Source organism: Neolamprologus brichardi, chromosome 7 (assembly GCF_056152115.1).
Source record: "Neolamprologus brichardi isolate AB-2024 chromosome 7, ASM5615211v1, whole genome shotgun sequence".
NCBI classification, from domain to species: domain Eukaryota; kingdom Metazoa; phylum Chordata; class Actinopteri; order Cichliformes; family Cichlidae; genus Neolamprologus; species Neolamprologus brichardi.
Genome location: NC_142110.1, coordinates 1383540 through 1613970, shown reverse-complemented (window position 1 = coordinate 1613970; position 230431 = coordinate 1383540). Strand labels below are relative to the sequence as shown.

Below are 230431 nucleotides of genomic sequence, written 5' to 3'. Positions count from 1 at the left end.
TTTTTGTTGACAGTGGGAGGCAAAAAGAATGAACTGGTCCGTTGGGAAGAGAAAAACCTGTATTACTGGAGAGAGACGGGTGTCAGGCCAGATGCAGGATCAAAAATGTGGCGTGTTTACAGCTTTACGTCGAGTTTCATAATGCACGAGCATCTGACTTTTATGTGCAGGTTCAATTCCCATGCATGCATGAACGAGGATGGCTGCGTATGTGAGAGAGAGCGTGCATGCCTGGTTGTTTGTGTTTGAGAGCGAGCGCTCTAGGAAGTCACAGAGGTTAAGCCCCAACTATCTAACTCATTGGTGAACGGTGGAGGTCTGTGATCGGCGCTTAGTGGAGGAGGGGGGAAAAAAAACAGAGAATGAATGATGGAGGGAGGGGAAAAGGGAGGCCCCTGCAAGACAATTCCCCTGACATTGGGTCATTCACAGACACAGGAAATGCTTGACCTCACACCCTGAGAAATGTCCACAGCGGTCCACTTGTGTTAAAGGTGTAATTGGGCATAATTAGAAGCTGGCAGAGAGAGAGAAATGTGGACGGATGCCTTCGTTTGGCAGCCTGCGACACACCGGAGCCAAACTCTTACTGCACAGAGACGGCAAATCCCATATCTAAACAAGCAGGGAAAGGTTCGCAGCAACAGGAATCCTTTCAGCTCGACTGCTGATTTTCCAGCTATAGCAAGAAAAGTCTTGATATTATTCCAAAAGATCAAGAGAATGTGTGTTGTTTAATCACGGGTGTGTACCAGACATGCCGACGGTCTTTTGCCATCCTCTAAACAAGAAAATATTCTGTTAATTGGTGCAGCAGATATTGCCTCTGCGCTCTGCTCCCCTTTGTTCTGGCCTCGTGTTCAGAGGAGGTGCACATCAGCCTCTGGGTCCCTTGTTGATATTCTCCTTAACCATATGTTTCATCTTCGCTTTACCCTCCGTCGTATATTGCTTAACTCTCCTGTGTATGTCAAACACAGATGCCTGACATGAGCTCACCAAACACCCAGCTGCTTCCTTTCAGGGCCGAGGCAGGAATGCACTTTCGTTTGGGTCTTTCATTCATAAGAAATAAACCATCGACCCGCATGCTGGTGCTTTAGCCTGCCAGCCGCTGATGTGATACTAGGTTTAGGTTGCAGGGGACTGACGGGGAGGGGCGAGTCTTGGGAACGGAAACCTGATGAATGGAGCACGAGGTGAAACTCTCTACAGAAACCTGAAGCCAATGAGACAAGTTTGCACTTTTGAAACTTGAAATTAGGCTCTTTATTCTCTGGTCAGAAAAACCACCAGCGAGAATGATCTGATCGGATTTAAAACGACAACAGAAGTGACAACAAGGGTGGAAACGCCGCATTCATCATGAACGTTTCTTCACCTGGAGCCAAAATGGGTCGAGGAAGAACTATAAAAGAGATGGTGGGGCTACAAAGAGCAATTCATGAGAAGGGTTGGTGGAGCGAGCAGGGAGGGGGTGAGCAGGGAAGCCAGTGAAGTCAGTGATCACTCAGGAGGTCTGGAACTCTGACCTTTGACCCCATAGCAGAGCGGATACCACCATGGTGAAAATGTGAGAGGTTAGGTATGTGAGCCCCCCGAGCCCTGGCGGAAACCATTCCCCCCATGATGAATGGGATGTTAGCATTGACACAAATTGGCCCATAATAATGACACAAGGCCGCTAAGCACACAGACACGAAGTGACAGAGTGGGAACTACAGAATGAAAGAGCGGGAAGAGAAAGAGAAGAAGGAGAGATTAAAAAAAAAGTTATTCAGGAAAGCATTACCTTACCCAGTGGGACAGCCAGCGAGGGGGAGGGGGAGATTTATGACCCAAGGTATCTTTGGTGTTTTCTCTCCCCTCTTCCCAACGTTGGGATTGCAGAAAGGAGTTCAGAGGACTCAGATACACTCAGAGGCAAATTGTGAGGCTGGCAGAGTCGCGCACTTTCTTGCCTTTGTTGCACCTCTGTGATGTCCGTCCTTAACCGCCCTCGCTCTTTTCCTCTCAATCCGTGCCCAGTGACCCGAGAGTTCACGCCACCATAAAATACAGTAGATGTCTCGCTGAAAATAGATGCTGCATTTGAATTGTGACAGCAGAAGAAAACACTGGCATCTTTTTGTAGCTTTGCATGTTTTTTTTCCTCTTCCTTTCACTAAACAAGCATCGCTCTGTCTTTTAGGAAACACATGTATTAGATTAGGCATGTTGGGAGGCAAGGGTCACACTCCTGTCAGTAATTGAAATGCGATTATGTATGAGCTAACGTGATTACAGGGGTGAGGGGCTGAAGGGAGGGGGTGATTGAAAGGTGAACGCCAGCTTGTGATGTACGGCTGCTGAGACATTCCAGAGGTAATGGAATATGAATGAGTTTCCCGTTTTGATCCTGATGGAGACTGATCGTAGTTCACAGTATCTCTGCAGTCTGAAAACACGTATCAATCATTGTGGAGTTACTTTAGTTTGGTTGTCTTCTCCAGTCGACTCATTTCCTAGTAAATAACAATTAATCTGGGACTGAATCAAGGATGTGCTGGGGTTCGGTTGTCAGCACGGATCGCGTGGGGCAATGCACGCGTCGGAGTGATATCGCACGCTTTCTTCAACGATGCTGATTTAGGTCCCTGTGAGTAGCTCTACATCAACAACGCCGGACCACCACCTCTTTGCAAGATGACACCATTTTTAAAAACGAATAGTTTGCTGCGGTCGTAGTTTGGTTGTGTTTTAACACAGAAATAACCTGATTTGGTTGAAGGTCTACAGCTACACCAGAGACTGAGGTGTTTCTACCAGACGTGGAGACAGCTGTGAGGGGTTTTACTTCATCAATCACTTCCTATAATGCAAATTGCTAATTGGGTGATGTTTCAGGAGGGGGGGGGGGTATTTGCAACTTTCACCAAGCATAAAAAGTCATGTCAAAGAAAAAGAAAATGGAAGATATTAGTACTAAAGTTCAAACATGTTCTGGTCATGTAGTCTGGGGCTACTATGGGTGTTTCTGAAGAAATGTTATGCTTGTGGTTTGTTGGCTTTGCAGCTCATGGTGCAGCCTCACTGCTATGTGAAAGACCAACCCTAACCTGACCAACATTCACTGCATCAGTTACAAGTTAGAACTTGTGGTCCCCGATGCTGTAAAACATCAAACGCTGCTGACTCATTTTCATATATTTAATAACTCCAAAGTCCAAAAGCCAAGTCTTGATCTCGGTGAACGGCCTCGCCGTCGCCTCCTGCCCGGTTATGTAAAAGAGTGTCAGTGCACCACAGATGAGCCTTTCACAGGAAAGCACAAAGTAGAAACTTGATGTTTGTTGTCAGCGCAGACTGTTTTCATAGTCTAAGCCAATCAGAATATGCTATGGCCTCTTTACTTATTCATTTATATGACTGACAGCATGCTGTGCTCTTGCATTTTGAGATTATTTCATCTTTAGGTGATGTCTATAAGTACTGCATCCTGTTTTGTTTTCCCACTTCCACCTTAGCTTAGCTGATTTGCTAGCAGCTGTGCTGGCATGAGGGCTGAGCCTCCAGTCTTTTGTTCAGCTCTCTTTGTCTGCCTGTCCCCATCATGCTGCAGCAGGACCTTTGCCGGGCCTTTACCATAAACATTCTGGCATTAGGCCTCCACGTTGATGTTGTGTCAACTGATACTTTCGATGTTTCAATCAGCGATGTATGTACCAGCCGGGAAAAAGTAAAAATATTTACGGGGAAAAATCATGTGAGCTGGTGAAGTAAAAGTTGCTCACAGCTGGTTAACAGAAAAACAACCTCAAGGATAAAAACTCAGTGGATGGTGGCGTAATTATGCAGCTACACTGGAGCTTAAATTAATAGTGTAAGCTGCCACCGATCACGTCGGATGCGTCTTTTCTAGCTCGATATTTCTGCACGCTAAAACACCCTCGGAGCAGTTTTTATTCAAACGGGGGCTTAATGTGTGAGTGCCATAGAGGTGCAGACAAATGTGGCATAAGGTAGAAGTCCATGAAAGAAAACTGAGAACAGAGGGAAACTACAAGTTACAGAACAGCTGTCTGACGTAGAGATTGCATTTTTGTAAGAAAAACATATGCGATTATCTTTATTTCCAGTTACAGAGAAAGCAGAGGAAAAGAAAAACACACAAAATAAATAAGTAGTGAGTTAATAGCAGAGGTTACTGACACACTGGTTTGTCTCTTCAGTTCAGTTTGTTATCCGGTCGTTCAGTCTGACGTCACTAGCCGTGTCTGGGCCTAAACTCCGCTGCAGCTCCATATATCAAACGATCACTGTGGCATTACTGAGAGTTAAAAACTGTCTAAAGTCTTTCATCTTTAATAAAATGATCAGCGTTCTGCTCTACCAGGTGTAACAATTGAGTTTAACATCCAGGCATCCATGAAAACAGAATTTATGACATTTAACGGAGTTAGAAGTTAGCAGGAAGTTAGCTCGCTAGCTTCTATCTAAATACAATATAGCATGTCCTGACTGCGGGGTTTTGGAAACAAATTCAAACGTACAGCTCTGTTATCACTTCCAACATAAATGAAGACAGAAAACTAAACAGCAGTGACGTTTGTAGGGTTACTGAAGTTTGGCTAGCTGGTTTAAAATGATGTGCTACGTGACTGCTAGCGACACAGCTATGTTAGCATAGCATAAACAAGCTAACTTTTTTTCCACTCAATAAAAGTTAACGTGAGTGTTCTCGGTGGTCAGGAACAAATGTAATCGCATGGCAGGATGCTGTAAAAGGACCAAACTTCAGCCAGGAGAACAACTGAGATAATCCATCCACAATACGAGGTTAGTCATTCATATACTGCTGCATGGGCTGGGCTGTAGTTACATCCTAAGGTTTTAAAAACTGAGCTTAAATAAATGATTAGCGGTAATAAAAGCCGAGGGAGGTCAACGGTGATCACTGACTGTTTTAGGAGCTTTTTGAGATTTAATAGAAGAAAATACAAAACATTAAACATGTTAACAACACAAAAGCCATATTAAACGCAGACTACTTTAGGCCCGGAAGTAGGATTCGTCACGTCATCACTTAACGACCGGATAGCAGTGTAGGCCTTTTTTGTGGGCGGAGCTGAACTAGCCCCACGACATAAACTGTGACAGAGCGTGGCGTTCACTTTTCCAGAAATGTAACAACATGTTGCTTTAACACAGACTATAAAGTCTGTTTAGCATAGAAATAAAGTTTGTAACTGGCACAGCGACCTCAGCAAATCACAGTCTTACTAGGCTCCACTGCATTATCTTATTATCTTTACCATTTATAACGCAAAGTGACTTAAGGCGGCTGTTGTTGTGCTGTGTGCTGTATAAATAAAGTTGAACTGAATGAACTGTATCTGGCTTGCAGGATGTTAAAGAGTGAGACATGGGCCATGTATAGATGGATAGTGAGCTTTGAGGGTTTCTCTTGTTCCTGTGTTTCAGTTTCACTTACTGCAGCTATGATTCAATATTTAATGGCTTTAATGGCACAAAGCACATCATATAGAGCGAGTATAAATGTCACGCCGTTGTCTACTTGTGTAGGCTAATGTGTAGGTTCTCTAAGGAGAAGAATGAGGTTTGGGGATGTCCAGACTCTTCCAGTGTTTCATCTCACTAACCAGAGGCGAAACACTGGAAAGATTTCTTCTTTTTGTTGATGAGGGAGAAAAAATGAGTTCAACAACCTTGCAAGAATACAAAGGCAACATTAGTATGAGCACGTTTGTCTAGTTTTGGAGATGGATGATTTTACTTTGGGAGTTTTGCGTTTCCTTGGAAGCTCCAGCTCACCCAGCCAGTCTCCTGAAGTGCTCCTTTCATTCGTAAAGGTCAAGGTTGTTCCGGATTCAAAGAAGAGAAGAGGTGTAAAACTAAACTGCCATCAAGGATTGTTCTGAACTCACTCAATAACTCATCATTCTGCAGCACAAGAGTTGCACCTGACTAACCTGATGACACACTCCCCGTGAGCAGTCAGGTTACAGTGCTCTAGATGTGGCTCAAAGTGCAGCTTTGCTCATATCCGGCACTTTCAGAATCAATACCTTCAGCAGACATTTGTTGCGCCTTATTCTAATTGGGTATAAGAGATTGTCACATCTGCAAAACCCTGAGAGAGCACGCCTGCAGAGGCGCTGCAGATAGTCTGATAAGAGTAAACTCATCACAAGCTGGCACACAACAAACAGGTGCAACCAACAAACACAGGAACTGGTTGTTTTTTTCCCTGAAACGGGTCGCCTCCTCCAGCTGTCAGTGCTACGCTATCGACTGATATTCATTTCTCTTCCAGATCAAAAATAATTTGGCATTTGTGCGGACAAAGGGTAACAGTGGCTGAAGAAAACAATCCCAGCATTCTCACAGATGTTTTACTGTAGCGACTTGGATAGCCTTAATAGCTACTGAACAGTTTCCCCAGTGTTTAATTTTTACATACTAGTATATTAGATCTAGTACTCGTAGTACTAGTGTTTGTTTTTAAATCTAACGCTTGCATATCTTCTAAATTGCACTGGATATACACCAATTATCGTCTCCACCTGGCACCACCTTCCAAAAGATTATGCTAGACCACGTATACCATCATGGCAGCGGCACTGCCTGCTGACTGGAGCCTCCCTCAGTGGGACAGGATAACCTCCAAAACTCCTCAGGAACCGCTTGATGAATCAGACCCAGGAAATGACTCCCTATACTCCCCAACGGTCCAGAACTGAAGGGCGAACGCACCAAAGCAAAGCGTGTTGCGTTCCAGGATGCTCTTCTGCATACCTCGGTTGCAGCGAGCGGCAGCTTGAAGTACTCTGATCGTTGTTTGATTCCCAGTAAGACATTTTTGCCCAGAGAACTGTCACTAACTGGATATCTTTTCAAACAATGTGGGTCTGTGGGAAAATCCCAGTCGAGCAGCAGTTTGTGCAACACTCCACGCCTGCATGCCCAAACGCATGGCGCCGCATTAACAAACCACTGAGCAGGTGTACCTAATGAAGTGTCCATGAGGACTGAGAGATATACTTACACATCATTTAATAATGTATTATATATTTTAATGAGCACACCGCTGTTCCCGAGAAATATTTTGAAGGTGATGTGTGTTTGGAGTGTGTGTCGTTTTCCTGTGGCTGATCTGTTGCACTATTCCATTCATACATTTTCTTGAGCTGCACATCCAGGTCAGGGTTGTGGCCGATTGAACACGAGAGCAGATCCACACAGTTGAATAATACGTATGAATATTAGAGGTGGGAATCACCATACATCCCACGATACGATATTATTGCAATTTTTTAAAATATTTTGCGATATTCAGATTCTGTACATAAAGGTAAACTTTATCAATGTTCATTTTCTCTAATATCAAAGTCTCACACTCAGTCTTTCTCTCATTTCAGTTTTATTGTTGACAAACTGAACGGTTTGTATTACAGTCTAGTCCAACTTAACTGAATCAACCATCTGGTACAATTATAGCTATTCTGAACTATGCAGTTTATGAAAACTATGCAGCCCCTTCAGCAACTGAAGAATTTGAAAGTAAATTAAAACAAAATATAATTTTACATTAAATAAAAACGTTTTAAACTTAATTAAAATCAAACATGTCTTAAATTAAAATAAGTAAACTGTCATGTTTATTAAACACATTTGGACAGTGAAGGAATGTCAGGATTCTTGCTCAGAAAAAGGATCAACATGCTCTGAAGTCAGAGCACAAAAACCTTTTTGTAACAAAGTATCGATTTCTGCTGTCCCTGTATCCATACATTATTAGCAAACAAAATATCACCATACTACACAATATCCATTTTTTCCCCACCCTTAATGAATATAGAAACATTTTAAAGAAACGAGCAGTGGTCAGTGTGTATTGTTTGAACTCGTTTTGTTTTCCCTGTTGCACGTTTGTCTTGAATAATTTCACTCACAGTGATTGGTCAGATTTACTGCCCCACAAATACAAACGGCGTGTTAAAACAGCGGCCACAAGGACATCAAATGGAAAATTTCCAGTCATGCTTGTATCTGCTGCTCAAGTTGCTCACACCACCCTGGCATGTGATTTCCAACAGCCACAATACTACAGCCACCGATCATCTGGATACGACACAATTGACTGGCTGAAGCCTCGGGTCCCGGCGTTCACGTGGAGCTACTTTCACCGTAGCAGCAGACCAAACATACGCCCCCGTGACAACGACACATGCTGTTTTGGCTTTCGCTGATGTTAAAGGATTGTTAGCTGTTCACATTTCAAACATAATCACCGACAGATTGCTGCCATCCTTGAAATTCTACAAAAATGACATTAGGGCATCGGTCCTCGAGTTGCTATGTGAAACCTTTTCAAAGCTTCTATTTATTGTCGATGATTCATCGTCACATTTTGGCCAAAGTAGGTCAGCAGGCATCTCATAAACTGTGTTGTTTGTTTGCTGTTTTTGCTTCTTGAATAGTTTCGGTTTAAAAAATGGCGAGTGAGTATTACGTTAATTTAAAGCGACTTCATTAATGTCGTTGAATTTTACAGTCACTGTTATGCAGGCAAGTTTAGTCGTTTAGTCAAAACTGTGAGTCAGCAGCACCCACGTACCAGTTGTCCCACATTAGACGTACAGTATAGATACTCTGACCTCTGCCACTTATTGTGGACTAGGGATTATTCCTAGTGGCTCTCCTTCCTGCTCCCATTTATCTTTCTTTCACCTCCTGATACCCCCAACCCCACGCCTTTGCTCTCTTTCCTTCTGTAATGGCTCAGCTGTTGCCTGCAGGCAGGGCTCTCTGACTGAGTGCCTGCTCTGTTATGGGTTCATTGGGCTGGTATGCAGCAGGAATCTTTGGATCAAGGTAATTTCACACTGTTCAACTTTTTCCCAGGCTGTTAAGCTTCCCTTTACCTTTGTGCCACTCGGAGAGCGAGATAGGGAGCGACACATGTAGCCGTTAAACATACACAGCGGCTCAGAGGCTGACGCCACCGGCAGAGGCTCCAAAGATACGGCCTGTAAATTAAAGTCCGACACCTCAGTTTCCCAAAAGGATCAGATTATTGCAGGCCGATCCAGTGTGGTGGTGGTGGGGAGTGCCGTGCACATTCATTCGTCTCTATCACTGATCAGAAGATCAGATACTCTGTGTGGGTGTGTGTCGTGTCTGCTTTTCTATTTTCGTGCATTTCTCATCAGATGTTTCTGCTTCCTGCAGCTTCTCTCTCACACGTGTGATTTCTGCATGAAGCGCTTCGTCCCAAAGCAGAGCACTGAGTGTTATTATTAGTGTCAGCAGGCAGACGAGCACCTGATGGAGCTGAAAAAGGAGGGAAACCCTCGAATTGTTGGAGCAATCGTGTGCTCCTGTGCCATCTGTTACCATCTGCAGGAGGAGAGAGAGAAACAAGGGCAACAGAAAGCAGTACTAGACGCTGCGTACGCTCAGGTGTTCAACATATTTGTGTTTTGGGTTTATTTTTAATGGTTTGGGTTATTTTTGTAACGGTGTAGTTATGTTTTTTCATGTTTACGAGCTGTGCCATCTGTTTGACACACTCGGCGTAAAGAGGGCGCAGTGTGTGAATCATAGGTTAACTACTTACTGGGTTATACTTATTGACTCGCTCTGTCTGTTTGTTGTGCGTTTGTGTATTTTCTAATATTCAAACGCATTCGGGCTTTGCTGACGAGCTGTGAAATCTTTGACCTCTAGTCCTGTTTTAGTCTAAGCTTGTTGTGATCTCAACTGGAAGTCCGCAGGATGTTGATCCTCCCGAAGCACCAACAGACACAATTTTAAAACATTTTTGGGCAAAAAGTCCTTGCGTTCTGTTTGTATCAAGGCTGGATTAGCAATGCCTTTGTTGTTGCTGGGCATAGTGAAAAGGGGGGAGCGATAGGCTGGAACAGTGATGCAGTATCAGCGAGCAGCTGTTGAATGAGTGACAAAGTCAAGGGCTAGTGATACGAACATGGGAAAATCCTGGAGGAGCTGGAGGGGAAGAGAGCGGCAGCAGCTGAGGCAGCCTGAGTGCAGAAGAATCCAGTGTTGCTGTTACGCAGACGAGAAAGTCGTGAAATATTCACTTATTTAGGAGCTGGAGCTCAAACCTGCCGCTGTAGCTGGCTTCTTTTTCCCCAGGCTTGATGACAGTATTTGAGGTTGTTGGTGGGGTTGAAAAGACGGGGTCAAGCATGTGAAGGGGGGAGGGATGGAAGCAGGGATGGAGCACTGGGGTGGAGGAGTGGAAGAAAGATAAATGAATACCAGACGCTTTATGTCTTGTGTAAACTGAAGGTTTGCCCGAATCTGCCAGTGACACACCGTCCATGTCACAGATTCTGTCAGGCTCTCTCAAGCTGTCACTCACACCTGTGATGGATTTGAAAGTAAGACTGTGTTTAGTTATTAAAGGTGCTTTTGCTTTGTATTTTCAGCTGTCCTGCATGGCTGATTGTCTATGAAGAGATAAGCAATCTTTTTCTAAGGGGAAATGTCACTGTAGTCACCCGAGTCTCTCACCCGAGTCTCTCATCTGAGTCTTTCGCCCGAGTTTTTCACCCAAGTCTTTCACCCGACTCTTTCACCCGAGTCTTTCACCCGAGTCTCTCACCCGACTCTTTCACCCGACTCTTTCACCCGAGTCTTTCGCCCGAGTCTTTCGCCCGAGTTTTTCGCCCGAGTTTTTCACCCGAGTCTTTCACCCGACTCTTTCACCCGACTCTTTCACCCGAGTCTTTCGCCCGAGTTTTTCGCCCGAGTTTTTCACCCGACTCTTTCACCCAAATCTCTCACCCGACTCTTTCACCCGACTCTTTCACCCGAGTCTTTCACCCAAGTTTTTCACCCGAGTCTTTCACCCGACTCTTTCACCCGACTCTTTCATCCGAGTCTTTCACCCGACTCTTTCACCCAACTCTTTCACCCGAGTCTTTCACCCAAGTTTTTCACCCGAGTCTTTCACCCGAGTCTTTCACCCGAGTCTTTCACCCGACTCTTTCACCCGACTCTTTCATCCGAGTCTTTCACCCGACTCTTTCACCCAACTCTTTCACCCGAGTCTTTCACCCGACTCTTTCACCCGACTCTTTCACCCGAGTCTTTCACCCGACTCTTTCACCCGAGTCTCTCACCCGACTCTTTCACCCAAGTCTTTCACCCGAGTTTTTCACCCGAGTCTCTCACCCGAGTCTCTCACCCGACTCTTTCACCCGAGTCTTTCACCCGACTCTTTCACCCGAGTCTCTCACCCGACTCTTTCACCCGAGTCTTTCACCCGACTCTTTCACCCGAGTCTCTCACCCGACTCTTTCACCCGAGTCTTTCACCCGACTCTTTCACCCGAGTCTTTCACCCGACTCTTTCACCCGAGTCTTCACCCGACTCTTTCACCCAACTCTTTCGCCCGAGTTTTTCACCCGAGTTTTTCACCCAACTCTTTCGCCCGAGTTTTTCACCCGAGTTTTTCATCCGAGTCTTTCACCCAAGTTTTTCACCCGACTCTCTCGCCCGAGTCTCTCACCCAAGTTTTTCACCCGACTCTTTCGCCCGAGTTTTTCACCCGAATCTCTCACCTGACTTTTTTGTGTCGCTGCTTTGGCAGGACAGACAAAGATGATCTTTTTCACATTATTACCTTCTGTACCTGCTCTATTTTAAAAACGGCATCCAGAAAGTACATTAGCCTGTGGCACAGGTGCCATACGAATACAGCTCGGTGCCTGATGAGACGAGCGAGGTTGTAGTAAGAAGAGAAGAGAACATTTCCCTTGGTCAGTGTGTGCACCTGAAGTGGATGTCATCTTTCCAACATGTGCGTTGTTTAAAGTAATGATCCTTCCTGCTGTCTGCACTCACTGCAGCCGTAGCTGTGACGTAAGCCTTTGGGTGGAGAGAGATTTCAAAATGATTTCCTTTTTCATGTTGTCCTTTCAAGTGCCCAAGAAACACTTTGACACTGTGTTACTCAAACTAAAAGGATATGTTTCACCTGAAGGAGCTGGTGGTGGTGAAATCATCTTAAAAATGACCGTTATTGGTGTTACAGTGTAATAATAATAATAATAATAATAATAATAATATAATTCTTATACTTATTAGTGCAACAGACAGCGTAACAGGGAAATTGTTCACCAGTGGATACAAATACTAAAGCTGATAATACACTCTTCAGGGTTACTCTGTTTGAAAATTCAAGATGGCTGCCCTTTTAAAGATGGCTGCCCTTTTAAAGATGGCTGCCCTTTTAAAGATGGCCATCTGCTCGCATTTTTGTGTATTTTTAATTCAAAACAATTAAAAAGATTTGCTTAAAAGGACATCGTGGTGCAGTAGCAGAGGGAGCACGTAGTTTCCTCGCTGTTTATCCGTCGTTCACTCTCGGGTTGATCGTTAAAGGTGGCTTACAGGAGCCAATATTTAGAGCAAGTTGTCAGCTGTTCGGTTAGCTGGTGATGCTGGTTCCTCCAGTCTGCATGTTGGACAACATGCTAAGCTCCAAACTGTCCCTGATGCATTCAGCAAGGTGTGCAATTTTTCTTGCATGTAGTGCAAGTCCAGTTTATAAAAAGTGCTTTGAGTGCTTGGTAAGAATCCGGTCTTTAAGTGATGACGTATGAACTCTGCTTCCAGGTCCAAACTGCTCTGCGTTTATTAAGGCTGTAGTGTTTTTAACATGCTTTGTATCTTGTTCTATTTATGATATTATTATATCTATTCATTTAAAGCTCAGTGTTTAAACCCTTATGATGTAGCTACAGCCCAGCCCATGCAGCAGTATATTAATGACTAACCTCGTATTGTGGATGGATTATCTCAGTTGTTCTCCTGACTGAAGTTTGGTCCGTTTACAGCATCCTGCCATGCGATTGCATTTGTCTCTAACCAACAGGAACCCTCACGTTCAGTGTTGCCAACTCCTCAGTAAGGAAAATTGCTATTGGCTGTCCTTAAAGTCGCTAGAAGTCGCTAAATGACGTCATCACCTAATTTGCATAATTGGTCATGCTAATGTAATTGTAATCTATGTTGTTGGAGAGAGAAATAACATTGTGAAAGACACATAAAGTGAGTAAAAAACGTCCTAAATGCATTTAGAATTTATTTAGAACTACAAATTAAATTTATTTTAGCAATTATTGTTTTTTTAATGTCACAATTCCAACCCTGCCAGTGTTGCCAACTTAGCGACTTTGTCGCTATATTTAGCGAGTTTTCAGACCCCCTAGCGACTTTTTTTCTTAAAAAAGTCGCTAAAAAAGACGTGAAAGACATTACAAAAAACAATAATTTCTAAAAGAAATTTAATTTGTAGTTCTAAATAAATTCTAAATGCATTTAGGACGTTTTTTGCTCACTTTATGTCTCGTCCACGATGTTACTTCTCTCTCCAGCAGCGTAGGTTACAATTACATTAGCGTGACCAATTATGCAAATTAGGTGATGACGTCATTTAGCGACTTCTAGCGACTTTTAGGACAACCAATAGCGATTTTCCTTACTGAGGAGTTGGCAACACTGAACCCTGCTCCTTTACCCGGGCTTGGACCGGCAAAAGTGACCCGAAATAGGCACTCTGGTGGAGTTAATTTGTGTGTGTGTGTTTATAAGTAGTTTTAAACCTTGTGATCCACAAAACAGCATAAGAGTAAAAGAATAAAAGAAGAACTGACTGCGTTACAGCACCCGCTGCTTCTTGAGAGTAAAAGCGATATGCGCTTTCACGTCTTTTTTTTAGCGACTTTTTGTAGAAAAAAAGTCGCTAGGGGGTCTGAAAACTCGCTAAATATAGCGACAAAGTCGCTAAGTTGGCAACACTGCTCACGTTAACTTTTATCGAGTGGAAAAAAGTTAGCGTTCATCCTCCAGCTTCACTGTGTTTATGCTAACATAGCTGTGTAGCTAGCTACCACGTAGCACATCATTATATACCAGCTAGCCCAACTTCAGTAACCCTACAAACGTCACTGCTGTTTAGTTTTCTGTCTTCATTTATGTTGGAAGTGATAGCAGAGCTGTACGTTTGAATTTTCTCAGAAATCTCTCAGTCAAACATGCTATATCATGTTTAGGTGGAAGCTAGCGAGCTAACTTCCTGCTAACTTCCTGCTAACTTCTAACTCCGTTAAACTTCATAAATTCTGTTTTCCTGGATGTTACACCTGGTAAAACAGCCACACTAATCATTTTATTAAAGATGAAAGAATTTAGACAGTTTTAAACTCTCAGTGATGCCGCAGTGTTCGTTTGACTTTGGGACCTGGAAATGGCTAATGACGTCAGACTTAAAGACCGGATTGGAAAAATAGGATTCCATTTATGTTCCGCTAAATCACTTGACTGAATGGCTGATTCAATTCAGTTTTATTTATACAGCGCCAAATCACAACAACAGTCGCCTCAAGGTGCTTTATATTGTAAGGTCGACCTACAATAATACACACAGAGAAAAACCCAACGATCATATGACCCCCTATGAGCAAGCACTTTGGCGACAGTGGGAAGGAAAAACTCCCTTTTAACAGGAAGAAACCTCCAGCAGAACCAGGCTCAGGGAGGGGCGGGGCCATTTGGATTAATTTATGTATTTACACAAACAATTAACAGATGTTGTTGAAGTCAATGCTGTAAAACTCAGCTTTGGGTTCAGTATCGACTGTTTTCACTCAGTTGATGCTGATTCTGTGCTGGAAAAGTTATCTGAAGACAGATAACTGGTAAAAAACAGTTTAAGCTTTACCCAAGGTAAATGTGTAAAGCGCTATACGAACACAGGCCATTTACCATGCATAAAATTTTGAATCTGAATTGAATCACAAAGCACTTAATTGCTGCTTGATGAATGTTTAATGTCTAAAACAAACTGTTTGAGTCGCAGGTCCATAATAAAAGTAGAAACAAACAAGTCTTTGTGATTGTCTTGAATTTTCCTCGAGACCAAGAACCAAAATTTTATTTCCCCTAATATAAAAATATAGAAATTAGGAGTAGAAAAAAATTCTGGAAATGATGGCCATCTTAAAAAAAGGTAGTCATTTTTATAATTCAAGTGGTTAATGAGGTTTGTTTTAATTAATGACACCAGAGGGACAAACACACAGATTTTGGTGCTTATATCCACTTTTATTCGCTCGTTATCTGATGTGTGACATAGTTGCCTGTCTCTCTCTGTCATATTAAATTTAGAACAGCTGATGTTATGAGTTCCTAATCAAGATTATTATTGTAGCTGTATGAGATGTCTGCACAGATACACTGTAGCAAGTCCTGAACATGTCCTATCTGTCCACAAAGTTTTACACTGCCTGCCGCTGCTGTTCTGTAAGAGTTGTGAATAGCAAAGCATGATTAGGTAAAATAATCAGGAGCTAATGGAGTCACACAAACTGTGTTCACATGGCAGTTTGTAATATCTACATATGTAACAGCCCTTTATTTGGAAAAGGGAACGAAACATCTTTTTGGGATCTACCTCAAGTTTCTTTCGATGTTCCTTTTCCAGTAGGAAGGGCTTTCACTTCTCCCTGTCATTATACATGAGCGCATCCGAAAGATGTCCGAACACAATTCCCGTTTTTTTAAACAGTTATTAATAAGGTAGTGTTTCAAAGAAATTAGAAAGAGATGAGGGAAGTGCGGGACAGGCGCTCAATACCAAACCTGCATCACTGTAACATTGTGGAATAATAAAATCCACAGCTGGTCAGAGGAGATGTTGTGGACAAACGTCCACAGTGACAGCTGCTGGAAATGCATCTTATGTTGTTTCTAAATGGGGGGAAATGCCCCCAGCAGATTAAAAAAAAAGGTTTTCCTTCGTGATGCTGATGCTGCTCATCCTGACTGATGGAGGCTGAGCAGATCTTCACCTCCGATTTCTGATCATCTGATTCAGGATCTGCTGAAATTCAAAGCTTTGTGTATACAAGTCAATTTTTTCAGCCGTTCTGTGACATTTGTGCGCTTCTAAACAACCTTTTTAGGCATTTTTCATGAATGTAAACTCATTTAGATTTTTATTTGTTTCTGACATTTTAATCTGAAGCTGGTAGCAGTAACTGATGTTTGTGCTTTGTTGTGTTTTTTAATGACCTGATGGGTCCGCGAGATTCAGCAGAAAGCATTTTTTGATATTGTATCAGCATGTTTCATTTCAGCCAATAAACAGTTTGTGATTTTTGCGACTCGTCGGTTGGACGATAGTTTTCCACAAAGCTTTGCATGCATGTGGTGTTTTTTTTATCATGGATGAGCAGCTTCTGTCCGTATTGTTGTTTTGGCTCACACATCTGCAGTTATTCAAGCACAAAAAAATACTGCCGAAATGGGGAAATATGGGTGCGATAAACAAATGACATGAAGTGATGTATGAGTGATGTTTTCATCAGAATTCAAATGTGATTGGTTGCTGTGACACAGTGGTTCAAACTGAAAGCATGTAAGAAAAACCCTTTTCATGCATGTTTCTGTGTCAAGATTATTGTTACGTAACTCACGTGCTTGGCTGTGATTGGCTCGTGATGCTGCTGTCAGAGATGACTCCTTGCTTCTTTGCATCCTCTGTCAATTCAATTCAACGTATTTATTTGTAATTAACGGATGAATCCAAAAGGTTTTGTCTCAAGCAGAGAGAGATCAGGATGCTGAATACTCACCTACTGACTGTTTCTTTTATTATTACACATTGAACACCGTTGTTTTGTCTTTGTGTAAGATAATAAATTTTATAATAAAAATCAAATCAATTTTTATGCCAAATTAGTTTCTCTTTTCCTGATTTCCATCTTTCCAAACATCCCTCTGTCTCTTCTTTTTTATTTCAGTGGAAATGTATCCCATCACTTCATAACATTTAAATAAAAAGGAAACCAAACTGATTTGATATCCAGAAAATTCAAAAATCAGCATTTGAAAATTATAATAATGAAATGTTTCATTTTATTTGTGTTGTTGTCTTTCAAATAATTAAATCTGCCTAAAAGCTACCAGATTTTAAGCAATCAAAAAGTAATCTAATATATTAAGAGCGTTAATACATTCTTTAAAAAATAGACTAATAAACATTTTCTGGATCAATTATGTTTGTAAAAAAAGAAATATATATAATCTATATATTAACAGTTTAAATACAGGTATACAGCTAATTAATGTCAAACTAAATAGACGAAGATGGAATTTAACAAAATGTCTTTGTTCCATCACATGTGCAGGATTCCTGTTTCTTTAAAGTTTAAAACAAACATGATGATTTAGATCATCATCATTTACATCATGTCCCATTATTGGCTCATTCTGGTCATTTTTAAATGTTATTTCATTTGACTTTTAAAAAGGTCTCCTGTGTAGCCATTACTGACCTGTTGATGTGTGTTTTATTTTATTTGTCTTCTCACACCTCCAGAGCTCATTTGTCTGGCTTATAAAAGATTCACAGGATGTTTTTTTTCTTGGTGATTTTAGTTTGGGGTTCATGGGGATGTAGTCTGATTGGACAAATAATTATTATTTTTTTTAAACAGCTGTTTAAGGTATTTTCTGTTGTTTTAAAGCACATATATTCGCATTTTCTTTGAATAAAAGTTGCCTATAAATATCTGTTATTTCTAAATAAATATTGGTAATAAAATATATCAAAGTTTTGTTATATCTGCTTTAGACTGTTTATACAATATAACACCTGCGATGACTGGCAGGTTAGAAAGTGCAGTGTGCCTCATCTCTCTGTTTAATTTCTCGCTCGTTTTCACTCCCGAGCTGTCAGATCTCAGCTGCTGTCATTTCAGAACTCAAGAGGAACTCGTCAAATTCCCCTCCGACACTTTTCTTGTCTTGTGGGACATTTTTTCTGAGCGTCAGATTCCCATCTTGATGTCGGTAAAAGAAGCAGATAAAAGGAACTTCGGGGCACCGTCATTATCGGCTTGTTGCTGCTCTTGTCTGGTTGTTGTGATGATTTAAAGTGTGAAATGTGCGCTGATGACTCACTGACCGATCCTCGTTACAAAGACTGACCACGTTTCTTTTAGTGGTGAATTAAATGGTGATTTTTATTTTTATTTTTATTTATGAAAACAGAGAATAAATGATCCGGTGGGTCCTGAAAATTTGTTGTTTTCTGTTATTTTATTTCGGTAAATTTCATAAACAAGATAAAGGGGGAGTTCTTCGCCGCTCGCTTCGTGAAAATAATAATGTTGATAAAATTAAACCGCCGGACTTGTCCCGCATCCTCGGGATGTTTTATTTAACTTAACTGAGCCAAACATGACAGTTCAAAGTTTGAGGCAGCACAAAAGATTGTTGCTCCGACAGATATGTCCTGCAGTGTGCAGCGCATCATTTTCAACAAACTTTTAAAACTTCGCTACTTATTGATCCCCCCCCCCCTCTCTCCCCCCCCCCCTCCCGGGGTGCTTTTGCCTGCCCACTGTCGCCACTCCTTAACGTTTCGAAGCTGCAGGGCGGGTTCCCGTTTTATTCTGGTGTGATAATTGAATGCTTCCGGGGAGAGAGAAAAACGCGCTCCTGCTTTTGCTGAACTCGCTCAGAGGAGCAGTTGGTGTCACTTTTCGGCAATAGAAAAAAATAGAAACTCATCTGTTGTGTTAACAGAGTACATGTTGGTACTTCAACCGCGTAAATGCTGGAGTGAAGGCTGTGAAATGCTTTTCCACTGAAATAGATTCATGTTTGAGTCATGTTATGAGTCCTTTTTGGTTGTTGTGTGATCTGAACTTTAACACCATTGAATCGACTTCTTTTCAGCTTCGTGTGTGGGTGGGATTTTCCCCCCACTTTTTTCAGAGAGTGAGATTTTTTAAGGATTGAAGAATGTCTGTGTGGGTGTGTGATATTCAACAGATCTAACCGCTGATTTTAATTAATGCCTCACCTGTAACAGAGAACAATCAGACTGCGTAATTGCGCACGGTGCGCTGAGCGCAGTTGACACCTGTTTGGCCACATTGTTGCTGCTCGTTTTTATTTAAAACTGGCGTGTTTGATAAGAAATAATGCGACTTTGAATTACTTTGTCTCTTCTTATCCTGTGACAAGGATCAAGATCAAGTCAAGAACATATTTGTGAAGGTTTTTCTGCCTTGATGTAACTTTAAACTGTCCATTTTAAGTCATAAAGTGCAGATATTCGCGTTTTTCAATTGAGAATATCAGTCAGGATCAAACGCCTTTATTCTAAATTTGGCGTTTATGATTTTTTTCTCAAGTGAGAATGATTTGTGCTGATATCCCTGCGCGCTCACTTCTTTCATTTCAGGCAGTTGTTTAAAAAAAACGTGCCAGTTTTTAGGGGGCACTAAACACATTTCACTGCAGACGCCAATGAAATCTGCCCAGTAACAATCGTACAGCCTCATTCGAGGGCTGAGGAGCTATTGGCTATGCAAATAGGAGGAGGAAGCAACTTAGACTGGAAAAAAAACTTTAAAGAGACATTTCCACGACTTTTCTCACAAGCACTGCTATAGAGCCAGCGAGCTTCAGATGGAAATTAACAGCTCTAAAGCTCCGAGGACTTTACAGTCCCCAGTCTTCCCCTGATGCACTGATGTCTCGTTTCTTTCACGGCTCGGTCTTTGAAGTTGACTAAGAATGGGACGGGGATTAACATATTTACCCATGCAGATTCTCTTTGTGACTGTATGTGAGGCTAAATCATTTGGCAGTCATTTTTTTAATTATCTGCTCAACGACTTACATTCTCGTTTCCACCTGCTTGTTTTTCCATGTAAATGATGACAGAAGTCTAATTAAAAGTATATAAATATATATATGTGTGTGTGTGTGTGTATAAATATAAATATATATAAATATATATATATATATATATAGTGAATTTTTTCTGTTGATATTATTTGTGTTGTGCAAACCCAGCGCGTCTCATCTTTGTGTTATCTTTAACAGAAGATTATGCAAAAGAAAAAAAAAGTCAATGCTGCTAGAAATTTCCTAGAAAGTTATCTCATAAACCACAAGCAGCTTTGTGGCGGCTATAAAAAAAAGTATAAGATGATGTGTGTCCGTCTATGTGCGCTGGCGGGTTTGGCGTCTATGCGGACGCGTGCGCGTGTGCGTGCGCGTGCATCTTTAAGTGCTAACTTGTATTTATGGCTGCTCGCCTACAGTATCTACATGCATCACATCTGCACCAAGGTTCACCGAGTCCATTGCAATGCGATGAAAAGAGTGGCAGATATCAATAAATGATTCTCTCATTGGCTCCTTAATCTGAGCTAATATACGAATTATTTTCACAAGAGGGCTCTTGAAGCACTTTATCAGCTAAAGCTGACTCCTGGAGCCTTTTGATGCTGGAAATATGTGCAATAATAAAGCAACAATGAACATATTGTAACAATTCTATTTCCTGATTTTGTAACGATCATCATAAGTTCATCAGCATCAACAAGAATAAAAATGCACGCAGGACTGTAGCTGACTGCACTGTGAGTGGCTAAATGCTTTAACGCAGCCAAAGGAAAAACTCTAATTGAACCCCAGTTAGTAAAATAAGGTGACCATAGTCGGATGGTGTTATTCTGTGCTTGCCCCTGCACTGCTGTGCATCTGCATCTAAAATGCATCAAGTTTGGTAAAAGTTGTCTCGCAGCAGGACAGTAGAAAGAGGCTGGAATGCAGCTTGTTGTGTCTATACAGAAGTAATGCAGTTGCGTCAGTGGCGGACGCAGGGCAGGCTAAATGCGCCTGATCTCAGGCAGCGAAAGTAGAGGCGAGCTGTGGGGAGAGAGGAAAAAGTTCTCAACAAGGAGAGGCAGGACTACTCTTACGGAGCCCCTGCAGTCTCGCTTTTTATGCCTCTAAAAGACTTTTCCTGCCATCTTTTTGCATTTTCGCTCTGCAACACGCCTTTGACGTCTCCGAAAGCGAAATCCTACTTTTTAACTTGAGTGAAAACACCAGCACCATGGAGCTGCTCTGCCTCGAAATGGACACCATCATACGAGCTCGTCCCGACGCGAATCTTCTGTGCGATGACAGAGTGCTGCAGCGCTTGTTGACTATCGAGGAGAGGTTTTTACCCCAATATTCTTATTTCAAAGGCGTCCAGAAAGATATTCAGCCGTTCATGAGGAGAATGGTGGCCACTTGGATGTTGGAGGTACAGCGAAACACCGAGTGCTGACAAGACATATTATTTCCGTGCTCGACTTTAAAGCCTCTCGATTTCTTTCATTTCTTTATCGAGCAATGGTTGAAATATTCCGAGGAGCACATATGACATACGACTCATATTTCCGACTGCTATTTCCTTATATTATCCGTCGGTGCCGTTTAACGCATTTTCTTTCCATTTTTAAAGTCCGATCGCTGCGTTTACGAAAGTGGCAGCTGTGCCATCGGTGACACCGGAGGATTTCCTTTATCTGCCTCACATGGTGTCTGCACATGTTGCCCGTTGATTGTTTGATGTTATTATTTTAGATGAATATTTTCGTGCACACGTATGCACTCCCCCAATTCAATGCTGACTTGCGCTGTATCGCCATGTTGGTTTTTATAGGAGCGCTTTTAAGAGGATTTACAGTGTCAAAAGCAAAGTAACAGCGCTTAAAAAGCGTCGGTAATGACAGAAGAGGGTCTTAGGTGTCCATCAAATACAGACTCGATCACAAAAAGCTTTGCGATCGCTTCAGATATCTGTTTAAATGTCGGGAAGGGCGAGGGCCTTATCGCTTCTTTTGGTCTCCGGTGACTCGCCGAAGATTTCTGTTCATTTGTTGACGATCCGTCAAATATTTCCGGTCAACAGGCTTCTCTAAACAATCTGGAGTCGTTCCTCTTTATTTTCATGTAAATATTGTCAGAATCTGACGCACGTGAGATTTTTAATTAATTTTTGAAATAATTATATCGGCTCGGCGGTGAGGCACGCCACACCAGCCGCTCGCGACTCGCCTCTTATTTTGACATTTTCTTGATATTTCTCGCGCGTGGATACGGATAGGAATTGTCGGATATGATGTGGAAGAGTCTCCTGAACATTATGGTGTGAAAAAAGTCGCCCCAGATAATTTATTTCTATTTTTAAATATTTTATGAAAATATGACGACTGTTTTAAAAAAAAGTGTGTTTCCGTGTGCTGCGCTTTCCTGGTGTTTTTTTTGGCTCGGTGATTGTGACTTGAATTCATTTCTTAGTGAATGAACTGCAGGAATGCGAGTCTATCGAGAGTATGTGTCTTAAAGTTATTTCAGTCTTTGTGAAATAATTTCTTTCGATTTATTTTGTGATGTCGCAACAGATCTGGGCTGGGCGCAAATTCTTGGCCGAGCCCCAACTATGTGTGTCATTGATTTTAAATGTGCTCTTATGTGATCACTCTTTTGTTTCGTTATTTCATAAAAGTTTTCTATACGTTTCAAGCGCTGAAAAAGAAGTCACGTGTCGTCAACGTTGTCGCCTTGTGTGCTGTCTCCTTACAGGTTTGTGAGGAGCAGAAGTGCGAGGAAGAAGTTTTCCCCTTGGCCATGAACTACTTAGACAGATTTCTAGCAGTGGTACCCACCAAAAAGTGTAACCTGCAGCTGCTGGGAGCAGTGTGCATGTTTCTTGCATCCAAATTGAAAGAGACTCGTCCATTAACTGCAGAGAAGCTGTGCATCTACACAGATAACTCCATCAGACCACAAGAGCTGCTGGTAAGCGACAGTTTCACGCAGTTTGCAGTAACACATCTGCAGACTCACATTGTCACCATCAGCTGGTTAAACATATTACATAACTTCTTCATCAGAGCACGTTTGGAAGCTGGGATTTATCCGGTTGTTTCCTGATTTAAAAGTTTCAAATGTGACGTATACTCGACATGGGGGCTGTTCCCGTTTCTCTGAATCGTTGTCCAGGCTTTAGACATGAAAGGAGCTCAGCGCAGGATTGTTCTTTACTGTATAAGACCCTCAAGGCTTTACTGTAACCTTCCAGCCTGTGCGGTGGTCTCCATCGCCATCTGCTGGTAGATATTTTCACAGATCAGCGAGGTCATATTGAACCGGAGCCAAAGCTCTGTGTTCCTGTGAGCTAGAGAGGGAGAGACGGAGAAATTCAAGTTTGCCTTTTACAGTTTAGCTGGTGTCCAAAAATAACTGGATGCACACATTTGTGACGTGAGGTCACGAGTCACAGTTTGTGATCCGAGCTGCACGTGAAACCCACAGAAAAACTGTCCTGTTTATTGAATATGAGCTCTGTTGTGCTGGCAAACCAATTAATTAAGTCAGCTTCACATCAGATAAGTATTTTCCCTCCTGCTCTGTGGTGCTACATAAACATTCCTCAGTAAACAACAGCCAATCCCACCCATGTTGTGAAAGAGGCCACATATTATGATTCAGACGGGCTGATGGTTGCAGGCCTGCCTCGCTGCCTGACTGGCGGCTCTGCCCACCGAGCAGACTGCCGCTGCAGCACATTCAAGTTCCCCACGAGCTGCTGTTGATTTGTTGCTTTGCTATAATTTTCTGGAATGACAATTTCATTTGTTTAATGAAGGCTGCGACTCCGAGCCAGCGTCTTAAAGTTAAACAGCTAAACAAAATGCGCCGCTGCGGCTGAAAACTGGTATCCTCTGCATGCAGCTGCACTTGACAAAAAACCGTCTCTGACACCTTCGTGTTCAGACTGGAGACGAAGCCTCAGTCCTTGAACTGGTTCGCTGAGGCCTCCTTTCTGTGTTTCTGTATAAGGCGGTATTTTGGCTGACACGCAGATACAGGAAACAGATCAGCTGCTCGGGGCATGTGATCGTTTTTTTGTCCTCATCTTTAGTAAGAACTTCTTGTAAAGAGAACCACAATTTTACGAAGAAGGTGTGACCAGAGGAAGGCAGTAAGCAGAAGGAAGTGGGTGATACCAGATTGCCACCCTTGTCAGCATAAAGCATGTGTTGCAAGGGTTGTCGCAGCTATTGCTGTAGGCTTTGGTGTTGCGTACTGTCGTCGATGGAAACGCCTTTTAATAGCAGGAGGCTGCTGATGATCATACGTTGCTGTAGCCAGAAGGAGACGAGTTTCACTTTATAAACTCATCAGAAACACGTCTTGTTTTCAGTCTCTCAAACATCAGCAAGAAAGCAAAGCATGACTGACAAAGGTCACTTTGATTGGGAAAAGGCGTGCTGCTAGTAGGGGCGGCCATATTGAATTGTCTCATGACCGAGTCCATGTGGTCGCTCCTTCTTAAAGGGAAAATGAAGAACATCCATCCTCCCGGTCACAAGGCTGCAGCTTGCAACCAAACCACTGAAAATTTTTCCCAAATTAGTCACCAGCTCTTTCGTTAATCACCTCCTCCTCTAGGAAGTGAAAGTAACAATGCAGTCTCAGAAAAGAGAACGCCACACCTAGTGTCCTCAGCCCGTGTTACAGACGTGCAGATGGATGAGCACGTGTCAGCACATCCTGCAAATGACAGACTCAGATGCTGATTAATTAATCAGAGTTTCAGTCGTTCCACAAAACACTTTATGTGGAAAATATAGTAACTAACTGCTGCGTTGCAGTTAGTTACAGCCTCTGATGGGCCTCTTTAGGAAAGTCCCCACATGCCAGACACAAACAGGGAGGGAGACGGTGATGCCGGGTCACCTGGGTCGGTGGCCCAGCCGAGCAGAGACTAATAACACTTAACCTCCAGATGCTCGCCGTGTCACATTAACGCACGTTTGGCTCAAGCGCACCTGGCTAAACAATAAAAGTGCAGAGCTGTTGTTTTCAGCCATCTTTTCTGCTCGCTCTCTAGGAATGGGAACTGGTGGTGCTGGGGAAGTTGAAGTGGAACCTGGCAGCAGTAACGCCGAACGATTTCATCGAGCACATCGTGAGAAGGCTGCCGCTGCCCGAGGATAAGCTGGCACTTATTCGGAAACATGTGCAGACCTTCATTGCCCTCTGCGCCACAGGTAGGAAACGCTCGATTCCCTGCAGTCGCTGAGATGAGCGCATCTGTTCCTTGATCTTTTTTCTTTCGTCTGCGCAAATCAAACCAAGCGCTAATGGCTTACGCTAGCATACTCTGTAGTGTTGTCTTTGCCATTTCTTCTTTCAGGGCCGTGTCAAAGTCTTCTTTGGAGATCTGTTATACAGCTAGCCTCACCTTCTTCTTCCTAAGAAAAGCATTAGTCGTAAAAGTGTCCGCCTCTTAGGTCTGACATCCATCTGTCTTCTCTCTGCGGCCTCTGAAGTAACACTTCAAAGCCTGATTGAGGGGTCGAAGAGACAAACGGACAAGGCTGGAGGCAGGCAGACCATTGTCTTCTTACACTTGAGCTGAACGGTTCCCGTAAGATCAAACATGCAGGGAGGGATGAAGGAACGAGAGCTCATGATATGAAGAGAGTGAGGTCAAAGTGGGAAAGATGCAAGAGGAGTGAGGGTGTTTTTGTGCTGCCAAATCTGAGGCATGTTTTCAAATTTCCTACGTTCTTTCTCTCTCTTAACTTCACACGCCTCCACGCCCGCTGCTGCAGGACATCATAGCGTTTGTAACAGGGCAGATTTCCCTCAGGTCGCCACGATCAGCTACAAAGCAGGCAGGGCCATGAGCGCCTTCCTGCACCGCTTCTGGACGCGCTCGAGGACTTTGTGCGAACGTTTACTTTGGATAACCGCACAAGTCATCCTTAATAATGCTCTCTGCCCCCCCCCAAACTGCAGGTCACAAATAGGAATGCTAACTAACCCCCCCCACACACACCTCCTTCTGCTGACAACATTGGGAGGAGTGTGCACACTTAGATGAATAGACGTGACAATCGCAGCGTGAGGCGATCTCCTGCACCGATTGTGCCGAGTCTGAAGTGACGCTTCATCTTTTAATTTGTTCCCTGCGTCCTCCGTCCGACTCCCTCAGTTTTCTCATATCTCACTTTTTTCCCGTATTCTTGCCAGAGGATTAATGTTTGGAATGACAGCGCGTCAGGGATCGGACCTATTCCCCGAGCAACGTTGTGAAAGACTCGGCGTGCACTTTGTCCGCGATTGCTTCAGTGAGGCAGTGGAAATAAATTTACAAGAATCGTCCTCCTGACGCTGTATTCGCTCGACCGTCATCGGGCCGTTTATTTGTGCACACGCTCCGTATCCAGGCGAGCAGGAAGTGAGGGCAAAATGAGGAAAGATACAGCACGAGTGAGTCTTCGGTGCATCGGAGGATCTCTGGGAATACGAGACCCGTTTGTGAAACGTTCCCAGCTGTAAATCTTCGGGTTATCTGGTGAGAATCCTCCTCGAAGGCGTCGTCTGAGCAGAGTTGAGAAGGTAAAGGCGCAGGAGGATTTACGTTTACGAGCCGTCGACAGCGAGGTCATCTGTGGTCCCACCGCCGCCGTCCCTGTACGGGGAAAGAAAACGCGTAAAACGACGGCTCTCTGTTCTGAGAGAGGAGAAGAAGAAGGCCTCTCGTTCCTAATGGCTCCTCTCTTTTGATGAAACAGTTCCGTTCGGGCCACTCGGTGGGATTTTGTCAGGTGGCGCAGGCTGGCTCTGTATTAATTAATAACATTGGCTGGTCCATTCAGGACTATGCAAATGGCTCAGAGGCTCAGCTAGAGACTGGGAGAAAGGAGACAAAAGGCTTGGCCCTTACGTTTCATATGCAGAGCCGTGCGAGGGTCGGCGCTGCAGGGCCACTTGATAGGAAACGCCGGCGTTTCCCTCAGGCAGGCTGCCGCATAATAGCCCAGAAACAAGCTCATTAAGGCAGATTATGAACCTCCGTTCGTAGACAGACACCGAGCACTCTGAGCTTCCTCTTCTATTCTTATTCAATCGAGTTAAAGTGGGAGAAAGGACGGGGTGCGCGGGGCAGACAGATGCAGCCCAACCTGTCTGCTGCCGTCGTCGAGCCCCATCTTCGTGCCGTATTGGCGGGGTGCATTTTTCCTGTAATGGTATGCAGGGAATGGTGACAATGGTCACAGAAGCTGATCAAAAGAAATCTCTGGATCCGGGCCAGCAAGTCTCCAAGAGACTCCACACAATGCCGGTTTCGCTACAAGTTGGGATCTAAGTAATGAGCGCTCGTGCTTTTGTCTGCGGACAGTATTTGATCACTTATTGCTGGTGTGTGTCTTTCAACTCCGTATGAAGGACTTGATGATTAACTGGTTAGTTTATCAGGACAACTAATGATTCACTAGCTGACAAACACGAGGGAACTCGAGCCGTGCTTACTTTCAACTCCAGTGTAACTTATTCCCTTTATTTTATTCCCAACCTGCATGTTGGGAATGTTTCAATTTCGCTTTTTGGAAAGCTTTCGGCCTCTTTGGCCTTTTCTGGGTTCCACGAGCTGCGTTTTTAAATCGGCGGCAGCTCAAATGTCGCAGCTTGATTCACAAGCCCTCTTTCTTTTGTTTTGCCTGTTAAGTGTCTCTAGTCCAGAGGCGGGAACGCTCCGTGTAGCTTCGACTCCGAGCGGCCGTGGCGCGGAGAATCCCCTCCAGCCTGGGCTCAGCATTGTAAAGATGGATGATTCATCTCAGATGTGTTCGATGAAAAGAGCTTCGCTGGTGTTTGTTTACATAAAATCCCCTCCGTGTTTGATGAGTCAGAACCCGAACAAATTAGCCACCTTCTCCAGCGAGTTATCCTTTCCCTGCTCGCTCCGCTGATGTGAGGAATCATGTCCGGTCAACAGATGAAGCAGGAAAAGGCTTCCTGACAGTGTGTGCCCAGTAACGTGACACAGGGTGAATCATCGAGTGGCACGTCCTGAGCTCGCCTCGTCACCTTGCTGTTTAATCAGCACCACGGCAGAAATCCTGCGGCTGGTTGAGTCACGCCGGAGATCACAGACAGTTTGCTTCGGCTGCCAGCAAAAAGGTTTAGAAATCAAAATCTTCCGTGTTTTCCTCGGACGTCATGTGAACCACAAAGACTAATATTTGTGCTAAAGTAAATGTTTTGGTTCCAGATAGTTTGACTCAACATTTTTCTCAGCACACTGTCCCCTAATTTTTGTCTTCCTCTTTAAAGGCTACTTCATCCGGATGATCTGATGTCGTCGTGTTGGTGTTGTTCCCAGATCATCATGAAAATGTTGTTCCAGGTTCAACACTGCAAGTGACCAATCACATTATTGTGACGTTATTCTTTTGCACACCAACCCATTCGTGCATTTATGAAATTCCAGTGTTGCAAGGACAATATCAATTCTGCTTAGCGTTTATTAAAGGGTCAGGGTCAGGGTTAGGGTCCGTTGATCGGCAGACAAAGGCGGTTTCTCGCAGCTTAAGTACAGTTTTTTGTTTTACGCCGGTTTTTCCCGAAGTCGCAAAAGTATGACATCACAACATTCTGATTGGTCACTTGCAATGTTGATCCTGGAACAACCTTTAGTATGATGATCTGGGAACAACACCAACACGAGGATATCAGATCGTGCACTTGATCCGGCCTTTAAATGCTGTCATTAGTTCTTTATTTCCAAAGCAGGACGTGAACAGGAAAATTTAACTGTTGGATCTGATCAAAACTACTGCGGCAGCACTTTGAGGTTGTTGCAGGAGCGATACACTAAACAAAAGATTGTTTTTGCTATTCGGACGGAAAAACAAGAATCACTCACATCGATCACATCAGATGAGACTGATGAAGACGCAGCAGGCAAAGGGGGCGGGTTACAAAGCAGCTTGCAGACTGTTGGCACGCTAATGCAACTTAAATGGCGTGTCATATTATGGCGGTTGCCGAATAGATGCGTAGAAGGGTGTCAGCTGAGGTCAGCTAAACTTTGACCTGTGGCTGAGCGTCACTTCCTGGCCCGTCTGCACCGACGCTTCTGTGAGAGGAGAGCGGTGCACGGTACCGGCTGTGCCTCGGTTTGTCCGTCAGGCACACCCGAGATCATGTTTACAGATTGTTTATTCGTTCTTTAACAACGAGCAGGGAATTCGTGGTGATTGCTGAGGTAACGATGGAGCAGCGTGACAGTATGTTGAGTACAGTCCAAAGGGTCAAAGGAGCTTGCAAAGAAAAGCGTCTGGACTTCTTTAAGTTACTTGAAGACGTTTCACCTTCATCCAAGAAGCTTCTTCAGTTCTAAGGTCAAATGGTGGAGAGTCCCACAGTTTCACACCTTGGCTCAGGCGATTAGAGGATCATCAGGGGGTCCTTTTGTCCCTCTGTGGGGGGAAACTCCCACTAGGTTTAAATCTGGGACTCTCCAGCATTTGACCTTAGAGCTGAAGAAGCTTCTCGGATGAAGGTGAAACGTCTTCAAGCAACTTAAAGAAGTCCAGACGCTTTTCTTTGCAAGCTCCTTTGACCACGATGACCTGGATGACTGAGAACCTTCACAGACAATAGTCCAAAGGGACGAATACCCGAGATTTTTGAATGAAGCTCAGTCGATTTAATCCAAACTGTAACCAAAATCGCACTCCACATCTGTACGCTCCTCAACGCTGATGTTACTCAAGCCTGCAGCTGTGACACAGGATGTGCTAGCGAGAGGCTAAAAGGGCAGCTTAACATAAAATCCCGAGCAGGAGCGTGCAACTCTCACAGGTTTGTGTTTTTAGTTTGTTTCCAGAGTGACAGCCAGACAGGAAGCAGTGGAAAGGACAGAAATATCAAGTTGTTGTTCGTTAATTTGGCGTTTGTGGAAAAAACCCGGCGCGTGGGCCTCGGCCAGCGGTAGGTGGATTGTCTTCTGAGAAGCTCCACAGAGGTCGTTTTGGCTGAAACATCCTGTCACGCCAGTCCTAAAGAGATGTTTGCTTTTACCCTTAATCAGTCAACCAAACCCCGTGTCCTCGTCACGGCGCTCCCTCAATAAACAAGTTCAATAAGCGCTACATGTATAGAATACAAGAAGCTGATTTATCGCTGTGGAAAGCGGTCGGGCTAAACTTTCCAACTTTAATTAATTTACAATTTTAATGTGCGCGGTGTGCGTCGCAGCCACCCAGATGGAGCGGGCCACGTAGGGCGGGAGAATGTGCGACCGGTGGCCCGAGGATGACGTTTCGCGGGGTAGGAACGGGGAGGGATGGAGGCGAGGGGGCACGGGGAGGAGAAAGGGCCATTGAAGGGGCTGAGAGGCGTGCAGGCCGGGCCAGCCAGCCGCTGCTCACAGGGAGCTTTCCATCGCAGGCGTCCCCACTCAGCTACATACACTGTTTATCCTCAACATGAATATCAATGAGGGCTCCTAAAATACAGCCATTCTTCGCCCCACATGCAGCAGCCACCAGGCCCGAGTGTCAGCGCGCATCGGCTGCACGCGCGCGTCCTTGTTCTGCTACAGACCTGTCTTGTCTTGAGTGCGAAAAATCAGCTTGCTGCCCACTGCCTGCCACTCAGCTCTCCCACAAACCAACATCTGTGCCGTGCGTGTGCATGGGGGGGGGGGGGTCAGTGTGTGTCTGCATCTGAAAGCACGCAGGCATTGTTTCCCGCCTGTGTCGCTGAGGTGTCGTCGCCTCGCCTGTCGCTCCGCGCTCGCTGCACACTTACAGTAAATCCTTGTATGCCTTTGTCGTCTCGGCCCTCTATAGAAAGCTGTGCTCTTACAGCAGTGATGTAATGCCGCGGGGCTTTGTGCGCTCTTTCCTCTTGGCTCGAGGTGGCCTTTAATAAATCGCCCCCTTGGCAGAGGCCCAGCGGCTAACACAGGGGTGTATAATAAGTTCATTTATTTGTCAACACTGAGCCCGCAAGATGAGAAAGCGCCTGGCTGTGCATGTTAAAAAGGCAGTGAGAGGCTGCCTTTGCAGCTATCAAAGGACCCACCTCTTTGATTCCCAATAAAAAAAAGAAGAAGAAAAATCTCCTTCAGAGCCATCGCACGCGGTTTGCTTTGCAATTGAATATAGCAATATGTTAATGTGCAGGCTGTTTCTGTGCCCCCGCTGCTCACTCCTCTAACCCAGAGGTGGCCCAGGAACAGAGGGATACTTGCAGGGAGGGATTGGGGGAGGCAGGAGGTGAGGGTCACTGGAGGGCAAGTCTTTTCTTCTTCCAAAACTTCACAAGGGTCTGGACGCAGACTCGATGTGCAGCAGAGTCGTCTAGCGCCCCCTCCTCCCACCTCGCCTGCGACCTTCCCCTCTTTTCTCCCGCTCCGTCCATCGCTGCCCTCTTCGTCTTCCTCCCCCCCCTGTCAAGCCCCCATCCTCAAGTCCAGCCAGGGTCTTTGTGCAGCCTGTCTAGCTGAATTGGAATCGGTGGCGAGAGGATGGATGCCGCGTCCCTCATTTGGGTGAAATGAGGTGATGACTCTGGACAATGGAGTCACACTCTTCTGCCTGCCCTCTCATAGGCCCGCCACTCTATTAATATGCTAAAAGATAGGAGGGCCGCCAATGCAAACCGCTGCCTGTTGTAGCAACAAAGACGGCGGCATGTGTGCCATTCACTCGCCGTCCAAGCAGCCATGTGTTCCCCAGGAAGAAAGGTAGAAGTTGAGCAAGACATAAAGAGAGAATGCAGAAGGTAGTGTGTGTGTGTGTGCATGTGTGTGTGTGTGTGTGCATGCATGCATGCATGTGTGTGTGCAGAGCAAACCTCTCCCTGTCTGTCTCACTGTATGCCAGTTGCCTTCTCGGGCTTCTGGCCCGTTCACAAGCTGTCTCATTTGCATTATGAATGACAGCGAGGGGAGCTAACAAGGTTATTGGTCTTTGAGACGCACGCCTGTGACCACACGTGGAAAAAGGACCTACAGCAGTGCGCATTGGCAAAGGCACTGAGCCTCTTTATTCCTTCTTTTCCAAGCGCTATGGGGCTTTTTTCAGCGAGCACACGATTTACTCAGGAGATGGAAGAAAAGGGGCCGGGCTGGGGAAAGGGGGACTGCATCGGGGTGAGGGTGGTTGCTTTTCAGCTCCTTTACAAGCCCAGTGAACCCTCATTATCCAGGCCCCTGGTCATTAGCGAGCCCAGCGTTCATAGCCGGTGCAATAGAAGGAGTATTTATTAGCTGACGGCTAGATTACTAAATCATACCGTAGCTGAGCCCCGCGAACTGAAACGTGCAGGAAAGAAACCAGTGGTGAACACATGCACCCACCTGACCAAAGACTGTGCTTCCTGCTCGTACTTCAGACTAACAAACTCACATTTAACTCAAACGTTTTTATTCCTCTGACAGATTTCAGATTCGCCATGTACCCTCCATCCATGATCGCTACAGGAAGTGTGGGGGCGGCGATCTGCGGCCTGCAGCTCGATTCGGCCGACCAGTCGCAGTGGGGCGACAGTCTGACGGACCTGCTGGCAAAAATTACAAACACAGAAGTGGTGAGTTCACCTGTCACTGCAGCTCGGGCATCAGTAAGTTTAAATATCCAGCGCTAAGAGTTCACACTTACATCTGGAGTGTAGGCGATTTGTTGCTGAGTAGGGATGCACCGATACCGATACCATTACCGATACCAGTATCGGTACTGGTATCGGTATTGGTACTGGTATCGGTATCGGGGCCGATACTGTAAAATGTGTGTGTACTCATACTCATAAAAGTTAATCGATACCATGAACCGATACTAACTTATTTCATTAGTCAGAGGGTGGCTTGTCATTTCTGTTGTAGTTCTGTAGATTGGCCACTAGGGGGACATCCCGCGCTAAACAGGCACAGGGTTAGGCGAGTGAGACTGGCAGCTCCAGATAAAAAAGAGAAACTGGAGGCTGCTGTAGCTAGGCTAAACAAAATGTCAGCAGTGTGGAACAGCCAACTTTAACTCAGGTTTTGGAAAAGCGAAGAAAAATGTCAAGAGAAAATCCACGGGCAGTGTGTGTGTGTGTGGTAGAAGTATCGGTTTTTGTACTCAGTATCGGCAAGTACTCAGATCCAAGTATCGGTATCGTATCGGTTTGAAAAAATTGGTATCGTTGCATCCCTATTGCTGAGTAATTTTAATCAGTATGACTAAATATCAGTGACTCTGCAGACATCGGTTACATGTTAACTGGTTATCAGAGTGTTACAGTAACTATGATTCAGAGCTTAATCAGCTGTTTCCTGCACTGGAAGCGTCTTTACTGAACATTTCTAGTGAAGTGACACATTTAAGTCATCTTATCACCACGGAAACAAACAGGTTTTGCTTTTCTCAACTAATTGTGTTGTTTTTTTGCCCGACCAAACGTGCTGCTCTGCTGGAAAGCACATGGCAAGTTAAGAAATGCCACGTTTGTCGAGGCTGTGTGTGCGCAACAGACTAAAGTTGAAATGTCACTGAGATTTGGCTTCACACGGGCATATTTTAGGGGAGGTTTACTGCCAATTTTAATAAAAATGAGCACGAGACTGAGCTAAAATGTCTTCATTTAAAGAAACGATCGATATTTGTCTCGATGACTTGTCTTTAAAACAGTCCAGCAGCTCCCTCGTGTAAAGGCTCCTCTAAGTCGCTGTGTAACTGACAGGAAGGCCGGTGAAGCTGGTGCAGTGAATGTTGCACCAGAGGATAAGCTACGTCAAACACAGGCAGGGCCCCTGCTAACTCTGATTCCTGGCTTTCATCATACACCGGAGAGGATTTTGTCTGTCTGTAGTTCGCTGCTGCAAAGTTCTTCTTCTTTAGTCTCCGGAGGGTGAGCTGTCGAGCACAGGTCCACCACCACCACCTTGCCAGGAGTGCTGCTAATACCTAATGTGATAAAAACGTCTTTAGGTTGGTAATGGCAGACTTAATCTAAACTGTGTGCAGAGTGCACGGGGGGCGCGACACAGATCCGAGCATCGGCCGTGGCATGTTAAATTCTGCCTGAAAAGGAGGCAGAGGGGGAGGAGGAGGTGGAAGAAAGCTGTTGAAGTGTGAAAAGGACACCGAGGGGGTGTTACGCCTCCCTCGCGACAATCGGGCCTCTCTTGTCTCCTCCTATGGTCCATAATGCAGCGCTGCTGGAGAGCATGGCTCCCTCTGGTGCGAGCTGTGTGAAGTCTCGCTCAGCAGCTGAGGAAAAACAAATAGTTGGCCTGAGCAGCACAGGGCCTCAGTGTGTTTTAGGCTGCTCCGTCTCAGACTCGAGGGAATTAAGTGGCGCTGCGTCTCAGCGATCGACTCCTTACATTCCTGGATTCAGACGAGCCACGGCTCGCGGTAAACACGGGAGGAAAAGCACGAGGCGCCCGTCCTAATTCAACATATAGGGCTTTAGTGTGAACTGCCAAGCGAAGCTGAGGGTATTAAAAGATTTTCCTGAGATCCTCGCGTCAGGCTCGTGCACCACGTGCAAAAATCTCACTGCACAGAGTTAGTTAGGACTGACGCCACTTATTAATACTAGTTACGCCCTCTGCCCGTCTCAGCGTGCAGGCTTCGGTCAAAGAGGAAATGCTGTGTGATTTTAGCAGCGACCCACCTTCATTTAGACTTCAGACACCAGCGAGGTGGTGCGAGTCTAAAAGAGTACGCGTAACGTACCCCGCGTGATTTTGGGCAACTCGTAGCCGCTCGGCCAAAGAGCCGAAATACGAAGGCCGAGCGAGTTTCGCCAACCGCTGCAGCTGCTGCTGCCAACAGCGCCATGGCCAACGCCACCCCCTGGCACCCCGCTGGCATGTGTGGCATCCAGAAGCTGCGGTTTTCCAGTGGAAATGCGATAGGGCCAAGTCACCGTCTTTGGGCCACTGCAGGAATGCGTGTTGCCTCGCAAACACCTGGTGTGGCCTCGCGGGGCGAGCAGACGGCCGTGTGTGCGTTCGTGTGTGAGGTGAGCAGAGTTTGAAGCAGGAGACGGATCAGTTTACTCTTGATTGATTAAAACAGGAAACGGAGGCAGAGGGTTTAAGAGCGCCGCTTCCCAGATTTGATTGTTTTCTCTCCGTCTTTCATTCATCTTTTTTCAGCCGCGGTCACATGCTCCGACACCGGAAACACATTTTCCCATTGCTCCCTTTGTTTTTTAATCAGTTATTTCCTGGGGACAAAATGTAATAAAAGATGCTTTTATCACGATGGATCGCATCTATCAGCACAGCCTGTGGCGTCACCACTTGTGGTGTTTCAGGCACGCGGCTAAAGAAAGGGAAAGGTCACATTTCTATTGTAACTTGTGGAAATTCAAGTCATGTGGTGACTTCTTATTTCCAGCGTCGGCCCTGGGATATTTTGTTTTCAGATTCCCTGAGATTCGTAGCGTCCCTGCCTGTGTGTGTTTCAGCTGTCTGACCACCAAATCCTCCCAGAGTGGCCAACACTGTCTTGTGTGGTGCAGTCAGCAGTTAAAACACATTCCACTCTTCACACATTTCTTCCTTTTGGTTTTGTCTGTCTGCACGACTTCCTCCCGCCGCCTGTGTCACAAAGGCCGCCCAGGGATACAGTGCATGCCACGATTTGTCAGACTGTTGCAGTATGATGCATGTTTGGGGAGGGCAGAGGGAGGACGACGACTACAGGAAAGGATCAGAGGTGGTCGTGTGTTTTCCGGTTTGAGGCTGCAAAGTAAGATGCTTAAGTGCAACGCTGCGTCCCACGGTGAATTTACTCAGTTGTTGGCCCCTTCATTGTCCGAGTACCTGCAGCTTCTGTGGAAACAGCACTGGTGTTTCCAGTAGTCGCACACTGAAGTCATTAAAGGTTCTCAAATAAAGCCCACGGGGCTTGGCGAGGGATCCGAACTGCCGCTCTAAAGAGCAGCGCAGACGGGGGGAGAATGTCTTTTAAGAAACGAAGGCGTGCATTCTTGCGGTAGGACACAAGCAGTTCCCTTACATGTTCGGCGTTTGAGTCCATTTTCTCACAGGAATTGAGATTTTATGACCAATGAGGCACATGTTGGTGGGAAGACTTTGCATGTGTGCATGAACACACCCCCACATTAGTGGCCACCCTCTGGAGGAGATTAAGGGACAGACTCTGGTGGGGTTTCCTCCATGTCGAAGCCAGTGCAGAGGAAAGTTTGCCCAGAGGCGTGCAGCCCAGATCAGTCGAAACTGGTCGAGTTAAGACGTCAGGGCAGCTCTCACTTAGTATTTTGGTAGTGGCTTCTTTTTTCACATAGTATGTAAATCCTCTTCCTTCTGTTATGTGTCGTGCTGTTTGACCTTTGACATTGTGACCTTTTGCCACAGCTTCCTAAGAGCGACTCTGACGTGAGTGAGGGCCCGGTTCCTATTTCATCGAGGCCGCTGCACCAGAGGCTGTAACGGGCTGGACCGAGGCCATCGGGTTTAAATTAGCTGTAAATTTCTAAAGAATGTCTCAACGCTCCACAAGCCGTACACTTTCACCCATCCTTTCAGTCATGATTCCCACTGAAGGCGCAGGTCATGCCTGCATGTGCGTGCACTAAAAAGAACTAAAAGGACGGCTTCAGTTGTTTTTGAAGTGTTTTACCACCAGAGGGCAGTGTTTCTCAGTCAATCAGCTCTCCAAAGTACACTTGGCATCTTCTTCATGTGCGTTATTAATGGTTGGTCACCTGCACTTTATGCTACATGATGTCACTGTTGTTTTGCAGCAACACAGATTTTTTTCATATGTCATCATTTTAAATCTGATAATTAGTTTGAGCTCCTGGGACTTTGATCCTTTGAGCTACTTTAGGTATTTAATGACCCTCCTTAAAACAGTTTGACCTTTCTCTGACGCTAACAGCCCGTTCAGCACTCTTTTACACCAACCCCCCCTTCCTACCCCCGTCTTACTGCGCTGCACTGTCCCCTCTCTCAACCCTCTCCCGGGGAAGGATAAGAGGCCTCGGTGCTGTTGAGGAGTTTGTCTCCCAGGTGGATTCTCAGTTTTCCTTGGTGGCCTTTGATGGTGTAAGTCGATGCGGCTGGGTCTCAGATGATCCCCTGCAGGCGGGCGGGCGCACAGACTGGCTCTCGTTAAAAAAGCACCACCTTTGTGTTCCCACAGGAGGTGGATGTAATTAACATAGCTTTAATACTACCTGTGTTTTCAGCCGCCGTTGTCAAGACGACTCCTGTTTGGGTTTTGTGTGTTTTGGGGAACAGCAGAGGTGGTGGGTGGCTGGATGGGGGAGGGCAGAGGTATGCATGCAAGTGTGTGCGTGCATGCCGGTGCATGTGTGTAGGCTACATGAGGACGATAGTGATGGTATTCGCTGCACAACCCTGGTGGGCTGATGTAATGCTTGGGTCTGTTGTTTTTTGGAAGCAGCAGCTCGAAAGTCAGCTGTCATTTAAAATCACAGCAAGACGCCGTCATCATGGCCGAAGCACTTTCTGAACAGCAGATTGATATTATAGGGCATAATATTTGTGTTACATGCTGGACTAAGCTTGATAGAAAATTCAAAGGTTTAACTTGTAGATTTAAATTGTAAGTAACAGAATTTGTTTGCTCTTTAGTTTCATGATAAAGTCTCGCTTTGAATTAGGGCTGCCACGATTAGTCAACTATCAAAATCGTCGATGACTAATTTAATAGTCGACGCGTCGTTTGAAGCTTTGTAAGATCCCAAAAGACGCAGGAATAAGTAGTAGGATTTAAGAGTGTAATAACGGACTGAAACAGAAGATGGCAGCACTGCATGTACAAGGATGCCAGCTGCCGTTAAACCCCGAAGAAGAAGAAACTGTGTCCCAGAATTCATAGCGCGGCCCAGCTCAGTTTCCAACAATGGCGGCAGCTAGTTAGTTTTAATATTACTCTTATTATTCTTTCTGGGTCACAAAATAAACGTTTAACATATTTTCAGGCGAGAATGTAGCTGTGTAAACCTCAAATATCTGCTCAGTTTATCAAGACACCACATATTTTCAAAAGCGCTCCGACGTTTTCGGAGACGTCTGTTAGCCACTAGCTCGATAGCTAGCCGGGGGCTAGGCTAACTAGAGCCGTGAGAACACCGGACTCCCGCTAATCGTTTTCAAATTCACCGCCGTCTTTCGCTACTCAGGTTAAAGATGATATATAAGTCAGTTAGATAACTTAAAATGTTATTGTTTGGCTTTTTTCAGTATTTTATTTGTTCCTGAGTAAATCGGTTTGGCTGAGATTAAAGTTATAGTTTTTACACAGCTGAATAAACGTCAAGCAGACAGCTGATTATCAGAAGTGTGAGATGCTCGAGAATATTCTCCGGTGTCCTGTTATATTTTAGATAGCAAGGAGTTTATTAAACTTCACCGAAACAATCTGCAAATTTCATTAAAATTTAATAAACTATCATCTTGTCTTTATTTTTAGTTAGCACATACCTTAAACACTTAAAGCTGTAAGCTAATGATAGTTATATAAGAGCAGATGCTGCTGCTGCAATAAGCTGTACGTCCAATGGATGATGATCTGATTAGTCGACTAATCGCAAAAATATTCGGTGACTAGTCGACTATCAAAATAATCGTTTGTGGCAGCCCTACTTTGAATGTCCCCGATCGTACCAAACTGGAACTCTGAGTTGATGAAGAAGCAGGAAAAACACACTTCCTTGACTTCAGGTTTAAAAAATTTATGTAACCTCTCGATTGTCTTTTGCATTGCAGGATGTTCTAAAAGAGTGCCAGGAGCAAATCGAGCGCGTGTTGGTGAGCAGCCTACGCGAAGGACGGCAGCAGCAACAGCAACAGCAGCAAACTCAGAGAGGCCCGAGTGGGAAAGGCCTGGACGAGCTGGATCAATCCTCCACCCCGACAGACGTCCGCGATGTCAACTTGTGAAGCAGCAGAGGGCATCATTGCACAGGATTTACAAAAACAAAAATAGAAACCAACAAAAAAAACTCAATTTTCTTAAAAGCAGAAAAAAAGAACAAAATGTAAAAATGTTAAAAACAAAAGACAGCAATGCTTGCTAGTTTATTTTTGTGTGTAGATTCTCTGTTCTACAAGTCGAAAACACCTGCTCGCAGAATAGATTTTCGATGACGTTATAGCATAAATGCATCAAATTTGATCCGAGATGAAGCTCTGTGATGCCTTGGATATCCAGAAGGGAAGCCAATCATATTTGCATTCTGCCTGATTGTATAGTATGATCGTTTAAGTTATATTTTAACTATAGATTGATAATGAGGCCGAGACGGAAACTATTTGGAAACTGCGGGATCACACAGGGCTTCTATCGCTGCGTTACGAGTACTGTCACCATTACGTTTGTGGCCGCTGAACGAGCTCCTCGACTGTTGTGTGCTGAGTGTGCGACTGTGGGTGGATCGCATTATCAGGGAAGACCCGGGATGATGATAATTATCAGTAGTATTAGTAATTGTTATTATTATTATCATTGGACGTATTTTGAAATGAATAGTAGAGATCAATAAGCTCCTTTTGTCTGGCTGCTTGTGCGTCAGTTTGTGGATGCAAGCGTGTTTTTGTGTGTCTGAGTGTGTGATTCTGTGTCTGTTAACGGTGATTCTACAGCGAAAGGCACTTGAATAAAGTCGCAGGCTTACAGTTCTGTATTTAACGACAGCGGAGCGAGCCGAGGCTACGTATACTTCCTCCATCCGTGGAACTGGGCATCTATGCTGCGTCACTGCCGTCGTGCATTAACAGTGTGTCGTGGTTCATTGTTCTGCAACAATAAACCTGTGTGTGTGGACCACGAGTGAGACGACACAGGCCGTTATCTTTCTCGGAGGTCGTGTGAGGCGTTTGGTTATTACTGCCATTCCGTCGCTCTTTGCGATGACGTGTTTTTTGTGTCTGGATGGGACGTGCGCAGCGTACGTGGCACATGTGAGAGTCTTGAGGAAAGTTTCATTCTTCTGCGTCGGCGAGCGCAGAGCGAGATGAGCGCAGGCTGAGGGGGAGGCGCAGCACCGGGTGGCGGGACAGAGTTTTAGTTTTTAGTGGTGCAGAAGTTTGCTGCTGTGTAGGAGACGTGGCGGTGTACAGCCAGAGGCTGGAAGATGACGAACAATAAAGCTGGTCCGTGGCTGGCGTCAGGACTTACGTCTTGTAACGGATACAACGACACACAAAGATGTTCCTGGTTTTCCGTTTACATGGAAATGACGAGGAAGTAAGACCGTACGCTGCCAGGTCACGCGTTGGGGAATCTTTTGGGGCGGGGGGGTTAGGGGGGGTAGAGGATGACAATAACTGTCAAAGCTCATCTGGAGTACCGCATAGGGTTGTTTTCAACACCCCTGTATGATTTTAATGGCAAAGCACTTTGCAAACATGCTCCCCAGGAGATGATTAGATTGACGGTGATTGGAGGTGAATAGATGTTTCATTTTTTCCTCATTAGCCTTTTCTTTGGTTTACTTTGAAGGGCTGGTTTCCCAACCGTCAGTCATTTGCCTTTAAAGGAGGAGTCAAATTAAAAAAAGGCTTCCCGCGACGTTCCGTATAAGCACATTCCAAACAAAGAAACAAAGAAACAACATTCCCAGTCAAGCAAATTGCAAGTTGATTTAGATCCTGAACAAATAAGAGCATGAATTCACACAGCTTTCTGATCTGTGGGGTCGAGTCGATTTTCTTTTACAATGTCAAGAAATGATTTTGTTTTTACTTGAATTTTTCTTTCTATTTATCTGCATCACAGCCAGGGAGGCGGGGCGCTACCAGCAAGGGTGGTCTTAACATCCAGGTTTGCACATGTTCTTTAAAGGGCCATGAGGTTTGCAATGTTAAGATAAAGCAACGCCTTTGTTTAAAAAAGAATTTGTGTGGCAGTGGTTGGTCAGTTGTTGTTTTCTTGTTGTTTTCTTTTCCTTTATGTTTGTTTCTGTTTATGGTGCTGGCTTCTGTAGCGCCCGTCCAGGCCAGTTGTCTGTCAGTGAACACATTTCCCCGGTGAGCTTTGCTGCTTCGAATCATTAGCAAGGGGATTCATCTGCCAGGCAGACAGCAGAACAAAACGTGGCTTTGTCACAGCAAGGTGTCTTTGACTTCTTTTTATTGTTTTTCCATGACCATGTGTAACTTTGCTGAGTGTGAATGTGGGGATCGGATGATTTTCAGTAAAACTGAGCGATTTCATGACCCGTTTGCCAAATCGTCCCCCATCTGAATATTTGGTATGACCCCTTTATTTTGCCTGTTTTCCTGACGTAAGCTCTTTCCCAAACTTGTGATTCTTCCTGCAATATGTTGTTGCATATGTTCTATTTTGAGACCACCTTTGTCAATTTGTGTTTGATAATATTTTACGGGGCGACCAGACCCACAAAGGGTTTTTCTAAGACTTAGAGATACTGTATTCCAAAGTGAAGAGAGGACAGAGGAGGACTGAAGACATCGATAACGACAAAAAAAAAAAAGTGTCAATATTTTATTGTATTTTTTGCGCTGCTAAAAGCTATGAATTTGTTTCATTTATACAAAAAAATAACATTACTTAGTTGTGATGTGTCACTTGAGTGTGCTGCTATTTTATAAACATTTGTATTATAATATAATTATTTTACTGCTTAAGAGATACATTCAGAAACCGAAGTAGATGGTGATAGAAGAACATGAAACGAGTATTCGACTGGAAATGTTCATTGTACAGTTTGACCGTTTGCTTAGATAGCATGTCTCGTTTTCCCCTTTATCTATTTTTGCTCTCCTTCTTCAGTCACATCCTGCCCATCGGTGATATTTCCGATACCTCAAGATTACTGGATTTTAAAAAAACGCAAATTCATCAGCTATACCTCTGCAGTTAGGGAGCCTGAAACGGAGGGGAAAGAAAAGAGCGACGTGTTCTGTCGCTGTGTTAGTTGGAAAACGACTCGCTCGGTGAGATGGGGAAACCGGAAATATGCAAGGCTTCCACTTGGACTCTTTTGGAGGGGGAGCGCCGTGACGTTGCAACAGCTTCTTTGAGGATTTTGTACCGCAGATAGTTCAAGCATGTTCACTACTGTCCGTGTTGGTGCTACAGCTGACTGTGTGCAAGCGAGCGGCAAAAACAGCATTCCTATGATGGCCAAAGTACAGTTCTTGCTTTATATAACCACAATCACTATGAATGTCATTAAATATCGATTCTGTATGTGAGAAACGTGCGTTTTGGTCTAAAGATATTGTGTGTGCACCACTGGAGCTGACCTGTGGCATCCAGTCGTACGTTTTCTGGAAGTTTCAATGGTGCAGATTTCCCTTCAAATCGCCCGCTCCCCCTCCTCTATAACTCATATCATGTACCTCAAATGTCTGTTGCACAACCTCTGTTCAATAAACGTCTGCTTTAAAGGGTGTGACACCACATCAGCTCACTATTTCCCCGGCCTGTGTTCCTTTCAGCTGTGTGTCTGTCTCCTGATCAGGACATTAGACTTTAACTGCATCAGTGATGATGATGATGAACGTGGGACGATATGCACTCATCCCACCAGAATTTCAAGCAGTTTCTGCAAATGTGTATGAACCTGTTGATCCAGTCATGCATAGTCACAAAACCAAAACGGGTTCTGCTCCTCCTCCTTTGGATCTGCTGCAGATTAAAAGAACCACAGCTGATGTGTTGGATGCAGTACCGTGTACGGCGTCTGAATCCTGTAGAGCTGCAAAATGTGAGGTGTCGTGCATCTCATGGATGCTTGAACTTGGATGCAGGGTCCCTTCAGGGAGAGATGGCAGAGGCGGGGCCTTGGAGCCAGTACCAGCGTTACAGTATCTGCTAATAAAGAGGCGGGTAAAAGGAAATACAATTTACATAACTGGTGATTTTAAAAAAACAAAAATAATGCATTGAAAGCCATGCAAGACTAAAGTGCAACATAAGACTGGGATACAGTGTAGCCAACAGTAAAGAGTAAAGTAACATAAAGACCTACAAATGTGATGCGTTGTGCTGCCTGTAGATTCCTGAGCCGTGTGTGTCCTGCTCAGGCAGCAGCTGCTGTTGGAGAAAAGGGGGAGGGGGGGAGGGGGGGGGGATCTATATGAATGTCAGGAGTTTCCCAGAAGAGGCACACAGTAACAAGATCATATTAATCACTTCTCTGGTCAGTGGGCTTACTATAAAGGCACGTGTGGCGATATGCTTTTCCACATGTCGGTGCAGTCCACATACAGCCATAAGTCTCAAACTCAAGCCAGTATCTGTCTCTCTTAGTCTAATCTTTACTACTTATCCTCCAAGATTTCTAAAAGTCTTATTTTTAATTATAACCATAACTATACATTTCCCCTTTTAAATATTCAGAGAAAGCAGCTCTTTGTTCAGAACAGTCATTGGACTTTTTGCACTTAGTTCTCATGTAGTGTGTCACAAATCAGCAGCTACAGTGCTCAGCAAATTTAATAGACAACCTTTCATTAAAGCAAGAAAATGTGTATTTTAGAAATCTGTTAAAAACTTGTTCAAAATCTAAATATTATATTGTTATTTATCAGGCAAATAACAATCTGATATCCAATCACAACAACAGTCGCCTCACAGTGCTTTATATTGTACAGTAGACCCTACAATAATACATACAGAGAACACCCCCTATGAGCAGCACTTTGGCGACAGTGGGAAGGAAAAACTCCCTTTTAACAGGAAGAAACCTCCAGCAGAACCAGGCTCAGGGAGGGGCGGGGCCATCTGCTGTGATTGGTTGGGGTGAGAGAAGGAAGACAGGATAAAGACATGCTGTGGAAGAGAGACAGAGATTAATAACAGATATGATTCAATGCAGAGAGGTCTGTTAACGCATAGTGAGTGAAGCAGAAACACCCAGTGCATCATGGGAATCCCCAGCAGCCTATTGCAGCATAACTAAGGGAGGATTCAGGGTCAGCTGGTCCAGCCCTAACTATATGCTTTAGCAAAAAGGAAAGTTTGATTAACAGAAACTTAAAGAACAGTTTTGGTGTTTATCAATATTGTTAATTTAGGGCAGCTGTGGCATAAACCTTACACACTGTGGTGTTTTTCACACACAAATGTGTCAATATCAGGGTCACAGGTTTGTTGACGGCATCAACACAAGTTATGTTTGAAATTTAAATACAGCGATAGTGTAAAAAAACTGTGTAGTCCTTATATTGACACATTACCGTTTTTAAAAAGTCGGTCAACTCATGCTTAAAAATAGAAATGTAAAAGAAACTGACACGCAGCTTTACAAAGGTCAATGTTTACATATTTGTAACATTTGTAATCAGCATGTTACATGAAAATTGTAAACGCATATATGCAAGAAATTTTATTAGAATAAATTCCTTCCAGTTGTTTTTAACATCTACGCCAAAAAAATCACGTTCCCAGTTGGTCTTTATGTTAAATATAGGCATAACATTATTAGTATAAAATAATTATAGGATTTTTGATATACATTGTCCTACTATAATACAATTTTCCTTTTTTTTTAATAGAATTAACCCTTAAGGACCCACAGTGACACTGGTGTCACTGCCTCTTTACACTTAGAGACTTGGTTATATATGATTCATTTGATATAAGACCCCCGTAATTTTCATGAAAGTAGAAATAGGTCTGGGCTCTTAAGGGTTAAGTTGTCAAAAAACATTTTGGACATTGTTAGCATCATATAACTGCATATGTGGGATTTAAGTTCACGCTGTCTTCCTAAGATTATGACAACAGGCATGATGGCTGGTAATATGCAAGGTCAATATTTATGCTAAAAACATGTTTTTCTCAAACTCTCCATCCTTTGCTTGGATAATATCCTGAGTCCAATCCAGGGCCGTGCAGAGATGTTTAAAGGGGCAGGTGCTCAAAGTTAAAAAGGGGCACCTAGAACCAGGCTGAGGAGCAACAACACGTTCATGAAGAATTAATATGGAAACGCATCAAACTCTCACTGTCATCAGGTGGGGACAATGCAAAGCAAATGTTTTTGTCACGGTCCCCATGTCTGCCCGGCTGACCCAGGTCGGCTACATGTTTCTTGTTTTCCTTTCCCTCTCGCTGTGTGTCGCCTGGGCGGAGCTTATTGCGGGCTCCCGCCCCCGGCCCTCGCACCTGTGGCTCATCACTTCACCAGCGTCCACTACTTAAGGCTGTAGCTGGAAACATCTCATTGCTGGACTACTGAGTAACCTTGGATTGTCTTTCCCTTGGAGGCCTGGGCGAGCTGAGTGGCTGGTGTGCTGTGTTTTTGGAACTGTGTGAAGAGCCCCCCCTGTGCCCCTCTGGATTCCCCCCCCTCACTCTCTCACCTGTATATAGTTGCACCTGGTGTTGTGTGTTAATAGAAGGAACTGCATTTAGCTTCCCTTGTCTGCGCATGAGTCCATCCCGCCTCGTGACAGTTTTACTGATGGATACAATGTTGCTGCTGCTGCTGGAGGGCAGGGCTGTGTTGATCTGAGAAGGTAGACATTAAAGAGTCCACAGGAGAGATGGGAGCTGATTAAACAAGTGTTATGAGATAATAATAAAATGTAAAGAATGGTGACAGCACTTAAAAACTCCTCCACCTAATCCATAATAAAGTAATGATAGAAAAATGTTAGAGAACGAAAACATTGTGTTTATTATTGTTTTTATACTTGAATGCAATGCAACAGCTGGTGCAGGTGTCATAGTGACCTGTGCTCTTTGTAATCCAGCTGCTGAAGGATCTGCTGCCTCACAGCGCCTTCTGTCACTGTTTCCTCCTCATGTCCTTACAGAGCCTGTCTGGACAATATTATATCATGAGTAACAATTCAAAAAAATCTATACACATAAAACACGCACATACAGGGACATTTTATACCTTCTCAATGACACTGTATATACTATGGAAATAACTGATATCCTACAAACAGAAACATCCTGTTTGTTTGTTTCTTATTATTTACTATTATGTAATTTTAGCTTTACTTTAGGTACTTGAAATATATTTCGATTATACAACTTTTGTACTACTAAGTTATTATACTACTACCTGTGTAGTAGTATAATGCATGTATAATGCATCATATGTGCACGTCTAAACTTTTTCTAAACTGGACTCTCCTTAAGAAAAACTCCCAATCTCAGTGAGACCAGCTGCTCAAATGATCACCCCTGGATGTCGTAGTCAGTGACTACACACTGAGGTGTGTCGACACCTTTCCAGAGTTCATCTTCATAATAATATCTGTACCGTACAAGCGTGCAGTGGATGGTGTCGGGCTAAATATATCTGTGGGGGTGATGCGCTTCTGCGGGCAGCTGTAATTTCGCCCTGACGCCATAAACCAGTGTCCCTGTGTTCCGTCACTGTGAGACTCGTGCCTGAGTAATGCGTCTTTACCCGCTCTCTGACTTCCGCAGCATGAAAACGCTAACATTTGGGCTGACCCTTGTTCGACAGTAAGTTCATCTGACGATAATATATTAAGTTCAGCACCGCAGGGTTCCGAGTAGCGCGACTTTACTTTGACAGACTTCAGTCTGTCGTGTTTGGAGGAGTTTTAAAACGTAGTGACTGACATGTGTTTATTTCTATCGTGGTCTTAACCGGAGTTCACGGAGAGCGGCTTCTAAGCTAAAACGAGGAATATATGATAAGACTGTGACTCTCCCCGCGGGTTTGCACCGTTTAGTCTGTGCGACGTTTCACGATGGCCACCAGGGGGCAGAATAAACGCGGAACAATAAAGGTTCATTCATTTACAAAAACAAAAAACGGTGTGTGGATTTTTGTGGGTCAAAGGTAAAACCACTAACACACACCACATATTGTCCGAAGATACCATGAAAATAAAATCAATATTAGCAGTGCAGACTCCAAATGTTTGTAGTCTTTGTGATTTATTTGCAGTTTGCGCGTCACTGGGGTTCAATCTGTAACTGAGAACTTGTGAATTTCTTTTTATCCTGACATTTGTTGATTTATGCATTTATTTTGGCCATTTTGATTAAGTGATTCAAAATAACTGAATCATCAAAAAGACGTGTTAGTAGCCAGTCGTCATTAAAAGTATAAGTACAGGTTTGGGCATACAGGAAGTCATGGCTGTGAGCAACACGTTCATGCTGGGTGTAATAAAAGATTCATGTGGTAACAGATGTGAAATCAAACGAGCCTGTTGAGCACCAAACTATCTCCTGTCATTTATTTCCTACAGTGGGGAAACTCAGTACAACAAAGATGGTCTGCTGCAAGGTAAATAATGCTTCGAAATATTTGTTTCATTAGAATAAAATAGCTTGTTTTGGGTAAAAAAAAATAGAATAATGGAGCTGTGTTCACACCAGGCGCTGCTTTATTCTAATTTTCCCTTTTCCTTCCATGCAGGCCAGGCTATAGACGCACCTTTGTCTGAGGCTGGGCTGCAGCAGGCAGAAGCTGCAGGGCGATACCTCGCCCATGTCAAGTTCACCAACGTGTTTGTTAGCAGCATGCTGCGGGCAAAACAGGTAAACTATGAACCTTATACAACAGCAGTGTAAAAAAAAAGCGTCTGGTCTTTCAAAAGATCCAGTTTGATTTATTTATTTGATCTTGTGAGTCTGTGGATTTGTTTCTGTGTGTCAGAAAACTTCACAGGTGTGGAGATGAGATCTAAATCAAGGCTCAGTTAGAAGATAAATGCAGTCGGACCTTTGAACACTGAGCACTTATGTAATTCTGACTGAGTACTCGTGGCAGACTTATAAAAGCCACCCTCCTCCTCTCTGTAATCAGATTACATTTTGTTTTTGTTTTTCCATCCAGACCACCGAAATAATAATGAAGCACAACAGCAGCTGTTCCGCTCTAGAAATGGTGTGTGACCCTCTGCTTATAGAAAAGGCGAGTGACCTCCAAACTTACGAGAAAACTTATTGATCAAATGTTTACGTGCCAATCAATAAGTTCATCTTTCAGAGCTTTGGGATAGCTGAAGGGGGGCGGTTACAGGACCTCAAAGACATGGCCCAGGCGGCTGGTCAGACGTTTCCAGGCTTCACACCTCCGGGAGGAGAGACGCAGGAGCAGGTGAGGCTGAGGTTGTGTTATTGTAAAAGGAGAGAGTCTTGGTGAAATCCTGGATCACTGATAATGAAAAATAATAAATAATATTCAGGCCTATCCGGTCGTTAAGTGATGACGTGACGAATCCTACTTCCGGGCCTAAAGTAGTCTGCGTTTAATATGCTTTTGTGTTGTTAACATGTTTAATGTTTTGTATTTTCTTCTATTTAATCTCAAAAAGCTCCTAAAACAGTCAGTGATCACTGTTGACCTCCCTCGGCTTTTATTACCGCTAATCATTTAATTAAGCTCAGTTTTTAAAACCTTAGGATGTAACTACAGCCCAGCCCATGCAGCAGTATATTAATGACTAACCTCGTATTGTGGATGGATTATCTCAGTAGTTCTCCTGCTGAAGTTTGGTCCGTTTACAGCATCCTGCCATGCGATTACATTTGTTCCTGACCACCGAGAACACTCACGTTAACTTTTATGGAGTGGAAAAAAAGTTAGCTTGTTTATGCTATGCTAGCATAGCTGTGTCGCTAGCGGTCACGTAGCACATCATTATATACCAGCTAGCCAAACTTCAGTAACCCTACAAACGTCACTGCTGTTTAGTTTTCTGTCTTCATTTATGTTGGAAGTGATAACAGAGCTGTACGTTTGAATTTGTTTCCAAAACAGTCAGGACATGCTATATTGTATTTAGATAGAAGCTAGCGAGCTAACTTCCTGCTAACTTCTAACTCCGTTAAATGTCATAAATTCCGTTTTCATGTATGCCTGGATGTTAAACTCAATTGTTACACCTGGTAGAGCAGAACGCTGATCATTTTATTAAATATGAAAGACTTTAGACAGTTTTTAACTCTCAGTAATGCCATAGTGATCGTTTGATATATGGACCTGCAGCGGAGTTTAGGCCCAGACACGGCTAGTGACGTCAGACTTAACGACCGGATTGCCAAGACTGAATTATTTACTTTCTTTTTATTCTTGGGAAACAACAAAATACTAAAAGCAAAAAGATGAAAAACACTCACAGTTCTATTGTTTTCCACTCTTCATCTCAAAAACAGATGTGGCACTGGTGATAAACACGGGCCATAAAAGTCACCCTATTGATGTCAGGTCTTTGCATCCCTGCTGATTATCTGGCTTTCTGTTATTTATGTGGACATTAATAACATCTGTAATCTTTTGAACCTGAACCATAAAGCGGCTCAACATACCCAGGGTATCTTTCTTTTATCTGGATACACTTACGCTATCATCGGCAGTAAGGATAGGCGGTCACATAAAGCTGGCTGTCAACTCGTTTAGTTACCGAGGGTTTCCCACCCGCATTCACAGGAAAGATGTGGTGTTGGCAGCATCTGACCAATCACAGCTATGCATAAGAATACCAGCAGTTGATCAGCTTTACAAAGAAAATTATATAATAGCAAAAATATGAAGAAGTTAAACACAGCAGAGCAGTGAGAGTGGAAGAGCACTGCACTTTAGTATTAATAGTGCTGAGTTACTATAATAAGAAACTTCGTGCCAGCTGTGAAAATTGCAGCTCTGTCATCAAAACATGGGAAAATCTGATGGATTATAATCTACTGTTTGATTAAACGAATGTTTCATCCTTTCAGCTGCAGCCTTGGTTTGAAATGCACATTTGATATAAGGACAGCAAGTGGGATACAAATAGATGGGATCATGTGTTCATGCTTTATGAACAATAATAAGCTCTATCTAAGAATTTATATTTCGTGCTGATCAACAGGGAAATGCAAAGATATTAGATGCTACTGAAAAACTTCACAGTGATGCAAATAGAGAGTCGATTGGTCAGCTGGTCAATCGGACCTGCTTTGGAGCAGGTTAGCATAGGTTACTGTGGACATACAGAAAACCTAGGGTTAGCCCTGACGTTACCCTTATAATATGAAATCTTGCTTCTTAGCACAAGCCTCTGGTTTTATTTATCTACTTCATGTTTGTGTGTTAATGTGGTTCCTGGTAACACATCATGTATAAAGATCAGTCACAAAGGTGCATTTGAGTACTTGGTTCAGCACGATGTAGCCATAAAGTTTTACAGTTGTTTAGTTAAGATTAAAATGAAGTCTTGAGTTCGAAGTACTCACAGGTCACGAACTACAACGTTTTGATTCCATCGCAGAATTGTCTGTAGATGATTTCTTTCCTGAGTTTCCTCGTGTCTCTGTTTGCTCTCTTCTTCATCTTCAAACTATCCGTCCTCTAACGCTCATCCAGTTCAGGGCTGGAGCCGATTCTCTGGACAGGTCAGCGGTCTGAGCAAAGACAGAGAAACAGAAGCATCTGAGGCTGCAGTGCTAACCAGCTCACCACCGTGCTGCCCAGTTCCTTTATATATTCCTTCAAATATGTTTCTGATGCAAAAGATCCCACTTAAGCCTTTTTTTCTAAAAAAAGGCGACCGTGGCTCAGGGGGTTGGGAAGCGTATCTGTAACCGGAAGGTCGCCGGTTCGATCCCTGGGCTCTCTGTCCTGGTCGTTGTGTCCTTGGGCAAGACCCTTCACCTACCGCCTACTGGTGTTGGCCAAAGGGGCCGATGGCGCGATATGGCAGCCTCGCTTCTGTCAGTCTGCCCCAGGGCAGCTGTGGCTACAACTGTAGCTGCCTCCAGCAGTGTGTGAATGCGAGAGTGAATGAATAGTGGCATTGTAAAGCGCTTTGAGTGCCTTGAAAAGTGCCATATAAATCCAATCCATTATTAAAGTGGGATCTTTTGCACATATGACACTAAAATTAAATCTTTCTGCACACTCTGGATTGATATGAGGTATCTTGGTGTAATGTACACATACTTCCACTAGGTGGCAGGAAGCATTCATCTCCTAGCTCTATAAAGTTATGATTAGCATCATTGTCTTCATTTCATCATTCATTGAAGTAAGTGTGTGTGTGTGTGTGTGTGTGTGTGTGTGTGTGTGTGTGTGTGTGTGTGTGTGTGTGTGAGGACAGGATGTGAGGAGGAGGAGGGGTTGTTGGAGGGAAGGATGTTCTATTTCCAAGATACCTCGTCAGACTTCGTCCATTATGTTCTTGGACGTGAACTCTGGTCAGATCCAGGACGTGAGCAGCACATCGTGACGGTGACGCTGATCTTCAAATATAGATTTGACATAAGCACAGAGCTCTCAAATCCTCTGCAAAAGGCCTGCTGCCTCCCTTTTTTAAACAAGTTGCAGGTTGTTGCATCAGAAAGATGTGCAGTTTATGAATAAAACGACCTTTAACCTTTATCCCTCAGCGCCGTAGGAAGCCTGGGTCTCATTCTACAGTATGTACAACAACAGAAGCAGGAGAACTTTTCATAACAGGTTTTTGTTCTGCTCAGGTGAAGCAGCGGTTCAAAGAGTTTCTGGAGAAAATGCTTCAGCAAATTGGAGCCGAACACTTCAGCGAGAGAGGGCAGGACGACTCGTCGTTACCCGCTCCGTCACAGGCGGAGGGGAAGGCCGACGACGGGGTCAAGGATATCCCCGTCCATGCTCTGGTGGTCACCCATGGGGCTTACATGTGCGTGGTGGTGCGCTACTTTGTGGAGGAGTTGCACTGCGGCTTACCTCGGGGTTCTGATAAAGCACACGTGTTCTCTCTGAGTCCCAACACGGGCCTTTGTCGGTTTATAATAACCGTGAGAAAACAAGACGACGAGTTCATATTATCAGGGATGCGCTGTGTTTTTATCCATAGAGGGGACCACGTGAAACGCAGCTCGTGACCTTTTACGTCCTTTTCTCAGGGTTCATTTAAACAGTAATTAAAGCACCTTCGCTCAGCCTCGGATCGTTTGTGCTGCAGGAAATTTCATCATCACGTTGTTATTGTCTGGCTGTTCATTACAACATACTAGAGCTGCCACGATAAGTCGACTAGTCACGATTACGTCGACTATCAAAATCGTCGACGACTGATTTAATAGTCGACGCGTCGTTTGAAGCTTTGTAAGATCACAAAAGACGCAGGAATAAGTAGTAGGATTTAAGAGTGCAATAACGGACTGAAACAGAAGATGGCAGCACTGCATGTACAAGGATGCCAGCTGCCGTTAAACCCCGAAGAAGAAGAAGAAGCTGTGTCCCAGAATTCATAGCGCAGCCCAGCTCAGTTTCCAACAATGGCGGCAGCTAGTTAGTTTTAATATTACTCTTATTATTCTTTCTGGGTCACAAAATAAACGTTGAACATATTTTCAGGCGAGAATGTAGCTGTGTAAACCTCAAATATCTGCTCAGTTTATCAAGACACCACATATTTTCAAAAGCGCTCTGACGTTTTCGGAGACGTCTGTTACCCACTAGCTCGATAGCTAGCCGGGGGCTAGGCTAACTAGAGCCGTGAGAACACCGGACTCCCGGCTAATAGTTTTCAAACCCACCGCCGTCTTTCACTACTCAGGTTAAACATGATATATAAGTCACTTAGATAACTTAAAAATGTTATTTTTTGTCTTTTTTCAGTATTTTATTTGTTCCTGAGTAAATCGGTTTGGCTGAGATTAAAGTTATAGTTTTTACACAGCTGAATAAACGTCAAGCAGACAGCTGATTATCAGAAGTGTGAGATGCTCGTGAATTTACTCCGATGTCCTGTTATATTTTAGATAGCAAGGAGTTTATTAAACTTCACCGAAACAATCTGCAAATTTCATTAAAATTTAATAAACTATCATCTTGTCTTTATTTTTAGTTAGCACATACCTTAAACACTTAAAGCTGTAAGCTAATGATAGTTATATAAGAGCAGATGCTCTGGTGCAATAAGCTGTAGTTTTATGTCGCATGGATGATGATCTGATTAGTCGACTAATCGCAAAAATAATCGGTGACTAGTCGACTATCAAAATAATCGTTTGTGGCAGCCCTACTACATACGTGGGCGACTCTGTGGTTTAGTGAGGCCTTGTTTCTAAATTGATCCTGTAGGGGTTAGAAATCTGCACAAGAACTCGGAGTAGTGTTTACTTTTTGGAAATCAGTTACTTTGTTGTGGATTAACACTTGAGTCAACAGGACAAACGGATGTTACGACCCCATTAAACTGTGGAATGTGTGAACGGTCTCTGTGTTGCTGTTTTTCAGTCCACACATTCATTTAGAGTAAAAACTGCTGTTTCTTAGATAAAAGAGTCTGTGGCGTGTGCGACTACTGAAACACTTTATTGAAGTGAAAATGTACGTTTGCACCTGTGACGGTTCTGTCCTGATAAAGTCGTTTCGATAAACTCAGCTGGTTGTTATTTATTCATCTTTTCATGTTGCGCACCTTTAATTTTCATTCCTGTAAGTGAGCTTCGTTATTTAGGTCATTTTAGTTGTTTTTTTCTCTTTTACTTCAGTTGGACAATATTTGACCAGGATTACATCACCAACTGGCTGCCTTCATGATGACTGTGTGACTTTGAAAAGCTTTTAATTTTAGCAAGTTTTCATGTGACACTTATTGTCAGTAAGATTTTAAAAGAGTGTTTTAATCTTAAATCACTCAAATACTTTCAGCTAACGGGACTTCTGCGGCTGCAGATGCCGTTTATTTTCGTTTGACAGGCAGCTCATTGTTGAGCCGATCTTAGAGGACGTAATCTGACAATAATGCACGTGAGAAATGTCTCAGCCGTGCGTTTGAAAATGATTCATCTTCTGCTTAAAACAAGAAACAAAAGATGTTCCAGATACTTACAATTTATTTTATTAACATCAGAAATGATACACCAACCAATATATATAAATAATAAAACAGCAGGCGAGTAAGGACGTCGTTGAAACGGTTCAATAAATAAATACGTTTGTATTGCTGTGACTGTTGGCGTCCAGCACCTGATATATTTTAACATTTTTATGGAAGCTGCAGGAGATATTGTTTTCCCAGTCACAACAGTATCATTCGTCTTTTTGTTGTTCTTGTTGCTGTTTTTCAGCAACAGTTCAAGAATTGTTGGATGATTTAAACAATTATTTGAACAAATATTGACATATCTGACCCAGGGCTTCAAATTCTCCTCAGCAAAGAGGTTAAAGGACGCAGCAAACTGGACCAAACTTATGTCGAGTAAACAGGAGACCTGCACGAGCCCCTGTGATGTAACCTGGTTTATGAGGGTTAGCTCCATAAAAACTCAGGGAAGGTCAGTATCTCCCCACCCAGCAAAGCATGACTTCACAAGTGCAAGGGCACCGTCTGAGTTCATTAGAAACATGATCTTCCTTTTTTGGGACAGTGCAAACTCCTCAGATGACCGCTTTTGAACCAACTTCAGCCTTGACGACTGTGCAGAGTTTAGATGTCAGTCTCTAATCAACGGGTCTTTTCAGTCCTTTTCAACCAGGTCTAGAAATAAGGGACTAAGGTTTCTATGGCTCTTAATGGTCATCCAGATTTATCCCGGGAAACAGCTTCTATGGATGAGTGATGCTGGGCGACTTAGGCTTGGTCTGCAATGTTCGTCTTCACAGGGCTTCCAGGCGCGTTGGGCTGTAAGACGGACAGGGGGTCGTCGCAGGAGGCGATGGTCTCTTTAGACACGGCGCCCGTCTGATCCTGTTCAGGCCGAACGTGATCTGCATCTCGGAGATCTTTTCCAGAACGTGAGGGATTTGCTTCTGTTCGTAAAGGATCAGAGGGGTTCACCTCTTCGCTCCTTCTCTGTCTTTTAACCGAGGGGTTCAAGAGCCTCAGCAGGGCTAAGTAGTGTTCAGGCGGCTCGCCATGTGCCGCTCGCAGATGACCTGCTTGTAGTCTGAGCAGCCTTCTCCCGCTTGTAGAGTAAAACACATGATGGTGGCTTACTAAATCTAACCAAATGTCCTGGAAGAGGCAGTCTGCTCTGTCCCTTTGCGTCTGTTTGGTAGAAAGAAAATGTTTATGGTCTGTTTTTGGCACTTTGTGACTTCATTCAAACTTAGAACATCTAAAGAAATACTCACAGATGTGTACAGCTTTCCCTTAAAGTCCATACAGATGAAACGTTTTCTTCTCAAATCAAATATTGACACAAAGTTGCTGCTAGCTGTTCTCACAGGCAAAGTGACTGAAAAAAAGCACATTTCTATCAACAAATGTAACAAGAAAAATATTTGATTAACAATATTCTGCTTTTAAATTTGAAAATATGTTTTGAAGTTTATAAATGTACAGAAATAATCTCAAACTTTCTTTTTTGTTTCGTTTGGTTCAGTTTTTCTCTGATTTCCCTGAACTTCCTTTCAGATCCAAAGCGTGATATTTACCCTCTTCATTTTCCTTTATTCTTGCAGAGGATTGTCTGTATAAGCGCTTCCAGTTGTGTGTTTATACGCAGACTTACCCAGAAAGCCGCTGTAAATGCTGTGTGTCATTGATCCATCCAGCACAGAGTAGAAGCGTCCCATAGATGGATCTGCATTTGTTGCCGTGTTCAATCGACCCTGCTGATGTTGAGCTAGTTGTTCTGAATCCTGGAGCCTTGGCCTACAATCCACTGGTACAGACACGTGTACAGCAATCAGGACGACTAAGAAGGAAGCCAGTTGCATGATCGATGGCAATTAAAGGCCTTCTAAAAGCACAAATGTTCAGGATGGTATGTGGTCCGCTACTGGAGGAGGAGAAAGTCCAACGCGTCTATTTAAACAGAGGGTCAATAAACTGGCTAACTCATTTACCAAAATGACTCCAAGCTCGGCTGCAGCAGTTAGGGGTTGCCTAGATGCGATTTAAGTAAGCTGTGTGGAAACACGATGCATAAAAACAGTTTTCTCCCCTACATGGAAGTAAAATTTCTCATGTGTTCAAGTTTAAATAAGAAACAGAGCTGAAAGTCTAGAGATAAGAAAATGCAGAAGAAGAAATGACTGATGGTCATTCTTTGACATTAATGACGGGTTTTCACAGTCTTTGCTCATATTTCTTGTTACTTGACCAAATGTGTTGTTAGAAATCTAACATTTATGAAAGCGTTATATAAAGATCAGTTAGATTCGTCTAAAATCTAAAGATCAGGCAAAAAATTGGTCATTTCTTAATGACGCTGTTGCGTCACAGTAGGCTGACTGCCATCCAGGCTAAATGATTTATACTGTGCTTATTATTAAACTGTACACACGTCCGCTGCTCTCGTTATCTTTTACAAGAGTTCCCTGTAATTATTCCTGGAAAGCCTCATTCTTAGATATCCGTGTCTATTTAAAATGGAAAAAAAACTTTCAAGCTCAAACATCAAAGGAAGATTTGAATATTAAATTCAAATTCAAATTTTTTTATTTGTCACATACACAGTCATACACAGTATGATATGTAGTGAAATGCTTGGACAACTGCTCGTGACCTAAAGAAAAAGAAAAGGCTATGAATAAGATAGGAAATAAATAAATATGAAAATAAAAAAGGGTAAATTTAACCAGGAAGGAATAAAATAAAATATAAAAAAATTAAGTTAAGAATGAGATAACTGTACAACACAAAAAGAATGAAGGGTAAATTTAACTGGGAAAGAATAAGATAAAATATATAAATTAAAGTTGAAAATAAGATAACTGTACAACAAAATACAAAGTATAGACATTTATAAGAATGTAAGAGAAATATAAATATATATACACACAATAACAGCAGCTGCAATCCACATTATACAGTGTCTTGTGCAGTGCAAATATGCTTAAAGTGATGAAGTGTAAACAAATGTCCAGAATGTCCAGTGTGTGTGTAAGAACTATATGTGTGGGTCAGTACTGTGTGGTGGTGTGATTGAGAGACCGTATCGCCTGCGGGAAGAAGCTCCTCCTCAGTCTCTCTGTGTTGGTCTTCAGGGAGCGGAATCTCTTTCCTGACCTCAACAGAGAGAACAGTCCGTTGTTGGGATGGCTGAGGTCCTTCACGATCTTCCTGGCCTTGGTCCAGCACCGCCTGCTGTAGATTGAGTGCAGGTCAGGGAGCTCGGAGCGGATGGTGCGCTCAGCTGAACGCACAACCCTCTGTAGAGCTCGTCTGTCCTGCATGGTGCTGTTCCCGAACCAGGTTAAGATGTTTCCCGTCAGGATGCTCTCTATGGTGCAGGAGTAAAAGTTCCTGAGCACCTTGGGGGGCAGTCGGAAGTCTCTCAAGCGTCTGAGGTGGTAGAGACGCTGACAGGCCTTTTTCACCACGGTGTTGATGTGACAGGACCATGACAGGTCCTGCGTGATGTGAACTCCGAGGTATTTGAAGCTGTCCACTCTCTCCACTGGGCACTCGTTGATGACGGGGGTCTGGTAGTTCCTCTCCTGCTTAGTGCTGAAGTCCACTATCAACTCCTTTGTCTTACTGACGTTTAGAAGGAGGTTGTTCCTCTGGCACCAGTTCTCCAGATTCCTAATCTCCTTCAGGTAGGGCGTCTCGTTGTTGTCAGAGATCAGGCCCACCACGACGGTGTCGTCAGCAAACTTGATGATGGTGGTGGAGCTGGTAGTGGCCACACAGTCATATGTGTACAAGGAGTACAGCAGGGGGCTCAGAACACACCCCTGGGGGGCTCCAGTGCTGAGAATGGTGGAGGCTGAGACATGTCCGCCCATCCTTACTGCCTGTGGTCTGCCAGTTAGGAAGTTGGAGATCCACTGACACATAGATGAGCTGAGTCCCAGATGCTCCAGCTTGGTGGTGAGTGTGGAGGGAATTATGGTATTAAATGCAGAGCTGTAGTCTATGAAGAGCATTTTAACATAATTCCCCCATTATTGTAATGTTTATTGAAAATCGTGCAGATGATCTGCGATTATATGGCAAATATTTATAGCAGAAGCTATATAAACTTGCAGTATGTCACATATTCATGAGGAAAATAAAGATTCATGTTGCTGCATGGCCTTTAATGAGATCACACACTATTCAAACTGATGCTGTTTGTTTTTGCTTATATTGGAGCAAAATGATATTTTTTTCAGATTCAAATTAAAATGAGATCAACATAAAGTGCTGCTGTGTTCTTGACCCATTTTCTTTGCAACTTCCACACCTGCAAAAACCACAAACATACATAGTGTGCCTTCCTCTTCACCAGGAGGGGGCGCTACATACTGACTCATGACAAAGACTTTGGCTGCAGGTCCAACTTTTGCGCTGCTGCTCGCTTTTTCTCTGGTCTTTGCCGTCATCCCTGTCAGTCGGAACATGCGCGTGTGAAGTAACTTAGACACACAATAAAATAAAAGATTCGCAGCAGATTTTACAAAAACGTATTTTATTATCGTCTCAGGAATACAGTCGACTGCTGTGCACAGCACATACGTACAAAAATAAAAGGAAAACCATTTGCAATATATTATTTTACTTACTCATCATCATATTTTTCAGAAACAAATGATTGGAGAAGTCTGTTGTTTCAAACTAATTTACAATCATTTCAATAATCGGAACTAAGGCAGAAGGTGAGGTATATGTTAAAAAAGAGGGGGTGGGGGTGGACTCGGAGGAAGAACTCTCCTTTCAGTGCAGGAATAGAAAAGTGAGAGAAACACAAAGGCTGCCGGTGGCGCAGGGAGTCTGACCCCGGAGCCGCCCGCAGGCCTTCGGTTCCCAACGAACCGACACGTTTGAAACCAGCTGAACAGAAATATAATGACGTGATGGCAAAACCCAGACCTGGATCCGGATCCTTAATCAAAGGGGTGAGACAAACCTAGTCCGTTCAGAACACTACATGCATAATGAGGACTCGAGGAAGTAAAGGTTAAGTACCTTTTCTCCGTTACTGCGGTATCATACAACCTTTTATGCCTCTGAACAGCAACATGCAAAAGTCGTACAATTGCGACAGTAAATGTTTCCTTAGTCTTAGAAAGTAAAAACCAAGCTTGGTTGGTGTGTGCACAAGATCGATTTCTTTCCACAACAGAAAGTTTCACGTTGGAGGAACTGCTGTGACGTCCCTGCTGTGACGTCGTGTCCAAATTCATGGGCTGCATCCTCCTGAGGACTCGGCCTTCGCGGTCTAGGTGGGCCGGGTCCTCAGAAGGTCGGGTAGGCCGGAAGTAAACGGCCGTGAAATTGGACGGTCTAGCCTTCTGATTAGCGTCACCGCTGTCTCGGTGGAGTTTAATAAACTCGGCCGTCTGCTCCTTGCTGTCTAAAATATAACAGGACACTGGCGTAAATTCTCGACCGTCTCACACTTCTGTTTAATCAGTTTTCTGTTTGACGTTTAGTCAGCTGTGTGAAAACCAAGGAGGAACCCACCCGGGGGATTAATAAAGTTTTATTTTATCTAATCTAATAACTTTAATCTCAGCCAAGCCGATTTACTCACGAACAAACAAAACACTGAAAAAAGCCAAACAATAACATTTTTAGGTTGTCTAAGTGACTTATACATCACGTTTAACCCGAGCAGCGAAAGTCCGCGGTGATGTGAAAATGATGTGCCGGGAGTTGTGCCGTTCTCGGCCGCATCAGTGACCCTCGAGCTCCCGGCGAGCTATCGAGCTGGTGGGTAGCAGACGTCTCCGAAAACGTCGAAGCACTTTTGCAAATATGCGATATCTTGATAAACCGAGCAGATATTTGATGTTTACACAGCTACTTTCTCGCCTGAAAATATGTTAAACGTTTATTTTGTGACCCAGAAAGATTAGTAAGAGTAATTTTAAAACTTAGTAGCGGCCGCCATTGTTGGAAACTGGAGTTTGGCTGGGCCGCGCTATGAATTCTGGGATATGGTAGGCCACGAAGGACACACCCGACCCATCCATCCAAGGAGGACGCATTTGTCGGCTGCATTCGGAGGAGTCTACGAATTTGGACAGCCTTCGGCGCGTCGCTGTGACGTAATCGGTCTACAAATGCGGCCTCAGGAGGATGCAGCCCATGAATTTGGACACGTCAGGGCTGTGCAGAAACTACTCGTCATCAAACCCACGTGCTTTTATTCTTTCTGTCAGCTAACTACTTCTACTCCATTAAAAACGCACCTTTTATATATTTTGGATAAATTAGCAAAAATAGCTCTCTGACCTTTTCCTCATGTGGTCAGCCAAGAGAAAAAGCTACATGATCATTGTTTCCATGGCTGATCGCTCATAATGACAGATAAGATGCTGAAGGCAAAATCCCCACAGACACTTATCAGTGGTGTTGATATTCAGACACTCGTGACATCCTGGGCTTTTCAAGTTGCTCTCTTGGATCACAGTATTCAGAAATAAGCATCCGCTCTCCTGGAAGCGTTTGATTCTTTTTCACGAGGCCTTTTGCTACATAACTATTGTGCAGTCAGCGCTTTTCTGCTGCACGCATCCCTCAACTCACTGCTTTGCTTCCAGTCATCTTTGTCCTCTCCACCGTGCGTCAGTCTGCACGGCTAATGCCTCGTCATTCCCGACTTAAGGTAAATTGATCATCGCTACAGTCGTTCTGGCTGAAACAGAACAGGAGCGTGCTCAGTCACATGCATACGTGCGTACACACACACATTCGTCTCTGCTACGAGACAGACGCTGGAGCTTAAAGGGCGCATGAACCATTGCTCACAGACATTCTGTCAGTGAGTTACAGTAGAGTTTAAAAGGGCGTGAGGTAAAATATGATAACATATCTACAAGTGCCTTGCTACTTCCCTTTAATCATATTTCACCGAGCTGGCCTTATACTCGTAGCATAATGAAGGTCAAAGCCAGCTTGATAGCACCTCCTTCCAGCATTTAAAATACTTGAGAAGTTGCGAAAATCATTAATACTTTCATTGCACATGACAAGACAACTGTCTTTGTTTTCATCAGGAAAATGGCCTAACAGCTTTTCAACTTTAGAAAGCAAAAATGACGTGGCTGAAACACGGCTACACGAATAACACAGAGGGCGAATCGCCCACGTCTCTGACCTTTGCGCAAAAATGGCTCAGATGCACAGGATTCTCAGGTCCCTGCGATGACCGTCCAGTCTAAGATTAACTAACAGGAGACCCACGAGTCTGCCACGCAGCTATTTCACCCGATTATCCACGCGTTCGTCAACTTAAACGCTCAGTGATTCCTCTGTCCGTCTTAGCTATCGTTTGCTTTGTCTGCTTCTTGTGCCCTCTCGTTTCTACAATGGAAAATTACAGTATTAGAACGAGGAGCATGAGAGGTCGTTAAATTCAAGTATGATGTGCTGTGTATGCAAAGCCTGAATGAACATCACTAACCTAACCCTTTGGTTCAGCTCAGACTCAGCGACCAATCTGAAGAATGCATAAAAACTGTCATAAACGACCCACTTCATCTAAATATCAAAAACGGAGACACCGTAAGGATCGTTTGCAAATCCCAGGATCTTGAACTGAGAGTAAATGTCGCTTTTCACTCGATTTATTTGGAGTTAAAGCAGCAGACCGTGCCGTGCTCTGTCATTTTACTCAGCATGCTGCTTTAACCAGCGTCACATAAACTTTGCAGTGTAAAGTCAGAGGCCTGATGCAACAGACGGCATCGACTCGAACCGGGGGAAACGTACAGTAGGCAGAGATGGAGGGTGTTTTGCGTCATAGTGTTAGGTCTATGATGTTCTGTCCCTCCACCATGTAAAGGAAGAAAACAAATCTGCATACATGATGAAAACCGATGCATAAACATTCACATTTTCAGTTCGGACTGATGATCCGGCTACAAAAGCTGTTCAAACGAACCCCGGGATTGTCAAAGCTCCCTTGGAGGTGATGGCGACTCCAAATCCAGCTTTCCTTTTTAACAAGAGGCTCCACTGGGTCCTGTGCAGCGTAGAGTCTCGCTTACTAAATGGATCTAATTATGGAAAGAAAATAAAGTGAAAAAACTTCTGGCCCTCTAGGAATTGGGCTAAAGCCCCCCCAGTGGTGTCTGAGGGAGTGATGACTTGCGTATCATTCCTATTTCTGACTTGAGCACCACATTTCTCGCATGCAAGGGTAAGGGGGGGCCGCAAGAAGGAATTCAAGGCACCGCCGCCTCATGACAAAGCAAGAAAAAAACAAGTGCTGTAGTTGCCCTGACGGTGACAGAGACACGCAAATGCAACGGGTGGGAAATGTCTATAGTCCTTGATAGATGATGACGACGACAACAAACAAACAAACCTTAGAAGTAAACAGGCATTCTTCTGTGTAAAAATTCATGCACACATTTTCTACATCCTTGGGATACGGTGCTTTGAGGTAATAACAAATCCATTTGAAAAAGATGAGCTGTCATCCACCGACAGGGCAAAACTCAACCGATTCCAGCAAGCACCCATAAAACCAGAGCGGACACACGACGCCTCTCCGTGCCCTTCATGTCATAAAAGGATGAAAATCACAAAAGCAGCAAAGAATGGCATTTTTGATCATTTCTAATACAAAGTAAACTACCCAAATATACATATAAAGTTTGAATAAATACTATCAGATATAACTGTGTTTCTTTATTTCATAGTCCATTTTTGTCTTTTTTGTGTTTGTATGTAGTATACGGTATTTATGTTACCTGGGAGATAATCCACATGTGCAAATACGTTTGTTATTGCCACTTTTTGCTCGTCATATTCGGGGTAGGAAGTGCGTTACAGTCATGGCAGTCGTGGCCTTGTTGCCCCTCTTCACGCGGCCGTGCTTGCTGAGTGCGATGTAGGATCCTCTGTAAACCAGAGACTCGTAGGCGTTGTAATTGTTCGCGAGCAAGCTCTCCTTGAACTTGCATTCGTCGTGGAAGACTGTCTGCAGGCGACAAAGAGACAGGATGTGCTTTACGACGAGCTGCTCGACACAAATGCAAACAGAGACACACGTTTGAAGCTTAAATAAGACTGTGAGAAATGATAAACACAGTGAAATCTCACCGCAGTGCTGTGCACTCAAAAATGATTTTTTGGATTTACTTTAAAGAGTTATGTCAAATCCAATTCAACTTTATTTATACAGCTCCAAATCACAACAAAAGTCGCCTCAAGGCGCTTCATAGATACAGAGGAAAGCCCAACAATCATATGACCCCCTATGAGCAGCACTTTGGCGACAGTGGGAAGGAAAAACTCCCTTTTAACAGGAAGAAACCTCCAGCAGAACCAGGCTCAGGGAGAGGCTGCTTCCACCTGACTGTGTTTAATAACTATAAAGAATTAAACGTGTTTTACTCCAAAATGCTGTCGTGACTAAATGAAAAGCCGCTGCAGCTCTGTGGACCCACCAGCGGAGCTTTTTTAATGTCAGCCGGTAACTTGAAAACTCAATAAGTCATTGAAGGTTTCAGGTTTTTGTTATTACCCACACCAGGCCTTGCTCCTACTTTCTGCTATCAATCTGATCTAACTCCAAATCTTGCAAGTATTGCTCTCTGAGATGCAATATTTCAGACCTAAAACCTCCAGCAAATATTCTCAAATAAATAAAACAAGAACAATTTTGGAGACGAAACAAACGCAGGACTGCTCGTCTTTGAATATCTGACACTGTGGAAACCCTTCTCTGCTGTGCATGACTTGCACAGTGTGCAACAGTCACACTCGCCATCAGAGACCATGTGGCCTAATTCAGTCTCTTATCAGCTCATCACCATGCTCTCAAGCTAGCGCTCCATCACTCATGACCAGATAAGTGATTCACATTCTGTCTGTCAAATATGTTTTCCACAATCACATTCATGTGTCAGCAGGGCTCCACTAAACGTAATGCTCCTTCCCGCTCCACTCGGAGCTAATAACTGTCATCAATGTGCTTAAAAGCAAAGCGATCACGTCAGCTCAAACAAGCACGTGTTTCCTGTCTGATAAGGTCGTTAAAAGGATGGCGTGTGGGAGAATCTGATAACAGCATCGACCGAGAGTCGTTCCTATGCCCCACTTTTGTTTTGTGATATATTTTAAGCAAGAACCTTTTACAAGCCAAAACACTAAAACAGAGGAGATGAGGAGTTCAGTGACGAACTAAATAAAAGGAATGGAAACTGCTCTAGCTACCATCACATTGGGAATGTGAGGTCATTGGGCAATAATAAGATGCACAAGCTTGAAACTCTGATTAAGACCCAGAGTACAGTTATCCAAGTCAAGCAATGGAGGAGATGATGGAGTGTTAAACACTAAAAGGAAGAAATATAAAGCTGACGAGGTCCTCGGGCAATAAAATGCTCAACCTCAGAGAATCAGAAGATATAAAATATATCAAATACAACACTCGAGCTGACGGCTATCAATAAAAACCCTGATTAAACTCAGAGGTTTCCATGTGTCACCTTGTTTGCCATGTTGAAAGAAAGCCTACTCTACCTCAAAGCATCTTCAGCGCCTTTAAAACACTGAGTCACTTTGTTTTATTGGATCCTGAATTCATATTTTCAAAAGACCACAAAGGCTGTTGAGGAGAACGAGCAAACAAAGTCATGAGTAATAACTGGAAACTCTTACAGATTGTATTTTTTAGAATTAAATGTTTAACAAGAGAAATAAAGTGAGAATGTTTGAAGGGCAGGATCATGAAGGTGCTGCCTGTGTGCCATTAAAATCGATTTTCAACTGTGCTGACAGGTTTGTCACCAGGGGGGTTTCCCTCCTCCTCTTGCTCTCTGACACACACACACACACACACACACACGCACACACACACACACACACACACCCTGTGATCTAAATCCCTCATCTGTTAACCTCATCATTATTTACCCATCGGCCAACAGGCCTCGCACACTTAAATATAGCTTTAGAAATTCCTGATGAAACTGAAATATAGGTAGCTTCCGCAGGCCACAGCGTGCAGCTCCTCTGCAGCCACATAAGGCAAGAGTCTCTGTCCAATTTACGACAGGCAAACAGAGAAAAGGCGGATCGAGCTCCGAGCGCGTCCTGATTTCAGGATCCAATTAACAACAGTGCTGAACAATAAGTGAAATATGTGCATACCTACCGTTCCGTATAACCTCCCGCGGCTGTTCATTGCGACAAACAGCTCACTCCTCACTCCATATAGGCTCACCACTCCTCTCTCCACCGTCGAGATCTCTATTAGACCTGATACACGACAAAGATGCGTTAGTTAGTGAGCAGTGAGTGACATACCAAAGGAGCATCCTGGCTAAGTGCGTTTTGCCGCTGTAGCTTTGTGCTTTCTCTGCGTCTATGGGTGTAACCTTGCAGGTTGCTGCGCAGCATGCCGAGCCTTTGTTCTGCATCTTTCACCCCATCTTCCATTTGCATCCAGGCGCATTCATTAAGCGCATTGTGGTTACCGCAATAATAGCTGTCCTAATTGCACGGCGTGCACGGCTATTGGTCTCCCGGACCGCCCTCAGAGGGCTGCGTAAAAATAAGTTGTGTCTAAAAGCGTCCATACATTCGTGACATGGTTGAGCTGGAGGAGGAGGGGGAGGAAGAGGGGTTTTCAGTACTGATGGATACGTGCTTTAACAGATTTGTCTTTGCCGTGGAAGAAATTCAGTTCTCTCCCCGACTCGGATGAGACGCGATCATGCAAATGAATAGAGGGGACAGACTAGCTGCTCATCGCAGATCCATGCTCATTGACCGCCTCTCTTTTATGTCTATTGCATTACATTGGTGGAGATATAACTCACTGTACTGGTTTTCATTATGTACACCGTTTATCCTGCCGTCGGGGAGGATCTGAAGGTGAAACCCGATGCCCACGTTGCAGTAGAGCCTCCGCACTCTTTTGATGCCCAGCAGATAGTCACTCTCCCAATTCAGCTCCGGTTTCTCTCCGGAGATCCCGAGCACAGAGCGCGAGAAGAGGGTCTCCCATCGTTTCTCCAGTAAAGTTGCATTTGTCCTGCTGCTCGGTAAAGGGTACGCTGACACGATCCCCAGCAGAAAGCCCAGGAGAACCACTGCGGTCAGCGTCCAGTGCGGCGTGCCGGCCTCGCAGGACATACTGACGAGGAGCCTTTGCGCAACGGCCATCCGGTTTACCTTCGGGCCACGTGGTCAAAATTAATGACCCTAAAAATACCGCTCTTCTTGTTTTGCTTCCTTCGGCATGCTGACTGAGGGTTATTTTTGGAGCACAGATCAGTGCTTTGGGCATGAAACGCAAGCCCCGGTGCCGACGAGGAGAGGAGACGGGAGAGTGCGCGGCAGAGCTGGAGGTGATGGTGATGGTGATGTTGGTGGTGGTGGTGGTGGTGGTGATTACCATGTTTTGCAGCTCCCCCGCGCCCCTCTCTCTCACACACTCACTCTCTCTCTCCCTTTTCTGACAGCCTCTCTCTCTCGGTAAGAGTTCAGAATATTGCGCTCACCAAAAACCCTTCAACCTCGCCAAGACTATCGCATCCCTAGATGACATCATGCTGACTTCACCCGCAGGGTTATTGCAAAGGCAGAAAAAACAGCAGGTCTGTGGAGATGTGAGGGGGATCGCTGCTGTTTCTGCCTAACTGGAAGAGAAGAAAGCTTATTGGCGTTCCGCGGTATGGGACGCGACGGGGCACTCGGGCTGCTCCCAAATTGGGTCGCTGGTCATATGTCTACCCGATCGCTTCCTTATTTAGAAGGAAGGTGTAAAAACAGGCCCACTTGTCACCGGAGAGCAATGACAGGGCTCTTGTGCTGTCTCTCTTCTTTCCTGCCACGTTTAAGACTTTTCCCCAGCAAATCCGGGCTTTTTTAAGCCTAAACTGAAATGTCAGCTGGGCCAGAGAGCCAGCGGGGAGCTCGCGCCAATCAACGGCAAAGATCAAGGTTCAAGCCTCCAGTGCAGGCTAGCATCCGCCCCCCTGACCTTGAACAAGACACTGAGCGCCTCTGAACTCAACAGCACGACCGGGTAACGGAGGCCCAACGTGTCATTTTAATCATGTCAGGTTTTCCACGTATACCCTGAGCCGTGCATTTCTCACGGCGCATTCGTGAGAACTACGAGGAGCGCTGGAGAGGCCCGTCACGAAACGGCGCACATTGTCGGCGTGCCATTCCGTGTAACATGAAAGCCTATCGTCTTTTCCATGTAATGGATAATGCCACCAACAGTATGTCCATGCGTCAGTGAGCCCAACGCAGCTGCGCACCAACAGCTCTCTCGCACACATCAGTTCCCCGAGATTTCCAAAGGATGGCACCATTTCCAAGTTCATTTGAAGCTCATGTGGAGTCTTTAAGCTTCGGCTTTGGCAGAACTGTGGACGCTGCAAACGGCTCATTTAAATAAATGATCCAGAATTAGTTTCAGATTTATTAAAGAAACGCTTCTGACCTCTGTCATGTAATGTTTGCTTTTTAAACACAAAGACACCTCAGTGAAAATGCAGTTTTTATTTTGTATAAAATCTATTTGGTAACTGCACATTTATACACAGCCGGACATGTACAATGAAAATGATATAAACTCTGAAATAAGTAACTGAAGTCATGTGATGAAACAGAACATCAAAAACAACTTCTGGCCTCACTAAGTCACTTTGTTTTAATAATACAGGCCATTTGGTTGAGGGCACAAGAACACCTCCACTCATCCAGTTACAGACAACTGCAGTTATTGACCACTGACGAGACGTATGACCGAACCACTGCTGACAAAGGACACGATTTCTTAAATGAGCCATGAAAACAGAAACTCAAACCATGTGAAATGGGTAATATTAAAATAAATTACAGCTTTACGAATGCTTCTATAACACATCTATACAAATAATTTATTTTCACAGAAAGAGCCTTCACCCCTGCACCTGTGACAGATGCCGAAAGTCCAATAGTTTTAATACATGCTATATTGTAATAAAAGCATAATAAATAAATACATATGTACAAAACATGTTTGGAAAATGTACAGGCACTTGTAAAACAACCTTTTTTGACATTTCAGTTAATGCTAGACGTGGAGGATAAGTCGATTGCTTGAGCGTTCTACTTGGCAGTGATGTCAACATGACAAATTCTCTGGTCCGTGCAGGAAATCGGATCCTTCTGTTGTACCAACTGAACAGTTTGGATCAGAAAAGAAGGACTCAACACAAATTCTCAGCAGGAACTCAGTAACTGACACAAACATGGATTCTTCATCATTTGGCCACGATGATGCTTCGTGATGTAAAGCATTATTCAGGCTACTCCTTCCTCTTGCTGTCAGTGCAGCAAGAGAAGAAACAAAAAGCTGCATTTGAGTCATACCAACTATTACTCTCACACTTACTCACGACTTCTTGCAATCTGTCCTCCATGTTATGCGTACATACAAACACGCACGGCCTTCATTGCCCTTGCTTGCATGATTTTCAGTAACCAAATGTTGACATGCACTGCATAACTTTTTGGGAGACGTTTTCCAGAACGGTTGCTATGACGTGGGCATCCATAAGACATCACTCTGCATGTTTACCGTTCACGTCTAGGATTATATAACAAGCCCATCTGGATGTCCTAGATTGTCATTAAAAAAAACCCAACTTAAACGGGGCTTAGGCAACGGGGAAAGTGTGTTATTATTACTCGACAGGATAAGCAGTCCACTAGTCTAGATTACCTCTCTTGATTATCTACACAAAGGACATCTGATGCGATATTCCGATTCAGCTGAACAGCCTAATTGCCAAATCATCACAGTCAGAAACTTCACTTCAGCACGTTGCATAACAAATTCCCATAGGGATTATACAGTAAAAATGTATGCAAATATTTGCAGTAAACAGCACTAAAAGATGGCACTAGACATGGAAGGGAGGGATAAGAGGAGACTCAGAGTATAGCTCACTGACTGCTGACAGAAAAAAGGTCTCCTAATAAGGCTTTGGGCCAGAACAGGCCTTGGCATTGCCGCTCCAAATCTTTGGAAATATACAGGAGGAATGAAACACCCTGACGGTGCACGCGATTGCCGTCTACCATGGGTACAAAATTTGCCATAGGTGTTAAATAAGGATGAGATGCTGTGACTGAAGAAAATGAGTCACATTTTCACCTTTCGGTGACTCCCACATGCCATCGTCCTCCTGGACATGACCAATCCCAGGAGGAGAAATGGATACTGACGGCCCAACAGAACTACCACATCCCCATATGTACCCCACCTACGCATGGAGTTAGTTTACTTATGGTGGAGACTAGACAAGTGTAATGACGATAGCACATTTGACAGAAAAAAGGTCGATTATAAAGTAGGGCTACCACGATTAGTCGACTAGTCACGATTACGTCGACTATCAAAATCGTCGACGACTAATTTAATAGTCGACGCGTCGTTTGAAGCTTTGTAAGATCACAAAAGACACAGGAATAAGTAGTAGGATTTAAGAGTGTAATAACGGACTGAAACAGAAGATGGCAGCACTGCATGTACAAGGATGCCAGCTGCCGTTAAACCCCGAAGAAGAAGAAGCTGTGTCCCAGAATTCATAGCGCAGCCCAGCTCAGTTTCCAACAATAGCGGCAGCTAGTTAGTTTTAATATTACTCTTATTATTCTTTCTGGGTCACAAAATAAACGTTGAACATATTTTCAGGCGAGAATGTAGCTGTGTAAACCTCAAATATCTGCTCAGTTTATCAAGACACCACATATTTTCAAAAGCGCTCCGACGTTTTCGGAGACGTCTGTTAGCCACTAGCTCGATAGCTAGCCGGGGGCTAGGCTAACTAGAGCCGTGAGAACTCGGACTCCCTCAAATCATTTTCAAACCCACCGCCGTCTTTCGCTACTCAGGTTAAACATGATATATAAGTCACTTAGATAACTTCAAAATGTTATTGTTTGGCTTTTTTCAGTATTTTATTTGTTCCTGAGTAAATCGGTTTGGCTGAGATTAAAGTTATAGTTTTTACACAGCTGAATAAACGTCAAGCAGACAGCTGATTATCAGAAGTGTGAGATGCTCCAGAATTTACTCCGGTGTCCTGTTATATTTTAGATAGCAAGGAGTTTATTAAACTTCACCGAAACAATCTGCAAATTTCATTAAAATTTAATAAACTATCATCTTGTCTTTATTTTTAGTTAGCACATACCTTAAACACTTAAAGCTGTAAGCTAATGATAGTTATATAAGAGCAGATGCTGCTGGTGCAATAAGCTGTATGTTTGACATCCAATGGATGATGATCTGATTAGTCGACTAATCGCAAAAATAATCGGTGACTAGTCGACTATCAAAATAATCGTTTGTGGCAGCCCTATTATAAAGTAGAAAGATGATGACATTTTGCAGGAAAGGACGGTCTAATAAGAGATCATACAGAGTTGGCAAGACCATCTCTGGATGCTCTCAAATTAATGAATAAAGTAGCATATTTCTGAAGAAACCAATTTATCTGTTCTGCCATCTTGCATTAGATTGACGACTCCCCACGCTCACCTAATTTAATTTTAAATGTCATTAAGTAAGATGACCATTATGGGAAATGCTTTAGTGACAGTGAAGACGAGTGAGCAAAGACAAAAACAGACTGCACTGTGTAAAACTGTAGCTTAAGATAATTAAAAAATACGATTCAGAAAAGTTAGTTGGTGTGTTCGAGGTTGACGGGTTGTACAGTAAATCTGTTTGAAGGTACCTGAGGAAAAAGGTGGACAGAAATTATGCCGTGACAGTTTTAAAGAGACACGTCTGTTGAATTCAATAGGTTTCAGTACACATTGTACCTCATCGGACCTGAGCAGGTGGTGACTCTTCTGGTAACAGATAATTCCTGCAATAACACGGCAAACAGCTCCTGACTTTATCTTCGGTAAGCCAGTTTCACACGCTAACAGATATACCTTAATGCAGAGTGTCGGTGAAAGCAAAAAAATGTTACTAGCAAAAGGCTTTCTGGGAACAGTAGTGCAGCGAGTACCACTCGTGGAACCTGAAGGGTTGATTATCGGCGATCCCATCACTCAGTTTCTGAGGTCCTTTTGGTCAAAGACAATCTGACTGGCCAGGTAGATGGCGACAGCTCCAAAGATGGCAGAGCAAGCGATATAGGCAGTGACGGACTGAGCAAACTGAACAATCATGCCCATGAAGAGGGTGGGGAAAACCTGAGAGAGGAGAAAGGTGCTGTCTAAGATGGCGAAGTCCAAGCCCACACCGCGTTTCTCAAAGCCCGACTCGGCTTCGTCCTGCTCGGGGACGTTGGAGCTGTGAGACGAACCGTTTTGGCTTTGCGGGCCGGGGTAGTACTCGTAACTGTCCTGGCTGAACAAGGCGTGCCTGTAAGGAGGCCCTGTTTGGTGGTTCAGTCCACCCTCCTCTTCCACAGGAGTCAAATACACAGAGTCCCGCATGGCTGTTACACCGTTTTTATGTCTGCTTTTGGTTATTCTTTTTGGCATGTAGACCTGAAATGAGAAAGGAATCATTGACTGTAATCATCTAAAACATGTCTTTGAATATCCATTTCTTACTTCTGTACTTACCTCTATCTCCTTGTGGTAATGGCAGGTGAGAGTGTAAGGGAGGGTCTGCAGTGTCGCGTATGCATAGCCAGTGAGAGCTGCCATTACAGTGACCAAGACGACGCTTTTGGACAGGCAGATGACCAAAGCGGAGACTGTGAAGCTCACCATGCTGCTCAGGTAAACCCACCGGGATCCCAAATGCCGAACCAAACGACTCATAACCAGAGAGAAAAAGGTTGAGGTAGCACACTGCAGGAATAGGCCCATGCTGCCCATACGGATTCCTGAAAGAAACAACAGCGTCCAGAAAGTATAAGAACGAGCAAAACGAGTGAAGGACGATAAAAGATGGATTTATGTCATCAGCTGCAATCGAATATTCTGCACTGACTCCTTCTAGAAAGCATTCTAGTGAAAAAAGTGACGTTTGCTGAACTCTGCAGCACGGACACCTAGTTTGGTCTGACTAATCGTTACACAGCATCAAGTTTAGAATAATGCTGAAAAGAGACACACACAGGCTGACCCAAGGCATGGGCTGTTTGGAGGGGGTCTCACAAGCTGACCAGCAGCAAATCTTACTCACTATTGTCAAAGTTCCTGAATTAGTTATGCTGCAATAGGTGCAAGCTGCTGGGGGGTTCTGGGTGTTTCTTCTTCACTCACTATGTGTTAATAGTAGTGCTGCCAGCATTAATCTCGTTAAAATGACGTTAACGCTATAACCGCATTAATTAATTCAATTCAATTTTATTTATACTGTGCAAAATCACAACAACAGTCGCCTCAAGGTGCTTTATATTGTACAGTAGATCGTACAATAATAGATGCAGAGAAAAACCCAACAATCATATGACCCCCTATGAGCAAGCACTTTGGTATTGTGTGTGTATAACCTCTTTTTACGTTTTGTGGATATTATACATGTTTATGCTGAGGCTATGTCGGCCAGTTTCCACTGGAAATGCCTTTTGGTTAAACTGTCAGCGAGAAATTTGTATTTGCACTGTTAAATTTGTATATAACTTTAATGCACATAAAACAGCTGCTTGTTTAAGTGAAAATACATTGATGGGTTTTTTTTGCACTAATAAAGTTGTGGAGTTGTAAAGTATTTTGTCTCGTGTCAATTATATCATCAGTTATATCGTTATCACAAATTTTCAAATGTATATCATGATAAATATTTTTGGTCATATCGCCCTATCCACACACAGACGTCCACACAAGATCTAATGTGATGAGATCTCGGGGCTAGATTTTGACATTTAAGAAGGTGCCCCGTGAAGTACTCTTACATCATTTCTCATCAAAAGGAATTCGTGCGTGCCCAGTGGCCACGCTGTCCTTCATTTAACCCTTTAAGACCTACCATAGAACCAAGTCCGCCAGAGCTTATATTATATTTTTACATGCTGTGGAGCCATTTTTGGGAGCATTTCAAGTTGATATACATCAATACAACCATTACAGCCCAAATTTTAATAATATGTCTGCATTAAGTGCATAGTAATTACATAAATTGCAAAAAAAAGTGCAATAAACTACAAAAAAAATGTAAAATCGTTTTTGTTTTTTTAACATATATTTCTAGTTAGAGAAATTTAAGAGGCTTATCCCTCAAAACTGTAAATACAAAAAAGTTGCACAAAATAGTTTCCCACCACAGGAAATTTATTTTGAGTGTCTTCATAGTTTTATTTTTGAAATACACCAATTTTTATATACTGCAGGAAAAACGAAAATAAATATTATAATGCAAATTTGCAAAAAAGCAGCATATGCATCAAAATAAACTATTTCCAGCAGTGCAATATGAGTCCTAAGCATCCCAGAAACCACACAGAAAGTCATAAAGTCAAAGATAACTTTTAAAAACACCAGTATAGGCTCATGAGGCCCTGATGGTAAAAAAAACTACATTTCCGCAAAAATGACGTCACTTCCGGTTTTGGGCAGGTCATGGCGGACATGCGATAGTTCACGCTGATGGATGTAGGAAGTGTTACAAACAGCTGATCAGATCAGCAAAGCGTGTTTCTGGAATATTATGTTTTTGTTGCTGCAAGTGCTTTTTATGCAGTTTTTGCAAAGCTATATGTGGAAGGAAACTGTGACCGAGGACAAGCTGATGGCATAAGATGTAAGTACAACTCCTCCGGTTTCATATGCAAAACAAGTTATTGCGCTAGCTCACGTGGTTGCAGAGCTACCGGGATTTAAAAATAGTTACACAAAACAGAGCGTGCCCGCTCCGACCGCTTTTAAAGGGTTAAATGTCTTTATTTATTTATTTATTTCTCCCAGCTGTGGTTCTGACCTCCAGGTGCTCTTGGCAGTCAGGGTCAGAAGTTCAGTAGCATAGCAAGCAACAGCTAAGTTAACATGGAAGAGTATGTTTGTGATATTACTCCTTAGAAAGCAAAGTTAATGAGCTCCATTTTTAAACACTACCAAATGTAATGAGCACTAAACTGTAGCCCTGACAGATAAGGGAGGGAGCCAGAATGCTACTGAATCAGCTGCAGAGGTGGGTAGTAACGAGTTACATTTACTCCGTCACATTTACTTGAGCAAGTTTTTGAAAAAAAAGTACTTTTAAAGTACCTTTTTTTGCACGATACTTTTTACTTGAGTACATTTGTGAAGAAGAAATGGTACTTTTACTCCGCTACATTTGCAAAATTCGACTCGTTACTTTTTGAAAAAATAATTAGATTAACACATTAGATAACATGCCACCGGTGGAGTTTCCGGTAACTTTTATACCAATCAGATGTGGCCATGCAGTCACATGACCAGTTTGAAACTGTGGCGGGCAGAGCGGCCCAAGCGTTTCAAAGTAGCGACACACGGAAAGAAGAAACATGGAAACATGGCAGAGCCAGTCGTCTACGCTCGAGCTGAAGAGGATGAACAGCCTTGGCCTCACATACAAAGGATGTTTCTCTTAAAAGCAGCACAAAAGAACAGCTATGTCTTCAGCGTCGGTGTCTTCAGTGAGAGCCAAAACAACAACTTTTCAGCGTGAAATAACTCAGCTCGTGTAACCTGAGGAAACGGTAAGTTTTCTCTAAATATCTTTTAGCTGTGGTTCGCTGGATGTCAGTCTGATGTTACAGCAGCTGTGTCGAGCTCGAGCTGCGAGTCATATTTTCGGCGCTACGTTGTAGTGAGATAAGTTTGTGGGTGTTTTGTGCAGCTTCAGCTGTTTTTTTAACTGCTCGCTGGTTAGCTAGCGTGAGCTATAAGCTAACAGCTAGCATGGTTAATGACGCTAGAGTTCAACGCACATGCAAACAGCTCGTCTCTACTGCTTTAACTGTTAAAACAGAAGCAATACTGCGGCTGACAGGGTTTATTATGTGAAACAGCAGCTTGTTTAGTTTAAGCAGTCTGCACTAAACTGGGCAAACACTGCGATTTTTTTCAGTCATGTTATTCAGCTCCTGCTCAAACTGTACAATTGAATCGCAGGGGTTAGAAGTTCATAGGTCACGATGCAGGTCTCACACTATACGGCCTGATGCTCTGATGCGACCTGTGCAAAGTTGTCTTTGCACAGTACAGCTGATTCAGCTGTACTGTGCAAAGACAACTTTCTGTGGTACAGATGTTACAGATAATGCACAGTGGTTACTCTTAAGAAAAAAAGGGGGCCATGCAACTGTAATCAACACAGATCACCGTCATCCGGAGGAACATCTGCAGACGGAACGATGTGGCGTAATAACAGTTGCTGCATTTCGGATTAAACAAATGAAACTCAGACTCAGATATGTGTGCTTTGGCCGTCTAGTTGACTTGAATGAACACGCTCTTTGTGTGCTGATTCCTTGACATTAATGCTTTTTGAGTGTGACATTCCTCATGGTCCAGCAAGCACCGGGACCAGGAACAGAAGAAAATTAGAAAGTAAACAAAGTAAAGAATGAAAGAGGCGGACAAAGAGGAGTATGAAAAGAATGTGGATGGATAAAAATGTCAAATGAGAGAGGGCAAAAGGTAAAGGGGGGACCCCCAGATTTAAGGATACATTTATAGTGTATACGGTAGCGGTGTAGGAAGGATGTAGTGAAGAGGTGATTTCTTACTGGTTTAGAGTAAATTATATTTTCTTTAAGGTCATAATGGTCATTTTTCTGAGCATATTTGTGCTTCAGATAAAATGTTGTACTTTAAGAAAACACATATTTAGAAGCAAAAACTTGTGCGAGAACTTAAATATTTATTTGATATTTATTGAGAATTTTGATTATTCATGTTTCTGTCACTTGAGCAGCTACTCGGTGTATCGTAGACAGCTGCTGCAAGATAAAGAGATAACATCTGCCAAAAAGTATGGGAACATGTACTTTCAAGTTATTTTAAATAGATAATGGCCGCTTTGACCTACTTTACTCAACCAAGTAGGTAAACGGGGGGGACGGGGTGGAGGTCAAATGCAGGGTATACATTTTTCTGGCTGGATGAATCCACCAAATTACGTTCCAGGACTGTCAGAAGTCTGTACACCGTCAGTTGTTGGTTTGTGAAGTAAATGACGAGGAGGTAACTAAGAAATCTCCCCATGGAGCCAAGAAGAGGCAGTTTCAGTTGACCCATCTCATTTGCCCCCAGCAGGAAACCATTCTTACACCCAGATTTCTTTGGTGGGACCCCAGCGTTTACGGCTCTTGTCCAGATATAAATACGAGTCAGCTGGAAGACGCTCCGGTTCAGGAGAGAAGCTACAGGATTCCAGAGTGATTGGTACCAGTGCTGCAGAAAGTTGACGTTTCCAGTAGTGAGTGGTGCAGCTCTATTGATGTGGTGCCAAAGAAAGATGCAGAGATTTTTTTTGAATTCAGATATTTAAATTCCATGTCTGACTTTGATCCGTGCTTCACGCCTAGAATCGATGATCTGTTAGGAAAAACATCCTGGACCTAAACACATCAGCGCTCTGAACTAAAGGATATCGGCAGCTGGCCTCAGCACCAGAGGTAAGAGAACTCACAGCCTTCGAGGGTATGTACCCGTTTAGTTATATCATTGGCCTCCAGGGGGCGCCAACCACATTTCAGTGACTGAATTGCTGAGCAATATGTCAGAATTTTCAGTAGAATATCTGGATGATGTGGTGGTGTACAGTTGGGACTGGGAAGAGTAAATAAATCCTACAACATAAAGCCTCTTGTGTGGGCATCAGCCCTCGCCGCTGCACAGGTACCCACAGAGTACCTGAGCTTTGTTGTTAGTTAGGCAGGGTCAAGCTACAAGCTGGGAAACTGGATGCTATCCAGTCCTTTCTGTTCCACTGAGAGGAAGGGTGAGCTGAAAGGCTTCATATGCCTGGTTGGGTGGTACAGAAAATGTACCCCCCGATTTGCAGAGAGTTGAGTGACTTCACCAAGAATTTAGCCCCTAACAAGGTACTAAGGTAATGGAGAAATGCACAAGAGCATTCAGAGATCCAGGTTGTTCTCCACAGCCATTCATCCTGCAGAGATGTGGTCCTCCTACAATAAGGGAGGCCAGTGTTATTCCTCTGGTGAAAGCTGTTGGGCAGGCACAAACCCAGACGTCAGAACACGCGTGGGCTTGTGTGGTTATATGATCTTAAAGTAAATAACATATTTGTGGTGGTGACAGTTTTAATAGCAGGCTATAACAGAAAAATGTTACATGGCTTAACTGTCAAATTAAGTAAACTAAAATTAATTCAAATTTCATTTGTAAATTAAATGTTTGATAAATAAAAATAACTAAAGTTGGTTGGCACCAAGTCTGCCTCTGCCTGGCATGATTGGTCACTCGGGTCCAATCAAACAGCTCAGCAGCTTTCTGTGGCGGGGACCCTTTTGCTGCGTAATTTGCAGTTTTCTGCACAGCGCAGCCCCTCGTTTAGAAACGAGCTTGTTGATGCGCTGTCTTTCTGTGGTGCCGCCGTGACTGTTGCAAACAGTCATCTAAAACAATGAAGAAATATTGCAGTAAATGGCGTTTTAGGACAGCAAGAAATAAAAGCTAGAGTTTATTATGAAACGACATATTTTTTTATATCGTCATCCGATATATTTCGGCATATCGCACAGCCCTAAGCAGGAGTGGAGCACAATACCTGAAATTTTGAAGTGGATTTACTTGACATGCTTAAAAAAAAGAAGGAAAAAAAAGGTCTAACTTCACAAAACGCTCACACTCCTATCTGCAGTGTTGTATCGGTGTGTTAGTCTGAGCCGTCGTGTCTGTCTACATCAGATACCCTGAGACAAACCAGAAACGGATGCATGATAACAGATACACGGGATTCCAGGTCAGCTGTGAGCCACGATGACAAAAAAAGGACACGTCCTGCATCCGATTAGCACAACGAGCACCGGTAATCAGCTATTTGTGCATTTAAGACTTTTTTTGGCAACGCCATACTGTCTGCAGAGCTAGAAACACATTTTTAAAGATGCAAGGCATAAATCTTACATCATATGCACGTAAAGTAAAAAGAGGAATCTGACCTTCATCATATCTTTGTTTGGACACACTCCCTGGTAATGCACTGGGCACGCCCTCGTAAAGGCCTTCACCCACAAAGTCTGTGTAGAAAAGCATAAAAGACATGACAGCCATCCAGCTGCAGAGCTGAGCCACGCACAGCTGCCTCATCACCCGTGGAACGTGGCAGTAGCTCCTGTAAATGGCCGGCGTCATGGACCAGCACGTCCTCAGTAAGCACATCAGGGGTCCAGACTTGAGGAGCCGCAGCTTGCACTTCAGCAGGTAGCAGCACGAGCGTGGCACGCCACACCGGCCGGCCTCCATCACACCGGTCCCCGGCTCCAGTAGAGATCCCGACTCTCCCGAGCCGCTGTTGGCACAAGAGGGTTCCTCGGACACCTTCATGGTGATTAGCACACTGGAGATGAAGATGAGGATGAGGAGGGAAAAGAGGCACTCTGCTTGGCCTCCCAAGTAAACCGAGAGGAGGCCGTGACTCCAGTCCAGCGCAGGTAGCAAATAACCCACACAGCCTCCCAAGCTCACCATGAAGGAGAACATGGCAAAGGCTTGGCTGCAGTCCTCCTCATCCCGATACAAATCTGACAGAAGAGCCTCGAGCGGAGTGAAGCAAACTTGTCCACAGAAGTCAAGGAGCCCAACGCCAAGGATCAGGAAGCCCACCTGGAACACGGAGGAAACGCAAGGTTATATGGAGGACACAGTCTTCAAACGAATAAACTCTCGGGAAGAATTTAACCTTTGTCTGAAAAACTCAAATTCAAACAAACATTTTACACACCTGGAGCGTGCGGCCACCCCAAGCAACGTGGGCTGCCAGGACGTCAGCGTGGGGAATAATGAAAAGCGCCAGAAGGACTCCCATCGAAAACAGCCAGATGAAAGGCCGCCTCCTGCCGTAACTGCTGTTGCACTGGTCACTGGCTGAGCCGATCAGGGGGATGAACAACAGGCCAAGCACTGGCCCGATGCCTGCAGGTACAACCAGGCAAACACAGAAGTCAGAGATCATACTAACAAACCATAAGATGGAAAGACAATGTTGGGGAAAACATGTAGTCACAGATGTCGATGTGGCGGAAAAACCAAAACCAATCCCTGTCAACTCAAACATGCCTTTGCCACAAACACCAGTATGGTTAAAAGATACAAGAACTGGTCGAGTGGAGCCTGATTTTTACTGGTTGCCTTAGATCCTCTTTGTTATCGACCTCAGGGGTGAACTGCATGCGTCTCTCTGCCGTCATTAATGACTGCTGAGGTGACGGTTCCTACAGATGGCTCGCTGCCTGAAGGTAGCAGTCATCTTCACACGTGGCTGGGTCTGGCTAATTAGAACACACCATGAGAAGCTGGTCCACACACAGACGTCCACACAAGATCTAATGTGATGAGATCTCGGGGCTAGATTTTGACATTTAAGAAGGTGCCCCGTGAAGTACTCTTACATCATTTCTCATTAAAAGGAATTCGTGCGTGCCCAGTGGCCACGCTGTCCTTCATTTAACCCTTTAAGATCTACCATAGAACCAAGTCCGCCAGAGCTTATATTATATGTTTACATGCTGTGGAGCCATTTTTGGGAGCATTTCAAGTTGCTATACATCAATACAACCATTATAGCCCAGATTTTAATAATATGTCTGCATTAAGTGCATAGTAATTACATAAATTGCAAAAAAGTGCAATAAACTACAAAAAAATTGAAAATCGTTTTTGTTTTTTAACATATATTTCTAGTTAGAGAAATTTAAGAGGCTTATCCCTCAAAACTGTAAATACAAAAAAGTTGCCCACCACAGGAAATTTATTTTGAGTGTCTTCATAGTTTTATTTTTGAAATACACCAATTTTTATATACTGCAGGAAAAATGAAAATAAATATTATAATGCAAATTTGCAAAAAAGCAGCATATACATCAAAATAAACTATTTCCAGCAGTGCAATATGAGTCCTAAGCATCCCAGAAACCACACAGAAAGTCATAAAGTCAAACATAACTTTTAAAAACACCAGTATAGGCTCATGAGGCCCTGATGGTAAAAAACTACATTTCCGCAAAATGACGTCACTTCCGGTTTCGGGCAGGTCATGGCGGACATGCGATAGTTCGCACTGATGGACGTAGGAAGTGTTACGAACAGCTGATCAGATCAGCAAAGCGTGTTTCTGGAATATTATGTTTTTGTTGCTGCAAGCGCTTTTTATGCAGTTTTTGCAAAGCTGTATGTGGAAGGAAACTGTGACCGAGGACAAGCTGATGGCATAAGATGTAAGTACAACTCCTCCGGTTTCATATGCAAAAAAATTATTGCGCTAGCTCACGTGGTTGCAGAGCTACCGGGATTTAAAAATAGTTACGCAAAACAGAGCGTGCCTGACTCTAATGGCTCTGAAGTCGGCCTGTGAGTTTCTTACCAACGGTGGCACCTTTGTCTCCAAAGAGACTAACGTTCAAAAAGTAGTACAACATGGACACACAAGCAAGATCAATTTGCACTCTTTCTGCAGTTTGACAAGAAAGTGAAACATGAAGGGAATACTTAAAAGCATGAACTGCAAGGCTCGCAAAATTTCAAAATCTCTGGTAGCCCTTCGGGCAGGCATTCTTTAGTTTTTGGTAGCCCAAAATAAATTTAAGTAGCCCGAATAAAAAAGAAAGCAATTTTTTTTGTTTTGTTTCCGTTACAATATTATACATTAAAGTATAATATTGTAAAGGAAACAAAAATGAATCAAAAAAAAATGTTAAAATACAAATCACAACAACTGTATAAAAATTACAATCATCAACTCAAATACTTGGTTCAAATTGAACAGAAATTTCTATGAACTTGTAAGAACTGTGAACATGAATCAGTCTGTGTCAGATCCTGAATCTGACATTTCCACTGAAGTCACGGGTAAGAGGCAAGTGGAACCAAGATCGAGGCCGTTTGCTTTTTGAAGTTTGCAGAGACTGCTAAATTTTGCCAATGGTAGTTCACTCTTTGCAACATCACGCTGTTCTAAACAGCTTTTTCAGGAGTTCTTGTTGTGCTTGGTTTATTTGTAGTGTTTTTTTGCAATTGCTGTTTGTTCTGGGAAAGATACAGCAGACTGAGCAATAATGCATTTCTTGCATTTCTCATGGGTTCTGATGGGGTCTTTCTTAAAATGACTGGTCCCAGTAACAAAGGCGCTTGTCGACTCAGAAATCAAATGAAACTCACAACACACCTGGCAGAACATATAGTTATTTAGCTCGTCATATTCCAGCCACAGAAATTATTTTGTCCATGAAACTGTCTTATTTAGCTGAGCAGAACTAAAATACCAGCGTAAACCCTGCTGCTCTCACATGTTTAAGCTTGCTGCGAGAGATTTCACTTGTCGCGTTTGAATAGTAAGCTAATGAGTGATAAGATGATGTCAGAGGAATTGGTGCGCAATTAATCGTCACTCACCAATCAGTGCTGTCGCTCTCTACACACCGTTCGCGCGATCGCAAAGTGAAAGCAAAAAACAAGCGCAAATTCAAACGCAATTTCAATATGTCACATATTGACAGTGGCTCATCGATGCCAATGACATAATTACTCAGCTACATTGGCGAAAGAATGCAAAAGCACTGACATATATTTTCCTATGATAGCCCGACGGGCAGGGCTGAGTTAGATTTTGGTAGCCCGACTGGAAAAATCGCTAGCCCCGGGACATCGGGCTAGCGATTTTGCGAGCCCTGAACTGAAAGGAGCCACTTAAACTGGGAAATGGAGACAGGTAGAACAAATACGCTGCTGCCAGCGAGTCTACCCTCGATCACATTTCTCCCTCTGCAGCTGTGGAGGCCCCTCAAAACAATCCTTATCATCTACAGCTGGAAGTGTCACTGCATCACACATTCCCCACTCACCACACACTCTTACCTCTCCTAAACACAATGCAAGCTCCAGTTTAGAAACACGCATGTGTGCTATGAAAAATAGCCAATACAATGAATAAAAAAGCGTCACATGTGCTCAACTAAACGTACTTACGATTAAATGCTAGAAAGCAGAACGTTCTCTGCCCCAGTAAGAGAAACTAGAGAAACAAAGTAATTACTGTTGGATGAAGCAATCACAAATGGCTATTAGATACAGTAGACAGCAGCCATCGGAGAACTTGACACTGCTGCTTGGGGAAATTAGCTATAAGCCTCCCAAGACACAATATCCATCTTCACTCAAATAACATCCCAGCACTCCATTATAATACAAGCATAGAGGAATTAGGTTGAAAGCCATTTCCAGATTGGCTTACAGTGCAGCGTGTTTGAGAGCAACGCTACAATGAAATCATTTTTCTTCATATCACAAGCAGCTGTTAGAGAAGTGCAAGAGTAGGAGGGGATATTGTTTTATACAGCTGAATGGCCATTTCTGTTGTGCACTCTGAGCCTTTTGTTACGGTGGAATTATATCTATCATCAGTACAGTCACAAGGCAACGTCTCAAACAGACGCCTGCAGTGAGCACCACGGGAATGCCATTTGCACTTACAGGATAAAGCAACTATTCATATTAGCACACAGTACAAATGCGAACCGTCCAATCAGACAGGTAAAGTGAATAACAGCGATCGTCTTTTTCCTCAGTGGGGATGTTACTTTGTCACGCACCACCCATCGAAACGCTGTTGCAGACCAAAGGTCATGAACTCGTTTTTAGTTCGTAGTCCACATGTCGAACAATTTCAACTAAAGTGGGCCTTCGCTGTAACCGCAGTCACCGAACCGGCTCATTAATGCAAATATCCAATTAGCCAATGCCATGGCAGCAACTCATAGTATTTAGGCATATACAGATGGTCAACATGGTATGCAGGCAACCCGCTGAAGTTCAAATCAAGCATCAGGCTACAATCACCAAAACTGGACAACAGAAGATTGGGAAAATGTTGGAAAAGGTTGTATTGACTTCTGCCTGAATTTGGCGTCAACAACATTAAAGCACAGATACATGGAGCCTTCATCAACAGTGCCGTTGGTGTAATGGTCTGAGTATTGCTGGTGACCCTGTCTACACCGACTACATCTTCTGATGGCTTCCAGCAGGATGAAGCAGCATCCCGCAAAGCTCAGACATCTCAAACTGGTTTCTTAAACACGACAACGAGTTCACTGCACTCCAATGGCCTCCACAGCCATCAGATGCCAATCCAATAGAGCATCCTTTGGGATGTAGTAACGCAGGGGATTTGGTCCATTTCAGCTTCACCTCCTTTGGCTGAAGCTTCCAACGATTCAGGCTACGTCCACACTAATGCGTTTGCATTTGAAAACGCATCGTTTTGGCCTCCCGTCCACACTGGGACGGCGTTTTTGCTCAAGGAAAACACAGCATTTTGAAAACGGTTGCAGTGTGGACAGCGAAAACAGAGACTATCGAAAACGATGACGCATGTTAGTCATGTGATGCAGTCATGTGACCACTTCAACCAAGATAGCGGAGGGCATTATACAGCAGTTGTTTTGTTTGACAGTTTAATATCAGTCTGTACGTGCTCCAGAGAGCTTTTCTTCAAATTCTTTAACTCTCACTCGCTTTTGCAACTTTTGTGTTACTCGCAGCAACAACTCCACCTCATTGTGAGTCTATTTAACAAACTCGGTGCTTTTCCTCAACATTTGTCGCGACGTTTCAAAGAGCTGGAAAGTAAATAAGCGGCAGACAGAAATGAGGCAGGTCGAATCTTCTTGCGTTTCACGCATGCGCAGGACTGGAACGTGGACGCATAACTCTGTGAAAACAACTGAAAATGCTAGTGTGGAGCGTTTTCAGACATAAACACCGGGCTGGTGTGGACGCAGCCTCACCCTGTGAATAAATGGATTCATTTGAAGAACTCCTCAAAGGGTAGTGCTAACGATCTCAGGGACTGATTACCAGCCGGCTGCCAATCAAGGTGAACTTTTAGCTCGTGTTCCAAGAGTAAGAGAATGCTTCAAATCAAATTATTGTTAATAATAGATCCACATTAAATGTAATTTGCCTCATTATAATTTAATAACAGCATCTTGACATTCACCCAGCACAGCTGAAACACCTCTGCACTCTTTTGGAAAGAACGTGTTTGTGTGAAGAGCGGTTACATCCATTACCGTCATCATCATCATCATCAAAGGGGAAACACAAGCATGTCATCACTGTTTATTAGTTTGATTTCCAAATGAGTGTGAGCTGAAGAAACTGCGGGTTTGGAGAAGTCCTTTTGTCTACCACTGCACTACTGAGAGCCGTCGCCATCACGCCTCACACCAGAAACGGTATCGGTTACAGGCAATAAGATCATCTAACCCTACGTGACACGACCTATTAATTACTTTCAATGAAATCAGTCCCGGTGGGGAAATTCCTGCTCTCCATTTATACATTTTGCAGGTCCAGTGGGCATTTTGGAAACCTGTGGTGGGAAGGTCCTTCCACACCGGCGCGAGCAAATAAGCCTCAAATACATACAGCACAGAGGCAAAGCCAATTATGCTTTAGTGAATTGCAGTGTTGGTCAAGTTACTTGAAAAAAGTAATCAGTAACTAATTACTGATTACTTCCCCCAAAAAGTAATCCTGTTACTTTACTGATTACTTATTTTCAAAAGTAATTAATTACTTAGTTACTTTTTAAAAACATGATTTACAACCTGAATAGGTGATAAAGCGATAGATCTTTCAGCCCAATTCTACTTTTTCTGCATAATCATCATACAAAATGTAATCAAATGGAAAAGTCTCTTTTTAAAACTTGTTTTATTAGTTTTAATCTTTTAACTTTATGCATCAAGCAAACATTTAATTATCTGCAACATTCTCTGACTGGAAGAAATTAGTTTAACATTTAAACCTATTTTCTGCACATTCCAGCACATAAAATAAAACTTTTTTGTGTGTGTTTACACTCAGTCTTTCAAATAGATGCAAGTAAAACACAGCAGAAAATAAATAAAGTCAAAGACTAGCGGTCCTGTTGCTCTATTTTCACCTGTAAAGCAGGAGTGGGGTAGGCGGAGGGTTACCCTGGTGCAGGTGTGCAGCGGTCAGTGGAAGAATCCGCGAGTTTCTCTGTGAGTTTCCCATTACGTCGTAGCTACTCGGTGCTTGTTTGGAAGTTTAGGGGTTTTTTCGCTGTAAAAAGAAGTTTTCTTCCCACGCACAACGGACACTAATGTTTTTGTCACTTTTTATGGAATCAAACTCAAAGTAAGGTCAGTACTTCCACGCTTTAAACGCTGCACGCTCATACTCTCTCTGCACTCGATATATGATCCATTGTTGATCTGCACACAGCTGTTGTCACGAACGTCGCACTCGCTTACGTCACTGTCATTAGACATTCTCGCAAAAAATCACGGTTTTAGTAACGCAGTAACGCAGCGTTCCTACGGGAAAGTAACGGTAATCCCTTACTTTACTCGTTACTTGAAAAAAGTAATTGGATTACAATAACGCGTTACTGCCCATCTCTGGTGAACTGTAATGGTGCTCTCACCAACTGCAAATACTCCAAGGTGTGAAATATGCAGAGCAAAACAGGTAAAAAAGATCAAAGACCAAACACATGAGTGACACGTGAGTCGTTTGGTACCAGGCTGTGAAAGTTATGGTTTTCAGGGTTTTTATCGCTGCTAATAAAGTTACACAATTACACAGTGAATTCGCCTTTATTATTAAATTTACAAAAGTTTTTGTTTTGGTCGTATAATTTTATTTTGTATTATTTATCCACCGCACGTTAACCCTTTAAGACCTACCATAGAACCAAGTCCGCCAGAGCTTATATTATATGTTTACATGCTGTGGAGCCATTTTTGGGAGCATTTCAAGTTGATATACATCAATACAACCATTACAGCCTAAATTTTAATAATATGTCTGCATTAAGTGCATAGTAATTACATAAATTGCACAAAAGTGCAATAAACTACAAAAAAATTTAAAATCGTTTTTGTTTTTTTAACATATATTTCTAGTTAGAGAAATTTAAGAGGCTTATCCCTCAAAACTGTAAATACAAAAAAGTTGCACAAAATAGTTTCCCACCACAGGAAATTTATTTTGAGTGTCTTCATAGTTTTATTTTTGAAATACACCAATTTTTATATACTGCAGGAAAAACGAAAATAAATATTATAATGCAAATTTGCAAAAAAGCAGCATATGCATCAAAATAAACTATTTCCAGCAGTGCAATATGAGTCCTAAGCATCCCAGAAACGACACAGAAAGTCATAAAGTCAAAGATAACTTTTAAAAACACCAGTATAGGCTCATGAGGCCCTGATGGTAAAAAAAACTACATTTCCGCGAAAATGACGTCACTTCCGGTTTTGGGCAGGACATGGCGGACATGCGAAAGTTCACGCTGACGTCTATTCCAACGTAGGAAGTGTTATGAACAGCTGATCGGATCGGCAAAGCGTGTTTCTGGAATATTATGTTTTTGTTGCTGCAAGTGCTTTTTATGCAGTTTTTCAAAGCTATATGTGGAAGGAAACTGTGACCGAGGACAAGCTGATGGCATAAGATGTAAGTACAACTCCTCCGGTTTCATATGCAAAAAAAATTATTGTGCTAGCTTACGTGGTTGCAGAGCTACCGGGATTTAAAAATAGTTACGCAAAACAGAGCGTGCAGAACACCGGCTCCGACCAGCTTTAAAGGGTTAAAGGCCGGTCCATGAAAATATTGTCGGACATTGAACCGGTCCATGGCGCTAAAACGGTTGGGGACCGCTGGACTCGAGCACAGTCTCCTATTCAGTCCTTGCCAACCAGTCAGGCCTAGCTCAAGGCAAAAACCAATTTTTTATACTGGTCTGTTTTTCTGTGTGTTTGTTTGTTTTTGTCAAAGACACTCAAACAGGAAATGCTCATTATTAGTCACTCTGATTTCCAGCTCTCGTGTCTAACGTATCAATTATACCATGAAACTATTATTTAAAACACATATCGTCATTGAACCAGCCATCGAGGAGACAGGACACGCAGCTGAAACCTGCAGGGTGGGCGGTCCCACCTTTGCCTTTCATGTTTAACAGAAAGAGATGAAACGACGAGAGAGCATGAATACGTGTACGAGAGTGAGGCTTAAGTGCATGCAAACACCCACACCGCGAGGTGCCGAAAAGGCCTGGTAATTAGCTTACCTAGCACCATGGTCATGTACCGCTCTTCTACTCCAGCCTCCAGCAGCAGTGGAGGAACGTATGTGATCCCAGCTGCCACACAGATCTCCAGGCCACAGGTCAGGGAGTTCAGGAGAACGAGACGCCAATGAGACCTCCATCCAGGCATATTTACAGAGGCTGGGTCGCCTTTCCTTCCCTCTGGGATGGTCACTACTGGGGGCAGGGAAGGGGGGAAGGATCTGGATAGGGACAAAGGGGGGGATGAGGGGAAGCAGATGGTACCCCGGTCGGACCAGAGGACTGTCGCAAAGGGACGGCAGCAAAGACACGTTGATGTCTCAGATGACCTGGAGGATTCATCCTCTTCTCAGCATTCTGGATCTGAAGAGCAAAAGAAAAGCTTTCAGTACACAGCCACATCATGACCATCGTGCAGAAATTACCCGTTTAAAAGCTGAAATAAAACCTGAGCAAAACCGATTATTCACAGGATGACACCTGTAAAGCCACAGATGTCAGTGGCTTCAGGTTACGCAGGTTATCAGCATCCTTGTAACAGAATACAACCTCACACGAGTTGCATTATATGTTCCAAAGACACGGAAATGGCAGCAAAAGTCAGAAAGCAATGATGGATTCTCTGAGCTCTTCAACAGCTTCAGGGCAGCACGAACAACAACAGAAAGCAGATGAGTCAGCTGGAGCAACGTGGCAAACCATTTGCTATGCAAATTACTCTCTGCTGTTTTCCTTGCTCGCTTTTTTCCGCCTCGTTTTAAAATATGTCAGAGATGTAGAAATAAATTAACCATGAGCATTTGGAAAAAAAGTTCTCCCTCACCACGACATTTGACAGGAGCACCAGCATTAGCACCCACACCTCCCGGGGCCTACACTGTCATTATTGCATTATTAAGCTCTGATTGGAGCTTAAGTCACATTTTCAAGTTCTCCTTCAGGAAATATTCAGCAGATTATTGTTGAACTCAATGAACAATAAAAGATCTTTGCTGGGCAGAAAGGATCAGGCAAGATGATCAGTCGAGTCACCTGTAACGTATACAACACGTCATCCCATCACCTAACATTACGTTACGCGTTCTGAGGCGTGAGACGGGTCAGAATGAACCTATACATGTGTTTTACATGTGACATGAAAATCAACCTAACAAATCATCGTGTATGTTAAATCTGTTCACGTCCTGATCCCGAATCACTTTGGAAAACACGATGTAATAGCGTTAAGCTTAAGGGAATGGACAGCTGGAGCCTCTGCTTGAGCGTGTCTTAGCGCCACGAGCGGCTTTCTGTTGGATTCAACTGACAACCCAGAGCGTTTCATAAGGACTTGGAAGGGCACCTTTCGCATTACCATGTGATGCCCAGGGGCGGGGCAAATCATCAGTATGTTACGCGTTGGGGATGATAATGCTCTGACCGTATATGGCAGGGGTGTCCAACTCCAGGCCTCGAGGGCCGGTGTCCTGGGTCAACACACCTGAATCAGATGTTTAGTTCATTACCAGGCCTCTGGAGAACTTGAAGACCTGTCAAGGAGCTAATTTACCCATTTAAATCAGCTGTGTTGGATCAAGGACAGGTCTAAAACCTGGAGGACACCGGCCCTCGAGGCCTGGAGTTCCCCAACCCCGGTATATGGGCTCAGCATGCCAGACACTACTACAGGATCCAATGTGATGCCAGATAGAGGCAGACTGACAACACCGTCATCGACAGTTTGGTCAAGTTGGTGCTTTTAGGTCCAAAAGAACAACAACTGTATCCTTATTGATCACGTTCACAGACGACCCAAACACACGTTGAAGCATACGTTCTCCAACATGTTTTTATCAGTACCAATAAAAAGTTGTTTAATCCTAGTCAAATCATAACAGCCTCGTGAAACTCTCACTTTCCCAATCAAACAGCATGTATTCACTCCATATACCTGAAAGTGCTCCAATCATTCACCCGACGAGTGTCTCAGTTTTTTGAACTAAGTCTGAAAACCAAAAGCAGAATCTTACATAAACTGAAATATCTGGAAACAGCAGAAGAGGCAGATTGACGAAAGTCCTCTAAATAGAAAACTGCAATCCATGAACATCCGTGTGCAGATCGCGCTGCTTCCTGGAGCAGAAAATAAATAAAAACACAACCAAGAGAAACACTGTCGTCATCATCCACCAATGAGACGGTGTGTTCTGTTAAAGCAGAGGGGCAGAGCACGAACGGTCAGAACAGCCACAAGAACAACAAGGCGCTATATTTGCATTTAGTGTGACATTTATCTGCCAATGCTGCCCATCTGTTCACTCCCAGCAAACAACATGGATGTGATCATCTCAGACGAGACTTGGTTAAGCACAGAGATGGGTTCAGTCGGTATTTCAAGGACTTTCCACTTTGCTGGGTGGGAAAAAACCCAGCTGAACAAAAAAACAAAACAGCTGATAAAGACATAAAATAGTGGCCAAGCCATTTTCCCCACCAGTGGCTTTTGAATAGTAGAAGGTGTTAGCTAAGAGGTCCATTTAAAATCTGATGCCTTTCACATCATTACAGATCAGGGACATTAACCGAATGCTATCAACACCACTGCAAGACTTCCTCAGGCATTCATACATTCCCATCTTTGTCATTATGACACTTTTGATATAGAGGCTGTCTGAGAATCTGAAGGACAAAGCAACAGTGTTAGCAGGCCGGGCCGATCAGGCGCCCGGGTCACAGGGAGAGAGAGGTCCATTTCACACCCGTCAGATCTTATTCCCACCCAGCCTGGACGCACTGAAAGACACTCATCAGGGGATCAGCCTTTGCCCCTGGGCCTGTCTGGCCACTACAACCCCCTACCAACCTTCTGTGTGTGTGTGTGTGTGTGTGTGTGTGTGTGTGTGTGTGTGTGTGTGTGTGTGTGTGTGCATTTCTTCCTCATCCTTCCTCTGAGGTCAGCTTTATCTCTGACCTGCATTCTAAGAGGAACCTTTTGACATCTTTATGGTTCTCGGTGTGAACGCCTTCCACCGCAGCCCCATCTGACTCTCTGTTAGACTGAAAAAGTGGCAAGAGTACAGAAATCTGATTTGTTTACGTGAGAAATCGCAGCTCGTCTGGACACACTTTCCCAAATGCGCATCAGAGTACAGTGTTTTGGAAATTATGGGGCGATCGTGGCTCAAGAGTTGGGAGTTCATCTTGTAATCGGAAGGTTGCCGGTTCGAGTCCCGGCTTGGACAGTCTCGGTTGTTGTGTCCTTGGGCAAGACACTTCACCCATTGCCTACTGGTGATGGTCAGAGGCCCCATTGGCGGCAGCCTCGCCTCTGTCAGTGCGCCCCAGGGTGGCTGTGGCTACAATGTAGCTACAGCTACAATGTAGCTACATTGTAGCTGTAGCTGCCATCACCAGTGTGTGAATGTGTGTGTAAATGGGTTGACTGGATGTGTAAAGCACTTTGGGGTCCTTAGGGACTAGAAAAGCGCTATTTAAAAAAAAAAATGAAACTGTGTCGAACTAAAGTCCTGGGCTGTTCCTGTCGGTGGCGCTGTCACTTGGTGTTCGCTCGCTCTGTGGTATAGTATCACTTCCTGTTCCTGCTCAAACACAGTGGTGTTTCTGAGTAGCTTATTTGCTTAGCAGTTTAATTAACAACTTCTAAATACATTCTTTTTTTCACAGTATAATCTTCACGTGCTTCATCCGAAGCACACTTTCTGTGTACTCACTACCTAATTTATAGCCAAAGTATTCACTCACTGTCACTCACTGTCTCTGTACTGTTTCGCTAGCTTAGCTCGTAGCCGACCCGTTAGCACCATGGCTACTTCACCTGTCCCTTCTGCACTTTCTTGCTCATTGTGTCAGATGTTTAGTTACTCCTCGGCCTCCTTTAGCGGTAATGATATCTGTAACAAATGTAGCATATTTGCAGCTCTGGAGGCCAGGATTACTGATCTGGAGACTCGGCTTCGCACCTTGCACTCACCCTTAGCTAGCCAGGCCCCTGTAGCTGGTGCAGCCGAAGATAGCGTAGGCCCCGCTAGCTGTTCCCCGGCAGACCCCAAGCAGCTGGGGAAAGAGGGCTGGGTAACGGTGAGGAGGAAGCGTAGTCCTAAACAGAAGCCCCAGGTACACCACCAACCCGTTCATGTGTCTAACCGTTTTTCCCCACTCGGTGACACACCCGCTGGGGGTCAAACTCTGGTAATTGGTGATTCTGTTCTCAGACATGTGAAGCTAGAGACACCGGCAACCATAGTCAATTGTCTTCCAGGGGCCAGAGCAGGCGACATTGAAGGAAATTTAAAACTGCTGGCTAAGGGTAAACGTAAATTCAATAAAATCATAATTCACGTCGGCAGTAATGACACCCGGTTACGCCAATCGGAGGTCACTAAAATCAATATTGAATCGGTGTGCAACTTTGCCAAAACAATGTCGGACTCTGTAGTTTTCTCTGGTCCCCTCCCCAATCAGACCAGGAGTGACATGTTTAGCCGCATGTTCTCCTTAAATTGCTGGCTGTCTGAGTGGTGTCCCAGAAACGATGTGGGCTTCATAGATAATTGGCAAACCTTCTGGAGGAAACCTGGTCTTGTTAGGAGAGATGGCATCCATCCCACTTTGGATGGAGCAGCTCTCATTTCTAGAAATATGGACAAATTTATTAAACCCCTCAAAACATGACTATCCAGAGTTGGGACCAGGAAGCAGAGTTGCAGTCTTACACGCCTCTCTGCAGCTTCTCTCCTCCTGCTACCCCCCCAAAAACCCATCTCCATAGAGACTGTGTCTGCTTCCAAAAAGACAAAAAACAAACTAAAAACCAGCAACAAACAACTTAAACATTTACAAAGAAAGAACAATACAGTATCCACATCTGAACCAAAGAGTAAAACAGTGAAATGTGGATTATTAAATATTAGGTCTCTCTCTTCCAAGTCTCTGTTAGTACATGACTTAATAATTGATCAACAAATTGATTTACTCTGCCTTACAGAAACCTGGTTGCAGCAGGATGATTATGTTAGCTTAAATGAATCAACACCCCCGAGTCATTCTAACTACCAGAAATCTCGAAGCACAGGTCGAGGGGGTGGTGTGGCAGCAATTTTTCACACCAGTCTATTAATTAATGAAAGACCAAGACAGACTTTTAATTCATTTGAAAGCCTGATGCTTAACATTATCCACCCCAGCTGTGAAACTCAGAAACCAGTCTTACCTGTTATCATCTATCGTCCACCTGGGCCTTACACAGAGTTTCTGTCTGATTTCTCAGACTTTATATCTGATTTAGTTCTGAGCTCAGATAAAATAATTACTGTGGGTGATTTTAACATCCATGTAGATGCTAAAAATGACAGCCTCAACATGGCATTTAATCTGTTGTTAGACTCAATTGGTTTCTCTCAAAATGTAAAAGAACCCACCCACCACTTTAATCACACTCTAGATCTTGTTTTAACATATGGCATAGAAACTGAACATTTAACAGTGTTTCCTGAAAACCCTCTCCTGTCTGATCATTTCTTGATAACATTTACATTTACAATAATTGATTACGCAGCAGTGGAGAGTGGACTTTATCAAAGTAGATGTCTTTCTGAAAGCGCTGTAACTAAGTTTAAGAATATAATCCAGCCACTGTTATCATCGTCAATGCCCTGTACCAACACAGAGCAGAGCAGCTATCTGAACGCTACCCCAACAGAGGTCGATTATCTTGTTAATAATTTCACCTCCTCACTACGTACGACTCTGGACACTGTAGCTCCAGTGAAAACTAAGGTCTCTAATCAGAAGTACATGACCCCGTGGTATAATTCTCAAACACGTACCCTCAAGCAGATGACTCGTAATCTGGAGAGGAAATGGCGTGTCACAAATTTAGAGGATCATCATTTAGCCTGGAGAAATAGTTTGTTGCTTTATAAGAAAGCCCTCCACAAAGCCAGAACAGCTTACTATTCGTCACTGATTGAAGAAAATAAGAACAACCCCAGGTTTCTCTTCAGCACTGTAGCCAGGCTGACAAAAAGCCAGAGCTCTTTTGAGCCAACCATCCCTTTAACGTTAACTAGTGATGACTTCATGAACTTCTTCACAAATAAAATTTTTATCATTAGAGAAAAAATTACCAATAATCATCCCACAGATGTAATATTATCTACAGCTACTTGTAGTTCCATTGATGTTAAGTTAGACTCTTTTTTTCCAATCGATCTTTCTGAGTTAACTTCAATAATTACTTCCTCCAAACCATCAACGTGTCTTTTAGACCCCATTCCTACAAAACTGCTCAAAGAAGTTCTGCCATTGATTAATTCTTCGATCTTATATATGATCAACCTATCTCTAATAATCGGCTATGTACCACAGGCCTTCAAGGTGGCTGCAGTTAAACCTTTACTCAAAAAGCATCTCTAGACCCAGCAGTCTTAGCTAATTATAGGCCAATCTCCAACCTTCCTTTCATATCAAAAATCCTTGAAAGAGTAGTTGTCAAACAGCTAACAGATCATCTGCAGAGGAATGGTTTATTTGAAGAGTTTCAGTCAGGTTTCAGAGCTCATCACAGCACAGAAACAGCTTTAGTGAAGGTTACAAATGATCTTCTTATGGCCTCTGACAGTGGACTCATCTCTGTGCTTGTCCTTCTTGACCTTAGTGCAGCATTCGATACTGTTGACCATAATATCCTGTTAGAGCGATTAGAACATGCTGTAGGTATTACAGGTACTGCACTGCAGTGGTTTGTATCATATCTATCTAATAGACTCCAATTTGTGCATGTAAATGGAGAGTCCTCTTCACACACTGAGGTTAATTATGGAGTTCCACAGGGTTCAGTGCTAGGACCAATTCTGTTTACATTATACATGCTTCCCCTAGGCAGCATCATTAGAAGACATAGCATACATTTTCACTGCTATGCAGATGACACCCAGCTCTATCTGTCCATGAAGCCAGATAACACACACCAATTAGTTAAACTGCAGGAATGTCTTAAAGACATAAAGACTTGGATGGCCACTAACTTTCTGCTTCTCAACTCAGATAAAACTGAGGTCATTGTACTCGGCGCTGAAAAGCTTAGAAATTTGGTATCTAACCAGATTCTTACTCTGGATGGCATTACCTTGGCCTCCAGTAACACTGTGAGGAACCTTGGAGTCATTTTTGACCAGGATATGTCCTTCAACGCACATATTAAACAAATATGTAAGACTGCGTTCTTCCATTTGCGCAACATCTCTAAAATTAGAAATATCCTGTCTCAGAGTGACGCTGAAAAACTAGTTCATGCATTTATTACTTCCAGGCTGGACTACTGCAATTCATTATTATCAGGATGTCCTAAAAACTCCCTGAAAAGCCTTCAGTTAATCCAAAATGCTGCAGCAAGAGTACTGACAGGGACTAGAAAGAGAGAGCATATTTCTCCTGTTTTGGCTTCCTGTTAAATCCAGAATTGAATTCAAAATCCTGCTCCTCACATACAAGGTCTTAAATAATCAGGCCCCATCTTATCTTAATGACCTTGTAGTACCATATCACCCTATTAGAGCACTTCGCTCTCGCTCTGCAGGCCTACTTGTTGTTCCTAGAGTATTTAAAAGTAGAATGGGAGGGAGAGCCTTCAGTTTTCAGGCCCCTCTTCTGTGGAACCAGCTTCCAGTTTGGATTCGGGAGACAGACACTATCTCTACTTTTAAGATTAGGCTTAAAACTTTCCTTTTTGCTAAAGCATATAGTTAGGGCTGGACCAGGTGACCCTGAATCCTCCCTTAGTTATGCTGCAATAGATGTAGGCTGCCGGGGGATTCCCATGATGCATTGAGTTTTTCCTTTCCAGTCACCTTTCTCACTCACTATGTATTAACAGACCTCTCTGTATTGAATCGTATCTGTTATTAATCTCTGTCTCTCTTCCACAGCATGTCTTTATCCTGTCTTCCTTCTCTCACCCCAACCGGTCGCAGCAGATGGCCGCCCCTCCCTGAGCCTGGTTCTGCCGGAGGTTTCTTCCTGTTAAAAGGGAGTTTTTCCTTCCCACTGTCGCCAAAGTGCTTGCTCATAGGGGGTCATATGATTGTTGGGCTTTTCTCTGTATCTATGAAGCGCCTTGAGGCGACATTTGTTGTGATTTGGCGCTATATAAATAAAATTGAATTGAATTGAATTAAAGAAGGACTGCAGAGTGACATCCATTCATGCTCCTTAACCTCCTAGGACCTGGCGTCCACATATGTGGACATCCCATTTTGGGTTATTTAGACCAAAATACTTAATTTTGCTCTACAAGGGCCTGATATCCACTTACAAGGACATTATGCTGCTACTGTTCTATCAAAATTATAAACGAATATCCTCATATGTGGCTCTGATTTTTCTTAGAAACAAAAATAAGGTAAAAATATATATATATGGTAATTCTTTTTTACATTCATCAGGTCCCAATCAGCCCAAATATCAAAGAGAAATTAAAAATGCTGCTGTGGAAGAGTTCAGGTCTTAGGCGGTTAAAGTCAAATATAAAAAATAGGGTCAGTTTATTGTAAATTGTAGCTCTGCAGCTAACAAAGTGTTTGTGGTGCCGTTTTCAAGCAGAACGGAGCTTTCAAGCACTCAAGTCTGCATGTTAGAGAGAGGGGACAAAGGAGACACACAGACACACACACACAGACACACACAGACACACACACTCATTCCACTGCTTACTTAATGACACCTGACTCTACAATGCATTCCAGTCATGACCTTCATCTTCACGTAGCCTCGGAGACACAAAGGCACGCTTAGGCTGTTAGACAAATGACTTTCCTGCTGCTCACCTGACAAATAACACAACTGGAGCCAGACAGGTGACGGCGAGGAGATGCAGGCTGCTTTACTGTTGTCAGCTCTCCTTTTGCTCCATTACCAATTCCTATTCAGCCTCGCCCCCTCCCAACTCACAAAAATCAGCCCTAATGACTCCGAGTGGTATTCTTAGAATACAAAACAGGCTTTGTATACATTGTGCCAGGGAGAGTAATTTAATAGAGGGAGGTATTAACTCCAGACTAAATGTTTTGATGCAGGATTCTCATAGACGGTAAGATACAGGAAGCATGTTTGGGTACGAGTGGAGGGTCTCGCAGCAGATATCAAGGTTTGTAAGAGAAGAGCGGAAGGAATTGTTTTGAGATGACATCACAGCCAAAAACACAGCAGAGGCCGTGGCTGAGAAACAGCAGGAGGCTCTGGTTGGCTGCTTGGCTCACGCTGAATGGCTGCAGCACTATAGCCGCTCTGCCTCTCCGGTTCCTGGACATTAATGGACCCAATCGTCCGCACAGGGGGACAAGCAAGACCAGTCTTTATGCAGACCGCTTGTTTGGCAAACCTTTTTCTATGGCTCTCTCTGTAAAACAAGACAAAGTTAAGCTGGACCTTTACTTGGTCCTGGAAGCTGCTTAGAGAAGAGCACTGTAGAAAAATAGCAGGTGAAAAGGAAACAAACAGGTTACCGTCCTCGAGGTGGGCTCCCATCAGACATGAGATCTCTACAGAAATAAGTATCAAGAGGCCAAATTAGACCCAAATGATTGGATTACCATCCCCGTTTAGGAATTCAAAACGTGCACCAAGATGAGATCAAGTAAAAAAACAACATACTTTTACTAAACAATCTCTTCTTTAAATGTCAGTTCAGATGGTTTTGCTGCTTTGCACATTAACTGGCATTTGAGCTGCTTTGGCTTCCTGATTTGCGTGACTTCAACACTCAGCATGCAAAACCAAAGCCTTTCACAGGTCCGCTAGGGTCGGAGACACGTAAAGTTCATGGCCAAGTGCAAGGGTCCGTGCGGACATCTGCGTGCCATTTATGGATTTGGTGACGTGCATGTATGAGCTTTATGTTACGACGAACCAGCTGCACGTGATACAGGTGAGTACGAGGGAGCGACCGCTCGTTCAGTCCTCCAACCGTCCACGTCTGCATCTTCCCTCAGCATGTACATAAGCATACATTATTAAATTGTCTCCAGATGAGACTCTTCTTCATCCTGGCGTGGTTCCCGCTGGTGCAGGGTCCGCTCTTCGGCAAAGGTTTCTCCATCTGTCCGGCGTCCTCAGGTGATGCGTTGACGGTCTTAATGTCTTCCTTGATTTTGTCCATCCACCGTTTCTTCAGTCCACCTCGAGGCCGGCGTCCTTCTGGGTCGGTCCTCATAGCCGTTTTTGCTACAGAGTTCTCATCGCTTCGAATCACATGTCCGTACCACCTCAAGCTCGAGCATCTGCAGTAAATGAGATTCTAAACCTATAAATTAATGAACATACCACAGTCGCTGCTCGAATTTTAAGCTGCAATCTAACAGTTTGACAGCGAGACCACACTCAGCACTTGCTCCAGACTGTGCAGTCTGTGAGCCGTTTGCTGTGTAGCAACAGATGCATCAGTGACATTTCCCATTCAGCTCAGTCTTCCTCCTGCAGTCGCACCTCAGAAAATAAGAACTCGACAGCAGTGGAATAAAGTTTATTCTCAAGCAAGTTTATTCTTAGCTGGCTGCAAATTTAGTGATGCCACGCGGCTGCATTTGTTAAACGACAGTCCAGCTGTGAACAGGATACGCTTCTGTACTGTGAAGAATTAAGAGGCAAAGGAGGGCCAACCCAGTATTAGCCAGGTCTAAGTTAAAAAAAAAAGCATGTCATATTTTAATATTAGGGGTGCAACGATACTCGTATCGGTATTGAACCGTTCGATACAGTGCTTTCAGTTCGCATATGTATCGAACAATACAAAATTTGTAATTTATTTTATCAACTTTCCTTCTGACGATGCTGTCTGTGTTGAGCGCTCAGTGGATCTGCACTCGACAGTGCAGCCTAGGCGGAGTAGTCGAACGCAGATTCACTGAGCGCAGCGCAAGCTAGCAAGACAGAAGCTAAGCTCGTTGCAACATGGCAAATTGAACCTCCCCCACCCTCATTCAGATCTGGCGTTTGGAACTATTTTGGTCTTCATGTGACGTATGACCCTGAAGGTAAGCGTGTCATGGACTAAAGTAAAACAGTATGTTGGATGTGCCACGCAATGCTCAATTACATTGGTGGGAACTACTGCGTTAGCGCAGTTAGCTCGTTAATGTGTTGCCATCCAGCCCCACGCACGGGGCGATCCGCGGTAGCTCGTTAACGGAGATTTGCCGTGTTGTGGCGTTAACGTCATTTCAGATTAAGGCTGACAGCACTAGTGGGAACACAACGAATATGACTGCACATTTACTCCGACATCATCCTCGTGCAAAGACAAGTGGAAGCAGACAAAAACAACAAGCACGCATGCTACAAACTTTACCCGAGTCATTTCGACAGCCGTTAGCACGTGATTCTCCTTATGGGGACCTGATATGTTTAATATGCTGCTGAGAATATAGCCCAGAAGAAGCATATAGTAGAGCTTTTATTTTGAAAAGAGACATTTCTCTGTAATAAACTCTCTTTTACAAAGATGAGGGATTTCTCCATCAGATAGATTTAATTTTTTATTACTTTGTTGTTTCAGCAACATTAAATTTAAAAACTGTACGTTTGAGTTCAAATATATATTTATAATTTTAATAAATGACAAATTAAAAAGGCATGAACATTTTTTTGTATCAAAAAAATATCGAACCGAACCATGAATTTTGTGTATCGTTGCACCCCTATTTAATATGTACAACCTAATAAATATTGCACATACAACCACAACATCAGCAGCTATACCCGATCAGGTCGGACGTGAAGCTACAGCACAGCTGTGCAAACGCTTTCAAAATGTACAATTTACAGCACACAGTACAACTCTCTGTATTTATAAACCAGGGAAAATGTCTGAATTCACCAAAGAGGCCTAAAAGTCTCAGAACTGGAGTTTGAGACCACTTTACATAACCGGCTGAAATGAATCGTCGAGCCTTAAAATGCCAAAATATGATTTGTTAGTCCACGTCGCCCAGCTCATTTCTCGTGTAAACAATTATTTCAAGACATCAGAGATATTAGATACTCTATGCAATAACAACAACCTCATTTCATCCCTTCTTCAACGAGCATTACCGGGTGTTGTCATCCAGATTAGCTATGCTAATCCACCGGCATCATTCTCCAACTTCTTTGCGTTTGATTTGGATTTTCAGCCTGTTCCCAACTCTGACCCTCATTTCACTGCAAATCCTGTGACCAACCTCTTCTTTTTATGCAATTTTAAAATTTTAAAAAAGGAACAACTGCAAAGCTTTGGTGCAAATAACCCCCCAGTTTTGTGCAGCCTGAGTAAAAATCACAGTCACCGTTATTTTAAAATGCTGGTTTGGTGAGAAAATGTGAGTACGGGACATGCATCTTATATTTCAGCTGGAAAGCCAACCGAGTCTCATTTCTAGAGGGTAAAAATAAAATTCTTTCCGTTCAAATCTCCACATAATTAGGACAATGACTCAGAAGAGTCTAGACTGAAAGGATGACGAGCAGACGGTTCATAGCTCGTGAGACAACAACGCTGTAGGTTTTCCTTCAGGATTTATTTTAATAAGAGACTAATTTCTTCTGCTAGGAACAAAATATGTCGTCACTATGAATTCTTTTTAGGATTCGTTCCCTCCCAGCACAGGAACGCATCTTCACACCAGTAAGATCCAACCATGGAAAGAGTGGAGGAGAGCACCAGTGCTCACCACACCGAGGCCAAAGATGATTCACACAGCTAGAGTGAGGTCTCACAAACACACTGTTACGACCCGGCTCAAAGCCGCAACATTAAAAAATGAGACGAATATCAGAGTACGGGTGAGAAAAGGTTTTATCTTAGAATGAATACCAGCTTGGCTAACATGGCTGTTGCCACCAAGGCAAAGACAAGTGAGCTCACTGGAAGCTTGCCTCAGGTTAGGGTTAGGCTTTTATCCACACCTGACTAGGTGTGGCCAATTAGCACCAGCTGAAAACATTGAGGAGATTAGGGGCTGCAGAGGGACGTAACACCTCCTCCCTCAAAAGGGTTCCTCTAGGACCCCTAAATTTATTAAAAACCCCTCTGAAGCCTTCAGGTCCTTGACCCACAAACCTGAAATAAAAGTAAAAGCTAACAGAAGCACAGTGTTCACGTTATAGTCGGCATCTTTAAGCATGGATGCCCCTGCATGAGGATTTGAAGTTGCCACACTGAACACAGAAAGTAACATGTGACCAACACAAAGGAGCACAACAGTCAAACCCAAAAGGATTACCTGACCTGCAACAACACAAAATCAAAAGTAGCAACAAATAATCACAACCAAGTGATCTGTTGTCTCCACCACACAAATGGTCACATACAAGTGGCCCTATACCACAACAAGTTACTTTAATCCACAAGGTTCAGTAAAGAAAACATACTAGTGACCACTAGGGGGGTGGGGGAAAAATGGATACTGTGTAGCATGGTGATATTTTGTTTGCTAATAATGTATGGATACAGGGACAGCAGAAATCGATACTTTGTTACAAAAAGGTTTTTGTGCTCTGACTTCAGAGCATGTTGATCCTTTTTCTGAGCAAGAATCCTGACATTCCTTCACTGTCCAAATGTGTTTAATAAACATGACAGTTTACTTATTTTAATTTAAGACATGTTTTATTTTAATGAAGTTTAAAACTTTTTTATTTAATGTAAAATTATATTTTGTTTTCATTTACTTTCAAATTCTTCAGTTGCTGAAGGGGCTGCATAGTTTTCATAAACTGCATAGTTCAGAATAGCTATAATTGTACCAGATGGTTGATTCAGTTAAGTTGGACTAGACTGTAATACAAACCGTTCAGTTTGTCAACAATCAAACTGAAATGAGAGAAAGACTGAGTGTGAGACTTTGATATTAGAGAAAATGAATATTGATAAAGTTTACCTTTATGTACAGAATCTGAATATCGCAAAATATTTTTAAAAATTGCAATAATATCGTATCGTGGGATGTATGGTGATTCCCACCTCTAGTGACCACCCACAAATGGAGAGCTATGGCCACACAACGACCACATCAAGGGTGACTCAGCACCCCTCAGTGTTATTGCCATCACCTGGCCAACAACACTCACAAGTGATCCAACAAAAGTAGCCATATTCCCAACAACACTAAAGGTCACAGCACAAAACACCTCATGAGGATCTCATTAGCATCCATCAACACTGACATATGCACACACAGTGACACTATGCCAACTTAAAAACGACCCACCTGCCTCAGCTACAGACCATAATTAATGAACGGTCTCAAACCTCTTGCCAAGTTTGGTGCCACTGGTTCACTATGTGCAACTCCCAGCATAAAATGCTAAAACACAACAAAACTTTACCTGTCTGGTCTTCAGTGGTGTACCGGGCTCGAGGCAACTTTAAACGCAAACTCAAGGGTAGGCAGCAGACTGGGGTACAGTTTCCCACCAAACCCTGAAGCGTACCCCCCCACCCAAGATAACCACCAAACACAATAAACTAAAACAACAAAGCAAAGCAACAAACAAATGCTTCGATGGAAGGGCAGCAGCTACCCAGCTGAAACACACCATGGCAGCCTAACCTAGCCTGCATTCCTGCCATGTTCGCTTGATGTGTGTGTGTGTGTGTGTGTGTGTGTGTGTGTGTGTGTGTGTGTGTGTGTGTGTGTGTGTGTGTGTGTGTGACAGAGGCCGGGGGGAAGGAGACCAGCTATGCTTCGGGGAGGTGACCGTTATCTCAGCGGCTCACAGAAACAGCCAAACAAAGAAGTGCGTGAGCGTCCAGCTGTGACGCCGGCTGATAACACGTCTCCTCTCAAAGCCGTTACAGTCAGAAAAGCTATTGTGATGAACGGAGTCTCTCCAAACGCTAATGTGTTGTCATTTAATCTTGATCAGGTGTGTTTACATTCAGTTAATGCTGTTGTCATGCTGTAATTAGGTTTCATTAACAGGTAATTAGCTGATTTGGGTTTTTCCCGTTCGACCGCGACGCATCGTGTAAACAAAGATTATTTACAAACATCTTGATTTTTACATCCGCACTTTATTCCAGCTTTTCCACTGCATCGCTGCATTAGTGTTTACCACTAGGTTTAAAGTTTAATTACAATTTTAATGTCCTGTATGAACACTATTTTTAATCTACATGCAAATATTTGATTTTTTTAAATTGACAAATATAAATGTAAATTTAAAAGTCAAAATGGAAAGCCTGTAATTATGGATGAAAAAATAAAATAGAAATGCACCTGTGCATTAGCCAATGCTGAATATAGTGGTGAAATGACCACTGGAAACAAGAGCTTTGTCACTTTTTGAAACGTGCCACAAGAAAAACCAACAGAAGAAAGCAAACGTTAAAGATGGAGAAGGTTACAGACACAATGCTCAGTGGAAACCTTTGCAGCAGTAATCACTAGTTCTCAGTTATAGAACGAGCTGTAGCGCCATTAGAGCCAGCGATCTCCCTAAAGATGTCGACACAGACAGCGCACTTCTTGCACAATTTAACTCTGAAAAAACAGACGAGCGACGTCCTCGGATTTGGCACAGAGGTTATCAGTGAGGATCAGTTTCTGTGAAAATACACGATTGTGCAACATTAAACCCGCATGCAGAAAACGTCCAGATTACAGTTTGAAGAACTGGAAGTGTGACGACACAGATCATTCGTAACGCTCAGGTGGGGTCTGCCGTGTCCCGTCTGAACTTAGCCAGGAAAATCTCAGTGACTGGAGAATTCCCACAGTGAAGACGAGAAGTGGGAGTGGGATGACATGTGGCTACATAAGTGCAAAAGGTGTTGGAGAGATGACATTTATAGATGGCACCACGGCTGCCTGTGGTTACACAAAACAAAAAACACCCCAAACTTGATACGTTGAGTTCCAGAGTCGCTGACAGGAGAAGAAGATTCCCGAGTGCGAAACAACAGCGTCCTTCATACCAACAAGTCAAAGTGAAAACAAACAGGAACCAAACTGACTTCAGCTGCATCGTCTGCAGAAGTTTCATGTAGCAAATCTTCTTAATTTTACATGATGCAAAGATCCTGTTGTTCAGAAGTAACTTCAAAGGATGCGCACTTTTGAAACATTTGACATTTAAGTAACTCTGCGCCCTTTGCTGCACATCATCTATATTTTAATAAAAGAATGTAAAAGGTCACCGAGACCTTCAGTCAACAGCATAACTTCAGTTACGGTGCAGCAGAGCTAGCATTAGCCAAACAGTAGCTACAGTTTCACTGCACAGACTAACAGGAACACAGCACATTCAGCCAGCATCTACAAATCCAGCCGTCATTCACAGGTGAAAGCACCAATATTACTCACCAGAAGCCCCAAAGACGTGTTCGCTGCCACCTGGCCTTTCCCTGCCAGGTAACAATGCACGAAACAGGGCAGTAATAGCAAAATAGCACGACGAGCCATAAAAGAGTAGCAATTAGGCAAAATTATACTCACCAGTGAAAGGAGAAAAACCTAAAAAGGTCCATCTGTAGACGTGTGTTGCTGAAACTTCATCATCCAACCTGTTTTAAAAGCTATTTGCTTCGTCTGATCAACACTCGTGACTCACAAAGCTCATCTGTACTGATGCTTCCAACCACCTGCTTCTAGCAAGAGTGGGACTTATTTATCCTGCCTCTTCCCAAGTCTCCTGTTCCCACCGCTCTTATTTAGCCCACCTCCTTTGCATCTCTGCCATCCTTCCACTTTTCCGTGTCTCAGTCTGTAAGGTGGGAATTTGGAAAATCCCAAAGCACTTGAGGAATCCTGCTGGTTTTTGTCTGACTCGTTGCTGGATATTGCTTCTCAGACAAAAACTAAAACCTGAGATGTGTTAACAGAGACGCACAGCAGAAGAGGCATTTAGGAAACAAAGAATGACTTGATATCATCTAACAGCCCCACAATGAAGCCACTCCCCCAGCTCTTCTCTCTCACCGTCTACAACCACTCCCTAAAAGTTGAGTATTATATCCCCTGACCCAGTATCATGTTCAGCCCTACCAGGTCAGGGGGCAGCTCTCCCACCCTCTCTTATTACCACCTTTCAACCAGCCCAGTCTTAGCTGAGCTCATACCCCTGCATGACTACTTGTCTGTGGGTTTCGTTAATATTTCTTGCTTCACCAGCTCAGCAAAAGCCTATTTGAGTAGACAAACACACACAAAGTGCACATTTTCAGGGAAACACATGATCCGGCGACCACCCGGCCAGTTGCCATGTCTGTACCAAACGCCTGCAAGCCGAGACCAGCCCTCCACAGAAAAGCTTTTAAAACAGTAATGTCATTAGACTCCAAGAGACTTTAAGGAATCTCCATTTTTGGAGCGCAGAGCTTGATCAATAGAGCAAAGAGCAGGAGAAAGGCTGCTGGCAGCACTTCCCTCTGCAACAGGAGCGGCTCGCCTGGAATTAAGACAACTCTGAAAATCCCATTTTGGAAAGAGGCCCGGCCTCACTTACTCAGCTTCTGTCCCGACTTAAACAAAATATTTTGTCCTCTTGGTTCAGATATATTTAGAAGTCCTCACAATGCACACCAACAGTGTCCTTTCTTTAAAATAGCTGCTAAACGTAGACCATCATTACTCTGCAATTACCCACCCAAAGTACAAACATGCACGGGCTGAAAGCGCACCATCCAAGTGGTGTAATAATTAACTGGGAATGAAAAACCAGAGAAAATGTGGTGATGAAGGAAAATGTTGCAAAACAGAGACAAAGAAATGCTTCAAACCCAGGTCCAAACATACCACACACCTTTTTCTTTAAACAAATGAATTTATCGCTCCACAAGATGATAAAGCAAACTTTGCATATCTCTAACGGTTTTTCCCTCCCTTTGCTGCTCGAATCGTTAACAAAGTTTTTTTACATCCATCTGCAGCTTTGGCTAAAAATGCACGAGCTGACCGAGAACGATTTAATTCCACAGTAGCCTTTTCCACAAACCCAGCTTCCTCCTGTGCCAGTCAAACCCAAAGTGGCCATAATGGGCTACGACACACGGCGGCCAAAACATTGTTTCAGAAATAGATCTGGAGGGCCGGCGCTCTTGGCGTGTAGCAGCAGGTACCCAACAAAGCCTAAATGTCACCCACATTATACATCGCACGAAGGATGGGATGGAGGGATCGATCAGTCACTGTGTGGTCGCACAGCAAATTAACCTTTAAGTAAAGACGTGATGCTGATGTTTAACCAGAGCGTCCATAAATGCGCCGTAGAGTCTTCAGGATAAGCACTGCTCCCATCTAAGAACACTCGACGGCTAACATCGCCAAAGCTAAGACAGCGTAGCCGGTCCACATCTGGTCTGTTTGTTTCTCAAAGCTCCCACCAGTGTTTCATTTCCACAGAAGGTCCCAGCTGCCATGGCAACATTTACATTATAATGTTGGATACCATTAAAGGCCGATCGCATATCGCAAAGGAACAATTACTTGTGTCAGTTCCTGCATCTGAGAAGAGACGTGACAGCCAAAGGAAAAAGGTTTCATGCTGGAGAATTTCATGACATGAGAGCCAAAATTAATGTTTCAGGTTTTTTCAAGTAAAAAAAAAAGAAGACACATTTTCATGCAAGAAGGAAAACTGAAAGATTTAATGATGCTCTTTCAAACATGGATTTAATTTCAAAGAAATAAGTAAAAGCCAAAAACAACTCTGGTAAAGACTTTGCTCACTGTGTGAACAGACAGAAGCAGCCGAGCAGCGATGGATCCAAACAGATCTGAACTTTATACACTGTGTTTAATAAAGTGGCGATTCATCCATAGAAAAATGCATCTTAATAAATCACCATGAAAGCGACCCTGAGACGGCCACAAACATCCAGAATTCACTTCATATTCTGCAGTTACGTTTTTCTTACATCAACATTGATTTGCTATCAGAGAGTCGGCGCCAACCAGCTGGATCCAGTCCTTCCCTCTCCCTGTTTACTTAAGGGCAGTCTGGTCGAGCTGCTGCTGCGGCCTCGATGTCATTCAGCTGCCTGATTCTCTCGTCCCAGGGTCGAACTAAATCCACCGCCTGCAGCTGGTCGCTGCTCTGGGATGTGAGCTTGGAAGGAAGTACGTCCGAGGATGAGGATTATTGCTTTGTTATTTATTGTGCTATTTATCAGTTCATCTGAGGACATGCCTTACTGTGGGCACAAAGTTAGAGCAGGGACACAGTACTGGTGCAGGGGGAGAGCGACAGAGATCATCATAGTTAGGCTTAGTTTTGTAAAAGAACAGAAACACAGCAGCGTTTGGATGGAGAGGTTTCACACGAGTCTAAATTCAAGAGAGGAATTTCAACCAGGCTGCACAAAGAGTACTTAACTCTAAAGCCGGTCAGAGCAGCACGCTCTGTTTTGCGTAACTATTTTTAAATCCCGGTAGCTCTGCAACCACGTGAGCTAGCGCAATAATTTTTTTTGCATATGAAACCGGAGGAGTTGTACTTACATCTTATGCCATCAGCTTGTCCTCGGTCACAGTTTCCTTCCACATATAGCTTTGCAAAAACTGCATAAAAAGCACTTGCAGCAACAAAAACATAATATTCCAGAAACACGCTTTGTCGATCCGATCAGCTGTTCATAACACTTCCTACGTTGGATTAGACTTCAGTGCGAACTATCGCATGTCCGCCATGACCTGCCCGAAACCGGAAGTGACGTCATTTTTGCGGAAATGTAGTTTTTTACCACCAGGGCCTCGTGAGCCTATACTGGTGTTTTTAAAAGTTATGTTTGACTTTATGACTTTCTGTGTGGTTTCTGGGATGCTTAGGACTCATATTGCACTGCTGGAAATAGTTTATTTTGATGCATATGCTGCTTTTTTGCAAATTTGCAGTATAATATTTATTTTCGTTTTTCCTGCAGTATATAAAAATTGGTGTATTTCAAAAATAAAACTATGAAGACACTCAAAATAAATTTCCTGTGGTGGGAAACTATTTTGTGCAACTTTTTTGTATTTACAGTTTTGAGGGATAAGCCTCTTAAATTTCTCTAACTAGAAATATATGTTAAAAAACAAAAACGATTTTTTTGTAGTTTATTGCACTTTTTTGCAATTTATGTAATTACTATGCACTTAATGCAGACATATTATTAAAATTTGGGCTATAATGGTTGTATTGATGTATAGCAACTTGAAATGCTCCCAAAAATGGCTCCACAGCATGTAAACATATAATATAAGCTCTGGCGGACTTGGTTCTATGGTAGGTCTTAAAGGGTTAAAGCACGCCAGTGCAAAAGTGTAGCAACAGTGTTAGTGAAATTATACGGATTCAAAACGTTCTCCTCCTTCACCATCTTTCCTTAAAAACAAAGTGTCATCTTTGCATTCATTTATTTTTGTTCTTGAACACGTGCAGCACGTGAAGCCGTCTTCCAGGTATCTAGTATCTAAAGTCCAGCTATTGGACAATAACTCTTATTTATATGTTGCTTTGAACCATTACAGATGCATTTCTTGTTTTAGTGGCTAAAGATGCAGAAGGAAGGAAGCATTAACTGCTTCTGTAGTGTGCAATTGTTTTTTTAACAGTCAACAAAAAAAGGCAAGTGCACACACTTAAATGCTGGGATGGAGTCGGCGACGGACTTGCAGGAAGTCGTGGGCTGAGAGACAGAGCACCAGGAAGCGCCTTCCAGCTTTTTCGAGAACTTTGTGGTAGTTTTGCGAGGAACGCCAAGGTCATGAACCTACAGCTGCGGGGATACAGTTAATGCAGCAGTCCACCGAGGACTGACAGACAAAAGGACAGATGGACACCAACAGGTCCGTCTCCCTTTTCCAGCTGTTGTAGGAGCAGCAGTGGCCCCGGGGCGCAATGATTAACGCCTCAGTCAAACGCTGCACAAACCAGATGGTAAAGATAGATGAGAAGGGCAAAGTCCCTCGTCTCTGCAGCTCTGCACCCACAGACAAACCATCGCTCTCCACACACGATTAATCCTGTGCACACAGTGTTTAAATCATTTTTATTAAACATGGAGCCGTAGTCAGGAAGCACTGCGCCATAAAACTGTAATCACATGGCCTTTTCTGTGCAAACATAAAAGAGCAGCATAAAAACATAATTACACAAAAGGCTTTTATAGCATCGCTCTTTACTTTCCAAACCTTAAATGACTAAAGAGCGAGAGGCCACTTCATATGTTCTGGGGAGGAAAAAAGAAAACGAAATGTCCGGCGTCGACTCGACAAGAAAAGTATCCCTGCTAACAAAAGAAACATGCAATCAGGCGAAATCTTTCCTTCCTTCGTTCTAATCGTGCCCTCCAAACTTCAGTCGGGACGCTCGTTACGAAACGAGCTCACAAACACGACATTGTGTATCAACGAGGGTGGACGTTTCTGACAAAAACACTGGTGTGGCGAGAAAACAGGCATCAAAGCCCTCACATGCACGCGGACTCAAATCATAAGCTGGCTCTTTTCATAAGGCACAGAGCATCTCACATATCAAAGGTCTCCCTCGAACACTCAATAGCATCCCCTTCAGCTCGCTACATGAAAGAGAACACTGTGGTGTCTTATAATACGCCGTTTTCCCCGTTCACAGGGCCCGACTTCAAAGACGGACAAAATCAAGTAGGAAGCCTTTCAGTGTCTCCTTGGAACGGAGGTTCCTGGAAGTTTAAGTCAGAAATTATCAGGAGGCAGCAGGCTCGTTCATAATTTGGCACACTAAACGCCTTACTAGACCCGCCATCACACACACTCACTCGCCGGGGCTTCTGCTTTGCAGAGTGCGAGGAAGTATCACGAACATCTGGCCAAGCCCTTATCACCATGGGAAAAATGTGTATGGAGGCTGTGTTATCCCAGCTCCAGGGTCCGATTTAGATTGTGTCTGCAGTTCAGCAGCCATACTGAACTGTCATAGCTGCGAGTCTTGTTAATGGGAATCATGAAAAGTGATTGTTAAGCGTTTGTTCGCCTATTTCATGAGAGCGAGACCCGAGGCTGTTTTGCCTTCGATGCCACGCAGCCTCGCTGACCCACGTGGGCAGAACTAAGTCAAGTCAGAAAATGAAATGAAGCAGGCAGAGGAGGCGTTAGAAAGAAATGACAAACAGACCGGCTGGGTGTCAATATCAGTGACGTTCACCTGGACTGAGCGTGTCGGGGGGTTCAGGTAGTTTCATTGGGGCCAATCATATTCTTAATGGTTCTGCCACGTGAAGACATTCGTGGACTCCTCGGTGAAGACGTTTCATTAAATCGTGGTTTCTCTCCGACTCACACGACACAGGCTGGCAGGTCGACCACCTGAGCTACTAACAGGAAGTTGGTGGTTCGATCCCAGTCTGCTCCAGTCTGCAGATCCTAGCCCCATGTTGCATCTATCAGAGTGTGGATGTTAGTTAGGAAGCACTTTAATAAGAGTAGAAAAAAGTGCTTGGCTGAATGTACAAGTTGTGTAAAGTCCTTTGAGTGCTCAACACTAGGGGTGGGGGAAAAATGGATACTGTGTAGCATGGTGATATTTTGTTTCTAATAATGTATGGATACAGGGACAGCAGAAATCGATACTTTGTTACAAAAAGGTTTTTGTGCTCTGACTTCAGAGCTTGTTGATCCTTTTTCTGAGCAAGAATCCTGACATTCCTTCACTGTCCAAATGTGTTTAATAAACATGACAGTTTACTTATTTTAATTTAAGACATGTTTTATTTTAATTAAGTTTAAAACTTTTTTATTTAATGTAAAATTATATTTTGTTTTAATTTACTTTCAAATTCTTCAGTTGCTGAAGGGGCTGCATAGTTTTCATAAACTGCATAGTTCAGAATAGCTATAATTGTACCAGATGGTTGATTCAGTTAAGTTGGACTAGACTGTAATACAAACCGTTCAGTTTGTCAACAATCAAACTGAAATGAGAGAAAGACTGAGTGTGAGACTTTGATATTAGAGAAAATGAATATTGATAAAGTTTACCTTTATGTACAGAATCTGAATATCGCAAAATATTTTAAAAAAATTGCAATAATATCGTATCGTGCGTTAAGTATTGTGATAATATCGTATCGAGGGATGTATGGTGATTCCCACCTCTACTCAACATAGAGTAGAAAAGCACTATATAAGAACCAGCCCATTTACACCACTACAGTATTTATTTATTAGACTTGGCACCTTTGTGATATAATTAAAGAAAGTTGTGTTCAGACAAACAACCACCAGCTCAGTGAACATGAGTTTAAATGATAAATGCAGAAGGTGAAAGAATCTGTAGCTGAGCACATTTCAACATGTGATATAACACGAAGCCGTTTAAAGCAGCGTCGTGCAGACGTACGATTCCTCGGACAGGAAGCAGGATTTTTTTTACCTTAATGGCAGAAGATTTGAAGCAGGCTTTCATGTCTGAGTCCTTTTGTCTGATTAGTGCACTCATGCTCCCAACTCCCATTACTACCTTACTCTGACAATATAAGCAATGACTCATTCAGTAGATTAGCAAAGGAAAAAAATAATAAAAACATTCGTCGAGCTTCCAAGTGCACCGATTTGTGTTTAATGAAGGGGGACTGTGCACACACTGGTCTTAACTCATCTGTACAGCTGCACCCCACGGTGTCGCACCTCAGCTAACATCACACAGGTAGAGACACCACTACAGGCCAACAAAGTTCAACGCGATAGAATGAAGCTGGAACTTCCAACATGCAACACAAATTCATAACGTCACATTTAGGGATGGGTACTGGTATCCACTGACATAAACGGTAGTAACCAGACTGAAAAGCAGCGCACATTTCGGTGCTTTTTTTTCCTGAGCTGTGATACACTTTGGATTCTAGCCAATCATTTTACGTTTCCGAGGATAGTAGGCGGGTCCAGGTACGTACGTTCTTTTAGAGCAGAGCTACAGATTAAAAACGCCCAAGGCGAAGCGGTCAAAGTCTGGCTGTACTTCACAGCAAAAGATGCAAACTCAGCAGCTGCAACAAGTGCTTTAAGCTGATACTGTGATACTGTCAAAGGAGGTAACACCTCAAATCTGATGAAACACCTGGCGACGCATAGCGTTTTTTTAAAAGCCGAGAAATGCGCCGTATTTGATAGCTTGCTGCGAGACCTCACACCGAGCACATCTACTGCGGGTGTGGTGCCTGTTATCGACCCGGAGTTAGCAACATCCCCCAAAAACCCGAAGAGGAGAGTCCTGGCCCCTAGCCCTGCCAGTGTAGCAGAAATGATGAGGATGATGATGCAGCAGCAGCCGTTCTTCTCTGCGTGAGTAGCTTAATGTTGTTCGTGTGTAATTTACGTTGAGTAGGCTAACCACGTTATTACATTAATGCATGTAAGGTGAACTAGCAAACATCATCATAGCTACATGCAGCTGTCTTCTTGTTTGATGGCAGATACTCCCTTCACCCTGGACAAAAAGGCTAAAATGACCAAAGAAAAAGTGGAAAACAGTTAAACATGAGAGGTTTTTGGACAAAGTTTGTGTTTTTTCCATTGTTTAAGCTGCTTCCAGCCAAGAGTGATACCATATATGCCCCATAGCTGCAGAAAAGGCTAACACTGTTATCTTTTTACAAAAAACAGCTGAACATGAGAGGTTTTTGGACAAAGTTTGTGTTCTCCATTCTTTAAGCACCGGTTTGAGCACCGTTTAAGCTCCGGCACCGTTTCAAAAGTACCGGTTTGGCACCGGTATCGGATAAAACCTAAACGATACCCATCCCTACTCACATTACAGGCTCGAGTTCAAACTCAGTCTTCCTAACAAGACTTTTAATTTCACATCTGCAAGCAGGAACATGAGAGACGCAGCTTTGACAGACACACAACGCAAGACTTTTACATTAATATTACATAAAAATGTTCCGTCCACAAACATGCACGCACAAAGGTTAAAAGGGTGGTTAGCGCTACGTTGTTGTTTCCTGTTCAGCTGACAAAGGATGAGTAACATTACTTTAACATAATGATCATTCCTATCAATCAACAGGATCCCAGACAAAAAGGAAATCTCACTAAGACTCCCACTGGGAAATAGGACCAGTGTCCCAGAAATGAGATGGCCCCATCAGATTAACAGAGGCCTGAGAGGGGACATGACGGGCAGTTTGTGGTGAAAACTCGCAGGACTAAAAAAAACTGTCCAGCAGTCAATATAATGACATTATGAGAGGACAAAAAAAAGGCTTAAATTTTATCTAATGTTTCACAACATCTCAGGAAAGCGAGGCATCAGGAGAATTATGCTTTTCCTGCCATACACGAAGCGAGAGCCACAATTAGGTTTCCATAACTCACTAAAAAAAGCCGTACAGTTGGCATATTTCACAGTGAATCTGAATGACAAAAATACCGAGCAGCAAATTAGGATTAAAGAGAAAAGCATTTGGCCGAGCAAGCCACTCGAGAACTGAACCAGTGCCAGTGCACCCACGCACTCCGGCATGGAGAGAAGACAGGGAATAGTCCTTCCTTTAATCAGACAAGATATTAAAAGAGCAACGATAACCTAGATGCTTGAATTAAATACGTCTTCACCTTCTCAAATCAAGTCAATCCCGAGAGAGGTCACGAGAGGACTCGGATCCTTACAGAAACAGCCATACCCATCAGAAGTCTGAACTTCCACGACCGTCACAGGGACACGTTCGTGGGTTGAGCCGCATCTCGAAAGGATGGATATTAAACCGCAGGAGGAACATATGACTTCAGTGACGCTTTAGTAATATTTTAAGTTGAATTTAAATGTTTGCGACAGGACGTGTTGAACATGGAGCTGCCAGGCGACGAGAAATGAGGAAGACCACGAAGAAACTCACGCATGTAGTGAAAGAGGATACGCAGCGTTGGTGCGACAGAGAAGGATGAGACGGAGTCGCTGTGGTGCTCCCCGAAGGGAGCGGCCGAAAGACGAGGACGATAAAACAAACGTGGTGCAAAAACATTCCCAGCAACATCCCAGAGGAAGCGGCAGCAACGTAAAACAGTGAAAAGGCTGAATGATAATGTGTCACAAAGGTGACATTCCTAGCTGGAGGGAACGCCGCCATCTTTTCTGTAGCTCGGGCCCATTAAGGTCGTCTGTATGCGCCCTTTCTTTCTGGCCGGCTCGCTGGGGAGCACATTACAGGGAAGCAGTTTGGACTTTGACCCCGGTGCCTGCAGAGAGCTGGGAAACACTGAGCTCCTCTGCTTCCTGTCAGTGCGAGATGCAGGAATCACAGGTTCCTGAATATTCAGCCTTTTCCCTGTTAGTGGTTACGGCGCCTGACGATGTGCATTCCAGCACTTGTGCGATTTCACAGTCTAGGAGCAGGTGTTGCTTTTGATTGGTGGTTGTTGTACTCCAGAGAAAAACACACCAAATGAAAGAGGGGGGAAAATCTCACACTTCCCCCTCCCTCCCCATCAACTTTCTTTTGCCATTACCACTTCTCCCCCCCCTCACTTCTCTCCCCCCTCCTGTTTCAACAAATGAGCTCACTGTTTTTACAATTAGTACTTAAGGGACTTAGCAGCAAATGTACGAGGTGTAAGTGGTGTGAGTGTTAAGACAACTACACAATACACAAATTCATGCAGAGACAAAGAAAATGAGACAAATAAGAGCGCCAGCATGGATCCCCCCCCCCCCTCCCTCCAGGCTATTAGTCCCAACTTAGATGAAGGTTTCAACCAACCTGCAAAATCAAAAGCTTTGTATTTTCCTATAATGGATAAAACTGAGACAAAGCAAGAACTGGAAACGATCGAAAACAGTTTGGGATACGAACACTCAGAACTTCAGGCGCTGTAAGCAAACACATCCACATAACGACGCTTTCCCAGATGTGAGGGACAATTTCAGACTCTACCTGTGACTGCTGGCAGCACACGATGCTGTGAAGAGGACACAGAGCTTAAGGGAAACAAAACGCCTTCGAGCAAAAGGTAGGAAAAACATATATGCATCACACCCACCACGTAATCCAGCACTCGTCTTTGAAAGCATATGCAAGAGCTGAAAAGCCAGGTACACACAGGAAGAACAGGAAGCCGGAGATAAACAGCCTACGAGCGATTAGAACTGCAAAGCCTTCAGTCTGCTTAAGTAGCTTGGTGTCCTCGACGGTGGGCGATTATCTTGCGCTTGGCTTTGGGGGACATCAGACTGTCAGGGCGCAGTTAGAGAACAGCCAGCTGGTCGCGGCGTGGAGAAGCGTTTCTATCGTGGTGGAGCAGATGAACAAAGCTTTCCTGGGGGCAACAAATAAATAAGAAAGTTGCGAGTACTAAGAAAATAACCGCTCTGAGACCAGCCGGTCAACCGTGACGACAGCCTGCCACTGATCATTAGCAGACAAACTTCTGGATGATGTCAGTGCAGTAGTGAGAATTTACCGCTACTACTTCACAAGCTGCGCACACGTGGACGCAGTTTAATTTGATGCCATTTTAAAAGGAAATAAACAGAAGTGACGTGTGACGGGATGAAAGAGAGGAGTCCAGTTTCCAAGGCAGAGTAAATACCACACCTAACGCGCCCATGAGACGCGGAAAGAGGTCTTTGTGTGACGGCAGAGTCACGGTCATGGGTTAGAGCGGTTTAACCTTCTGATCCTCTGCCCTCCTAATGTGGTTTCTGAACCTTGAATTTTCTCCAAGACTCACACAACCTCACACAAACATGCGAGTGGAAACTTTCAGCACCAAACAAGTTCTTAATTTGCTGGTGCTACATTCCTCAGATAAAGAAATTACTATTAGCAGGCTGTAAAAATGTGATAACATCGTTCAAACAAAACAAAAAGTTGAGGAATCAAAATCCAATGATGGCTGAAAAACAGGATGCTGAACAGGAAAGCTCGTGAGGCATTTCAGCCTTTTGTTTTTATCCTAAACAGCTGATAAATCAAAGCACACACGTTAGTTCCTGAGAGTCACCAACAAGCTGATGGCCGCACTGTGGAAAATCCCATCAGGCTGAGAACACTTGTCCATACAGGACATGTCTTAAATATGATAGGGCAGCTTTTAGGTCCGTGACCTCACTCTGTAGCGCGCGCACACACGCACGAGACATTAAAAAGGAGTAACGAACAAAACCAAACCCAGGAGTCATTCTTGTGAACGTTACCAGCCGATGCCACATCCAGCTGGAATACTTCGTAACTTTCCACACGGGGGTGTCCTCAAACGCCTCCTCCCCCATCCATCCATGTGTCAAACCAGCGGGGTCTCGTCTACACAGCGCCAAACGTTCACAGCGAAGGTTTTGGTGTAGACACGCAGCGTCGTGTCGGCCGGGGAGAGCGTAAAGTTACTGCCACCACGGCACTTGGCACGGCATCGGTGTCCAGGGAGCCCGGTGGCAAAGCGGCAGTCTGCGACGCAGAGTGGAAAAAACTTCCAGACAGCACCACGCTGCTGAACCCTGGCTAACCGCGCACCTTTTAGCCGCAGGCTCGAGCACACACCGCCTCACACCTACCTCCGTTTTCAGGTCAGCTGTATCACGGTGTCCGGCGGGGTACGAGTCGGGGACGCTTGGGTCAAATTTTAAAGCCGCTGTCTGCAGTTTCGACGCCGTGAACAACGTCGCAAGGCAGCCACATACAATGAATAAGTTTCAGCACGTAGAGCAGCCGACATGTGATAGATGTGTATCACACACGAAAGCCTGACTGAACACACACAGACAGAATCGCGCTAACAACTCGTTTAGGTGCAAACTTAACCGTAAGTTGCGCGGAGCTCCGAGAAATCCATGCAGCAACTTGCTCGCTCGCGACAACCCCTGTTGCTTAACTTGTAGCGAGCCAACTACCCAGCTGTGACAACCTCTGTCAAGCCAGGGGCAGCGACAGCAGTGACTTCCGGTTTGGAACTTCGAAATAAATGTAGCAAAAAGTAGAATAACACGTTAATGACAATTTATAAAACAAAAACGCCACACAAAAAGAAGATTTCCTTTATTTTATTTAATCAAAACCTAAAATAACAAATACATTATTTGCTGTTATTTTTAAAGCGTTTCACAAGAGATACTCACGTTTTTATTTTTTAAGCAAAAAAAAAAAGCATCTTCCGGTAGCAGCACCTGTGACGTATGATTTTCCTACTGGCGCTCTCGGGTTTGTTTTCATGTTCAGGATTTGTCTGTTAGCATTTTCATAACATTAAAATTTCTGTATATAAATTGTATTTAATTTTGCCATTTCCAACCTACTGTGGAGAAGCCGCGCCGTGTAACAGCTGACTCACCCTTTAAATTCAAATCTGTCACATACACAGTGTGACACGTGGTGAAATGCTTATTGCTGTGCAGTAAGAATAAGTAAGATAAAGGGTATAGTACAGTAAGTGATATTTATGTAAATTAACTTTTTACTTTTGCAGAGGATTGTATATTACATCATCCATTACCAATCACCGGTAAAACAGTGTAAAATAATATTTCTGATTGTTATCGCATCAAATAATGATGCATTTTTATGCATGTAATTACATGTTTGTGTGACTGTACACACACTTTGTACAGCAATTTGGGCAACGTTGTATTTTTCATTTTCATGCATTTTAAGCTTGTGCGCAATCAAAGCCTCCCAGACCAATCCTGAGAATGCTGAACACTTTGCATTACATATTCTTACAGTTTTGTGGCTTCTCAGCCTGGCTGCATGATAAAAACAGTCCCAAGTTTCAACACGGCGCCATTCAAAAACCTCATAACTCTCTCTGGGCACAGCTGATTGCTACACTGTCAACTCTTTTAATCAGCCTAATGCCACCACTGAATGCCGCAGTGGCAAACTTTGTGAGAAACTAAATTGATTATCTGTCTGAAATGGCTCGTAGGCCAACCATTAGACGTGAAGGAATGTAATTCCAATGAATGACATGGATTATTAACTTTAGGGAGATTAGGTCCCTGTGGATAACCAATCAAGAGTAAATACAGCCTGGAGACGAACTCACTAGAAGTGCATCAGTTCTGGCAGATGGGTGGGGGCACAGAAAAACTAATCATCCAGTGCTGAAGTCTGTCAGAAGCTTATGAGGAATACACCACATCAGTGTAGAGTGTTACTTTATTAAAACATAAAAAATGTACACACATAAAGTAAATATACAGAGCGCACATCTACGTGTTTAACATGAAATACAACTGAGCTGTACTTTCAGCGCCGTTTCCCTTATTTACAATAGATTGAGATGAATTTCAATAGGCAAAACGTTTCCTCCGATAAGCAAAGCGTTCAAGTACAGTTACTCTTTTTCACATTTTTGTCTTTAGGAACAGTGCCATCTACTGTTACGCAGGTGAGGGGGGAGGGGGACCGTACACATGCACACTCCCACAGAGAGTTAGCGGCAGTCGCCTCAACTGTCTGCAATGCAGCACAAAATCACAAGCACACCGCTCATATGAGCAGCAATGCAATTTGTCATTAGGACTAAAAGAGCCAAGTCCATGTCGCTGAAGCCAGAGCACCACGACATCATGCTGCTAAGATGTCAACATCAAAACTAGCATTCAAGTTTGAGCCCAGATTGGTGATTTTTCCTGCAATAATCAACATACTGTAAAAAGAAAAAAGTAAAGATATGACGAGTCACAAGTTTTTTACCGTTCAGCCCACTTTACACATTTGTTGTCTTGTTTTTACCGACTTCAAGCAGCTGAACGTAAACAAAGTTGCAGATCGCAGCTTTAAAGGAAAACTGTCTGCAGCACTGGCAGCTAATGTAATAAAACGCTGTCACCAGAACCACACCCTGGAGACTCTAAATGATAACTGCAGCAGCTGTTTGAGCGTGCCAGTGAATCCAGTCCTCTTCCAGTCAGAGTGAGCAGCTTTGGACGGTGCAATAATAGGAAAGTTCATCAATTCTTTTGCACTGAATGTCACCATAACTGAATTGTTTTTAAACAACAAATGGAAGTTATCTATGTCACAAAGTCTCTATATTCATCCTAGTTTAATAAAAACAACACAAAGACTTTACTTGTCTTCATTTGAATGAGCTGAGGTTCAACCAATCAGTGCTTCGAGGTGAGAGTAAGGGTAGAGGAGACGCGGAAGATCTGCGGCAGCATGTTGCTCAACTGGTAGAACATTTCCTCTGAGATAGTCTGTCAGTACAAAGAGACACACAGAGGGGTGACCGGGGTTAGTGAGCAGACTGAGGTTTGCACGGAAACATCTCCTCAAAAAACAAAAATACAGCTGAACTCTTGGCGTCCAGTCAAGTATTAACAGCCTCGGCGGCGTCCTGAAGTGAAGTGAGCTCAGCAGCTGTGACTGGAACAGGGGACACACTCTAAGCACTGCCACCCGTCAAGCAAGAATGTAAGTAATCCTAAAGCAGAAGCACCGTCCCGCAAACACACGGCTTATATTTAGACACAGCGTTTCTTTGAGTCGCAGACAACAATGTCGTTTCAGTAGCTGCTATTTTGAATGGTGTCTGAGCATGTAGCTGACAGGAAGCCCGTACAGTCAGAGTCCTTTGATGCCGCTCGTTTTATCATCTTATCCTGTCAGCGGGAGCTCGTTCTATAGGATCCACCGCCTTCCTGACAAACCGCAAAAACTCTGCATGTATAGCTTCGCAAATAGTAACGGCCGTGATTCATCCTGCGCGGCAAGCTTCAATCAAAATAACAGAAAACCTCGCTTCAAAGTTAAACCCAATATTTTTTCTTTCCTTTATAACTTATTTAATAACAAATGAACATAAGACCTGGATTTCCAACAAAGGGAAAGTGATTACACCTCAGTGTTGGCGAGCTGCACACTAATCCCACTGCTTATCACACATTTATGTGATTGAGTCTGAGCTTTCTTTTATCACAGCAGTGCAAATATGGAGCTAAAATATCTTAAAGCTCTGTAATCTATGATTTATGGCACTCTTAACTCTTCGTGGTGTGCAGTCGGAGACATGCACTGCAAGGCCAGGTGTGCCTTTTGTTACCTTATGTACGTGCGAGGCCTTAAGTATACAATTCTTTAAAAGAAGCATGAAGCATGGCCGGAAAGCAGTCACTCAGAGAACAACAGCGTATCCACAGCTACACGTTTGAAGCCTGAATAACTGATCTCACCTTTGGCACTAGAAACTGGACTGTGCGTGACACACCGCCGTCCCACGACGCCATTTCCATCATAAAACCTGCAAAGAAAATTTAGCATGAACATCACCATTCATTCTTACATTGCTGCATGCAATGTTAAGTGCAATTATTGTGTATTAATACATAATAAAGTAACAGTATTAAGTATTCTGTATATTTATGTTTGACAGACGGTTGAATGACCAATCAGTATGTCCATGAATACTGTACAACAGCTATGCATAACATCCATGTTACCTTTGACACATTTGAATACAAGCTCCGCCCTCTTAAGACACCACGGTATGGTCATCTCCTGCAGTTAACAGAGAAGGTTGGTGTGAAATGAGACACACGACTTAAAAATAAAGAAATCCTTTCAAAGACTTCATGTAGCAGCACCATCACCTGTAGAGTACGAGCTCCACAATGTGAAACAATGTTTCAAAAGACTTTTTGTCTTCTTTCATTTCTTTCAAATTTGTAACATTTGTAACATTTGTAACATTTGTAATGTTCTCGTGTTACTTATATCTGTGCTACAGTTCAAACATGATCAGAGAAAGAAAAGCAAACGAGTTGGTGGTGAAGGATGTCACAGGTTAAAATCACAGAACATTAGTACACAGATACTGTTTCCACAGCATTACTCCACACAGAGCTGAAGACGTCCTACACACTACAGAGCAGAGAAGCTGTTATATGATGCGTCTTTGTGTCTGATGGCTGCACTTACAGACACACAGTGGTAACACCCACCATGTTAGTGTAGAGGCTTATAAGTAACATCACATTCACATTTCTTTCTTTAAATATAGGAATTAATTTACAGGACAATAAATAACTGGTTTTGGTTTAGAGTTCATTCACATCCACATAACACTTCTAAAATAAGTGCGCACATTTTAGTTTACACTTATGTGTGATTAATCTTTTGTTTTCTGAGTTAGTTGCAGCTGTTCCAGTCTCTTGATTAAGGAGCCAAGAGGTGGAAAAGGGGCGGAGCCAGCTTTAAAGGAAGACTGCTAATTGGTTCATGCCATAACTCGGGACCATGGGGGGGGGGGGAATTGGAGTTCATTATGTGAGGTTTAGTTAGGTTTTGTGTGTTTTACCCCTTCTCCTGTTTTTGTGGGCTGATCAGCCACTATTTAAGTTTCCCCTTTGTCTCGTTAAGTGAGGTCAGTTTGTTTGAGTTCTCAGTCGTGTTGTCAACTTTGAGGAGAGTTTTGTTATTTTGACCTCTTTTATGGGCCCAAGATTTTGATTCTTTTTGCACGATTTAACTAATTATGTTTTTGGGTTAAATAAAAATCTTTTTTTTGGACTTTAACCTGTGCCTAAGTTTCCATCACAGTGTCAAATCCAAAGCTTCTTATTAGGCAACTGTGTCTAAACTGATGTTGTCAACATGTTCTTTGTGCTAAATCAAACATCTATTTCCTTTCAGCTTGGAGTGTACTCCGCTGCAGTTTGTGCAGTGATCTCATCTTGCAAACTACCTGTTCTCACCGCAAGGAGTGTAACAGAGAGTCTTTGCCACAACGCACTCTCTTTTGTTTACTTGTACGTTTTGTGTTTGGATAAACTGCACATAGTGAGGGATTTCTGAATATTCACTCAGCTTTTTGGTATGACTGAACCGTAAACAGGAGCGCTGAAGGCGACTGTGGTGTTTGCCAAACAGTTCGAGGCAAGAACAAAAGTGTTTCTTACAGCCAGCAAAATGAACACAGCAGTGAAACAGTCAACGTGTGCAAAGCGGCTCCAAATGAACCCAGTGTTCAGTTTTATCTGCACAAACCTTTAACCATATATTACAGTGACACTGAGCATTTATTATGTGAACCTCTTTCCTCAAACTTCAAAGGAAAAACAAAAACTAAAATAAGAACAAGAGCCGTGCTGGATTTGGACTGTGGTCTGTCGTTCATGTAGACAAACTAAACACTACAATAGGCTTGTACAAACAGGCAAACGTCTGTCCTCAAAAGGGAAATGCCTGAAAAAGAAGCTGGCAGATGGAAAGTTTTGAAATGAGAAGCCTTCAATTAAGTATCCTCTGCGTCTCGAGGCTCCAGAAGCTCCAAAACTTTCGTTTTATGAATCAAAAGACTGTTGATTAGGCAGCAGAAGAAAAATGAGGCATCTATAAAGAGGCTTGTTGAACTGATTATGTTATTATTGGTAACATTACTCAGTTAAATAACCAACAAAGGACATGTAATGTGATTAAAAACAAAGAAACAAATGTAACAGACTAAATACAAGAAGTGTCGGTTCGATTCACGTCGAGGCTTTTTCTGTTATTGACCCAAACATGTGAGCACTGACTGTCGCTGTGCGGATGTGCTCTGCACGATTGGTCACCCAAAAAAAGTTGTAGTCTGAATTTACAGTTCGTGTCCAACGAGTCAGACGTTACCGTACATGAAGGAGCTTAAAGTCAGTCTGGGTGTGCTGACAGTTGTTGCACAGCCATCAGGTTTTGGGGTTTGACGCAAGTGCGAGACCACAGACGAACATCACAGTTTGTGACGTACCCTGTTACAACATCACTGAGTAACAATGCACTCATAGCAGTTTTTCTGGGAACCGATCCTGATTACTCAAAACCCCTATTGCTCCCCCCCCACCTGTATCAAACAGCTGACAGTAGAGCTTCAAACAGGTAACACAAGAAAAGAAGCACGAATCCAAAACCAGAGTCATCGAATAACGAACGTTTCAGCCGGCTGAACTCAAACACCTCCCAACGTTTCTCAACACCATTAATCACTAAAGTTTCAATTCTCTACTTTTTAATACAACTGAATCATTAACATTCAATCACAGGTATGACCGTTTGAAGCGTTTATTACAGTGTAATAATACAAGTACCTCTCCTTACCTCTCTGAGCTTCTTCATCCCCACATACCCTGTCGGTCTCTCAGGTCAGCTGACCAGCTGCTCCTGGAGGTACCGAGATCCAGGAGGAAGCTCAGAGGGGGCGGGGCCTTCTCTATTGTGGCTCCAAAATTATGGAATAATTTGCCCATGCACGTTAGAGAGGCCCCTTCACTGTCCACTTTTAAATCACGTCTTCAAACCCACTTTTATTCCTTGGCTTTTAACCTCAGTGAGATTTAGTTTCTCTTTTAATTGAAGTAGTTATTTAATTAAAGATTTCACTCTTCTTTTATTTGGTTTTTACTTATATCTCATGTAATTTTATTTTACAGCTCCAATGTACAGCACTTTGCTTTGCTTCTTAACTCAGATAAAACTGAGGTCATTGTACTCGGCGCTGAAAAGCTTAGAAATATGGTATCTAACCAGATTCTTACTCTGGATGGCATTACCTTGGCCTCCAGTAACACTGTGAGGAACCTTGGAGTCATTTTTGACCAGGATATGTCCTTCAACGCACATATTAAACAAATATGTAAGACTGCTTTCTTCCATTTGCGCAACATCTCTAAAGTTAGAAATATCCTGTCTCAGAGTGACGCTGAAAAACTAGTTCATGCATTTATTACTTCCAGGCTGGACGACTGCAATTCATTATTATCAGGAAGTCCTAAAAACTCCCTGAAAAGCCTTCAGTTAATCCAAAATGCTGCAGCAAGAGTCCTGACAGGGACTAGAAAGAGAGAGCAGATTTCTCCTGTTTTGGCTTCCTGTTAAATCCAGAATTCAAAATCCTGCTCCTCACATACAAGGTCTTAAATAATCAGGCCCCATCTTATCTTAATGACCTTGTAGTACCATATCACCCTATTAGAGCACTTCGCTCCCACTCTGCAGGCCTACTTGTTGTTCCTAGAGTATTTAAAAGTAGAATGGGAGGGAGAGCCTTCAGTTTTCAGGCCTCTCTTCTGTGGAACCAGCTTCCAGTTTGGATTCAGGAGACAGACACTATCTCTACTTTTAAGATTAGGCTTCAAACTTTCCTTTTTGCTAAAGCATATAGTTAGGGCTGGACCAGGTGACCCTGAATCCTCCCTTAGTTATGCTGCAATAAACGTAGGCTGCCGGGGATTCCCATGATGCATTGAGTTTTTCCTTTCCAGTCACCTTTCTCACTCACTATGTGTTAACAGACCTCTCTGTATTGAATCATATCTGTTATTAATCTCTGTCTCTCTTCCACAGCATGTCTTTATCCTGTCTTCCTTCTCTCACCCCAACCAATCACAGCAGATGGCCCCGCCCCTCCCTGAGCCTGGTTCTGCTGGAGGTTTCTTCCTGTTAAAAGGGAGTTTTTCCTTCCCACTGTCGCCAAAGTGCTGCTCATAGGGGGTCATATGATTGTTGGGCTTTTCTCTGTATCTATGAAGCGCCTTGAGGCGACTTTTGTTGTGATTTGGCGCTATATAAATAACATTGAATTGAATTGAATTGAATTTGTGTCAGCTGTGGTTGTTTTAAAGTGCTTTATAAATAAAGTTGATGATGATGATGACGTACAAATACTCAGGTTGATCTAACAGGAATACTCCAAATGCCCAAACTAAACCATCAAACATCCACGGCAACCCTGAAACGTCCAATAACCCAACAATGGATCTGTCCACCATTCACCCGTCCTGTACTTCCTGATCATTTCTCTATTTAGAGAAATCTGATCAGTTTGTGTACTCGTGCAGTTTATGGGGAAAAAGCAGATTCAATACCCGGACGTCTGCTGGTCCAGTAAACTTACAGTCAGGCTCATTTGCTCCACTAAGATTATTATATCACAACATACAGTTTACAAGCTTTTATTCTTGCAGCTGCACTCGTGCGAGCATCGGCAGCATCTTCTTACCTCGGACATGTCGTGGACGAGCAGCAGAGGGATGGTAACGGTGGTGATGTCGTGAGTGCAGCACACCTTGAGGATGTTTCTCAAGCCCATGATGGCGGGGTCCCGGGCGGTGATGTTCCCCGATCGGACGTTGTCGTCCACACACAGATGGAAGACGGCGTGGACCTCCGACAGGTTGGAGTGCCGCGTGATATAGAACTCGCCTTCAGGAAGAGATGTCGCCGACAGAGTTAAAATATAAAACGATGCTCTAAAAATAATCACAAAGTGTTTTCTTAATACCTGGTAAGATGTTCGAGGGATTTCTTTCAACATTTTTGCTCTTATCATCACCGCCGTTCTTTTGAGTCTCTGTAAGGATACAGGATTGCAGAATAAAGCACAAATCAGCAGGAACAACGCTCAGCACACTGTGTCAAAGTGTTAGCAGTGGATCTGTGACAGGCTTGTACACCTCTACTCAGTAAATCACTTATGCTGCGATAAAATCAACATCTTCTATTTCCTGACAGCTTAATCTCGCTCTCGTACTGCTAGCATAACGCTGAAACGTCCCAGCTCCACGAGGACCTTTCAGTGTGAGCTCCGTGTAAAAGCCGGACTCGTACAGGCAAGTATACGCGTTTACTGGCCTCCTGTAACTTTTATTTTATTGTTTGTTTGAGAAAGGCTTGAATTTTACTCATATGTTATATTATGGTATTAAAACAGGAGATAAACATCTTGTTTTCCTAAAGAAACAACCATAGCATCAAGAATAATCAGATTTATTCCCCAAGATTTCGGGACCTCCAGGCTGAAGTGTCTCACCGGGCTGGTCTTTGTGCTTGCTGCTCCGCTGGGCTCTGGCGTACAGCACCACCTGCTGCACCTCCTCCAGCTGCTCTTCTAGGCAGGGGAAGTGGAAGTCTGTGCACTCCTTTGCCACAGTTGCAAAGTCTGTGGGTTGACACAGAGTAGGCCCCAGATGAACTCAAACACAGTGAGTGAATAAAACACTTAACGTTTGGCTTCTCCCAGTAAAAGAAAAGAAGGTGAACAGAAACTAAACACGTTACAGCCAAAAACGACTCTTTGCAGGTAAAAGCAGGAACCAACATACATGTATGTAACTACACTATGCACCGCGTGCTCCCTGACCTCTCTTGATGCCACTGTAGGAGTTGACCCTGTTATCGACCAGGAGCACCAGACCGCACAGCGAGAAGGAGTACAGCGAAAGCGCCGTCTGCAGCCGCCGCAGCTTGGCTCCGCTGCTGCCGTGTCGTCTGTGTTTGCAGAAATCCAGCACATCCGCTCGGACCAGTCGCAGGTTGTGCATCGTCTTTAGCTGCGCTCCTGCAAATTTGTATTGTGTTAACTCTAACAGCGACCCCTGATCTGTGCACAAATACTGGGGAAGCATGTGAAGTACCTAAGTGTATGGTGAAACTCTCCTCCAGCTGAGGCTGCTCCTCGAACATCCTGGCACCCGAATCTGCGGCTTCTGACAGCTGGCTGGGCTGCACCTTAATCTCCTCACTGGAAAATTGAGAGGGACGAGAGACCAATGCTTAGCACGTCTGCGGATTCAAGGAAATCATTTTATGGAACCGACAGTTATAAAAAGCTTAAGTTTAGTTGCAGCTGAGGTTTAGTGGGCGAGTGGGTGTGGGTTATACAGGCTAATAAAGAGTTTGATCCCAGGATGTTGTTAGTGTTTCATAAATCATAGCTCAAAGAAACATGAAATGATATAACTCACAACTAGAGCTGCCACGATTAGTCGACTAGTCACGATTACGTCGACTATCAAAATCGTCGACGACTGATTTAATAGTCGACGCGTCGTTTGAAGCTTTGTAAGATCACAAAAGACGCAGGAATAAGTAGTAGGATTTAAGAGTGTAATAACGGACTGAGACAGAAGATGGCAGCACTGCATGTACAAGGATGCCAGCTGCCGTTAAACCCCGAAGAAGAAGAAGAAGCTGTGTCCCAGAATTCATAGCGCGGCCCAGCTCAGTTTCCAACAATGGCGGCAGCTAGTTAGTTTTAATATTACTCTTATTATTCTTTCTGGGTCACAAAATAAAAGTTTAACATATTTTCAGGCGAGAATGTAGCTGTGTAAACCTCAAATATCTGCTCAGTTTATCAAGACACCACATATTTTCAAAAGCGCTCCGACGTTTTCGGAGACGTCTGTTACCCACTAGCTCGATAGCTAGCCGGGGGCTAGGCTAACTAGAGCCGTGAGAACACCGGACTCCCGGCTAATCGTTTTCAAACCCACCGCCGTCTTTCACTACTCAGGTTAAACATGATATATAAGTCACTTAGATAACTTAAAAATGTTATTGTTCGGTTTTTTTCAGTATTTTATTTGTTCCTGAGTAAATCGGTTTGGCTGAGATTAAAGTTATAGTTTTTACACAGCTGAATAAACTCAAGCAGACAGCTGATTATCAGAAGTGTGAGATGCTCGAGAATTTACTCCGGTGTCCTGTTATATTTTAGATAGGAGTTTATTAAACTTCACCGAAACAATCTGCAAATGTCATTACAATTTAATAAACTCTCATCTTGTCTTTATTTTTTGTTAGCACATACCTTAAACACTTCAAGCTGTAAGCTAATGATAGTTACAGTATATAAGAGCAGATGCTGCTGGTGCAATAAGCTGTACGTTTTACGTCCAATGGATGATGATCTGATTAGTCGACTAATCGCAAAAATAATCGGTGACTAGTCGACTATCAAAATAATCGTTTGTGGCAGCCCTACTCACAACTCAAACAGAGGTTTACGGTTTAAGAAAACGCTTTGTTGATGAGCTCAGTTTGAGCCTCGGGTGGAATCAGGTTTTATTTAAATGTGGGAAACAGACGGAAAAGTAAAGGCACCTTATCAAAGAAACCCAAACCCCGACTCAATTTTTGCTTCGCAGCTTTAACTAAAAGTGCACGTTTAGAAAACGCTCCGAGTGCTGATGTCGAATGTTCTCAGGTTCATCCACACGTAATAACATGACGATCAGGGTCAGCACGTTGTCTCAGAGCCACAGATGTTCTGGTGATATCTGTTTTTCCCTCTTTGGTCAGAATATTAAATACATGCTGAATAGTGACTGAATACAGACGACCGTCAGTCTCCCTCGCACCGGGGCTCCATGCAAGATCTCATCTCGTGGGGTGAGATCTTGCATCTTATTACTGATGATAAGAAAGGTGAGGAATCAGCCCAGAGGAGTTGCTCGATAACATGAAGACAGCTGGGAGCACAGTTTCATGTTCAGGCCCGTCTGAAGTTTGCCAGTGACCAGAGGAGGCGTGGGAGAAAGTCATGTGGTCAGATGAGACCAAAACAGAACTTTTTGGTCTCAACTTCAGTCGCTGTGTTCGGAGGAAAAAGAAGGATGAGTCGCATCCCTACTGCGAAGCATGGGGGCGGGAACATCATGCTTTGGGCTGCTTTCCTGCAAAGGGGACAGGACAAGTGCACTTCATTAAGGAGAGGAGGAATGGGGTCATGCGTTGTGAGATTTTGAGCAACAACCTCCTTCCCTCAGTCAGAGCATTGAAGATGAGTCGTGGCTGGGTTGTCCAGCATGACAATGACCCGAAGCACACAGTCAGGATAACTAAGGAGTGGCTGCGTAAGAAGCATATCAAGGTTCTGGAGTGGTCTAGTCCAGCGGTCACCAAACATTTTTGCGCCACGGACCGGTTTATGCCCGACAATATTTTCACGGACCGGCCTTTAAGGTGTCGCAGATAAATACAACAAAATAAAACTAGTACCGGTACCGAAAAAAAAGAAGATTTATTCATAACACACGTGAAAAGACCCAGGAAAACCGAGTAAAGGATAAAAACGATAACAAAATAACGCTGAAAACCGATAAAAACCCTGAAAACTATACATTTCACACCTGAGCCTCAACTCTCGCGGCCCGGTACCAAACGACTCACGGACCTGTACCAGTCCGAGGCCCGGGGGTTGGGGACCGCTGGTCTAGTCAGTCTGCAGATCTAAATCCAGCAGAAAATCTTTGGAGGGAGCTGAAACTACCTGACAGACCCAGAGGAGATCTGTGATGAGGAGTGGGCCAAAATCCCTGCTGCAGTGTGTGCAAACCTGGTCAAGAACTACAAGAACTACTGGTCAAGAAACGTTTGAGCTCTGTAACTGCAAACAAAGGCTTCTGTACCAAATGTTAACACCAATTTTCTCAGGTGTTCAAATACTTACGTGCAGCAGTGCAATACAGATGAATTCTTTAAAAATCATGCAGTGTGATTCCCTGAATTGTTTTTAAATGCTGTCTCTCACAGTGGGAATGCACCCACGTTACTATTCACATTACTGTGAACCACTTTTAGACGTTTTTCACTCGTTATCTCGAGACGACGGTCTGAACTGCTACAAAGCTCAAAATCAGTCAAACCGAGGAAACTTGATGACCTCTTGTAATCACATTTACATCGACATTAAAGCAGACGTTTATAGTAGTGTAGTTCTAGTAATGTGCAGCTGTTACCAGTTAAGGTTAGTTTTGTTGTGAAGGTGGAAAGCAGCTGATCGGTTTCATGTCATTTTATGACTCAACTTTATGACTTTTCTCATTGTTATTAAAATTCTGCGACCCAGCTTTTGTTTCTGACTTCCTGCCGAGTTTTCAGGTCAAACATAATAAGTCCAAAGTTGCATTTTGCAAAGAAAGCACCCACAGGAGTGGAAATGTTTGTTTACAGACACACACACGCCCAGCTCAGCTCAGCTACTCAATAAGACGAGCAACCCAAACTAGCAGGTTGCAAAGTAACTGATGAGTGCACGGGCAATACACTCACAACACAGGTAATCTGCCAACAATAATACAGTAGCATATTTGAGGTGAACACAAAACATTTTTTCTTGTAAGTTTGTGACTGATCTGCTTAAAAGTTACTTCTGCCGTGGCACACAGGTAAACCTTAGCCTTGTTTTTCAAGTTTAAGAAATATATTCTGGAAATAGACCCACGAGTGACACGTGCATTGCATTAACTATTCTCACCAGTGTCCGGTATAAAATTTCATAAACCAGCATTAAACCCAGTGTTATTATCACAGCACATACATGATGATGCTGCACTCACTGCAGGTTTTCTCCTCTAAAGGAAAGAGTAAGAATAAGCAGCTGACTCTGGTGTTTATTATCTCGAATCGACTGTTTTTGGTAAATGGCCTGTATTTGTATAGCACTTTACTAAGGACCCCAAAGAAGCTGCAATGTAGCTGTAGCTACAGCTTCATTGTAGCTAGCTACAATGTAGCTGTAGCTACAATGAAGCTGTAGCTAGCTACAATGTAGCTGTAGCTACAATGTAGCTGTAGCTACAGCTTCATTGTAGCTACAGCTACATTGTAGCTAGCTACAATGTACAATCTACATTGTGGCTGTGGCTACAATGTAGATTGTACATTGTAGCCACAGCCACCCTGGGGCGCACTGACAGAGGCGAGGCTGCCGGACACTGGCGCCACCGGGCCCTCTGACCACCACCAGTAGGCAACGGGTGAAGTGTCTTGCCCAAGGACACAACGACCGAGACTGTCCAAGCCGGGGCTCGAACCTGCAACCTTCCAATTACAAGGCGAACTCCCAACTCTTGAGCCACGATTTTGTTGTACCTCGAAATCCATGAGGGTATTGTCACGCACCTGAAAAGGCTAGCTCAGGTAAATGCGAGCAGAAAGTGCGGTTTCACATATCAAATGAACAAACACAGACAGGCTGCACTGCAGTGTGCACACAGAGAAAGCGAACACTGTAACAGACCTGCACACACAGATACACAGAGAAGAACTCACTTTATTTTGCTGCTGTTGGTGGATTTCTGCAGGTCCTGGTGCAGTTTGACCACCCAGTCTTGGTATTCGTGCTTCTGAATGCCCGTCACTTGTTTAAGCTCGCTTGCCCACTTGTTTTCGAGCACCTGTTCATCGATGACAACGTCAAACATTCAGGGCTTTAAATAAAAGGTTTACTTGAAAACAAACCACCTGCATCTCCTGAAACGTCACAGCTGAAATCATCTTTTCGGCTCTCCACTGGAGTGAACCAACACTTCCACTAACACTGAGACAAACTACCGAGCAGCTCAGCTTCCTTTCACCTGCTGTGCATCAAAGTGTTGAGAAGCTACTGCGTTCACATCCTGGTCACTGAGTGTGTTTCCCAGCTCGTGCATGACTTTGTCCATTTCTGCCGCTTGCCTACAAAACAGGAAAGTATTTATTGATTTTTAACAGATTGTTGGGAAAGTAGATAAACATTCATAAAACATGCTAAAAGTTATCTCTGTGGTAGGAAACAGATATTAAATCATCTGAAGTGTGGTTGCTTAAAGGGAAAAAAAGATCTGACCTAATTTTAGTCCATGGAAGAAATTTAAGATGATGATCTATTTGATAATAGTTGTGTAAGACTAAAGGCAAAACTGTTGGCAATAAATATTTAGAAATAAGACAGAAAAACATGTTCAGGAAATCCAAAAATCCCAATCCAATGCTGTCGAACACCAACCTCTCCTGAAGCTTCTTAATCTCCATGTCTCGCTCGCTGATGAGCTCAGAGATGCTAACAAAGTAGTTGTGCTCCAGGTTGAGCAGCGTATCTGAGGCGGGGGAGTGGATCAGCTCATGGTACACATTGGCAAAGTCCTCATCCCAGCTGGGCTCTTCAGGCCGCGCATGTTCCAGTGTCGTCTGCAACAGTGACGGCAGGAAGCAAAACATCTTTTTGTTAAGTTGTAAGCAGTTAAAGAAGGGTGGAGGTACCAGGGTGGAGGTACAGTGCTTAACTAGAAAGAGAGAGCATATTTCTCCTGTTTTGGCTTCCCTTCATTGGCTTCCTGTTAAATCCAGAATTGAATTCAAAATCCTGCTCCTCACATACAAGGTCTTAAATAATCAGGCCCCATCTTATCTTAATGACCTTGTAGTACCATATCACCCTATTAGAGCACTTCGCTCTCGCTCTGCAGGCCTACTTGTTGTTCCTAGAGTATTTAAAAGTAGAATGGGAGGCAGAGCCTTCAGTTTTCAGGCCCCTCTTCTGTGGAACCAGCTTCCAGTTTGGATTCAGGAGACAGACACTATCTCTACTTTCAAGATTAGGCTTCAAACTTTCCTTTTTGCTAAAGCATATAGTTAGGGCTGGACCAGGTGACCCTGAATCCTCCCTTAGTTATGCTGCAATAGATGTAGGCTGCCGGGGGATTCCCATGATGCATTGAGTTTTTCCTTTCCAGTCACCTTTCTCGCTCACTATGTGTTAACAGACCTCTCTGTGTTGAATCATATCTGTTATTAATCTCTGTCTCTCTTCCACAGCATGTCTTTATCCTGTCTTCCTTCTCTCACCCCAACCAATCACAGCAGATGGCCCCGCCCCTCCCTGAGCCTGGTTCTGCTGGAGGTTTCTTCCTGTTAAAAGGGAGTTTTTCCTTCCCACTGTCACCAAAGTGCTGCTCATAGGGGGTCATATGATTGTTGGGCTTTTCTCTGTATCTATGAAGCGCCTTGAGGCGACTTTTGTTGTGATTTGGCGCTATATAAATAAAATTGAATTGAATTAACCATGACCAGACTGTGAACAAGAACAATAAGCAAGCAGCTTATTTTCAGCACAAGTAGCCAAACAAAGAAGGCAAAATGCAGAGTTGCAGTTTCTGTGTTATGACCTGCAAAACATACGAGGCCAGTTGACCCAGTAAATGCAGAATCACAGCACTCTTCAGTGCGAGCACCCCTCATCTACACAGGCTCGAGAATGTTTAGGCAACAAACTCCGTGCAAGCGGGACTGCAGGCAAACTGCTGAATGTGCGAGTGCAGCGGGAGCTGATCTCAGCGGCCTTCCTTAAACATGAAACGAGGCATTTGGGTTTAAATAAATGTCTCAGTGAACACACCATACACAATTTCATTAGGAAACCACAAAGTCTGCTTCTCACAATTGTGTTTGTTTTCTATTTATCCACAGCACAAAAGTAATGACTCAATTCTCGGGCATGTGAATATATTCCATCTCTGGTGGGAAATGCATCAAAGTAACCAAGTGAAATGCTTGCGAGAGACATTAAACACAGCATGAGGGCTCATGTAATGAGATTTTTTTGTTTGTTTGTTTGGGGGTTTTCTTCGAGGAGTCCAGAACTCATGAATAATCAATTACTGCTCCAGTTCTGTTTAAATGGCTTTAATGATCCATGACTGCTCCAAAGTTAGTGAGAGTGTTCAAGGACACTTCCAAACCAGGCTGCTGTGCTGCTGCAGAAACATGCAGCTGTGTTTATCAGGGTCTGTGAGGCAGCCAATGAAATGTATTTTTGGAATACCTGCCAAGCTTAAAAAGTAGCGTCCAGAATATTAACAGATATTTTTAACAGAAACATTTGTCCACAGTTTTACAAATTTCTGTATTGAATCTAATCTGTGTCCTGCGTCACTGACAGTCGCAGCGTGATTCCTTATTCTAACGGCCAAATGGCATTTTGAAGTTACAGTTTAAACACAGTGTTATATAACAATAGCGACACTTATGGAAGATGTTTTCTGTAACTTAGGCTACGTTCACTCTGCAGGTCTTAATGCTTAATTCTGATTTTTTTATCAAATCTTTCATCAATCAAATCAAAAATCAAATGTTTGTCTGCTCGTTCACACTACAAATAAAATGTGACAGCAAACGCGCTCTAGTGTGAACGCTCAAAGCGGCCGCATGCGCAAAAGAAGACGTCACACACGACGCGCTCTGTTTAGACCCAGAGCAACAGTATTGTTTGACCGATGGCCTTAATATAAAGACTTGCAAGTTAGCACAGGGTCAACATTGCAATGAAATGTGTTTGATGAGCAGCAATCACTCATAATAAAATAAAATAATAAAAAAAATAGAAAAATAGTAAGGAGCAAAATATTAGAGAGACGTGGTAAAAGAGAAAAGATGACTACATATATATGTATCTATAAATATAAATATATGTACACTAGTGATTAAATAAGAAAATCTTGAAAAGAAATTTGACGGGAGGGCAGATGGGATATTACAGTATTGCACTTTTAAATATAAATATCAATAACAATAAAGTGAAGTGACCAGTGCAGATTAAACAGAGTACTTACATTAATTACATTTAAGTTATAAAGTTATTTTGTTATTTACATTTGGCCTAATAATGATCCTTATTGCTGCTTCAAAGGATAGTTGCAGATTTCTGTCAGAATCTGCAGATTATACAGAACAAATAAAATGTTCACGTTGTCTTCCCAACAGTTTCACTGACATCCACACCGGATGGTCAGGAAGCGTTCGCGATGTCTTCTCCGGCGCTGATAATTGGCGTCTGTCTTGTGTCGGTGACGTAAAAGACGGATTTAATGCGTCCGTTCAAACAGCAGCTTTCTAAAACATCAGATATGTATCGGATTCAGGACCACATACCAAAGTGACCCAGATCAGATTTGAAAATATCGGATTTGTGCCGTTCACACTGTCACACCATGATTGGATAGATGGTCGCAGAGGGTCAAAAAAGTCAGATTTGATGCGCTTTCGCCTGCAGTGTGAACGTAGCCTTAGTTATGGTTAGTTATAGTTAGGCACCAAACAAGACTTTACTTTAAAACAAATTATTTGTAACTGTTAATAAAATATCATGTGTGAAGTTAAATGTTTTTCATTAAAATTATACATCCTTCAGCCTAAAACAGGAAACATTAGAAACAGAAACTTGCTGTAAGGTTGTAAAAACAACTAAGGCAGTAAAACTTATAATCCAGCCTCAGCCTCCTAGAAGAGGCACCTATGGTTTATATTTGAAAGGGGATTTTCAGAAAGGTTGACCTCTGAACTATCCATTCTCTTAACCACTTATCCAAAATATCTTGGCTGTCACAGAGTAAGCGGGGGGGGTGCATGCTGGGGCCTGTACTTCAGCATATCCAAAGGATCTTTCAGTTATCTTGTTTCAGTTAGTCTAACATCAGCAATCAGGCTAAGCGGTCACATAAAGCGGGTTATCTACTCAATAAGTTAACCAAGGATTTATCAACCTAGCTACGATTGCATTAACACAGAAAGGGCGACACTGACAGCATCTGATCGATTACAAACATATTCAAGTTTGCTAAGGAAGATAAAACTATAACATTAGAAAACTATGAAAAGGTTAAACACATAATACAGACTAAATATAACATTCATATTTAAAAGAAAGAATCTATGATTCTTACTTATGCCAATCAGAGAAAGGCAAAAACTTTGAGACGCTCCATCCAAAGGGATCTTTCAGAAATTTCTGGAGAACTGATTAGTCAGTAAGAGGTGATCGTGTACCTGCTGATCTCTAATCTATAACACAACCTGCTCCAGAGCATGTTAGGTTTTCAAGCGTTGCCCCACTGGTAAGAAGTGAACCACCTCCTTAATTCTGAAAACTCAGGGTTCACCGTTGAGGTGCATGGATACAGCGAATTCCTGCTGTGCAGTACCAGGCGTCTGGACAGGTCGCCAGTTCATCACAGGGTGGACGCACAGAGACAGACACCCACTCCACACTCACACCTACTTTTCCTGACGTGCACGTCTTTGGACTTTGGGCCCCAAGCAAACACACAGAAAGGCCCCAGGTTTCTGATGGATTCGAACCCAGGCCCTAGTTCACACAGTGCTGTGTTTAACACGATAAAAACACAATGAAATGCGTTATTACCTCCACGTAAGACCTGGTCCATGCACTGGTGAGCTTGTTTACATCTACGTCTCCTGTCGTGAGTCTTTGCAGGGCCAGCTCTGCCTCTCTGTCATAATCCAGAATCGTCTCCTTCTCAACGAAACCGGAAAGTGAGTTTTTCAGTTCTAGAGCAACAAAGGACACACAAAGCAGATGTTTAAAAAAAGAAAGTCTTTCAGGTCTGTGCAAGCAAAGTGGAAAGTGCAACTGTGTAGCTTTGTGCAAGAAATGTAACAAGCTCCTGTAATCGAATGCTTTAGTGCAGCTTCTAGCTGTCTTATGTTACAGTCAGGGCCGTGGTTATACTCAGTGAGGGGGAAAGAATAACAATCTCACCACTTTCTAAGAAGCAGGGCATTTTGTGCAGCAGCATCAGGCGTCCGTGGAGGTCACTGATGTTCTCCTGCACAGGAAACTGCAGGGGCACTTTAAGGACACAGTTGTGTTTACCTGCCCTGAACTCGAACACAAACTCCTTCTCAGTATTGCTGCTTGCCTTGGCTTTGTTCTTCTTCATGGTCACAGCTGGAAAAAACAAAAACAAAACAAGATAGCAGAAAGCCATGAATGAATTCAAGCATCTGGTGCTGCGCCACTTTTACACTGTCGCATCAAATCTGTGACACAACCGATGTTTGCGCACAAAAACACGGTATTCACAAGCTACAACAAAGGCCGTAAATATCTGTAACTTAATCCCTGCTAAATAGCTGCTCAGTTTGTTAACGTGAATCTCAACGTTGGCTAGCAGTGCGGCTAACAACTTAAAGTACCACATATCTAAAAATAAATAAACAAATAAACAGAATAAAAATAACAAAACACAAATCTGCCAAGACGGCCACAGTTTTATTTTTTTCAATTTCATGTGATGAACATGAAACCTTTTAAAACTCAAAATTACCTGCGTCTGGATGAATGTAATAACGGTATTTCCTGTAGCCTTCCTGTTTATCGTTGAGCTCGCAGTCAGCTGACTCCATGTGACAGCAGAAGCAGATTCGCGGCGCAGAAGCTCGGGGTTATTTTTATATTTTTTTATATTTCAACTCTGGGTCACTACTGCTAACACATTTGTATGTAGCTCTGATAAAATTAAATTTTTGTATATTTTTTAGTGTTGGACTTTTTAAAAACGCTATTACCGTCACGAATCTGCTGACTTGAAAGATTTGACTTATTGGGATTTTTTCCCTTGGGCACTAGCTCCCCCTGCTGGTTTAAAATAGTGTCGGCTGGATGGCGTGGTTATATATCAGCTGCCAAAAAGAATCTATTATTTCTCTTAACAATGATTCCAAGAAGAATAATTATTTATATAATATTCAGTATATTAATATTTATTGAGCTATTCAGAGGTGGACTGACTGGTGTGTTTCAGATCATTGTTCCCCTGCGAATTCCAACTGCGCTTGAGCTTCATAACATGAACCGATGGGCAAACAGTTTTCCTCGGTATTTAATGTTAGGGAGAGAATTTATTGTTCCATCACTTACAGCAAGTAATTCCGGTCCCGAAGCAGCAAACAGCCTCAGACCAACAGACTACCACCACCACGCTTAATGGTGGTATGATGATCTCTTTTATGATCCAAACCTTCCAAAAAGTTCAACTTTTGTCTCATCAGTCCTTTTTTCTCTCCAAATGTGGTGAGATGACTCTTGTTTTACTTTTGATCAGCAACGGGTGGTCACCGATTAACTTAACTACGGCCTGCATTTCACCACTATTCCAAGTTTTCTCCATTTGTAGATAATGACTCTCATTAGCCAAGGGAATTAGAGAATGATTTTTTTTTATATTCATTTTATTTTATTTTATTTTATTTTATTGTGTATACAGAGGGACGTGTAAGTTTGCATAGCTTTTTTTTTACTCCTTAATAAAATATTAATCATTCAAACACTGATTTTGTTGAATTTACTACTAAGAAATCAGGAAGGGATTTAAAAAAAATTCACACGACTATAAACCTCAGCCTGGACTTTGTGTAAGATGCTTGTCTAAGTTGGTGGTAAACAAAAACATTCAAATGAACAATCTGCAGTGTACAAAACCAGCATGCCGACAAAAAAGGAGAAGTACACCACGCCTTTCCCTAATGTTTTCAACCACATGATCTTTTTTAGCAGATAAACATTTGAATTTGGTCAGCTGCCATGAAGAGTCAAATGATAAATACTAGAATATGAATCACTGATACGTGTACAAGCGCGTTTAATATATAAAAAACACAAGATTGTACATTTAATATGCAGACTAAAAATATGTCGAATGAATCCAGTGAGCGCTGTGTGCAGTCTGTGGCGCAACTTATACTATTTATTTATATAACATATATGAAGATATTTGTGTGTGTGTAGTTTTAAAGGACTTCTTAATTCTAAATACTCTATACTCTACTATCCCGTGCGCACGCAAGCTAGCGTAGGCGTGTACGTGCTTTGACGCGTGCGTGTGTTTTCTTCAAGTTTGAGTCAGTAAGGGTGCGTCTGAAACTAGCACTACTACATTAATCCGGAAAAACTCAGTGTTGTAGCTGTAAACGAAAATAACAGCGAAAAGAATTTGCAAAATAACCTTTAATTACGAACAATAGAACGGCGCACTAGAAACAATGTAATAACTTTACAAGTCTTGGCGCTGTCGCTTTATTCCACGCTCTTTGACGATGGAGTTTTCGCAGACACTCCCTTGAATGATTGAACCGTCCCGTCATACCTCGCGTGGCCAACGGCTCTCCGCCGACTGTTCGCTCATTGAATTACCGTGTTCAGCCTGTTCGGCTTGATTTGCGGCAATAAATTGGAGAAACGCGGGTTACACCAGCACATTTGAACGCCGTCGCGCTATCCCGACCTTCTGCTTATCTGACTGGGCGTGCTTTCCTGGGCTCGCTGGCTGGATTTGGTCGGGGAGGCAGGGGGAAGTACGGAGCTGGTCCCGAGTGATGATGGAGCTGGAGTCGGCCAGTAACAGAGGCGACCTGGTAGCTGTGGGAGACTCGCTGCAGCCGCAGACCCCGAGCAGGCACGAAAAGAGCCTGGGGCTGCTCACGACCAAGTTTGTGACTTTACTACAGGAGGCGAAGGACGGGGTGCTGGACCTAAAAGCTGTGAGCATGCAACCCGGGGTCTTTGTTGTTAGCTAGCACATGTCATTTGGAGCCTGCCCGCTGTCGTTACACTTTCGCTAGCTTGTTAGCCTAGCCTAGCTATGACAGGCTAATTCGAACGGTTTTCTTTCGTGGCACTGCAGTTTCAATATACCCGGGTTACTTTCAAACGCAACTTAAATGTTGATCTCAAGTTTTTAGCTAGAGAACTGAGCAAAGACAACAAGTGAACTTTGAGAACACCGGTCAACTTTTCAGACTCTGCCCCCTGCAGATTCAAAGTTTAAAAAGTGGGTCAGCTTTTGTCGCTTTCTTTTGACTCGACCCTGCTGCATCTTCACACATGAACAAATTTTCTCTGATTGATAACGTCTTTGTCACTTAACGACATGCATTCACTGTGTTAGTTTCCCCGCAGCTACTCGGAGAGCATGTGTCCTAAAGGACAGTGCATTCAGTCACCATCCTTGTTATAAGCGCTTCTGATATTACATAATGAGCTGCTTTTAGATTAACTTGAAGTAACTGGGTACTTGATAATTGTGCTCTTCTATACTTATAAATAGAACTACAGTCTGAAAAGTCAAATATTGTGCTATTTATACTATTTGGCTTCAAAGTCGTAAAGTTTAAAACGTGTTTTTAAAGTGAAAACCAGACTTTACCGAACTTCTCAGCTTGTGTTATAAATAGAAGTCTTTCACCAAACTGCCATTCATGTTTTCTTCAACAAACCAGTGAACCAGAAGGCAGCCTGACCAGCCAAGCATTACTTGGACTGTATCACAGTGGCTGCTGGGTCTTAGCAGATAGATTGGCTTCATAGCTTTTGACACTCGTAGCTGCACTGTGCAATGCTGATAAAGTGCCAACCCCCCCTTTCCCCTCCCTGTCTCCTCAACTTTAGTGTTCACCAGTTTATTAGAATAGAATAAAATAGTCCTTTTATTGTCATTGTACATTTACAACAAAATTATGTATATATTAGTAAAGACATCAGGAATAAATGGCAAACAGAAGAGATGTATACAGTCTATATAAAACAATAGAAAGGCACACAATGGAGAGCAAAGTGCTTGGAGGTAGTGCAAAAATGCTATGATAATAAAAACAAATTTACTGAGTCATTCTGTAGTTATACTCTGTAACTTTCACACAATATTTTCATTTTTCCAGGGATCCTGTTATTGAGATATGGAGCCATTACGAAAAAAACTGACAGAAATTAATTTGGTGCCAAAAAACAATTTTCTCCCCTGATTTTTAGGCTGAAAATAAATAAATAAAATAATTGAAAGGCCATTTGCGTGCTGCAGGGTGAAGCATTTTATGTTGGGAATGTATATGAATTTATGTTATGTGAATTTTCAAATAGAGCTGTCATTAAGGAGCTTCCATGAGTCCACTTTAGCCACAGGCCCTGATGATAACGCGTGGGCTTACAGTATCAGCACTTGCCATATGGTTAATGTTAGCATGTTGCACATCAGATGATTTGGGCTAGAAAGGAAGGAAGTTAAAATTATGCCACCATTTTTGGTGTGACTTTAACAGTTTTTTGTTGCAGGGCACCTGTTGGCCTAGATACCACAGACGACACATAAATGCTGTCGTCTGTATTTTAAATGAATTTTTCTTGTCTTTCAGGCGGCAGACACCTTGGCTGTGCGTCAGAAACGGCGTATCTATGACATCACTAACGTGCTGGAAGGTATTGGACTGATAGAGAAGAAGTCCAAGAATAGTATTCAATGGAAGTAAGTCCACATTTCATTTTGTTCTTCAAGTGATATACAGGGCTTTCATGACAGAAGGATGATGTGCTTAGGTAATGATGGTATAAGCTATTTGAAACCATGTTTTGCAAGAACTTGCATCACTCCCAAACCTTCCACTCTGCACACGAGGCATGTGCTACACATGCAGAGAGAGGCGGGGCAGTAGGTGAGAACCTGAGGACTGTGGTGCCTGTTGGTGTTATTCTTTGCATGTTTGCGTTTCATGGAAGACGCTCTCATGGCTTTAGCTTAGTGGTAACAGCACAGAAATGACTAATGAACTGAAAAGTGCACATTCACGCTTTCAGTTTGCATAACTCATGAGGACTGAGACCATATGCACTATAAATGCCACCGGCTGAATAATAGAAAGACCCCGTCTACCGTAGCTGCAACTTCTAGGATAGCCCCACATATGTAAGCTGATAATATACATCAACATTTCATTTTACTCAGGAGAGAAAAGAATATCAAAGCTTTAATTACCCATAAGTAAACTTTCTGAAATTTTCAAATCTTTCAGGTTCGGGCAAATGAATGTGAATCTGAGAGTCCAAAAACAGATGATCAGTGGGCGAGAGTTTTGTGTGTGCATGAAGGCGTCTTTATCTCCTCTCTGTACATAAACATGCTATTACCGTTGTGTTTTAGGGGTGTTGGTCCAGGGTGCAACACCAGAGAGATAGCCGATAAGCTGATTGATCTGAAGGCGGAGCTCGATGACCTGGCCCTCCGGGAACACGAGCTGGACCAGCAGAGAGTCTGGGTCCAGCAAAGCATCAAGAACGTGACAGATGACTCCAACAACAGCCCATATCCTTCACTGCACAGTCTGTGGGTTCTAGTCTGTCCTGTGGTCAGGGTTGCTTTAACACGATGGCTTTATTGCTCTTGAAGCTGCTTGTTAGATTGTACATTCATTTTGTGTTTTCTGGTATTTCATTAGAGCAGTGTCAGATCTAGTGCACACCTGTGTGAGAGAACGACTGGGTACTGCAAGGCAGGTTTATTTTTATAGCACAATTCAACAACGAGGTGCTTTACAGAGACATTGAAAACAAAAACAGTAAAAAGCAGGATTTAAAATTGATTAAAAAACAGTAAAATGTAGGTTTTGAAATTTAAGCTTAAAGGTGTGGATTTGGTGCTTTATTCAAATGCAGCTGAGAACAGGTGAGTCTTCAACCTGGTTTTAAATAAACTGAGTGTTTCAGCTGATCTGAGGCTTTCTGGGAGTTTGTTCCAGATATAAGGAGCATAAAAGCTGAATGCGGCTTCTCCATGTCTGGTTCTGACTCTGGGAACTTATAAAAGACCGGATCCAGATGACCTGAGGGATCTGGAAGGTTCATACTGGGTCAGGAGGTCACTGATGTATTTTGGTCCTAAACCATTCAGAGCTTTATAGACCAGCATCAGAACTTTAAAGTCTATCCTCTGACGGACAGGCAGCCAGTGTAAAGACCTCAGAGCTGGACTGATGTGGTCCACTTGTTTGGTCTTAGTGAGGACTCGAGCAGCAGAGCTCTGAATGAGCTGTAGATGTCTGACTGATTTTTTAGGTAGACCTGTAAAGATGCTGTTACAGTAATCAAGCCTGCTAAAGATGAATGCATGGACTAGTTTTTCCAGGTCCTGTTGAGACATCAGATCTTTTATCCTTGAAATATTCTTGAGGTGATAATAAGCTGACTTTGTTATTGTCTTAATGTGTTTTTCTAAGTTTAGGTCTGCATCCATCACTACACCCACATTCCTCTCCTGGTTTGTGGTTTTTAGGTGTATAGATTGAACTTCTCTGGTGACCTGTAATCGTTTTTCTTTGGCTCCAAACACTATTACCTCAGTTTGTTTTTGTTTAGCTGGAGAAAATTGTGGCACAACCAGTCATTAATTTCCTCAATGCATTTACCAAGAGCCTGTACAGGGCCTCGGTCTCCTGGTGACATTGTGATATATATTTGTGTGTCATCTGCATAGCTGTGATAGTTTATTTTGTTGTTCTTTATAATCTGCAGGTTCATAAATGTTACTCTGAGCAATGCCAAAGATCTGACTTGATCCAGCTGTGGGTGTTGGCATAGTTTGGTTTTTCTTTATTTTTATTTACATTGTAGATTCTGACTGAAAGCATCAAAACTATGAATGAACACTGGAATTAAGTACTAAAGGAAAAAAGTGTGAACTAACTCAGAACATGTTTTATATTTTAGACCCTTCCTAACAGCCGCTTTGCTTTGATTCCTGCTTTGCTCACTCTTGGCTTTCTCTCCATGAGCTTCATGAGGTCGTCTCCTGAAGGAGTTCACAGAGATGCTGAGCACTTGTTGGCCCTTTGCCTTCACTCTGCGCTCCATCTCATCCCAAACCATCTCCACTGGGTTTAGGTGACTGTGGAGGCCAGGCCATCTGACACATCACGCCATCTCTCTCCTTCTTAGTCACACAGCCCAGACACAGCCTGCAGGTGTGTTTGGGGTCATTGTACTGTTAAAAATAAATGATGGGATGTTGCTGCAGGATGCTGTGGTAGCCATGCTGGTTCAGTGTGCCTTCAGTTTTGAATAAATCCCCAACAGTCTCACCAGCAAAGCCCCCCCACACCATCACACCTCCTCCATGCTTCACCTTTGCACAAAAACACAGCAGGTGGAACCAAAGATCTTAAATTTGGACTCATCAGACCAAACCACAGATGGTCTGATGTCCACTCCTTGGCCCAAACAAATCTCTTCTTGTTGCTTTTCCTTAGTCGTGGTTTCTCAGCAGCTGTTTGACCATAAAGGCCTGATTCACACAGTCTGCTCTGAACATGTAGAGATGTGTCTGCTACTGGAGCTCTGTGGCATCTATCTGGGCTCTGATCTGAGCTGCTCTTCATGATTTCTGAGGCTGGTGACTCGGATGAACGTATCCTCAGCAGCAGATGTGACTCTTGGTCTTCCTTTCCTGGGGCGTCCTCATGTCAGCCAGTTTGATCGTAGTGCTTGATGGTTTTGGGGGACACATCCAGAGTTTTAGTGTTTCCTGGACTGACTGACCTTCAGTTCTTAAAGTAATGATGGGCTGTTGTTTCTCTTTACTTAGCTGATTGGCTCTTGTCATAATATGAATCCTAACAGGGCTGTCAGCTGTGCACAACACACCTGATGGTCCCAACCCCATTAAGAAGGCAACAAATTCCACAAATGATCCCTGACAGGCCACACCTGTGGCGTGAAACCATCTCAGGGGACGACATCGTGAAGCTCGTTGAGAGAAGGCCGAGTGTTTGCAGCGCTGTCAACAAAGCAAAGGGCGGCTACTTACAAGAATCTAAAATATACGACACATTTAGAGTTATTTATCAGCTTTTTCTTTGCTACATAATTCCATAAATCTTGCTTCATATATTTGATGTCTTCAGTATTTATATAAAATAATAATAATAATAATAATACATTTTATTTGAGGGCGCCTTTCAGAAACCCAAGGTCACCTTACAAGAAACACAATTAATAAAAGGAACAGTAGTCATAAAATACATAAAATAAGTTAAAATTACAAAACAGAGCGTGACAACAGATAAAATCAGCATTAAAGTGAATAAACCAGTTTAAACAGGTGTGTTTTGAGCTGTGTCTTAAATACGGAAAGGGTGTCAATATTTCTTAGTGCAGGAGGAAGAGAGCTGCAGAGCCGAGCGACTGAAAGCTCTGCTCCCCACAGTGATGATCTGAGAGGGAAACAGTGGTGATATGGAGCAGGTCACACAGATATGAAGGAGCAGATTTATGGATACATTTGAACGTGAGAAGTAAGATTTTAAAGTTTATCCTGGTTTCTATGGGCAACCAGTGAAGCTGCTGAAGAACTGGGGTGATATGAGCACTTAACGGAGTAGAGTTATGATCCGAGCTGCAGAGTTTTGAAGAAGTTGGAGTTTATGAAGGGAGCTTTTTAGGGAGATCAAATAGGAGGGAATTGGACAAGGACGGCAGCAGCATGGGGAGGAAGGGGCGGAGTCGGTTAATATTAAGTAAATGGAAATAAGCAGACCGGGTTATGAAATTAATGTGAGACTGGAATGAGAGAGTATTATCAAGTATGACACCCAAACTCTTAACCTGAGGGGAGGGAGGGTGGGAGAACTTTCAATGTTAATGGAAAAGCTGTGGGATTTGGTTAAGATAGATGGTGTCCCAACAAGTAAAACTTCAGTTTTATTACTGTTGAGTTTGAGGAAATTGGAGGATGTAGGAAGTAGTAAAAATAAAGAAAACCATGAAATGAACAGGCGTGTCCAAACCTTTGACTGGTAGGTTGGACTACAGTCGCTGCAGCATAATGAAAGACAACCATGACCCTGTATATTAGTGTTCAAAGGTCTTCAGAGAGTATGAATTACAGGGGAAGCATTTCTTCCGTGGTCCAAGAAGGAGACTTTTAATGTCTCCTAATGATGTCACAAGGTCCTTCTGAGGGTGTCTAATAAATATGCAGTTTAGTTACAGATGTAAGGTTTTTTCTTTCAAGCTTAAACTTGAACTCTTTCAAATCCTCATTAAATGTCTCAGTCATTGTTAGTGTTTGTGTTGACAACACTTGAGTTTGTGTGCCAGATGTGGTTGCTGCTGCACTTAACACATTCATACTATGGCCTATGTAAAACACGAAGATCTCTGCGGAGCATTTAAAGGTAATAGTTTCACACGCTTGAATTTGCAGGCATTTCGCTCTTTCACTCAAAAGCAACTTTTCTCACTCCCTGCCCTCCCTCCACAGGTGACACTCTCCTCGCCATCCGTGCTCCAATAGGCACGCAGCTAGAGGTGCCCATACCAGAATCTGTAAGTGACGTCTGTAGTGGTTTTTCTTCTGTGCTCTCGGGGCCGGTTCTTTCGCTCATGTCTCCGACTGTGCATGTGTGCAGGTTCTCAACGGCCAGCGAAAATACCAGATCCGTCTTAAAAGTACATCTGGTCCCATTGAAGTTTTATTGGTCAATAAAGACCCCTCCAGTGCCTCCCCCGTTGTTTTGCCCGTTCCTCCTCCAGATGACGTCCTGCAGAACCTCCCAGCTCCAACACCTACCTCCCAGGTGCCCACTGCCACCACACAGGTCCACACAGATATCACTTTCTCTTTGTTTAGCGAGTCTGAAGTGCCAATAACAAGAACAGTGATCTTATACTGGAGTACTGGACCACCTTTGTTTGTTTCCTCTTCAGGTCCCTAAAACAGCTGTTGCTCCTCCCACAAAAACAGCTCCTATCACATCGGCCATCCAGACAGCAACGGGTAAGGAGAGTAGAGTAATCTTTTAATTGTCCCACACGGGGAAAATTGGTTGTAACAAATAGCGCCTTTTCTCTCAACAGCCACACTGTTTCCTACATTATATCCAACTATGTTTTTGTTGTGTGATTCTTGCCTTTATTTCAGAGGTGACGGCCACCGCAGCGCTCAGCCCAACAACCGAAACGCCCGCTGCAGTTACTCAGCAGCTGCAGTCGTCCGCCTCTCTGGACGGCCCCGCGGCGTCTTCTGCCTCTGCAGGATTCGAACCAATGAAGTCGGGTCCATCTGAGTGTGAGTGTTGACCCCGTTCTGCCATTTTGGTGCAATAAAGGTTTGGTTACAGTCGACTGCAACACCGTTTTGTCTTTTCTCTGCAGTGCTGGACTTCTCTGAAATGTTTGACCCAACAAAAGGTAAACTTCTCCTCAGCTTAGCTACATTATTCGTTGCTGCACATTGAAAGCGTGCATTGGAAATATTTCCCAGATCGTGACGTTCTGGCTTCTTGCAGAAGTTGACGTTTCCTTAGGAAAGTTTCTGCTGATGCTTGTCTTCATTCTCCTGCAGACTTGGTGCTTTAAAAATGTCTCTTGATGTTATTGTTCCTCTGACAGAGATCATGAGTGGTGACCTGCTAGAGGACTTGATGTCATCAGAAGGTATGTTTGCTCACAGACGAGCTGGAATATTTGTATTTTTCAGGTATTCCCAGAAAGATTCCAAAGTGGAGCGTTTGTGCAGGAAAATCGTAGCCAGAACGTGCTTGGGCTCATTTGGATGAAAGAACCAGTTGAGCTCGACTGTTGAGATGACTCTACAAATATCTGCGTTCTGTTTGGAATTAAATGTCGACTCTGTTGGAGAAGAAGGAAATTATGCCACGCTGTAAGGTGCCTGATCTTAGTTCTCTATAACAGGTCTCATGTATTTCTCTTTCACCCCCAGTGTTCTCTCCTCTCCTCCGCCTGTCACCTCCACCCAGCGACCACGACTACATATACAACCTGGACGAGACAGAAGGTCTGTGTGACCTGTTTGACGTCCCCATTCTCAACCTCTGACCTCCGAGGTTGTCGTCAGAGCAGGAAACAGTTGGCCCAAATATAATCTACCCTCATTTTATCCGAGTTTTGCCCCTCCCTCTCTGTGGCGGTGGAGGCGGGAGGAGGTGCAGGAAAGCCATCCCCATCTGAGGAGCATTTAAGGCACCTCTGCACTGACACGATGAGCTGCAGCTGAGCTCTGATAGCAGCTCCGTGTGCCGCCTCCTGAAGAAACACGAGAACAAAACATTTTACTTACCGATTTTCCAGGAAAAAAGAGTCGTAATTATATTTTTGGGGGATTTTTATGTATCATAAGGGGTTACGTTTGTGTATCGGCTTCCCGCGTGCTTGTGAGCAAGCGTGCGTGGGCACACTTGATGCGAGTGTGCTTGTGTGTCTGTGAGTGTGTTTTTGTATAGACCGATCTCTTAAGTCAGAAGTCTCCGGGATTTAAGAGAAACCCTTTTACTATCAGGTTAAAAGTCATGCATGACTTCACTGAGTCCAAACAGAGCTGGTTAAAATGCACTGTCCTCATGTACATAGAGAATATATATTTTGTATTACCAGCGCATTAAAACTTCACAGAGAAATCATTTGCAGGTAAACCAAGTCAGTTAATCACACCACGTAATCTTATATGAGCTGCTTTCTTTAGAATAATGGGACGTTTCCAAATCTTTCAGGGCTCGAGTGGTTTTTGTACCAGTTTCATGATCTTAATGCAAAACTAAGCCTATTTAAATTTGTGATACGAGGAATCATGGACCAAAAAACGTCATTTAATTAAAATGTAAAACTTGGTGCTTGCTAAAATCAAAACTCTTCTGTAAACTTCAAGCTGGTACTAGAGCTTCGAAACTTGCAATTTTCTCCTTTTTTAAGAAAATCCGGCTCACTTTAGTCATTAACTCGTGTTTGTCAGAGGACAAACTCCCCTCTGCTTCCAAAACGACTTCTCTTTCACTCATAATGTATGTATATGAATGCCATCGTTTGTATGCAAAAGGCATTTTTGATGTACTTTTTATTGCTGCAGTGAAATGTGTATTTCTTGAATTATCCTTTTTTTTTAAGTGTATATGTGGCACAGATCCTTTTTCTGTAGTTTTAATGGTTTTTGTTGTAAGCAGAAAATCTGCCCGTCACTCTAAATCACACCTGAGTTTATTCTCTCTGTCAAAGGACACACAAGTGCTTTCATTGTGTAACATCCTGTTTTACCCTGGAAGACGTGTATGTTTGTACAGTATGTACTGTGTATATCCCCCTCTACTGCTTGTATAGAATAGCATTTATTTTTTATACCAGCTAGATATATTATTACAGGATTCTCGCCACCGATTCGGAGCTACTCAAGAAATTTATCGACAAAACCTGCTTCAGCAAAGCGTCCTTTCCCGTCGTTGCACTTTTGACGTCACTGTGGACAGACTGGTTGCTACTCATCCTCTCCTCAGTCGATATCCAGTGTTTGTGTTTTGGACAGTGTCGTGAGCTGCCGGGGTTCAGCAGTAGTCGCTGAACAAATTGTATCCGTGTAAGACTTGAGTATGCAGTCAGTTTTTAACAGGATCACGATTGCTAAGCTGTAGTTGCATCAAATGGAACACAATAAACACTTAAATATTATTTTGAGTGGCTTGTTACTTACTGCTCGTTTCTTACAGTTCACACTTGATTTCATTCCAACTGTAACCTGATTATGAGGAACTGTTGAAGGATAAAAGTAATGGGATTCTGGGATTAGACCTTAAACTCTACTGGTCAACACATAGAGGACCATCTGTATAGAGTATCCTTCTATTATATATCGCCCATATGGCCTTTAAAGCTTCTGCACATTGTGATGAAAGTAGAGAAACTGTGAGTCATGGTAGCCGTTTGATAAACATTACATCCCATTTTAGGAGCTTCCTGTTGGCTCTCCCGGTTATCTTCCTCCTCGCATTTCGTGTCAATTTTACTGTCATCTGTAAACAAAGGCAAATCTGTGGGAAAAATATTTCGCATATAAGGGGAACATGATCAGCAATATCTTGATAGCACTTTAGCAGGACAGGAAGAGGTCTTTCTGCTTCCTTTTTTTCTGACATTATCCTGATACAAACAGAAGTCTTTCTGCTGGACTGTGAGGCGACAGCAGGGGGCGGCTGTAACCAGCTGTACGCCACCGGAACTTTGAATTCAATTTTATGTGCTAGTGAAGAAATGTGAAAGAAAATATGATAGAAGTCACCATAAGCAGCAACGACACATCCGGTATGTATGTCGTTTTAGTTTCAAAGCAAAAGCACTGTATCGCTCGAAAGAAAAAAACGTGACGGTCAAAGGTTTCCTGCATGAACAATAAAGTAGCAAAATATAAAATAATATATGGCGTTGGTTATTGTTCCCATTTAAATTTTTCTCTTCCTTATCTCTAGTTTTATTTTCAATTTAAACGTTCAATTAATGTGAAACGCGGGAGGTGTTTTATTGTGAAAATCCAAATCGGAAACTGGTTTGTTAATCAGAGACGATTGACTCCCAAAAAAAAAAAACCCCAGAAAAAACGCTCGACCAAGAGTCTCCAGCCGACCCGGAACTTTTAGGTCAACTTATCATAGTTAAAACTTTTTGCAGAGACGCTGGTACAGATTTAGTCAGCGGTCGGATGTGTTTATAGGGGACACACCTCCGCGGACCGACTCGGTTCCTCCTGAAGAGTAAAAAAGGAGCTGCAAATGTTTCTCGGTCCGACTGCGGCGGTTCCTGCAGGATAGTAGCTCTTGACTCGTCTTCTCATACCAGGTAGGATTCAGGGAAAAAGAAAGCTGTGCTCACATTTCTTTCACAATTATTGTGTTGACTGTTTCCAACTCGCTCATATCAGATTAGGTTCACTTTTAACTTATTTTTTAACTACTTTTAACTAAAACATTGTTTGGCTGCTAACTTAATGCAGCAACACATGACTTTACTTAACTGACATGTGCTATATGTAAAGCACAATTGTCTTATTCTTAATTATTATAAGAAAAACTCCGAATATAAGTGTTTCTGTTTTTTATTTTTATTTAAAAAGGCAGCTTCCAGTTTTCTCTACCATATAAATCCCTTTTCTTGGAAACCTGTAGCATTTGAGATTTACCGAGTGTATGTGCGACTCTGTCAGGTCAGGAATTCCAGGCAGCTGAGCTCTTCCCTCCCTACATACACACTTCCACAGTGGGGGGTCTGCCAGTCCAGGGGGTCTCAGACACACACACACACACACACACACACACACACACAGGATCTGCAGGCTAACAAAAGCTCTGAGCCTGCTTGTGGTTTTAAGCCTAACGAAGCAAACCGCTCACTGAATATAGACGGTGACAGCTGAATGTGGCTCTAATCTGTCTGACATCATCTCCTTTAAATGCATTTATGTTTTTAATGGTCTGCGCAGTTCAAACTCCGCACACCTATTCCAGCTGCACAGTGAGCGAGTGCGCACAGAGATGTGCTCTCTCTCGGCTATTGTAGCAGCTGGAACTTCCCATATTATAACGACCTGTTTGTTGTTACATTTCTAACAACTTCCGTTCAGAAAAGCAGAAAATTGTATCTGATTAACCGCAGCAAGGCTGATTTTTCTTCTTCTTCTTTGATTTACACATAAATGGGTTTGAGTAGCCTGTAAAATGAACCATGTCTTGTCTTTGGCTGTCAGATGGAAGCAGCTATTATCCACATGTATTACACCGCTGAGGCTTTTTTGTGTCTTTTAAAGATTGGCTAATCTCTTATTTGACCAGTTGTTCAGCTTATTAAAGGATTTTTGTTAACTGGGATCATTACATGTAGAGTACTAAAGTTAAACCTCAACTTCTCTTCTGTTTTAAGCCAGACAGTGGGTGTGGTTTCAGCTTCCACTCGGTTAATTCTGGGGGGCATCACAGACAGGCACAGACAGGTACAGACTGAGGCAAGCACGCACTGGTGGTTAACCTCTGCTGGAGCCTCACATGAAAGCTTCCCTCTTTTCCTGAGTAAATGAAGCAGCTTACACAGTTTTGCTGATCAGCAGCTTTTTAACTTTCGATACAACCAAGTTGGGTTTAGTTAAAAATGCAAAAAAACATCTTTTAGTTCATCTTTCCTTGTCTGGGGAGGTTAGTTCCCCTAAAGAAATGGTAACTTCTATTAATGAGAGGTTTTAATTTATTCTAATTTGTGTTTCTGCCATCGTGTCGTGTTCCTGACCATTAATACGTTAAATGTAAAGCTGTATAAAATCAATTCAGACACTTTAAAACCACTTTGTAGGAAATGCTTAAAGGATTAGCTTAAGTTGATTCTTCTTGGATGACAGGAATGCAGGCTGATCTCCGTCCTGGACAGGCCACGGTGAGCGAGTAAGCTCGGAGCTCTAGTCTGCTCAGATTAGATCAATATTCAAGCTTCTGATCGAGATGAACTGTGATGTTCTATTCCTGTTGCCAGGCCACATTTGTCTACAACCTCACTTCCTGCTTTCTGATAGATCGTATAGTTTGCTTATAGATGTGACAGCAGTGTTGCAAAGCTGTGAGCTTTGAATGCTCTGGTCTACAGATTATTCTTGTACAGAGTCACAGTGTCAGATAATGTTGTCGTAGTGCTGGGTTGAAGCCCCTTGTGCCTTCAGAGTCCCAAATAACCCTCACAGTCACCAGATCTCATCCAAGCACAGCGTCGTGGGGATGTGGTTGAAGGTGACTCTCACATCATGGATCTGCAGCTACTTTGTCAACGTGGACCAAAACCTCAGGATGTTTCCAGCTCCTCCATGAATCTTTGCAGTGCTCTGAACTCACTGTCATGTTCAAGAAAGCAGCTTGCAATGATTTGACACATGACACAATGTCCTGCTGCGAGCAATCATCAGAGGACCTGCACACTGTGGTCATAAATAGCCGGACGTGGTCTGCTACAGTACTCGCTGTGGCGTTTAGACGATGGTACCGAGAGCCCCAAAGTGTGCTAAGAAAATATCCCCGACATCGAGACTCATCAGACCGTGCAGCATTTTTCCAATCTGCTGTCGTCAAGCTTTGGTGAGCCCGTGTGAGCTGCAGCCTCAGTTTCCTGTTCTCAGCTGACAGGAGCGCCACGTGCTGTGGTCATCTGCTTCAAGGTCCGATGTGTTGTGCAAACTCTCTTCTGCTTACCTTGATTGTGACGTGGTTATTTGAGTTACTGTTCAGCTGGAAGCATTGGCCATTATCGCTGACCTCTGGCATCAACCATGCATTTCCTCCCAGAGAACTTCTGCTCTTTGTCTCTTTGTTTTTAGACGCTTGAGCAGAAAACGTTTTAAAAACTGGCTGATTTGAGAGAAAGTGACCCAATTATATTTGATGACGTAAATAACGCCAAGCAGGTCGCGTGTTTACTGTGAGCGCCACCATCCTCTCTGTATTTATCATCACAACATCGTTATCCTGCTATTAGTGGTGTCTTATTGTAACTTACGACGCCAGTCAGTGTCGACCTGATGATGTGCTCACTGGGAAAAAGGAAACTTTGTGCCAAGTTTCACTATTACAGCGCTTTGACTGATGTACTCGTCATTTTTCTATTGAAATGTTGGATTTTGACACCCAGACCTGAAGTTAAGTTCAGTTTCCACTTGCAGGCTGATGAGGAAACTGGTGTAGTCAAAGCTGTGCTATATGACACAATTTATGTAGTTGTTTGGTTAGTTCTTTGCAGCCGAAGCAGTAACCACAGCAAGTAGCCTACACGGCTCAGTTTCACATTCTTCATTAAGCAGCTTGGACGGCTTAAAAACCGCAGGTACTCAGTTATTGTTAATAAAACCGTAGCGTGACAGGTTGGCCTTTGAATTCGATCAGTCAGACGCTGAGTAGACCTCAGTTTCTATAAATCTCTATTAAGATTAATACTTTATTTTCAAAGGGAAGTTGACCTTTGGCACCACATCCAACGTACCCAAACAGGTTTAGCCCTTCAGACTTCTCCTTCCATCTAGTCCATGTGAATTACCCCCAAACAAAGATGGATGTTTGACAGGTGACATCCAGGTATCGGCTGGATTCTTATCGTCACTTAAAACGGCCTTTTTTATCAGACAGTGCCTCAGGGAGGCGAGGAGGCCTCGAAGCATGCGGCTGTGAACTGTGAGCTTTCTTTTTGAGGCTGAAAGTAACAGGATGCAAAAACCATCCAAGAGATCGAGCGCAGGCTGGGCTGTTAATCACACCAAGCCAGTACAGAAGACTCAACATCAGACTGTGTGTGTTGTCCATGTGTGGAGAGGCTGAGGAGGAGGACGAGGAAGGGTTTGAAGCTTCTTTATCCTCTGGGAAAAGTCTCAGAGCCGAGGAGGAAGTGAGAAGAACGATGGAAGGACTGGAGCTGCCTGTACGGGCAGGTCACCTGTTTCAGCTTCACTCAGCTCTCCATAAATAAACGGTGAAAGAGGAACCGCCGCGTTCTGCAGCTTCATGTTGAAAACGTTGTTGGATCAACACGAGGAAGCCATGAGATTCACAGACTGTCAGCTTTCACTCGTTTTCCACCTTTCTGTTGTCGAAATGACGGAGACTCGTTTTTTGTGCAAACTCGAGTCCATTTTGGTCACATGGTTCTTAAATGGGACACAATGTATTTCATATAAATGCCACAGGTGCCCAATATCTCTGTTTTCTCGTTAGCAGCTGAATAGCGGTGTAACCACGAGGGGCCGTCATGCCGCAGCAGAAGGACATCGTGAAGATAGCCATCCAGATGCCTGGGGCCTACCCCCAGCTCATACAACTGGACCAGGTAATGCACACTTTTAACTGATAACGTCCGTCACGCTCTGGTTGGTTAAAATAACGCCGTCTGTCACGCTGAGTGTCTGATGTGCTTTAAACCACAGGGGGACTTTGTTTCCCTCCACGGAGCATCTTACCTCATTTACGTGTCTTGGTAGAGTTGAAAGCCGTTTTCACACGTGCACCGCAGCCCTACGATCGTGCAAACGTCTGATGCAGCAACATTAAACTTTCTTTAATGCGTGTGATCTGACTGTTTCTGTGTGAGAAAGTCGGCTCGTAGTGAAGCCGTCGCTCTCTCGATGCTACGTGTGAAAAGGGACGACTTAGAAGAGTTTCCTGATCTTATATTTCTGACATTTTGGGAGTTTTTGTGTAAGAAAAGATGAGATTGTGCAGGAATGATGGCGCGTGAGGACCTGGCAGAGCTGTGACCCTCAGCTCACATTTTACACTGTTTGTTGCACCGTCAGCATCCTGGTGAATATAAAGCTGCTCGGTGGAATCAAACAGGGGAACCTTAACCACTTTGTTCTGCAGCCATTGTGAACACATTTTATCAGAGAGTTGGTCAAAATGCAAAGGCTCTGATTGAACTCCAGGTTGTGACATGTTTCAGTCAGGTTGCATCAGGTAACGTGGTCGATTAATTCAGGTTGGTTTTAGTCCAGCAGAGCTGAGACTTTCTGGCACATTCACAGCAGCACTGATGAGTCACAGGACGAAAGGCTGCAGCCAACGTCAGACCACAGAGACGTGCATTCATCTGAACAGTGTTGGGCATTTTCTTGCTGGGGGGGAATAAAAAGGTGTCGCCATATTGGCCCGTGTGTCTATGAAGGCTCCGCCCACTCCTGCTCGTGTCAGTTCAACAACAGAGAGAGAGAGAGGGGGGGAGAGGGAGAGAGGGAGAGGTGAGTTAATCATGACTCTAGAAACTGAAAGACACTAATAATATTGGCACTTTTAGGTGTGTGTGTGTGTGTGTCGATGGTGATGATCCCCCACTTCCTCACCGCTGTGGTTTGAAACAGCTGCTGTAACATGAAATGTTTAAATTAGCTGTCAGAATAACACTTTAGCTCCCGACTGTAAACGCGATGTCAGACTAACAGTTAAACTCAAATGTTCTCACTTCCCGCTGCACCTACATGAACTACATGCAGTGTTGGGGAGTAACGGAGTACATGTACCGCCGTGACGTATTTAAAATACAAAATATGAGTAACTGTATTCCGTTACAGTTACCGTTTAAAAAGGTGGTATTTAGAATACAGTTACTTTGTTGAAATAAATGGATTACACGGCGGTACTTCCCTGTTTCATATTGTGGCGGGTCAGGACTGTTTGGGTTTTGTTCTGTTGTTCCAGGCAGCGTTACAGTTACCATGGTTACAGGGTGACGCTCTCTCTCTGCGTGTTTCCTGGGTGAGAGAGGCCTTTTTGTTGTTGTTGTGCTAAGCTAACAGGCAGAATGCTACAGGTATAGCTCTAAAGAATGTAGCATCATGGGCAGTGTAGTCCGTGCTGCAGGGAGAATGGACTGCCATACCCGTTATGTGTCTGTGAGCGAGGGAGGGAGAAAAAGGAAAAGTACGAGCTGTCATCGAGCAGAAACGGGAGCTGGAAGCATGTAAATATAATAATAACCACTGCAGCCAAGAAGAGAGCCTGACGAGCCCAGCTGTAAGTAAGCTATTAAGACTCGACTGTACACCGTGTTCGTGTTTTCCTCTGAAACAATAAGTTCTGTTGGAGCAGCCTTTCAACGCCTCTCTCTGTCTCTGCTAGCAAAGTTGACCCAGACAACAAAGTAAAGCTAGTTTTCAGCTACAAGCCGACATGAACCCGACGTATTAGCCAGAGGTCCCTTTACTACGGTTCGGAGCCGCGGACCTTCAGTAACAGTAATAAATCACAGCAATAGTACATTCATGTAGTTGTAAACAGCATGATAATATATTAAGTAATCCAAAGTATTCAGAATACGTTACTCTCATTGAGTAACGTAACGGAATACGTTACAGAATACATTTTGGGGCATGTAATCTGTAATCTGTAATGGAATACATTTTAAAAGTAACCTTCCCAACACTGACTACATGAAAGCACATATTGATATAATATCACAGAAGCCACGCCCCTTTCACACTTTCTCCCTGCGTGTGTTAAAATGACGCACTCTGCCTTCACTTCAAATTTCCACAGTGATGCACTGATGTGAGTTTTCAGCTTCCTCTCAGTCGCTCTTGTTGGCGACTCACATGACCGGACTCTGCGGTCTGTCTCGTGCCCTGGGAGTGACTGTTTCACGTGAACATGTTGTTATTAATACAGTTGTTACTCGTTCTGGGGTTTTGTGTTGATATGAGCCATAAAAGTGTGAAAGCTTTGTTACTAAAGTAAAAAGTGTTTCTGTGCACACGTCTTTCCCCTCCAGCTTGCACTATGTGTGATTGTGGAGAAGTTTTCCATATGTTTCCCAGAAACTTGGGGGAAGTTGTTTCCTTGCGCAAGACAGTGAAGTGTAGTGAACAGCAGGGCTGTGAGGAGTTGCACACTAGCGTCGGCTTAAACAGGTTCCCAGTCAGCGCCTTTCACCCACTAACAGAACAGCTGATAATCTCATCGGGATTATTCTTGGAGGAAGCGTCACAATAAGTTATTGAGGAGTGTTACTTTGGGTCTTTCTTGACACAATAGTTTCGTTTTAAATCGCGACCAATTCTACCTCGTCAGGAAAACTTCCCATTGGCCCGAACGTTTCCAGCAGACGCATCTGATTCGTTGACCCTCTTTGCTGCCACTAATGACAGACCGTCCACTGGGTTGACCACAGAACCTGAAGACATTTTGACAGGGTAACCACAGGGCTGACCGCTAATAGCAGGATAGCTGAGAGGCAGACATGGAAGTAGTCTGGCTTTTATTTCCGTAAGAGGACTCTGGGCACCGAGGGCAACATTGTTCACAAAGTGTCGGCGAGCTGTAGGATTCCCTCTGCCCAGCAAACAAGGCTTCCAGCCAGCGGGAATAGTTGTGGAACCGCGATCCCATAAGAGCATGTCATTACTGAAGCATGGATTCGGCTCCCTGACAGAGAAACATGGTAGTTGTGCAGCAGGTGTGTGGCTTTATGCTGCGTCTGCATGCATGTGTGACTAAGTGCTGTTTTGTTGTGTCTCTGCAGAAAAAACCTCTGTCTGCTGTGATCAAGGAGGTGTGCGACGGGTAAGTCTGATGGAGGGTGGAGGTCGTTTTGACATCATCGTGCTTCATTGGTCACACTGAAGTGTGTGTGTGTGTGTGTGTGTGTAGGTGGAATCTCCCCGGGTCCGACAACTACGCCCTGCAGTATGCTGACGGAGTGCAGATGTACATCACCGAATCGGTCAGTCGGCAACAGTCAACATAACGTCTGTCGTTGGCTCAGGTTTCTGCAAAAACGTCGAGTACCAGACCCTCAGCCTTCCAGATGTTTCCATGGTTACGAGATAAGCATCTATCTCTGCCACTAGATCAGTGAATCACTACTTTGTCAGCGCTTCGCCTGCGTTTACGAGCGTCTCCTGGAGCTCAGTCATCAAAGACGAGCGTGAAACAGGAAAAACAGAAGCTACAGCGAGAAGCAGCTTCACTCAGATTCCTCTTGAAAGCTGCTGAAGCTTCCCTGCTCTCTGAGATAAGACAGGAAAGATGCAGACGAGGCTTCTGCAGCTCCTGTACAGTTAGTGTAGGGATGGTGAGCTTCGGTTCTTTGCAGCGATCACGCAGTTAAACACAGATGTTTCAGTTTAACCTCTTAAGCCCCAAGCCTACCTGATCTCCTGCCTTTTGCCCCCGTATCAGGGGGCGTTGGGGCTTAAGAGGTTAAGGTCGGCTTCTTGACGAGTCGGTGGAACACTTATTTGAGGCAGTCTAATAATGGTGCTGATTGTTTCCTGCCTTTAGTGGCAGTCTGACTTCAGAATGTGCGTGTTAATATTATCAGCAGTGAGGTGGTCGGTGGTTTTCTCTGAGCTCTGTTTCTCCGACCACCAAAAACCGCTAACGTGCTGGGTTCATCCTGTCTGCACAGGCAGACTCACAAAACACAGACTTGATTGCAAAGATTTGACTTTGTGCTTAATAAATGTTAAGAAGAAGAACAGCAGAAGCTCTTGGTTGTGACATTTATGCAAAGCTGCACGGCTCGTTTGTAAGTGGCATGAAGAGCAGCGACTGAGATGCTTTATTGGAGATGAGGAGTAAATGTGGGCTGAAATATTTTGTCACGTCTGTGTTCACGTGCATCCAGTCTTATATGTTCTGCTCTAGATTTAAAAGCCAAACAGGGTCGTGGTGCAAACAGCAGCCGAGCCTCAGACGGCCTGCTAACCCGCTTTAACCTCGGTCTGTTTGGGCTTTGGTAAATAAACAGTACAAATGCAGGATGAGTCATTCTTTGATAATGTGAGGAATGAACTTCTTGAGCTTCTGCGCCTGGACGTGCCGTCCTCTGATAGACACAAAAACTGCAACAAAATGTGTGCGCGGATTATTTTTGGTGTTCTTCTTAAACCTTTTCTCCGTGTCTGCATGCCTGCTTGTTTGTGTCGCAGAATCGTCTGGACATCAAGAACGGCTGCATTCTGCGTCTGACCAAAGCACCGGTGAGTCTGCAGCCTTTTCACACCCTTCTCCCTCTGAGTGACGCAGCGAGAGGCTACATGCTGCTACGTGCTGACAAACTACGACTCCAGAAGTCTAAACTGTCGCATCAGAGCTCCATGGATGATTTTTCTGAGCCGGTGTGTTTCTGTGTGTGTTTCTCTGTGTGTGTTTCTCTGTGTGTGTTTCTCTGTGTGTGTTTCTCTGTCTGTTTCGTTGGCGTGGGTGAACTCAGGGCCGCTGCGCGGAGGATTTGTTCAAGGGTATCCAGAACTCAGACGCAGGCGTGCGCTGCGATTCGCTGAAGGAACTTGCGAGCGTTTCAACAGACGTGACCTTTGCTCAGGAGTTCATCAGCCGAGACGGACACCTCTTATTGGTCAAGATTGTAGAAGACTCTAATGAGTTAGTATCCTCGTCAGAGATCACCGACTGATTCATTGAAGTGATGGTAGCAGCAACACGATTGGCTGAGTTCTCAGCAATGCAACACGTTACTGTTACTGACTTTAAAGCACCGACTCTGACCGTGTGAATGTCTCACGCTCTTTTTACTGTGTCATTCAGGAGTAATGTGATCATGACGCACACGCTGACGGGCTTCATGGAGCTGATGGATCACGGGATCGTTTCGTGGGAGAACCTCTCCTCTGTCTTCATCAAAAAGGTCTCCGCTGCTCTCCGCACGCCTCTCGCGTGTTTTTTCCGAGTTTGATTTTCTGAAGCTCACGTTTCTCCCTCAGATCGCCGGCTTTGTGAACGCCAAGTCGACCGACGCCTCGATACAGCAGGTGTGCTTGGACATCCTGGAGAGCATGGTGCTCAGCAGCCACAGCCTTTTCCTGCATGTCAAACAGGAAATCACCATGGAGCGGCTCATTGCTCACCTTCAGGTGTAAGTAGTTCATCACGCAACAAGTCACTCGCTTGGTGTCTGTTGCATCTTAAAGTTCAAAATCATTAATCTGCATCATTTGCTTTCACTTAATCTGGCACATAAATATAGTGTCGTGTGAAACGCGTCAGAGTAACGGCGCTGTATTGAGGTGACAGTAAGTCACAGCATTGTTTCTGTAACAGGAAGTTTTAAATATGTAAACTGTCCAGTTTTTACTGCAGTGTAGTGATATGAGAACTGAAATCTGTTAAAGGAGCATGCACGCATTTCCATGTAGCTGCAAAGCTGTAAACATAATGTTTGTGTGTCTCTGACCTTTTTCAGGACAAATCAGCAGATACAAACCAAAGCCATGGCCTTACTCATGGCCCTGCTGCAAACAGCCGGAGACTCGGACCGAAAGGTGCCTCTGCTGCTTTTCAACCCTTTCATGCACTTCCTCTTTTCCACACTAGTAAAACTTCAAAGCATGCAGATGATCAGGTGTTTTAGTTTGGCTCGGTGTCTGCCTCCAGGCAGCACCGTGCATACTCTTCATCATCAGTAACCTTAAAAGATTCAGGTGCTTCTTCACTGACACTCATAAATGTGTCCTAGTGACAGCTTTTAAGGATCAAAAACATTTAAACTTGATGCTTTGTGTGAATATATTACCTTATGAATGTGTGGGCTGAAAGTATGTGTCAGTGTAGCTGATGTAGGCGTCCCTCAGGTAAAAGGTGGCTGTAGCAGAACAGACTGCACCAGGAGCCTGCACTTGTTCCTGGAATAATTTCATTCTCTTTGTTTTTATCTCATAATCTGAGAAGACTGTAGTTGCACATGTGCCTCGGGGTGAAGGACAGTTGTTGTTCATGCGTGTCAGAATCCCACAGGCACTGCTGCAAACGTCTGCAGACAGTCGAGTCTTTCTGCCCCTCTGCTCCTCTCTCCATGTGCACAAACGGTTCCTTCATTCGGCTCTTTTCTCTCAGGCTCTCTTTGTTACTTCCTCACTTTTACATCAGGTCAACAAACCCGCCCTTCTTATCAGCAAAATAGTTGCGAACAAAAACGCGGTTGAGTCAGAGATGCACGTACCAGCAAGCAGCGATTTCGTCACAGAGGTCAAAGTCCCTCAGGCTGAGCCTCCTGCCTTACGCTGCCTGTCGACTCTATATCGCCACCCGGTGGTAGAAGCAGGTCTCTGCAGTCCAGTGACACACACGCTCTTCTTGTTTTACAGGATATGTTTGATTTCCTGACTAAGAAGAGTGTCCGTCAGTACATATATAAGGTAAATTATCTTCACGATCACGTTTCACAAATTCTTTTAATAATGATGAAATATAAAATGTATTCATGTCAAACGTGTCTCTGGCAGAATATAATCCACAGTTCTGGTTCAGTCCAAGACGAGATGGCCCACTACCTCTATGTCCTACAGTCAGTTACCTTGAATCTCCAGGAGCCCCGCATGAGGACGCCTCTGGACTGTTGCAGCCAGGTGAGCTGCAACACAGCGGGTCGGGATTCAGGGAGCTCGGAAAGAAAAGCGTTTCATCCGAGAAGCTTCTTCAGGTGTGAGAGTAAGGCCCGAGTCCAGACGCTTTTCTTTCCGAGCTCCTTAGACTACGACGACCTTCACAGACATGTTAAAGCCACGTTTGCACATTTATGTTTTTACATTTATAATCCTGAAATCTTATGAATAAAGTACCCTTTCTAATGTTCTGTCGTGCTCAGAAACACGTAAAGTTTCTAACAGTCCACTGTGTGTCCGCCTGTTTCCACCTCAGGAACAAAGAGACATCCTTCACGGTCTGAGGCAGGCAGCGTTCGAGACGGAAAGCGAGAACAGTCTGAGTCACGAACGCCGGCGTTCGCTCTGTGCTAAAGAGTTCAGGAAACTGGGCTTTTCTGTAAGCGTGAGATCGTACACGGTAACTGTTTGTCTGGCAGCTTTTCTGTCGTTTATTTGTGAAACATTGTTGTCTTCCTCCCTTTCAGAATAATAGTAACCCCGGTCAGGACTTGTCACGAACGCCTCCTGGTCTCTTAGCTTTGGACACCATGTATTACTTTGCCGCGCGTTATCCCGATGCCTACAGCAGGGTGAGCAGGACTTATCTGCAGTTTAGTTAGACATAGAAAACTTCTGTCTGAAGATGACAGGGTGCATGTAAGCGGCTGCGTTTGTTACATTCAGCTTAGTTTCTGCTCTGTCTTCAGTTCGTCTTGGAGAACAGCAGTCGAGAGGACAAACACGAGTGTCCCTTTGCCAGGAGCAGCATCCAGCTCACGCTCATCCTGTGTGAAATCCTTCGGATCGGAGAGCCACGTCAGTCTGATCTCTTACGCGCTGCGATCTCTGCTTGTTCTTGTTCAAGCTCTAATTTATTGTGTCTGTTCACAGCCTCGGAGACGGGATCCGACTACCACCCCATCTTCTTCAGTCAGGACCGGCTGATGGAGGAGCTTTTCTGCGTCTGCATTCAGCTGCTCAACAAGACCTGGAAAGAGATGAGAGCCACACAGGAAGACTTTGACAAGGTACAGCAGCAGAGGCGCTCGCTTTGCTAGAAGGAACTCCGTCCTTATACACCACGCAGTCCTCACATAGACGGGAGTTTGCTTTCTTCATCTAGAACGGCCTAACTGGTCGTTGGCTGTGGCAGTGTGAACCGGTGACGTGGGGCAAGTCAGATCCAAACCGTCCATGGCCACATGTGGGATGTTTGCTAAATGCAGTGACAGTCAGTCTCACTTTCCCACGGAGTACTTGGAGTCATTTGCGGTACACCCAACCACAAAAACGCTTCCATAAATCAGAAAACAATGAGTGGAATCGAGCCGGTGACCAAACTGAAGTGAACGGTGGCTTTTTGTAAATTCTTCTATGTGACGTTCGTCGTTTTACACAATAGCACCAAACACAGCTCTTCATGTTATATATGTTAGATGCGTGTGTGTGGTCGGGAACAAAACACTTTATTATATTCATAGCACAGAGTCATACATGCATATGAAACTGTGGTTCAGTGTCCAACCCGAGGATGCTTCATCGTGCAGACCGGAGGAGTCAGAGGGAACCGCTGGAAGTTCAAGGGTAGTACAAGGTGTCATCAAAAAGGTCAAGAATCAAAAAATGTTACCTTATTTAAATCTAGTCAGGCAGACAGAGGTCAGTAGTCCCCCCCCCCTCGCGGGTATTTGTGCAAGCTATGCTGGATCTCTTCTGGTGAGCTTTTGTTCAGGAAGTAGAACAAATCTGGTGAATAGACTGTTCCACAGTTAATCCCATTTCTGCTGAACAATACAAATCAGCTGCACTCTGATTTCAACTCCCGTTTATTTATACAGCAACAGTCTCCTCAAGGCGCTTTGCATCGTAGACCAGCGGCCCCCAACCTGACGGTTTAATGTCAGACAATATTTTCACAGACCGACAAACCCAACAGTCATATGACCCCTATGAGCAGCACTTTGGCGACAGTGGGAAGGAAAAACTCCCTTTTAACAGGAAGAAACCTCCGACAGAACCAGGCTCAGGGAGGGGCGGGGCCATCTGCTGTGATTGGTTGGTGAGAGAAGAAAAACAGGATAAAGACATGCTGTGGAAAAATGCTAATTCAGAGGGCGGGAAGCCAACACTTCTTCATCGCCCCTCAGTTGATGTTTCGTATTCGAATCGCTGCAGAAAATTGTGGTCATAGCTGGAGATGATTGAGGCCAGTGTGCAGCAGAACAAATTACAGTAAAATGTAATTTAAGGTCAGTGGAGAAGCTGCAGAGTGCAGGTGGTCAGAACTGGACTTCCAGGGAATGATCTGGGAATAGCTGCACTTTAATCCCTGTGGTCATGTGGGTGACCTTGCATGGGTTGAATGGGAGACCTTGAATCCATTAAGGCCCATTGGTGGACTGTTTTGATCACACCTCACAGGGTGTTTCCACTCAGTCATCTTAATGAACTGCGACACAAGTAAATAAAAATGCTGATATAGTAAAAATGAAGCACAGAGAGACTGAAATGTAAAAGCAGAATGCTTTAAATTAAATTTAAATTGTACATCTGTCTAAGTTTGTATTTTGACCTGCCCCCACACGCACAGTTAGCTTTGTGGTTTAAGCCGAGCTGTCAGCAGAGCGCTCTCATCTTTGATCTTTCATCTCAACAATCCTTCATCCAGACAGTGCTCATAAAACCCTGTGACCTTTTGACCTCTCCGGTGCACGCCAGTGTCCTGTGTGCCAGACCAGCAGACTGGTCTTTTGTTCCTGCTCGTGTCCAACCTCCCAGGGTGCTTTGAGGCAAGGACAAAGCAGCATTAGGTGGACAAAGAGAACCGCGGCGAACGGCAGAAACGGAGGGAGAAGGAAACGAGGAAAACAAAGCGCCCAGGGCATCGGCAGTAATGACAACAGAGGGGAACGTAAAACTGGAAACGATGTGAGAGGGAGAGAAGGAAAAGGTTCGACAGGGAGAAGCAAAGAAGAAGAAAAGCCGAGGCCGTGACGGCGCATGTGATATCGCTTATTTAGGTTTTAGTTGCACGTGCACCTCCAACATTAAGAAATCTCCTCGGTCCACTTACAAACACATTTGTGTAGCTGTGTTATGATCTGAACAGCCGTCCTCCGCTAACACACATACGCACACTTAGCGTCCGTGAGCACGCTGCCAAACAGAGGCAGCTGCCGTTGCTCCTATTGGCCCGCTGAGCTAAACGACAGAGGGGCCGGACCCGGCTGGGCGTGTGCATGTGAGCAGCAGTGTGTCTGTTTACCAAACACTCAAAGGCCTCTGCTGTCATAGGTGATCTCTCCATCTCACTTTGACTCCCCGTCGCGTTTCTGCGACTGACCGAGGGTCAAAATTGAAGCCGTGGTTTTAAAATAATCGTCTGTTGAGGAGGAAGAATGGAGGTAAGATAGTTTTTAACTAACTGGTGCACACAGAGGCCAATATTAAGTTTAAAAGTGATTCATACATCAAAGGCTAAAAGGTTTTTCGTTTGTTTTTAATGTGTGACAATAGAAGCTGTTAATAAATCGTTACAATGTGTCGATTAGATTTATTGTTGTTACACATGTATAAATACACGGCTGTGAAATGCAGTTTGTATCTAATCAGAAGTGCAATAGGAGCAGATTACATCCAGATAAGGGCAGAATAGAAGGTGCAAATGAGTACAGATGTGTACAGATGAGTGGTAAACAGTTGTACAGTGGTGGGAGCGCAGACAGTGTCATGTGATTGCTGCTGGACGATGAGTTTATTTTGGCTCTGAGGACGTGAGCAGGGAGCCGCGCTGTGAAACTGTAGACGCTTGTTTCGTGTTCAGTCTGGATTTCACAGCGTTTCCACTGCTGCGGGACAAAAACGGCTTCGCTGTTGTCTGCAGTCATGAACACTTTGGTCACGCTTCACATTCTTCGAGGACGTTTGTGAGACCGAGCGATTGCTCTGAGAATGAGTCGAGGCTTCTCACTTTAGACGCTGATTGTTTGCAGTCAATCAAATTGGGCGTGAACAGGAATGATCTAGGTCAGCTGTGTATATGTGTGGGTGAGGGGGCAGCAGCAGCAGCAGCAGCGCAGAGTTGGCTCGGTCTTTTCACACTATTGATTTTTATATAGATTTTCCACTTTTTACGACTGAGGCAACCATAGATTTAACACGTATGTCACTGCGCTGAGGGTCACCTCCCGTCTGTGTGAGCGTCACTGTAGAAACACACTGAAGCACGGAGCTTCAGAAAACGCTGGGCGATTCAGTTTGACCACCATCTCAATAAAAACAAAAATAAAGTAAAAATTGAACTAAAGAAACACTTTACAGGTAACGATAGAAACCAGTCAGTCTGTCATCGAGCAGCACGAACCGTTTCCCGCACAAAGACGACGACCTTACCAGTGTTGACGCCTCCAGTATGTTTCAATACAGACCATTAAAGCAGCTGCTGGGTGGAGACCACCCTCACTAACTCCTGATGCATGAACGAACCGAGAGCTCGAGGGGGTTTGATCCTAACCTCAACCCCCTGAGCCCCCCACGGACCGACAGGTGAGCTGTGGACAATAAGAGACGGGACAAGAACAAACTATTCTTTACCTTTAACATCCAGCAGCTTAATAGAAGAACGTGAAAGAATTTGAGGAGCAGTTTTTGTGTCGAGGGTGCGCGAGACTCGAGCTCGGGAATACTGCTCACGCTGTCCCTGTTACTCACATCCTGCTCATTAAAGCAGCTCATAAAGAACGTGTTGCAATAACAGCGATTCTATCAAATATTCTTAGAAACACTGAAAACATTCAGCTTCTGCAAAAATAAATTCTTTGTTGTCCTCGTTTAACCGCAGTTTCTCGTGTTTATATCAGATTTAAGCTGCGAGTCGAGCGTTCCCAAATATTTACAAGTATCCACAATTTGGAGTCTGTGTATGATTCTGGCCTTCGGTTTACCGCCATCTTTCCTGTAACCAGTGATTAACTCTTTAGTCTTAGTCACATTAAGGTCAAGGAAGTTATGATGGCACCGTTTGACAAATGCACGCAAGGCCATCATGTGAGCGCGTGCGTGGAGAGGATATCCACTGATGACTGAGCGGCTCTGAGTCTTCTTTTGCCCACATGAAGGAATAATGTTCAACCATTGTGCACAAACGTGTTAAATAGGCAGGCTGACATGCCCTGGTTATGTCAAAGCCAAGCTGTGAAACACCAATCACACCAACAGCATGTAACCCGTCTGTGCTCCCATATCTGTCCTCAGGTGATGCAGGTGGTGAGGGAGCAGATCACCAGGACTCTGTCGAGTAAGCCGACCTCCTTGGAGCTCTTCAAGAACAAAGTTAACGCTCTCAACTACAGCGAGATCCTCAAACTGCGGCAGACGGAACGACTGCACCAGGAAGAGACTCTGGCTCCACCTGTGCTGTGAGCATCAGCAGGTTTACATGCTGCGTACCGGTCTGTGTGCACCAACTGTCCTATAGTCTGTATACGCAGATGTTTGTCTATGTGTAGGCAGGAGCCAGGTCTACTGGTTATAGATGAGTGTGTTGTACAGTCATGTCGAGTAGGCACACATGGTAAATCCATCTGTGCATTTTCTTCTCTGGACTGCAGGCGACCCGAGGCCCACCGCGGTGTGATAAATGGATAGGTTGTTTAAAAGCTACCAGCATTCATCGCATCAGATGATCGCCCACTGCTTCCCAGATTGACTTCTTGCCTTTTACAGTTGAAGTCATTTACTTTCTGCATGTCAGAGAAATGTCGAGGTCTGCAGTTCCCGCCGTCCGTACTGATTCAGTCATGCAAAGATCAGATTTGTAACACAAGCTTGAAATAAACAAGCTCAGGTTCAGTGTGTTTGTGATCCACACACAGTTCGGCTGAGCGTCCCCTGTGTTGACCCCACATTCTGGAAACGATTCAATAAAAATGGAGTTTGTGGTTTGTTAAACTGTCCGATCAGCTGTTCTACTGACTCCAAATAGTTTCCACCCCTATGGAACAACCAGCAGGTCATACTGGTGTTTGTTATGTAGCTGTTTGTCACTAAACACTCAGTGTAACAGAGTTCTGCTGCTTGATTTTTGATTGGATTTGAATTAGGGCTGCCACAAACGATTATTTTGATAGTCGACTAGTCACCGATTAATTTTGCGATTAGTCGACTAATCAGATCATCATCCATTGGATGTAAAACTACAGCTTATTGCACCAGCAGCATCTGCTCTTATATAACTACCATTAGCTTACAGCTTTAAGTGTTTAAGGTATGTGCTAACTAAAAATAAAGACAAGATGATAGTTTATTAAATTTTAATGAAATTTGCAGATTGTTTCGGTGAAGTTTAATAAACTCCTTGCTATCTAAAATATAACAGGACACCGGAGTAAATTCTCGAGCATCTCACACTTCTGATAATCAGCTGTCTGCTTGACGTTTATTCAGCTGTGTAAAAACTATAACTTTAATCTCAGCCAAACCGATTTACTCAGTGTAGCACTCTCGTGTGATGCGACGAGCCAATAATCACTCTCGATGTTAGTCCGCTGTGAAACTTTAATGCGTACTCCAGCACACGACAAAAAACACAGACCGCACCGGAAGAACAAACTCCCCCCACCAATACTATTCCGGTTGGATTAGTCCCCCACAGTTATGGCAGGTCTGCACAAACAAATATTGCTTGGTGATCATTTAACCAATGATCTACATCTTCCCCATTTAGCTTGTAGCACCTAACAAAACTAATTCACTCACAAGTTTCTAAACAGCGCTTCTTAACATAACTTTAACTTAACAATGTTTTTTGCTCGGAGTAACCCCACACCTTAACATAACAGCAATTATGAAAAATGCAAATAGCCAGCAAGCATCATATTTCAACATACTGACAACAAACTGATTACACCTAAGGCTTCCTAGTGTTTTCCATTTACATGTATCTTGGGTTGGGTCTGCAGATGCGACCTGCACGTGTAGTGTATGGTGTCTGGTTCACAGTGTTCTGGCCGGGCATCTGCACAGCAGGTTGGGGCTGAGGAGGGGATGTGTTTTGTGAATCTTCGTTTGAGCGTGTGTGTGATTGCGGTGTGAGTGTGGAACTGTCCATTGTAGAATGGTTAGTGTCCTGGCACTCAGGGTCATAGTCATGGAGTGGTGGCGGCGGCGGTTCTGCCACTGGGAGGATGTGGCGGCGATTCCTCCTGTAGGTTCTTCCATCGACCTGAATGATGTAGGATCGTGGCTCCTTGCTCTTCCTTTCCACAATTCCCAGCTTGTCGTAGCCTTTCTCTGTCTGCACGCGGACCACTTGTCCTTCTTGCAACGGCTGTAGCGTGCGACTGGACTTATCATAGTGACGCTTCAGTTTGAGTCTTTTGTCACGAAGTCGGTCACAGATCTGTCCTGTGTCTTTTGCAATGGGTGCCAACAGCTTGCTGCACACAGGAATGCCCGCGCGTGTCTGACGAGACATGAGGCGTTCAGCAGGGGAGCCTAGTTGTGTGTCACGGGGAATGTTTCTAAGGTTTAGGAGATCAAGAAACACGTCGGTTCCATCTCGGTGAGATTTTTCCATGAGCTGTTTTGCGCTGCGCTCTCTCAGCAAGACCGTTTGACTGTGGAAAGTCTGGGCTGCTGGTTGAATGGGTGAAGTCCCACTGTTTTGCGAAATCAATAAACTGTTGACTAGTGTATTGTCTGCCATTGTCAGTGAGGAGCGTGTGCGGTGTGCCATGAACTGAAAAATGTCTCTTTAGCTTGGAGATGACCGCTGCTGTGGTCAAGTCACGGAGAAGGTCAATCTCAATCCATCCTGAATAGGAATCTACAAGGACCTGGTATTGTTTTCCATGCCAGGTAAAAATGTCAGCAGCCACCGTTGACCATGGGAGGTCTGGAACAGGGTGCAGTTGTAGCGGTTCTCTCTGCTGATGTGTCTTAGTGCTGTTACACACAGTGCAAGAGAGCAGCTCTTCTGCAATGTCTTTTGACATTGCTGGCCAAAAAATGACACTCCTAGCTCTGCGCTTGGTTGCTTCGGTACCTGGATGGCCTTTGTGTACGATGTTGATGTACTCTTTGTGCAGGGACTGGGGAATGACAGTTTTGTGGCTTTTCATGATGATCCCATCCTCCATGCTGAGCTCATCTCTATATGGAAAAAACGGAGCTAGAGCGGGCTGTACTTGGCTCTCTCTGCTGGGCCATCCTCGCTGAATGACCGTGCTGAGCGCTTGTAGCACATCATCTTGTGCTGTGTGCTGTCTTAGCTCCTCCAGGTGAGCAGTGGAGATGTAGCTCACTGTCATCACTTCATAATCAGTGTGTTCAACCGGGCAGCGTGACAGCGGGGCGAGCGGGGCTCTTGAAAGGGTGTCGGCTAGATACATGTATTTCCCCTTTTTGTAGACCAGACTGATGTCGTAACTCTGTAGTCGCAGTAACATCCTCTGGAGCCGGCGGCATGGATTGGCTTTTTCATTATGGTCACCAGGGGCTGGTGGTCGGTTTCAATGATTGTTGCTTTGCCATAGACATAATCTTTGAACTTCGTGCAGGCAAACACCACGGCGAGGAGCTCCTTCTATATTTGAGCATATCGCGTCTCTGTGTCAGTGAGAGCACGCGAGGCGAAGGCTACTGGTCTGCCATTTTGCAAACACGCGGCACCCAGCCCATAGCATGATGCATCACATGTCAGTGTGACTGGCTCCTTGACATTGTAATACGCCAATACTGGCGGGCTGGAGAGGCATGATTTGAGGTGGTCGAAAGCCTCCTGGTGCTGTGGGAACCAGCACCACACAGTCTCCTTGTGGGTTAATTTCCTTAGGGGTGCTGCAATCTCGCTAAGGTTTGGTATGTATTTCCCAAGGTAATTAACCATACCGAGGAAGCGCTGTAGCGACGTGACATCCGTGGGCACCGGCATTGCTCCTATTGCTGTGGTTTTGGAGGGGTCTGCTTTTAGACCGTCTCTTGTGAAGATGTGGCCCACATATGACACTTGATCTAGGCGAAATTTGTACTTGTCAGGGTTTAGCCTGAGTTTGATCTCTCGAGCACGTGTCAGCACTTTCTTCAGGTTGGCATCATGTTCGGCCACTCCGTGTCCTCCGATGATGATGTCATCCACGATGACAGAGCACGGGTAACCGGCAAACAGCTGTTCCATGGAGCGCTGGAACACCTCACTGGCTGAGTTGATACCAAAGGGCATCCGCAGAAACCTGTATCGCCCAAATGGGGTGCTGAATGTGGTCAGCATTGAGGATTTCTCGTCGAGCCGTATTTGCCAGAAGGAGTTTTTTGCATCTAGCACTGAGAACACTGTCGCTCCTGACATCTGTGCTGCCACTTCCTCAACGCTGCGCATTGGGTGATGGGGTCTTTTCAGTGCTGTGTTGAGGTCTTTTGGATTTATGCACAGTCTGATCTCATGCTTGTCTTTCTTGTGTGCTGCCACCATTGAGGACACCCAGTCAGTAGGCTCGGTGACTGGTGTTATAACGCCGATGCGTTGCATGCGTTCAAGTTCAGCTTTGACTCTTTCTTGCATCGCGACGGGGATGCGGTGAGCTGGACGGACCACAGGCTGTACATCAGGGTCTAGCATCATTGAGTATGTGACTGGAAGTTCCCCCAGTTCATCACTGAACAGGTCATGGTATTGTGTGAATATGTGGGAGCTGAAATCTGTGCTGCTTTCTGTGCTGATCTGGTGGACCTCAGGGCTCATTTTCACAATGCCCATTTCCATGCATGCTCGAAATCCTAGCAGCGGTTGCACTTCTCTATCCACCACAAAGAAAGGCAACGTGTGACACTGCTTCTTTAAGCAACAAGGGAGTGTAACAGTTCCAGTGGTCTGAATTCTCGTGCCTCCATAGGCAACAAGGCTCACAGGATTCTCTTGTTTGACAGTCTGTCTTCCGCCATTCACTGTTTCGAAAGTCTTGAGTGACATGACATTGCATTTTGCTCCTGTATCTACTTTCATCTCAGTGGGCACGCCATTTATGTTTATTGTGACAAATCCCTCATCTTTTTTATTAGCTTTAGCGTGGATGCAGTCAATCTGTCTGTCAAGCTCTACACCATCCACGTAAAACGTTTCATCCTGAAGTGGTGGCTCACTCACTGTTAATTCGTTCACAAGCCGCCTTGCAGTCTGTCTGTTAGGGTGGGCTCTGTGATGGCTGCGTGGTTTAGACTTGCAGCAACTTTTGTAGTGATTCAGTTTTTTACAGTTGTGACACTGTTGTCCAAATGCTGGACACTTGTCTCGCTTGGCCGCATGGCTGCCTCCACAATTGGAGCATTTGGTGACAGTCTGTGGGAATGAAAGGGGCTTAGGCTTGTGCTTGCTGTTCAGAATGGGCTTTACTGCGTCGACACTGGTAGCTTGTGTTGCTAGTGTCTTGCTGTTTTTTTCAGTCATTTCGTGTATTCGACACACCGAGATAGCTTTAGCAAGTGTCAGCTCGCTGTCTCTTAGCAGAGCCTTTCTCAACGTGTCGCTAATGACGCCACAGACGATACGATCACTGAGCATCTCGTCAGTGAGGTCCCCAAAGTGACAACATTTAGCCTTGATCTTTAAATCACTGATGAATGATTCAAGTGTCTCACCTGGCTTCTGATTTCTGGTGTGGAATCTATATCTTTCCATCGTCCTGTTGTGTTGAGGATTGCAGATTTCTCGAAATTTTGCCTTCAAACATTCTGGATCCTCTCTGGACTCGGCAGCAGTGAGTATCTCTCCATCTGCACCAGCTGCGCGAACGGCAGGAGCATAAACGAATGAGCGTTCTCGTTCAATGGCGTCTGGTCCAGCAATATTTAGGAGAATGTAAGCCCTAGTCTTTGCCGGTTTGTCAGAGTGAGCAGCGGCGATGAAAATATCATATTCCCGTTCAAAAACACGCCAATTCTCGGCAATGTTCTCATCAAAAACCAGAGGGTCAGGTCTGCGAAATCCGTCCGCCATGATGGGGCGACGACTTTTCCCTTTCTTTTTTCTTTAGCGGCTAATCCAACACAGCGCACAAAGCAGTGCGGTACCCCGAAAGGGATATAAACATACGCGCTGGCGTGACGTCCGTACCGTCTTCTGACACCATGTAGCACTCTCGTGTGATGCGACGAGCCAATAATCACTCTCAATGTTAGTCCGCTGTGAAACTTTAATGCGTACTCCAGCACACGACAAAAAACACAGACCGCACCGGAAGAACAAACTCCCCCCACCAATACTATTCCGGTTGGATTAGTCCCCCACAGTTATGGCAGGTCTGCACAAACAAATATTGCTTGGTGATCATTTAACCAATGATCTACACTCAGGAACAAATAAAATACTAAAAAAAGCCAAACAATAACATTTTTAAGTTATCTAAGTGACTTATATATCATGTTTAACCTGAGTAGAGAAAGACGGCGGTGGGTTTGAAAACGATTAGCGGGAGTCCGGTGTTCTCACGGCTCTAGTTAGCCTAGCCCCCGGCTAGCTATCGAGCTAGTGGCTAACAGACGTCTCCGAAAACGTCGGAGCGCTTTTGAAAATATGTGGTGTCTTGATAAACTGAGCAGATATTTGAGGTTTACACAGCTACATTCTCGCCTGAAAATATGTTAAACGTTTATTTTGTGACCCAGAAAGAATAATAAGAATAATATTAAAACTAACTAGCTGCCGCCATTGTTGGAAACTGAGCTGGGCTGCGCTATGAATTCTGGGACAGCTTCTTCTTCTTCGGGGTTTAACGGCAGCTGGCATCCTTGTACATGCAGTGCTGCCATCTTCTGTTTCAGTCCGTTATTACACTCTTAAATCCTACTACTTATTCCTGCGTCTTTTGGGATCTTACAAAGCTTCAAACGACACGTCGACTATTAAATTAGTCGTCGACGATTTTGATAGTCGACGTAATCGTGACTAGTCGACTAATCGTGGCAGCCCTAATTTGAATAAATGTCATCTGGGCAATAGTGACGATTTATGTCTTAGAACAACGAGAAAACTGCTTGTGACGTTTTCAAAATAATTTTATAGCTCTTTGCTGCTTTTCTTTCCAGTGAACTCAAAGAGCGGCTGAAGCCGGAGCTGCTCGAGTTGATCCGGCAGCAGAGACTCAACAGGCTGTGTCAGGGCACGATGTTCAGGAAGATCAGCAGCCGCCGCAGACAGGGTGAGAGCGCTCACAGGCTCGCGTGCAGCAAACGGCAGACTGAGCGTGTCAGGCTAACCCGCGTCTTTGTCTCTTCAGATAAACTGTGGTACTGTCGCTTGTCGCCCAATCACAAAATGCTTCACTACGGTGATGTGGAGGAAGACACGGAGAATCCACCAATAGAAACACTGCAGGAGAAGAGTGAGTTCAGTTTTTCTACACCAAATGGCTCGAACCATATTCATGCTCAGGTTTATCCATTAAAATTAAATTGTGAGAAATTGTCATGTGTGGAATTCCAGTTTATTATGCTCATTGATTAATCTTAATAATCATCAAGCATCAGTGCCCAACAAACCCTGATACAAAGTGCAGAACAGTGCAGGTGTGTTGAGCAGTTTTATTTGCACAGCAACAGTCGCCTCAAGGCGCTTTATATTGTAAGGTAGACCCTACAGTAATACAGAGAAAAACCCAACAGTCTTTTTTTGGTGACAGTGGGAAGGAAAAACATCTTTTTAACAGGAAGAATCCTCAGGGAGGGGCGGGGCCACCTGCAGCTACCGCAGAAGAAGGAGCTAATGTGACTCCGACAGATAGTTTTTATTGACATTATTTTTGTCTGAAGTATATCAACCACATGTGTGTTTTGATGCTTCCTCTTCAGTTCCAGTCGCAGATATCAAAGGCTTGCTGACGGGTAAAGACTGTCCTCACATGAAGGAGAACAAAGGCAAACAGAATAAGGTCAGCTGTTTCACCTTCTCAGTACCACGGTGACCACCTCCCGCTGTAGGTGGTGTGGACAGTCAAGGGAGAAATATGGAGAGAAACTAAACATGACTTGTCCATCGATGGGCTCACTCAGGGTATCTGGGGTCACGCTGAGGCGTTCCCAGGCCAGGTGAGAGGTGTGGTCTCTCCAGCGTGAAGTCCTCACCAAGCACACTGGGACGTCTCTGCTGCTCTCGAGCTTCTTTCTGTTTAACAATAATTCTTGTTACTGGTAATGATTGATAATAAGCGTGGACGCTGTCTCACTGAGCTTTCTCTGTAGGAGGTCCTCGACCTGGCGTTCAGCATCACGTACGACGTAGAGGAGTACAGCCTGAACTTCATCGCCCCGTCCAGAACCGACGTGAGTCTAAACGCCGCTCCGTCACCTCCTTCAGTTTGTTTGTGAGATACAGAAACTAAATCTAACCAGCTTCCACTACGTCTTCAGTTCTGCCTGTGGACGGACGGACTGAGCGTGCTCCTCGGCCGGGAGATGAGCAGCGAATCGATGCGGAGTGAGCTGGAGATCCTCCTGTCTATGGAGATTAAGCTCCGCCTCCTAGATCTGGAGAACGTTCCCATACCCGACAACGCTCCGGTCGTTCCCAAACCTCCGAGCAACTTCAACTTCTGCTACGACTTCAGCCAGACGGAACAATGAGCGCGTGACTGTGTAAATATGTGTGTGTGAAACGAGACGTTTGTGTGGGCGGAGCTATGTGCACGCGCTCGTCATCGTAATCACAGATTTATAACTTTGACGCTTGAGTTTTCTTATTTTAAACATCCAAGTGAAACGAGTGACGCACGTCTGCACTGAAAGCTTCACACAGGTACTGAGCAAAATGTAATTCAATACTTTTTAATATAACCACTCAAGTAATGGTACTTTACACTTGTTTTACAATCATTTTATATTTTTGAATTCTCTAAATGTGTGTGAGGAAGACTCGCGTGGAAAGGCTTTTTTAAAGAGGGCATTAACTACAACACGGTACGTCATTTATTCTGCAGCACATCAAACACACACAGCAGGTGTTCAGTGTTACACAGGACGCAGCTTCATGCACCTGCAGCCACTCGTCTTCATATGGACCTCAGCAGCTCTGCAGCAGAGATGCATTAAATGATTTTTAATCGTTGTTGCAAACAGGCACATGTCCCTCTGTCACAATCACACGGTACATGCAGTGGATGACTTTTGGCTTTTTGGATCAAATTTCATTGTAACTTTAAAACTGATGCTTTTTGTCCATGGCGCTCAGTGGCGCCACCTGGAGGGGCTACCGGGGAACTGACAGCTTTCATTTTCAGTCTTTTCTGTAAGGGGGTTGATTTCAGCACAGCTGCTCCACACTGACACACTGACCTCTGTCCACGTTGAATCATGTGCTTTGATTTAATTCACATGAATAAAAACATTTGATTTATACAGCAAAAAAACAAACTTTGGTTTATTTATCAAAGACACCTTTGCACACTTTGGTCCATGATGAGTACAACAGCGTCCACAGTGGGCTGGAGTGGAAATGAAACTCGCTCGTTTTGGCATGATGCTCCCTTTCCAAGAACATCTGACACTCGATCATATTTAAAATCAACTTTTTTGAAAAGCAATTAGTGATTAAAACCCTGATTTACTTTGTTTTAATCTAAAAGAAGAAGTTGGGGAAACGTTTTCACTCCACAGCATCAAAGTGTCCCGTCCTACATCCTGCTTTTAACAACATGGAGCGTCGCTGGCATCGGTCTACAACAATCTCTATAATCAACATGTTCTACGTCTGTGACAGCAGTATTTCATTTAAAAGCACCTCAAAGAATTTAAATATAAAGATCAAGTTTTCCGAACAGTAAATACATGAAATACTGACGACTTTCTTCCTCCTGTGGTGCTTTGAAATCTTTAAAAATAACATTTAGTCCAAACTGGTGATTCCTACTCCACACAAAGGAGCAGACATTTACTCAAGAGATGACATAATGAGGTCCTGCTGTAAACTTTTAAAGTATTTTTTCCTCTCTTGCACAAAATATTGACATGTGCAGGCTGAGAGCAGACTACGGTCAGCAGGTTTTCTTCTTCACGTCCCAGCAGCCTCTCAGGATGTTCACTCAGCCCGTCAGAGGCTTAGGCTAAGATCAGCCCCACCTTTGAATTTGTAGTGGAGATTCTCCAGGAAGGGCAGCTGTGTCTGGAGGAAGTCCACCGCTGCTACGGAGATGTTGTTGCACCTGGAGATGTCGAGCGTCCTCAGACGTTTGCAGTGCTGCACCAGGAGGAGCAGGGATCTGCGGGGTTTGGAGAGCAAACAGCGTAAGAATTTGATGACTTTCCGATGAGCTGCAGCTACTTGCGAGGCGTGTGTGCTAATCACCTGTCGGTGATGTTGTTACAGCAGGAGAGGTAGAGATGTTGCAGTCTGGGGAGGTAGGGCGCCGCCTGCGCCACGCCGCGGTCGCTGATGCCTGGGCAGTGGCTGAGCACGAGACTAGTGAGGCTGCGGCAGTGACGCGCCGTCGACACAAAGCTGTCGTCTGTGATCTCCGGCAGCATGGAGAGAGACAGATGGTGCAGATCTGGGAAACGCATCACCTGAGAGACGAGAACTTTTCAAATATTTTGCATTGCAAACTGAAACCTCCCGCTGCCCGTCCTCCTCCTACCTGAGTGATGCTGCTGTCCGTCAGTTTGGAGCAGGCAGAGAGGTCCAGTTCCTGCAGCCTGCTGAGAGCTAGAAGAGAAGCTCCAGCCTGCTGTCTGAACTGCTCCAGGTCATTCGGAGTCACCAGCTTGGGTCGCTCCTCGAAAGGCAAGCGAGGAGGCTTGAAGAAGCCCATGTTGCCAAAAGTGCGGGTGAACCTGGGCCCCTTGTCTCCCTGTTAGAGCGAATTATTATAACAAGCACACGTGCTCAGAGCAGAACATCGACACAAAGCTGTGATTCTCACCGTCTCCTCGTCAGGCTCGCATTTGGCTCTTTGCACCATTCCCAGCAGACCCCAGTCTGTCACTTCTTTACACCAGCCGAGCCGCAGCACCACCAGCTTCTGCAGGTAGGTGGCGACGGCGCACACAGACAGGTCCGTCACATTACTGCAGGAAGTCAGGTCGAGCTCGCAGAGAGTGTCCCCGAGCAGCCGGGCGAGAAAGAAAACTGCAGGATCCTAAAAGAAAGGCAGGAAGCTACGATTTTTCTGTTTTAAAGCGAATGAAGCGACGCGGACAATGACCGACCCTGATGTAGGTGCAGCTCCTGAGGTTGAGCGTCTCTAGCTGTCGTCTGGCAGCATCGGATCCCTTTAAGCCTTTCACCATCTCTGTGCCGTTGATGTGCAGACACTCGGACAGGTCCAGAGAGCGCAGGGAGGGCAGCAACAGCAGGTCCGACAGGCCTGTGGGTAACACGATGTTAATCACAGAGGCGGCGTGACGAGCTGCGAGCGTGAAACTAAGAGCCGAACATAATAAACTTGCAGTTCTATTCAAATAGGAAAATGCTGATTATTTCGTTTGTTTCCCCTTAAAGCTGCTGCTTTTAGTTTGTTCCATCATCGTGATTACGGTCACTCCAAAGAGAATATCAAATATAAAAATGATCACACTGGGTGACAGTTTTAGTTAAATACACAAGAACGTGCACGGGGGGGGGGGGGACCTTTTTCTGTGATCCTCCAGTCCTGCGACAGCGAGAGGTGCGTCAGTGACTTCAGACCTCGCGCTATGGCCTCCACAGACCTGCTGGTCAGCTCCGTGCAGCCGCTGATGTCCAGTTTGAGGAGGCTCGGCTGGTGCGTCACCAGAACTTCCACTGAGTAGTTGGTCAGCTCCTTACAGCCGTGCAGGATCAGCTCCTCTAAAAACAAACCCTGAACCTGCAACACAGAGCGACAGCTCTCAGTGGATGGATTCTTAGTGACGCTGAAACTTGTGCCGACATCCGACCTGTGCAACGGTGCGCAGCGACTCAGGGGTGATGGATGTTCTGCTGAGGTCCAGAGCTACGAGGGTGGATTTCTGCTCCATCAACAACCTCCTCAAGTTCCTAAGCGACAGCAGAGCTGAGGAGTCCTCGACGGCCCCCACCGGGCACCCTCGATACGGGTCAAACTCAAAAGCAATATGGCAGCCAGCCAGCGAGAGCCGACGGAGACGCGGCGTGCATCCGGTCAGCCGGTTGAAGGTGAGGTCAGACAGGTAGCGCAGGTCAGAAAGGTCCAGCTCTTCCAGACCGCACAGTGCAGACCGCACCTGGAAGCAGATTATGATTGCTCATTTTTATGACACCATAAAAAAATTTATTGTTCAGATTTCTTATTGCCCGTCTCCACCCACCTGCTGCCTGTGCTCCTCCCTGGAGAGGAACGCTCCAGACATGAAGAGGCTGTCCAGACCTCTGAGGTCCAACCTGCGGAGGGAGGAAAGCCGAGGCAGCAGGGCCAGCAGGGAAGCCTCTGTTATACTGCTTCCAGGCAGGGCCAGGCTCTCCAGCTTAGGGCCCAGGCAAAGGCCCACCTGAGGAGGAGGCAACACAAAACAGGAAGGTTAGCAAAGGTGCTGCAGCTGCTATTTCAGTCAGTGGGAAACAGGAGAGTGGGCTCACTGCTGCCCTGTTGGCCACGTCAGTCTTGGCAAAAAGCATTTTAATCTAAATGAGACTTTTATGTGAATTAACAAGAACAATTATAACATCTGCCATAAAAATGATTTTTATTATCACCTGAAGCTTAAAATCCACACGCTGCTCTGACACCAACACAGGTGGACTAAACTTGGTCCTTATCTCATCTTCGCGTGATAATCCAGCGTTCACACACACAGATGCACATGATTGTGATAAGCATGAATTATTAAGTAATGACCACAGCTGCTCTGAACTTTGGACCGTGGCGTTTATTTATGGCGTGTCACATGTTTATCCTTGTGACAGGAAATTAAAATAAAAAGGCTGTGACATATATAAATGTTAAAACAATGCTAGTGTTTTCTAAGATAACTAGAGTCCAGACAAATCCACTGTAAAAAAAAAAGAAAAAGTTTCCATTGCCCGAGGTGTGTGAACTATGTGAGCCTACCAGGAAGCTATGATTGCTTCTTTGTGGGTTTGTCATCACATGACGTCAGGAATAGAGTTTCACAGAAGCAGCAATGGATGCTGAGACATTTTATATTAAACACAACAACAAAAAACCACCTGGACCCCTAACATGTGTCAGACAGGAGCTGTTTAACTCGTCTGAGTACTGCACCTCCAGCAGCAGCGACCTGGAGATGCTGAAGCCGTCGAGCTGGCTGATTATCAGGCTGCAGCGGGGCTTTCGGCCCAGACCCCTGATGAGCTCCAGGGACGAGGCCGAAGCCGGGAAGCGGAAGGTGATGTTCCTCTGCAATTTGAAAAAACAAAGTTAAAATGTGCAGCCACTTTTCAATTCATCGTCTCTGTTGTGGTCTGGGGGGAATGACCTGAAAGCGGGGGTCCTGGCTGGCACTGTACCAGCTACGGCAGACCAGCGACGCTTCCTTCCTGTCTGAAGCGTGGAGAAAACTCAGGATGTAAACTACGACCTGCGGATTGAGACAGAAATGCTGGATTAGATTAAACATGCGCGAAGAGATCGATCCGAGCTAGGCTCACCTGAGAGCGCACTATTCGACAGGTACAGTAGGTCATGCGCAGTGGCTGACTGCCATTAGATACTGTTACTGTAGCTCACGTGCACTGGGTTTGTATTGGAGGAAAAATGCACTCACCTCCACGGGCAGCCCGGGAGTTTCCACTGCGTCCTCCTCATCGCTGTCTCCCATCGTCAGGACCATCTCCAGTGACTCAGCTAGCCAAACAGCAGCTATCGTGAACTAAGTTTAGCCTTTAAGCTAATGCGTCCACAGCACAGAGAAACGGTGTCGGTGAACTAATGATTACAGCTACAGGTTTCCTTTCATTACACGCTCATTAAAAGCTGCGTTACCTGCTGTCGTTCCCCTGAAAGCCCCGTTACGTTAGGCTCCGCGCACGCTCAGTCTCTTCAGGTGCGATCAGCTGACGGCAGAGGAGGCGCTGATGACGTCAGGGGGCGGGGCGCTGTGTTTTTTTTTCCAGCACGCTTGGTACCGACGTAGCTTTGATCTGTTTTGTTTTTGACGCTTTGACCTAAATGTATGGAAAATGTGCTGTTTGCCCCACACAGACGATGGTGCGGCCCAGGAGAAGCGGTCAGCTGTTAGATCCGAATCAGAAAGACTTTTATTGACAAATGCTGAGCAGGTTTACAACAGTAGGAAATTGTTTCGGTACTTAGTGCAAAACAAGTAAGACTACACTTAAATAAACATAAAAATAAAAGTTAAAAGTGCAAAGCGGATCGATATATACATGAATGCAGGTGATGATCAGTGCAAAAATGGAACAGATATGACTGTGGGTCAATAACAGTTAATGTTTGGAAAATCTTACAAAAACATTTAAAATGACTTCATGCAGAAAAATCTCCCCTGTATGAGAGAAGACTGCGACTTAACTGTGGGGACTGGCTGTTAAGAATTAATTAACCCACGTATTGACCTGCAGAAAAGAAAAAGAAAAGAAAACAAAGATATTAACTCGATTTATCATTCAAGCCCCCCCAACAAATACTACAAACCTCCAGTTTAATATTAGTAAAGTTAAAATATGTTGGAACAAACACCAGGAAGTAAAAATGTCAAATTTGTTCTTGATTTGAACCAAGAACCAGATCCTGGTCTGTGGTTAGCTGTTTCAACCACCAGAACTAACTGGTTTCACATCAGATATGACTGTGGGTCAATAACACTGTAAAATACTAAACATCCGCAGTGAAAGTTAATGTTTGGAAAATCTTGCAAAAACATTTAAAATGACTTCATGCAGAAAAATCTCCCCTGTGTGAGAGAAGACTGCGACTTAGCTGTGGGGACTGGCTGTTAAGAATTAATTAACCCGTGTATTGACCTGCAAAAAAGAAAAGAAAAGAAAGATATTAAAGATATTAACTAGATTTATCATTCAAGCCCCTTTCCCCCCAAGTAGTAAAAATGTCAAATTTGTTCTTGATTTGAACTGGAGTGAACCAAGAACCAGATCCTGGTCTGTGGTTACTGTTTCAACCACCAGAACTAACTGGTTTCACATCCTGTTGTTTCCTGTTTAGTTTCGGTTTGTTTTTAACTTTTCAGGATGTTTTTTTTCTTTTTACCTTTATGACAAGTCAAAGACAAGAACAGATGCTAAAATATGACGAAAACTCATTTATTTCAATAAAATGTACTCAAAAAAACAGGCCTTTGTCGATGATTCCTTTCTATGGTCTGACAGTACGGATCACTGTTTGTGGCTACAGTTAGCACATCTATACAAAAGTACTGCTGTGCGATTATATTAAGCATTTACAGCACAAGTGAAGCATTTTGCATTTCTACAGTTATTGCAGTCTCGTGACAACACAAACAGCACAGTGACTTAAAATTAAACTGTGTGAGCTAAATAAATACAAAAACAGATATATTTACATTATTGTACAAAACAAAAGAAAACATAAAAAGATCGACTGTAGTGAGGTTAATTCCATCAGCAGGCTAGTTCTTAGTACATAGTAATAAACTGTTTGCTTTACAATTACATATGTATCAATGTGTAAAATATGCTGTTGCAGTGTGTGAATGTGAGAGTGAATGAATAGTGGCATTGTAAAGCGCTTTGGGTGCCTTGAAAAGCGCTTTATAAATGCAATCCATTATTATTATTATTGTGAAGTTAGGAGATGTTGCTACAACCTTACCCAGTATCTTTGTTCAAAACAAAACGTACACCAACACAACACAGAGTCAGACATGTAAGGCAATCGTACTTTCAAGGTTACAAAAAGAATCCGTAAACATTCAGGAAACAACAACAGCAAAAACATTTTCTTCTTTCCTGTTTCACAGAAAGACAAGTTCAATCCTGCAGAATTTACTCAGGTAAACTCAGTGCAGACGATGAAAATGGGCCAGAATCGTGGGACTGACAGTTTCCTGTTACATTAGATGAGCTATAAAACTTAACTAGTACAATGTGATAAATGCATTAGGCTATAATTATAGATATAATTATTTAACGATCATTCAAACTATTATTGAGACCCTCCCTGAGCCTGGTTCTGCCAGAGGTTTCTTCCTGTTAAAGGGGAGTTTTTCCTTCCCACTGTCGCAAAGTTCTTGCTCATAGGGGGAAATCTGATTACTGAGGTTTTCTCTCTGATATCATCGAGTCTTTCCCCTAAAGTCTAAAGCGCCTTGAGGCAGCAGCTTTGGCGCTATACAATTGAAAATACATTTAAATAAATAGAAAGTAATCACGACTTCTTTTCTTTCCTCTTCCCGTTTCCTTCATCATCACTGATTGGCTCCTCTGTGACTGTGTCGCTGTGGCACTCAGAGGGTGACTGAGGCGTCGCAGAGTACCGACACCGGGAAGCAGAGCGAAATGTGGGCGAGCCGGCAGACATGGGTGACGGCGTGTCCACTTCCCTGTCAGGTTCCAAGCTGGAGGCGGGGGATGGAGGTGGGAGGGGGGAGGAGATGGACGGCTGAGAAGGGAAGAGGAGAGTAAATAAATCTTCTATTCAGAGTAGATGATTTGCTGGGTTAGCTCAGGGTTTGATCATGTTTACCTGTAAGGAGATGCTGGACTTGTTCGTCTTCTCTTTGACTTTTGCCAAAGCGCCTTTAAGCCCCGACGATCTCTCCGTCATCTCAAGAGCTGCTTTCAACAGTTTGGGCGTCTCTGCCCTGACAGGAGCTGCTGGTACCAGCGGGGGGTCCTTAGCCTCGTCTTTAGGTTCAGGTTTCTTTCCTTTGTTAAGCATCTTCCTGTTTGAGACAAGGATAATCCGGCTAACGACAACTGTAAGTAGTCATACCTTCCTGGGAAAGCAAAATGTTTTAGAGGTTTTCCAATCTGGTTTTAAACCCTTTCATAACACTGAATCAGCCCTTTTAAAGGTTTTCAATGACATATTTTTAGCGACTGATGCTGGGGACTGCACTGATACAGTGGATCCTTTTACTGGGTGGGCATTAGGGGCACAGCACTGGAGTGGCGAACTTCCTGTGTCGTCCTCCGCTCCCCTCTTGTGTGGTGTCCCACAGGGCTCAGTTCTAGGCCCCCTCCTCTTTTCTTTATATCTGCTTCCTCTTGGTTCTGTACTGAGAAAGCACGGCATTGCTTTCCACTTTTATGCTGATGACTGTCAGATCTATGTCCCTCTAAAGAAAAAAGGCAGATCCCACGCAGCCCAGTATGTTAAACCAGCTGTCACAAACCTGGGGGTCAAAGCGGACTGTGACCTGAGGTTTGACAGTCAGATTAAGGCAGTGGTAAAATCTGGCTTCTTTCAGCTGAGGCTAACATAAAGCCAGTTCTTTCACAGCAGCACTTTGAGACAGTGATCCGCGCCTTTGTTAGCGGTCGGCTGGATTACTGTAAGAAAATTATTTTAAAGCTCTCCGTGGCTTTGCCCCATCTTATCTCTCTGAGCTAAGATGTTGTTTACTTTTAATATAGGGCTGTTTTAATTTTTATGTATTATGTGTTTTATATATTTATTAATTTTTGCTGTTTTCTGTTATTCTTTTGTTTTTAACTGATTTTCTGTACAGCACTTTGGTCCTGTGCTGGGTGTTTTAAAGTGCTTTTGGATTGGACTGGATACTTGAACTGATGATGGGTGGCCGACAGCAGCGAAGCGTTTGATGAGCTGGCAGTGAGGGGAAATCAGACAGTACAGATACAGGAAAATATTATTTCTATTCATATTCTACCTGGCTTTCCTGCGCAGCAGTTTCTTGGACTCTGGATAGTGGACCAGGATCTCATTCAGGTCTTTTTTGTCCAGGATGAATAGATTGGCAAAGCCATGAGCAATCACATTGGCTGTGCGCCTGTTACCACCGCCGACTGCAAGCAAGCTACCAAACAAAGAGCACTGTGGTTAAAAACAGCATTATTTAAAAGAAAGCTGCATTTTTACATTTCAGGAAAGAGGAATTTCTCTATAAGTGTAACTGTTTGATTTGATGTATAAAATGGTTCTGGGACCTTGGAGTGTGACCATCACATCTATGCTTGTTTGCATGTGTGAAAACATTTTGTTTTACCTTTACTCTTAATTGTGTGCCACGTCTTTACCTGATTTCTCCAAAGACTGATCCTGCTCTAAGAGTGACAAATACAGTCTTCCCATCTGGGCCTCCGACCACCTGCACCTCTCCAGCCTTTATGATATACATCTCCCGACCCACCTCGCCCTTAGACAAGTGAAATACCCGAGCCAGCTGATTAGACAGAGATATTTGACATTATTCATACACCAGAACATGGAGAAATAAGCACATGTACCTTTTTGCAGACATAATCCCCCGGGAGATAGACGACCGAGCGCAGGCTTTTTAGCATGTCGAAAATCATCTGTCTGTCACAACCCTGTCAGGAGGGAGAGCCACAATAAAACCTTGGCGTCACTTCTCCAGATGCATAAAAGTATTTTAAAAAGTGAGATTAAGTGAAACCAGTATGTTCTACATTTTGTATTTCTACTTCCTACCTGAAAAAGTGGGACTTTGCTCACAATGGAGTAGCTGACATCGATCGCTATGTCCAGACGCATTTTATCTGGCAGCTGATTCAGCAGCTCCTGCTCGTCTGGACGGTAAAGGAAGAAGCAAAGGGTCAGGTGTGACGGAAACATCGGATGCGTAAGATGAATGCAAATATATCACGTCCTCCTCACCCAGCATGCCTTGTGATTGCCACGTATAGTTATACCAGGTTTTGACCCGGTTCTGGACGTCTCTCGGGATGCGGTAGGAGGACATGTATTTAATAGTGCTGTCCATGCAGCTGCGGTAGTACGTTTGACTTGCTGTAGCTGCACCGACAACATCACGCATCTGACAGACAAATGAGCAAAATGAGGATTATTAGTGTCCCAAAACCACAACAAACATTTGCCCCCTTTCTGATTTCTTTTTCGATATTTGTCACATTTAAATGTTTCAGACCATCACACTACCACCACCACTGTGGTGACTTCCCCAAAGTCTTGACAATCATCCAGACTTTTTTTCACTCCTTTGGAAGCGTCACCCGTTACGTCCTGGTCTAGGAGTACAGGAGCGCAACATAAGGGTTAAAAGGAGAGTGACCCCGGCCCGGTCCCCAAAACCATATCCAGAAGCCAATTTACAGGTTAAGGTGGTTTTATTGTTACCAAAAACCGAAAGCTTTAACTCCGGGGTGAACAAAGGCCAAAACAACAAACAGAACAAGCTATTCCAAAAAGGGAGGTGCTAGCAAACACAAGACAAGCGCTACTGCTAACTCCCTAACTGAATAAACAAGAGAAGGAAGGCAGTCCACGCCTTCTGCTTCAGAGCCATAAGTGGAAGCATCTAAACACTGTATACAAAACTTAGCAATTCTCCGAAGTCACACACGGAAGTTTATCACAGTTAAAGGTTTGGAGGCGGAGGACGGCTCTGCTGCTGTCAGGGGGAACAACCAGTGTTGCCAACTCCTCAGTAAGGAAAATCGCTATTGGTTGTCCTAGAAGTCGCTAAATGACGTCATCACCTAATTTGCACAATTGGTCATGCTAATGTAATTGTAACCTATGTTGTTGGAGAGAGAAATAACATCGTGGAAGAGACATAAAGTGAGTAAAAAACGTCCTAAATGCATTTAGAGTTTATTTAGAACTACGAATTAAATTTCTTTTAGCAAATATTGTTTTTTTTAATGTCACAATTCCAACCCTGCTCCTTTATCCGGGCTTGGACCGGCAAAAGTGACCCGAAATAGGCACTCTGGTGGAGTTACTTTGTGTGTGTTTATAAGTAGTTTTAAACCTTGTGATCCACAAAACAGCATAAGAGTAAAAGAGTAAAAGAAGAACTGACTGCGTTACAGCACCCGCTGCTTGTTGAGAGTAAAAGCGATACTTTCACGTCTTTTTTTAGCGACTTTTTTTAGAAAAAAAGTCGCTAGGGGGTCTGAAAACTCGCTAAATATAGCGACAAAGTCGCTAAGTTGGCAACACTGGGAACAACTGCTGGAGAGGATTTTGAAAACAGCCACTTGATGATGGAACCAATCAGCAGCTGCCAGCTCTCCAATCAGGAAGGACCTGCAGAGACTCTTAAAGGCACAGGACACCCAGAACAAAATCCAGCCAACGTGATCCAAAATATGGCCAGGGACATAACACACCATAGTTTCCAGGCTCTTTAACGCTGGAGTCCCAAAGCCTTAGAAATGCGCTGCAACTCTTTCTTCATGCTTGTTTACATCGTGCAGTGATGAGCCGCTTTCTGTTAGCAGACTTCACTTTGTCAGACACGTTCCAATGTCGGCCTGGGTGCGCTTAGTGAAACTGAACTCAACTGTCCAAAAAACCTGATTAGTCGCAGTTAATTCATCATTTAACCAACGGGTCAAATACTTTTTCACACAGGTGCAGGTAGATGTTGGCTTTGTTTTCATCATTTAAAAACTGTATTTTATACTTACTCAGGTTATCGTTGTGTAAAATTAAAATCTGTTCGATGATCTGAAACATTTAAGTGTGAGAAAAATATTTAAAAAAGAAATCAGGAAGGTGGGCAAAGACTGTACATGAGGCCTACCTGTCCAATCATGATTGAGAAAGCAAAGACTCCGATAAAGTAGTTGATGAGTTGGAAGATGGTCTCAGACAGGGTGGTGGGATCTGGCAGACCCCCAATGGTAATGAGGGTCTTCACTGCGAAGTAGTAACAGCGAATGTAACTGAGAAGAGAAACACTCTGTTCTTATCTTCAAAGCAGTCATTTGGTTAAAAGACACATGGCCGCTACTAAAAACAACCCACCAACCTGTTGCCCTCGCCGTTGTACACCCACTGAGTCAGTCCCAGTCCTATGAAGTCAGAGATCGAGTAGTAGAGACAGGCATTAAAGTGCAGACAGTAAAGAAGATAGGTGGTGGTACGAATCACCCTAAGAGACGGAAAACACAGGAAAATGCATGAAATGCACATCTGACAGCAGATTGTTCACCTGTGACTCGGTAGCTTTGTATGTCTCTTAAAACTTTATTTCAAAAAGGAAACGAGGACAATACAGTCACAATTTTTCCTGCCACTCGAGTGCTGATATATCAGGACACGACCAGCAGTGTGACGCTGACCTGTAGATATAGGCTTTGGTCAAGATGGCCTCCAGTCGCTCGTTGAACTCAAAGAAGGACTTGATCTGCAGATACGGAAGGAAAATATTTGTAGAGCTTAGTATTTGAAACTGTAAATGACTGATTCCTAAAACTAAAGGTGATGTAGAGCCCAGGAAATGAGCGAGCAGTGAGATTGTTGGAGGAAACGTTGGGTGTGTGGTGTCAGGGTTTCACCTTCAGCAGCCGTGGTAAGCGGAGCAGAGGGTTGATGCCAGTTTTAAAATAGAAGAGCTCAAGGGGAACAAGGCTGGCCACATCAAACTGAAAACGAGAGGATCTCACTTTACTGATTCTACCCTTTAAATGCAAAGAAAACACGACCTTTGACATGTACCTCACTTTCTTAATGTTTTACCTTAAAACGTTTGGTTTTCATGTAATTCTTCCTCATCTCCTTTGGGTCACACTGTAACAAAAGCAAAATGTGCACAATTACACTCTTAAACTACAACAAGTGTCCACGTTACTCCTTTGACCCACTCACCACTATGTCCCCTCCACGCACAAACTGCAGGCGCGGCTGAAAAACAGCGATGTCCAGGATGTAGATGAGGTCGCACAGGTAGTCGGTTAACAGCCAGTAGTAAATGTTGTCCGGGGTTTGGTAGGGGAAGGCCCAGCGCACTGGGATGAACCACACGTTCCAGTTCCAGGCCAGAGACACCAACAACATCCACAGCACGTACATCAGGTCTGACAAGAGGAAGAAATCAGGGAGTTAAGTGAGTGGACGGTTCACAGAGGTGCAGAGTGTAACTAAGAAAGCATCAGCTGCCACCATGCAAGATCCAAGTGCTGCTAAAGAAAACATGCAAAAGAATAAGAAAAGATAAAGTCTCACAAAGAAAAGTAAATGGTCGATGATTGCAACACGGGTTTCTGTAAAAACAGGACAATGCAGTCGTTTGACCTTTTCAAAACCTCGCATGATGTCATGTTTCTCGTGTTCTTTTCCTTTAAAGATAAGAATCAAAGCTCTTGATAAGTGTGTGTGTTGTTTCTCAGAAATATCTGGTCTGATTTGTGTGGCTTAGCCTGTGGGTGTGTGAGGTATGATTCCAGTAACTGTCCAGCACAACACTGAAGGCGGCAGACGGTGACGCATTCGCTGGGTTCTCACTGGTGAAAGGGTCGATGCTGGCGGGGAAGCGGAATCGCACACAGGCTCGTATCCACCGAGGTGTTTTCACCTTGCAGCAACGGCCAGGCTGCTCCTCCTCCGTCCCGCTCTCTCCTCCTCCTCCTCCTGACGGACCTGCTTGCGTCTCATCTGGCGGCTGAGCTCCAGGAGCAGGCTGAGGAGCTGGAGGCTGAGGAGGAGCTGGAGGAAGGAAGGAAAGGAAGAAAACAGTGCCTTAAAGATAAGATTCAGCAAAGCTTTATTACCTTCTTAGCATTTGGTAGACATTTATATAAAAATCGGTTACTGGAACAAATAAAGTGTTAAAGGTTTATCCATCTGTAAGCAGACCACAGGACACTGCAGCTGTTTACAGGCTTTACACAGACGACATGTTGGACTTCAGCACAGTTAAAAGTGACACACTTCTCACTGGGTGCTATAATAACAGATGCTAAATGTAACTAGAAGCTGTCGTGACAACAAAAGAGAAAAATGTGATCGGCCTGTTGTCAGAGGTGTTTGTGGCGCACGTGTGCACACAGACCTTCGTTTGGTTTTATTAGGATCTCATTGGCTGCAACATTTTAGCAGCTTCCTTCACACATCTTTATACACGGACATTTCTCTATAAAACAAACCTCCTTGCTAAAAACAAAGCACTGATTTATCTGTTTGTCTTTGAGACTGTGACCTACAGGAAGCTACTTTGGGAAGCGCTTAACTACAGAGTGAAACTGAGGGATGAATGAGGGACACTGTGGGTAAAACTCTGTGGGTGGCAGAAGCTGCTCACCTGTGTGTGACAGTCACTGGGCAGTTTTATGTAATTTTATCAGTCTTGTGTTTGAGTGGCAGCTTTCATGGCCGTGCAAGGACGAGACTCTTTGTACCTGGAAGTGAAGTGCACCGTAACGCACACACTGAAATGTGCTGGCAAATCTTTTTGACTTCTTTTGTTTCTGTGTGACTCTCACAGGTGATGATGCTGTCTTCATCCGAGCTGTCTGGGTCGATGAGTTTCTCCTTGGCCTTCTCCGTTCTCTCCTTAAACATCCTGACGAGCTCCTGGAGTCTCTCGTTGACCACCGTGCTGGTCTGACTGGCAGAAGATGCTGGACGTTCTTTCAGACTTGGACACAGAGACATCAATTTATTTAGACGATGCTGATTTTTCTTATTGTAAATGTCAGTTATTTATCTCGGTGTGTGCACGCTCACACGTCGTCTGTGCTGTGCAGGCTGGTCTGGCTGGGCCAGGCTCTGACGGGCATGTTTGCCTCTTCATCGTCATCCTCACTTTCAGAATGAAGCCTCCTGCTGTCAAAGTCAGGCAGACTTAGTCACATTATTCTCTTTATTTCACACAGTAAAACCTAACATCACTGCAGATTATGGTCAAAACAAAAGAAGTAAGAAAAGCTACATGCAGCTATCCATGTTAATGACTGAAAATAGAAATGATGACTGAATAAATAAGTGAACGAGGACTCAGATGGGAAAGTGCACGGACCAGTAAGGATCAGATATCTTACATCTTTGTCCAGACGCTCCTGCGATTCCTTCCACTGCTGTCAAACAGAAGAACGGAGTTAATCCAGGACACAGATGAGGAAGTCTAAATCACTCACAGTGATGTGACCGGCAGGTGACACAGTGATGAAGCAAGCGCAGGATTGTGATGCATTTGTTTATTGACTTTTGCTACGTTATGAAAACAACCAAAAGCACAAAGCCGTGCAAAAGTAGAAACAGTACCATCACACTTTACAACAGAACATCACAAGACACAGCAACACAAAACAGGAAGCACTCTTTCCAAACGACTCATAAAACAAACTGTTTTCTGTGTTCTGCATAAACTGTACGTGCCGGTTTCCTCGTGTGCGTAGTTTTTTTGGCAGTTTTTACGTGCAGAAAGGATAGCATATGTTTCTGAGTGCACGCACATTGTTCTGCAGGACACTAAAATACAGACAAAAGCAGCAGCAGTGACTCTGGAAAGACTGCAGAGCAATAAGATGGACAGTAGGGGGCAGTAGGGTGAATCACAGAAAGCATAACAGACTGTAGGAAGTGTGAAGCATTTCACTCCAAAATGGAAAATGTAATAATGAAAGACATATGTGAGACAAACGCCTTTTATGATGAAACGTTGTACAACTGCATTAATATATTTGCTGCTACAAATATTTGGATGAAAATGCTTCACATGACAAAGAGAAGCTCGCACACAGATCATGTATCCCAGTGAGTCTACTTCTTATTTCTGTGTTATGACATATAATGGCAGGATTGCATATATGCTACACAAATACATCTATAGTGTCATGGTGGAAGTGGTCACTGTTGGAAGAGCATGCACAAATGCCCCAGGAGACAATTCAAACAGGATCCTTACTCTTTATCTCCTTTACTGTAGATGCAAAGCGTAAGGAGAGAGAAGAGGGTTAAAAATATTTAGTTGAGATGAACTGAGATCAAAACGTGAGAGCAAAATGTTAAATGTAACACACACTAGTCTGTTGACAACATACAACCAAAGCTGCATTTACAGACAGAGAAAACAACAATATTGATATTGTTCAGCATTAATGGTGCCCTCACAGACATGCTATGGGCACTAATCTGATTACAAGCTGCACAGCTGCTCTCCTCTTTAGGAGGACGCGGCATGGACAGCTTCTTATCTTCATCATTTAGTGCAGTGGTTCTTAACCTGGGTTCGATCGAACCCTAGGGGTTCGGTGAGTCGGTCTCAGGGGTTCGGCAGAGCCTCCACCGTGACATGCACGACTCATTATGTGCACCAATAAAAAACATATCTATGTCTTGAATTTGAAAAAAATCACATTTTATTTTTCACTAAAGAGGGGTTCAGTGAATGCATATGAAACTTGTGGGGTTCGGTACCTCCAACAAGGTTAAGAACCACTGATTTAGTGTATCTTACAAAAATAACATCTAACAACGTATTGTTAAATATTTAGTGTTTAAATAAATCTTACAGCGAGTTTTATAGAAGCCAGTCAGTTAAGAGCATAATTATTTTAGTTAGTGATCATATTAAAAATATGGATGTTTATGCAGTTTTATGCTGATTCAGTCTTCTGCTGTGAATTTGTAGAGCAGTGTTAATAGTGTAAACTAGGGCTGCCACGATTAGTCGACTAGTCACGATTACGTCGACTATCAAAATCGTAGACGACTGATTTAATAGTCGACGCGTCGTTTGAAGCTTTGTAAGATCACAAAAGACGCAGGAATAAGTAGTAGGATTTAAGAGTGTAATAACGGACTGAAACAGAAGATGGCAGCACTGCATGTACAAGGATGCCAGCTGCCGTTAAACCCCGAAGAAGAAGAAACTGTGTCCCAGAATTCATAGCGCAGCCCAGCTCAGTTTCCAACAATGGCGGCAGCTAGTTAGTTTTAATATTACTCTTATTATTCTTTCTGTGTCACAAAATAAACGTTTAACATGTTTTCAGACGAGAATGTAGCTGTGTAAACCTCAAATATCTGCTCAGTTTATCAAGACACATATTTTCAAAAGCGCTCCGACGTTTTCGGAGGCGTCTGTTAGCCACTAGCTCGATAGCTAGCCGGGGGCTAGGCTAACTAGAGCCGTGAGAACACCGGACTCCCGCTAATCGTTTTCAAACCCACCGCCGTCTTTCGCTACTCAGGTTAAACATGATATATAAGTCACTTAGATAACTTAAAAATGTTATTGTTTGGCTTTTTTCAGTATTTTATTTGTTCCTGAGTAAATCGGTTTGGCTGAGATTAAAGTTATAGTTTTTACACAGCTGAATAAACGTCAAGCAGACAGCTGATTATCAGAAGTGTGAGATGCTCGAGAATTTACTCCGGTGTCCTGTTATATTTTAGATAGCAAGGAGTTTATTAAACTTCACCGAAACAATCTGCAAATGTCATTAAAATTTAATAAACTCTCATCTTGTCTTTATTTTTAGTTAGCACATACCTTAAACACTTCAAGCTGTAAGCTAATGATAGTTATATAAGAGCAGATGCTGCTGGTGCAATAAGCTGTACATTTTAGGTCCAATGGATGATGATCTGATTAGTCGACTAATCGCAAAATTAATCGGTGACTAGTCGACTATCAAAATAATCGTTTGTGGCAGCCCTAGTGTAAACCATGTCAGTGGATGGTGGTGTTTATGAGGTCACAGTGTTTCACATGCAGAGCCATCCATAATGGAAAAATGGAAAATGTTGCCACTTTATTTTCCCTGCTCGTCACTCATTGTTGAGGCCGTGTAATGTTTCAGAGTTTTTTAGGTAAATTAAATTGTCCCTCAAGCTTTACAGTAATAGCTGTAAGGAAACATCTCCCTCCAGCTGCTCACTGCGTCAGTTCATGCCGTAGGCTTTGCACCTATGGGACAGATTTAACACAGAAGTATAAATCCCCCGTTAGCTCACCTTTGACGACCTGAAGGGGTCACAGGAACAGTGAGGGTTGTAAGCTTTGGGTCCTGTGGGGTGAGGATTTGGGGGGTTTGTTCTTCCCCTCCTCCTCCTCCTTTTGCTCCTCCTGCCCTCTTATGATCAGAGTCAACATCCTCTACATTAACAGCTGGGCGAAGGCTGATGTTGGAGCTCTCTGGAGAAATAGACATTTATTTTCATTTAGTCAAGGCCAACCGCATCACTGCAAACAGGCAACACTGATGCTGCAACGTAAACGTCACGTACTACTGAAAGCAACGCAAAAGACAAAGCAGGTCACAAGTATAAGCAGGAGCAGTGCAGGCTGGGAGAACGGTCGATTTAGCGGGACCTACAGCGGGCTAATGACGAGGATTCACGCGTGAACTAGGCCATGTATAGACGCCCTGATAGTGAAGGACTAGTTTACTAATCTTGCAAGCGAAACAATCTGGTTAATCTGGCTCATGATTCACTGGCACACTTCTGTCAACAGTCATTTGACAGACTTCATCAAAGTGATGAAGAAAATAGATGGCGTCAGTATATTTCAATCCTTTGGAACACCTTAACTCTTTACCTTACCCATCTATGAGCCCTCGCAAACTCGGGGTCAGAGGTGAGCTTATTCGAGGAACGACAAAGCAACACAAAAAGACACAAAAATCTACTTTAACAACACAAAGAGCTACTTTTTTACCCTGCACACATTCTCGAGCTAAACATCTGAACTCAAGCATCCTTTACTGATGTTTCGTATTTGATTTAGTGTCAGCCTGCCAGGTTGATTTTAGAGTCACATATGACGAGACATGCAGTATGACTGAGTTCAGGATGTACAGGGAGTGAGAGGACAGTGAACGCTACACTGATGTGGATTCACCTGCAGGTCTTATTGCTGAGATGTCTGAGTCATCTTCAATGAAGAATGCTGGGTTAGATAGACCAGACAGCTGATGTGACAGGGGTCTGGGTTGCTTGGAAGGGGAGCTGACGATGGGTGGCAGGCGTGGATAGGATGGCACGTTGGGCAACTCGAGGATGCTGCCGTTAGGGGAGGAGGGAGAAGGGGATCGGGATCGCAGCTGTGGATGATGAGGAGGAGGGAGAGGGGAGTGTCGCACGAGCCGGCTCAGTTCTACATCTTGCTGACTGTTGTCTTGTTTCTGTTTTTGCTGTTGTTGTTGTTTCTTAGGCATCTTGAGGCATAAGGCTGTTGAGGTGGTTCCGAATGTTCGTGAAATACTGCTGCGCCAAGCTCGGAAACCGGGAGAGCTTCTGCGGGACGTTCGAGAGGCTTTGGGAAATACCGGACAGACTAGGGCCCACTGAGACTTCCGAGCTTTGGGGCAAAAGCTCGGTGAAAGTCTGGGCGATATTTCGGGGAACTTGTGTGAGTCTGATCTGGGAGAGCTCTTGGCGTATCTCTGGGGGTAGGGTGGGTAAGTACTTGGTAAAGTCAGAGAGTTTAGGCACCGAAGGTATTTGGGGAGGAGTGATGCCGTTCTCTTTGAAGAATGCGTTGATGTTGTCGAGGCACTCGGAGGTGAAGGGAATGCGCATCAGGCAGCTCTTAAATGCATCACAGCTGACTGGAGCTACAGAGGAGAGAGGGCGACAGGCAGATACAGTAGGAGAAGGGCACTGTTGGCAATCAGACAGCAACGAAGCCAGTCGAGAATGACAATATCAGACTCTCCAGATGAACTCTGCAGTCACACTCAAGCAGTGAATGAATCTACTATTTAAAGTCCAAAGAGATGAACGAGCGTTACAGTCAGATAAGCAATCTGAGACTTTCCTGAAAGACAATAAGAAGACGGTACGTACCACCGCAGTCATCCCCAGTAGCTTCCTCCTCCTACAAAAACACACGCACAACAGTTGGGAATCAGTTATCCGATGAACATTATTATTAGATTTCTTGTTAGTAACTAAAAAAAATCATTTTAGCTGTACTGAGTCAGTCGGGCAGTTAGCTTTAGCATAACAGAGTCAAGAGTAACGCAGTGATACGGCCAATCGTTGTGAAACGTTACTTTTTCAGGAGCCTTGTCAGCGTTAGCAGTTTGACCGACGTCTTCGTTTTTCTGCGGCTGCTCAGTGATGGGCTCGGCTTCTGCAGGAGCTTCTGGGCTCTTGGTTTCTGCTTCTTGTGCTTGTTCTGGCTCAGAAATCTCCACTGGCTCGCTGCTCGGAGGTGGTGAGGTCACGGCTTCCTCCTGCAGCTCTAAGATCCAATAAGCAGGGGTGTCAAACACAAATACACAGTGGGCCAAAATTCAAAACTGGAACAAAGTCGCGGGCTAACATTAATATTTATTGAAATATATTTATTCCTCCAGATTTAAGAATGAATCTTTTCTTATGGACTCAAACAAGTTTTGCTGAAAAACTGAATATGGAACAAGCAAAGCTTAATACTAAACAATAATAGCAGTAGGCCAGCTCTGATAGTCATTTGGTATGGCTTCGCGGGACAAATGTAATTAAGTTTGACACCTATGCAATAAGGGTTTGAAATCAGTCATTCATTCGTCCTTTGATCGTACACACAGTCCTGCATTTGTAAATTCAGAAGAGTGTTGACTTAAATATTACTTAAATATGTCACGCTGAATGAGAGAAACTCCTCTTAATGATAAAAACATTTTTAATATATATTTGAATTGCATCTACCTGGCTCGTTGACGGCGGGCTCCTCAGTCTCAACTTTCTGCTCCTCCTGAGGAAGACTCTCGTTCTTCCTGCAGAACAGGACAAGAGAACGGGTTGTTGGGCGGCCCAGGAGCGAGAGGAAATACACAGCTGTCCTCTTATGGTGACCCAAGTCACAGCTGGTTGTGTTGTCAGATTCTTACAGTGTAATAAGTGCTGTTATTGTTAGCTGGACACATACTGCAGTTTAGGAGAGGTTCTCCTTTGTTTTAACGTTATGAGATTACAGTAAAATCACATTTCATAGACTTCAGTTATGACAGAGTTGGTTCCTACTATTTATTTTTATATTTCAGCAGGTTCCAACGTGACACACATAAACCAGGTTACATTTAAGCCGCTTTTTACTGGATATCAGAAATATTTGTTGTGGATGAAGAAACTTCAGCTGCTGTTTTCTCTCGTTGAGCACAAATTTACCGACTTTGTGACGACCTGTAGCAGAAAAGCTCACTCTGTACACGAGTTACTGTTTACACATGAAAAACGTTAGTTATGATAAATAGAAACTCTGTAAGCTTTACCGTCACGTTTTTATAGACGCTTTCTTTCTTTCTTTCTTTAATAGGCTGTGTTTACCTTTATTAGTCCCGACAGAAAAATGTCCACCAGCATCGACACGCGTTACTTCGGCTGCTGAGACGCATAAACTGCATCAGGTGATTTTAGGAATATGAGAAAAACAACGAGGAAAAGGTTCCGTTCCGATATGTCCGTCCATCTTTAATCCAGGGACGAAGCAGCTGCAGCAGGTGCGCGGGGTTACCGGGGCAACAGCTGAGAGGAGGAAAAGAGGCGGGCGCGCGGAGGTAAGAGGGTCCGCTGTTGCCAAGGGAAGCTGTGGTTGCTACGACACAGTGATGCGATGCAAAGATCACATAACGAGAACCCGCGGGATTTGGACCTGCTGATAACAAACTGACCGTGCTGGTGTCGTAACAGAGAGTGATGATTTATTTCTTTATGTCCAATATCGTTGCTGGTGTTGACAAACAGACTTTAGTCAACAAGATTTACACATGAGCCTGATACATGTTACTGTGTCTGCGCTCGACTCTGCCTTATAATAAACTGTGATGGTAGATTTGTTACTACTTCTATTGCCCATCTTGTACTGCTGCTCACTCCTGCCCCCCCCGACACACACACACACACCTCAATACCCGTCACTTTCTCTCTGTAAAGTTTAGTTTAGTGCTCAAAATGTCTTTATTTAAACTTGTGTATATTTATATGTATAATAGTCTATTCTACTGTTTTATCCTGCTGAGAGATTTGTTGTTGTGCTTGTCAGACACATTTCATGTTGACCCTGTGCTAACTTGCATATGACAAAGAAAGCTGAAACTGAAACTCCCTTAAAAACCACATTTTTAATGTCAAGATCACTTTTTACGCAGATAAATAAAAGGACATAAAATCCACTTTGCTAGAAACTGATTGTAGCACAGGCCTGCAGACGTCCACACATTAAACTGCCCAAGGGTAATAAAGTTCATGAAAATGCATGACGTTGCTGGAAGATGCAGTTACACACTATTCTATGTGTATTTATTAGTACAACATCCTTTATTTCCTATTAAATAACCTAATAAATCCTGACTGCAGCTTAAAGTAGCCTGTATATTATATTGTTGCATTGCTACTTGTTTCTCAACAAGCTGCTGGATCAATCAGGAGAACAGTAGCAACAACATCAGCATTTATGCACATCTGCTATGCACAACACAAGACTACTATGACATGCACAGTGACACAGACAAAGTCCTACAACGACGTTAACAACCAGGAAGCTCTTATTTGAGTTCTTACTCTGGGGCTTTGCTGATCTCCACCTCGCTCTCCTCTTCTAGCGGCACCGGCAGCCTGGTCAGAGTGGACACGGAGCCTCGCGTCAAATCACAAACAGGCTCTCACTGCCAAAGCTAACCTGAGCACATGTACAAACGTTTACTCTGGGTACACCGTCTTACTCAGCTTCAGGCTCCTCCAGGAGTTCTTGACTCCCCAGCGAGAGCTTGATGGACTGTCCCTCACTGGCCATCTGTCTAATGGCCATCTCAGCTGTCTGCCTGGCAACCTCTTCAGCCATCCGGGCCATCTCCATCCTCTCCTGAAGCAGACTGAAGGAAAACAGGACAAAGTGCTTGTGCTGTGAGCTAAATATCCTTTGATGATAAAGAAAATCTCGTTACATTAAATCAGGTTCATTTCTCTTTGTTGGCTGTTTTCATTGTCGTAAGGTGTTAAATACGACAGCAGAGAATATCTTTAAAAAAGCATCCTGGTGCTACAATGATGGATTTAAACATTCAGTATCTGATAAGGGACGCAGCTGTTTCTCTCCATTTGTCCGCCATCCTTACCGCTCCTCCATGGTAGCCAACGCCACCCCTTCAGCCTCCTTCTTGATGTTTTCAATAAACGGCGTCCAGCGGCCTGTCTGGGTCTCTGCGTCTTCCAGAGATACTTTTGTGGCACTCTCTGACGGCTGTGGCTCCGGAGGGGCGGCGCTGCATTTCTGCGACTGTGAGGGTTGTGTCACTTCCTGTTGCTGCAGGGGTGCAGGTGATGGTGGAAGCAGGGATGCAGACGGAGCTTGAGCTTTGGGAGGATCTGCACGTTTGTGCTGGCCCTCGTTGTCTGACTCCACGTCTTCCAGCACCATGTCTGGTTTGAGTTTGGCTGATGCTGTGAGAGGACGATAAGCATGAGAACTGTTGGGTTGGTAAAACTGGGGGATTTTATCTTAACCAGTATAATTATAATTCTATTGGGCGCGAGGATCGTCAGCTGCGATTTCATTGGTGGTAGGAAATGTTGTTGTTAGGATTCGAAGACCTCTCAGTTATCGGTGTTATTGATGAAAGCACCACAAAATCAGTTCACACACTGATCCTTTATTATTCTCACTTCATCCTTTACAGTCTTTACTACATTCATTTGCATGACAAGCGTGCTTCTCTTACATCACAACACACCCCCAGGCCACAGTTCACAGTTCAAGGCTACACAGCAGATACATACGATCAAACCAGCCTCACACAGCTCGTCTCACAGTGACTCGTGCAGGCTTGATGTTAAGTTTTAAATATACAGCAACGTGACCGAGAACCAAACTGAGCTCAACTTTCTTTAAGCAAAAAAACACAAAATATTCTCAAGAAACTAAAATTAAATACTCAGGTCCTTTAAAGACACAGAACTACGGAGCCCCGCAGGGGACATGGGAGAAAAAAAAATTAAGACGGACTTTTGCGAGATCTCGCAAAACTAACTCGGGATCTCGCAAAACTTTTGCGAGATCTCGCAAACGTTTTAGCCGCATTCTTCGGACGCTGGCTCGAAGCCGACCGGGCGGTCGGGGCACGATGTGCCGGGAAAGCGGTGTTCCTCCCGGCTGTAGTAGGTCTCGACCTCCCATTAGCTCGAAGCTAACGGGAGGTCTCGACCTCCCGTTAGCTTCGAGCTAATGGGAAGAATGCGGCTAAAACTTTTGCGAGATCCCGAGTTTGTTTTGCGAGATCCCGAGTTAGTTTTGCGAGATCCCGAGTTAGTTTTGCGAGATCTCACAAAAGTTTTGCGAGATCCCGAGTTAGTTTTGCGAGATCTCACAAAAGTTTTGCGAGATCCCGAGTTAGTTTTGCGAGATCTCACAAAAGTTTTGCGAGATCCCGAGTTAGTTTTGCGAGATCTCGCAAAAGTCCGTCTTAATTTTTTTTCTCCCATGTCCCCTGCGGGGCTCCGTACAGAACAGAATCTGTTCTCATCGAACACAATAATAACTGAACATAGCTGCCATTTAATGATCATATCAAGGATAAAAAGGTGTGTAAATCTATGGTAAGTACATCAGGATTGTTACAGTATCTCTAGCTGCTGTTTTTTATAGTGAAATGGCAACACGAACATACGACGCACCCTGACGCAGGGAGCGTCACAGTGATGTCACAGCCCGATTTTGGAGCTGCAAATGTAATCTCCAAACCATGACTGGACATCACTGTTACAGTCATTTAAGAGAAAAAAGCATTAAAATGATTTTGGGTGCACAGCCTACAGTCATCTTCTAAAAGCTCTGGTATGAAACATGAAATGTGAGGATTACAGGATAAAACACATTTTCTGTGTTATATTTAGTTCACAATACATTCATATTAACCTGCACAGAGTACAGTAAGGTGAGTTTAAGATATTATTATGTTCATGTGTTCATTCACAGCTGCCTATCGTCCCTATTGTCTGCTGACAGTTCAATGAGCCTATTGGTCTATCTGTGCGGGTCAGAGCATCCCCCAGCCGTCTCCTCCTGCTGTTTAAGGGGCTCGCAGCACCTTCCCCCCTGAAACAGAAGGAGAAGAGGGACTGAGTTAGGCTCCGGCCGTCCGACCAAAACACCTCTTCATTAACTATAAGGAAAAAACAAGAAGCTGCTTCAACAGAAAGCATGCAAGAGTCTGCAAATGTCACACTGATGCAGAGGAGCTGTTCAAAATGAAAGAAGAGTTTTTCTGGTAATGTTCTGTTCTTTTCTACAAACTCTACGCTTTTCTCTAGAATTAGAAAACACAGAATAGTAATCCAGCTGATTGAACTGTGAACTGTGGCGCTCAGGATCAAAAAGTGCTGACAGGAAAATACAGACTCACCTTTCTGAATGACTTCAGGTACAGTCTGAAACAGGGACACATGAGTCAGTAGATGACAGAAGAAGAATCAGGTGTCAGGTGTTATTTGTTCCCCATCACTTACATTCGCTTCATCCTTGGATGGAGAAACAGGCTGAGGCATCTTCAGACCCAGCCCTGACACAAACCAGTTCACCACACTGTGGAGCAACAACCCAAGTGTCAGGAGTGCGCCTCACACTGTGCAAACATACCATGAGCAACCCCCAAAATGCTGCTTTGCTAAAAAGGGGGCGCTCTCATCCACGTGGATGTTATTCAACACTCACCCAGAGGCCTTGCTTTCAGTATCCAGAGAGATCCCACTGAGCGACTCAGGCGGCGGAGACAGAACTGTGGAGCAGACAACACGAAGCACTTTACAAAAAATATATCCTCAAACAAAGTCACAGTTTCTGCTGTTAAACTGGGATTTTCAGGCTTTGTTTACTTTTATCCAGAGAGTTGCGGGAGGACTTGGTTGACGGTTCCACGGGCACAGCACCAGGGGGCAGTATGACCGGCTGAGGGACGATCTGCTTTATCCAGGTCACCACACTGAAACAGAGCGAGCAAGGGGGCCGCCTGAACGTCTGCAGCATATTTAACTCTGTGATTTGTGTCATTAGTGTGTATTTAATATCAGGACGCCTGTAAGTGTTCGGGCTGCAATTCAGACAAAGTGCAGATTGTTCCTCGCTACGGCTGCCGTGTGTGAACGTGGAGCAGGAGGCGGTTTACACTCACTTGGGAGGAAAGTGAGGAGCCAAACTCTCCGTGTCCTCGTCGTCTGACACCATCTCCACCACAGGGATGTGAGGAAGTGGATCGAAATCTGAGTTTAAACCCACCACAAACATTTCATTCATGCATTTTGTTATTAACTCACAAGAAGAAACATGCATGCAGTGTGTTTGCATGATCGTGGAACATACCTGGCATCGTGTTCACGTCGTACACCTGGAACAGCAGAGAGAGATTAAAACGCGTAACATAGAGACGATGGCTGGTGTTGTTTTGTTTATCAGTGTAACAAAGAAGTATAAATGTCGGTGCCCTGGTTTAGATGGCAGTGAAGGTGTTTAACAGGATACCCCCCCAACTTCCTTTATAGCCTTGATCCTTATACGCGATTAGTCTTTTAAGCCTGTGGGACAGTATCACGCCGCTTCAGCCAAGTGTCACCCACTTAACTGTTCGTTGACCTCCATTAAACACTCAGTAAGTTTAGTGTTGGTGTTTCCTAAAGATAAACGTGCTCACAGGACAAACTGACACTTTTTAAATGTTGAATATTCTCCGGCTTTGTTTTCTAACCTCCGTGTGCTCCTCGTCCTTCGTGTCCTTCTCAGCCTCTCTGTACTTGTCGTCGGGCTGAGGCAGCACTTTGGTCAGACCCTGAGTGACCCAGTTGATCACTGACCTGACAGAGAAGCACAGTTTCATTTGATTTCATGTGAGTTCGTTATAAACTCAGCACATGTTCAGTCATACTGTACCTGTCTCCATCTTCTCCGGGCTGAATATATAGAAACAAAGAGAGAAGAGTAGAAAATAAAATGAAGCTTAAATAAAACAGTTTGTCCACAACAGTCGTCCAGGATTCACAGCTCAGTGAAAGTGCATCTTTACACCAACAAAACAAATGAAATGATTGTGACACACTCGTGTGTTGGTTCATCAGTCACATGGTGATCATGAGGAGGTCCTTCTGCTTTCTTTTGGTAATTTGAACTAATAACTGTACAAGCTGCACAAACTCAGCTGATAAAACAGCTTCATGTGAGGATTTATTCATGAGAAGGACCCACAGTGGTAAGTATATCATGTTAGTGTTCGTTAGCGTCATTTACAGGACACAAGCCCCCAGCAAACTGTGTGAACATTTGGTGCTCATAAAATATTGTTAAACTGTGCTCAGGACATTTCCACAACATAAGGGAGATGATTCTGTGTTTATAGATCATCTCCTACGACTACGACGTCACAGAAACTCACTCCAGTCATCTGCAGACTAGAGATGGACCGATCCGATATTACGTATCGGTATCGGTCCGATACTGACCCAAATTCCTGGATCGGATATCGGCGAGAAATAAAAAATGTAATCCGATCCATTAAATATCAAAAAAGCACCTCACAAAACTTGCTACACGGCGTAACCCGGCTCATAACCGTAGCATGATAGAGCGGCTGTGTGCTACCAAACCAGCATTTCATCTCCGAGGAAGTTTTCCCGGAGAGAAGTAAAGCAAGTGTGTAAGTTCATCTCTGAATGTCTGTAAAGCATTCCCACGTTAAGATTAACAACCGATATATAGAGGGACTGCCTCTCTCTCTCTCTCTCTCTCTCTCTCTCCTACTTCAATCATGAAACTGATCAATGATCAGCTGATCGTCTCTCTTCTATGTTTTTGACCCACTTTGCACCAGAAAGAGGAAACCAGCAGCTGAACAACAGCAGCACGTTTAAGCTTGATCAGCTGTTGTTAGAATTTATTTAATATTATTTCTACACCAGGATCTTTTTCTACAGCTGACGTAACTGTGCAGGGGCGGATCTAGCAAAGTTTAGCCAGGGGGGCCGATAGGGCATGAACAGGGAAAAGGGGGCACAAAGACATACTTTTCTTTCTTATTCTCATTTAAAATGTCGAGCTTTTAATAAATAATTATCTGAATCTTACACCCAAAGTTTTAATCTGATGTAAAAAATATATATAAGTCCATTACTGTATATAGTAACTGTTATTTCTAATATACCCTAGTAAGCTATAGTACTTTTTCCTTTGGGAACCATCTGTGCAGTCTGCAGTTCTGTTGAAGAAAGATGTTGAATCTATTTAATTATTCTTGAAAAATAATTTATTTCTGTGCATTTTCCCCCTGCATCAAATTAAATTTGATTACATCGATTAAGCATCATGAGGTGGAGGGTGGTTCCCTATTTTTTTTTGCTGGGAGTTTGCAGCCCTGTTAGTTAGGTTGCTTAATATTTCTGCTAAGTACTCTTTAAAATACCAGAACAGGGAGGATGGAGCAGGTTTAAGTTTATTAGATTGATCAGTGTTGCTGAAATATGAAATATTTTAGGCGCAGTGTAATTTTTACATACAGGTATAACAGAATAGCTTTAGTGTTGTTGTTTATTTAAACTTGAGTATAAACTTATACAAAATGCAGCAAGATATTAAAAAAAAACAGTTTTATTGATTAAAAAACACACTATATCGGATTCATATCGGTATCGGCAGATATCCAAATTTATGATATCGGTATTGGTATCGGACATAAAAAAGTGGTATCGTGCCATCTCTACTGCAGACTCACCCTGGCTTCAGAGTTGGCTCTGCTGAGTCGGGGGCTGCTCGCAGGCTGTGGGAGCGCGCTGACGAACCCGTTAGACAACCAGCCCAAGACTCCAGTCTGCGCTTGGCTGTAAAGGATGCGCATGCACAGATAGAAGTCAGCAGCTGTGCACGCCCCGAGACACAAAGATGCTGATGGACACAAACATTTACCCTTCCTCTGAAACCTCGTCTGCATCTTTCAGTGCGGCGGTCTTCACTGCAGCTGCAGGAGAAGATAAAGACATTTGCTGTAGATCCATGAGCACATATAGAGATGAATAAAAGAGAATAAAAGGTTACAGATAATCCTCACCCTCTTTAATTTTGGTTGGCTGAAAGGAAAGAAAACAGACTGTTAATTACTCTGTGTGTGTGTGTGTGTGTGTGTGTGTGTGCGTGTGTGTGTGTGTGTGTGTGTGTGTGTGTGTGCGTGTGTGTGCGTGTGTGTGCGTGTGTGTGTGTGTGTGTGTGTGTCGTACAGCATCAAAGGTCTTGGCAGCGTCGTCTGTCCCAGCATCAGGAGGCTGAGGAACCACTTTCACCACCCAGTTAAACATCCTGTTGAAGTGAAACACATTAAAGAGCCTCGTCAAACATGGCCGATGGTCCTGATGATAATAAATCAGTAACTCGTTACTCGTGGCTTCATTAAAGCAGCTTCTTCAGCTGCTTCATTGTTGCTCACACTGTCAGCTCACAGGAGAGACTCCCAGAAATCAGGATCATGCAAAGCACACACAGAAGTCAAGAGTTAGAGGACGTTAGAAGGCAGGACTTTGTTCCAGCAGCAGCAAACCGTAAGCTGCTTTAGCGAGAGGCTCCACGGGGGGTCGATCGCTCAGAGAGGAAGAAACACGTCCCGAATGTGGGAACGAGAACATTTGAAGCGGCCTATGCGCACGACTGAAGACGGAGTGTTTCAGAGGCTCCAGGAGAGCCACTGTGCTGACTGATCTCACACATATATGCATGATTATCCATATTGTCCTCGGTGACAGTTCATCAGCCCGCTGAGATAATCCTCATCAGCAGGGGGGAGACGTCAGTAAAACCGAGGATGTCCTGCACCGTGATCTCACATCCAGGACACGAGACAAACGATTATTCCTGAATGTCAATCACAAGATTGTTCTTTTAAAACACGCGTTTTCATTTTCCTTTGTCAGCATCACTCGTGCCTGAGGGGCAGCGATCAGTGATTGTGAGCTAACGAGGGCCGAGATTCATTCAGCTGCATCTATAGGTTGGCTCCAGACACTAATACAGCATAATCACAGCGCTCGGAGCTGTCGCATGTTCAAGGAAGAATCCTGTCGTGGATGATCCACGGAGAAGACGTCGTTCCCATCAGCAGAGATCAGAGGCGCCTCTTCTCAAATTTGTGGCATTAAATCGTGCAACTCTGGCCCCAAGTAATCTACTAACTGTCATCCTCACTGCCTAGCATCAACTCATATCCTTATTATAAACGGTCCCTTCACTTATAAGAAAAAAGAAAGAAAATAGTTCAAGATTATAATTTAACTTTGATTGTATTCAGATTTTTATTTTTTAGAGTTCAAATTAAAGTCCCGGCTTCAAAACATCTTTAAGGAGGGTCAGATAGCGCACACGCTCACTCAGCACAGGAAATGAAACCACAATAACTTCACCAGCTGTCTGCTCCATCAGGTTTTAAAGCACCACCTACGTAACACACAAACCTCCACATTTCACTGTACGTGATAACAGAGCTGCGTTCCTTACCTGCGTGCCTACAGGTGGTTCTGCATGCCGGTGCTGCACGGATCTAGAGTGTGGCACAGCCGGCGCAGGTCTGCTGAGAGCTTCACAGCGGATGCCCGCGGGGCTAACGGGATTAACCCGCAGCACCTGAAGGTCAAGGCCCAATCCCAGACCGTGAGCAATCGCGGATTAACGGCGAGGAAACTTCTCCGTAACCTATAAACTGCTGTCACGGGAAAACACGGAGCAACCAGCAGGTGGTGGATTGTTTGTAACAGAAAGGGAAAAGGTCCATTTTCTATCAGATCACAGTCATTTAAACATGTGAGCACATGCAGCAGAGATTTATCATAAACGAGTAATGAATTCAATTTGATTATTAAAGTAACTAAATTTCTTTCATCTTTGCTTTTCACAGGAATGTTGATCATTTTGGATTCATTTTCACTATTTTGCTGATTAAAAAGCTCCTAAACTGCAGGGTCACTGAACTCAGCTGCTCAGCATGTGTGAGTCCTTCATCGTATCAGCGTCAGTGTGTTACTGATGCAGGAACGACAGGAGGAAGAGGAGTGAGAGGAGGAGTGGTCAGCTTTAGTCTGCACTGCCCTGCTGGGTGTTTCCTGTCAGTTTATAAAACTTGCTCTACATTTGTTACGTCATGTATTTTACTTGGTTGTGTTTCCTCCACGACAGAAACCTACGACACCACGAACATTGTTGGGGAGTAACGGAATACATGTACCGCCGTTACGTATTTAAAATACAAAATATGAGTAACTGTATTCCGTTACAGTTACCGTTTAAAAAGGTGGTATTTAGAATACAGTTACTTTGTTGAAATAAATGGATTACACGGCGGTACTTCCCTGTTTCATATTGTGGCGGGTCAGGACTGTTTGGGTTTTGTTTGACAGCTACGTTCTGTTGTTCCAGGCGGCAGCGTTACGGTTGCCATGGTTACAGGGTGACGCTCTCTCTCTGCGTGTTTCCTGGGTGAGAGAGGCCTTTTTGTTGTTGTTGTGCTAAGCTAACAGGCAGAATGCTACAGGTATAGCTCTAAAGAATGTAGCATCATGGGCAGTGTAGTCCGTGCTGCAGGGAGAATGGACTGCCATACCCGTTATGTGTCTGTGAGCGAGGGAGGGAGAAAAAGGAAAAGTACGAGCTGTCATCGAGCAGAAACGGGAGCTGGAAGCATGTAAATATAATAATAACCACTGCAGCCAAGAAGAGAGCCTGACGAGCCCAGCTGTAAGTAAGCTATTAAGACTCGACTGTACACCGTGTTCCTGTTTCCCTCCAAAAACAATAAGTTCTGTTGGAGCAGCCTTTCAACGCCTCTCTCTGTCTCTGCTAGCAAAGTTGACCCAGACAACAAAGTAAAGCTAGTTTTCAGCTACGAGGCCGACATGAACCCACCGTATTAGCCAGAGGTCCCTTTACTACGGTTCGGAGTCGCGGACCTTCAGTAACAGTAATAAATCACAGCAATAGTACATTCATGTAATTGTAAACAGCATGATAATATATTAAGTAATCCAAAGTATTCAGAATACGTTACTCTCATTGAGTAACGGAACGGAATACGTTACAGAATACATTTTGGGACATGTAATCTGTAATCTGTAATGGAATACATTTTAAAAGTAACCTTCCCAACACTGACCACGAATGAAGTGAGTCGCTTGATCATGGTTGCCATGTTGGAGCACTTTCACCTTTTCCCATCCATGTCCGAGCTTTTTCAGCAAAGCTCGTTCAGCTTGTTCAGCAGTCTAATAGTTTCGACTTTGTTAACTCAGCTTCGCTCTGTCAGCCTAAGGCTACGTCCACACGTACACGGTATTTTTTGAAAACGGAGATTTTCCGTTTCCGTTTTAAAAAATAATCGCGTCCACACCTAAAGGCAGAAATGAAGGAAAACGCTGCTAGGAACATGCCAAAGCAGCAGGTGGCGCTATATTCCTAACCGTGCAGAAATGTTGGCCAATCAGAAGTCTAGAAGCCTCGGTGGGAAATAGTAAACAAAGCTGGGGCATAGAAGCAGAACCGAGTCGTATGTGTGGAGGGACAGTAACTGTGTGTGTATATGTAAGCATTTAAACACTGCAGAGAGAACAATTAACAGTAACAGTATTGTAGAAATTCATTTCACCGAAACAATAACGTGGCGCACAGTGTGACGTCAAAAAAGGCGCACACCTTTGACGTTTTCTCCGTTTTTCTCGTCCACACATAAATGCAAAAACTGAGTTTTAGAAAATATCCACCCTGGCCGGAGTTTTTAAAAATCTCCATTTTCAGTGACTGAAAACGCTGTTTACGTGTGGACGAAAGGTGCAAACACATAGAAAAATCTGCGTATTCAAAAATACCCGGGTACATGTGGACGTAGCCTCGGTGACAGCGTTTTGGTGACATCACTCCTACATGTATGATGTCATCCAGCTGTGAGCTGCCTCGGTAAAGCAGTGACATCATTTACAAAAGCAAAGCAGGACATTTATAGAAAGTTAAAATAATTACAAAGGTAAAAATATGAAAAGAGCATACTTTGTCTTTAGGCCTCTGTCTGCACTTCCTTCCTCCAGACTTCTGTTTATTGAACATTTTTAGACTCAATCAAAAGTTCCACGCAGATGTAATATTTATAGTAACTGTGAAAAGAGTCGCAGTTATCTTTCATAATCGTATCTGAACCATTATATTCATCACATTTAAATATGTTTGTAAAATCCCAGCTGTAGATCAGACTGGCAGGCGTGGATCCACTTCTCTCAGCGGTCAGAGGCGGTGGTGACACCACAGCCTAGCGGACTATTGTTGCTGATGTCTATGATCAGTGTGGGCATCTTCTGATAGCAGGACAAACACAAGATGTCACAAAACCAAATCATTTAAAACAGATTTCTTGACTGTAACAGTGAATTCGCTGCACTCAACGTCCTGCACGGCCTCCGGACGTCAATCCAATGGAGCGTCTGGTGAAACGGGAAATGCTGTCAGTACAGCATGAACCAAACATGTCTGAAAATGAGTCTAACACCTTGTTGAATAATTAAGAGTCCAACCTGATGTCTGAATGTGTGTTTGAATTAGCAGTGAAGTAAAATCACTCCTTATCTTAGAATAAGGTCAAGATGAGGAAAAGTATGAATCCTTTTTTTCCTATTTCACTATTTCATATCTTCTCAGATTTATCAGCTGGAGCCCAAACTGTAACTGGCCCCTGCATGTGGGACAACCCGATCTAAGCAGTCACATCTATGAAAACGACGCCCACCATCATCGGTCTGATCCAACACACGGACACGAAGGTAAGGCGTCCAAAAACAGTTCAGATGCTTCTGGTCAGCACTCGTGTACATGATGAGGATGTTGGTGCGCTGACACTTGAAATGGGGATATTTCAGCCTTTTTTGCATTATGGTCATTTTTACTCGCCAACCTGAGGAAGAGTGGTCGTGACTATAGCAGAGGAATTTAAGAATGAAAGCAGAAAGAAAGGAAGGTGGACAAAGCTAATGAGAGGATTGGGGAATAGGTATGAGGAGGAAAAAAGCTCGGCCCGATGCCAGAGGGTGATTAACGAGGATTCAGGACAGCCGTTGTTAAAAAGCAAACTGGTAAACATGACGTGGCGTGTCGATCGTCCCGGCTGATGGCGTGCGAACTCTAAGGTGGAGCTGAAGAAGAACAACTGCAGTCAGAGGCGATTTTATGGCTATCAGATTAATTTGGTTCAAAGAGCAGATCGTCGGTCTGATCATCCAGGTAAACACAGACTGTGAAGTGAGAAAGTCCCTGCAGGCGGACAAACATTCACCAGCTCAGATAAATGTACATTTAAAAAAGCCTCGTGCTACATTTGAGAGTGAAAACCATTTATGGTGCTGATGAAGCAGGAGGCAGCAGGTAGATCTCATTATCAGCTCAGCATGAGATAAGCTGAGAAAACAGGCTGACGACACAGAGCTGGATGCAGTGCTTCAACACTGTCCTCAATTCTAATCGAACAGCTGGATTAGACCCGGCGAGGCGGCTGGTTTGGGAAAAGATGAGGTACGGAGAGAGCGCACGGATACACAACTGTGTCCAGCTGGGACACCCCCCCCCCCTAATTTGTCTTGAAAGTGTCATATTTGAGTTAATCTGAGAGATTAGGTGACAAAAGAAGAGTCAAAGGAAAAGAGAGAGCAGCTGAGGATGATCTGTGACGAAACTAATCCTCATTACCTCTGACATCAAGGTGCTCTCATGTACAAGACAAAGGAAGTCACGCAGGAGCCTCATGCTTTACTCAAACCAACAGGAAAAACACTGAAAAAGGATAAAATTCAAATTTCATACGCTTAAAAAAAATACACAACAGCAAATTTACTTACTGCGAATATTAGAGGTCGTTTTCATTTCCATCATTTAGACCACAAATAAAGTCACTGCTGACTTTCGATGTAAATAAATGCAACAAAGATATTTCCTTTGAAAGATTCTTATTCATACATCGACATAAATTCATAATATTAAAGATTTAAGAAGGAAAAAAGTGCAGTTTTGCGAGTTTTCACCATTTTCTGGAGCAACGACTCCCTCTTGTGGCCAAAAGCATGAATAAAACTGCTGAACTTGAAGTTTCAGACAACATGGAAACACACACGGCAGCAAAGACGACTTGTGTTGCTTTTTATTTGAGTTTTATTGTGAAACCTTTAATGTACTCTACACTGGAGTGCACAGGCCTTATCGTACATGCCCTGCATGCATCATCATCATCATCATCAAAAAAATCTACTGCTGCTCTAACAAAACATCTGAATGCACACAAAATGTGCAAAACTACAAATGATAATGCAAAAAAAGGAAGAAAACATTTCCCCGTACTGTTTATATAGTTCTTTAAAAAAAAAAAAGACGCCCCTGCAGTATTCACAGGAGGGAAAACAAGTCACAACGAAACTCGATGCAAAGGTTAACAAGTTTAAAATGCTGATCGATGAGCCGGGAAAGACAATAAGACGAGATCCCATCCTGCAGATGCTTCTGTGGATTCATTATCTTGTTTATGCTTGAGCTGACTTTCCAGGAGAGTGGAGGAGAAAATGAACACACTGGGGAATAAATGACTGAAAGAAAGAAAAGTGAGCAGAGAAAAAGCAGCCTGTGAAAACAGAGCGGACTCGAGTGGCCCAATGTAGGTCAGGAGGCACAACGCCAGCATTGCTCCTCCTCTAAATCCTTCTAACCTCCCTTCCTCCTTCCTTCCTTCCCTCGCTCGTCCTTTTATGCAGAAACCTGAGGAAACACTGACAGAGCCCTCCCTCTCCTTTTTCCTCCTCTCCTCATCTCCTTCCCTCTCATTTCCCTTATACTCTTTACTCACCGCCATCATTTTTTATAACGCCCCCTTCTGCATTTTTCCCACCTCCCCCGCCTCCCCTCATGCCCTAAATCTGCAACATGTGGCCTTAATGGAAACCAGACCCTCACCCATTCTTCAGGCCTCTCCCTCATAGACATAATTAGCTTTAACTCTATGTTTAGCATTAAAGAAAGCAATAGGACACAGTTTCTTTTTCACTCTTCACAGGCTGACGCTGCAGATTTTATAAAAGACCTCGATAATTCTCGATAGCGCTCATAAAAAGGCGAATAAATCCCAACGCCGGCACCGGCCGTATATCAGCACGTCTCCGCTGGGATCGTGTTTGTAGCGCTGCAGTCTGCAGGAGGAGGGGAGGCTGGAGCCTGAGTGTCTGTGCACAAAAAGAAAAGAAAACCTACGTGCTGCGGGTGGACGAGCGAACGTGCACAAATCAGTGCAGATACAAGCTGTTTTTGAGCTAATGTGTGTCATGTGTGCAGGAAAGGTCAGACATAATGGGCTCAGTGGGAAGCGGGCAAGGCATGGACACACAGCTGTCCAGCATTCCTGCTGGTAGGAGGACGAGCTCGAACACACAAACATTACTGCAGAGATGCAAACTCAGCACAGAGACGGCAAAGTGCAAATGATCTGTTCTAAACAGAAGAAACATGTTGAAGCATCTTCATCAAAAAGCATCTTCATCAAAAAGCTTATTAAAGCAAGCAAACGTGTTTATGTGACTGTGCTTCTAATGTATGTGCTCCAAAGACTTTGTCTGCATTTACACTACAAATAAATCCCCAAACGTCCTCAGTCCAGTTGGAAATGATGCGATCACATATTCCTGGTGAAATGTCATTTTAAAGAAAGGGTTTTTTTTGGGGGGGGGGGCTTTTCAGACTTTTGGAAGGCACAGAGAGAGGCACAGTAGAAAAACTACTAAAGCTCCACAGGCGCTGAATTCACAATTTTTTTATCACGTCACACGAGCAATCAAAGTTCTCCCAAAGACTAACAGGCCCATCGTCAGCTTTTTCAAAGCTTCTTCTCCTCTAACGCCAAAGTAAAAACTGGACGGCTGCACCAGATGAACGACGGACACCTGCACCGTCTCTTCGATTCGAGCGTCACACCCAGTCCTGCAGCGAGCGCTTGCAGTGCACCAAGGCCCTCGGCGTCTCTTTGTTCTGAAGAGTCCTGAGGATGGCGTAGATTAGGACGAGGATGCACAGGATGAGCACCAGGGGAACGACCACCATAATCAGGGTCATGACCTTTGATTCGTTGTCAGCCACAGCCACGACCACGTTCACGTCCTCCTCTTCCTCTGCGCTGTCAGGCTTGGCGGTCTCCTCTCGCTCCGAGTTCGCGTCGCTGTCCCGGCCTCCGTCTGGCTCTTTGTGCTCATCTTCGCCTCGGTCCGAAGGCTCGACCGGTTTGTCTTCCGCCTCGGTGTCTGCGTCGGGCTTCGGGTCGGGGACCCCCACGCAACCCATGAAGTCCTTCAGGATGGAGCGGGGAAAGCCTTTGTCTGCTTCGGATCTGCGATTGTCAAATCTCCAGTAGTTGGTGCCTTTGTAGAAATAGGTGTGAGCTGCACGAGAAGGAGACATTTTTGGGTCATCTTTACTTGATGCACAGTGCTGATGTTTGGGAGCAAGCCCCCCTCATGTGAACAGAGCCTTTCTGGCTGTAGACCATTATAGAGTCAGATCAATCTAACAGTGAATGTACGTAGTTCTCTGTACAGCTACAGCTAGCTCTCACAAACAACGAAGAGGCTCCGTCCAAAGATACCGAAATAAATTCACTCCTCACATCTTATTAGTCAAATCATAAAAAACATGAACTTGTGGTTTTCCAGGAGTTACGTGCCGACCTCGTGTTCAACAGCGAACCTGCAGAGACAACGTACAGATTAATCCTGTAACTGTATTTTTTAACTTGGTGCTATGAAAGAGTCTTTACCCCCTCAGGATTTTGCATTATTGTTACAATATTTCAGATCATCAAACAAGTTCTAATAACAGAAACTTTTTCACAAGGTGGACTAATAAATAAAATCATCATTTAAAAACAGTCTTTTCTATTTCTCGGGTTATTTTTCTCTAACATTATAAACTTGTTTGATGATCAGAAACGTACGAGTGCGACAAATATGCAAAAATAAGAACGAATCGCTGCACAGTGCGCCGCTTTGGTGACGGCCAGGCCTGACTGTATTAGTCAAGTATGCCAAAATTATTGTCACAATGTTTCAGATCATCAAACAAATTCTAATGGTAAATAAAAAATGGTAAATGGCCTGTAATTATGTAGCGCTTTACTAAGGACCCCAAAGCGCTTTACACATCCATCCACACACACATTCACACACTGGTGATGGCAGCTACATTGTAGCCACAGCCACCCTGGGGCGCACTGACAGAGGCGAGGCTGCCGGACACTGGCGCCGCCGGGCCCTCTGACCACCACCAGTACGCAACAGGTGAAGTGTCTTGCCCAAGGACACAACGACCGAGACTGTCCAAGCCGGGGCTCGAACCTGCAACCTTCCGATTACAAGACAAACTCCCAACTCTTGAGCCACGATCGCCCCTACTAACAGAAACTTTTTCACAAGGTGGACTAATAAATAAAATCATCATTTAAAAACAGTCTTTTCTATTTCTCGGTTAATTTTTTCTAATATTATAAACTTGTTTGATGATCAGAAACGTACGAGTGCGACAAATATGCAAAAATAAGAAAGAATCGCTGCACAGTGTGACGGCCAGGCCTGACGATATTAGTCAAGTATGCCAAAATTATTGGATAAAATAAAACCAAAATGCAATAAATCCTTTGAAATCTGTCGCCTTCGTGCACTTATTGACAACATGCTGCATGAATAAGCTCACAGACGCTGCACAGGCTGCCTGCACACCGTCTGTGGAGATGCTGCTCGGACACACATCTCATTTCCAAAAGGAAGGACGGGCCGACCCACAGACCAGCGCTCTCCTTCCTCTCTCTGCTTTGTTGCTCCGGCTTCACCGGTTCCTCCAACCTTTCCTTCTTTCGCTCCCTCCACCCTGCTGCTCCGTCAGGCTGTTCTCTTGCTTCCAACAGTGAAGGCGAAGCTTTTGAAGTTTGTTGTGATTCTCATAAACCGAAGCTGTTGGATGTTCCCACTGCTAAAATAAAACTCAGGCAAATTGCTCAATTTAAACTCCCGACTTACCCCCATCATCGCTGAGGAAGGCTCCTTTAGGGGAGGGAGGGATCCTGCCCCATCTGCTAATTGGTTTGGGGAAGTCGCGGTCTGTGGTCCGCGTCTCCTCGTTGTATCGCCAGTACCTGCGAGACAATAAGACGTATTAAGATGTCTACGCGGCGTTAAAACCTCCGTGCTCCGTGTATCCGAATCATACCTGTCTCCAGAGAAGAAGTATGTGTGTCCGTTGGGCTCCCACCAGATAGCCGTGTCGATCCCGTGTGGAGGAACGCCTTTTCCGTAGTGATATAAGGGCTGTGGGTACCCTGGCATCACGTCAGCCTCCCTGAACACCCAGAATCTGTCACCTGTGGGCACAGATGGAGACGACGCTTTGAAGAAAGAAACAAAAGCACACCGAGTCGAGCTTTCCCGCACAGCTCGTGTTTCTGACACGGACGACAGAGGGAAAAATCTAAGGCAAAGGTAAATCTGAGGAGAAGAAAGGAAGATGAAAAGAAGCTCATGGTCAGCACACATGGTGTACATCAGCTTTACTCACTGCAGAAGAAAAGCAGAAAAGAGGCAAGGTTGAAATGGCATGCACACATTTTCCAAGACTTCCATATGTGAGGGTTAACTCCTCTCCTAATCTTTGGACACTTTCAGCCACTTTCCGCTTCTACTGCCAGGCTGCTGCGCTGCAGCCCAATAAAATGTACTGAAGTGTCCGAGCCTGATCAGAAATCCTGAAAACGCTCAGTAAAGCAGCACAGCTGCTCACATCTGGAGCAGCGCAGTCAGAGAGGCTGATGTAACCCCCTCCACCTCTTTCATGAGGCCGTCCGGGGCTCAGCTGGAGCAGAGCGGCGCCAATAACAGCTGCCACGCTGCACAGGCCTGTTCAAGACACCCAATGAACTCATAAACACACATTAATAGATGCAAACTCGCTGCTCTCGTTCAGTTTGCAGCAATCGTGTCGTAATGTTTTATCTTTTGAGGGGAGTCGTTTCTTTTTCTGTGGTGTTTTAAACATTTTTTACTCAAATCCGTGTGATTCAGAACCTTGTAAATCAAGTTGTGCAGGAGACGAGTTCATGTTACGCTGCTCCTCAGAGAGGACGCAGAATGAGGAACTAAAGCATTGAGCAGGGAGCTAAACTAGAGTAATGTCGAGGCGTAACACAGTCGCTGCTCAGCAGGTGGGCGACACTTTGTGGAAGCAGCTGTGACGTACCTTTAAAAAAGACAAATTTGCCGTCGTGACGTTCGTACGCTGCGTCAATGTCGCTGGGCAGACCGTTCCAGAATACAGATATCGGCATGGGGTAATTATCGAGGACGCGGTTCCTCCGAACCCGCCAGAACCAACGACCCTGCAAAAGCAAAACAACGATGCACAATTAGTTACTTTCTCTTGCACGACTCGAACGTTGCAGCTGTGAGCAAAGCCCTGTTTGTTTACCTTGAAGACAAACATCTCCCCCCTCAGCATGGTCACTGTATCAAAGTCTCCATCGCAGATGTCAGGGGGCTGGTTGTCTGGCAGCTTGGGAGGCCGAGGAGGAGGAGGGATGTCTCTCCGTGGAGTGACGGGTTCTGGCACAGACGGGGATTGGGTGGTGGTGGAGGTAGGGAGGATGGGAGGCGAGGTGGGGCCGGGGCTTGGTTCGGGTTGGGCTGGAGGATCCGGGTCGGCGTCCGTCGGGACGCGCGGGGCATCGGCTGGAGAATAAGTGGTGGGCTCTTCTTCTGGGACAGAAGGGGAGGTGGGGGAGTCGACGCTGGGTTCATCGTCAGGGGCGAGCGGAGGAGTAGGCGAAGCATCTGTGATGAGGGGAGGACCTTGGGGGAAAAAGGAGGCAACAGGAAAGGCTCCAGTCTGTCTGTGTGGCATCAGACATCAATACTTTTATTCGCTTCCTTTCGACTAAACACTCTGCAGCAGAGCGAACGCAGTTTTCCATTTTGTGACTGAGTGTCACTCTGCTGCTGCTCGCTGGAAAAATCTGCTGGTTGCTAAGAGAGGAAAACACACAGATAGTCAGTTATGCAATAGGTATCAGCTGATGGGCTCCAAGACGTGTTGGTCACACTGGACCAAAGGCTTTGCTCGAACATATCGAGGCCAGTATGTGAAGAAATCCACCATCTGCAGCAACACAACAAAACCTCAGTGCTGCCAAACGAGAACTGAGGCCATCGCAGCACAAAGATACTGTCATTAGTTTTCTTCTTTTAAACTCGGCTGTTTTTCAGTGGAATAAAAACATTTACAAAGAGCCTAGTCGCCGTTATCCTCACAGGAAAACAGGACTCGCACTAGCAGGCGTGTCCAAGTCTCTGCACAAAGAAAGGAAAAAGCTGACTGCCCGCCGATCTTACAACATTTTTGGCTCCAAAGCAAAATACAAAATACATCCCAAACCCAAAGATGTCAGGCAGCATTCACTCGTAGCCAATCAGGAGGAAGCTGTGAGCAATAGGGGTGGGGGAAAAATGGATACTGTGTAGCATGGTGATATTTTGTTTGCTAATAATGTATGGATACAGGGACAGCAGAAATCGATATTTGTTACAAAAAGGATCAACATGCTCTGACTTCAGAGCATGTTGATCCTTTTTCTGAGCAAGAATCCTGACATTCCTTCACTGTCCAAATGTGTTTAATAAACATGACAGTTTACTTATTTTAATTTAAGACATGTTTGATTTTAATGAAGTTTAAAACTTTTTTATTTAATGTAAAATTATATTTTGTTTTAATTTACTTTCAAATTCTTCAGTTGCTGAAGGGGCTGCATAGTTTTCATAAACTGCATAGTTCAGAATAGCTATAATTGTACCAGATGGTTGATTCAGTTAAGTTGGACTAGACTGTAATACAAACCGTTCAGTTTGTCAACAATCAAACTGAAATGAGAGAAAGACTGAGTGTGAGACTTTGATATTAGAGAAAATGATGATTGATAAAGTTTACCTTTATGTACAGAATCTGAATATCGCAAAATATTTTTAAAAATTGCAATAATATCGTATCGTGCGTTAAGTATTGTGATAATATCGTATCGTGGGATGTATGGTGATTCCCACCTCTAGTGAGCAAACGCCATAACGAGCAGCATTTGGATTTATTCGGGTAAACGTAACATTCGCTCTTGCTTTAAGCTCAGTTTTGCATCAACCATCTCCAGCTTCGAGCACTAAAAGCTCCGAGCTGTTACTCGGAGGACATTTATATAAAACAGCTGATGTGAGAGAATCAAACGTCACGGGATGTAAAATCAAAACAAGCGTAAAACCTGCGGAAAATCCTCGTTTTTATCTAAAGCAAAAGAAATGCAAAGTTCATAAATCATCAAGTGCGAACAATTCACGTCTGTGGTTTTAATGCAGCGCGACACACCGACAAATGGCGTCTGTTAATCAACAATGGCGTCTATTCAGGAGGAAGAAGATGGGCTCATCGTAATGGAATGCATGACATTCGGCATCTGCTGCTTCCTGTATCCTCTGTAAGGATCCAGATGTGACGCGAGTGCGATGACTGACATTTGGCTCGCTAACGGCGCAGTGATCAAAGCTCAGCATGAAAACAGAAGATGATGAAACCGCTCTGAGCATGGTGAGCCCGACAACACGGACGATCAAGAATAGATGAAGGCTTTCGCCGCAGGGCAGATTTGAAATGTTAATCATGAAAGACAAAATAAAGTTTGGGGCATTTGCTTTTAGATTCAACAGTGTTTTTCAATAAATACTGCTAAGATGCATTTAAGTAGCTCCAAACACTGGACTGGACCGCTGTGCAAGGATTCACCATGAGCATCATTTCTAGTAAATCCATAATTTCCACAGCACTGTGGGGTTTCACATCTCTTTTGCATACAGAGATTTAGAAGCTCTGCAGCCCAAAGAAAAGAACATCTCATGCTGGTAGAAATAACTCTTTGTATCACCATCATCTATAGAGCGCGTTCTTCTCACCATATATGGACTGTATGCCTCTGATGTCATCCTCATGGAGCGTGAAGTTCTGTGTGTGGACCCACTGGTAGAAAGGAGCCATTGTGGCTCCGGGGTTATCCGAATGCTGCAGACCCAGAGCGTGACCGAGCTCATGAACCGCAACCAGGAACAGATCGATACCTGCGAGAGAGAGAGAGGTATAGCTGTGGGTCATCTTTCAGTGTGCACAACAAGGGAAATGCACGTTGCTTAATGGTTGGTGCGCACACAAACGAACACAAAAGGCACCGAGAGATCTCGGCCCAAACATTTATCACTGCGGAGTCAAAGCGAGTCCTCCCACCTGATATCGAGCAAAACGGCGACTGTTCAGAGATAAAGTTGAACTTCTCACATAAGCAGAAGAAACAAACCCACTCACCTTTCGGGTTTTCGTTGTCCAGTGTCCAAGGCTCATCTGAATCAAAGTGTGTGTCCCCACCTATTCCCGGTCCGGGATAGTAGGCGTGGGCCAGAGACCCACCCTCGCCATCGAACAGTGACATATCACCATGGAAACCGGAGGCAAACAGCAGCAGGATATCGGCGAGCTTCGTCTGGCTGCCGTTGACGCCGTTTCCAGGTGGTAGCTCCTCGAAGGTGAGCGGCGTGACTCGTCTCCAAACGCCGAAGGCTTTGCGGATCGCGTCGTATGTCCGTTCCTCTCCCAGGGAGGGGGGCGTGTTTTGGTCCATTATACTGAAGTCAGAAGGAAAATCGTATCAGAGCTGCTCTGCGGAGCAGTTTTAGTTATTGCAGTCTGATTGTTTCATTTGGTCTGGAAACCTGTAGGTGATGTGATCTGTGTCCCAGCGCTGCCCAGTCAGAACGTAGCGCTTCTTCCGGGATCCGTCAACCAAATCCTCTGGCTTTCTGTCAGGGAGGCCACAACGAGGCCGCCGCATGGCCCTGCACGCACACAGACACACACACCAAAGTTCTTAAGCTTTAACAAGACAATAAAGGATTTCTCAGCTCCACATGAAGCTGGATGAGATTAGCTTTCTCATTCTCCAGGGTTGGAGCCTGTCCCGGGTATCGTAGGGTATCATTTAGGACTGCCAATAAACCTAGCCCCTTATACCCACTATCATGCAAACTCCACAGAGAAGAGCCCCCAACTGGATCTGAACTCTCACTGTGAGTCAATGGTGCAAACCGCCACAACACCGCCCACACTTTGCTGAATACTCCAGGTTACAGCAGCCGGCTGTTTCCAAAAGTTCCCAAGAGCTGCATCGATGTACAGTCAGGTCCATAAATATTGGGACATCGACACAAGTCTAACATTTTTGGCTGTATACACCAGCACAATGGATTTCAAATGAAACGAACAAGATGTGCTTTAACTGCAGACTGTCAGCTTTCATTTGAGGGTGTTTACGTCCAAATCAGGTGAACGGTGTAGGAATTACAACAGTTTGCATATGTGCCTCCCACTTGTTAAGGCACCAAAAGTAATGGGACAATTGGCTTCTCAGCTGTTCCATGGCCTGATGTGTGTTATTCCCTCATTGCCCCAATTACAACGAGCAGATAAAAGGTCCAGAGTTCATTTCAAGTGTGCTGCTTGCATCTGGAGCCTGTTGCTGTCAACTGCCAAGATCCAAAGAGCTGTCACTATCAGAGAAGCAAGCCATCATTAGGCTGAGAAAACAAACCCATCAGAGAGATAAAACATCAGGCGTGGCCAAAACAACTGTTTGGAACATTCAAAAAGAAGGAACGCGCCGGTGAGCTCAGCAACACCAAAAGACCCGAAACAACTGCGGTGGATGACCGAAGAATCCTTCCCCTGGTGAAGAAAACATCCTTCACAGTTGGTCAGATCAAGAGCACTCTCCAGGAGGTGGTGCATGTGTGTCAACAATCAAGAGAAGGCTCCACCAGTGTGAATACAGAGGGTTCACCACAAGATGTAAACCATTGGTGAGCCCCAAAAACAGGAAGGACAAATTAGAGTTTGCCAAACAACATCTAAAAAAGCCGTCGCAGTTCTGGGACAACATCCTGTGGACAGATGAGACCAAGATCAACTTGTACCAGAGTGATGGGAAGAGAAGAGTATGGAGAAGGAAAGGAACTCATCGCCTTCATCGGTGAAGCATGGCGCTGGAAGTGTCATGGCGTGGGCATGTATGGCTGCCAGTGGTTCTCTTGTATTTATTGATGTGACTGCTGACAAAAGCAGCACGATGAATCCTGAAGTGCTTCGGGTAATATTATCTGCTCATATTCAGCCAAATGCTTCAGAACTCATTGGACGGCGCTTCAGAGTGCAGATGGACAACGACCCAAAGCAAACTGCAAATCAACCAAAGAGTCTTTGAAGGGAAAGAAGTGGACTGTTTTACAATGGCCAGGTCAATCACCTGACCTGAATCCGACTGAGCATGCATTTCACTCGCTGAAGACAAAACTGAAGGGAAATACCCCAACAAGCAGGAACTGAAGCCTGTTGCAGTAGAGCATCAGCAGGGATGAAACCCGGCGTCTGGTGATGTCTGTGTGTTCCAGACGTCAGGCTCTGATTGACTGCAAAGGATTTGCAACCAAGTATTAAAAAGTGGTTCTTATTCTGTCCCATTACCCTGCTTTGGATGTAAACACCCTCAAAAGCTGAGTCTGCAGTTAAAGCACATCTTGTTCGTTTCATTTGAAATCCATTGTGCTGGTGTATACAGCCAAAAATGTTAGACTTGTGTCGATGTCCCAATATTTATGGACCTGACTGTATATCGATGCAGCTCTTGGGAACTTTTGGAAACAGCCGGCTGCTGTAACCTGGACTATTCAGCAAAGTGTGGGCGGTGCTGTGGCGGTTTGCACCATTGACTCACAGTGAGAGTTCAGATCCAGTCGGGGGCTCTTCTCTGTGGAGTTTGCATGTTCCCTTTGCATGATAGTGGGTATAAGGAGCTAGGTTTATTGGCAGTCCTAAATGATACCCTCCCCTCTTGCCCTACGATACCCGGGACAGGCTCCAACCCCCTGCCACTGTAAACTGGATAAGTGGAAGAAGATGCAGATGTATCCCTCAGTTTCCAGGCTTTATGAACAGCTAATCTAAGATGCAGGTATTTGTAGTTTCACTACAGTCTTCACACTTGACAAGAAAACCACAAATAAACAGCGTTTCCAGCCGAGAATTTGCAGTAAAATTATTTTGAAAATCTTTGACGGAAAAGCCAATGCTCGGAAATGATTTGGGATATATTTGGGATTTGGAACTGTCATTCCATCTATCCCACACACACACACACACACACACACACACACACACACACAAGTTGAATTTATAATATGCAAATGAATAGAAGAAAAAGTCTATACAATATCCCTGAGCTCTCTTTGTGGTCACTGCTCTCAGCGTGACAGATAAAGAGCTTACGTGAGCGTAGCAGAGTCCACCTTCCCGGTCACCTCCAGTCCATACAAGCGCTGCATGTCGCTGATAGCTTTGGACATAATCTGAGCCGACTGCATGGTGGACATCTGCCTGCTGGCTTGAGACAGGTAGCCGAATTTACGGAGCCATGCCTGCGTGGAAGGAAAATAGAAGAAGTCGTCAGATTTGCTTTGTGCATGAGGAATGCATGGTGTATACATGAGCGCGACAGCCCAGCTGTTGGAAGAGCAGCATCTGAGCGGTCGGGAGGAAATTGAAACATAAAGCAGATGGCTCGCATTAATACCAGGACATTCCTGCTCCTTCGTTCCTGTTTTGACAGCCAAGATGGGGACAGAAACGGGAAAAGTGACATTAAATAAACTGCACGTCAGTCCTGTGGGTGCACCAGCTACACCTACAGCTCTGCGTGAGCGCCTGATGTCTGAAAGAAGCGTCACATGTTGTGAATTATTCTTCTTCGTTTCATGTTTGATGGCACTGAAACTGAGCCACGAAGTCGCAAAACAGGATGATGGCTCCAGATGGGGGAGGGGGGGTCCTGATGTTAGGTAACATCTGCCTTATAAGAAGCCTCAGCAGGAGAACACGAAAAACCACACATGCAACGCGGCTTCGTGCGCACTGAGACAGAAAATCCTTGGAGGTTTTTTGCGTAGCAGGACAAAACTTAACCAATCAAATGTGTCGTTATGAAGCCGGACGGGCCGAACACTTTCCTACAGCAGTTTGGTTTAAGTGACAAAATAAAGTCTGATTAATGTCCCTATTAAACATTTAAAAGCAGAGCTTAAAAACACGTTTAATTAGCCTCCGTGTTGTGTTCGGTGGATAAAGCTTTCCATGCACGTCACTTCGTGTTTACAGTTAATGGTCTATGATTATAAACTCACTAATAAACAATCACAGGTAACACACATCAGATTTCCAGGTGAGTTTCAAACTTTTACAATGACTGATTTTCACTCTGCAGTCTAAAGATGCCACTTCAGACACATTGTCACCACTCAAAGGAAACACTGATTGTTTCCTTGTAAACAGATGTCGTCACACCTGCAGAGTTGTTATCTGGAAAGAGGACAAAGGTCAAACGACCTCCCGCCTGATGATTTGAACCTGTAATTATGCAGTTAGACTGTTGAAAGCAGGAGGATTCATTTCAATGCGCAGTAATGATTTAAATAACAACACTGCGGTCTCTGCAGCGTACCTCGGCGCTGAACTGCTCTTCCTCTGGGTCATCGGGCACCGCGCTGCACAAGACCAGCGAGAGTAAGGAGGCGGACGTGATGATGATCTGTGCCCAGGTTTGTTGGGATGGCATCCTTCCCTCGGACGCAAAGACTTGTTGAATGGCAAATATCAAACCAAGCCGCTTCCTCCGACAAGCAGCTGCTTTTACATTTAACTCCTGCGGAAAGTGATCTATCGGGCCATTATTAAGCTGAGAAACTTAAGGCGCATTTAAAAGCCCGAGAAAACAAAGTGTTTCTACTCCATTCTTCGTCGATCGGACAGCTTCCCTCATCCGAGTGTTTGTTTCCTCACACAGAGCCGATGCAGCACAAGTCCTTGCCCCTTTCTGACGGTCACGATGGCTGATCGGCAGCTGAGGACTCAAAGAGAAATCCTGCTGAAAGTCACAACTTCAAGCGTCCGAGCAGCGAAATGAGCGCATGAAAAGTAAAAGTACTTGTTGCGCTGTTTCTGGGGTTACCGCACAAACCGCCCGCAGTAACCCCCAAAAAACAACCCGCGGGAGAAACTGTGACTTCACTTTCTCACTGCAGAAATCGACTTCTGTACGTTTTAACCGCGCAGCCTGAGCCCATCATCGGACAAAAGAATCCGCGATAAAATATCTGTTACCGACTTCCTGTTAAGACCTCCCCCTCTGGTCTCAACAAACTTGACCCCAACAAAAGGACACATAAGGTAAGGGTCAGTCTGCCCTCTGCTGCTGTGAATGGGACGCTGCAGGTCCACGTGACCACAGCCGTTTATTTAAATCGTCATGTAAAACACGCATCGTGTTATTTAAAGTCCTCAAAATAAAACTATTAAAATTCGCTTTTTCTTTAACAAAATTTCCACAGACTGAGTGACGCGCAGTGACGTCACAGATATTTGAAGCTACAGGACAGTTTCATTTCATCTCCATAAAATTTGCTGCCTTCATTAATCGAGTTACGGAGAAAATTAGACATGGTGAAATATCCAATATTGCATTCCTAATATTAAGCTTTCCTAACAACATCACCCTCCAGTTTGCAAACTTGCTATAAGCTTGGTTGCTTTTGTTAATGATGAGCCCACATGTGTCTGGATCTCAGTGTTTGCAAATATAACATAAGTTAATCTCATCTTAGATGAAACTTGATTTTTGCTTAAAGGTCACCAGTTCCTTCTGCAGCCATGCTGCTCCTCAGTTGACACCCACAGTCTGCAGTGAGAACACTTGTTATGGTCGTCATCATAATAAAAGGGAAAAAAAATGCACATTTTAATGTTTTATTTGTGCTGCCAGCAGCATTGTCATCACTGCTCCTCTATTTTCGCTAGCCTCTTTCTGCCAGCCTTGGCCACAGTGATGAGGATGATGAGGAAGAAGCCGAGAGTCCACACAGCTGCTACGGGCAGCACCACCGCCAACAGTGCGCCTGAAACAAACGTGAAATTAAAGAGAATAAAGGGACACGTTTGTCATTAGCAGAAACCTGCAGATGCTGCAGGCAGAGTAAAGATGAAGGTAGAAACAGGAGCTTACTGGACTGAGATCTGTCTGGTCCTTCGATCCTGATGGGGCCATAGGTGAGGAGACCCTGATCGGGGTCTGCTCTCACGGCTTCTCTCTTACTGATCGAGTTACAATTCTGAAAAAGAACGATGCTCCTGAGAAAAGTCAAAGATGATGAGACGGTAAAAACGATGCACTTCATCTTGTCCACACACGCCTAAATCGCCCTCATTAATAGCAGCAGCTCACGGGAATGCAGGAATCATGGTCGTCCAGGTCACACAGCTGTACGGTGCAGTGCAGGTAGAGGTCATGAGGGTCTGCTGTGAAGCGAAACATGTCGAAGCTGTAGCGGACGGTGGAGTTCTGCCCATTACGTCCAGACTGTCCCTCGGTTATATTAAGGAAGGAAACCGTTTGGTCCTTCACACACCTGGGATGAGAGAAGTCACTGGATGTGAGGAGGTCATAGTTCACGGGCCAAAAACAACACAAAGAGAAGTTCTGACCCGTTCTGAAGCAGGAAGTGAACAGATCCCTCTGTAGAGTTCGGCTGGGGATACTGTGTGGCCCAGCACTCGTTTACTCGGAGCAGAAATAAATCTGCAGGCTCCATCATCGTAACCTCGACATATACCTGTGCAAAACACAAAACAAGTCACTTTAATTAATATTTGGTTCTTCAGAAGGCTCTTAAACCAACAATTTTCTAAGAATAAATGTCAAAATTCTCAATCTTCTGATTTGATTCTTTGAAGGCAGAGAAAGGATCGACCTGCTAATCCCAGTTGAGGTCATCTCTAATGGGAGCGCGTGCTTACAAAGTCAAAGCCACCATCAGTGTGTGGAACATTAGCTGGAACTAATTTCACCCCGAGCATAAACTCGGCTAAAAGTTTCGTCCCTTTAAACCTCGTTTTCAGCGTTTAGCCTGCACGGTCAAACACGTGGTTCTCGAACTCAGTGCTGGGAACCAGTTATGGACAACAGAGCCACAGCAGCTGAGGTGTGGATGACCTTGAGCAACCCCTCATTTCTTGATATTTTGTTAGGAAAATAGGACAGATTTATTGAAACGTGCAAACATAAATGGAAACATTTGAGGCAAAGAGAGTTTCTACATCATCAACCAACCTTCACGGACATTCAGAGCTCCTCTTTGGATGTTGGCTGCCTTTTGTTCCATTGCTTCAGTAATGTTAACACCAACTAACCATGTCACTGCATTTGCAATCCTTGGATTCATGAAAAATGGAGCTGCTGCCAATCACAAGCTTTTCAGATGATAATGTAAATCTGATGGTCAACACTACTGAAACCCAAACCATAACAGCCTCCGAGCTTTACAGATGACTTTAGACATCCTGGTGTGCTGCTCTGACCTCGTCTGCAGATACTGATGATATTTGGATGCATCGCTCCGTGACGCCTGTTGCTACCGTCCTCGTCTACCTTGCCACACCTCAGTTTTCCCTCCCTGCCCGGCCAACTCGTTGTGTCTTCCACCTCAGTGCACACACACACACACACACACACACACACACACACACACACACACACACAACTCCAAGATGTGCAAACCTCCCCCTCAAACTGAGCCTTCTTTTCTCAGTCTGAGGTGACCCTGCACACCACCTCCCCCTTTACCGTTGGTGTTGTGTGTCCAGGTGAGATGGAAGGAGACGTGGGTGCCCAGAAACCTGAAGGTGGAGACAGATTCCACAACTTATAATGGGACCGGTCGGGGCCTCCTGAAGTCCATTAGGAGTTCTTTTGTTTTAAGGACGTTCAGCTTCAGGTTGTTTTCTAAACACCAGCAGGACAGGTTCTCTACCTGCGCCCTGTACGCCGTCTCATCTGCACCAGAGATGAGCCCAGCTACGGCGATGTCATGGTCCAGCATGCCAATGAAACCCCCGTGATGTTTGCCATTTATTCCTGTTTTCTGCCATTATATTGCATTCTGGCACCGTTGGTGGAGCACCCACATTTCTAGTGTACATGTACAATGACAGTAAAGGGCTATTCTATTGCATTCGAATCAGGGTGCATCAGCATTGTAACCTGTGCATAATCAAACTGCTCTTGGGCAGGTTTGTCCAAGATAACAGATCAGCATTTACAAAACCACAACAGTCTTGGAAAATGGCACCACCACTGCAGCTGGCATCATGAGTCAGACCGTGGTCAGGAGGGTAACAGCGCTCAGGATCTGTCGTTCTCTGTATCAAACAGACTGATTTTAGCACTAAACCCTTCTACTTGTTGCCATCAGATATGAACAAAATCCTATTAATCAATGTGAGTAATATTTCTACAGCCCTGAGTGCACGTTGACTAGCACTACATGTACCTGCTTAGTTCAGTTGTTGCATAAAGGCAGGCTGCATCACAGCACAGGCCCCAGGTGAACCAAGAGTCCAGCCTTGTGTCAAAGCATCAGTTTCATCTGTGACTGGTTAAAATCTTAACCCACCTTGTCTCGGAGTTCAATGGTTGGAGAGCTTGTGTAAGGTTTAGTGTAAGTGTGGTCTGTGTACAACATCATCCGTATCTTGGCTTCAAGTTCGTCTACTCGCATCACCGTCTCGCTGCACGTAAACAGAAGAAAGTCAAGAAAGGCGGGTTGTTTGGTGGCTCTGAAAACTCAATGGATAGAAAATCATCAACTCATCGCAAAGATTTCTGCAGACGGGTTTCAGAGGTCCATCAATTGAAGAGAGCAGACTTATTACAATGCTCACAAAGGCAGCTTAAATAAAATGTTAAAGATGTGTATATTTCGCCCTCACCTGGAGATTGGTGAAACTGAAAAAGGCAGACTGACTCTTCTGATGAATGGATACATGCACGTGAAATCCATCCTGATAACTGGATCTCTAATGATGTTTCCAGTAACCCGAGGGTCTGACCTCACACTCAGGGAAAACCAGATGTGAGTTAAATTTTTCTGTAAGGGGACAACAAAAGAAAACCATTGAGGTGCTCATCCTTTTCTAGGCTGGCGCAGACATTAAATGACTTGTGCTCGAGCTGCACCTCAAACGGCAGTCCTCCACAGGTCACATATTTGTGTTTGGAAACCCTGAACACGTAGTACGGGACGCCGTCGATATGCTCTCTCTTAGCGCCACAAGATTTGTTTGGCAAGTGAAGCGAGTCCAGTGGCACGCCGTGATACTCGAAAAAAGCTTCCGCTGCTCGGATTGCTACGTGGTCTTTACCACACGTAACCTTGAGATGTGCATCTGTAAGAAGCAAACGTCAGTGAGTCTCTAAAATAAACTCAGTTGTTGAATCGCATCCATCGGAGATTCCAGTTTGTTTGTGTAAATGAGAAGTTTGTCGCACACACAAAAGTTAGCCATGGAGTCCCACAAGGCTCTGTGCTAGGACCACTACTGTTCACATTATACAACCTCCCATTAGACAATATTAGAAAACACTGCATACACTGAAACAAAAGGACGTATCAGTTGTCTCAAAGGCCTGGATGAATTTTTATTCCATCGTTTCCATTTTACTTCTCATCGTTTTTAAAACTAGTTTTCATTGCAGGTAGTTTAAACGTCTTCTTACACCAAGCTTTCGTTAACTGTAATAACCTGGGTTATATCCCACCTCTTGAATCACGTCAAATAACAAGCAGCCCTGTCATCGTTTGCTAGTTACAAATGTGACGATACCTCAAGTTTCTATAGAAAATTAGGAAAAAAGTTTTTCCACATCAAACCATAATTTGACTGAAGATTTCTTAGGGGGCAGTACGCAGTAATCTAAAACAAGTAAAAATGAGCACACCTTCAGAAGAAAAAGAAGCATCTACACTAGTCAAGAGAAAGCTGTGAGTGGGTTGTTGCATATCAGCATTTTAAAGTAGAAGAACCAGGGAGGGAGATCCAAGTTTGTGGCAGTAACAGATGGAGAAGCAGAAGACAGAAGGGTACTGCAGAGTGAAACGTGGAGGAAATGTTTAAATCTGGGCTCGTTTTGGCTACTCTGAAGTTGTTCGTTCTTCAGAGACACTCCACCCTCTGGTTTGTGGATAAGGATTCATACACAGCAGTAGGATAATGAGCCCAAACACACCTCAATCTTTGTGAAATTGGACTGTCACGGGCTGCCCTCCAAAATAAAAAACACTACATATTTATGTTGGAACAAGACATGGAAGTGGGTATAAGATGACTTGCAGAACAGAGTCAGTGCAGCTAAATGCATGCTATCACAAACCAAATGCATGATTTGAAAACTCATTTTTCACAATGACAAGCTTTGAAATAATATTTTGAGATATTAGCACCGGGATCAATCTGGGAAGTCTTCATGCTGATCTTAGACAAGTGTACATTGTTGTACTTGTAATGATTTAATCTCCCTAAACAGAATCAGCCCAACTCAGCATAATTCTGGGGTGCATTCAGTTTCTCTTTGACAAAACTGATGAAATGCATTGAAATCAAAGTAAGAAAAGACAGGAGAGCCTACTTCGGTCACACTTGTCAGCATAAAAGCCGAGCGCACATTTGCAGCTCCTCTGGTCTTTAGACAGGACGCATCTTGTGGGGTCAGTGCAATGCTCCACACTGCAGGTTCCTTAGAAAGGACACAGGAAACGAACTTGATAAATCTCCACGCTGAAACACAGCTCACATTTTTTAACCTTCTTACCCTCAACCCCGTCCAACGTGAACCCGAGGAAAAGCAGCAGAGCCACGGGAAGCTATTTTGGAGGAAGGATATTTCCGCTTTTACTCTTTTTATCCATCTTTCTTTTCTTTTTTACACTAAAGGACAATAAAGCTGTGGGTGTTTTGCCCGGGCCTACCTTCAAGCCGGTTAAGCTCATTGCAGTAACGATTTGTGGGAATATGCAGGACACGCTGGCGTTATATTTGCAGACGTCCTTCTCCGCTCCGTCGCTACTTCACCTGCCGGTCTCCAATCAGGAACACCTGCTGTGTTTTTCCGTGGAGGGTTTTGGAGCTTTAACCCCGCGAATTAATTCGTCTAAATATGTCATGTTTAAAATATCAAATAAGTTTGGTGCCATTTCTGAGCGCTCAGCCCCACCACGTGATCTCCTGCGTTTTATTGATTAACATAAATAATATTCTGATAATTGATTATATTTACATTTTATCGTTTCACGGTTTCCCTTAAAACAAAGGGAAAGAAAATAAAAAGAGGCAAAACACAAACATCTTTTTTTAGTTCCTTCGTGGATGTGCTGATAAAATTGGTTTTATATATCAAGAAGCTTCCAGCAGGGGGCGCTATTGTCACCTCATAGTTCCGTGCTTTGTCATCTCATCACCGTTTACAGCAGTGGCTCCCAAACTTTTTTTGCTGCGCCCCCCCTTTGTTTTACAAGAGAAATGTTCGCCCCCCTCCCTCCCGTGCACACGCATGCGCTCAACTGAAACACATCCTCCAACCACACGCGCCCATATTTTTGCTCCATTGCTGTTTATTTCACACCTCAAACATTTAGTAAACAATTAAACAAATACAAGTAATCTGCAATAAATTACAGGTAGTAATAAAATAAACTACTAACTCTTTTTCACTATGTCTGCACCTACACGGGTATTTTTGAAAACACAGCTGTTTCGTCCATGTAAACGGCGTTTCGAATCACCGAAAACGGAGATTTTTTAAAACTCCTTTTTTGCGTTTACGTGTGGACGAGGAATACAGAGTTCATCACAAAGGTATGTGCCTTTTTCACGTCACGCTGTGGCCACGTTATTGTTTACATGAGATGAATTGCAGAATGGCAGATAGAGACAAAATACTGTTAATCTGACTGTCTGCAGGTTTTACACGCAGTTACTGTCCCTCTGTTTACAAAGGCAGAGGCGTCACGGTGTGATTACTTTACATGTAGTTTTTTTTTCCTGTATAATAATATTCAAAATTGCTGTCAAAACATTTTTTCAAAAAATGTCTCTCTGTGAAAAATGTGTTTAAAAACATAAACAGCTGTTTGTCTGTGATTTGAACCGAGGGAACAAATCGTGGCAGGATCAGCCTGATGTTATTTGTATCCTGTAACTTTACTGTATAAAGAGCAAACATCTCCAACATGTCAGGAGTAGTTAGTCATTACAACAAGTGTTTGTGAACTAAAGATCAAGAATGTGGGATCCTGTTTGTCTGTGATTTGAACAGCCCAGCGCTGCTCCTGACGAAGGGAAACCAATCCTGCAGGGAGACCTACCTCTGCACCTGTGCAGGTGAAGCCAAAGGGAAGATTTGCTTCATCATATTTTCTAGTCTTTGGCTTAGAATGAAGTTGGTTTGGAAACATATTCAGCGACGCTTCATCTCATGCTTTGCGTTTCTGTGGGCGCCGTGCTAGCAGTGTCCAAGCTTTTTGTCCCCCCCCCCTTTTCATCCCCCCCTACGAAGCGGGGCCCACACTTTGGGAAGGTCTGGTTTACAGTAGAGTAAAAACGCCGCAGTCACTCAGGTGACTTAAAGTTCGGCTCTCCACTAAAGTAAAGACTTTGAGCCAGATGCATCTGGACACTGGAAAATCACTAAAACCACTTTGATTCCATATTTGGACCACGGCGGGTACAGAAGGTTTTAGTGTCAGCAGGTCAAAACTGTGTGGGGCTCCTGCATGATGGGCCTGTGGTTGGAAATATCTGTGTCTCCAGGGAAGCCATAAGTGGGTCAGTGCATTTCCTTCTGTTCCAACTCGTCACACCCCGAGGCTGGGGTCCATACTCTCAGGCATCACTGGCCAGGCCTCCCTTCTCTGCTGCAGAGGCACGAACAGGACCGAGGAGCAGGTTCTTTGTCTCTGGTTGTTCAGAGCTGTACACTTCACTTTATTATTCCAATCTTCAGTTTTGCAAATTTGAGTAGATGTGACACGATGTTACAAAACCTCTGAGGAAAAATCGGCTGAAATCCAGCAAAGAGCAGAGGCCAAAGATTTTTAAATTACCGATAAATAATGGCTCGGCACACGTCACACTTTGGTTTAAGATGAAATACTGTTACAGTACAAAGATGTCCTCGTTTTACACTGTTGGTAAAGCTTTAGATTTACAATGTAGGCACGTGTGCTCGTCTTTGCACTTCTGTGGTGAGGAAAACTAAAATAAACGGCTTCAGCAAAGAGTCACATTCTGCTACATTTGAAATGATCTGTTGTGTTTTGATTTCCCCTCTAGCTGTTCTAGGTAACACAATCCACGGTGTTGCTTTGGCTATAATCTCAGTCAAAGAGAACAGAAACATACTGGAATTTATTAATGGACCAAAGAGGGAATCTTATGCTTTACAGCTTAACGCGGTGAGTTTATGTAAGATTTCATCAAGCACCTGATATCAGAGTGAATTTGACTAAAATAACTGAAAAAGAAAGAAAAAAATGATCTCTGCAAATTTAACTGATCATTATTTTCCCTTTTCAAAGTACACAAACGATCGTTGTAGGACTGAAGACTGTGAGCTGTCCCAGCTCTGCTCCGTCCGGCTGAAGCAGGTCCTCGTCTCGTTGGCAGCGGTGCAGGGCCACCCTGGTGTTGTGAAATAGCCGGGTTATAAGAGGTGTGTGTCATCGGCCTGATTCACAACACCAGCTGCAGCACACACACCTGAGAGGCAGATCTTCTGGTGATGGAGCTCTTAAAAAAAAAACACGCCCGAGCAGTTTCCTGAGAGACTGCACCGCCCAATAAAAACTTGAATCGACAGTCTAACGCGGCCCTGATGACGTAAGCAGGAAACACATAAGGAGGCGATAAAACAACAAATGCAAAGGCGAGACAAAAAGACGCTCGAGCACAACAGCGTGGACCTCCTTTACCATTCAGCTGTGTTTGTGACCACGAATGAGTCAGACTTGTCTGCAGTTATGTGGAGCAGCAGAGACAGAATGAGCCTCCATCTGTGTTCTCTCAGGCCAGACTGAAGGACACAGAGTGTGGGCCACAAACAGAGGAGACGGAGGGCCAGTTCTTCTAGCAAACCTCAAGCGATGTCTGGTTGT

The 230431-nt window shown here is 44.0% G+C and overlaps 12 protein-coding genes across 18 annotated transcripts; 4 read left to right on the top strand and 8 right to left on the bottom strand.

Moving 5' to 3' along the window:
- The first annotated feature begins 20663 nt into the window (after positions 1-20663).
- Positions 20664-42138, top strand: ccnd2a (cyclin D2, a). The gene is made up of 5 exons (XM_006795782.3): positions 20664-21157; positions 22483-22698; positions 24797-24956; positions 32153-32301; positions 38468-42138. Exons 1-5 carry the CDS (start codon positions 20963-20965, stop codon positions 38639-38641), a joined length of 894 nt encoding a protein of 297 aa, XP_006795845.1. The 5' UTR covers positions 20664-20962; the 3' UTR covers positions 38642-42138.
- Positions 42139-46051: 3913 nt separating this feature from the next.
- On the top strand, positions 46052-53126 carry tigara (TP53 induced glycolysis regulatory phosphatase a). Its single transcript, XM_006795783.3, has 6 exons — positions 46052-46160; positions 46919-46956; positions 47089-47210; positions 47509-47586; positions 47662-47772; positions 51129-53126. Exons 1-6 carry the CDS (start codon positions 46090-46092, stop codon positions 51513-51515), a joined length of 807 nt encoding a protein of 268 aa, XP_006795846.1. The 5' UTR covers positions 46052-46089; the 3' UTR covers positions 51516-53126.
- Positions 53127-53465: 339 nt separating this feature from the next.
- On the bottom strand, positions 53466-55410 carry LOC102786670 (fibroblast growth factor 23). The gene is made up of 3 exons (XM_006795784.3): positions 55098-55410; positions 54718-54821; positions 53466-54631 (listed from the first exon to the last, which is right to left on the bottom strand). The coding sequence occupies exons 1-3, from the start codon at positions 55303-55305 to the stop codon at positions 54215-54217; spliced, it is 729 nt and encodes a 242-aa protein (XP_006795847.1). The 5' UTR covers positions 55306-55410; the 3' UTR covers positions 53466-54214.
- Positions 55411-57969: 2559 nt separating this feature from the next.
- Positions 57970-66386, bottom strand: LOC102786981 (fibroblast growth factor 6). Of its 2 annotated transcripts, none has more exons than XM_087842802.1 (3): positions 65299-66386; positions 64628-64735; positions 57970-62450 (listed from the first exon to the last, which is right to left on the bottom strand). In XM_087842802.1, the coding sequence occupies exons 1-3, from the start codon at positions 65642-65644 to the stop codon at positions 62254-62256; spliced, it is 651 nt and encodes a 216-aa protein (XP_087698928.1). In that variant the 5' UTR covers positions 65645-66386; the 3' UTR covers positions 57970-62253. The 2 variants fall into 2 exon arrangements, with proteins under 2 accessions (XP_087698928.1, XP_006795848.1); XM_006795785.3 differs by having other exon boundaries at positions 64632-64735; positions 65299-66380.
- Positions 66387-69152: 2766 nt separating this feature from the next.
- On the bottom strand, positions 69153-115538 carry LOC102780037 (solute carrier family 45 member 3). Of its 2 annotated transcripts, none has more exons than XM_087842800.1 (6): positions 115444-115538; positions 86718-87080; positions 78333-78523; positions 77551-78214; positions 71072-71337; positions 69153-70993 (listed from the first exon to the last, which is right to left on the bottom strand). In XM_087842800.1, the coding sequence occupies exons 2-6, from the start codon at positions 86863-86865 to the stop codon at positions 70550-70552; spliced, it is 1713 nt and encodes a 570-aa protein (XP_087698926.1). In that variant the 5' UTR covers positions 86866-87080; positions 115444-115538; the 3' UTR covers positions 69153-70549. The 2 variants fall into 2 exon arrangements, with proteins under 2 accessions (XP_087698926.1, XP_087698925.1); XM_087842799.1 differs by lacking the exon at positions 115444-115538 and adding an exon at positions 113500-113731.
- Positions 115539-115803: 265 nt separating this feature from the next.
- Positions 115804-135363, bottom strand: ferry3 (FERRY endosomal RAB5 effector complex subunit 3). The gene is made up of 14 exons (XM_087842798.1): positions 135285-135363; positions 134717-134905; positions 134360-134505; positions 130169-130350; positions 129759-129858; positions 129454-129578; positions 125031-125137; positions 124757-124954; positions 124427-124555; positions 123899-123967; positions 123617-123819; positions 119085-119142; positions 118818-118885; positions 115804-117842 (listed from the first exon to the last, which is right to left on the bottom strand). Exons 1-14 carry the CDS (start codon positions 135361-135363, stop codon positions 117750-117752), a joined length of 1746 nt encoding a protein of 581 aa, XP_087698924.1. The 3' UTR covers positions 115804-117749.
- A 1726-nt stretch (positions 135364-137089) lies between these two features.
- Positions 137090-147216, top strand: e2f4 (E2F transcription factor 4). 2 transcript variants are annotated; one of them, XM_087842804.1, is made up of 11 exons: positions 137090-137496; positions 139144-139253; positions 139926-140087; positions 143909-143952; positions 144039-144103; positions 144187-144354; positions 144485-144554; positions 144699-144845; positions 144932-144967; positions 145169-145213; positions 145500-147216. In XM_087842804.1, the coding sequence occupies exons 1-11, from the start codon at positions 137332-137334 to the stop codon at positions 145613-145615; spliced, it is 1128 nt and encodes a 375-aa protein (XP_087698930.1). In that variant the 5' UTR covers positions 137090-137331; the 3' UTR covers positions 145616-147216. The 2 variants fall into 2 exon arrangements, with proteins under 2 accessions (XP_087698930.1, XP_087698929.1); XM_087842803.1 differs by having other exon boundaries at positions 144187-144375.
- Positions 147217-148142: 926 nt separating this feature from the next.
- Positions 148143-173858, top strand: elmo3 (engulfment and cell motility 3). 3 transcript variants are annotated; one of them, XM_087842795.1, is made up of 21 exons: positions 148143-148393; positions 152290-152398; positions 155582-155622; positions 155710-155782; positions 156993-157043; positions 157277-157446; positions 157609-157708; positions 157785-157936; positions 158264-158342; positions 159165-159215; positions 159303-159425; positions 159718-159840; positions 159929-160033; positions 160151-160259; positions 160335-160471; positions 164697-164860; positions 171522-171634; positions 171713-171817; positions 172284-172363; positions 172674-172754; positions 172842-173858. In XM_087842795.1, exons 2-21 carry the CDS (start codon positions 152321-152323, stop codon positions 173052-173054), a joined length of 2148 nt encoding a protein of 715 aa, XP_087698921.1. In that variant the 5' UTR covers positions 148143-148393; positions 152290-152320; the 3' UTR covers positions 173055-173858. The 3 variants fall into 3 exon arrangements, 2 of the variants coding, with proteins under 2 accessions (XP_087698921.1, XP_087698920.1); XM_087842794.1 differs by having other exon boundaries at positions 152287-152398; XR_015719214.1 differs by lacking the exon at positions 172842-173858 and having other exon boundaries at positions 152287-152398; positions 172284-172520; positions 172674-172723.
- fbxl9 (F-box and leucine rich repeat protein 9) lies at positions 173247-178447 on the bottom strand. Of its 2 annotated transcripts, XM_087842797.1 has the most exons (12): positions 178364-178447; positions 178146-178268; positions 177858-177959; positions 177644-177778; positions 176730-176909; positions 176340-176645; positions 176053-176269; positions 175632-175789; positions 175346-175561; positions 175061-175273; positions 174772-174989; positions 173247-174685 (listed from the first exon to the last, which is right to left on the bottom strand). In XM_087842797.1, the coding sequence occupies exons 2-12, from the start codon at positions 178209-178211 to the stop codon at positions 174517-174519; spliced, it is 1980 nt and encodes a 659-aa protein (XP_087698923.1). In that variant the 5' UTR covers positions 178212-178268; positions 178364-178447; the 3' UTR covers positions 173247-174516. The 2 variants fall into 2 exon arrangements, with proteins under 2 accessions (XP_087698923.1, XP_087698922.1); XM_087842796.1 differs by having other exon boundaries at positions 178146-178429.
- Positions 178448-180705: 2258 nt separating this feature from the next.
- Positions 180706-203775, bottom strand: LOC102780610 (uncharacterized). The gene is made up of 38 exons (XM_087842793.1): positions 203721-203775; positions 202454-202532; positions 202288-202306; positions 202146-202197; positions 201955-202060; positions 200124-200143; positions 199942-200047; positions 199560-199584; positions 199372-199459; positions 199076-199182; positions 198915-198978; positions 198710-198785; positions 198607-198631; positions 196324-196648; positions 195931-196080; positions 195770-195823; positions 193919-193986; positions 193279-193469; positions 193070-193100; positions 191234-191414; positions 189180-189194; positions 188314-188349; positions 188000-188098; positions 187756-187910; positions 186779-186979; positions 186143-186351; positions 186014-186064; positions 185833-185919; positions 185617-185681; positions 185304-185426; positions 185076-185217; positions 183182-183341; positions 182996-183093; positions 182791-182874; positions 182581-182699; positions 182214-182360; positions 181064-181262; positions 180706-180979 (listed from the first exon to the last, which is right to left on the bottom strand). The coding sequence occupies exons 2-38, from the start codon at positions 202529-202531 to the stop codon at positions 180746-180748; spliced, it is 3990 nt and encodes a 1329-aa protein (XP_087698919.1). The 5' UTR covers position 202532; positions 203721-203775; the 3' UTR covers positions 180706-180745.
- Positions 203776-208377: 4602 nt separating this feature from the next.
- On the bottom strand, positions 208378-221632 carry mmp15a (matrix metallopeptidase 15a). The gene is made up of 10 exons (XM_087842790.1): positions 220894-221632; positions 219666-219814; positions 217061-217183; positions 216657-216973; positions 216254-216415; positions 213732-214111; positions 213504-213642; positions 212481-212631; positions 212291-212406; positions 208378-210661 (listed from the first exon to the last, which is right to left on the bottom strand). Exons 1-10 carry the CDS (start codon positions 221005-221007, stop codon positions 210195-210197), a joined length of 2118 nt encoding a protein of 705 aa, XP_087698916.1. The 5' UTR covers positions 221008-221632; the 3' UTR covers positions 208378-210194.
- A 504-nt stretch (positions 221633-222136) lies between these two features.
- zpd (zona pellucida glycoprotein d) lies at positions 222137-227269 on the bottom strand. Its single transcript, XM_087842791.1, has 10 exons — positions 227249-227269; positions 227092-227143; positions 226909-227016; positions 225460-225668; positions 225213-225370; positions 224897-225011; positions 222930-223057; positions 222670-222853; positions 222451-222556; positions 222137-222343 (listed from the first exon to the last, which is right to left on the bottom strand). Exons 1-10 carry the CDS (start codon positions 227267-227269, stop codon positions 222222-222224), a joined length of 1203 nt encoding a protein of 400 aa, XP_087698917.1. The 3' UTR covers positions 222137-222221.
- Between the last annotated feature and the right edge of the window lie 3162 nt (positions 227270-230431).

Excerpts from the sequence above, each read along its gene's own strand:
- ccnd2a (XM_006795782.3), top strand. The coding sequence starts at position 20,963 with ATGGAGCTGCTCTGCCTCGAAATGGACACCATCATACGAGCTCGTCCC. Across the intron at positions 21,158-22,482 it reads TGGCCACTTGGATGTTGGAG|GTTTGTGAGGAGCAGAAGTG; the intron begins GTACAGCGAAAC and ends GTCTCCTTACAG. Across the intron at positions 24,957-32,152 it reads CATTGCCCTCTGCGCCACAG|ATTTCAGATTCGCCATGTAC; the intron begins GTAGGAAACGCT and ends TTCCTCTGACAG.
- ferry3 (XM_087842798.1), bottom strand. The coding sequence starts at position 135,363 with ATGGAGTCAGCTGACTGCGAGCTCAACGATAAACAGGAAGGCTACAGG. Across the intron at positions 129,859-130,168 it reads ATTAAGAAGCTTCAGGAGAG|GCAAGCGGCAGAAATGGACA; the intron begins GTTGGTGTTCGA and ends CCTGTTTTGTAG. Across the intron at positions 119,143-123,616 it reads TCGTCCACGACATGTCCGAG|GAGATGACCATACCGTGGTG; the intron begins GTAAGAAGATGC and ends TGTTAACTGCAG.
- zpd (XM_087842791.1), bottom strand. The coding sequence starts at position 227,269 with ATGAGCTTAACCGGCTTGAAG. Across the intron at positions 227,017-227,091 it reads CACGTTGGACGGGGTTGAGG|GAACCTGCAGTGTGGAGCAT; the intron begins GTAAGAAGGTTA and ends GTCCTTTCTAAG. Across the intron at positions 222,854-222,929 it reads CACTTCCTGCTTCAGAACGG|GTGTGTGAAGGACCAAACGG; the intron begins GTCAGAACTTCT and ends CTCTCATCCCAG.
- fbxl9 (XM_087842797.1), bottom strand. The coding sequence starts at position 178,211 with ATGGTCCTGACGATGGGAGACAGCGATGAGGAGGACGCAGTGGAAACT. Across the intron at positions 177,960-178,145 it reads CTCCCGGGCTGCCCGTGGAG|GTCGTAGTTTACATCCTGAG; the intron begins GTGAGTGCATTT and ends CTCAATCCGCAG. Across the intron at positions 175,790-176,052 it reads CTGGAGGATCACAGAAAAAG|GCCTGTCGGACCTGCTGTTG; the intron begins GTCCCCCCCCCC and ends TGTTACCCACAG.
- elmo3 (XM_087842795.1), top strand. The coding sequence starts at position 152,321 with ATGCCGCAGCAGAAGGACATCGTGAAGATAGCCATCCAGATGCCTGGG. Across the intron at positions 157,709-157,784 it reads CCTCTGTCTTCATCAAAAAG|ATCGCCGGCTTTGTGAACGC; the intron begins GTCTCCGCTGCT and ends TTTCTCCCTCAG. Across the intron at positions 172,755-172,841 it reads TCGCCCCGTCCAGAACCGAC|TTCTGCCTGTGGACGGACGG; the intron begins GTGAGTCTAAAC and ends CTACGTCTTCAG.
- LOC102786670 (XM_006795784.3), bottom strand. The coding sequence starts at position 55,305 with ATGCAACTGGCTTCCTTCTTAGTCGTCCTGATTGCTGTACACGTGTCT. Across the intron at positions 54,822-55,097 it reads CATTTACAGCGGCTTTCTGG|TCACTTTGCCTGTGAGAACA; the intron begins GTAAGTCTGCGT and ends GCTTTTTTTCAG. Across the intron at positions 54,632-54,717 it reads AGGGAAAGCTGTACACATCT|ACGCAAAGGGACAGAGCAGA; the intron begins GTGAGTATTTCT and ends TCTACCAAACAG.
- mmp15a (XM_087842790.1), bottom strand. The coding sequence starts at position 221,007 with ATGCCATCCCAACAAACCTGGGCACAGATCATCATCACGTCCGCCTCC. Across the intron at positions 217,184-219,665 it reads GTGGACTCTGCTACGCTCAC|GGCCATGCGGCGGCCTCGTT; the intron begins GTAAGCTCTTTA and ends GTGTGCGTGCAG. Across the intron at positions 210,662-212,290 it reads CTTCCTCAGCGATGATGGGG|CTCACACCTATTTCTACAAA; the intron begins GTAAGTCGGGAG and ends CTTCTCGTGCAG.
- LOC102780037 (XM_087842800.1), bottom strand. The coding sequence starts at position 86,865 with ATGCCTGGATGGAGGTCTCATTGGCGTCTCGTTCTCCTGAACTCCCTG. Across the intron at positions 78,215-78,332 it reads GGGGTGGCCGCACGCTCCAG|GTGGGCTTCCTGATCCTTGG; the intron begins GTGTGTAAAATG and ends TCCGTGTTCCAG. Across the intron at positions 71,338-77,550 it reads CAAACAAAGATATGATGAAG|GAATCCGTATGGGCAGCATG; the intron begins GTCAGATTCCTC and ends TGTTTCTTTCAG.
- LOC102786981 (XM_087842802.1), bottom strand. The coding sequence starts at position 65,644 with ATGGCCGTTGCGCAAAGGCTCCTCGTCAGTATGTCCTGCGAGGCCGGC. Across the intron at positions 64,736-65,298 it reads ACATAATGAAAACCAGTACA|GTCTAATAGAGATCTCGACG; the intron begins GTGAGTTATATC and ends GTCGTGTATCAG. Across the intron at positions 62,451-64,627 it reads GAGGTTATACGGAACGGTAG|ACAGTCTTCCACGACGAATG; the intron begins GTATGCACATAT and ends TGTCGCCTGCAG.
- tigara (XM_006795783.3), top strand. The coding sequence starts at position 46,090 with ATGCGTCTTTACCCGCTCTCTGACTTCCGCAGCATGAAAACGCTAACA. Across the intron at positions 46,161-46,918 it reads GGGCTGACCCTTGTTCGACA|TGGGGAAACTCAGTACAACA; the intron begins GTAAGTTCATCT and ends TATTTCCTACAG. Across the intron at positions 47,773-51,128 it reads GAGGAGAGACGCAGGAGCAG|GTGAAGCAGCGGTTCAAAGA; the intron begins GTGAGGCTGAGG and ends TGTTCTGCTCAG.
- e2f4 (XM_087842803.1), top strand. The coding sequence starts at position 137,332 with ATGATGGAGCTGGAGTCGGCCAGTAACAGAGGCGACCTGGTAGCTGTG. Across the intron at positions 139,254-139,925 it reads AAGAATAGTATTCAATGGAA|GGGTGTTGGTCCAGGGTGCA; the intron begins GTAAGTCCACAT and ends GTTGTGTTTTAG. Across the intron at positions 144,555-144,698 it reads GGCCATCCAGACAGCAACGG|AGGTGACGGCCACCGCAGCG; the intron begins GTAAGGAGAGTA and ends CCTTTATTTCAG.
- LOC102780610 (XM_087842793.1), bottom strand. The coding sequence starts at position 202,531 with ATGTTTAACTGGGTGGTGAAAGTGGTTCCTCAGCCTCCTGATGCTGGG. Across the intron at positions 191,415-193,069 it reads TACTGGGGATGACTGCGGTG|AGAGCTCCAACATCAGCCTT; the intron begins GTACGTACCGTC and ends CTATTTCTCCAG. Across the intron at positions 183,094-183,181 it reads GCAATCACAAGGCATGCTGG|ACGAGCAGGAGCTGCTGAAT; the intron begins GTGAGGAGGACG and ends TTTACCGTCCAG.